Raw genomic sequence first — 288358 nt, forward strand, 5'->3', positions numbered from 1 at the left:
GGTAATCCTATCGCTCTCGTGAATGATGTCAGGATTATCCCTTATTCTGAAGGAGAATAAAAGAAAAAAATTTGATGGATAATTGGTGATGAAAGATTTTGATCTCACTTGCATACAGGATGTTTTGAAGTAAAGATAAATTTTCAAAAGATGCCCCAGTATAACAGGGGAAAAGAATATTGGAGAATGCTTTCTGAAGATAACAAGGTAACAAGCTTCTTGATTGATTCAAGAGACATTTTGAAAGAGGTCATCCCTCACCAAAGACATTTTGCAAAAAGAAAAAGAAGCAAAAGAAGATGGCACCAAGCTATGAGGGAAATTGGTGATTTTTATTGATGCATTGAAGAAAGAGTGACAAAGGAAAGAAACGAGACTACATTGTCTCTTTAAAATGACAAAAATAAAAATGAGAAATGAGAAAGTGCTGGCATTGTCAGTTTGAATGATCAGGAAAAGGCTTAGCCAGGATGGCTGGTTGGTCCTTTTCTTCATCTTCAACAAGGAGATTCTTGTCAATGCAATCTTGAATGAGATTTTTGAAGATGAAGCAGTGGTTGGTGTCATGTTCTACCGCCCGATGGAATTTGCAGAACTGATTCGTGAATCTTTCCATGATCGTGGGAGGGTCCGTGGCTCTTGGGAGCTTCACTAATCCCTTGGTCAGCCAGTTGTAGAAACTGGATTTTGAAATCCCGGCCAGTTGTAGAACACTGGATTTTGAAATCCCGACCAGTTGTAGAAACTGAAATTTGGTAATCCCGACCAGTGAAAAGTGGATTTTGGTAATCCTGATCAGTGAAAACTAGATTTTGATAATCCCGATCAGTGAAAAACTGGATTTTGGTAATCCCGACCAGTGACAAACTGGATTTTAATAATCCTGACCAGTGAAAAACTGGATTTTGGTAATTCCGACCAGTGACAAACTGGATTTTGATAATCCCGACCAGTGAAAAACTGGATTTTGATAATCTCGACAAGTGAAAACTGAATTTTGGTAATCTCCATCAGTGAAAAAATGGATTTTGGTAATCCCGACCAGTGAAAACTGGATTTTGATAATCTCGACCAGTGAAAAACTATATTTTGATAATCCCGACAAGTGAAACCACTGGATTTTGGTAATCCCGACCAGTGAAAACTTAATTTTGATAATCCTGACCAGTGAAAACTGGATTGTGATAATCCCGAACAGTGAAAACTAAATTTTGATAATCCCGACCAGTGAAAACTAAATTTTGATAATCCCAACCAGTGAAAAACTGGATTTTGATAATCCCGACCAGTGAAAACTAGATTTTGATAATCCTGAACAGTGAAAACACTGGATTTTGGTAATCCCAACCAATGAAAACACTGGATTTTGGTAATCCCAACCAGTGAAAACTGAATTTTGATAATCCTGACCAGTGAAAACTGGATTTTGATAATCTCGACAAGTGAAAACTAGATTTTGATAATCCCGACCAGTGAAAAACTGGATTTTGGTAATCTCGACCAATGACTAACTTGATTTTGATAATCCCGACCAGTGACAAACTGAATTTTGGTAATCCCGACCAGTGAAAAGTGGATTTTGATTTGACTGACCAGCTCGAAAGAAGGATTTTGATTTGACCAACCAGCTTGAAAGCAGGATTTGATTTGACCAACCAACTCAAAAGCAAGATTTTGATTTGACCTACCAGCTCCAAAGCAGGAATTTGTTTTGACCGACCAGCTCGAAAGCAGGATTTTGTTTTGATCGACCAGCTCGAAAGCAGGATTTTGATTTGATCGACCAGCTCGAAAGCAGGATTTTGTTTTGACCGACCAGCTCGAAAGCAGAATTTTGTTTTGACCGACCAGCTCAAAAGCAAGATTTGATTGACCGACCAGCTCGAAAGCAGGATTTGATTGAAAGATTAAATTCGACGGTTTGAAAATGATTAAGATTTGATAAAATTGCAACCCGAAGGTTATAAAATGATTAAAATTGATAAAATTGTAACCTGAAGGTTGGAAAATGATTGACATTGGTAAGATTGTAACCCGAAGGTTTGACAAGATTTGTTGACCCGAAGGTCTGTTTGTAAAAATTTGGCAGTAAGCATGAAACTGAATTTGGAAGTTCGACCCGCTCAAAGACTGGATTTTGGAAAAGAGTCCAACTCAGAAGTTGGATGTTTAAGAAGAAAGTCTGAGTTGAAACTCGATTTTAGGAAAAAGTCCGAATCAAAATTCATTTTTGGAAGAAAGTCTGAATCAGAACTCAGTTTTGAAAGAAATTGTCTGAGTCAGAACCCATTTTTTAAAGAAATCGTCTGAGTCGAAACTCATTTTTGCAAAAAGGTCGTTCGAGTTGGAACTTGGTTTTGGAAGAAATCGTCCGAGTCAGAACTCATTTTTGAAAGAAAATTGAAGTCAGAACTCGGTTTTAGAAGAAATCGTCTAAGTCGAAACTCATTTTTGAAGAAAAATCTGAGTCGAAACTCAGTTTTGGAAGAAATCGTCCGAGTCGAAACTCGTTTTTTAAAAAAAATCTGATTCAAAACTTGGTTTTGGAAGAAATCGTCCGAGTTAGAACTCATTTTTGAAAGATTGTCTGAGTCAAAACTCATTTTAGAAAGATTGTCCGAGTTGAAACTCATTTTTGAAAGATTGTCTGAGACTGAACTCGGATCTTCAAGGAGAATTAGTCCAACTCGAAAGTTGGGTAATTTGAAAGAAAGACCAATGCGAGGACTGGGTTTAGAAAATGATTCGATTGAAATTTTTGAATATGACTAGTGTTGGGACTGGTTTTAGAAAAGGAGCTGATCCATAATCAAAAATTTTGAAAATGACTAGTTCGAGGATTGGGTTTTGACTTGTAAGCTGAATTTGGTGAAATATTGGTGCTCTGAGAGCTTTTGATGATTGTGATGATAATTTTTAGAAAATTCTGGGCCTAAGAAGATTCACAATTTGAATGAACCATTATAGAGAGTTGCGTAGCTTCTATGAATGGTCTCAGAATTATCCCTTATCCTGAATGGGAAAGTAAAAGGAATTTGAAGAGAGTTAACCTGAAGGTTGAATTTGGAAGGGACCAACTATAAAGTTGGATTTCAAAGGAAGGTCCAACTCAGAAGTTGGATTTGTGAAAGAAAGTTTGAGTCTGAACTTAGTACTTTCAAGAGAAATCAAACCAACTCAAAAAGTTTGATTATTGGAAAGAAAGCTCGAGTCGGAACTCAAAATTTTCAAGGAAAATCAACCTAAAAATTAGGGTTTTTTTGGAAAAGAAAACTCGAGTCGAAACTCAAAACTTTCAATGGAAAATCAGACCAACTTAAAAGTTGGATTTTTGAAAAGAAAGCCTGAGTCGGAACTCAAAACTTTAAAGGAAAATCAAACTAGCTTAAAAGTTGGATTTTTGAAAGAAAGCTCGAGTCGAAACTCAAAACTTTTGAGAAAAATCAAACCAACTTAAAAGGTGGATTTTTTAAAGAAAGCTTGAGTCGGAACTCGAAACTTTCAAGAAAAATCAACGTAAAAATTGGGTTTTTTTTAAAGAAAGCTTGAGTCGGAACTCGAAACTTTCAATGGAAAATCAGACCAAAAAAGTTGGTTGTTTTAAAATAAAGCCTCAGTTGAAACTCAAAACTTTAAAAGAAAATCGGACCAACTTAAAAGTTGGATTTTTGAAAGAAATCTCGAGTCGAAACTCATAATTTTCAAGGAAAATCGGACCAACTTAAAAGTTCGATTTTTGAAAAAATGTTGGAGTTGGAACTCGAAACTTTTGAGAAAAATCAGACCAACTTAAAAGTTGGATTTTTGGAAAAAAAAACTGAGTCGGAACTCAAAACTTTCAAGGAAAATTGGACTAACTTAAAAGTTGGGTTTTTGAAAGAAAGCTCGAGTCAGAACTCAAAACTTTTGAGGAAAATCAGACCAACTTAAAAGTTGGATTTTTGAAAAAAACCTCAAGTCGAAACTCAAAACTTTCAAGGGAAATGTACCAATTTAGAGGTCAGATTTAGGAGATATTTGACAAGATTGTAACCTGAAGGTTTGATTGCAAAAATTGGTTGACCCGAAAGGTCTGTTTGAAAAACTGGGTGACCTGAAGATCTAAAAATGATTGATTGAGCTAGGATCTTAATGAAAGACCAGATCAGAAGAAATTCAACCTAAGAACCACAAATTTGAGAGAGAAATTGGTTCAAAAAGGGACTCAACCTAAGAACCACAATTTAAGAAGGAAATTGGTTAAAAAAGGGTTCAACTTGTGGGTTGAATTTGGAAAATGGGAATTCTTGATGGAAAATTCTTAATTTATAATTTGAATGGACCATCATAGTTAGCTATATATGGCCTGCTTTCAGTATTATCCCCTTATCCTGAATGAGAATGAAAGAAATACCTCGTTAGAATGAGGCGCAGGTTTATCCCTTAACCTGAGAGGGAAATGAAATAAGATTGATGAGAATTATTGGAAATTGATGAAGAATTGTTGACAAAAAGATTTTACTTGATCCTGTCTGCATATGAAATCTTTGAAGTAAGATGAGAATGTTCAGTTTGAAAAACTAGTAAAAATTCCTTTTTTGAGAATATGATCAATCCAACGGTTAATTTTGAAGGGGATGATGAAAAGGATCAACCCAGGGGTTGATTTTGAGAGGATGATCAACACAAAAGTTGATTTAAAAAATGATCAACACGAGGGTTGATTTTGAAGAATGATCAACACGAGGGTTGATTTTGAAAAATAATTAACCCGAGGGTTGATTTTGAAAATTATCAACACGAGGGTTGATTTTGAAGAATGATCAACACGATGGTTGATTTTGAAGAATGATCAACATGGTGGTTGATTTTAAAGAATGATCAACACGAGGATTAATTTTGAAAATTATCAATGCGAGGGTTGATTTTGGAAAATAATCAACACGAGGGTTGATTTTGAAAAATGATCAACACGAGGGTTGATTTTGAAAAATGATCAACACGAGGGTTGATTCGAAATGACTGATTTGAAACCAATTTTGGAGAAAGAAGATCAACACGAGGGTTGATTCGAAATGATCGGTTCAAAACCAGTTTTGGAGAAAGAAGATCAACACGAGGGTTGATTCAAAATGACTGATTCAAAACCAGCTTTGGAGAAAAAAGATCAACACGAGGGTTGATTCGAAATGACCAGTTCGAAACCAGTTTTTGTAAAAGACTCAACACGGGGATTGATCTAAAAAAAGATTGAAAAAAAAATACCTTTTGACAAAGATATTGAACTCATGATTTTGAAAAAGATCGTTGCTTTGAAAAGCTCTTGGTGATCATAATGGAGATTTTGCAAAAAAAATTCAAAATTTCACGATTTTGGACAAACCCCTATGGGTAATTTTTATCGCTCTCGTGAATGATGTCACGATTATCCCTTATCCTGAATGGGAATAAAAGAGAAATTTGATGAAAATTAATAGAAATTGATGATGAAAAGATTTTATCAAGTCCTATTTGTATACAACATGTTGGAAGTGAAAATAGAATTTTAAAATTAAAGAAAATGCCTCAGTATAACAAAATAAAAGAAATATTGGATATCAAAGATACAAAGAAATTTGATACTTCATTATTGAAATGTCAACAAGTGTCTGGGGATTTTCTTGAGAAAAAGTAAGGTGAAGAGATTTGAAAATAGATGATAGGACTGAAAATATAGGAATAAAAAAAATCCAGGAGAACATGAATGATGAAATCGCATGCAGGATCAAAATATGGTTGGAAATTTGAGATCCAGAAGAAAGGAAGAAAAGAAAGGAAATCACCTGAAATTTTGAAAAATAGAGGAGAATTTTTAGAAAAGGATTTCCAGGGTTTTAGAAAAATTGATATGAAGAAATGAAGAAAGATGAAATATACACCTGGATTTTGAAAATAGAGAGAAAATTTTGAAAGAAATATCCAGGGTTTGAGAAAAATCATTCTAAAAAAAGATAAGGAGACATAAGAAATACGCAAACATCATAGAATCAAAGCATGTACAAACAAGGATGCGTAAACAGCACTCCATAGAAGCTGACTCTAAATGCACAAATTTTGAAATGGCTGTAGGACCTTAATCCTAACTCTAATGTTTAGATCATCTGAATCCAATCAAGATACACCGATATACTCAAGCCAAAGCTTGAAGTACGTGACATAGAAATTTCTCTGGTTTTAAGGTAATGGTTTTCCAACATCCTTGAGCGTCTACTGATATACTTTGGACTATGGCCCTTAGTACATGGCAGGGGGGTTTTAGCCCAAATAAGTGGCCCAGTTGTGAGGCTCCTTCCCGAACTATGGTTCAGTGAGACAGCCCAACAACATGAAGAACGGGACAACATAGGTAGGGATGTTTTGAAAATATGATTCAAGCATGCAAGAAATCATATGGTTCTAATGCAAAGTCCTAAAGAGAGAGAATTTTGAAAATCATAAAGAAGCACAGACTTGTATACATTGTTTGCATTCAATCCCTAGATTGAGAAGAGTTGTATTTCAGACCTAAGTCTAAGTGAACATGAATAAATCTCCTCAATTTGGTCCTACCAAACCATACTTAAGCCTATATGCATCATGTCAGCTGGGTCAGAGTCGAGGCTCCTAAGTTGTGCATGAAATGAAGCTGACATTTTAATGAATAATGACTTAGACAAAATTTAAACAAGGCAAAGGAATTAATTTGATCAAACGAAGATGAGTACCATCACAGTCGCTACTTTTGTGATCGTTGCAAAAACTTTCTCTTTCTTTCTTCCTTTTCCTTTTTAGGGAAAAAAGAAAGAGAGAAGAGAAACTCTTTGCAATGTCTCACTTGACCTTTTTGAAAAAAGATGTTTCGAAATTTCACTCGCCTCAATTTTAAAATTTTGCGAGAAAAATGGAGAGACGGAATTCGCTCATCGGTAGGAGGTTCAACTGTTCCTGGTGCCTTTACAAGGGGTAATTGAACCAATGATCGAATCAATGCTTTTTGCTTTGCCTAAATTTGTTTATGGGATTATTCTAAAATCCTAAATGCATATTGAATCAGGCTTGTGATATGATTTTGAAGAATGTGTATGCTCCTTTAGAAATATTCCAGAAATTTAGATTTTTCCAAGTGATTCTGAAATGGATTTGAAAATATCTTTTTAAGAAGTAAACTTTGAAGTTCAGAAATTGATTTTGAATTGAGAATCAAAACTTAGAAATTGATTTTGAGATTTGAGATAAGAATTTGAACTTGAAATTTGAATTTGAAATGAAATTCGAAGTTTAAAATATGAAATTCAAAAAAATATAAAATTCAGAAATAAGAATGGAATGTTGGAATTTGAAGTAAAATTTAAAACTGAATGGAATTGAAAATAAAAGATAAGACTCCATTTGTAAATGGAAGTTGAAAAAATGATTTTGAATTTTAGAAGTGAAAATTTGTGTTTTTGAAAATTCATTTCGAAAATCACTTGGAATTTTAAAAATAACTTGAAAGAATTTGAAAAAGATGGCAAATCATGATGCAACTCTATCTTAAACGATGAATGCATTGAAAGAATTTGTTTAAAATTAGAATTTTAAAAGCAAATTTTATTTTTTAATAGAATTAAAATAAGATTAAATTTTAATATATTCATGACTATGGTCATAAATATATTTTAATTTAATTTTTATTTAAATTCCAAGAATGAATAAAATAAATTTTTGTACCTTTATAGAATTAAATCAAAATTAAATTTTCATAAATTCATGAATATGGCTACAAATATATCTCGATTTAATCTTTACTTTCGATTTTGATAAAAGAAGAAAAAGCATTTTTGAAAATATGATGATTTTCATAAAGGACCTAAAGTCTAGGTCAAATTTTATTCCATAAAAGATAAAACTCCTAAGTATTGTTTGCATTTTTACTATGGCTATAAATGTGAATCATTTACTTAGGGTTATTTACCTCTTATTAAAATGGTGCACATGTCATTCGTGTTATACCATAGTGCTCTTTGAAGAATAAAAATAAAATGAAAAGTTATAAGCAATTATGAAAAAAAATGTAACTACATGCTCATACATTCTAATCTAAACAGGAAATAGAAATTCTCATTAAATGAGATTATTACAATTTTCAAATTTAAAAATGAATAATGAAATCTTCTAATCCAAAAGTGAAACCAATCTTTCACGCTTTCCTACAAAACAAGAAACAATACAAATGCAGAAAAGAGTGCAAAATTCAAGAATACAAAATAAAAGATATAAGGAAAGAGAGTAAATGTAGAATTTAGATGGATATGAATCAAAATGCATTTAAATGAAAAAGAATGGTGTTATGAAATTGAAAGTGTAATGATAGAAATGTATAGATAATAAGAGAAGAACTCAAAGTGCAAAAGGCTAATTTATAAAGGGGAATCACGAAGTACAAAGTGGATGCAAAACTACAATGTGAGATGCACAAACATAGGAAATCACAAATGTATAGAATGTATAAAGTGTAGAAATGCAAAGGAACTAAAGATGCAGTGATAATTGAATTCAAGCATGAATAGTGATGTCATGAACATAGAGTGAAATATAGTGGAACATTAGGTGTAATGACATAAAAAATGAAGTTCTGTGAAGAGTTTTCGTAAAGAAAAGACATGTGAGGAAAATGAATCTCAGTAAAAAAAAATTATGTGCGGTGAAATTCAGCTGAGATTTTATAGCAACTATAACTGTAAATGAAGATTACACATGAATTCTTATCAAATGATCTTTTAAATTGAAGGCAGAGCATTTTATGGCAGAACATCACAATGTTAAGAACATATATTCACGATGAATCCTGGCAGATACAGGATTTCAAGATGAATAGAAATTGATTCATAGCAAAACAAACCGAGAGAAAGAAAAAAAGATTTTACAATGATTGCTTCACCGTGAAATCAGAGGATTTCACGATGATGAAGAACAAATACTCATAGCCAACCAGATCTGAAATCTGAAAAATCTAGAGCAAATGCCAAGCATTTTGGCATATCCGCTTCACGACAGGCTCGGCAAAGAGATTTCACCTTGAAATCGCATCAGATTCTAGCCGATTGGATTTTGCCGACTACAAAAAGATTTGGTAGGCCTACTTTTCATAGAAATTTTCAAAGTAGAAGCAAAACAATCTGGCAGAACTACTCTTCACGAGAATTTGAAAAGTAGAAGTAAAGATAATCCGGCAAATGCAGAGACGTTGTATCCGATGAAAAATTTTCACGGCAGATGTTTTATAGATGATTTCACTGTGAAATCAGAGAATTTCAAGGTGAATTAAAATAAATTCGCTATGAAATCAGATTATATTAAGGATTCTCAATCTAATCCGGATCTTTGATTGCACATAGATCAGAAAATCATTCATAGACAGAGTCAGATGCAATATTTAAACAGAGGAATGCAATGGATGCTTCAATGCTTATTAAAAAAAATACAGATCTATGATGAATGAACAAAGATGATCAGAAATCGTAAATGAAGCAAACGATAAATGCAAAATGATATGCTAGATCAATGATGCATCAATTGGAAATCAAACACTGCAAAAATCACATGCAGATCAGAAAATCATTCGTGGATAGAGTTGGATGAAATACTAATTAGAGAAATGCGATGGATGTTGCAATGCTTATAAAAAAAATACAGATCTATGATGAACGAACAAAAGATAATCAAAAATTGTAAATGAAGCAAACAATAAATGCAAAATGATATGCTAGATCAATGATGCATCGAATGGAAATCAAACACTGCAAAAACTAAAAACACAAAAACACAAAAAATGGAAAAGAGAACTGAAGAGGAAGAATATCTCACCAGAATATGTGGAGAGGGTTGGAGAAGACTGGATTGAGAGGAGATGGAGTCTCTTCCTTTGTGCTGTTGTAGTATCCACTTCCTATCGAATCGACTGGAGATTGGAGGCTCCGATGAAATCGATTGTGGTCCTCCCTCGCTCTGTGGATTCAATAGGGAAGCTCCGACTGAACCTTCATCGATTTGGCTGAAGATGAAAGACCAATGAGATCGATTGAGATCCTTCCTTGCTTATTCAATAGGGAAGCTTCAGTTGAATCTTCACCTATGAAGAAAAGAGAGAATCAGAGGAAGAGAGAAAGGGAAAAAGAAGATGGAGAAAAACTAGAGGAAAAGGAGGGAAAGGGGAAAGGAAGAAGAGGGAAAGAGGGATAATCTGATTTTCCCCTCTTTCTAAAAATGATCGACCGAGCCCTTCTTGAAAATTTTTCTATCCCCCCCCCCCCTCCCTTCATTCGATGCCTTCTCTCTCCTTATAAAGGAGAGGGTGGTTATTTTATTTTCAAAAACACCCCTACTAAGTTTTGATTTTTTTTAAAAAGAGGGTGAATTATAAAGATTTTCTAAAAAAACCTTTTTCTTATTTAATCTAAAGTCATTTTCATGTTTCTTTTTTTATTTTTAGAAAAAGAAATATAAAATGCAAATGCTTTAAGAAATAAGATCCAAATGGAATTTTGAAAGATTTTACAAAATATTGAATTTAGAATTTGAAGATTTTGCAAAAGAGAGTGTTTGAGATAAAAGAATTAATTTTGAATTTAGATTTTAAAAACGAATCTGGATTTGAGCTTTTGAGTAAAAATGGCGTTTGGATCTCGAACTGAGAAAATAAAAGGAATGAATCCAAATAGAAATTAGATCCGAACAAAATATCTGAGCCATACAGAGAATTGATTTTGGATTTTTAGATTTTGAATTGAAAACAGGAGAATCGGGCTCAGAATTGCATTTGGATATTTGATCTGGATCCGAGATTGGGTCAAATATAGAAAATGAAGCTGGGCTTCGGACCTTCAACAAGGAAGTGAACCCGAGAAATAATCAGAAGTTGACCCAATTGCTCAGAAGGTGGGTGCTAGGGGCAAAAAGGAAAATTTCAAAATTTAAAAAAATTTGGGGTGTTCACAGTACCTCGAGGATGAATGGTGTATTTGGTCATATGAGTTTCATTGAGAATTTCATTCCTCAACTCAGGGTTATTTGGCACCCAAAGTTATCCTTTCATTCGAATGCATCCATCATTGTCAATACAAAATGATGTACCTTCTTCTCGTGATTTCAGCTTCTTGTACTAAGCATCCTGCTTCTATTCTGTAATGATTCTCGAGAGGATCTCAGATTATATGGTCAAACTAGACAACGGAATGATTCTATAACCAATAAAAAATGGAACAAGCTTCTAATTTCTCATAAGACTGGCCAAAACGCTATCAAACTTGTGGCTAAGTGCATATGCGATGACATTTGCCTTTCTTGGGTGACAGGATAAGGTAAATTTATAGTCCTTGATAAATTCTAACCAACAACATTGCCTCATCTTGAGCTATTTCTGAGAGAATGAATATTTGAGACTCTCATGGTCTATAAAAACCTTGAAGTTCTCTCTATACAAGTAGTGACACAAAAGTTTTAGTGTAAATACTACAGATGCTAGCTCCAAAACATGGGTCAGATAGTTTCGTTCATGAATCTTCAACTGACGAGATGCATAATCTACAACCTTGTTTTGCATCAGTACACAACCCAAACCTATTCTAGAGGCGTTTGTGTATACTACAAAACCACCTCTTCTATAATACCTGCGAATTTGTTTTATTTTACCTTTTAAATTCAAGCAAAATTTGAGGGTCTAAATTGAACTAAGACTATAGTTAGGTCTGTTACGAGTCATAGATCTCGTAGGAGATCAAATTTGAGGATTTCAGTTATGGGTTGGTTCAAAAAAATATAATTTTTAAAATTGACTGACCTCTATTTTGGGCTTTCCAACTTGAAGAATGTTCAAAATTTGGTTGTTTTAAATTACTAGGTTGTGTTTTGGACTCAAACTAAGTTTCTTATGAGACCCAAAGGGTCACGCCCAGCCCAATGGGGTGTCATGAGCCAACGTGGTGGCCCACAGGGGTTCAGGGGTGGCCAATGGCTTTTATGGATCTGGGCTGAGTCATATTCGGATCCAAACCCCATTATTTAGATCTAATATTGATTTGGACCTTATTTATAGATATGGATCTTTATTTGAATATTGGATCTAGAATTTATCTTTGGTACCTGAATCTAATCCAACTTGAATTGGATTCAGTCCAAAGTTTCTGATCTGAATCACATGAATTAGACCGTAGATGGGTGCCACCTAAGGGGGGGGCACTCTACCTTCTAGAGTCCTCGTTAAAGAGGAACTATTGAGATAATTTTTATGTAGGAACTGAGTGCCTAATATGAGGCACAAATTGAATAAAGTGCTCAAGCACTAACTTTCCTTTATAGTCATTCGCTAATGAACAGAACGAATAGAGTCCAACTTGTGATTGAATATAAATGTTTAATTGTTCATGAATGCTGACATTGAATGGGATGACATATTCATGATAATGTGAATGGTTGGATGCATTTAATTGTTATAATCATTGCTTCATGATGAATATATGCTTAAGCCAAAATGAAAGAAAAGCATTATACAATAATACAGGAAGTATACATTTATAAAAATGTGCATCCATGGGCTCGGAAGAGGCCGAATCCCTTAATTGGATTCATAAGTGTGTGTTGCATGGAATTAATAAATTTAAAAAGTTTAACCATATAACCCTAAAAATCGATGTTTGCAAAGAGAGAGCTAGCGGTACTTTTAGCTTCATGAACATTATTTTGAGCATGGAAGGTTGCTCCTCCACAACCACGAAGATAGGGGAACCCTCTGAATTAGATTGCATCGTAAAGGATAGAAACTCATGAGTGAAAAACTAATGCATCGAGATGATGGTGTTGGGAGTACTCTCTCTATACGCTAGTCCCTCACCTGTAGACTGGTCAAAAGTGCCCAGCCAGGACAAAGCCTCAGTTGTATGGAAACACTGCCTACATCATGGCCTTAATCCAAGTCCAAGCCTGTGTTAGTACCACAAGGCTAAGAACTTAAACCTAAAGTGATTGTGGATTTAGTTAGGCATGGTATACATCATTTAAAAAAAAAATTAAGACAAAAAGTCACTCATGCATACAGTTCAAATTTTGCAATGGTAAGTGTATGCATTTTTAATTGCTCATGCATATTTAAATGTTTATAGTTAAATGATTGTTTTTGATAAAAATAATTACGTAAATGAATGATTGAAAGTCTTGTAAAGAATTACATTGCATGTATTCTTAGCGTGATTAATTAATGTTTGAGCGTATGAGTATCAGATAAATCTTTGCATGCATGTTTTAATTTATATATATTGAATAGCTCGACTCTACTGAGGACTTAATTGCCTGACCCTATTATTATTTAATGTTTTTAGGTAGTGAGTAAAAGACCATACAATGGCGGGAGGTTGCAATGGGCACCAAGCCAGACCTTTCTCATTTTCGGACTTTGTTTTAGATTACGAGCATTGACAAGTGCTCAAAGACTTTGATATTTATTTAATTTGAAAAGACTGACATTATTAATTCAAAGTTGTAATGGATATTTAATTATTTTTGAATCTTCAATTTTAAATTTGAAGGGTATTTGAAAAAGATGTGATCGATATGTAATATGCCAAAGCTTTTATCCCATTTAGATTTATGTTGTAATATAAAACCATTTCAAAAAAAATTACACGATTTTAAGGATAGAATATTTTGGGTGTTACAACTTGTTATCAAAGTAGAAGGGAAAGTTTAGCTCAAACTCATTCAACTCACCGACATTGTCGAGTGAGTGTGTTCCTTTATAATTTTTATGCACTGATATGAAAGTAATTCTTGAAATGTTTAGATTTTTATGATTTATGCAAATTCAGAACTTAGATGTCTACTAGGGACATTAGTAGAAAAAAATTTGTTTGTGCAAACTTAGATATTTATTTTGAATTAAATTTCTCGTAGATGGTCGCACGACAACCCACAGGATGGACTGCTTAGGGGGATTTCCTCTTGGAAGCTCTTGCTACGTTGACTGCAACTTGCCAGAACCTTACAAATAATGGGGGTAATGGCAACGGGAACGGCCATCACCCTTATGGCAATGGGGCACCTAATGCAATAAACTATGGAGTGTCCTATATGCGCTTCATGGAACTAAGTCAACCAGCCTTTACTGGAAAGGAGGACCCAGACACAGCCGATGAGTGGATCTGTGACATTGGCAAGATCTTAGACATCCTTGGAGTTTCCTTAAAGGGGTAGGTTGCCTTCGCCACCTATCGACTTCAGGGTGATGCCAAGAGTTGGTGGGAGACAATTTGAGAGGTGCGCTTCACACTTGTGGAGTGGTAGACGCTTACTTGGGTATAATTTTCTAAGGTATTCCTTGACACCTACTTTCCTCAGTTTGCTAGAGATTACAAGATGCAGGAGTTCTTGGATCTCTAGCAAGGGAGTATGAAGGTGGCAGAGTACACCACTCGGTTCTGATACTTAGAGAAGTATTGCCTTAACACCTACACCACTGACGAGGCTCATGCAAAAAAATTTGCGCATGGGCTACAAGATGGGCTGAGGTCCCGAGTTCTGACGAGTCAACTCCAGAACCTCAACCAGGCTATTGAGATGGCTACAGTACTTCAGGTAGAAAAAATAAATTAAACTTTTTTTATAATCCAAAGATACTCCAAACAAATGGTAACGACTATTCTCTTATCACAGGAGGATTGAGATTCTTCAAAGAAGACTCAGCCTAGACATTTTGATAGGTCAAAGGGTAACAAAAACAAGACCCAGATACCCACAGCCGAGTCGAACAGGGCACCGCCTATGAAGAATGCCAAAGTACAATAGAGTGGGACTAGTCACCCACAACAGACTATCATAATGTGCCCTATTTGCAAGAAGACACACGCAGGAGTTTGTCATAGGGCATCAGGAGCGTGCTTAATGTGTGGCGAGATAGGACATTTCATCAATAATTATCCAAAGAGGCTAGCACAAGGAGTGAACATCGCGCCTCTTAGGCAGCAGTAGCAGCAACCACAATAACCCTAGTAGCAGTCTCAGGCACATAGACAGAAGAGGGCGACAAGCAGAGTGTATGCGACTTCTGTAAAGGAGTTGTAAGAGAACATTGATGCCATCAAATATACAATCTCAATTGCCAAATGTGATGCTAAAATAGTGTTTAATACGAGCGCTACACATTCTTTTGTGTCCACACGGTTTGCAAACGTGGTTGATATAACTCCTATCACTTTGTGATACATTTTGAAAATCATCACACCCTCGAGTGGTAGATCCATCGCTCGCACTTACTTACCGGACATGGAGGTGATTATCTCAGCGTAAAACCTCTCTGCCAACCTGATCATACTGGATATGGTTGGGTTTGATGTGATTCTTGGCATGGATTGGATGTACGAGCACTATGCATGTATGATATGTCGTGAGCATCGAATAAAATTTAACCATCCTGATCAGCCTGTACTTGAATACATGGCTACTAAGAAAGAGAGTAAAGGGAGAATGATCTCATCATTGAAGGCCCAACGTTGTATCGAGAAGGGTTGTAAATTCTTCTTGGCCAGTGTTTCATTGGTAGAACCTAGCACAACCCCGGTAAAGGACTTGGATGTGGTTAGCGAATTCGCAGATATGTTTCCTGATGAGTTGCCAAGCATACCACCTGCAAGGGAGATCGATTTTGCTATAGAGTTGGTGCCCGGTACAACCCCAATCTCTAGAGCTCCTTATTGCATGACCCCTGTATAATTGGAGGAATTAAAGAAGCAACTTCAAGAGCTGATAGACAAGGGATTCATTAGGTTGAGTGTTTTGTCATGGGGTGCTCCAGTGTTGTTTGTCAAGAAGAAGGATGGGTTAATACGTTTACGCATTGATTACCGCATATTGAACTAGGTGATGATCAAGAATAAGTATCCTCTTCCCTGAATCGGTGACTTGTTTGATCAACTTTGGGACAACAAGGTTTTCCTAAAGATAGATCTCTGACATGGATATCACCAATTGAGAATCAAGAAATCAGATGTGTAGAAGACAACATTTAGGATGTGGTATGGTCACTACGAGTTTTTGGTGATGCCCTTTGGGTTAACCAATGCTCTAACAACATTCATGGCCCTGATCAATATAATTTTTCAACCTTATCTGGATTTGTTTGTGATAGTCTTCATTGATGATATTTTGATCTATTCAGAAAGTGAGGAAGACCATAGAGAGCATTGAGGATCGTTCTTGAGACACTTAGACAACATCAATTGTATGCAAAATTTTTTAAGTGTGAATTTTGGTTGGAGCAGGAGATGTTTTTGGGACATGTGATCTTAAAAGATGGGGTGTCAGTAGATCCTGCTAAGGTAAATTCACCTCGATGGTTATGCTTGGTGGAAGATTTTCCTAAGAATTTTTTTTAGCCTAACTTGTTTGAATCTTTTGCTTTTGGAATTGTATTAGATGGAAGCAGTCTTAGACTGGAAACAACAAATAAGTGTGTTGGATATACGCAGTTTTCTTGGTCTTGCAGGATATTATAGAAGATTTATTCAGGATTTCTCTAAGATAGTGACACCGATGACCAAGCTACTTCGCAAGGGAATAAAGTTTGTCTGGACTCAATAGTGCGAAGAAAGCTTTCAGGATCTAAATAAGAGGCTTACTTCAGCCCCAGTGCTCACTCTACCTTCAGGCCATGCACGATTTGTTGTCTATAGTAATGTATCAGGTACAAGACTTTGATGCGTACTGATGCAATACGGCAAGGTCATAGCGTATGCTTCACGCCAACTGAAAGTGCATAAACATAACTATCTCATACATGACTTGCAACTAGCAGCTATAGTTTTTGCACTTAAAGTATGACAACACTACTTATATGGAGAGCAGTTTGAGGTTTTCTCCGATCATAAAAGTCTCAAGTATATTTTCTCTTAGAAAGATCTAAATTTGAGATAAAGATGGTGGTTAGAGTTCTTGAAGGGTTACAACTTTTTCATATATTACCACCCAGGGAAAGCTAATATAGTGGCAGATGCATTGAGCAGAAAAGCAGAAAGCCTCGCAATTATGATTAGCAGTGAGTGAAGATTACTCGAGGACCTAATTAATTAGAAACCTTTTGACAGAGATTCAGGTCAAATTTAGATTGCAAGTCTAGTTGTGCCAACCAAACTCATGGATCAAATTATTGCTCATTAGAAGGATGACCCAAGCTTCACAAAGATGGTTGTAGCTTGCAAGTAAGATGAGACAGACCTATATCTAGAAGAAGATGGTAGCATCTGGTACAATCAGAGGCTATGGGTGCCAAAGGATTAACAACTACGAAGGGAGCTACTTGATGAGGCCCATAAAACTAAGTATACTATACATCAAAGTAGCATTAAGATGTATAAGGATATGCAAAAGAACTATTGCGGAATGACATAAAGATTAATGATTTTCTTAGAATTTATAGAAAATGTTTTTGACAAAACCCTTTTTACACATTCTTTTATTATATGTCAGGCTTCACCCAAAATGTTTATAAAATATTTAGAGTGATTTTGTTTGCGCTTTCATATCTTAAAAAAAAAGATCAAAATAACCTTTTAACTAAAGCCTAAAACTGCAGCTATGTTAGGATGGTCTTCCTTAATACGAATCCAAATCAGGTAAAACAAGATGCTAAAATCAAACCCAAGATGTGTAGATCAACCCAGTATTTTTATTTAGATTTTTAGGACTTATACTTTAGGAGATACTGAATTATTTTCAAAACTGGTCTAGAATAATATATCAATCATCTCAAACATAGGTTTCTCCAAAAACATTTTTGCTAAAAATCTTCGTGAGACCATAAAACCTTTGAAATCTCAGTATTTTAGATTTAACCAGATCTAATAAGGGTTAACTTATGAATATCACAAAAAATAAACATGTTAGTCCTAAATATGCTAGAACTCTCTCCTCCCATTACCATTGGATCCAATCCAAATGTAACCTTAAATTTATATTAGATCTAAAAGCTAAGATTTGGATCTAAATCAAAATTCAAAATCTAAAATCACTCTTTCTCGTTTAGTCCACATACTTTAACTTTCACAATTATACTTGCAATGTTCTTCATGACTTGTGACAATTCATAATTAATTGAAATCAAGAAAATCAATAAAATCAAGAATTCAGTACCAATAATTCATCATTTATTCATTTTAATTATCAAAGAAAAATCTCAGGTTTTACAACAGGACATCCAAAAGTACACCTCGCAGAACTACGAGCCCTACATCCAGGTTTGAGTCTATCGAAGATTCGCTACTGTGAATGTTATATGTCTGCATAAAATACTTGCAAAGGGAAAATTGGTCAAAAAAGTAAAAAATCAACACTTTTGGATAGGCAGAGAATTTTGGCAAATTAGTTAGTTTTTGCGAGAAGGGGTCAAATGTCAAGAACAGTCTAATCATTTTATGAAGAAACAACTGTTATAGCAGTAGTTAAAAGTTACCACCGAGGTAGTATCCCATGTGGTAAGCAAAGTCCTGTGCCAAGCTGAAGGCCCAGGTTCGAATCCTTCTGCCACATGGGGCTTAAGAGATATCTGGTAGCGGTCTGCCTAACCCTTTCAAAAAAAAAAGTTGCCTTGCAAAGATTTTATGTGCCAAAAATCATATTAGAGCATTATGGACAAGATTTGAAATGCAAGAAAATTCACACCATCATTTGAAAAAATACTATGAACCAAGAAACATGTCACGTGATAACCCAATATACACAAGTTGGGAAGTTTTCCTTTTTCTTCTTTCCTATTGTCAAATGCATCGACAACCTTATTCATATAAGCTTAAAAAATAATTATGAGGCAACTATCTTATCAATTTACGTACGTGACTCAGGTACATATTCCTGAATAAGTTTCTGACAGTGCATTTTCCCCACTAAAGAAAAGGAAAATTTAACTAGTTGGAGCGGATACAGATGAAACCTGTTGGTGCACCAATTTTATCAGCACCATAAGGGCAAATTATTCATTTGCCACAACCAAAGCAAACATTTCATGATTCACAAGAAAAAAGATAATATATATCAATCAAAATAAATATTGGTACACAAAAAAGATTGAGCAACGTCTCATACAACGTTCACAAGAGAAACCATAGAGCATTATATACTGCACATGACTGCAGAATGGGCAATACACAACCATTAACACGGTCAATAAAACGATGTGAACATCATATAGGGATTGTATATATTAAGAAAGCCAAATATCCAACTTCGGAATTGGGATCCATATCAGCTTCCTTCCCTTTGAAGACAATAAGTTCACTCATTTCTCCGGCCAGAATAAGCATTTACGCTAAACACTTCGTGGCAGTTACAGATTTTAGGCTTGAAATTGTATAAATGTATCACCACTGAATTGTCACATTAAAAGAGCTGGTAAACTATCATCATAAAATTGGTTTAGTTACCACATCAACATGACAAAAAAGGAAAAAAAGAAAGAATGTGAACTGAATATCATCGGGATTTGTATTTAAAAAAGGCCAACCAACGAAATTGGGATCAATATCACATTGCATGATACATTTCAAGACTTACCTCTAGATTGCATTTCACATCTGTTTGCTAGTGTCTTTGTTGATGAGTTTTCCTGACCATTGGACATCAAGAATTTCTCTACCTGAACTATTTAAATAAACTTTGGCACCCATGGTTGATTACCCTAGCATTTCTCACCCTTCATCCTCTATGCTGGTCCTTGTGATCATCCTGAACAACAAAAGGAGCCGATTTAACCACCACTGCCAGATCTGTGCCTGATGCCCAAACATTGACTTTTTGTTCGGTACAACCCCCAACAGTAGTGGATTTAGCAGCTTCTGAATTATCTCTGTTGTCTGTGCCTGGAGGGCCAATATTATCAGACTTGCTGGATAACTGATCCTTGCCCTTCTTTGGAAGTGATTCCTTGCTTTTGTCCACGATTTCCTTCACAGCCACCTCTAAAAAATCTAGTCTTATCTTCGCCTGAACAAGCTCTCGATCTGAAGCTGCTTCTGGTGAGTCTGAATCAAACTCTTTTCCTTGTACTTCTTCCTTGGACTTCTTTTTCATCTCCAACTCTTAATTTAAGCAGTTGGAATTAAAGGGGTCAGTCATACTTTGTTCTTCATGGCCAACTATCAGAGACTAGACCAATAAATCCATGAACGAAAAAAAAAAACTAAATACAAGAATTAGAATTGAAGCTCCATCACAGATTTTAAATGCCCCAAAAGCCGACAAAAGTACAAAGCAAAGATCAAACAGTAATACTATCAAACCATCAGAAACAATAAAGATTAGAAGATAAAGCGAAAGTTAGCAACAAACAAACATAAAGATAAAAGAAACCACAGAAACAAATTATGGATAAACCTTGATATCTATGAACAAAAACAACCATTATGACCAATTCCAAGTCAGATTCTTTAACATATCAAGAGAAGACACATGAGAAAATCAAGGACAACAACAATTTGCAACATCAAATCATCAGCAAAAGACGAGATTGGAAAATGAAAATCAAGAAAAACAGGGAATGACAAAAGCTACACAAAGAAAATGGCTAAATCTTGAGAAAACAAATAAAAAATCTAATCATTTATGACCATATCCATGAAATCACCTTCAACTTGGGTCATTAAACAATATTCAGATCAAAATACTGGATTAGGTCCATACGGTAGTGCATCATGAGTTCATTTGATAGGTCCGAGTTTAAGTCTACTTTTTAAGCAAAATATAAATTTCATCAACCCAAAAGTAAAGCATAAAGAAAAGCATCATGGCAAGTGCCACAGGCAGGGAAAGGAACAAGAGGAATAACCAAAAACAGGACCAAGAAAGTGTATTAGTACAACTAATGTAGGATGAGTTCTCTGGATATAGAATGAAATCCATGAAATTCTAAGTATTAGAAAGTCTGGAAAAAAATTAATCGAAAATGAAGTTCTACGAATTTAATTTTATCACGTAGTTTGGAGTACAATTTGAAGGTGCAAAATGGCAACATGGTGTTGCAGCAACTTTTCTTCAACATGTTTTTGCAGTTTGTAGTCTATGTCACATAGGTGCGGGTACGGGTGCGGATGCGGCACTTTAAAAAAACTTGGGAGTGAGGCTGCGGGGAGGATATATATATATATATATATATATATATATATATATATATATATATATAATTTTTAACGGTTTTAAGTTAACACCACGTGTATTTGTGTGCATTTATGTATTTATATATAATATACATAAAAATTGACTTGATTAGGGTTAACTAAATCTACTTTTGGATATAAATGGACCTCAGCGTGGTTGACTTCACTTAACACAAAGGAAGTTGTGTCCAAGTGTCGCACCCGCCTGGGTGTGGGTGCGATGCGGGTGGGGTACCCTGTTAACAGAGTCTGTGTGACATAGTTTGCGTTGCTTGCTTATTTAAAGTATCATTTTCCACATATGATATAGTAGAATAAATGGACCTCAGCGTGGTTGACTTCACTTAACACAAAGGAAGTTGTGTCCAAGTGTCGCACCCGCCTGGGTGTGGGTGCGATGCGGGTGGGGTACCCTGTTAACAGAGTCTGTGTGACATAGTTTGCGTTGCTTGCTTATTTAAAGTATCATTTTCCACATATGATATAGTAGAATAGGATAAATTTGTACCTGGACATCAAGGACACCTTGCTTTGGCCATGCTAATCACCACAAACACAAATCAGAAGCAAGGTTACCACACTAGGAAGTGAAAGCGATAAGCGAGGTATTTTAAAATTTATAAGAAAAGGAAAGCGAATAATCTATTTAAAAGCGACAGGAATAAAAAAAGAAGTGATACAGGATCGAAGGGGAAGTAAAATACTAATCAAACATGAAGGGAAAAACTAAAAATAAACATAACAGTTCTTAAATTTCATGATTTGTAGTATAAGAACTAAATTCTTCTCAAAATCTAAAAAAAATGGTTGCCAATTTAGAGAAAGTACTTGGGATGAAAGGAATCACATGGAAAACATGAAAAGAAGTGTAACTCATAAGAAAAGCATATATGAAGCATATAGAGAAGCAGAGAAGAAACATATGAGAAGCATGAGAGAATCGAGATTCCCATCAAGTTTCAGAAGCGACGAGTATCACGCTTCCGAAGCAAGCTTTTGGGAAACACGCTTTCCACCTATCTTTCGGGAAACTCTGATCAAAAGTGCATATGAGAAACTATAAATGCCATCTAACAGCAAGAGAATGTCGTATCACCTATACAATCGAGAGTACAAAAATGAGGTAGGATATGAAAAATCTCCTTTTACCATATGAACAATATACAATATCACTCTTCAAATTCACAATGAGATACAAAGATTCCAAAAAAGAAACTAGCAAGGCAATGATTTGGTCAAGATTTATACAATCTTAGAAAAAATAGAAGCCCATAGAAATTTGAAGGCAAAGAATTTGCAAAGATGTATAAAAACTTAAGAAAATAGCTGCACATAAAAAATTGTTTTAGACACCCATAAAACCTATCATGACTGCTAATATAAATGATGTTCATATTGTCACATGGCACAAGAGATACAAGATAAAAACCATGAAAATATATACAGGATAATGAAGCTAAACATTCACCGAATTCCAAGTAGCAGAAGCCATACTCTAAACCTTCTTAGAGGATAACTGTAAAACCCATGAATTTTAAAGAATTTTCAATGAAATAAAAATGTGTGTTTATGTGAGATAATATGGTTTATGAGATATTCAATGTGATTTTGAGGCTTGCGGGCCAGTCGAGCAAACCCAATAACGAATACTGGAAAGGGTACTTGGATCCGGACCTTGACGAGATCCGATGATCCGACCCGGTTCACGAGGCCAAGTAAGGAAACCCGATGGTTTCGGAATGATAGCGTGAGATCCGAAGCACATTTAAAGTGAGTGCAAGTTTAAAACCAACGGGTGAAAAATCCACTTGAAAATGGAAGAAATTCATCAACAAGGAAAAACGTCCCAATGTGACATAAAGAGAATTTTCTGCAAAAGTAAACACCAAGTGATGGTGTGGTGTTGTAGTAGGACACACGGTGTGTGATACCACCACCCAAGTTCAAAAACCCCTGTGCACAAATTATTTTTTTTCAAGAAAGTGATGATTTCTACCTTGGTGAAAAGGGTAAAAACGTGGGCTCAAATTAAACCCTACCTTTTTGGTCTCTCTCTACCAAAAACGTGAGCAACTCCTCTCACCTTACCAAAGATAGAGGAGAATCCCATGCATCAAGGGATGAGGGGTACCACAATAAGGAAAAAAGAGAGTGGAAGTTGAAAAAAAATGACACATGGAGTAAAGGGCAAAATTGGAAGAGATGCTATCCCAACAAAAATCGTGGGATTTGGAGGAGATTTTTGAGGGTTGAGTTTTGAAACTCCACCTAAGAAAGAGGAGACAAATCAAGAAGTTTTTTTTATATAGAAATCGTGAAACACGATTTTCTATATCTCTTTCTCTCTTTCTCTCTCTCTCTCTCCCTCTCTTGGGTGATCAGACCTCCATAGTTGGTGGTGGAGTTTTCTATTGCTGCACGACTGGACTTCCATTGGCAAACGTAGTGTGCTACTCCAACGAAGGAAGAAGCGTTGCTTCATTCGCTTGACGCTCCAACAAGAGGTAAGGAGCATTGCTATTTGTATGTAAGTGGTTGATGCCTTGTTGCACATCTATGTTGCAATATCATGAAGTTTACGCGACAAGCACCACCTATATGTAGGTATGTTTAGGGCCTCGAGACCCAGGTGGCATGAGCTGAAACACCTACTCGCCAATAGGTCAATATGTAGTGGTTCAGCCAATGGTTCTCACCCTCGGCCAACGTTGGGGCACTGTGGTGTTCTTTGTAAGGGCATTATATTCCTATGTGTATGCCTGGTGATATGTAGTACTCATATCAAAACCTACAGTCCAAATCTATGTAGAAAAAATGCATATATTTTTGGTGTGGGTGTTAGCCATGACAGATTCAAGATCGAAACAAAAATAAAGTAGGCAAATGGCGTGGAACCTTAAGTATCTCGGATTATTATTCATGAAATTATTGTTTGGTTGTATTTTCTTGTTAATACACCTTTCATACCTTGTAGATTGAATGGTGTTAATCAAATCTGAAGTTATGTATACGTGATTGCTATTTCACATCATGGTAAAATAAAGATATATCATTCCTATTGGGTAATTCGATTGGATTCGATGTTTTTGAGTGTGGAATGCACACATATTTATAGTTGAAAGATTCCATACATTGAGGATGAAAGGGGTGGCAAAATAGTCCATTTAGAAGGATAAAAATGTTTGAAAAATAAAAAGATACACCCTTTTAAAAGTTACAAAAAAATGGCAAAATTAGTCCACTGGAACAATAGTTAGTCGACTGATAATATGTTCAGTCGACTGATAAAACCTTCAGTCGACTGCTGCTAAAATTTCCAGGAAACAGACATTCTGTTCAGTCGACTGATAAAACCTTCAGTTGACTGATGCTAAATTTCTTCCAGAAAACAGATATTCTGATCAGTCGACTGATAAAACCTTCAGTCGACTGATGCTAAAAATTTTCCAGAAAACAGATATTCTGATCAGTCGACTGATAAAACCTTCAGTCGACTGATGCTAAAATTTCCAGAAAATTGATATTTTGTTCAGTCGACTATTGCTAAATATTTCCAGAAAACAAACATTATGTCCGGTCGACTGATAAAACTTTCGGTCGACTAATTTTATGATCAGTCGACTGATAAACCCTTCAGTTGACTGCTGCTAAGTTTTCCAGAAAATAGACATTCTGTCCGGTCGACTAATTTTATAAAAAAATAACGTTTTGCTTAGAAGATTTGAATCAAAAAGGTTGGTCGACCGGTGAGTCTATTGGTCGACTAATAAACCTGACAAATTAAGTAAAGAGTTTTCTAAAATGATTTTCATGAAGGGTTCTTTTAGAAAAGTTCTCCTAAAGACTTTTTAGGTGAAATGCAATTGAAATATCTATAAAGGGAATAGTTTTGATGGTAAACTAAATATGTGATTCACATATGGACTTTAGGATTATGTCCAATACATGGAACACACATGATACAGATATTTACACAACGAAGATCATTTCTTGTTCAAGATAATATAAGAGTTCAAACATGAACATGTGGTTTTGCTAAATGTTGGGAGTGCCAGATAAGCACTTAAGAAATGATAAAGTTGGATAATGCCAGGTTGCGGCGTAACCAGTGGGGGTATGAAACGTACACTCGAGCTCATAAACAAATCTTAAAATGCCGAATGTATAAGTACTCGACACAAAGTTGAACCAGAATTCTAAGAAATTACGGTTGTCGCCTATTGGGTTTGTAGTGGGTAATGAGCATACACTAAGATCACCCCGAATGTGGGTTGGGAATTTGGAAAACCCTATAGTGCATTGACTCGCACTAAGAATTTAACAAAATACAAAATATGCATTATATAATATAAATATGGGATTCTGGGTATACCTGAAAGATGGTATATGTTACTGGTTCCCAGGGTTCTAGGTACATCTGAAAGACGATGTATGTTACTGGATCCAAACAAAACAAGAATGAAAATTATGCACATATATAATAATTATGGGATTCTGAGTATACCTGAAAGACGGTATATGTTACTGGTTTCCCGGGATACTGGGTATACCTAAAAACGGTATATGTTACTGGTTTCCCAGGGCTCTGGGTTCACCTGAAAGATGGTGTATGTTACCAGACCCCTTGTAGTGCGATAGCTCGCACTTGGTTATAAAGAAAATGTAAAATGAAATATAAAACCTTCGAGACTCTGGGTATACCTGAAAGACGGTATATGTTACCAGATTCTTCGGGCTCTGGGTACACCTGAAAGATGGTGTATGTTACTGGACCCATGGTCTACCTTGGAGAGGGTAGGTGGTACGAACTTCGTGGACGTTCGTGTTTTCGTGAGAGCTAGGCGTCTCACCGTATGGTCTTGGTCCGCTACGAGGTCTATGCTTGTGCGTACCCACAGGGTAAGAGTAAGATAAGCATTAAATAAATTAAGTTGACTGGAAACTTATCTCTGAAGAATTATATACTGTTGATTTGGCTTTAGTGAAATTTGTGAAATCTACAACTTGTACTAATGTAGATAAATATACCTTTAGTTCAGTCATCTTTTGCACTGTATCATGAATTAGAAATCATAATTATCTTCTTAGAATGTTATAAACTTCCATGCTAATTATATCTGCAGTTATTGCACCTATTTGTACACAGGACACTGAGCACCACATATAAATACATTGCTTCTTACGCAGACAAGGGAGTCTGACCCTTCTGCTTTAAATGTTTTTCAGGTAGCAACTAATTGGAGCATCGAGGTGTCGTTTTGGATAAAGTCAAGAGATCTCAGATTTTCAGTGTTTTCTGTTTGAACTCTGATTAGTAGATTTATTTTGTTATGGGATGTAATTAATGACATTAATGCTTTAAATTAATGAATGGTATGCTTTTTGGTACTTCTCTGTTTTACCCTGTAATGCACCCGACTTGTGTTTTTCGCACTTCCGCTATTTTAAAAAAAAAATTACTTCAAAATTTTTACTATAAAAAGTTGGGGCGTTACAATAACGATGTTTCTTAGCAACTCCATGCTAATGAACCTCCAAGACTAAAAACAACAAATTGTAAAAGAATACCATCCAGTGCACTAATCACCCCAGTCAACACATCTTTAGACAGATAAACTCGAGGCAGGGCTTGTAAACGAGTTGAATGAGATGTGCTTGAAGTGTTCAAGCAGGGCTCATTTTTGTAGCAAACCAAGCCGAGTTCAAGATCATAATCAGTCTGAGTTAAATGAGTCGAGTTCGAGCTGGCATGTTTACAGAAAAATACATTCTTTTAGAGCTGAAAGAGATAGAATTACAACAAAAAACATGTAAAATATATTCAAAATATAATTTTTACTACCTAACGAGCTTATACGACAGGAGCTGACCCGAGTACCTATTGTTCATATCTAGCTTGCTGAGCCTATTTGAAGAGTTTGAACAAGCTCTTTATGGGTAGAACAAGAGCCAAGCCACAAGCGGCTCGGCATGTTTCCTAGCCCTAACTCGAGGGAAGATCAGGAGTAAAGAGCCAATGCTCTGAAAATCACATGATAAGCATATCAAATATTGCATATGTAACTACATGGAAACCTAAACAGTAGTATCCAAAACTGATTAACTGTAAGAACTCAAAAAAAAATGTTTGGATCTGGGCCGGATTCGACCCGGGTAAATCAGTCGGTTGCGTGCTTTTAAAAGCATGCAGCGACTGAGGGAGGAGGTTCTTGAAACCTCCTTCCCCCTCTCGTCTCTCGGTCTCTCTCCTTCGACTGACTCTCTCATCTTTGCACCCTCTGGAGACCCCTGTCAACCCAACGTCGACGCTGCCGCCACCTGCGACCTCCCTTCGATGCCGACAATGCCGCTGTCGGCGACCACCAGGTACGCACCTCCCCCTCTTTCACTCGCCTCTCTCTCTCTCCTCTCTACCTCTCCCGTCTCTTCTCTCCCTCACCTCTCTATGTGGCCACGGGAGGGATCAAACCCCCCTCCCTGTGCCCCTTTTAGTAGAGGAGGGGCACGACCCCTCCCTGCTCTTTGCTACGGCAGGGGAGGGGCCGATCCCCACCTCCCTGCTTTCGGTTCCTCTAAGAAACTGACAGGGGCCTTTGGCTCCTATCTCGTTTCCTTGTTTATCACGCTGACCGGGGGCCTTTGGCCCCTGCCTCCGCTTCCAAGAGTCACAGGGGGGCTGTTGGCCCTTGCGCCTCTTTCCTTTTGTTCATTTCCTTGGCAGGGGCCATAGGGCTCTGCCCCTTTTTTATGTTCCGGCAGGGGCCATCGACCCTTGCCCTATTTATTTCAGCAGAGGCTGAAGGCCTCTGCCCTTTTTATTGTTCTAGTAGAGGCAGGCCCCTGCCCTTTTTTTTTCGATTCCTCTAATTAGGTGCGCAGGGGAGGGTTCGACCCTCCCTGCCTCTGTCTATCGTAGGGAGGGGCTCGAACCCTCCCTGCCTTTGATCTTCGTAGGGGAGGGCTCGACCCTCCCTGCCTTCGTACCATGCAGGAGGGGCCAACCCTCTCCCTGCTACCTGTTGCGGCATGGGGAGGGAGAGAGCCCCTCTCTGCTCCCTCTTCTTGGGCGTCAGGCAGGGGCTTTGCCCCCTGCTTGTTCACGTGCTCGACCGGCAGGGGCCAAGCCCCTGCCTCTTGGTGTATTCGGCATACAAGGGTGAAGCCTTCTGCCTCCTCCTTTGTGCTAACAGGTGGAGGCTTGGCCCCCTGTCTCTTTGCTCTTCTGGCAAGCAGAGTGATGCCTCGGCCTCCCTCGTTGCCTTCATAAGGCAGGGGCACAACCCTGCCTCCCCGTTGTTTGCTGACAGCATGTCAGCAGGGGCTCATGGCCTTGCCTCTGCTCTTTGCGCTTATAGCAGGGATGCCCCTACCTCTGCTTCCCTTACGTCAGGACGACGGTAGTGCCCCTGACTTCCTATTTTGGTATTAGCTTGCTAAGATCGTTACTTTTGCAGCTCGTACGACGGATCCCGCTCGCGCTCCGCGACCCGAGCCACCAATCGCGTACATCCGCGGACGACAGCAAGCTTGCAACTCTCAAAGGTAGGAGAAGATTGCAAAGAAGACTTGGACAATTGAATTAAGTTCAATTAACTAAAAAGAGACCATTAAATAAATATATATATATATATATATATATATATATATATATATATATATATATATTTATACGAATACGCATTTAACTCCAGGATGCAGTTTCGCGATCCTTGAACTTTACTTGTCGTTGTGCATCACGCAAAGGTTTTGCGTTGCACCTCTGCTTACAGTCTTTACTTGTCGTTGCGCATCACGCAAAGGTTTTGCGTTGCACCCCTGCTTACAGTCTTTACTTGTCGTTGCGTGTTGTGTCGAGGGTTTGCGTTGCACTTTTGCTTACCGCCTTTACTTTGTCGTCGCGCTTTGCGCCTAGGCTCTTGCTTTTGCATATGTGTTGGTATGGTCTTGCTATTGCAGATGACGTGCAGGTTCTTGATCTTTTTATATGCCTTAAGGGCATCCTCGTGGAGGATGCAAGGGGCATTTACCACTCTCCCTCTTGCAACAAGAGTTCAGTCGGGAGCGAGCGACACATCCTTGTCTAAGGAGAGGGATACCTCGCAAGGATCCTGGCTCTTCGTGTGCACAGTTCTGCAGAGTCGACTTGAGATTTTAGGGAGTTGTGCAAAAGCATCTGCTCCAAATCGAAGCATTTGGAAGGATGTGATTGGTTGGTTCTGCTCGCCTTTTTGGCATATCTCGGGTGATCCCGAATTGGGGGTTCGAGCAAACTTCTTAGCGGGTGTTCTGTTGAGAAACTCGTATCCCGTCTATTGAGGCCGGTATTGAGTCATGCGAGACATGTAGATACCCCGATAGCGGATGTGATTTGAGATAATCACATGCATAATGTTGGCACAAGGTACTGTTGTTTCAAAAGATAGAGTAAAGTTGATAAACTTTACATCTTTGTGAAACACTCCTATTGAGGCTTCTATTGAGGAGCTATACCCCCTTCATCCTAGAGTACTTGTAGTCGTGCACGACACGTCTAGTACTGCGATGATCGAATGAGACGGTCGTGCGACCTCGAACAGCGCTAAATGCAAAATGCTAAAATCACATAAATGACCTCACATTCACCTTTTAAATGATCGTGCGACCTCGATGATCGGGAGCAAGATGCTCGAGTGGTTTAAAGATCACAGCATAGGATGGGTCGTTAGTTAAGCAACCACTAACGTACCTATTCGCTTCTATGTGTCTGTCAAGGGAGAGGACAGAGCGGTACAAACTCTAATGGACAGGTTGTTAACAACCACCCTACGGGCAACGATCTGGCCTCCCCAGTCATTGGAGTTAGGGGAAAGGGGCTACATTAGTTAGCTCAACACTTCTGTAAAAGTTGGATGCATCCGTCGCACAGCCGCCTTTGAGGAATCCTCTCTCGGCTAACGCCATCCCTCTGGAGCGAACTCAACTAGCTATTTGGGTTATTAAAAATACATAGAATAACAGACGCCCGAACTAGTCTCAGTTGGTTCTACGTTTTGCATGCGCGTACCCACAGGTTCGTAATTATCGAAACATAAGGTTTGTTCACACTGGTCGTTGGGTCGTGAGATTCGCGTGCACTATTGATTCGCTTGCACTATTGATTCGCTTACACTACGGATTTGCTTGCACTACTGACTCGCTTACACTACTGAATCGCTTGCTTGCTCGGTAGTTCAGTATGCCACTCGTTGAGCTGTACACACTTGTCAAGGTGTTACTCTAGTTGTTAAACTGCTTATGCAGTTCTTTGCGGAGTAATAAGGATCTTCTCATGCTAATTAAATGCTTATAATAATAGCATTATGCTAGTTGCTACATATTAGCATGTGACTTGTTTTATCCCTTGGTCGAACTGTTTTGGTGCTTATTGTAGCATAACACCTGTTGGCTTGCATCTCTTATGATTGATGTGATTGCATACAGCTCGTACCCTACGAACTGGTGGCAACTAGGATTGATGTGGTCGCTTGTCTTATAAGCCGCTTACATATTGTGATAAAACTGTTGTCGTATGATTGCTTATGAATGACTTGTGATGCAATGGTTTATGTCTTACGATTAATTTAATTACTTGTTGATGGACTGAACCATTTGATGGTAATTGTATGTTTTACGAGCATTGTTATGAGTGCTCGTCTTATTCAGTTGTTTTGTTTGGCTGACGGGTAGAGTTAGTTACTCTTCGCCCATAGAATCAACTGGATTGTCATATTTGTGTGTTCTCATGTGTCGTTTACGCATGCTTTGAGGTCCTATTTGAGGATTGCAATATTCCTTGTGGCAATAACACGATGTGTAGGACTATATGCTTCTATGTGAAGTGATACGATGCATATTACTGATATGTATGCTTGTGCCCATATTGTGGCTACTGACCCCGAGGCGGTCAATGGTTAAGAGCAGTCGATTATTGATGCATGTATCACTGAGTAGGGTGTCTGTCGAGGGCCTTATCTCCAAAAGATTATCTGCGAGGGCGTGTATGATCAAGACCAGGTACCCGGCTAGAGTGGTAGATTCTCTGTGAGGATGTACACTGTCCACAAACGGGTAGCCGCAAAGACGGTGAACTCCTGTGAGGAAGTGTATGGTCCAAGATCAGGTATATCATCTAGGGCAGAATTCCTTGTGAGGTTATATATTACCCAGACCAGGTGATCCATCGTTGATCTTGTCGTTTGTATTAGTGGCTATCGACCCTGAGAGCGGTCATTCGTGTTGATGCGTATATCACAATGATTTTCATTGGATATGGCATTTGTTGGGGACCGGCTTCCCAAAGGTTTCGCTGTGGTGGTATGTATGATCAAGATCAGGTGACCCGACTAGAGTGGGAGTTTATCTATGAGGACGTACACTATCCACGAATGGGTAGCTGCAAAGATGGTGAACTCCTGTGAGGAAGTGTATGGTCCAAGACCAAGTATACCCTCTAGGGCGGTAATTCCTTGTGAGGTCATATATCTCCCGGACTGAGCGATCTGATGTGGATCTTGTGTTTTTGCTTACCATAAAAAGTTATGGTGAGCTGTGATGATCTTCTGAGATTGTTTGTGATAGCCAACTATGAATTCATAGTTTCGGCTTTCTGTTTTAGCATGATTACATGCAGGACTCAGATGTGAGATTCAAATCGTTAGCGATTTGACTTAGTGTTTATGTTTTGGACCTTCTACGGAAGGATGAGCTTTTCTGAGAAAGTATGATGCCTTAGTGAGTCATAACAGGTGGCAGTTGACCGTGTAAGGTTTTGAGAGATGAGAATAGATTAAGGTTGTTCAGGACAACGCGTTTGTTAGAAGTAGTGAGCGACAAACGATGTCCTGATGGTGATTAGATGTTGTGACCTCGTTCTAGGAACGAGAACAAGCTAGTTGTGTGGTGGTTCACAGCCTACGATCAATTGAATTGTATGTTGCGTTTGTCAGTTGCACTGCTTACTTGCTTTAAACTGCTTACTGTTTGCACTACTTACGCATTTGCACTGCTTACGCGCTTGCACTGCTGACTCGCTTGCACGCCTTACTCGCTTGCACTAATTATTCGCTTGTACTACTTACGCGTTTGCACTATTTACCTGCTTGCATTGCTTACCTGTTTAACTGCATAACTGCTTTAAACTGCGAAGCCTACTGAATTAAATGTACTTAATTCAGTTTCCTGTTAGTCTCTCTTGTGCACCTACTAGTTTTTCGTGAAACTAACTCATTCTATGGGTACAGGTGATGATTAGGTACACTATGGGCGATGACGCGATTGCAAGATGGCTTCAAGACTTCTTCTTCTTGCTCTTAGCTTGCGTTCTGGACGCTTGGGTTTGTATCGGATTTCCCTTAGGATATCCGAATCTTGTGAATTTTGGTTCTTTTAGCTAACGTGCCCAAAGTGTTCAGCTTGCCTTATGATTTATCAAAAGAAAAATCTCCCGTTTATTTCATAAACAAACTCTGAAGGAAAGATATATTTCTAGTCTCTTGCCTGTTTTTCTGAAAAGGTTCGCAAGTTTGAAATTTGGGGTGTTACATTAACCATGGGTAAGCATAATTTCCTAATAATGTAAAATGTCAATCAACCAGAAGTATTCAGCTGTACAGGTGCACGAAAAATATCATCATCAGAAACCTATGATCCCTGTATTTGTTTCAAAGCAAATAAATTAACATAATGAGCATTGTATGAGACAGAAGACAGAGATGATACACAAGGTTTTAGTGGTGCATTTGATACACTGTTCAGTGCACATTTCTCACTGTAAATATATTTCATCTGTCATAAATATGGTTAAAAGTTCAAAGATTTCTATGATTTACAATTGTTTTGCTTCAAATGGATTAGCATAGATTAACAAGCCAGCAAACTAAGTATAACAAGAATAGTATAAATAACCACAGAATTTATAATGAAATACCAAATTACTAAATCAACATCATGTTCAGAAACTGAATAAATCAAGTTTATGCATTGAATCAATTCTGGAAGAAATCTAGAAAGAACAAAGAAAGTGAAGAATAATATTAGCCTAGGAAGATAAGCACACACAACACAACCTACCAAATTGAAGCAATCGTTACATAAATATTCATGAAATTAAGATTGGAACTTAAAAGAATTACCGCCTCTCTCTTTCGGATGTCATAGCGTGCATATTGCGCTACCAAATATACAGCTGTCACAAAAAAATGGGATTTTCAGCAGGCAATATGTAATTCTGAAATTCTAAAGATATGAATCTTTTAGAGGTAATACACAATCCTCAAATTCTAAAGACGTTATATTCTGTCAAGCATGCATCACTACAATAAATAGCTTTGTGATAGCCCACTAATTCATCAAGCCCTAAAGGAAGAATTAAAAAAAAGGTGATCAGGCGGTATACCTAAGGCAGGCAGGCATGCAACAAATGTACCAAATGTAAATCAATCCTGGACATGTGAAACACAAGAAAAGGAATTATCCTATGCCAATCTAGAGAGAAGTACCCAAAAATACAATAAATGAAGCCTTATCATTCATCAATACCAGAAGTACAATTAATGAAGCCATATCATACACCAAACCGTACATCAGGACACAAAAACATGAGGAAAGCGACATCAATATTTTAGTCTTAAGAGGCATGTTAAATAATGTTCACAAGTCATGGAGACACACTAGCTGCAAGCTATGCTGGACACTTCACTTAGCAACTGTGCCCCTTATTGACACCACATGACACCAAACAGACCATGACACTTCCTGGACACAACCAAACTCATGAATAACATGGTCGACAACATGCACCCAACGTAACTTCCCTTTCGATATTGATAAATTACTTCAGAATTTTCATGAAAACCTTGTCACTGATTGTTCAAATTCACAAGTTGGATTTATTATTTAATATCTATGGATGATCATCATCCGGACTTATCCCAACTATATGGTGTCAGCTAATAACCTTAGGACTCATTTTCATAGGATATGCCCAGAGTTTCACGGCAGCCCTCCTCCAACTTGAGTAATTAAACTATACTCATTTTGATTGGACCGAGTTTTAATATCTATTGATTATGATAGCGAGAATTGTTGTTCAAACTTAAGATGATCTTCTGGCTTTGTCATTTTACGTTAAGAATTTTGAATGTGCAAAATCAAACACACACACATGTATATACATAAGTTATCATGGCCTTGTCCCCAAGTCCTAGTCAAAAAATGAACCGACATGCCACATTATGTATGTCCATCATGTCCATACCTCTATCTATGTGACACAGGGTGCAAGTTTCCATAGACAATCCATTGTTGATGACAAAGCATTTGACTTGCAGGTGCCTCACACAATGGTGGAATAGCTTCAAATGGAGGCTCTTATATAAGGATTTCCACAAACAGCGGAGTCCAATGAAATTGTTTTAAGGGTTAGAAACCTAAATTTAGTAGCATCTATAAAGAGAATGTAATCAGCAAGTGAGAGCAAATGTCCACCAATGAATCCAAATGGAAACACACAAGGGGCCACTATGGGCACACACTCAAAGGCCGCTAAGGGCATACACAAAGACAGCTGTCAAATATAAAAAAATATTATTTATCTAGAGATCAACAATATCTAGTGGTGTTCTAACAGTATTACGGTCAGAGCACACTTTGAGATGACCCCATCTATTCTTAATCAGTGATACAAGTTAAGGTCATGCTTGTATGACATGGAAAAACCAGGTTTGTCAAAAACTTGGTTTTCAATCAAAACCAGGTTTTTGGCAAACCTGGTTCGCCAAAAGCCTACCAGTAGGGTTGCAAACATATCAAATTCAGGAAGGGCTTTTTGTAATTTTTAGTGGATCCATATCCAATAAGATTCAACTCTCCAAAGTATTTTGTGATCCAAAATCCAAACCATTTGCATCTATACCTACCAGGGTAGGCTGTTTGGAACTTTGGATTCACCAAGAACTAAAAAAAGGGAAAAAATAAAAAATAGAGCTCGGCCATTTTCCAACCAACAACAAGCCGAAAAATGGCCGGGATGGTGTCACAGCCATTTTCTAGCTAGTCGGCGGTCGAAAAATGGCCAGAATAGTACTAAAAACAAAAAAGATGAAAAAAATCAAGGAAAAAACATCCGGCCACCCACCAGCCAAAAAATGGCAGAATATAACTAAAAGATAAAAAAAACTAGGAAAAAGAAAAAAAATGATAGCCAGCCATTTTCGACCGAATAATGGCCGATGTTCATCAAAACCCAAAAGAAAGGGTTGAAATCTGGCCATTTTTCGGCCGATGTCCGGCCGAATGCAAGTAGACATGGGAGAGGGGTGTGAGGCATTAGAAGAAGGGGGTTGTAAGGGTCATGATTGTAATGACCCCAACTCATACCCAAGACAAAGTATGATTTTTTTTTTAAATCAATTGCAGAAATCTTTCCAGAGACCCGGGGCCTTTACAGTTACACCACAACTAAGAAACTCGACACACCACAAGAGATCTTACACCCCATCTTTCAAACTGAATCAACTTTATTAATTAAGAAAGAATAAAGTCATGAGACAATTAAATAAGAACATCAGAGAGCAAAAAAGGAAAATAAAAAGAAAGAGCCCTGCAGTTCATAGAAGTTTGTCAAACAGTCATGTGATCCCCTCGTAGCTCCTCTCATGAGCAAATCGCCTCACCTGGTATCTAAAGCTATAAAAAACACCAAAAGTAGGGCGTCAGAATTCAAAAAATTCTGCGTACGAATCCTTCTAATGAAACAAATAAGCATAAAGAATACAAATAAGATTAATGCAATAATTAAGAGGAATGCTACTAGAACATTTTCATAATTTCATAAGCAGTAAAGACATTAATCATGCAATATGGTGCAATATCATAAAATTCAACCATGCATCATAAGTAAAGAACATAAACAAATATGCATGATCTAATGCCTAACAGGAAGATGCATCATGTCAGTGCACATGCATGAATAAATTATCTTTATCAAGTTCTCTTAATTCTATACATGTCCCTATTAAGATGCACACAATTTAAGTTTTTCATTTTATTACAGTTGTCCGCTGATACACCAAACGGGTAAGAATTCTCGAGGCAAAGAAGGGTTCCCAGGGTAACTTAGCACATAACTTGTATTTTATTACTGGGTTTCAAACTTAGCCTTTGACCGAAACAGTCATCAAAATATTAGACCACGCATCTAATGTCGGGACACCAGAGACCACCCATCCACAAGTGCCACTTTTCTTGCTATACCAAAACAACAGTTGTGTCAGGCAAAAAGATAAAAACTTTCTAAAACCATGGTCAAGAGAAGAACCTCAATATCAGGTTCAGGGGCACAACAACGCACACGAAGTTTTTTTATCCTCATGGTCCCCAAACTACTAAGCCCAAGATTACCTTTTCGCAGAAGGAACATCAAGGGAACGTACATTACATTATTCTCTTTATTTATCTTGTTATTAATATCAATTTCTATTATTTGCAATTCACTGTGCAAAATCAATAACATAAGTTCGCATATCTACATGCGAAGCTCTTCACGGTCCACCCGTGGCATAAGTAGAATAGTGTAATTAGAATCACAATATCAAATGAGATTTTCGCAATGCATAAACAAGTAAAGTAAGGAGAACACCGGCTCAAGCAATTCCACTGCTCATGATGATCCACTTTGATCATCCATGTATTCATATACAAAAATCATTAGCAACATGCCAATGCATTTATTTCATGTCACATGCTTTCCAATGCACAACCATGCATGCCAGTGACTATATCCTTAAGCATGTATTTATATCCAGATGTATGCATTCACATAACCATAACTAAAGCATACTTCCATTCAAGAACCAATTCAAGTAAACATGTGAACCAATGCATGCTTTAGTCACGAATCAATTCAACTAAGTATGTAAACATTCATGAATCCATCTCATTAAGCATGTGACCACACATAACATTTTGTATAAGCCAAACATATATTTATCACGTGTATGTTTATGCAATTGAAACAATCTTGCAATAATATGTTTCTAACACGTGTCATAGCGGGTCAAAACATGTGAAAGAATCTTGTTCTTAACATGTAAAAAAAATATCAGAACGCATGTACTTAACCAAATCTAGAAGTCTAATTACATAGCCGTATATATTCCGTTTATGAGTACACGTACATTTGAACCGAATTCTGAAATAACATAATGCTAAAGTAGGTCATATTAAGTTAAGACGTGAATAAAAACACACCATATTCAGCATGTATTACAATCGAAATACATACACTTAGCAAGATATGGATCTTTTAAAATGCATAACGAAACATATTCGATATATATATATATATATATATATATATATATATATATATATATATATATATATATATATATATATATATATATATATATATATATATATATATATATATATAGCCAGCACCTGGCAGTCACCTTTAACAATAGAATTTCTTCCATTCTCCTACCTAAAGAGATGACCTTTCTGAACTAAGGCTTTGTATGGGGTCCATTAGCCATAGGGGATTTTATGGATTTGGAAAAGTGGAAGCCAAAAATTCCTGGAATTGGCAGCTACCACCTCTAGGTGGTAGTTGACACTTTTCAAGGAGAATTTAAAGGGCGAATACCAAATTGAATCCCAAACTCTCAATGCCCACTGTAGAATTGTCAGGGTGGAAAAATAGTGTTCTTTATTCAACCATAGAAAGCAGCTAAAGTCCAGCTTTTGATGAGTAAACGAGTCCATCCTCATGGTGAGCTACACAAGATCGGCAGTAGGGAGGGCCAACCGAATCATTCACCATAAGATTTGGTATAGAAAGCCATTATAATATAACCCCATGAATTAGGAGGCATTTATCTCTAACACGGAGAGAGAATGTTATAAGTTTCTTTGCCATGCAGCGTGCATCCAGGTAATGCAGACGCAAGGAAAAGATTAGCCAAAATTTAGAAGTATACAAGGAAAAGAAGGTGTAATTCAATCTTCAAAGAAAATCGACATAATAACCTAACAGCGTATTTCCTCACAGATGAGAAATGAAAAATGCTAGACCAATTAAACCCCTTAGAATCCAGTACACAAACAAATAATACAGCCCAAACAATAGGGTCCAAAAATATATATATATAGTTAGCATCTCGTCTGAATACATACTAGTTGAACACACAGCGCTTAATAACATGCTACCAAGTACATGACAAGTTGAAAACACGGACCCAAACAAACTAAATTACCAAGGTCGAACCACACATCTACTCGTTCCCAATTTATATATATATATATAACCGATCCAATATCAAACATGTAAAAGGAACAACAGAACTCTGCAAAATTCTACCTGACGCTTTTCATGAAACATTAACTCACCATGGAATATGCATTCATATCATGGTCCAAAAATCAAATATGCATTGCTTCATAACATGCTTGTACAGATTTTTTTTTCCAGCATCTGGCCCAGTCAAACTTAGTCGGTTGGGTCTGTGCACTATCGAACAACACCCAGCCGACTGAGATCGGCTAGGGGCCATAAACAGGTCACTTGCCCAACCGAACCAGGCTTCACTCAACCTCATAACAAAAAAAAGGTTTTTATATATATATATATATATATATATATATATATATGACATGTATTTATATTTATATATATATGTATAGTGACAGGGACTCTGTCGACTGGGATTGGACAACAAGTCTGTCCTGTCCCAGCCGACTGCATCGGCTGGGACTGGAAAAAATCCATCAGGTCCCAAAAGCAACATCCGAACTTATATATATTCATTATTAAGTTTTTTTTCTATTCAGTTTATCGTTGAACAAATAAAACTTCTTTAAATTTGTTTAGATCTGTCCACTAATACAGTGGACAGATTTGTCCAGATCGAACAGAACGTACAATGATCCAGATCGGTCCAGTTCTGCCCATCACTACGATGGTCACATAGGTCGAGTTTTGTCTACTCCATCCATGGGACAGATCTGCCCAAATATATACATATAAACTTGGTTCACATATGTATACACATACATAAAAAGAAACACATAGATATATGCATGGATATCAACGTAGGAACCAAAAACACGTATTCTAAGTATGCATACATCGATTTTCATTGATCAGAACAATGAAACTAAAATAAAATCCATGGAAATCGATAATATCGTAATGTAAACACATAACAAGCTATTTTTTTTATCATCAAATAAATTCTATTTTAGCATAAAAATAGACATGTACAGAATTTTATTTATGAAAAGATAATAAGAATCAAGAACGCATACATGGAAGAGGATTCATGAATCCTCCTCCATTTATTTAAGATTAAACATCCATATTTACTCTTTAACCATGGATTTTCACCAAAATATTGCATAAAAATCCAATCGGTATTTGATTTCTCACTTGATTCAAAAGAGGAGAACCATACCTTGAATATAAAATAATGGTGAAAGTTACAAAACGTGGGTGGATGGCTGGAGAAGATCCAATCTCCTCCTCTCTTTTCTCTCCCTCTCTCTTTTCTTTCTTTCTCTTTTCCTTCTCTCTCCTTTTCTCTCTTTCTTTCCTTTTTTTTTCTTAAATAGACAAGAGAGGGTGACGCCCCCCCCCCCCCCCCCCCTCCTTCTTCAGCCCTCTCAAGATGGGCTGGAGAAGGAGGGTTTCCTCTTTTGAGGAAACTCACTTTCCCTTTCTAAAATTTTCCAACACTCTTATTTTGACTTTTTTTCAAAGTTTCCAATTTGCTTTAGAATTCTTTCTACAACCTTCTTTAGCCCTCTAAGGCATGTACAAAGACTCTTTTAAGAAGTCCTAATCTTTCATATAATTAAAATTTGAAATTGATAAAAATTAATTAATTAATAAATATTTAATAATTAATTAAATATTTTTAAATTTTCAAAGATAGTTTAATTACTTTAGGAGTCTTCTTAACTCCTAACTTTTATTTAAAACTTTAAACTGAATTTAAAGCTAGATTTTCATTGGACATAGATTTGGATCTGCATCTAGATCCAAAATCCAAATCCATATCCAAAACAAAATTGGATTATGATCTGGATCAAATCCAGATTAACATGGGTCCTGGATAAGGTCCAAATCCATATTAATTCAGATCATAAGCATTAGATCCAATCTGATCCAAACTGACAAACTGCTCCTTTTTTTAAAAAATGTGATTTTCGGGCCAACCGTAGCCTGAATCAAGGAAAAAATATCGTTACACTCAGAATTTCGAGACGCATCTAACGATATATAACTCAAATTTCGCTTTTGAAATTTGCCCAAAAATAACCCAAATTTCGCTTGAATTTAAAAGTCAAAAATTAAACTTTTTCTTCATGTTTTAAGTGACTCGTTTAGGCCTTGACAATGAGACCTAGGCCAAGCCCAGACTCAAAGCCATCGGCCTAAAATCGAGATTTTAATGATTTTTCTTTTATACTTAGCCAAATTTTCGAAAGTCTCAAATTTAACTAAGTATGAAAACAAGCAATATTACATCCCTACCCCCTTAAAAGAATTTCGTCCACGAAATTAGAATGTACAAAAAAGATGTGGGTATATATCTAAAACATAAAACTTTTAGAGAGTTATACCCTAATCGTTCCTACTCATTTAGGATTGATCTCATACGCTTACAATAAATACAATTATATAAACACATTAAAATTTCTTAATTCATATCGCAAAAATTAAGAATTAAACCATGAATACATAAGGAATTTACACACTTTCATAAAAGTACCTCATATCCTTACCAGTGAAGGAGACTGCTCTGGAGCACAAGGCATGACTTGCTAACATTCTTGAGCATAGCTCAATTACCAAAATTAAAAACTTAAATGCTAAGAAGCTGGTAAAAATGTAAGATTTTTTTGTTGCCTTGATACCAAACATGTAACGACACCAACTCATACCCAAGAAAAAGTGCAAATTTTTTTTTTAAATCAATTGTGAAAATCTTCCCAGAGGGGCCATTACAGTTCCACCACAACTAGGAAACTCGACACACCACAATGGATCTTACACCCCATCTTTCAAACTAAACCCAAACTGAATCAACTTTATTAATAAAAAAATGATAAAGTCATGAGACAATTAAATAAGAACATCAGAGAGCATAAAAGGAAAATAAAAAGAAAGAGCCCCGCTGTACATAGAAGTCTGTGAAATAGTCATGTGATCTCCTCATAGTTCCTCTCATGAGCAAATCGCCTCACTTGGCATCTGAAGCTATGAAAACACCAAAAGTAGGATGTCAGAATCCAAGAATTTCTGCGTAAGAATCACTCTAATGAAACAAATAAGCATAAAGAATACAGATAGGATTCATGCAATAATTAAGAAGGATGCTACTAGAACACTTTTCATAATTTTATAAGCAGTAAATACATTACTCATACAAAAGGATACAATATCATAAAATTCAACCATGCATCATAAGTAAGAAACACAAATAAATATGCATAATCAAGTGCATAACAGGAAGATGCATAATGTTAGTGTACATGCATGAATAAATTATTATTTTTATCAAATTCTCTTAATTGTATGCATGTCCCTATTAGGATGCACACAATTTAAGTTCCTCTTTTTATTACAGTTGCACGCGGATACACTGAATGGGTAAGATTTTTCGAGGTCAAGTAGGGTTCTCAGGGTAACTTAGCACACAAGTTGTATTTTATTAGTGGGTTCCAAACTTAGCCTTCGACCGAAACAACCATCGAAACATTAGACCACCCATCTAACGTCAGGACACTAGGGACCACTCATTCACAAGTGTCACTTTTCTTGGTATACCAAAACAACAGTTGTGACTCCACACCACCCCCAGGCAAAGTGGCAGAAACTCCCTAAAATCGTGGTCAGGAGAAGAACCTCAATATCGGGTTCAGGGGCACAATAACGCACACAGAGTTTTTGTATTCTCACGGTCTCAAACCGCTAAGTCCAAGATTACCTTTTCGCAGAAGGAACACCAAGGGAACGTACATTACACTGTTCTCTTTATTTATCTTGTTATTAATATCAATTTCTATTATTTGCAATTCATCATGCAAAATTAATAACATAAGTTCGCATATCCACATGCAAAGCCCTTCACAGTCTACCTGTGGCATCAATAGAACAGTGCAATTAGAATCACAATATCAAATGAGATTTTTTCAATGCATAAACAAGTAAAGTAAGAAGCACACTTGCTCAAGCAATTCCACTGCCCATGATGATCCACTTTGATCATCCATGTATTAATATGCAAAAATCATTAGCAACATGCTAATGCATTCATTTCATGTCACATGTTTTCCAATGCATAACCATGCATGCCAGTGACTGTATCCTTAAGCATCTTTTTATATCCAGATGTATGCATTCACATAACCATACCTAAAGCATACTTCCATTCATGAACCAATTGAAGTAAACATGTGAACCAATGCATGCTTTTAATCATGAATCAATTCAACAGAGCAAGTGAACATTCGTGAATCCATCTCATTAAACATGTGACCATACATAACATCTTGTACAAGCCAAACATATATTTATCATGTGTATGTTTATGCAGCTGAAACAATCTTGCAATAATATATTGCTAACACATGTCATAGCGGGTCAAAATATGTGAAAGAATCCCGTTCTTAGCATGTAAAAAAAAACATCAGAACACATGTACTTAACCAAATCTGGAAATCTAATTACATAGCCGTATATATTCCATTTATGAGTACACGTGCATTTGAACCAAATCCTAAAATAACATAATGCTAAAGCATGTCATATTAAGTTAAGACATGTGAATAAAAACACACCATATTCAGCATGTGTTACAATCAAAATACATACCCTTAGCAAGATCTAGAGCTTTTAAAATGCATAACGAAACATATCCTATATATATATATATATAAATGTATACACACACACACACACACACACACACACACACACATATATATATATATATATATATATATATATATATATATATAAATTTTTTTTTAAAACATAGCCAGCACAGTCACCTTTAACAATAGAATTTCTTCCATTCTCCTACCTAAAGAGATGACCTTTCTGAACTAAGGCTTCGTATGGGGTCTATTAGCCAGAGAGGATTTTATGGATTTGGAAAAGTGGAACCCAAAAATTCTTGGAATTGGCAGCTACCACCTTTAGGTAGTAGTTGACACTTTTCAATGAGAATTTAAAGGTCGAATAACAAATTGAATCCCAAACTCTCAATGCCCTCCATAGGATTGTCAGGGTGGAAAAATAATGTTCCTTATTTTACCATAAAAAGCAGCTAAAGTCCAGCTTTTGATGAGTAAATGAGTCCAACCTCATGGTGAGTTAAACAAGCTCGGCACTAGGGAGGGCCAACAGAATCATTCACCATAAGATTTGGTATAGAAAGCCATTATAATATACCCCCATGAATTTCAGGAATTAGGAGGCATTTATATCTGACACAGAGAGAGAATGTTACAAGTTTCTTTGCCACGCAGCATGCAGCCGGGTAATGCAGATGCAAGGAAAAGATTAGCCAAAATTTAGAAGTATACAAGGAAAAGATGTTGTAATTCAATCTTCAAAGAAAATCGACATAATAATTTAACAGAGTATTTTCTCACAGATGCGAACTGAAAAATGCTAGACCAATAAAACCGCTTAGAATCCAGTACACAAACAGATAACGCAGCCTAGACAACAGGGTCCAAAAAAAAATATAGTTAGCATCTCGTCTGCATACATACTTGTTGGACACACAGCGCTTAACATGCATGTACAAATTTTTTTTCCAGCATCTAGCCCAATTGAACTTAGTCGGCTGGGTGTGTGCACTATCGAACCACACCCAGCCAACTGAGATTGGCTAGGGGCCATAACCAGACCACCTGCCCAGTCGAACCAGGCTCGACTGGGCCTCGTAACAAAAAAAAAGGTTTATATATTTATATATATATATATATATATATATATATATATAGTGATAGAGACTCTGTTGGCTGGGACTGGACAAGTCTGTTCTGTCCCAGCCAACTGCATCGGCTAGGACTGGACAGAAATCCATCCGGTCCCAAAAGCAACATCCGACCTTATATATATATATATATATATATATATATATATATATATATATATATATATATATATATATATATATATATATATATATATATATATATATATATATTCATTATTTTTTTTTGTATTGAGTTTATCGCTGAACAAATAAAACTTCTTTAAATTTGTTTAGATCTGTCCACTAATATAGTGGACAGATCTGTCTAGATCGGACAGAACGGATAATGATCCAGATCGGTCAAGATCTGCCCATCATTATGATGGTCAGATCGGTCGAGATCTGTCCACTCCAACCATGGGACAGATCTGCCCAAATATATACATATATACCTAGTTTCACATATGTATACACATACATAAAAAGGAACACATAGATATATGCATGGATGTCAACGTAGGAACCAAAAACACGTATTCTAAGTATGCATGCATCGATTTTCATGGATCATAACAATGAAACTAAAATAAAATCCATGGAAATCAATAATATCGTAATGTAAACACATAACAAGCTATTCTTTTTATCATCAAATAAATTCTATTTTATTATAAAAATAGACATGTACAAAATTTTATTTATGAAAAGATAAAAAGAATCAAGAACGCATCCATGGAAGAGGATCCATGAATCCTCCTCCATTTATTAAAGAGTAAACATCCATATTTACTCTTTAACCATAGATTTCCACCAAAATATTGCATAGAAATCCAATCGGTATTTGATTTCTCACTTGATTCAAAAGAGGATAACCGTACCTTGAATATAAAATGATGGAAAATAGTGGTGGAAGTTAAAAAACGTGGGTGGATGACTGGAGAAGATCCAATCTCCTCCTCTCTTTTCCTCTCTTTTTGTAATAAACAGAAAAAAAAAATCATTCCGGACCCAGGTCGGATCCGGATCTGAGCCCTGTAAGAGGACGGATATTGGTAGGCCGTAAGGGCCTACCGAGCGGCACCCGCTCCCCCTGTTTTCTGCTTATAAATGAAGCATGCGGGAGGGGGGGAAAGCATCGAATGCTTTCCCTCCCCGTCGCCTCTCCTCTCCCTGACGCCCCGATTTCCCTTTTTTCTCTCGCTCCTCCCCCACCCCCCACCCCCCCTCCTCCTCTCCATCCCTGCCACCTGTCGTCGTTGACGCCCGCTACCCACCTCCATCTAGCACTGTCTGCCTCCGCCGGCGACCTCCAGGTGAGTCTCCCTCTCCCTCGTCTTCCTGTTTCCTGCATGAGAGGGGGAGCGAACCCCTCTGCCTGCGGCCTCAATAGGAGGGGGGGGTGGCTTGCGGCAGGGGCGAGCCCTTTGCCTTTTGGTGTCTTCCAGCTGGGGGGTTTCGCCCCTCTTGCCTTGCGATTTTCGGCAGGGGGCGAGCCCCTCTGCTTTATGCTTTCCGGTAGAGGGCAAGCCCATTGCCTTGTGTTTTTTGGCAGAGGGTTTTGCCCCCCCTGCCTTGTGCTTTTCAGCAGGAGGCTAGCCCCCCTGCCTTGTGTTTTCCAACAGGGGAAGAGCCCTCTGCCTTGTGTTTTTTGGCAGGAGGCAAGCCCTCTGCCCTCTTCTGTTTTCCGGCAGGGGGCGAGCCTCTGCCTTCCTGGCAGAGGGCGAGCCCCCTGCATTCTTATATGTCACGACAGGGGGTTTCGCCCCCTGCCTTGCGTTTGCTGGCAAGGGGGCGAGGCCCCTGCCTTCCTGTGCTCCTCGACAGGGGGATCGCCCTCCTGTCTTGTGCTTTCTAGCAGGGGGCGAAGCTCCCCCTGCTCCCCTATTTGCTTTCCGTCAGAGGGGGGGGGGCTCTGCTCCGTGCCCTGTTTCCTGTTGAGAAGGGTTTGGCAGGGAGCCTCTGCTCCCTCCCCTGCCTTGCTGCCTCCCCTAGTTTTTGGGATTCGGTACCACTGCAAGTCTTACCGGACTCGTCCCTCATGGTATTATGGCGTATTAACCTTTTTAGCTTTGCAGGTTACACCACAGAGCCTTCTCGTGCTACACGTCCCGAGACAGTGATCACTTACGCTCGCAAGTGTATAGACCCTTGCACCCCTTCTAGGTAGGGGTTTGCGTAAAAAGGAACAGGAACAATGAACTGCTAAAAACAAAAGACTTGACCAATAAATTAAAACATTTACATATAGTATATATGTACGTCCTTTCCTGCACTTTACTTTTACTGCACGTTACTTATCGTTGTCGTCGCGGTATATGTGCCAAGGCTTTCCTTTTTGTGTACCTTTCTTTATTGTCTTTTACTTCCAGGACGCGGTTTTGCGATCCTGGTCCTGTTTCCTTTCTGCACTTTACTTTTCATTGTCGCCGCGCTATATGTGTGAAGGGTTTTCTTTTTACACTTTCCTTTCTTGTCTTTTACTTCCACGATGCGGTTTCGCGATCCTGCTCCCTGTTGATTTCATTTGTTGTTGCTTTTGCTATTTCATACATATATATGTCACTCTTCTTTTTATTGTCGTAGTCACAACCCTGTCGTGGATTGGTAGGGTTCGACAACAGTGCTTAGCCTTGCGTAAGAGTACAAGTATCAACGTTCGAACTCTGCAGTGAGTTACGAAATAAGATACTAGTTTTCCTAACTTAAGACAAGACCCTCGTTGCACGAAGGGCTGTTGTTTCTTGAGTTTGAGCAAACGTTTGGTTTTTGGGGTACTATTGCAGTGCTAATATAGTTGACATGGTGCAATGAGTACTATGAGGCAGATTTGGCCTCGATCGTGCAATGATACTGATTTATAATACACCAAAAAAGGTCTCAGGTGCCTTCACAGGCAAGATGTTCGTTTGGATCTAATGGACCAGGGCATGAAGAATGAGGCGGCGGTTAAGAAACCCCCTGTCATGCTCAATTTGACTCAGCTTCACCAAGAGAGAGGACGAAGGGTACCAACTCCGATGGACAGGCCATTAATGGCTATTTACGGGCAAAAGACTCGGCTTCTCTGGTCATCGAAGGTTAGGGGAAAGAGGTTGCACTAGATAGCCTAACACTTATGCAGAAGTTGGATGCATCCCTACTGGGCCTTTGGGGGCTTGCTCTCTTGACCACCGGTCGTCCCCTTAGGATAGGATTCAGTCAGTCAACCGAGGTATCTTAAGAAACATAGCATAATAAACCCTCGTATTGGTATCGACTATTTCGGCTTGTGTACCATGTACGTACCCACATGGCCGGTTAATAAGTGATAACTAAATTAAGCATGCTCACCCTTCAACTGTTGTTTTTGCATACTTGTGGTATTACGTGCTAGCATACTGGTGAGTTTCCTGTGTAATATATCTTTTCTCATTGTAGCTGTCGTGGAATGTTTAATTGCTTTACATGCTAGTTGTTCTTGTTCTTTTTGCACTCCTACTAGTTTCTCGCGAGACTGGCCCATTTTATGGGCAGGTGATGAGTAGCGGCGACAGGCAGTCAACGATGCATGCGACGTGGCTCGAGGCTATACTTTTCCTTTCAGACTTCTGGTTGTCGTTGCAGGGTTTTGAGTTTTGGGTTTTGTTTTGATCTGGGGGGTGGGCCTCCTGTTGATTTTCCTTGTACAGTGACTTTTTATTAAGAATTTAGTACTCTTTTCAGTTGTCTGCTATTTAACGCCGTGGTTCTGCTTGGATTATCGAGCTAACGTGCCTGGGATGTTTTCAAAATAGAAAGATACTTTTTGAAGGGTTTTCAAAATAATAGAGTCCAAACTTTTAGGGATTTTCCTCAGAAAACTTTAATTGTCAAGTTAAAGAAATTTCGGGGCATTACAGAATTGGTATCAGAGCCAGAGGTTGTGAAGAGTAAAGTCTCGACTACCGTGCACTGTGAGTAGTTGTCCCCTTTTTCCTTATTGTTGTAGTTTTGGCCTAATTGGGGTAAATTTTTATTCTTTATGCCAGCTGTAAGATGGACGCATCTGATAACCCTACTAGTAGTCCTGGCGGGTCCTCACGTACAACACGCACTCACATTTCTTCAGAGGATGGCCCTTCTTTGAGTCAAGGTCGACCCGAGGATTTTGCGACCGAGTTTGGGTCATGTCGCTCTCTGTTGCCCGTTTTCAAGGATGACTGGTGCACCCTGCTACCATTGGCCTTCCAAGTTTCATTAAAGACAGCTTGGGCTGAGGTTTTTTCATGGGTAGGCGTGCGGGTGCCTTCCTTCATCAAGGTTCATCAGCGGGTTGTGGTGGTGGATTATGGGGAGCCTAACTCTCGGGAGGCGGAGTATAGTTGCGATCATTGCGGCATGCTTGGGCACTTCTCAGATCAGTGCTTTCGTCAGATTGAGCCTTTAGTCGCTCAGGGTTCAGTCAATCCCATTCCTCCAGCCCTTGCTGTTGTGGCCTTCCCCACCCCAGCAAACAGGATGGCGTCTCCTCTTCCACCGCCTCGGGTCGAGCCAGTAGTTTTAGGAAAGACCCCAACTCCGTCAAAGCTTCATAGGCCTGCCTCTGTAATGCCGATTGTTGTGCCCGAGTCTCCGACCATTTATGTTTCAGACTCCGATGTGTCGTATTCTCCAGAATACATGACTGCTACTCCTTTTTACGGGGAATATCCTTCGGAGGATGACGATGATCTCCTATTTACCCCCAAGCGCAGATTTAGACGCACATGGAATAAGACGAAATATCTCCGTCAGTTCTCTGGTCTCATCTGAAGGGAGTCTTGGATGTTAAGAGTTGGTCTGGGTCTATATACTTTTTGTACTAGACTACTCTTGTTTTGATGTTTTTATATCGGCATTGCCGAATATTCTGGATAACTTATACAAAAGGGAAAAGGGATGATGAAATATAATTAAATATGTTACTTGTTTTAGTCGTAAGCTTAACTTAGTTCGTTGTATTATTTTCAAGGATGCGGAGAAGTTCGAATGAAGATTCCACCGATGAATGGTCTGAGCAAAGGGGATTCGTGATGGATACCCTCAGCACTTTGGTCGAGGCGATCAAAAGTCAGGTCGCCACACAAAGAGAGTGTGTTCCTACAGATTCGGGGGTCACTTACGAGAAATTCTTAAAGCTAGACCCTTCAACTTTCTCCAGCAAGGTGGATCCTGACGCCGCAGAGCAGTGGATCCAAGAAATTGAAAGGGTGTTTTTGGTCCTTTCGATTTCCGATGGAAAGAAGACTTTATTTGGGTTCTTCCGATTAAAGGACAATGCTAGAGTTTGGTGGGATGCGACTCGGAAAAGGCATTTCCCAGATGCAGAGGTCATCTTTTGGGACGCTTTTAAGTGTGTGTTTTAGGAAAATTACTTTCCTCCTCATGCGAGGGAAAAGAAAAAGGTGAAATTCTTGGAGTTGTGTCAGGGCAGCTTATCGTTGGGCGATTACATCGCCATGTTTCAACAATTGGAACAATACTGTCCTACCCTTTTTTATAGTGAATGCAAGCGAGCATGCAAATTTGTCTGTTGCCTAAAGGAAGGACTCAGGTACCAGGTCCTTTCAAGCATGCCCGTGACCTTCTCAGCGGCAGTTGAAGCAGTGACCCTCTTAAACGAGGATTGGGAACGTTCTAGAGCGGCACAAGTTAAAAGGCCACATGTATCTGGAGGTGACCAGAAGAAAGCACAGTCTCATGGTCAGGTGTGGCGACCATCTTTTCCCGTTAAGCCCGAAGGAGGGAAGCAACAAGGACCACCTGCAAAGAGGCAATGCCAGCAGAACCGCCCACCGCCTCGATGACCCGCAGGGAATGGATGCGCTAGGTGCAAGGGATCTCACGTCGGACAGCCTTGCCCCTTGGATACGGGGGGTTGTTTGTATTATGGTAAGATGGGTCACTACGCTCGTGATGGTCGCAAAAAGGCGACCGATGAATTCAGGCAATGGGGTGGAGTACCTCAGCCTCCTCATCAGCAACAGACACAGTTGACATACCAGCAGCAGCAGCAACCGTAGAGCAGCGGAGTGAAGAAAGTCCCAGGGCGAGTCTACGCCACTACCGTCGAGCAGTTGACCAAGGGAGAATTCGTACAAGATACTCTCTTAGTTGTCGGTCATGTTGCTTTCATTCTTTTTTATTGTGGTGCTACGCACACCTTTATTTCGACAAAATTTGTGGCCCAATTGCAATCGCCTGTTCTGCGCTTGCATACAGCCTTAGAAGTATATAATCCGTTGGGGGAGAACGCTGGTTGTGTGACGTTTATTACTGATATCGATGTGGTAATATCGGATCGTCTTTTGTCTGCATGCACCATCTTGTTGAATATGTCAGAATTTGACCTCATTTGGGGCATGGATTGGCTGTCCCAGCATCATGCCAAGATCGTTTGTCGCCAGGGCAAGATCACCTTCTCCCCTTCGGATTCTCTGAAGGTGGAATTTCAAATTCTTCGACCCATGCGAGCAAGCCAGATGATTTCAGCCCTTAAGGCTCGTAGCTTCATTCGCAAGGGTTGTCCAGCTTTTCTCGCCAGCGTCGTTAAGTCTGACCCTACGCCTGCACTTATTGATACTTTAGACGTGGTTAGTGAATTTTTGGATATTTTTTTCCAGAAGTTCCCTGGCCTTCCTCTGCCTCATAAGGTTGAGTTTAGCATCGAATTATTGCCTAGAACTGCTGCCATATCTAAGACCCCATATCGGATGGCACTTGCCGAGCTTGAAGAACTCAAACGGCAGTTACAAGAGCTTTTAGATCCGGGATTCATTCATCCAAGCGTATCACCCTGGGGAGCTCCTGTACTCTTCGTGAAGAAGAAGGATGGAACCTTGAGGTTGTGCATAGATTATAGAATGCTCAATCAGGTGACAATTAAAAATAAGTACCCTTTGTCGCGTATTGAAGACCTTTTTGACCAGTTGCAGAAGGCCAAGATCTTCTCCAAGATTGATTTGAGATCCGGGTATCACCAGCTCAGCATCAAGGACAGTGATATCTCCAAAACAGCTTTTCGCACCCGGTATGGGCATTATGAGTTTACAGTTATGCCCTTCGGTCTTACAAATGCTCCTGCTGCATTCATGGACCTTATGAATCGAGTGTTCAGACTGTTCTTAGACATTTTCGTGATAGTGTTTATGAATCGAGGCCCCTGCCTTCCTGTGATCCTCGGCAGGGTGCTTTGCCCCCCTGCCTTGTGCTTTCCAACAGGGGGCGAAGCTCCCCCTGCTCCCCTATTTGCTTCCCGTCAGGAGGGGGGGGGCTCTGCCCCCTGCCTTGTTTTCTGTTGAGAAGGGTTTGGCAGGGAGCCTCTGCTCCCCCCCTGCCTTGCTGCCTCCCCTAGTTTTTGGAATCTGATACTACTGCAAGTCTTACCGGACCCGTCCCTCGTGGTATTATGGCGTATTAACCTTTTTAGCTTTGCATGTTGCACCACGGAGCCTTCTCGTGCTACGCGGCTGGAGACAGTGATCACTTATGTAATACCCAAAATTTTTAATTTATAAATTCTGAAAATAATTCAAGTCTCAATTCTAATTCATTATAGATACGAATTATAATGTTAAAACACTGAATTTTTATGGTTAGTATTATTCAAATTGAAGTTTTGGATCTATATTTAAAATTTTAACAAAATTCTGTTGATGCTTGTCCAAAAATCAGAATTCAGGGACATTTTTGTCATTAATCAAACCATCAAGGGTAGCTTAGTAATTTGCCAATCTAGTGGCATTTTTTGGTAAAATACCCAACTATATAAGGTCAAAACAGTAATTTTTATGTTAGGGACGATTTCAGGGAATTAATAAAATTGTCAGGGACAAAAATGGTAATTTACCATTCTCAATGGCAGGCTATGTAATTTATTGAACTGCAGAAGGACAATTAAGAAATTCTAAATCCCCTTATGGCAATCCTGAAAGATGGATTGAGCCAAGGTTAATTTGGGTATTAAAAAGTAGCAAATTTAATAAAATATATTAATTTATAATATTTTAATCTAAGACCATGGTTTTAGAAAAACCACTGGCCTAAAACCATGGACAGACCATGGTTTCCCAAAACCATGGGAGGACAAGTGTCACTCCTAAGTAAGGAAGTGACACTAATCCTCTCTCTCCTTTTGACACTTGTCAGAAGAATGACAAGTGTCATTTAGAAAATATATATTTTATTTATTTTGGTGATAAATGTCACCTTAGTGGGTCCCAAGGGGATGAGGCGGGGCGGGGCGGGGAACAAGGTCTCCACCCTGCCCCGCCTCAAGATTTTATCCTCCACCCCCGCCCCGCCAAGCTGGCGGGGATGGATATTATCCTCCACCCCCGCCTTCATCCCCGTTTCATGTCCACCATCCCTGGTTCAAACGGGGATGAGGCGGGGCGGGGATATTGCGGGGAAAAGTGGTCGGGGCGGGGATGAGCCGGGGATCGTGGCGGGGACGGGGCGGGGTGGGGAAAAGTGCATGTCCATCCCCGCCTCCACCCCCGGACGGGGATGGATTTTAACCTTCGTCCCCGCCACCATCCCTGTTTCATACACTTCATCCCCGGTCCAAACGGGGCGAGGAGGAGCCCCGCTTTCCCCCGGTCCACTACCATCCCTAACTGCTTGTAGGAGTTCTGCTAAATTTAGCAGAAAAGTCATATTTGGATAGCAGAAGCGCTGCTCGAATCAACCAAATAAAGTTAGTATTCAAAAACCATCTTATGAATTCAAATTCTCCTTCTAAACCCCAATTCTACTTTTTATGGATTTAAATTTTGGCAATTTTGCCAAAATTTAATCCAACCCAGCCTCTACACAGGGGAAACTCTGTTCAATTTTTTCTAAAACATTTTTATATTATCAAACTACTATAGCAGTAAGTCTAGCAAAAATTTTCTAAAAGATTTTAAAAAATAGAGTTTTTATAACAAAAGTTCTTACAAAATTGTTTTAAATGGTTTCTGGAAAGTAGAATTAGTATAGCAGTAATTCTGACCAATTTGTCTAAATAATTTCTAAAATTTTTAATTATTTTGAATCAAAATTATGATAAAAGTTTTTTAGATATTTCAGAAATCTTGAGTTTATTCAATAGGAATTATATCAAAAATTTTACAACTATTTCAGAAAAATTCAATTTGTATAAAGGACATTCTATCAAAATTTTCAAAAACGCTATTAAATATTTAAATCAATTTTTTTGAAAAACCTTTATAAAAATATTTGTGACGCAAAGTCATGTTCGAATTTTTACAACTCGAATTCAAGTTCAAACCCTTTTTCGAACATTTGAGTTATTACAAAAGAAACTCTGTGAAAATTTTTATAAAAGTTTTATAGTCAATTATAAATAAATTTTTAGATTTTTAATCATCCCCTTAAAAAGATATTTATAGGGCAAATACTGCCTAAAATTTGATATAAAAATATTAACTCATATAATGAATTTTATCAGATTAAATTAAAGCATGAGCTCTTTATCCTATTCCTCTTAGTCCTATCAGAAATCAAGGTAAGTTATTCTATCAAAATATTATAATTTTTGTGTTAAACATATTTTTGATGCATGCATGATTATTTAAATCTGATTCATGAACAAAGGCATATTTCAATATCTGCATAAATTAAATACATGTTTTGAATGACAAAATTTCAATCTTATGATCTTAAACCAAATACTATGGTTAAGACATTGATGATATTGATGAAAAGAAGAATTTTGTATTGCATGTTGATTTTTGAAAGATTTTATTGTTGCATGAGTCATGTCTACACAAACTTAATTCTCACCTTCATAGGTGAATGCTCGTTGTAATAGAGCAAAAATCTGGATGGGCTGGGTACATATGACCCAAGTGTTTATTTGAAAAGAATTATTTGGCCAATGGGCCTAGTTTTGAAAGTATTAAAAGTCTTATAAAAGAATCCTTCATGCCCATCTAGGTTTAGCCTACCCTGGAAGAGGTAGTGGTACAACCAGGAGTGACATTGTGAAGATGATAATTTTTTGGAGCAATAGATTCCCTGGGCCTCCTGTCACTCGGGTTGAGGAGGCTGAGACAATGGGTCTCAAGGTTGCCGCATGCCGGTGGATGCATCCAACTCTCCTTGTTTGGTCGTCATTGCTGAGAATCTTCCCGGTCGTTGGCCGCTCGCTTGGGAGCCCGTTCCACTCAGTTATCCGAGTAATCCACAATAGAATAATACACCCCCAGAATGCTTTGTTTAAGATCAGAGTGCCTTCCACCGTACCAGGAAGACGTTAATATCGAAACAATGACCTTTTCTTTCACAAAATTTGATATAAAAATATGCCTTGTTGTTATAACACATAATCATGTACTAAATTATTTTTAATTGCCATATTCTTAATTGCATAAATGTTCTTGAATGTATGCATTTTGATTTGTAAATTATTGAAATCATGCTTAATATTTGAATTGTATGATTTTGATTAATAACTTACTTGGCTATCATAAGTCTGACCCGGTTTTATGGGGATTTCGGGTTCAGATATGGAGTAGGCGATATTACAGTGGATGTTGGATAAGTGTGGCATCGAAAAACCCAGATTCTCAAGATCCTGAGATCAATTTAGGATTTATTTTAAATTTAATCCTAAATGTTTTAATTTTTGAACCGTGTGAAATGACTATGTATATAGTGTTGATATAAATTATTGTTGCTCTTGTTATAAATTGTGAAATGTGACGTGCCCGAGGAACATTGCAGCCCTTGGATATCCCAGAATGGAAGTGGGAGGGAATCGCCATGGACTTTGTAGTTGGCCTTCCTAGGACTCGACGCAAGCACAACACAATTTGGGTGATCGTCGATAGACTCACCAAATCAACGCATTTCCTACCTATCCGCCTCGGCCAGTCTCTCGACAACCTGGCCGATCTTTATATCTGCGAGATTGTAAGACTCCATGATGTTCCGGTTTTTATTGTTTCTGACCGTGATCCAAGATTCATGTCGAGATTCTGGGGGCACCTCCAGCAGGCTCTAGGCACCAAGCTGAGCTTTAGCTCAGCTTTCCACCCTCAGACTGACGGTCAGTCTGAGTGGACTATTTACACCCTAGATGATATGTTGTGGGCCTGCATGTTGGATTGGAAGGGTGAATGTGATTCCCATCTCAGTTTAGCGGAGTTTGCGTATAATAATAGTTTCTGCGCTAGTATCGTCATGACTCCCTATGAAGCCTTATACGGAAGGCCGTGTCGATCGTTCGTGTATTGGGATGAAGTAGGAGAAAGAAGACAGGAGGATCCTCTTGTACTTCAGCATTATTCAGAATAGGTGCGAATGATCCGGGATTATCTCCGTTCAGCTCAGAGCCGACAGAAAAGTTATGCCGATCATCGTTGTCGAGAGCTCATTTTTCTTATAGGAGACTTGGTGTTCGTCAAGGTTTCTCCAACTAGGGGGGTTTTCGTTTTGGAAAGAAAGGGAAGCTAAGTCCTCGGTTCGTTGGCCCTTTTGAGATTTTGGATCACATTGGCGATGCGGCTTATCGCGTAGCATTGCCTCCCCAATATACACAGATTCATAACGTCTTCCATGTATCTACGTTAAGAAAGTATGTTCACAATCCTTCCCACATCATCAAGTTTGACGACATTCATATTGATGAGGATATGAATTTTGAGGAAAGACCAATAGAAATCATCGACCGTCGTGATCGGGTGTTGAGATCAAGGACAATACCTTTTGTAAAGATCCAATGGGAAACATCATGGAATCGACGAATGTACTTGGGAACCTGAAGCCAATATCACGGAAAAATACCCAAAGTTGTACATTGAAAAATAATATTAATGAAAATTTCAAGGACGAAATTTGTTTAAGGGGGTTAGGATATAATAAACAGAAAAAAAAAATCATTTCAGACCCGGGTCAGATCCGGATCCGACATGGATCCGAGCCCCATAAGAGGATGACTATCGGTAGGCCGTAAGGGTCTACCAAGCGGTGTCCACTCCCTTTGTTTTCTGCTTATAAATGAATCAAGCGAGAGGGGGGGGGGGGGGGGAGGAGGATCGAATGCTTTCCCCTCCCCATCGCCTCTCCTATCCCTGACGCCTCGATTTCCCCTTTTTCTCCGGCTCCCCCCTCCTCGCCGTCCCTGCCACCTGCCGTCGTCGACGCCTGCCGACACCCGCTACCCACCTCCGTCCAGCACCGTCTGCCTCCGCCGGCGACCTCCAGGTGAGTCCCCCTCTCCCTCGTCTTCCTGTTTCCCGCATGAGAGGGGGGAGCGAACCCCTCCACCTGCGGCCTCGACAGGAGGGGGAGGTGGCTTCCGGCAGGGGGGGTTCGCCCCCCCTGCCTTGCAATTTTCGGCAGGGGGCGAGACCCTTGCCTTTCGGTGTCTTTCGGCAGGGGGGTTCGCCCCCCTGCCTTGTGATTTCCGGCAGGGGGCGAACCCCGCCAAGAGAGAGGACGAAGGGTACCAAATCTGATGGACATGCCATTAATGGCTATTTATGGGCAAAAGACTCGGCTTTCCAGGTCATCAGAGGTTAGGGGAAAGAGGTTGCATTAGATAGTCTAACACTTCTGCAGAAGTTGGATGCATCCCTACTGGGCCTTTGGGGGCTTGCTCTCTCGACCACCGGTCGTCCCCTTAGGATAGGATTCAGTCACTCAACCGAGGTATCTTAAGAAACATAGCATAACAAACCCTCATATTGGTACCGACTATTTCGGCTCGTGTGCCATGTACGTACCCACATAGCCGGTTAATAAGTGATAACTAAATTAAGCATGCTCACCCTTCAACTGTTGTTTTTGCATACTTGTGGTATTACGTGCTAGCATACTGGTGAGTTTCCTGTGTAATATATCTTTTCTCATTGTTGCTGTCGTGGAATGTTTAACTGCTTTACATGTTAGTTGTTCTTGTTCTTTTTGCACTCCTACTAGTTTCTCGCGAGACTGGCCCATTTTATGGGCAGGTGATGAGTAGTGGCGACAGACAGTCAATGATGCATGCGACTTTGCTCGAGGCTATACTTTTCCTTCCAGTCTTCTGGTTGTCGTTGCAGGGTTTTGAGTTTTGGGTTTTTGTTTTGATCCGAGGGGTGGGCCTCCTGTTGATTTTCCTTGTACAATGACTTTTTATTAAGAATTTATTACTCTTTTCAGCTGTCTGCTATTTATCGCCGTGGTCATGCTTGGATTGTCGAGCTAACGTGCTTGGGATTTGCAAAACTTGATTTTCAAAATAGAAAGATACTTTTTGAATAGTTTTTAGAACAACAGATTTCAAACTTTTAGGGATTTTCCTCAGAAAACATTAATTGTCAAGTTAACAAATTTCAAGGCGTTACACTTTTCTCTCCCTCTCTTTTCTTTTTTTCTCTTTTCCTTCTCTCTCCTTTTTCTCTCTTTCTTTCCTGTTTTTTTTTTCTTAAAGAGACAGGAGAGGGTGACGTCCCCCTTCTTCAACCCTCTCTAGATGGGCTGGAGAAGGAGGGTTTCCTCTTTTGAGGAAAGTCTCTTTCCCTTTCTAAAATTTTCCAACATTCTCTTATTCTGACTTTTTTCAAAGTTTCGAATTTGCTTTAGCATTCTTTCTAAAACTTTATTTAGCCCTCTAAGGCATGTACAAAGACTCTTTTAAGAAGTCCTAATCATTCATATAATTAAAATTCAAAATTGATAAAAAATAACTAATTAATTAATATTTAATTAAATATTTTCAAAATTCCAAAATTTGTTTAATTACGTTAGGAGTCTTCTTAACTCCAGCTAACTTTAATTTAAAGCTTTAAACATAATTTAAAGCTATATTTTCATTGGACATGGATTTGGATCTGCATCCAGATCCAAATTCCAAATTCATATCCAAAACGAAATTGGATTATGATCCGGATCAAATCCATATTAACATGTGTCTTGGATAAGGTCAAAATCCATATTAATTTGGATAATAAGCATTGCATTAAGTCCAATCCAAATCTGGATCCAAATCGATAAATTGTTTTTGTTTTAAATACGATTTTTTGGCCAACCGTAGCTCGAATCAAGAAAAATAAAATATCGTTACACTCAGAATCTTGAGATGCATCCAACAATATGTAACTCAAATTTTGCTTCTGAAATTCATCCGAAAATAACCCAAATTTCGCTCGAATTTAAAAGTCGAAAATGAAACTTTTTCTTCACATTTTAAGTGGCTCATTTAAGCCTTGACAACGAGACCTAGGCCAAGCCCAGACTCAAAACTATCGGCCTAAAATCAAGATTTTACTGATTTTCCTTCTATAGGCCAAATTTTCAAAAGTCTCAATTTTAAATAAGTGTGAAAATACCCTGTATTACAGTGATCCCCTACCATTAAACCTGGTTGAAAAGAGAGAGAGAGAGAGAGAGAGAGAGAGAGAGAGAGAGAGAGACTGGTAAAACTGGGTTGTATCAAGCCAGGTTTTACCTAAAACCTGGTCTGGTGGCAACCAAACAGCCACGAAACCAGTTTTTCATAGTAAAAATTGGTGTGACACCCAAAACAAGGTTTTCAACTTGGTTTTAGGTGTTATCCAAACACAATCTTAAAGATGTATTTGTGCCACTGAAAAGGGTGCTGACAAGCCCATTTCAAGATTGTTGTTCGCATATGTTACTGAAAATATTGGCAAGGGGAACCCCTCAATCATGATCTCTGTACAACTTGAATTGGGGCACAAGCATCTTCCCATTTGGTGATCAAAGATATTAAAAGGCCGTTAACCATTGAATAAACACCTAGCCAAACCCATTGCATTTGTAAAATTTGGAATTTCGAACTCATTGAAAGGGAGGTTAATGTTCGAAGAAATGAAAGGGAAAGAAAAGAAGAAAACGATAATGAATTTGGAGAGAGAGAGAGAGACCTCAAGGGGCGTACCGCATGAACAATGTCGGAGAGGCCGCCGGAGTCATTCCACACAGAGCTTCGGAGTGGTAGTTTTTTTTGAGAAAGAGAGAGGAGTCGGGGTGGGACCTGCCCACCTTGGCCCGAACATGGACCCGTTTCTTCAGATCCAGGTTTGGTGTGAAAGTTTCAAAAATAACACGAGTCCATAAAGTATAAAGTAGTCGGATCTTAGGGGTCGGAATCCGGTCATACCAAACCCGTTGACAGCCCTAGAATATCACTCATCCCTTCTCTTCCGGTTAACTCGTATTTCCTCTTTTTTTTCCCGCGCGAGCAATCGAGGTTTCGCCCCCCCCCTCTCTCTCTCCTGCTTCAAACAGGAGCTTCAATGGCGGATTCAGAGATGCAGATCGACGAGGGTCGTGAAACCATTCCCTTCCAACTCCAGTTCGACAACCCAGTGGCCTCTCAGGTACTCTCTCTCTCATTCTCCATCTTCTCTTTCTATTCAATCTTAGAAACTCCTCCATTGCAAATCTCTAAACTGCGAAATCGATTTTTCCTCGACTTCGTCCTCGAAGATCAAAATAGCCGAATGGAATCCCGAGAAGGACCTGCTAGCCATGGTTACCGAGGAGTCGAAGATCATCTTGCATCGATTCAATTGGCAGAGGCTGTGGACGACTTCCTTAGGTATGTATCTTTATTTCTCTCTCCGAACGCAAACTGTATTTCTTGATCTGTTTTCTCCTTTCACATACTTCCGTTTTTTTTCATCTCGTTGTAATTGGGTACTCGGTGGTGCACTAAAACTACAATCGCTTGATTGCACTGAGTTTCACTTGTCAACAGAGACTTATTCTTTGTTGATTTTAATCATAATGATTTAGAATTCTTGTTCAAGAATTTGCACTTGAAGGTGATGTTCATGCTTTCTTGCTTTAAATTAACAATTTTGAATGTGCATAATCGTATATATAGACTATATATGTGTATGTGCATACTTACGTGTGTGTGTATAGGGCAATGTGTTAGCCAGGACCCATTTTTGTTAGGCCACTAGATAACACATAATTGCAGGTATTTTTGTTGAGTCTTCTGAATCCATAGATGTGTTTGTTGTTGCTTATTTACTAAAAACATTTTTTCGGTTGAATTGATCCAAAGGGAAAACTTGAATATTTTATTATCAAATTTTGGCACAATATGAGCTGTTGAATTTCACATCTATCAAGAAAATATATCTACTTGAAAAATACATCATCTAGTTCATGTTCTCTATTGAGGAAACTATGATAAACACATCTAAATGTTCAGATTCAACAATAAACACATGCAACTATGTTTTTTTGCAAGGGCTAACAAAATGGGTCTAATTAACGCGTTCCCCACATATACACAACACACATATATTTTATAAAACCTGCATGTCATACGAAGCATGCATATGTCATGCCCCATACTAGTCTCTGTATCTCCGCGACATAGCTTGTGAGTCTTCTTGATCCACCGATACCATTGTAGAGCTTCACCCTTTGAAGGGAAAGCAACTGTTACAATACATTATTGGGGCTGCATGATAGTATGAGAAAAATTGTTTGACATAACAAAACCACACCTATCATCACACAAAAATTAGGAAAATCAAGATTGATGGATCATTTGTGGATGACCAATAAGATCTTGAATTGAAATAAAATCCCTTGTGTTCATTTTGGTGTATTCTATTGAGAGATCAACTATCAGGCTCAATCTTCTCTCGTTGAACAGTAGCAGCCATTTGGTCAATGGATGCCATATTTTGCAAGATCTGGAGGATTTTCCATTTCTTTTCAGATTCCTCCGTTAAATGTTTGGTTTCAAACTCATCTTTGAGTTTTTGGAGCCTATCATGATCAATCTGCATTTTAGTACCAATTAAAACACCTCAAAAGAAATAGTTTTGGGAAAACAACAAGAATCATATCATTATAAAGGAAAAGCATTTCGCCTCAAGGGAACTGCCCTTCTATAGTATAAGAGAAACAATTGTGGATGAGATAACTCATGCCTTATTGTCCCCAAACCATGGTTTATATACTTACAACAATTATAACTTCTCCCACAAACATTTTTAGATGGAGGTAAATTCCGTCTTTAAATGACTCATTCGCATGGTCGTGCAACCTTATTGGCATGGCAGAGAAACCAACCAATAGCAGACCAAATCATAGAGAAATAGTACACCACCACAATCATGGGTGCTATATTAACATTGACTCTATCATGATAAAATGGTAAGGATTTAAATTTAGCAATATATTAAACATATTGCATTTGAATTGAAATTAAGATTCAATTAATGAATTTATCACGAAAAGTCATAATGAGCTCAAGACCTTACCGACATTTGTTGACTACAGCATCACACACATATTTGTTGCATTTTATGTTATCCAAAATATTGCCAGGATATTATGGCTAATGTGCTGTTGCAAAATTTCATTGTCTTGCTAGTGTAATGAAAGAACTAAAAGATAGAAACATTGTGAAAAATAAGGCAATATATCTACTGTTGCTTTTGTGATGACCCTCTAACATAACCAAAATAATCTACAGGGAAATGTATTACAGCAATATGTTGGCGCCCTGATGGTAAAGCACTAGCTGTTGGCCTTGAAGATGGCTCGATTTCGCTACATGATGTTGAAGTGGGTTTCAGTTAGAGGTTTTATCTTTTTCATATACTTTATATATGCATCTTGTACAAAGCTTTCCTTTTCTCATATGCTATCAACTGACTATATGGAACATACTTTGTTATAAGAGACCTCATAATTTGCTTCCTTGTCATTTCTTTTCCAATATATATGAACTTAGGTTTGTTTAAGATCTCAATTTCATTACTAAGGGAAAGAAATCTAGTGGGCATGAAGGGACCTTCTGAAAGAATGAAACCCTAATCTACGATGAGAGAAGAGAAGAGAGGGAGAGAGAAATTTCCAGCTGAAAGGAGGGTTCAGTCCATCGTGACTGCCCTCTCATTCTATTTAACATAAAGTGTAAACATTAGGGTACAAAAATACCCTTTTACAAAATAATAATTTACAATACATGAACTGGATCTGGACCTGATCCATTATACAAATGGATCGGGTCAGACATACAATGAAGATAATAATGTCTTCTTTTCAGCCTCCCTCAAGTTGTGCATGGTGTTGGACCATGAACAACTTGTTCTTCAAAAACCAAAATCTATCCTTTGTTAACCCTTTAGTGAGGATATCAGCAACTTGTTCTTTTGTTGACACATACATGGGCTCAATCTCTTTGTCTTCAACCTTTTTCCTGATAAAATGTTGATCTATTTCAATGTGCTTTGCTCGACTATGGTGAATGGGATTGAATGACATGTTGATGGCACTTTGATTGTCACACAGCAACAGTGATCGAACAATCGACTCTCCCATTTCAGTCAGAAGATGTCTTATCCATGTACCCTCGGCCGTGGCAGTGGCCATTGATCTGTATTCGGCCTCAGTGCTCGATCTAGCAACTGCCTTTTGTTTTCTACTGCTCCAGGATACCAAGTTTGGCCCAATGAAGCTGCAATAACCAGATACTGATCGTCGTTCGTCTGGATCCCCCGCCCAATCAGCATCAGCATAAGTAATAATCTCATGGCCCCCACCTGGATCTAATTCTTCCTTGCCTTTGTATACCAGCCCATCACCCACTGTACCCTTTAGGTAGCGAAGTATACGTTTGACTGCCTCCATATGTGACACACGAGGTTCATGCATAAACTGGGATACCTGATTAACTGAATATACTATGTCGGGTCTAGTAAAAGTCAGGTATTGCAACATGCCAACTAAACTGCGATACTTAGTGGGATCTCCATATATATCCCCTTCTTGTGAACTCAATTTCTGATGAATGACACTTGGAGTTGTTAACGGCTTACAATCTGTCATGCCTGCTCTGCCGAGAATGTCCAGCGTATATTTGTGTTGAGTAAGGGTAAGTGTATCATTCTTGTTATCAACTTCTACCCCAAGAAAATATCGCAGCTCTCCCAAATCTTTCATTTTAAATCTCTGATTTAATAACTTCTTCACCTGCTCAATGTGGCTTTTACAATTCCCTGTGATGATGATATCATCAACATATATCAACAGAAGGGTAGTAACTCCTTGTTCATTGTGAATGAATAATGAGTGATCCAGAAGAGACCTAGAAAAACCATGCCGTTGTATTTCTAGAGAAAAACTGTCGAACCAGGAACGAGAAGCTTGTTTCAAACCATAGAGTGCTCTCTTTAATTTGCATACATATTTTTTGGCGTCTCGTTCTGCATATCCAGTGGGTTGTTCCATGTAGACCTCTTCTTTTAAATCCCCGTGCAGAAAAGCATTTTTCACATCCAGCTGGCTCAATGTCCATCCATGTTTAATGGCTAGACTCAACACAATACGAATAGTCCCCATCTTGACAACAAGACTAAAAGTTTCATCAAAGTCTTGGCCTTCCTCTTGTGTGAATCCCTTGGCTACCAGTCGAGCCTTGTACCTTTCGATGCTCCCATCTGGTTTATATTTTATCTTGTACACCCATTTTGACCCAACGACATTTCTGTTCAGTGGTCTAGGCACAATCTCCCATGTGCCACATTCATGTAAGGCCTCCATTTCTTCATTCATTGCTTCTACCCATCTTCTAGAGCTCGCAGCTTGATAGAACATAAGCGGCTCATCCTCTTTACTTATGGATGTCAAGAATAACTGAAAATCCATTGAAATTTTTTTATAACTTACCCACCTGTCAAGTGGATGTCGAATCCGTGAAGATCTTCTGATATCCATTTGCTGCGAAACGGATGATCCAGATGGATCCGTGTTCGAACAAGAAGTGAATGAGGGCTCTTTCTCTCGCCGAGTGTACACAATTCCCTTATACCTTGTTGGCTCCAAGTCATATGTGACAGTTTCCTCCGTTTGAGTCTCATTGGCTGAATCCTCATGTGGCTCATTCTGACTGCAATTTTCTGGACATTCTACTGTACCATTGGAGAAGAGTTCTGAATTTAACCATGGGTAGTATACCTCAATGCTGGAGCTTGAGTTATCAGTATCCACCATAGTTGAATTATTATCCTGATCAGCAAAGTTCATTTCATCGAAAATAACATTCCTTGATATTTTGACACGCTTACTCAGGGGATCATAACACCTGTACCCTTTGTAATCTTCGGCATATCCTATAAACCTGCATTTCAAAGCTTTATCTTGGAACTTGTGCCTGAGTGAGCTATCAATGTGCACATAACAAACAGACCCAAACACACGTAATTCATGATAATCAGGTTGTATGCCAAAAAGAGAGAAGTGTGGTGACTTATTTTCTAAGATATTCATGGGCAAGCGATTTATCACATGAACTGTGGAGTGGAAGGCCTCAGTCCATAATGATGTAGGGAGATTGCTCCCGTGCATCATGCTCATTGCAGTCTCAACAATATGTCGATGCTTCCTCTCAGCAATCCCATTTTGTTGAGGTGTATGAGGGCAAGACACTCTTCTCTTTATCCCATTATGTTGAAGAAAATTAACAAAGTCACTCGAGGAGAATTCACCTCCTCCATCACACTGGAAATTAAGAATGTTGGTAGAGAAATGATTTTGAACGAAAGAGTGGAATTTCTGGAACAATCCAAAAACTTCTGATTTGTGCTTCATAAAGAATATCCAAGTATAACGTGAATAACTATCAACGAAAATAAGATAGTATTTACTGCCAGAAAAAGAAGTAATTGGAGCAGGACCCCAGACATCTGAACAAATGACCTTAAATGGCCTTGAAGCTCTTTTATTAATGGAAGCAAAAGGTAAGACATGACTCTTACATAGATGACAGCTAGAACATTTTGTATCAACGACTTCCGAACTCAGACTGGACTTAGGAATAAGATTATTCATGACAAGTTTTTCAATAAAATGGCGACCACAATGGCCAAGACGACTATGCCAAAGTCTTGGCTTATTACTTTCAGAAACATTAAATAAAAAATCAGAATCAAAGACTTGGTGAGGCTTCAAGGATGAATAGTTGGGATGAATAAAGGAAGGATCTTCTTGGAAGATGTACATGTTGCCCCATCGTTTTCCTTCAGCGAATGTCCTCCTCGTGCGAAGATCCTTGACATAAACAGAAGAGGGAGTAAATTTAACTGAAGCATTTGCATCATCAACAAGCTTTGAGACAGAAACAATGTTCTTTTGAATATTAGGAGCATGGATGACACTTGGAAGTTTAAGAGAGGACTTTGACATGTGTATAATGGCATTTCCAGTATGTGAGATGGCATGATGTGATCCATCTCCTGTGACAATGCTATTCTTTCCAACATAAGGTGTAAGAGTCAAGAGTTTACCTACATCACCTGTAACATGAGTAGCTGCTCCAGAGTCGACATACCAAGTTCCTTTGTCATTTTGTTTCATATTCAATCCTGCCAAGGCTGCCAACAACAACTCTTTTACTTCTCCATCCTTTCTAGCCTCTGCTTGTGGAGCTTTCCCTTTGTTTTGAGGATTAAACCAACAGTTCGCTTTAATGTGCCCTTTCTTGTTGCATAGGAAACAGGTGGGAATGGGTCTTTGTCCCTGAACATTGGGTGTTGGAAGTATGCCACGACCTCCATAGTTATTTCTCCCTTGTCCTCCTTTTCCTCGAAAAGAACTTCCTCTACCTTGACCATAACTCATTCCCATAGCCAGCACATCTTGTGTTCCGGAATTCCCATGAAAAGCTTCAGAGGAACCTTTCAGATTCATCTCATATTGCAACAGTTTTGCACGAAGATCTTCAAACTTTGGAAGTTCTGGTAAACATAGTAAGGTTGTCGTCATAACATGATAATCTGGCCCCAATCCACTCAAGGTTTGTTGTACTTTATCTTTTTCACTGACGAGACACCCAACAACCGCCAACTGATCTGTGATGCCTTTCATTTTATTCAGGTATTCCATAATAGACATGGAATCTTTCTTCAGCATTTGAAATTCTCGCTTAAGAAACATAATTCTTGCCTCAGAAATTTGTGAATATGTTTGAACTAACATATCCCACAGTTCCTTTGCCGAACAATCATCAGGAAGAGCAATAAGGACCTCCTGTGAAAGAGTTGAAGTGATATATGCCACTTGCGATTGATCTCTCTTCATCCAAGCAACATATTCTGGATTCTTGTGAAAAACAACAGATTGTTCGCCTTTATCATCCACCTTTTCTTGCGAAAGAAATTCTGAAGGCGGTGGGACCGATCCATCCAGCTGACCAGAAGGGTCCTGACTTTTTATAAACGGAATAATCTGTCTTTTTCAGGTCAAGAAATTACAGTTATTCAATTTTTCAGAGACTAGTTGACCAAGAAAACTTGAGGACAGGCATGATTGCCCGTGAGTAAATTCCATTTGATGAATATGCTTGAACTGACACTTAGGTATGAAGAACAAAGAACTCGGCTAACAGAAAAAGACAGATAAGATATGACAAATGGCTAACAATGATTAGCAGTGATTAGCAGGAAAAGGAAATCACAGATCAAGAGATTAACAATGATTAGCAGGGATTAAACCACAGATCAAGAGATTAAATGTAGGAAAAACAGCAGGAAAACAACAAGAATTAAACCTGATGAACCTGATTTCACAAAGAAGCAATCACGGCTGAAAAGAAAACACAGATTGATGCTGTAACACACGGCTGAAAGAAATCACAGATTTTCTTCACACAGATTCACGCTAGGTATTTGAGGGCCACAATACCACACAGATTCACAGAGATTTACCACACAGATTCAAATCACGGCACACAGATTCACGCTGGGATTCACGGCTGATAAGTTCACTCTGCTGACGCTGGTGGATTCACGCTGGAATTTGCTCACGCAGACTCAGGCTGGGTTTTCTTCACGCAGAAGCAGATTCACGCAGGCTGGGCTTTCTTCACGCAGGCTGGGCTTTCTTTCTTCACGCAGGCTGAAATCACGCTGATTCACGACCAGACATTCTTCGTTGGGTATTTACGCTGGGTATTCACACCCAGATTCACGCAGATAGCTGATGCAGATCCACGTTGATGCAGATCCACGCTGATGCACACGCTGTGCTTTCTTCACGCAGATTCACGTAGATCCACGCCTTGCTTTCTTCACGCAGATTCACGCCCTGCTCTGATACCATGAAAGAATGAAACCCTAATCTACGATGAGAGAAGAGAAGAGAGGGAGAGAGAAATTTCCAGCTGAAAGGAGGGTTTAGTCCATCGTGACTGCCCTCTCATTCTATTTAACATAAAGTGTAAACATTAGGGTACGAAAATACCCTTTTACAAAATAATAATTTACAATACATGAACTGGATCTGGACCTGATCCATTATACAAATGGATCGGGTCAGACATACAATGAAGATAATAATGTCTTCTTTTCACCTTCCACACTGGCTGCATACTCCAGGCTTATGGATGCCAATATTTGTAGTTGGAGTCCTAACAAAGTTCATGTCTGTGATGGCATTTCCACTAGATTCACTGGACTTTATTTTCTTAATTTATAACCTAGATGGCTAGAGCTGTATTATTGAGTGTTTGTAAATAGAAGTGTGTATAGGTGCTGGCCCAATACCTAAATGCTAGGTAGGTGCCTAGGATGGGCAGTTAAAATGAAATATTTGTAACTACTTATATAAGGTTTATCTAACACTGAATACTTTACATTAATGTTAGCAACATTTAATTGATTGAAGATATGTCACACAGGTAAGGAGTCATGTCCTGTGTGTAGTGTACAACATGAGAATTTATAAGAATATGGGTATAGGATTATGACTATAAATGTGTGTGTATGTATGTATGTATGTATGCATGTATATTCAAACACCATTCAGTAGTGGAGCAGAACAACCTTTTATGCACCCTAAAATGGATGAAGACAAGTAATGGGTATGGCTGGATCAGGTTAGATACAAAACTGGTCTGACAGATACTCAGTGAAGCACTAGTACTAGTACCTGCCTCAACACACATCAACATGGCTAAGACACCCTTTTGGAAGTACCCATGTTACATAGGATAGAAGTGATTGGAAGACCCTTAAATGCAATAACATTTTTGACAAAACAGGTTACTTTTGGGGACACCAAATTATCTTTACTTTTCAAGTTCAAATTACTAAAATACACCTTTGCACTTTTTGAAAAAGCGAAGTTGACTTTTTTTGTTTCCCTCCGAAGCAAAAGACTCACTTTACTGCAGAAGCAATCATATGGGCCTTGTTTGGATGACATGGGCAAAACTAGCTTTATCGAAAGCCTAATTCAGTAGGCTGTTTGGATGACCAAAACTTGGAAACCAGCTTTTGGTCACCAAAAACTGAAAAAAAGAAAAAAAAAATAGAGCCTGGTCAAATTTCGGCCACCCACCAGTTGAAAATGGTCAAAATATTACTAAAAACAAAAAACTGAAAAAATCAGAAAAAAGAACATCCAGCCATTTTCTAGCCATCCGCCAACCAAATATAACAAAAAGAAAAAAATTAGGAAAAAGAAAAACAGCACAGAGAAAAGAAAAAAAATGATGGGCGGCCATTTTCCGAGCACCCATCGGCTAGAAAATGGCTTGGATGGTTTCACCCTTCTTGGCAGTGTTGTGAAAAGCGTTGAGGTGTAGCGAGGCGCTCCACCAAAAACCGAGGCGAGGCGTAAGCCTTGAGGCGTAAAGCGTAAGCCTCAAATTTTGTTGTTGAAAACTTTTAAAAAATTATAAAAAATATTTAAAAATACAAATAAATAAAGAAATGCTTTATTGATGAAATAACAACCAATAAGAAATAGAAAATCTCAAATAAGTACTAAAAAATATGAGATTAACATATAAAAGTAACTAAAAACTGATTATATAATTGGAAAAGATATAAGATTAACAAAAAAAAGTTAAAATATACTAAGAAACTTATTACATAACTGAAATAACTGGAAAATATATGAGATTAACCTACAAAAGTTAAAATATATGAGATTATTCTAAAAAATATGAGATTAACATATAAAAGTAACTAAAAAAATGATTACATAACTGGAAAATATATGAGATTAACCAATAAACGAAAAAATATACTAAGAAACCGTTTACATAACTGGAAGATATATGAGATTAACCGGCAAAAGTTAAAATATATAAGATTATTCTCAAAAATATGAGATTAACATATAAAAGTAACTAAAAAACTGATTACATAACTGGAAAATATATGAGATTAACCAACAGAAATTGCTGTATGCCGTAAAATGCCAATGCCAATAATTACTTGATGATCTAAGAGGAAAAAGACAAGAAAAAAGAAGAATACGACAAAAATGGGGTATGTGGAGCTTTAGGAGGATATGTATTACGAAGATGAACTCCCTACTTCTAATCCTACAACCCATAATATAAGATCAAAAGTAGGAAGTTCTGCATCGAAGGGGAAGGGTGTGGTTGGTGCCACTAGTAGTGTCGTCGCGGGTACAAAAAGAAGAGGAGAAAGAAGAGGAGCAGGGAGTACTTCGAGATGAGGTAGAGCTAGAGGCTTTATTAGGATCTTTTTCCTTCTTAGGATTGCCCCTGGGGTGCAGCTCGACATTCGTACTGCTACGACTCCTCAACATTTAGTCGAGTAGGTAGATGTCACAGTTGGGCGATGGTTCTATGATGCCTGCATTCCTTTCAATGCGGTAAATTTCTTTAATTTTCAGGCCATGATAGATGTCAGAACTAGTATCGGGTTTAGATATAAAATGCCTTCATATTATGCTCTGAGAGAAAAAGTTTTAGATGCTAATGTGAAAGAAGTGAAGACATATTGTTATAAGATGAGACAACCATGGAGAGAAACTTGGGGTAGTATCATGGTAGATGGGTGGACAGACAAAAAGTCTAGGACTTTGATGGGTTTTCTTGTCTATTGCGCCAAAAGAACTATGTTTTTGAAGTCAATTGATCTGTTTGACACCCCATAACAACATATGTATTGCTCAGAGTTTTTGATTAGGTTGTGCAAGAGGTTAAACCTCAAAATATTGTGTAATTTATTAATGATAATGCAATAGGTAAAAAATTGCAGAAAATTTCGGGTCATTCTTTTGGACCTCATGTGCTGCCCATTGCGTAGACCTCATGCTTGAGGACATCGACAACATGAATGATGTAAAGCAGACAGTTGAATGCTGCCAATAAATTACTAAATTTATTTACAATCATGCATGAGTTTTGAGCCTAGTGAGAAAGTACACTGGTGGTGGTTAGTTGATTTGGTACGAATTTTTTGACAGTGCAAAGTCTAATAAATAATAGAGCTATACTATAAAAAATGTTTTCATCAGATGAGTGAAATGCATATCCTCATGCATAAAAAAGAAAGCCGGTGAAATTATATATATTGTATTCAGAAGTGAATTCTGGGATTCAAGCATGAAGTTGTTGAGAATAAGTATACTTTTGGTGAATGTGCTTCGATTGGTTGACAGTAAGGTCAGACCAACTATGGGCTGTATCTATGAGACCATGGATAAGGCAAAAAAGGCCATTAGAGATAATTTGAAGGGAAAAAAATTATACATACCTATATACTTATATGGAACATCATTGATCATAGGTGGATTGGGCGACTTCATCAACCTCTTCATGATGCAACATATTATTTAAATCTTGCATTTAAATACACCCTTACGTTTAAAATGGATATAAAAGTCATCAAGAAACTTTTGAATTGCATTGAAAGGTTGAACCCTGATTATAACATTCACGATCAAATTCATAAGGAAATGAAAACTTATGATAATGAATTGTATGATATGGGGAGACCTGTAGTAGTGTGAAATCGTGCTACGATTCATCCAGGTAATTTATTTTGTTTATTTCAATTTTAATTTTATATTATTATTTAGTTCAAGTGGATACACGAGAAATTAGAGTGTTTTTGAGCAAATTCATACCAAAAGAAGAAATAGATTGGAGCACAAAAGGCTCAATGACCTCGTCTACGTCTGCTGCAACTTACTAGTGCGACATAGGTATATAAAATTATAAAACTTATTTGTCATTTTCATGTGTTTAACTAAAGTTTTTTTTATATCATTCAAAATCTAATTAATTTTAAATTTTTTATATCATCTTTTTAGGCAAATCGAAAAGTTATCATTAAGGAGGCACAAAGAACAATTCGATCCCATCAGTTTGAAACATTTTGATGAATTTGATATATGCATTGAATAAGCAAGGACTTTTTTGAATGAAGAAGACACTCAGTGAATTAATGTGGAAAAAGCACATGAGGTAGTTGATGAAGATCCCATGTACCTTGGGGACGATGTGGATGTCGAAGGAGGAGAAGAAAAAGATATTGATGATAAAAATGATTATGGTTATTGATGTTTTATTAAAAAAACTTAGTTATTTAACACTTAATTGTTCATAAACTTGGTTATTTTGTTTTTGTAATATGAAAGTATGAGTCTTATGACATCTTCTTAATTACAAGATATTTAATATTTTGCATTGTTCTTGTGAGATATGCATGCAATATTATCTATGATTCTATATTAGTTGATGTTTGATAATGTCTTATGTGACTCATAGAGACATCAATGTTTCGTATGTGATTTTATGGATGTATTTTGTGCAATTTCATTGTTTCATGTGATATGATTTTTTTAGAATTTTTATGAAAATTTTCTTGTATTTTTTGTAAATTTTTTATTAAACATTTATTATACATTTATGTTATGATACGGTGTTACTATGAGCCTGACCGATACGTGTAACGATACAATACTTACAACTTGATATATATATATATATATATATATATATATATATATATATATATATATATATATATATATATATATATATATGGGTTCATATTTGGTACCTTTGAAGGCTCAGACCTATCAAGTACAATTCACCTGATCTTTATACTTTTTAGGTTTTTTTCTTTTTCTTTTTTGTAGATTGGACCTTATAGATGTGATTTACAAAGTTTGTTTAGTACAAAGTGAGTTTTGAATCAACGGATTGTAACTTGTAAGCAGGTTTTTTAAGGGCTTAAAAAATCAACAGCTCATAATGCACTAAAATTTCATGTCAAAAAGTCATAGTTTTGTATTGAAATAACATGATCCAAGGTTTGATCTTTAGCAAACAATCCATGCTGAAAACATCCATGTGGTCAGATTGAGTTGATAAAGCTTGAATCTATGTTTTACTAAATAATTCCGTGCCTTTAATAGCACCAAATATTAACCCTATATATATATCAGATACAAGAAGGTGGAGAAAGCAGGAATTGTTAAAATAGGCATTACCAACAAAATTCCTGCCATATTTCGAGTCTACATTATAGTTAAATCAGCCTGCTTGATTGTAATTGTTCATTGCTCCTCTTTGATATGCATTGTGGTAGTGGTTTCCAATTCTTCCACCTCTACAGCCAGCCTAGGTGCTTCTACCTCTTCCTTGGCATCCATGCTAGAGTTCACCCTTTTCTTGCTTTATGATCTCATGTATTGAATGTGGATAACTATGGTTATCTTCTAGATGAAGTAATTGGATGAGGTTAATTTAAGCCCAATCTTAAGAGATGATAAATTTGATGGTGTTTGGGCCATAGTAATTTGTAGCACTCAAATGAGCTAGCAAATAAGTCTAGAAGTATAGATACCTACTTGAAGAGCAAGTAAACTCTAGAAGACAGTCTTGAAATGCAAGAAGCTTAGGAAATTCAAAACACAAGATTACTGAGGTAAGAAAAGTAGATGACAACAACGATAGAACTAGTTGAGAATGTCCAATCTGCCAAAAAAATGCTGATGTTAACAATTGATAGATGCTGACATTTGCACAATGTGGTCAGTGACATCATTGTTGATGTCAGTAATGACATCAGTGACTTTGCTGTCATGGGAAAGGAAGAAGGAGAGACAAAGAAAGGGAGGGAAGAAGCATGAAGAAGAGAATGAAGAAGGGAAAAGGAAGAAAATGAGAAAAGAAAGAAAAAGGGAGAGAAATGGTTGAAATAATGAAAAACTGTCACATAAGTGCAGGTACGAGCATGGGTACCACTATATATATGTATACATATATAGTCAGAATAGTACATAAATGAAAAAAGATATAATTTATAAGTGACAGTGCGATCTTTTGTAATTTATATTAAATATAACCAAATTTTGAAGTAAAAGATTGATTTGAAAAGAAAAAACTAAGAAAAATTGGTCTGGTTGTGGGATCTGGTTCAGGTCTGACCTGACCCATGCTCAAACCCTGATCTTATCAACCATGTTGACACAACTACATGCGTCTTTTCAGCCGTACCCATGTTACATAGTAGTAAAAATTAAGAGCAGAGGAAGCAACTCAAACTTGAGAAATGCTTGAACATGGCTCCGATACTGTGAAAATCCATGCTTATCTTAGTAGATGATGGAGAAGAGCAGGTCTGTCCTGACCCATGCTCAAACCCTTGTCTTATCACCCAGATGCAGCAAGATTCAAGGTGGTATTTATCAGCCGGAATTACATACACATTCCAAATGGAATATGCGCAAAAATAAAAAAGATTAAAATACCCCTACGGCTGATATATATATATATATAATTAGATAGATACATATACATATATATTTTATATATATGTATATGTATCTTTCTTTATATATATAATATATATATGAACATAACAATAATAATGGATTACAATTTAACCCCCCCTCAAACTTAGGGCATAATGACTGAAAGTTTACCACGAAGAAAGTTGAATCGCGGAGAACCCAGAGCTTTCGTGAAGAAATCTGCCAACTGATATTCTGAAGTTACATACGGAAGATCTATGACTCCTTTGAGATATACTTCTCGAACATAGTGACAGTCCATCTCGATGTGTTTAGTCCGCTCATAAAATGTATGAATTTTGGCAATATAAATTGCACTCTTGTTATCACAAGATAACTTGGTGGGCCCTTCAACATTGATCCCCATATCTTCTAATAGCTGATGAATCCACACAATTTCTATGGTAGTTGTTGCCATGAGTCAATATTCAGCTTCAGTAGAGGATAAAAACACTTTTTGCTGCTTTTTGCATCTCCATGAGATCAATGAGTATCCTAAAAACACACAAAAACCAGTGGTGGAGTGACGGTTATTTGGGTCATCTCCCCAGTCAACGTCAATATAAGCAATTAATTTCAATTCAGAAGAGGAGGATAAGAATACTCCCTTGTTTAGAGTACCCTTTATGTATCTTACATTCTGCAAGATGGCACTCATGTGAACTGATGTTGGTGCATGTTGGAACTGACTTGCAGTATGAACTGCATGAGAAATATCTGGTCTAATAATACTCAGATACATCAATGATCCCGCAAGCTTCGGTAGGGGGTGGGATCAGAGAGAGGAATACCATCATCAATCTTCATTTTGGCTCCCACTATAGCAAGAGTTTCACAAACCTTGTCATCAGACATACCCGACCTGTCAATAATCTCAGAGGCAAGCTTAGTTTGAGACAAAAAATATCCTCTATGAGAGTATGCTACTTCAATACCCAAAAAATAAGTTAGGAATCCCAAATCAGACATTTCAAATTTATCCTTCAAAATTGATTTTATGCTTTTAACCCCTTTAGAATCACTTCCGGTTATAAGCATATTATCCATATATAAAAGCAGAATGACAATCCCTGCATTGGTTTTTCTAACAAATAAGGCAGTGTCAGTGAAACAGGATGAAAAACCATTTTCTAACATTACGGAGTTAAACCTATCATACCAAGCATTGAAGGCTTATTTTAAACCATAAAGTGCTTTACGAAGGCGAAGTATTTTCCCTTTGGGAGTCTCCATTCCTGGTGGAGCATCCATATATACCTCTTCATTCAGATCACCATTTAGGAAGACGTTTTTAACATCCATTTGATAGATGTTCCATTTGTTGATTGAGGCAACGGTGATGAGACATCAGACAGTGACCATTCGGGCCACAGGGGCAAAAGTTTCTTCATAGTCAATCCCATATTCTTGACTATATCCATTAGCAACTAATCTCGCCTTATATCTCTCAAGAGGTCCATCACTTTTAATTTTTACTTTAAATACCCATCTAGATCCTATTGTTTTCTTACCCTTAGGGAGATCTTGAAATTCCCAAGTTTTGGCTCTTCTTAGAGCACCAAGTTCATTCTCCATAGCTTCCACCCATTCAGAACATTTTCGTGCTTTCTCAAAATTTATACGTTCTACGTAAGAATGAATGACACTAAGACAAGCCCTATATTTAGGTGAAAAAAAGTCATATGAGATAAACCTAGAGGGCGCTTTCCTAGGTCTTTCAGTTCTTCGTAAGTTCTCCTCTCTCGGAGAGACAATCTTACTGGTGTCATCATATATTTCAAGAGCACTTCTGAAGGTGTTTTTATCTCTATGAGCATAGGTGATGGGCTCTTTACATGATCCTTCATTGATATGTTGCCGAGGAGGAGAGAGCAGAGAGGTGATAGTTTCCTCGGTTTCATTATCGCTTGAGTTATTTCGAGTTGACTCACCATCACTCGTATCATCATCTTTAGCTAACATTTCAAATAGAAAGGAATAATCCACATTCTCTTCATGAGATACAAAGTTTTCGAAACCACTAAGATTTTCCAAAAAACTCATATTTTTGGAGACATACAATTTGTCATTTTTAACATCATAACACCGAAAACCCTTTTGGGTTTTCGAATAACCAAGAAAGACACAAGGAATGACTTTTGGGGAAAACTTATCATTTTTATCCGTAAGGACAAAACATTTACAGCCAAACACATTTAACCTGCTGTAGTCAGGTTTCTTCTCGTATAATTTTTCAAAAGGAGAAATTTTGTTTAAATTTTTTGATGGAAGTCTATTTATGAGATAGACCGATGTAAGGGCTGCCTCAGCTCAGAGTTTTTTTTGAATGTTTTGCGAAATAAGCAAAGTTTGAGTTGTTTCAATAATATTCCTAAGTTTTCGTTCGGCTAATCCATTCTATTGAGGGGTCTTTGGACAAGATTTTTATGGAAAATACCATAATTTTCAAGATAACTTTTGAATTCATTTGATAGGTATTCTCTTCCAGGGTCGGATCTAAGGATTTTTAAGTTCCCATTGAATTGATTTAAGATCATCATATGAAAAGTTTTGAAAGTCGAAAAAACTTCATGCTTATGTTTGAGAAAGTATATCCAACAATACCTATTGTAATCATCAACAAAAATCACATAATATGAGAATCCTCCTTTAGATATCACAGGAGCCGGACCCCATACATCATAATGAACGATTTCAAAAGGTTTTGTTGTAAACACAGATCTTTGATAAAAGGGTAAACTTTTCATTTTCCCAAGAATACATTCATTACATGTAAAATCTCCTTTACAAAGATGCTTAACAAAAGGTAAATATAAAATTTTAACAATATTGGGATGTCCAAGTCTCTTATGCTACACATGAATATCTTTATTTTGGACAACATTACAAAATTGATTCTTGGGAACTTGAAGAAAATCGAGATAGTAAAGATCTCTTTTCCTAGAGCCTTCCCCAATCAACCTCTCAGACCGGCGATCCTGTATCCAACATTTATTAGAAGAGAATTTTATATCACAACCATGGTTCGAGAGTTAAGAAACCGAAAATAAATTTAAATTTAGTTGTGGCATGAATCTAATTTTTGGAATAAAAAATTCTTGTTTTTCGAAATTGCCTATTCCTTTAATTTCAAGGGATGTTCCATCCGCCGTTGAGACAAAAGATGAAAAAGAGTTTTTAGAGTATTCGGAAAGAGAAGAAGCACTTGGGGTCATATGAAATGATGCCCCGGAATCTAAGAGCCAAGATGTCTTACCGGGAGGGGAAAAGGTTGACATAGCGGCTCCAGAAATTCCTCCTTTGAGAAGAGGTTGAAGAGCTTCCATAATTTGTTGTAGAGAAAGAGACCTATTTGAAGAGGATGACCGTTCTTTCGGTTGAGAGGTGATGGCCATTGCAAGTAATTTCTTACATTTTGGGCAAATTGGTTTGATATGCCCCGGTTCTTTAAAAAAATGACAAGTTAATTTGCTATAGTCTCTCTTTCCATTTTGCCAACTTCCTCCTTGATTTTGATTCTTAAAGTGAGGAGGTTTGTAAGTCTTCGCATGGTTGTCCGGTCTTGAAACGACATTCACTCCTTCACTTTCTTCTTGAATAGAAGAGGTAGCAAGGATACTAGGATTGCTTTTACTAATGCCCATATGGGTTTCCTCCCTACTCAATTTGGTAATAACATCTTCAATGGCAGGAGATGTGAAAGAAGAAAGAAGAGAAGACCAAATTTGTTCAAATTCGGGTCTAAGATCATTTAAGAAGTTAAAAAAGCGATCTTTTTCAAGTGGTTTGTGTCTAAGCTCGATAGCTTCACCACTCCATTTGGGTTCAAGCATAGCAAGCTCGTCCCAAATGGAAAACAATTCGGCAAGTATTCCCGAATAGTCATCTCATTTTGTTGTAAGGTCAAAGCCCTCTTTTGAAGGTAGTATTTGTGTGACAAATCTCTTGAAGTATACATTTTTTCAAGATATAGTGAAGCTTCAGAAGCTTTCTTGAATTTGATGATGTTCGCATTGATCTTAGTTTCAACGGATGAGAAAAACCACGATAAGATCTTGAAGTTTTTCATTTCCCATTCGTCATGTTTCTTTGAATAATCTTCAAGAGCTCTTTGCCTTTCTTCTCCTTCAAGAATCTTTATATCTCTTTTTTTTATAATAATAATTTTTGGTTCGGGTTCCGGTATCGAACCTTGAACATACCTCCAAAACCCCTTTCCTTTAATATGTGCTTCCATATTACCGGCCCAAACATGATAGTTTGAACCATTGAGTCTAAACACGAGGAAGAAGTGGGAGTCTTTTTCACCCATTAGAGAGGATAGAAATAAAAAGGAACACGTACCTCAATAGATTTTTAAGTCTTTCTTGACAAAGAAGACTTTTAAAATACTAGCCGAAGGAAATGATCTACTCTAATCTCCAATAGCTTGAAGGCACATTTTTCGAGGTGACCCAAGAATATGGAGAATGCACGATCTTTCTTCCTCAAACCTTGCTCTGATACCATGTAAAAGTATCTTCAACAAGATACTATAATCAAGACCTTAATATTCTTGATGATAAACACGTGCACACATGCACAAAAAGAACCCTTTAGAACACTTGTGCACAAAGGCACAATCCACTGAATCTCACAAAAACGCACAAGCATAAAAATAAGGAATTTGTAATGAAGAAATTGGAGAGCATAAGCTCCAAAAAGAACGCTTTACAAAGGGGAGAAGACCCCTATTTATAACACAAAAAGGGGGCCTTGGAGAGGCCCCAATGTGATCCTTGGAGCCCCTCCAACGGTTACAAATGTGACCGTTGGAGGGGCCCCACGATCATATTGGGTCCCTCCCAAGGCAATCCAAAAAAGAGCAAAAGAAAAAATAAAAAGCAAAAAAAAAAAAAGGAATTACATGCACATTCCAAATGGAATATGCGCAAAAATGGAAAAGACTAAAATACCCCTACGGCTGATATATATTTATATATATATAATTAGATAGATACATATACATATATATTTTATATATATGTATATGTATCTTTCTTTATATATATAAAATATATATATGGACATTACAATAATAATGGATTACAATTTAACAACTAAATTATATTAATACCTTCCAACCCGCATCCAGCAGGTAAGAATAACCAATTTTCCACACAAGCTCTATAGTAGCAGAAGGCAAAATTATGATTTTACACTTTAGATGTAAAATTATCATTTTACCCTTGGCCAGATTATTCTTTATATGTTCAGCCCATTATGTTGTTTTTATGGATTTTTGTTTGATTTTTCTTATGTTTATTAGTTTATTGATGTTTTGGTTGTATGTTCTTCCCCAAAAACATTTGTATATATTGATCTATGTTCTTACTTTTTTAATTTTGAACTGCAGAATGGGAAGGTGTTGAAGCAAATTAAATTACACAAAGTAGCTGTTGTTTGTCTGAAGTGGGAAGATGAGGATGAAGAGACACGGTCTGTAGGGGTATGAATCCCTCTAGACATAGCAGTCCAAACTTTTCAATTTCTGTTTGTTACTTTGTTGAGATCTACATTGATAGTCCTTGCTAGTTATTGGATGTTTTCATTACTTGCCTTATAATTAGTTTGCGTACATTAATTAAGAATGTGTAATTCTCTTTATCAGTATGAATTAGAAGACAGTTGATTTGTTGAGTTGAGCTTATCATAGTCATTATTTTGCCTTGTAGGTTTTGTGTTCTGAATCATGACCAGTACATAGCAGAAAATAGAGATGGTCAAGAATTTAGAAAGTGAGCTTATATTGTTATTGAACTTAATGCTTTAGACATGCTAATTAAAAAAATTGAAGAAATTGACGCCTTTGATAGGCTGCCTTGTGTTGTTCAGAAATACAAACCAATGTTGTAAAATGCATATCATAATTGCTCAAATATTTCAATAATGTTATATTGCAAGAAATAAGGCTACTAACTACAAAATAAAGCCAAAATATCACATGATTGACAATAACCAATTACGTAAAACATCAAAGACACAAGAATCAAGCTAATAAGTCATTACTTTGATTCATGAATCGTAAGAAAAATGCAAACATCACAGAGTATTAAAGAGAGAGCGCACAAAATATATATATATATATATATTTTATTAAAATGCTTGAGACAAGCATAGCATTAGAGGAGGGGGAGATCCCCTTTAAGAGGGAGGCTCAATAGAGCCGTTGGGATGCTCCCAACAGCTAGAAATAGAGCTGTTGGGAGCTCCTAACTGCTCTATTTGGTGCATTACCAAATAGCCCCTATAAAAGGGGAAAAGAAAAAGAAAATATAAATAAGAAAAACACAACTGTGCCCCTAATGGGCACAACCTATTACAAAGACATGAAAAGTACATATATATATATATATATATATATATATATATATATATATATATATATATATATATATATATATATATATATATATATATATATATATATATATATATAACACCCCTCAAACTGAAGGAGAAATCACCAAAAGTTTGCCTAGAAGGAAGGAAAAATGAGGTGACGACAATACTTTGGTGAGGAAATCAACAAGTTGATATTCTTACGTGACATATGGAAGTTCAGTAGTGTCTTTCGGAAATTCGTTGTGAATGTATTGGCAGTCCATTTCAATGTGCTTGGTCCATTTGTAGAAGGTGTGGTTGCTAGCAATACAGATCGTGCTCTTGCTATTGCAACACATCTTCGAAGGAGTGGAGATGATGACACCCATATTTTTAAGTAGACTCCTCAGCCAAACAATATCAGCAGTAGTGGTCACCATCGCCCTATATTCAACTTCAGTAAAAGATAGTGACACCTTTTATTGTTTCTTATATCTCCATGATATCAGTGAATTGCCAACAAAAATGCAGTATCTTGTAGTAGAAATACGATCATTGGGGTTACCACCCCAATTAGAGTCGGTATAAACAATTAAACTAGGAGATGAAGAAGAGGATCATAAAAGCTCTTTTGTCATTGTCTCCTTTAGGTATCTGACAATACGCATGACTGACGCCATGTGAATAGTGGTAGGAGCATGCTGAAATTGGCTTGCATTATGAACAGTATGTGATATATCTAGCTTGATGATAGACAAATATGTAAGATACCCAATCGACTGATGATAAGGAATAGGTTCTTCTAAAGGAGTTTCATTCACCCTCATCTTTGCATTGATCACTTCTGGAGTATTCACCTTCTTTCGTTCAGTTAGTTTAGATTTAACAATTATATCTGATGCAAGCTTCATCCGAGAGAGTAGATACCCTCTGGGGGAATATGCAACTTCAATACCTAAAAAATACTTGAAAACTTGAAGGTCAAACATATTAAAATTTCTTTTAAGAACATTTTAATTGATTCAATGTCATTTTTATCACTTCCTGGCAGTGTTATAAAAAACGTGTCTTGAGGCGTAAAAGGCGCACCTCGCCTTGCGCGCGCCCTCTATGCCTCAAGGCGCAAAAGAATTTTTTTTAGATTTCTAAGACATAATCAACAAGATTTTTGTAGGTTAATCTCATATATTTTCCAGTTATTTTAGTTATGTTATCAGTTTCTTAGTATATTTTAACTTTTGTTGGTTAATCTCATATTTTCCAGTTATGTAATCAGTTTTTATATGTTACTTAAAGTAACATATAAAAATAACTTACTTTTATATGTTAATCTCATATTTTTTAGAATAATCTTCTATATGTTAACTTTTGTGGGTTAATCTCATATATTTTTTAGTTATGTAATCAATTTGTTAGTATATTTTAACTTTTGTTGGTTAATCTCATATATTTTCAGTTATATAATTAGTTTTTAGTTACTTTTATATCTTAATCTCATATTTTTAGTACTTAGTTGAGATTTTCTATTTCTTATTGGTTGTTATTTCATCAATAAAGCATTTCTTTATTTATTTGTATTTTTAGATATTTTTTTAAAGTTTTAATTTTTTTTTGAGGCTTACGCTTCGCCTTGGTTTTTGGTGGAGTGCCTCACTACACCTCAACGCTTTTCACAACAATGCTTCCTGTGATAATCATATCATCAACGTATAATAACAAAATAGTTATACTATTCTCTGTATCTCTAACAAAGAGAGTTGTGTTAGTATATCAATATAAAAATCCACTATACAACAACAACAACAACAACTACGCCTTCATCCCAAAACAATTGGGGTCAGCGATATGAACCAAAAAAGAAATTCATTTTGGGTCTTCCACATGAATCCTTTTCCTCCAATCATTTCTATCCAACGCCATGTCCTCGGTGAGGTTCAAAGCATTCATATCCTTTCCTATCATCTCCATCCAAGTCTTCCTAGGCCTACCCCGACCTCTTTTAACTAATATATTTTCCCATTTCTCCAACCTTCTAACTGGAGCATCATTAGGCCTTCGCCGAATATGTCCAAACCACCGTAAACGATTCTCTCGCATCTTATTTTCAATGGGTGCAACACCTACCTTCTTACGTATCTCTTCGTTCCGAATCTTATCTTTTATTGTATTTCCACACATCCATCTAAGCATCCGCATCTCAGCTACACTCATTTTTTGAATATGATGTCTCTTGGCAGCCCAACATTCCGTACCATATAGTAAAGCGGGTCTAATAGTCGTCCTAAAAATCCACTATCAATAACAATTTTACTAAAGCGGTCATACCAAGCCTTTAGAGCTTGTTGAAGATTGTAATGAGCCTTTTTAAGTTTAAGAACTTTTCCCTTTTCAAGGTCAAACCCAGACGAAGGATCCATATAAACTTCTTCACAAGGATCACCATTTAGAAAACATTTTTGACATCTAACTGATAAATATGCTATTGTTTCTAAGGCATCTAATTCTACCCATTTAGGATGTTCCTTTGCTTCAGCATAGTTGGAGAGTTCTATATAGGAATGTATTAATGCAATGTAGGCTCGATACTTAGGTGAAAATGCTGTTAAAATGTAACCCTTCATGTATATACATATATACTATGTATATATGTACATCTCTCTCTCTCTGTATATATAAATATATATTGATATATCATTGTAAAACCCGACAAGGGTATTTTTGTCTTTTTACCTTTTACACATATTTCAATTGAAATATGGTTGTATTTTTACATTTCTTTTTCTTTTCTTTTTTTGCCTTTATTTCTCCTTTTTATTTTGTCTTTTTGTATCCACCTTGGGGCGCCCAATGTAGTCGTTGGGCCCCTCCAACGGTCACAAATGTGACCATTGGAGGGTCTCCAAAGACCACATTGGAGCCCCTCCAAGTGGCTCCTCTTTTGTTATAAATAGGGGACTTCCCCTTGTATTTAGAATATACTTGAGGGAGCTTTAGCTCCATTGTAAAAGGGTTTTTACCCTATTTTTCATAATAAAGAAATATTCTTTTAGCCTTTTGGCTTAACCCCTTTGTGGGTGTATGGGTTTAGCACTTTATGTGCTTTTGGTTGCCCCTTAGTGGGTTTGTGTATTTGCAACTTAAGTGTGCATTTATGGGTTCATTATCGAACCCTTTGTTTTCTTACAAAGGACTCATAAGACACAAATTTACCAGGGGGTTTTGATACTTTAGATGACCTTCTAGTTTGTATTTCTACATGGTTTCCATCATTGGTATATTTTTCAAGAGCACATGGATGTTCAAAATTACTATAACTGAAATATTGGATACAACGTTGTTCCTTATACGATTGTTCTTCACTCATCTCATTATCATGATATTCTTCTTCACTTACTGTATCATTTCTAACTTCCTAATCTTCATTAGGATCAATATCACAATCCCAATCTTTGAAATTAGAACCAACAGAAAAAAGTACTTAGTTATTTCTTTAGTCTTCTCAATTTGAAAAAAAAACTTTCTTTTTCTTAAAAAGACACATTCTTTGAAACATATAGCTTTTTATTTTTAACGTCAAAGAATCTATAGCCATTTTTATTATTTGCATACCCTAAAAAGACACAAAGAATAGCACATGGAGAGCGTGCCATTTTTATCAGTAAAAACAAAACATTTACACCAAAAAACTCTTAATCTAGAGTAATCTGGGGCTTGTTTTAAAAGTTTTTCAATAGGAGATACATTTTTCAAAGAAGAGGATGGCATTCTATTAATAAGATAAACCGTAGTTAATGTGGCTTCAACCCAAAATTCTTTAGGTACTTGGTTTGAAATAACCCAAGTTTTTGTTGTTTCTATATTGTGCCTATACTTTCTTTCAGCTAAACCTTTTTGTTGAGGGGTGTAAGGACAAGATTTTTGATGTGTGATACCATTTAAATCTAAGTAGTATTTAAATTCTTTTGATAAAAACTCTCCCCGTGAATTAGTGCAAAATATAAAAATAGTATTCTTGAATTGGTTTTTGACCAAATTGTAAAATATCTAAAAATGTGAAAAAACTTCAGACTTGTGTTTAAGGAAATAAATCAAAGTGTGTCTCGTAAAATCATCCACAAAAATTACATAATACACAAAACCACTTTTAGATATTCTGAATGTATTAACTCAAGTGGTAAAAAAGAAACAATGGTTCCTTTTTGAAATTGTAATCTCTTCATTTTGCCAAGAATACAATTTTTACATATAAAATTTTTAGAATTACAAAATTTTTTTATCTTTGAAAAATACTGAATCTTGGATATACTAGGATGTCTTAGTCTTTTATGCCATAAATCCAAATCTAATTTATAAACATTGCAACAAAATGTATTCTTGGGTATTTCCAAAAAATCTATGTAGTACAAGCCTCTTTCTCTATGGCCTTCCCTAATCAGCTTCCCTGACTGGCGATTCTGCACTCGACCACCACAAAAGGAGAAGACAACATTACACCCATAGTCAGATAATTGAGAAACATATAAAAGGTTTAAATTTAATTTAGGAATATAACTAATTTTTGGAATTAAAAATCTTTTTATATTTTGATAAATGTTTATAAAATTTTCTATTCCTTTTATCTCTAGAGTTGTTCCATCGGCGTTAAACACTGAATATATTATCTATCTTGGCTCCCTCCATCTTCGGTGTTTTTTTGTGAGGTTTGGATCATATATCATCAACTTGCGAATGATTCATTTCTAAAATTTCCAAATGGTTTTGCAGGATGATAACAGAAATATATTCTCTTATGAGGATCGTACTTCACGCTTTTTTCCTCCTGCTCCAAGAATTCCTCGAATCTCTGGAGTAGGCTCTGGGGATCCTGGTTTACTTGAAGATCATGGAGATTCAAGTCAAGAGCTTTTGAATTCTTCACTTCAATGTTTTAATGTTCTCTGCAGTGGAGATAAGGATGGAAGTATTTGCTTCAGTATCTTCGGGATTTTCCCAATAGGGAGCATAGTATGTTATTCTTGCTGTGTTTCTTTATTAGAGATGATAATTTTTTGTTTCTTATTGGTGAAGTGGGTATATTCTGGCCTTACATTTGGCATATTGACATGACCTATCACTCTCTCTTGCTTTGCTGAAAATTAAATCCAACCATGTGCTGTGTGGTACATGTTTGATTTTAGTGTTGCAAAATTTTCATAAAAAATGATGCAAAAGTGTCCTCTTTTGTCTTCTATGTGATCAGCGTCATTGACTTATCAGTTATTCAATTTGTTTAATTTTTCTTTTTAAATTTGCACACTACTTTCATATTTGCTTCAGGGAGAAGACCTAAAAAAGGACACTGTTTATGTTATTAACATTGTTTTGTAGGCATCACCACAAGAAAGATTTAATGTTGCTGAAGAGAACCCTTCTTTGTTTATGAATATGTTGTGGCCAACCATAAGATAAACTTTCTGATACCTATATGAGTGATGCCTTAAGTTTATGCCTTCCACCCACTCATACATGCTTAGCATCACCTATGTTAACTTATTAGGCATACCAACTCATTCATTTCTTATAAACTAAAAGTATGTTTCCCTGGAAGGTGTGAAAGCCCCCTCTAAATGATTTAGCAATTTGTGTCTAAAAAACCACTACCCAGCTTTTAGACATCAATGAGGAGACTACTAGGCTCTTTTAAGTAAAAAATTCACACATTCAATTCTTGAATGAGACCCTGCTCCAGTGTTTGCACAAAAACCTGTTGGTTCGAGTAAGGGCAGAAGTTATCATGCTTAGAGATATACTGGTCTCAACCATTGTTCTCCTCCCCTGCTGCAAGAAACGAAAAGATGCATTTGCACACCCTAACCTGACTTGAGAGCTGTCAAAATCCAGTTTTGAGGCTGGTACCATGTTGCACATCAATGTTTTTTCTGATGAACATTATATTATGAGTCTTGTATTTACAGTTTGGCAAGTAGTTCTTGTTGCAAGCTAAACACTTGTCAAGTACTGAGTTTATCTTGAAGCAACAAAGTGAGTATGCATGTTTTCATTTATGTAATAAATTATTTTGTGAATAACTCCAAGATGCATTGATGTGAAACCAAGCTTGGTATAGCTGCCATACCTTAACTAGGGTTTGTCAGGCTTGACCTGCTAGGTATTTCCCTGTTTGGCTTTAAGGAATCAAATTCCTGTGCCTTTACCTATATGTGAAAGAGCTGAAAGGTTGTACATGCTAGCAAGATTTGTGGGGACCATTAACTCATAACCGATTACCAGGATCTAACTTATCTATTTCCTAGTCACCCTTCTTTGCAATAACACTGTGTAACAAATTTGTCTATTTAAATACACTCGTCAGTAAAATCAAAGGCGAACATTGATTTGGAAAAACAAGAAGTTGAAGAAGATTAACTTTTTTCTTTTGAGTTAAGAATCTTATGCATGGTAGTAGTAGCATTTTGAACTCAATTACTTGTTTGCCCAACCCTTATTAAATTGGATAGTGCAAAGCAGGGGTAGCCATTGGGCCAGGTATCCAACGGGCTCTCCGGTACTCAACCGGATTCGGGTCAGGCTTGGGGCTCAAAATGAGGTCCTGCCCAAAAAAAGTTGAGCCAAGCATGACCCTTTATTGGGTCGGACTCGGCCTTTAGTCTCAGCCCAAGTCAGGCCTTTATTATCAACGTCAAGAAAAAAAAATGTAAAAAGATTTGAAAGATAACCGTAAACGCACCTCTATTGATGTATGATTTCAAATAAAAAAAAGTAAATATCCCAACAGGCAACAGGATGTCACATCGCATCAGAAGAGGCTTCCCTCCTATCCTTTCTTCTCCCTCCCCTCCTTCTCTCTCTCTCTCTCTCTCTCTCTCTTGTGTGTGTGTGTTTGGGTGTGGGGTGGTCAACAAAGAGGTGTGGCCAACAGGAAGGAAGATGAAGGTGGTGTTCAACAGGGGCAGTGATGTAATTTGTGGTTGGAAGGGCCATCTCTCTCTCTCTCTCTCTGCATCAACACCACTTTGATTAAATAGATTGCTCTTCATGTGCATAGAAAAGGAATGAAAAGAATGCGAAAAGGAAGGTATTTGTAGGAGGTCTGAGTGTTATGAGAGCATCCTTTGATAGTAGGGGAAGCTCCAAGTCGTGGTTGAGGTAGAGGTTCATTGATTTGTGATGACAAAGACAAGTTAAAGTGCACCCATTGTGGCAAGACAAGACACACCAAGGAACAATGTTGGGATATGGGAAGCCTAACTTCGTAAAGAACAAGGCATTTCACTCCATGAATTCTAAAACTTCAAGTGAAAAGGCTAAAGTTGAAGAGAAGGATACACTATCAAGCTTGAGAAGGGATTTGATAGAACTCAAGATGAAGCTTGGTGATAAATCTACACCTACATCCTCTCTTGCTACAGTTGCACATGCCAGTAATTTCACTCAAGGTTTTCAAGTTAACTCTAACACTGTGTAGTCAAAAGCGCTAGGCGATGCCTAGTCGGTGGACCCCTAAAAAGACTACTCGGACACTGGGGGGACTAGGCAGACTAGTCGGTACCTTAATTAAAAAAATAAAAATATAAAAACTATGCAAGTAAACTGCTAAAATTAGTAACAAACATGTATGCAACATAAAATCAATCAACAATAAGTAAAAGATAAGGAAAACATATCGAACATTACAAAACCTGCCCAAATATTAAAAACAGTTGAATAAGCAAAGCAAACAACTATCAACAAATGTCAAATAATTTAAAAACAATCTAAATTCTTAAAATAAAGTGTGAAAACTAATAGGTCTCCAATATAAAATTAATCAACAAAAATTGTACAAAGCATAAGATATTGCTATCGTCAAGCATAGTAAACATGTTATATAATTTAAACATAATATCAAGTCTTAAAGATATTAAAATAACATCCATGTCATTGATGCTGCATGAATAAATCTAAAATAAAAGACAACCAATTAACCTTCAAATAAAATATACATATGTATATTCATTCTTTAATGCCCCAAAATTTCTCAACTTGAAGAGTAAAGTTTTTCTGAATTTTTTTTCTTAAAACTTAAATTCTGCCTTTTTGAAAAGCCTTTCAAAAGTATCTTTCTATTTTAAAAATCAAGTTTGTTAAATCCCAGGCACGTTAGCTCGACCAACCAAAAGTGACAACAATGTAAAATAGTAGAAAGCTGAAAAGAGTGCTAAATCTTTAATTTTTAAATGTTACTGTACAAAAGAAACAGGAGGCTCAGCCCCTATTAAAGCAAAAACCCAAAAGCCCAAAAATCCTGCAACGTCGGCCAGAAATCTGGAAGGAAGAGTACAACCTCGAGCCACGTCGCATGCACCATTGACTGCCTACCGTCACTACTTGTCACCTGCCCATAAAACGGGTCAGTCTCGTGAAAAACTAGTAGGAGTGTAAAAGAATAAGAACAACTAACAACTAAAGCAGCTAAGCATACCACAATATGAAGCACATGAAACTCACAAGTATGCTAGCACATAATACCACAAGCAGGCAAAAATAACAGCTGAAAGGTGAGCATGTTTAATTTAGTTATCACTTGTTAACCAGCCATGCGGGTACGTACATGACACACGAGCCGAAACAGCCGAGACCAATCCGAGGGTTTATTATTCTATGTATTTTGAGATACCTCGGTTGACTGACTGAATGCTATCCCAAGGGGACGACCGGTGGTCAAGAGAGCAAGCCCCCAAAGGCCTAGTAGGAATGCATTCAAATTCTGCAGAAGTGTTAGGCTATCTATTGCAGCCTCTTTCCCCTAACCTCCGATGACTGGGGGAGCTGAGTCTTTTGCTCGTATATAGCCATTAATGGCCTGTCCATCGGAGTTGGTACCCTTCGTCCTCTTTCTTGGCGAAGCTAGGTCGAATCGAGCGCGACAGAGGTTTCTTAACCATCGCCTCATTCTTCATGCTCTGGTCCATTAAACCCAAACGAGCATCTTGCCTGTGAAGGCGCATGTGAGGCCATTTATGTGTATCTTTAAACAAGTGCTCTTGCACGATCGAGGTCTTATTTGCCTCATGGTACTCATTGCACCACGCTAATCATATTAGCGCTGCAATAGTACCAAAACCCAATCATTTGCCCAAGACTTAAAAAATAGCAGCCCTACATGCAACGAGGCTCTTTTCTCGAGTTAGGAAAAACCAGTATCTCATTTCGTATCCCACTGCGGAGTTCAAACGTTGATAATTGCGCTCTTACGCTTGGCTAAGTTCCGCTGTCAACCCTGTCAACCACGACAGTGGTTGAAACTACTGCAACAAAAAGAAGAGTGACATTTGTTATATATATATATATCAGAATTTCTTGTGATCATACTCTTTTCATGAATGTAAAGAAGAAACTGTGTTAATTCTAATTGTTTATGTTGATGATATTGTGATTACCATTTATAGGAGATGATGAGGAAATTCAAAAACTCAAAAGGTAATTGCATGAGGTGTTTGATATCAAGGATCTTGGTCCCTTGCATTATTTCATTGGAATTGAAGTGTTGAGATCCAAGAAAGGTATATTACTGTCTCAAAGAAAATATGTGCTTGATGTGTTGGAGGAAGTGGTAATGCTTGAAAAGAAGGCATCGTTATCTTCATTGTGTATGTCTGACCCGATCCATTTATGTAATGGATCGGGTCCAGATCCAGTTCATGTATTGTAAATTAACATTTTGTAAAGGGGTATTTTCGTACCCTAGTGTTTTACACTTTATTTTAAATAGAATGAGAGGGCAGTCACGATGGACTGAACCCTCCTTCATCTGGAATCTCTCTCTCTCCCTCTCTTTTCTTCTCTCACTGTCGATTAGGGTTCCCTTCTTTCATGGTATCAGAGCCCAGCGTGAATCTGCGTGAAGAAAGCCCAACGTGGATCTGCGTCAGCCGTGAATCTGTGTGAAGAAAGCCCAGCCGTGAATCTGTGTGAAGAAAGCCCAACGTGAATCTGCGTGAGCCAAAATATGGGAGCAAATCCCAGCGTGAATCCATCAGCGTCAGCAGAGTGGATTTATCAGCCGTGAATCTGTGTGAAGAGTATTGTGAACCTCAAATACCCAGCGTGAATCTGTGTGAAGAAAAACCCAGCGTGAATCTGCGTGAATCTGGACCTATCAGCCGTGAATCTCAAAGAATCACAGCATCAATCTGTGTGCCTTTCATCAGTGTGCTTCTACCAACAAAATCTGTGTCTAATAAAATCAGGTTCCCCCTTTCCTTTGTGAAGATTCGATCCTCTTTCGATCTGTGGTTTAATCCCTGCTGTTTTCTTGTTGTTTTTCCTACGTTTAATCTGTGTTTTTCCCTGCTACCTGATAATCATTGTTAATCTGCCTCTCTTGATCTGTGATTTCCTTCCTGCTGTTTTTCCCTGCATTGAATATGTGTTTCCCTGCTACCTGCTAATCACTGTCATTCTGTGATTTCCTTTTCTGCTGATCTGTATTTTTTTTTTTGTTGATTCTAAAGAGAACTGCCTGCTAGTAGCCATCTGTCTTTCCTCATCTGAATTTTTTTTCTGTTAGCCGATTCCTTTGTTTTTCATACCTAAGTGTCAGTTCAAGCATATTCATCAAATGGAATTTACTCACGGGCAATCATGTCTGTCCTCAAGTTTTCTTGGTCAACTAGTCTCTGAAAAATTGAATAACTGCAATTTCTTAACCTGGAAAAGACAGATTATTCCGTTTATAAAAAGCCAGGACCTCTCTGGTCATCTGGATGGATCGGTCCCACTGCCTCCAGAATTCCTTTCGCAAGAAAAGGCAGACGATAAAGGAGAACAATCTGTTGTTCTTCACAAGAATCCAGAATATGTTGCTTGGATGAAGAGAGATCAATCGCTAGTGGCATACATCACTTCAACTCTTTCACAGGAGGTCCTTATTGCTCTTCCTGATGATTGTTCGGCAAAGGAACTGTGGGATACGTTAGTTCAAACATATTCACAAATTTCTGAGGCAAGAATTATGTTTCTTAAGCGAGAATTTCAAATGCTGAAGATTCCATGTCTATTATGGAATACCTGAATAAAATGAAAGGCATCACAGATCAGTTGACAGTTGTTGGGTGTCTTGTCAGTGAAAAAGATAAAGTACAACAAACCTTTAGTGGATTGGGGCCAGACTATCATGTTATGACGACAACCTTACTATGTCTACCAGAACTTCTAAAGTTTGAAGATCTTCGTGCAAAATTATTGCAATATGAGATGAATCTGAAAGGTTCCTCTGAAACCTCTCATGGGAATTTCGGAACACAAGATGTGCTGGCTGTGGGAATGAGTTATGGTCGGGGTAGAGGAAGTTCTTTTCGAGAAAAAGGAGGCCAAGGGAGAAATAACTATGGAGGTCGTGGCATACTCCCAACACCCAATGTCCAGGGACAACGACCCATTCCCATTTGCTTCCTATGCAACAAGAAAGGGCACATTAAAGCGAATTGTTGGTTTAATCCACAAAACAAAGGGAAAGCTCCACAAGCAGAGACTTAAAAGGATGAAGAAGTAAAAGAGTTACTGTTGGCAGCCTTGGCAGGATTAAATATGAAGCAAAATGACAAAGGAATTTGGTATGTCGACTCCGGAGCAACTACTCATGTTCCAGGTGATGTAGGTAAGCTCTTGACTCTTACACCTTATGTTGGAAAGAATAGCATAGTCACAGGAGATGGATCCCATCATGCCATCTCACATACTGGAAATGCCATTATACACATGTCAAAATCCTCTCTTAAACTTTCAAGTGTCATCCATGCTCCTAACATTCAAAAGAACATTGTTTCTGTCTCAAAACTTGTTGATGATGCTAATGCTTCAGTTGAATTTACTCCTTCTTCTGTTTATGTCAAGGATCTTCACACGAGGAGGATATTCGCTGAAGGAAAACGCTGGGGCAACATGTACATCTTCCAAGAAGATCCTTCCTTCATTCATTCCAACTATTCATCCTTGAAGCCTCACCAACGTCAAGTCTTTGATTCTGATTTTATATTTATTGTTTCTGAAAGTAATAAGCCAAGACTTTGGCATAGTCGTCTTGGCCATTGTGGTCGTCATTTCATTGAAAAACTTGTCATGAATAATCTTATTCCTAAGTCCAGTCTGAGTTCAGAAGTCGTTGGTACAAAATGTTCTAGCTGTCATCTATGTAAGAATCATGTTTTACCTTTTGCTTCCATTAATAAAAGAGCTTCAAGGCCATTTGAGGTCATTTGTTCAGATGTCTGGGGTCCTGCTCCAATTACTTCTTTTTCTGGCAGTAAATACTATCTTATTTTCATTGATAGTTACTCACGTTATACTTGGATATTCTTTATGAAACACAAATCAGAAGTTTTTGGATTGTTCCAGAAATTTCACTCTTTCGTTCAAAATCATTTCTCTACCAACATTCTTAATTTCCAGTGTGATGGAGGAGGTGAATTCTCCTCGAGTGACTTTGTTAATTTTCTTCAACATAATGGGATAAAGAGAAGAGTGTCTTGCCCTCATACACCTTAACAAAATGGGATTGCTGAGAGGAAGCATCGACATATTGTTGAGACTGCAATGAGCATGATGCACGTGAGCAATCTCCCTATATCATTATGGACTGAGGCCTTTCACTCCACAGTTCATGTGATAAATCGCTTGCCCATGAATATCTTAGAAAATAAATCACCATACTTCTCGCTTTTTGGCATACAACCTGATTATCATGAATTACGTGTGTTTGGGTCTGTTTGTTATGTGCACATTGATAGCTCACTCAGGCACAAGTTCCAAGATAAGGCTTTGAAATGCAGGTTTATAGGATATGCAGAAGATTACAAAGGGTACAGGTGTTATGATCCCCTGAGTAAGCATGTCAAAATATCAAGGAATGTTATTTTCAATGAAATGAACGTTGCTGATCAGGATACTAATTCAACTATGGTGGATACTGATAACTCAAGCTCCAGCATTTAGGTATACTACCCATGGTTAAATTCAGAACTCTTCTCCAATGGTACAATAGACTGTCCAGAAAATTGCAGTCAGAATGAGCCACATGAGGATTCAACCAATGAGACTCAAACGGAGGAAACTGTCACATATGACTTGGAGCCAACAAGGTATAAGGGAATTGTGTACACTCGGCGAGAGAAAGAGCCCTCATTCATTCCTTGTACGAACACGGATCCGTCTGGATCATCCGTTTCGTAGCAAATGGATATCAGAAGATCCTCACGGATTCGACATCTGGTTGACAGGTGGGTAAGTTATAAAAAACTTTCATTGGATTTTCAGTTATTCTTGACATCCATAAGTAAAGAGGATGAGCCCCTCATGTTCTATCAAGTTGCGAGCTCTAGAAGATGGGTAGAAGCAATGAATGAAGAAATGGAGGCCTTACATGAATGTGGGACATGGGAGATTGTACCTAGACCACTAAACATAAATGTTGTTGGGTCAAAATGGGTGTACAAGATAAAGTATAAACCAGATGGGAGCATCGAAAGGTACAAGGCTAGACTTGTAGCCAAGGGATTCACACAAGAGGAAGGACAAGACTTTGATGAAACTTTTAGTCTTGTAGTTAAAATGGGGATCATTCGTATCGTGTTGAGTCTAGCCATTGAACATGGATGGACATTAAGCCAGCTGGATGTAAAAAATGCATTTCTGCACGGGGATTTAAAAGAGGAGGTCTACATGGAACAACCCACTGGATATGCAAAACGAGACGCCAAAAAATATGTATGCAAGTTAAAGAGAGCACTCTATGGTTTGAAACAAGCTTCTCGTTCCTGGTTCGACAGTTTTTCTCTAGAAATACAACGACATGGCTTTTCTAGGTCTCTTCTGGATCACTCATTATTCATTCACAATGAACAAGGAGTTACTACTCTTCTGTATATATATGTAGATGATATCATCATCACAGGGAATTGTAAAAGCACATTGAGCAGGTGAAGAAGTTATTAAATCAGAGATTTAATATGAAAGATTTGGGAGAGCTGCGATATTTTCTTGGGGTAGAAGTTGATAACAAGAATGATACACTTTCCCTTACTCAACACAAATATACGCTGGACATTCTCGGCAGAGCAGGCATGACAGATTGTAAGCCGCTAACAACTCCAAGTGTCATTCATCAGAAATTGAGTTCACAAGAAGGGGATATATATGGAGATCCCACTAAGTATAACAGTTTAGTTGGCATGTTGCAATACCTGACTTTTACTAGACCCGACATAGTATATTCGGTTAATCAGGTATCCCAGTTTATGCATGAACCTCGTGTGTCACATATGGAGGCAGTCAAACGTATACTTCGCTACCTAAAGGGTACAGTGGGTGATGGGCTGGTATACAAAGGCAAGGAAGAATTAGATCCAGGCGGGGGCCATGAGATTGTTACTTATGCTGATGCTGATTGGGCGGGTGATCCAGATGAACGACGATCAGTATCCGGTTACTGCAGCTTCATTGGGCCAAACTTGGTATCCTGGAGCAGTAGACAACAAAAGGCGGTTGCTAGATCGAGCACTGAGGTTGAATACAGATCGATGGCCACTGCCACGGCCGAGGGTACATGAATAAGACATCTTCTGACTGAAATGGGAGAGCCGATTGCTCGGTCACTGTTGCTGTGTGACAATCAAAGTGCCATCAACATGTCATTCAATCCCATCCACCATAGTCGAGCAAAGCACATTGAAATAGATCAACATTTTATTAGGAAAAAGGTTGAAGACAAAGAGATTGAGCCCATGTATGTGTCAACTAAAGAACAAGTTGCTGATATCCTCACTAAAGGGTTAACAAAGGATAGATTTTGGTTTTTGAAGAACAAGTTGTTTATGGTCCAACACCATGCACAACTTGAGGGAGGCTGAAAAGAAGGCATCGTTATCTTCATTGTGTATGTCTGACCCGATCCATTTATGTAATGGATCGGGTCCAGATCCAGTTCATGTATTGTAAATTAACATTTTGTAAAGGGGTATTTTCGTACCCTAGTGTTTTACACTTTATTTTAAATAGAATGAGAGGGCAGTCACGATGGACTGAACCCTCCTTCATCTGGAATCTCTCTCTCCCTCTCTTTAAAAGAAGGCAGTCACGATGGTTTTTAAAAGAAGGAGCGGCTCCTGCCAGCCTTTTTAAAAGAAAGGGGCAGGGGCCGAAGGCCCCTGCCAAGGAAATGAATAGGGTGGGGGAGAGTGCAGGGGCTAAAGGCCCCTGCCGAGCCCTTGCTCGACAGAAAAAGAGACAGGGGCCTCAGACCCCTATCGGTTAAAAGAGGGGCAGGGGCCATTGGCCCCTGCTCGGTTTCAAGGAAAAGAGGGGGAGTGCGGGGGCCAAAGGGGCCCCCCTGCGGCTTATCAGGAGAGGTGGCAGGGGCCAATGGCCCCTGTCGGTCAAGGGAGGGACAGGGGCCATCGGCCCCTGCTGGGTTTCCAAGAGGTGTGGCAGGGGTCGAAGGCCCCTGCTTCCTTTCTTAAGGAAATGGTAGGGGCCATCGGCCCCTACACGAAGGGAAGGGCAGGGGCCATGGCCCCTGCCAGAATATTAAAAAGGGCAGGGGGCTCCGCCCCCTGCCTGCTAAGAAGAGGAAAGCAAGGGGGGCGGAGCCCCCTTGCTTGTCAAAAAGAGGAAGGCAAGGGGGCGGAGCCCCTTGCCTGTCGAGAAAGAGGAAGGCAAGGGGGCGGAGCCCCTTGCCTGTCGAAAAAGAGGAGGGCTCGACAGGGGCTGCCGACCACCTTTCGGCCTTCCGGCGAACCAACGGAAGAAGCGAGGGGGGGGGGTGTTTACCTGGGCTGCCGAGGAGAAAGGAGGTCGCCGGGGAGGGGCTCGCCGGCGAGTGGATGCCGTGAAGGGGAGTGAGGGAACGAGGGGGAGAAGGAGTCGGGGAGAGAGAGGGCAGATACAGGGGGATGAGAGAGAGAGTCGGGGTTGGGGGAGGCTCGTAAGCCCTCCCCTTTCACCCTTTTTAAAGGGAGGGGCGCACACAGGGCCCACCCCCTGTGTCGCCGGAGACCCCCCCCTTCCGTGGGCTGCCAGTCCCCTCGAAAACCCTTTTCGAGGGGCTGTGCACGAGTTGGATCCGGGTAGGGTCTGGACCCGACCCGGGTCTGAAACTTTTTTAAATTTTTTTTACTGGTTTTTACAATAATAGTAGTGTTCGTGCAATTGGTTCTCCCATCTCCGTTAGGATATGTCTTATCCATGTAGCCTTAGTAGTAGCAGCAACCATCGACCTGTATTTAACCTCTGTACATGACCTAGCAATGGCCTTTTGCTTTCTACTACTACACGATATCATGTTCGATCCAATAAAACCACAATAACCAGACACTGATCGTCGTTCATCTGTATCACCTGCCCAATCAGCATCAGCGTAAATAATAATTTCATGTGCACCTTGATTTGATTCGCTTTTCCTGTACACCAACCCATCACCAATCGTCCCCTTTAGATACCGTAGTATCCGCTTAACTGCCTCCATGTGTGGTATATGAGGTTCATGCTTAAATTGGGATACCTAATTAACCGAATACACTATGTTAGGTCTAGTAAAAGCCAGGTATTGCAATATGCCAACTATGCTACGATACCTAGTGGGATCCCCATATAAGTCTCTTTCTTCAGAACTCAGTTTCAGATGGATGATGCTTGGAGTTGCCAATGACTTATAATCTTTCATGCTTGAGTAAGAGTAAGTGCATCACATGTCTTATTAACCTCCACCGCAAGAAAATAGCGCAGATCTCCTAGATCTTTCATTTTGAATCTCTGATTTAATAACTTCTTTACTTCCTCAATATGGTATCTACAGTTTCCTGTGATAATAATGTCATCTACGTATATCAATTGAAGAGTGGTGACATCTCGTTCCTTGTAGATGAATAATGAGTGATCCAGAAGAGACCGAGAGAAACCATGCTTCTGTATCTCCAGTAAAAAACTCTCGAACCAAGACCGAGAAGCTTGCTCCAATCAATAAAGTGCTCTTTTCAACTTGCATACATATTGATTGGCATCTTGTTTTGCATATCCAGTGGGTTGTTCCATATAAACTTCTTCTTTTATGTCCCCATGCAAAAACACATTTTTGACATCTAGCTGGCTTAATGTCCATCCATGTTCAATTGCCAGACTCAATACAATACGAATGGTCCCCATCTTAACAACATGGCTGAAAGTTTCATCAAAGTCTTGTCCTTGTTCTTGTGTAAACCCTTTGGCTACAAGTCTAGCTTTATACCTTTCGATGCTCTCATCTGGTTTATATTTTATCTTTTTCACCCACTTTGACCCGACCACATTTTTATTTAGTGGTCTAGGCACAACTTCTCATGTACTACATTCATATAAGGTTTCCATTTCCTCATTCATCGCTTCAATCCATTTTCTAGAGTTTGCAACTTGATAAAATGTGAGAGGCTCATCCTCTTTATTTACGGACATTAGGAACAGTTGAAAATCCAAAGAATTTTTTTTATAGCTCACCCACCTTTCAAGTGGATGTCGGGTCCGAGTAGATCTTTTAATGTCCAACGTCTGTGGAACAGAGGTAGGAGAACCAATGTCTGTGCAAGGAATAGATGAAGGTTCCTTCTCTCGTCGGGTGTAGACAACACCCTTATACCTCCCTGGTTCCAAATTTTATGTAGCAACCTCCTCTGGTTGAGGTACATCTGCTGATTCCTCACGTCTCTTTCTGACTTCAATCTGTAGGGCAACCATCGTTAATATTGGAGAAGAGTTCTGAATTTAACCATGGATACTACACTTCAACATTGGGACTTGGATTAGCAACATTGAGACTTGGATTAACAAGTTGGTTATCAAAATTCATCTCGTCAAAAACAACATTTATCGATCTTTTGACTCGTTTGTTCAATAGATCATAGCACCTATACCCTTTGTAGTCTTCAGCATATCCCACAAATCTACACTTCAAGGTTTTGTCCTGAAACTTATGTCTCAATGAGCTGTCAATGTGAACATAGCAAATAGATCCAAACATATGCAATTCATGATAATCGGGATGTATACAAAATAGAGAGAAATATGGTGACCTGTTTTCTAAAATGATCATGGGCAACCGATTTATCACATGAACTGTGGAGTGAAAAGCTTTCGTCCAAAGGGTGATAGGGAGATTATTGCCGTGCATCATGCTCGTTGCACTCTCAACAATATGTCGATGCGAGATTACTGTCGTGCATCATGCTCATTGCACTCTCAACAATATGTCGATGCTTCCTCTAAGCAATCTCATTTTGTTGAGGTGTATGTGGGAAGACACTCTTCTCTTGATTCCATTATGTTGAAGGAAATTAACAAAGTCACTAGAAGAGAATTCTCCTCCTCCATCACATTGGAAATTGAGAATGTTTGTAGAGAAATGGTTTTTGACAAAGGAATGAAAATTTTGAAACAACTCAAAAAATACTCCTGATTTGTGTTTCATGAAAAATATCCAAGTATAGCGTGAATAACTATCAATGAAAATAAGGTAATATCTACTATCAGAAACAAAAACAATTGGGGCAGGGCCCCAAACATCTGAACATATGACCTCAAAGGGCCTTGAAGCTCTCTTGTTAATTGAATTGAAAGGCAAAACAAGACTCTTACATAGATGACAACTAGGACACTTTATATCACTTGGTTCTAAACTCAGGCTAGACTTAGGAATGAAATTATTCAAGACAAGTTTTTCAATAAAATGATGACCACAATGACCCAAACGACTATGCCAAAGAGTTGGCTTATTACATTCAGAGACAACAAACACACATTCAGAAGAGACCAATAATGGACACTGGTGAGACTTCAAGGACGAACATGCAGAATGAACAGAGGAGGATGAATCTTCTTAGAAGATGTACATGTTGCCTCATCTCTTTCTCTCTGCGAATGTCTCCTTCGTGCGAAAATCCTTGACATAAACAAAAGAGAGAATAAATTCAACTGAGGCATTAACATCATCAACAAGTTTTGAGACAGATACAATGTTCTTCTGAATATTAGGAGCATTAAGAACATTTGAAAGATTAAAAGGAGACTTAGACATGGGTATAATGACATTTCTAATGTGTGAGATGGAGTGATGAGAGCCATCTTCTGTGACTATGCTATTTTTACCAACATAAGGCGTAAGATTCAAGAGCTTACTCGCATCACCCGGGACGTGGGTCGCTGCTCCAGAGTCGACGTACCAGATGCTTTTATCATTTTGCTTCATATTCAACCCTCCAAGGCTTCTAATAGCAACTCTTTTACTTCTCCTCCATCCCTCTTAGCTTTTGTTTGTGAGGATTTTCCCTTATTTTGAGGATTGTATCAGCAATTTGCTTTAATATGCCCTCTCTTATTGCATAGGAAGCAATTAGGGATATGCTTTTGGCCCTGTATATTTGGCATTGGAAGTAGCCCGCGACCCCCAAAAATATTTATCCTTTGTCCTCCTCTTCCTCGAAAAGAATTTCCTCCTCTTCCTCTACCATAAGTTAGCCCCGTGCTCAGCACATCTTGAGTCCCTCACTGCACATAGGTGTCCTCAGACAACCCTTTCAGGGTCATCTTATACTACAATAGCTTTGCACGAAGATCTTCGAATTTTGGAAGTTCTGGGGGACACAATAAAGACGTTGCCAGAACATGATAATCCGGCCCCAATCCACTCAAGGTCTGCTGTACTTTGTCTTTATCACTGACAAGACATCCCACAATAGCCAGCTGATCTGTGATGCTTTTTATCTTATTCAAGTACTCCATAATGGACATCGAATCTTTCTTCAACATTTGAAATTCTCGCTTGAGAAACACGACCCTCGCCTCAGAGATCTGTGAATATGTCTGAACTAGCTTGTCCCACAGCAAGAACTTCTTGTGAGAGTGTAGAGGTGATGTATGCCACTAATGCTTGATCTCTTTTCACCCAAGCAACATAATCTGGATTTCTGAGAACAACAGTAGTTGACGCCCCTTTATCGTCCTTCTTATCTTGTGAAATGAACTCCTAAGGGATTGAGATCGATCCATCCAGATGACCAGAGAGATCTTGGCTCCTTATAAAAGGAACTATCTGTCTTTTTCAGGTCAAGAAGTTAGAATTATTTAGCTTTTCAGAGACCAATTGACTAAGAAAATTAGAAGAAAGGCCTGACTGTGGAAAAGATGAATCCATTCGAAAGGAGTCTAGGAAGAGAAGACAAAAAGATATTATATTCGGGTGTGATAAAAAAACATTAAGAAAAAATCTGATAAAAAACTGAATCAACGCAGAATTCATTCCAGATTAAGTAAAAATGTGAAACAAAGATATGAATATTTCGAGATAAACGATTTTGTAAATTGAGACAGCACAAGAATTAATTCTAGAGAACAGATTATTCAAATCGACAGTAGAGAAGAGATCAATGTCTTTTCACGTCGAGAAACAAAAAAAAATGAGAATCCTTTTTGGATTAACAAAAGAGGTTTTTGATTAACGAGATAGCCTTTTAGAACCGATCAACCGATTCTAAACTTTTAAAGAGAAGAAAAGAAATCCAATCCTAACGAAGAGGACCAGATTTGAGGAAGAAAAGAGAGATGGGATATTGACGTCGTTACCAGAACGAGAGACAGATGGGATATTGACATCCTTACCAGAACGAGAGACAGATGAGATATTGACATCCTTACCAGAACGAGAATCAGAAAAGAAGGAAGAAGATGCAGAAATCAAGATTTGAAGAAGGACGTATTTTCTTGACATGAAGGCTCAGATCATCTCCTTGGTCATTCCTTTTGGAAAAACAATCTCAGGCCCAGTTTTAACACCGCTCTGATATCATGTTAAAACACGATGACCTCCACGTTCACCTGCACAAGAAGAAAGAAGCACAATATAGGAAGAAAAGGGCTGCAGAATTTCACATCTGAATGTATCAGCATGTTTTTCATAGTATTAGGTTATAAGTATTGAACTAATACAGAATTTTAGGGTACAAAAATACCCTCTAATAAGAAAGAGAAATACAACATTTTACATTTGGATCCTGATCCGATCTGGTACAGAAATCGGATCCGGTACAGAAGTCGGGTCTGGTACTGTGCAGACACGACTTGGGTCCAAGACCCAATAACGACTTCTTTTCAATAAGTACTATCAGACTCTAAGAGTTCAAAGGAATCCATATATTGGTCTGACTGTTTTGAACTTGATCTTTAGTGTTATGTTGAAAAAGTAGAGAAAGCACATCTACTTGTGTCAATACTGCAATTGTTGCAGGCAGTGCCGCTGATTTAATGACTTAGTGGACCTTACTTTATACAAACATTGGTTAATTAATTGATCACTCTACTATTGGAATTTCTTGAAGATTTCTTGAAGATTTCTTGATTCAACAACATTCTAGTGTTGATGTTCACTTGTAGCACACAAATGATTTCATTTTGTTTATGGAAATGTGCAAACTTGCAGATATTTCTAAATGGCTTGGGATGAGATTTTGATTCTGGTTCATTTCCTTATGCTAGTATTATTTGTATAGGGTTGGTTCCTTTCAATGCATCTATGGTACTGTCTGCCACCCATGTGCTCATTTTCTGATGTCTTGTCTGATTTTTGTTATTACATCAGAATATTCGAGATTGTGCAATTCATATGACTCACCAGAACAGGAAGTCCACATACAGGTTATCCAATGTGTCCATTCATAAGGTATGCCTTTACCAGTGTCTTATTTGGAGTGTTTCTCAACTATATTCAAATGAGTTGCATGTGATGTGCACAAGGAGCTATTTCAATAACACATCTTTTAACCTTAAGAGCTTATGTGCATTTACAAACTGGTGCAGGGGCAAACTACATGACAAAATATGGATGGTCAATGGAGCAAATAAATGAAAACGATCTACATCCTAATATAGACACTGATATTAATTTATGAATGCTGTTGAGAGGATACTGAACATGAGTAGAGATGTAAGATTCCATGAAGAAATATGACTTTTAGATCAGATATTTAAGGCAACAAAATAGTGGACAAATCTTAGCCTTTAGGCTAGTCCAATCATACAAAAATGTCTCACCTTGTCAATGTGAATGTCACAAATGTGACAAGGCATTCAATATGCACTGCAAGGAGGCCAGCATTCTCTTAAAAGACTATCTAAAAGGCAAAGTCACGATAATTATTAAGCATTGAAAAAAGGTTTCACAATGTCTTTCATTGATCACTTTTAGATATAACAATAAACACAAAAATTAAATAATGGATGTTTTTCTCATAAATCTTCTTTCTTGTTTTCACTAATCACAATAAGTTAAGAAGAAAATTCATTTTTTCTTTTTATATTATGAAATATGTAAATAGGAATGTAATAAGGCCTTAATTATTTAAAAAGGTCCCATAAAAAACATAAAAGGATCTGAAAGAAATTATCTCAACCAATATAATGTAACCCTGAAACTAATTTCAAGGGTGATTAAGTGGTGTATCGTGCATATCATACTATACACCTTGATACAAGGTCTGTCATACGAGATGGTACATTGGAAAACTTATATTTGCCTATACCCATTTTTTTTATTTTGTAAGATGTCCAACCACTTCTATCCATACCTCTTTCACTTATAACTGTTGTTCTTGACCCCGTAAATCCATCCTGGGTGAGGATTTGGGAGTAGTGGATGATTTCATGCAAGAAGGGCATTAATTTTCAATGATTGAAGAAAGGTGAAGTTCACTACTTTCAAACATTTTTGGAGGCTCAGAGATAAAAAATCCTATTTTTTAGTTATGTAAGATTTTGTAGTGAGATGACCTCGAATGATTGGACATGGCAATGTGGAACCCACATCAAGAGATCTGGCAAAGTAAAATACAGTGCACCTTTTTGTAACAGGACCATTCCTGTAGCAGTATTTTAGTTAAAACCCTATTTTTCCATGACAAGCCAAAATATTGTCCCTTGCCAATCTCTATGAGCGAAACTGGAGTGCCTTTGAGCAAATATGCACAAAGAAAATAAATCACTTGGAGCACGAAAGACTGGATGACCTAATATTTGTTCAATAAAGTTTGCATTTGAGAGAAAAGTATTATAACATTTATATGACATATTTATAAGCATATTTACGATATAAAGAATATAACAAATAGGACTTGTATTATTAACTATAAAAGCTGCCAATACGAATGTGATGCCCCGAAATTTAAAACCCAAATTTTTGAAAAATTTTCTTTTTAAATACTGGCAACGAAAAATGATTTAATATTGAGTCCGGTTTTGAAAATTTTGAGCGAGCCACGAGGGTGAAATAAGATAAAGCTATTATTAGAGTGAAAACCAAAATATTATTTACATCATTTTTGACAAAATGTACAAATAGTTCAAAACTTGGAAATACAAAATATTATGAACAGAAGTCCCAAGCTGGTCCCTGGATCCTTCGGAGAGTACTAGTTCCTCGATGTCGCTCTTGCCCCGCTGCATGCACTGACCTGTACTTAAACAAAAAACCCGTTAAAGGGACAGACTTCTGACAGTTTGATTAGTCTTTACCAATTCCACTAATTCAGAATATTAGACATTCAGTCTATTCAGATAAAACATTTTTACTGATAAGGTAAAATATAGAACAAAATTGTCTGCATAATTAGGTCATATTTTCATTTTAAACTGTGATTAAAAAGGACTTTTTTGATAATTAACCATCCACCATGGTAAGTAGGGGAAGACCATCGCAAACAGCCGAGACATTCTAAGGGTGTATTATTCTCAAATGTTTTAATCTTGGGTACCTGACTGTAGCGGACCCAAAGCGGGTGGTCCATGACTGGCAAAATCACTGCTAAGGCCGAACAAAAAATAAGATGCATCCTAGACTACTGCATAGTTGGGGATCTATCACCTAGGACACATGGATAGCCCTGACTTTCGTAGACCTACGATTAAGTGGAGACCACTGAGACGCTTCACTCCAAAAAATCAGAACAGAATCACTCGAGATTGTACCATCTACCTTCTCCAAGGTAGAGATTAGAATAAAATGGGTCTCAAGGGTTATCTTTATTACCAGGATTATTTTAAGTGCCTTACACTTTGTAGGTCAAAATGGGGGTTCAGTAATCCAAGAACCCGTTTTTCGGGTAATAATTGAAGTCATGTATGTGTACCCGACCCAATCAGTACTTGCTCTGCATTTACGAGCATTTTGCCAATGTGGTGGATCAATATCTTAGGTATTGTGTGTAGGCATGTTTTATTTATCAGATAGTGCTTTGTTTTACACTTTGGGAGTTAATTTATTTCAAGCTCATACACGAGCTAATCTCAGAACTAAAGTATGCCCTACACACTAATGTGTATTGGAAAAGTCTCTAGGATCTTGGCCTATTTTGGGCCGCAACTATTTTCTTTTCCTTTTTATTTGGAGTGGACTATTCCATTGTCAGTTTTTTAAAACTAGAACTCTATTTTTGAGCTAAGCGGAGATGCACTTTGTTCTATACATGCATTCAATATTTTATCTTCGCAAAGCGAAATATAAGCAAAAAATATTATTTTATTCAAAATATATGCATGCATCTTTATAATGTTTTATTCAGAGTATGATGCGTACCAAAAACTATTATTTTATTATTTTATTCAAGATATAATCCTGTTCCTCAAGGTATGGTACGTACAAAAACTATTATTTTATTTGAAGTATGATTATTTTATTTTAAGTAGGATACATATCAAAACTTATTATTTTATTTGAAACATATTTGTTTTATTCGAAGTAAGACACATATCGAATTACTTTATTCGAAATGCAATGTGTGTATATATATATTATATTCATGACACAAAATGAATATGTTATGCATAATGTATGCATAATGTAAGCGAACATGTATGCTTTCAAAATATATTAAATATTTAGAATCCACACACATTTGGATAGAGCTTACCTTGTAAATAATGTTGGTAAGAGACGGAAAAATTCCCAAAAGTCCCGAGGGGATTTTTTCTCCAATATAATTTTTTGACGTGTGAAGATGAATCAGATTGCGTTTTGTGTTTGGTAAAAAAAAATGAGCCGGGTTCGGTGAGTTTGGTTTGGACTGGGTGCAACTCACTCTATAAGGTGCATGTGTAGGGAATGAGGGTGAGACCGGGTGAGCAAAAGGGAAGGTATTGGTGAAGGTGGCTGGGCAGCCACCAAATATGGTGGTGATAGAGGGGAGAGAGGCTAAATGGAAGAGGGAGGAAGTAGAGAAGTGAGAAGCGTAAGAGAGAGTGGGAGAGGGAGGAAATGAGGATGAGAGAAGTGGGTTGAAGGAGGGAGGGACTGGTCCTATTTATAGGACAATGGGTCAGGTTATGGGCTGGCCATATACAAGTGTTGAACAAGTTATACTTTGGCAATACCATAGGACCTAAAACAATGGGCACCCTATGGTCTTATAAAAATGGGTTTATGGAGATCCAACCCTAGGTCCAACTGGCCTAACCAGTTTAATTGGCTGAACTAGTTGGTCAGCTACTTCGTTACACTAACTAAGTGAGCAGTTAGTTAGCCTAACTAAGCTTAGTTAGGCTTAAGTTATATATATAGTGTATATATATTAATGTACATTAATGCCCCCGCCTTAATTCACAAAACCTGGTTAAATGACTCAGTCAACTAGGGAATGGATGAAAAATAACCCTATTGGTCATAAATGTCCGTGCAATATTTATAAAATGACCATTTTACCCTTGGCACTTGCCGAGCATGTTTCAAATGCATTTTAACTCCGATTTCGATGAAATCAAAACCGTTCTTCTTAGTTTTTCAATACGAATGCAACTAAGTGTTAAAAAGTCATAAAATCGACCTTCAAAATTACAATTTTTCCCTTGAGGTTGTCAAGCAAGTTTTGAGAGCTTACGAGCTCCAATTTCGACGAAATCACTTGCGTTCTTTTCAGAATTTCAATGTGGTCGCAACTGTGTATTCAAAAATCATAACATAGGTTGTCAAAAATATTCATTACCATAAATATTTATATTCAAACAAAAAAATCTCTGAAAAAATGTTGGGTATTACAATGAAGGCATAAAAAACAATTTGCTCTCGTTAATTAGGAAATTTTTCTGTACTTAATAAAAAAGCCTAGTGTGTTGATTGAAAAAGATGTGCAGTTGATGAATTTAGAAGGAAATACAAAGGTTGACAATGAGGAGGAGCATTTGTTGCAGATGAGATTGATGAGGAGGGATATGAAGTAGAAGAAGAAGGAGAAGATGATATTTGACATTTATATTTTATTTTGTTTGGAAATGTGGATTGTAAAACATTGTATTAAAGATTTCAATTGTGTATGTGCTTATGTAACTTACATTACATATATATTATGTACGTGTGTATGTATGTATATATACATGCATATATTTGTGTATGTATTCATGTAAGTATATATGCCTGTATATATATATATCTGTATGTATTAGTTTGTTTTATTTGTTTGATATTCAGAGTATTGGGTAATTTGCATTTTTTATTAGTCATGAATGTCATTACTGACTTATTTTCTAGATTTTTCGGCATTCAAAGTTTTATATGGTTGATATTTTGACTTTATTTTGTGCTTACCAATATCAATTTTTGCATTGTGCAATATTGGATTTTTTCTTTTTTATGAAATTTTCAATTACAAATTTGCGTCACTGAACCCTGGTTTGCATGTAAGTTTGTTCTTTGGTGCCTTGCACTTATGTGAGCCAATAATTGTATTCATGGGTGTGAAATTGAGTAATGGAAAAATCTAGGTGTTGTTTTTTTAAATGGCTCCAAATAAAAATATGTAAGTTGGCTACTGTCAGTAGACAAATTGCATAATAAATTACAGAAATTGCTAAAATTGATAAAAGAGGTAAATATGTTATTGTCCTGTGAACTGCAGTAATTTATAAAACCCAAAAACATTTCCAGTATATGAAACAAATTTATGGGTTAATCTTAATTTCTAAACCTGTAGCAGGAAGTAGGCTTGTGGATTCAGTTTACCAGTGATCTGTTTTATGGGGCGGCAGAATTTGCCTGATTTGCACATAGCATGCATCTGAATTTGTTTCTTCCTTTCTTGTTATAGTGTTAATGCATGTTGTTCTTTTTACTATCCGTTTCCTTTTTTCCCGGTAGTGTTATATGTATGTTCCCTGTGTTCAGGTTGCTCTCTCAAAAGATCTGTGCCATTTGGTATTGCTATGCTTTGGGGAATTGGTTGCTGAAGACACTTTAAAAGATGAAGCCTTCTACTTGCATAAATGTGATACTCCTCCTGGGTTGCATTATTTACAAGTTAATACATCTATATTTCATAACAGGTGAGCAACCACAAAGTGTCTTATGAGTCTAGTTTTTCTGTTTGAACATGGAAAGGGCTCATGATAAGTTGCATGACCTTATAAGATCTTTAATAAAAAATCTTGTGCATTTGATTGTGATCTTTGCAACATGGGTACTTCTACAAGCTCCAATACTGATGTCGTGCTCGTACTGGCACTGGGTATTCTTGGCTACCAGTTATCTAGGTTTCAAACTTGACTTATGATACATGTCAATGCATAGCTTATGCTTGATATCAACAGTGTCTACTTTTAACTATATATTTGTGATCATTATTTCTTAGCTAACTACATAGTTTTAACATGCTTTAGAGTTTAGACTTTTAGGTAGTTGAATATAACTTCATATATAGTGCATCTTGCAAAATATTACATAATTTCAAATTTTTGCATGCGTGTGTGTATAGTGAATGCATAGCTGCTTGATGATTAGGTGCTTGAGCACCTATGTCACAGGGACTCGGCCAACTGGATGCCGCACCCGTGTCGATGCGACGAGATGCGAGTGCGGCAGCCGGTGCAGTCAACCTGACCTTGGGTGCGGTCAACGCACCCAGGGTCATTTATGTCCAACTTGTGGACTTTATATATATATATATATATATATATATATATATATATATATATATATATCTGTGTGTGTGTGTGGTATTTTTGCCACACCCCCGCACCCAAGTTTTTTCAAAGTGCCACACCCCCGCACTCACACCTGCACCCATGTGACATAGTTGAGCACCTACTTAATCGAGTTGACCGTCCATCACGCGCAAAAGACAGTCAACGTACAAAAAACGGGAAAAAATGCGTTTTGGCACAAAAATAGGTTAAAATATCCTTTAGTGGTGATTTTGAAGTGCTGTTAAAGGTCCCTAAAGGGTCTTTTTTGCTCATTTTTGCGTCAAAAGACGTCTTTTTAGCATTTTTTTTGCTGACCGTCCATCAAGCGCACGATGGATGGTCAACGCGATTAAGCATGGGTTCAACACCTATGCATTAACACCTACTGATGCAGAGCATCTAGAGACAGAAGCGGATTTGGATCCCAATCCAAATATCCAGACCCGTTCCGGACATCGTTACCCAAGGCGATCCACACGCTTGCAGGACATTCGTGGTCCTAGTGGATCTCCCAGTTAGTTGATGCTCATCGTGATCCTTTTATTGCTTTGATTCCATTACGGAATCATATTTTTGGATTTTACTTTATCAATAGTTATTTCATGTAATTTTTTTTTATTTTTTTTAGGAGACGGATTCTACGGATCCGGATAGTTCTGGTACCCTGTAGGATCTTTTTGTGGTACTAGAGGGTGTATGGGGTCCAAGGGTAGTTTTTATTTTTTGGCAAATTCGCTTCTCTCTTGGTGTTGGTGCAGGATCCAATTCACAGCCTATTTGGATCCGGATCTTGATCCGTCTTCATGAAGGGGGTCCTAGGTGGCACCACTTTAGTGTGGTCCATCTTGGACCTCATTTGAATTCATGTTGACCAGCTCAAAGTCAAAAATGGACTGTTGGTGGAGTTATTAGCATTTGACAAAATCTAGGCTTGCACACTCGTTTTTGGTGCAAAGCTTGGGAAGGCCAAGGTCTCTCTATTGTGGCTCTTCCCAAGCAACCTAAGCTCTTAACTAGGAAGGTAAACCGAGGGGTGAGGGGTCTTGTTCAATTTCGAAATTGGTAGTGTGGCTGGTTCTAGAGTGAGAAAAATCAAGTTTTTGGTGTGGTTGGTGCTAAAAAGAAAGCTATCTTGGTGTGAAAGAAAAACCGAACTTCGTTTTTGTGTGGAAGGTGCTCTTGTGAAAAGGTTCTATTCGTGGTGGCTGTTCTAAGTTTGATCGTAGTGGTTGGTAATCCATCCCTACTGTTCGTGGTTCATCTTGTGGCGTCGGTTGCTTCCCAACGACGACCATTATCGATTTCAGCCCGGATATCAACATTGGGTTCTTCGTTCTTGTCCTTTACTACCTTGATTCGCATTTGCTTGCGATTGTTCATGTTTTATTGTTGCTAAGTTGTATTGAATCATTAGAGATTGTAAATACATGCTTAGAAGAGTTTTATATTAAAATTTGTCTTCTTTTGTCTTAAGTTCTTTCGGATTATTGTTGTGTGTGAATGAACTCGGTCACTACCAAAAAGACCAAAACGCTGTTACGAGATAACAGAGGAGTCTCTGATAAAACATCCGTATCGGACTCAATACTGAACGAATTTTCGTGTTCTTTTGCTTCCTAGAAAGCTAAAACAATTTCCTACAACTTTGTAGTTGAAAGGTTTCTGAGATTCGTCCGTTTGTACCTCTAAAATTGTCTGTCAAGTTGTCGGACTGACATAAGTCCCCTGTTACATTTCTGCTACAGAATCAACTTAATAGTGTTCGGTATTTTTTGATTATCTGGAGATTCCCTGAATGAAATTTCGATTTTTTTGATTCTGTGGAAAGTTATAATCTAGACCTACAACTTTCATGTTTTTGGTTTTGATTGAATCGTTGCTTAGTTGCCTCAAAAATATTGATCTTTTCTGCTACTGTCGAATCTTTGAATTTTATTTTCTGAAACAATAACTCATATCATTCCGAAATTCAAAAATTCGTAGAGGACTGTATAAAATTTCAAAAATTGCGATCTTTAGTGTTCTTGAAAGGTCTGGATCTGACCTTCATTTCTTCAGTTGTGAGTTTGTCCAAACTCTAGCGTTTGAATGGTCAAAATTCTCTTCAAGCAGTCTACCCCTGAATTTTGATAATCTGTGTTGGACTTGTTTAGCAGTCTCGGTGTCGAGTCCGTGGAGCGGTCGTTCTTGCTTCGAATTTTGTATTTTTGGATTCGTTGGAAAGCTGTGTGAATCACGCACAACTTTCATTTGGATCTCCTCTGTCGAAACAGAGCGCACAGATCCCGAAAATCAGTTTTCCAGAGTTCTGTCTGGACTCTATATCATTTCAGTTTCCGCGTGCGTTTGGATCTTGGATCGTGGATCGGTGTGTACCGAGTCCACCGTAGCATTGCATCATTTTGGTATCAGAGCGAGGGTTGTTGGATTTTTCAATCTGACACGATTCCCTGTGTTGTGGGGAGTTAAAAATATTTTTTTTTTTAGGTACCATTCACCATGTTTTGGGATGACCATTTAACGCTGACCCCAAAAGAAAACGCTGACCCCAATTGTTTTGGGATGAAGGCGTAGTTGTTGTTGTACCATTCACCATGTCGGGTCGAATGGGCGGTCGAGGTCAAACTAATTTTAATAGGGGAAACGATGATCTTGACCATCGATATGTGGTGCGAGATCTGCAAAGACAACTGGTTGAGGCTAATCGCCGAGTTGAAGATTTAACTCGTCAAATGGCCGAGAATGTTAGATTTAACGATCGACGTGAGGAAAGGAGTTCGCATAGTTCTCGAGGAAATCGAGAAACTCAATCGTATGATTCTGATGATGACTTTGAGTCACATCGACGAAGTCCAGAAAGAAGAGATAATCTACAACCACGAAGATCCCATTGGGATTCAGGCTTACGTTTTGATATCCCAGAATTTAAGGGAACTGGAACTCCCGAGGAATTCCTGGATTGGATTAGCGAAGTTCGCGAAATCCTTGAGTTTAAGGAGGTACCTGAAGATCGTCGTGTGGGATTAATATCCCTCAAATTAAAGGGTCGAGCTGCAGCTTGGTGGCGTCAGCTCAAGCATACACGCAGACATCAGGGCCGAGCTCCGATTGAGCGTTGGGAGCATATGGAGCAGAAGCTTCGTGCTCAGTTCTTGCCGTTAAACTATCATCGTGAGCTATATCAGAAATATCAAAGTCTGAAACAAGGAACCAGATCGGTGGATCAATACACTGAAGAATTTCATGATCTCGTGGTACAGAACGACATTCGTGAGAGTGAAGAACAATTAGTTTCAAAGTATATTGGAGGACTGAACTTCCAATTACAAGATATGTTGAACTTCGTAGAGTGCTGGACTGTGTCTAAAGCACATCAAAAGACACGACAATGGAAGAGGTCCACCCAGAGAAAGACTTTGTCTAGGCCTACTCCTGTGACTAGACCCGTAGCGCGGGCTCCTACGGTCCCCAGTGCAAAAGTTGTCCCACCCTACCGTCACCCCAATGCTTCAAATCCACCTAGGGTTGCGAGTCAGAATGGTCCGATAGGAAACCAACTTAGAACCACTAGTTCGAGCACTCCCATCAAGTGCTATACTTGGGGGAAACCTGGTCATAAGTCCACTGAATGTCGTGGCAAAGCCCTATTCGTTGAAGGAATTCATGAAAAAGAGAATGTTCAATTCAATCCTGAGTTCGATCCCATTTATGACCCAGAGATTGAATCCTTTGAAGAAGAACAAGAAGAAGAGTTTGTGGAAGAGGATATATTGCTAGCTGATCGAGGTGAAACACTTATCACGAGGCGAGTTTGTTTGGCTCCGAGGCAAGAAATGAGTGATCGATGGCTAAGAACTCACATATTTGAGTCCGCTTGCACCATTAATGGGAAAGTGTGTCGGTTCATCATAGACTCAGGTTGCTGTGAGAATGTCATTTCAGTTGAAGCCATGACTAAGCTAGGTTTGAGTTGTAAGACTCATCCCCGTCCGTATCAAATGTCTTGGCTCCAAAAGAGCGTTGATGTTCGTGTCGACTGTGTGCTGTTGGCAGGGGCTCAGCCCCTGCCACTTTTTGCTGTCGGCAGGGGTTGGCCCCTGCCGTCTTGTGCTTTCGGCAGGGGCTGGCCCCTGCCATCCATTGATGTCGGCAGGGGCTCAGCCCCTGCCACTGTGTGCTGTTGGCAGGGGCTCAACCCCTGCCACTTCTTGCTGTCGACAGGGGTTGGCCCCTGCCGTCTTGTGCTTTCGGCAGGGGCTGGCCCCTGCCATCCATTGCTGTCGGCAGGGGCTCAGCCCCTGCCACTGTGTGCTGTTGGCAGGGGCTCAGCCCCTGCCACTTCTTGCTGTCGGCAGGGGTTGGCCCCTGCCGTCTTGTGCTTTCGGCAGGGGCTGGCCTCCTGCCATCCATTGCTGTCGGCAGGGGCTCAGCCCCTGCCACTTCTTGCGGTCGGCAGGGGCTCAGCCCCTGCCACTTCTTGCTGTCGACAGGGGTTGACCCCTGCCGTCCTGTGCATTCGGCAGGGGCTGCCCCCCTGCTGCCACGCTATTTGTTTTTGACAGAGGGCTCAGCCCTGTCACCCCGCGGCTGTCTGCAGGCAAGGGCTCGCCCCTTATCGTTTTTCGGTTTTTGGCCAGCAGGGTCACACCCCCTGCTGCCTCTCTCTTTTCCTATAGGCAGACTTGTTTTTCTATTTTCTCCGCATAATAATTAATGTAGCACTGTTGCAGACCTCGCATCGGAACCCCGCTCTGGCTCCACGGCCCGAGCCTCGTATCATCTACACGCGTAGACGCACACAGCTGCACGACATCCCGAGGTAGGGAAAAGTCGCACGAATAGTATGTATGAACAAAATAAAATAAGACTTCTGAGATATAATAGTTATTTTGCATACTTGCGTATCTGAAGAAGTATTGGTTGGTCAAAGTTTTACTCGTTGTGATTCTTTTGAAATTGCATAATGTAAATTCTTTGGGGTAGACTCATTCTAGAAAGAATCAAGTAGTTTACTTGGCATGCCTGTTTACGTGTAGGATTGCTTAACTCATAATTGTCTATTATGCATGCTTATTCCTTTGAAACTACATACTTAAGACAGACTTTGTGAATAGACTCAAAACCACTGCAATTGCTATTGTAACCGAACCTTAAGGCAGGTACGGTATAAATTCTGTGTAAGATCATGGAGTATATTGAAGTGTGAAATCTACACTTTATTGATTTTGATGTGATAATACCGGCCTCCACAGGCCCATTTGCTCAGAGAGCAATACATGTCATGCATGAACCAAAAGAATCATAAAACATTATGTTGCCCTCTCATCGTAGTTGTACCTCTAGGAAGGTACGATCGTACTTTTGGACAAGTACGTCCCATATGGGTTACGATGGTGGGATGATGAGGTTGTAGCAACCTCGATGAGTGCAATTAACACAATGCTGAGATCACATAAATGGTGACCATTCGCCTTCACAGGCAAGATGCTCGAGTGGGTCTAATGGACCAGAGCATGTAGGATGGGGCGGCGGTTAAGAAACCCCCGTCGTACCCATCCGATCATCACAGTTCATCAAGGGAGAGGATGGATGGTACAAAGACTCCGATGGACAGGTTGTTAACAACCACCCCACGGGCAAAAGATTCGGTTTCCCCAGTCATCGGAGTTAGGGGAATTGGGATTACCATAAATTATCCTAGGTGGTAACTCCCAGGCACTTCTGCATAAGTTGGATGCATCCATGGGCCACGAGTGCCTTTGGGGATTTACTCTCTTGGTCACTGACCGTCCCCTTAGGAGCGGACTCAGTCAGCCATCCGGGTTTAATGAAAACACCTGACATAATAAACCCCCGGATCGGTCTCGGCTGTTTATACGTTTCGCGTCTGTGCGTACCCACAGGCCAGTTAATATCAAAACTTAAAGAATATCTTCATAAATAGTTGTAGATGACTGAAACTTAAACAACTCTTTCACTTATTACATTTATTAGAATAGACTACAATTGTTTTACTTGCTTAAATATCATAACTGCTTATCTCATGAATGTCCTGTTTTATTTGCATCCTACTTATCTGTTCGTGCACCTGTTGGTTTGTTATGAAACTGACCCATTTCATGGGCAGGTGAGGAGTAGGACTTCACTGGCGGCCGATGGCGTGGTGCAACATGGATCAAAATTTATCTTCTTTCTGCTGGCGGCTTGGCTCTGGGACTTTTTGGAGTTTTCTTAGATTTATTGAACTTTGGAATAAAATGCTCATTTTGTAATAAACTGCAGATTTTAATCTATTGCCTTATTTCTTAAATTCCTTTAAGTTGTTGTACATGTGAATGATGGTTTTTTTAAGCTAACGTACCCAGAATTGTTGACTTGTGTTCCTTTCTAAATGTCTTCCGCTGTCGTTTTTAAAAGTTAAAACTTTAAATCTTTGAAAGGTTTTTCGATAAAGTTTTCGAAATCACAAGTCGAAATTTTGGCCCTTCGAAAGTCGATTCGATTCGAGATTGGCCTGTGCCAAACTCCATTACTGCCGTGCGTAGCTTTCATGGGTTAGCTTCCTTCTATAGGAGGTTCATTCCGCATTTTAGCAGTATTGCTGCTCTGTTGACCGATTGTATTAAAGGTAAGACCTTTCAATGGAATCCGGAGGCTCAACAATCATTTGAGCATTTGAAATCCTATCTCTGTTCGACATCAGTGTTAGTATTGCCTAATTTTAATCTTGCTTTCGAGTTGTCATGTGATGCATTTGGTGTAGGTATAGGTGCTGTGTTGAGTCAAGAAGGGAAACCTGTGGCTTATTTTAGTGAGAAACTGAATGAAGCCAAATTGAAGTATAGTACCTATGATAAGGAATTCTATGCTATCGTCAGAGCATTAATGCACTGGAGGCATTATTTGGTGCATCAAGAATTTATTCTCCATACTGACCACGAGGCTCGCAAATACATCAATGGTCAACATAAGTTGAATGCCCGTAGAGCCAAATGGGTAGAATATCTGCAAGAGTTCACATTCGTTCTGAAACATAAGGCATGAAAGGATAATGTTGTCGCTGATGCCTCAAGTAGGAAAACCATTCTCCTGTCTACCATGAAATCATCCGTTTGGGGTTTTGAGGAGTTCGCGTCATTATATGAGTCAGATAGCTATTTCTCAAAAATTATTAATGAAGTGACAAGTCATCCTCATGACAATTTCTCACTGGTTGATGGGTTTTTATTTAAAGGCAATTTACTTTGTATCCCAGACTGTTCCCTGCGGCAACGTTTGATTTCTGAGATACATAATGAGGGACATTTTGGTCGAGACAAGACAATGCATTTAGTGTCTTCAACATATTTTTGGCCCTATATGCGAAAGGAAGTGAATAGATTTGTGGAAAAAATGTCATACATGTCATATCGCGAAAGGAAATGTCACAAATGCTGGGTTGTATTTGCCGTTGCTTATTCCTGAAAAACCTTGGCAAGATATAACCATGGATTTCGTTTTAGGATTACCTAAGACCTCTCATGGTCTTGATTCTGTCTTTGTGGTCGTCGATCGATACACAAAAATGGCTCGTTTCATTCCGTGTAGAAAAACCATGGATGCATCTCATATTGCGGATTTGTTTTTCAAAGAAATCTATAAATTGCATGGCATTCCAAAAACTTTCACTTCTGATAGAGATGTTAAATTTGTAGGTCATTTTTGGCGTCAATTATGGAAAAAGTTAGGAACCTTTTCTACAATTTAGCACTGTCCATCATCCTCAGACCGATGGTCAAACTGAAGTTGTTAATCGGTCTTTAGGAAATTTGTTGCAAGCTTTAATTAATGATAAACCTATGTCATGGACTCAAATAATTGCACAAACTGAATTTGCTTTCAATAAATCTGTGAATCGTTCTACTGGATTTAGCCCTTTTACTTTTTTGTATGGTTTTAATCCATGTTCTCCTGTTGACTTAGCTCCTATTCCTATTGTTGGTCCTGTTTTAAATTCTGTTCAAGATCGTGTTTCTTTGTTGCAAGATATTCATGAACAGGTACATTTGAATCTTCAAGACAACATCAGTAAGTATAAAGCAAGCTATGATAAGAAGCATCGACAGGTATTGTTTGAACTTGGAGATCTGGTATGGGTTACTCTTACTAAAGAACGTTTACCTTCTGAGTTGCATGGTAAGTTGGCGCCTAAGCGCATTGGTCCTTGTGCAGTTACTGACATCATTAATTCTAATGCTTTCAGGGTTCAGTTGCCGCCTCAATTCAAAACTTCAAATGTGTTCAACGTCAAACACTTGGAGCGGTACCGTGGTGATGCTGAAGGCGAGGAGTCGACTTCGAGGACAAAGCCTTTTCAACCTGGGGGGATGATGCAGAGCATTTAGAGACAGAAGCGGATTTGGATCCCAATCCAAATATCCAGACCCGTTCCGAACATCGCTACCCAAGGCGATCCACACGCTTGCAGGACATTCATGGTCCTAGTGGATCTCCCAGTTAGTTGATGCTCATCGTGATCCTTTTATTTTTTTGATTCTATTACGGAATCATATTTTTGGATTTTACTTTATCAATAGTTATTTCATGTAATTTTTTATTTTTTTTATTTTTTTTAGGAGCCGGATTCTACGGATCCGGATAGTTCTGGTACCCTGTAGGATCTTTTTGTGGTACTAGAGGGTGTATGGGGTCCAAGGGTAGTTTTTATTTTTTGGCAAATTCGCTTCTCTCTAGGTGTTGGTGCAGGATCCAATTCACAACCTATTTGGATCCGGATCTTGATCCGTCTTCATGAAGGGGGTCCTAGGTGGCACCACTTTAGTGTGGTCTATCTTGGACCTCATTTGAATTCATGTTGACCAGCTCAAAGTAAAAAATGGACTGTTGGTGGAGTTATTAGAATTTGACAAAATCTAGGCTTGCACACTCGTTTTTGGTGCAAAGCTTGGGAAGGCCAAGGTCTCTCTATTGTGGCTCTTCCCAAGCAACCTAAGCTCTTAACTAGGAAGGTAAACCGAGGGGTGAGGGGTCTTGTTCAATTTCGAAATTGGTAGTGTGGCTGGTTCTAGAGTGAGAAAAAACAAGTTTTTGGTGTGGTTGGTGCTAAAAAGAAAGCTATCTTGGTGTGAAAGAAAAACCGAACTTCGTTTTTGTGTGGAAGGTGCTCTTGTGAAAAGGTTCTATTCGTGGTGGCTGTTCTAAGTTTGATCGTAGTGGTTGGTAATCCATCCCTACTGTTCGTGGTTCATCTTGTGGCGTCGGTTGCTTCCCAACGATGACCATTATCGATTTCAGCCCGGATATCAACATTAGTTCTTCGTTCTTGTCCTTTACTACCTTGATTCACATTTGCTTGCGATTGTTCATGTTTTATTGTTGCTAAGTTGTATTGAATCATTAGAGATTGTAAATACATGCTTAGAGGAGTTTTATATTAAAATTTGTCTTCTTTGGTCTTAAGTTCTTTCGGATTATTGTTGTGTGTGAATGAACTCGGTCACTACCAAAAAGACCAAAACGCTGTTACGAGATAACAGAGGAGTCTCTGATAAAACATCCGTATCAGACTCAATACTGAACGGATTTTCGTGTTATTTAGCTTCCTAGAAAGCTAAAACAATTTCCTACAACTTTGTAGTTGAAAGGTTTCTGAGATTCGTCCGTTTGAACCTCTAAAATTGTCTGTCAAGTTGTCGGACGGACAGAAGTCCCCTGTTACATTTCTGCTACAGAACCAACTTAATAGTGTTCGGTATTTTTTGATTATCTGGAGATTCCCTGAATGAAATTTCGATTTTTTTGATTCTGTGGAAAGTTATAATCTAGACCTACAACTTTCATGTTTTTGGTTTTGATTGAATCGTTGCTTAGTTGCCTCAAAAATATTGATCTTTTCTGCTACTGTCGAATCTTTGAATTTTATTTTCTGAAACAATAACTCATATCATTCCGAAATTCAAAAATTCGTAGAGGACTGTAGAAAATTCCAAAAATTGCGATCTTTAGTGTTCTTGAAAGGTCTGGATCTGACCTTCATTTCTTCAGTTGTGAGTTTGTCCAAACTCTAACGTTTGAATGGTCAAAATTCCCTTCCAACAGTCTACCCCTGAATTTTGATAATTTATGTTGGACTTGTTTAGCAATCCCGGTGTCGAGTCCGTGGAGCGGTCGTTCTTGCTCCGAATTTAGTATTTTTGGATTCGTTGGAAAGCTGTGTGAATCACGCACAACTTTCATTTGGATCTCCTCTGTCGAAACAGAGCGCACAGATCCCGAAAATCAGTTTTTCAGAGTTCTGTCTGGACTATATATCATTTCAGTTTCTGCGTGCGTTTGGATCTTGGATCGTGGATCGGTGTGTACCGAGTCCACCGTAGCATTGCATCACCTACCCATCGCTATCTCCCTCTCTCTCTCTCTCTATATATATATATAGAGAGAGAGAGAGAGGATAAATATTTGCTAATCATTTGTACATACAATCTAGTAGAAAGCACATATCGGCAACATTTTCGAAATATCGTTATATTATTGCTGTAAATTTAAGAACTTTTTTAAAGGAAAAATATCATAAATTTATATATATCTTGATATATAGGTGTCTCTTCTGGCCCTGCTTGAGGTGAAAAAAGGAACAGAGAAGAAGAAAAGAAGGCAGGAGGAAAGGAAGGAGTGAAGAAAAAAGCAAGGAATCTTGTCCAAAGTTTCTGTTTTTTCTTATATTTTCAGTTTTTCCATTTTATTTTTAAAATGCCAAGATTTTTCTGAGATCGGTTGAAAAACCTATAATAAACCTATATATATACATATATACAAAAATTTCTGTCACACCCTATACCCACGCCTGTACCTATGTGATATAGGTTGTGATAGATTTCATCTTCATTTGGATAATCTGGTTGTCATTAACATAATATTTTGTTTTAAATTTTAATTAAGGAAACTATAACAATGTAGTATAGACTGTGCTTTCTGATGTAGGCGACATTGTAGTAGAAACCCAATTTCTGGGAGGCCTATCGACATATAAAGATATAAAAACATATCAAATATGAATAAAAAACACAGATAATATAAAAGTATTACACAAATCTTTTATCTTTTGTTTTTTTGGCATTACACAGCTTGTGATATTTTTGTGATATGGGCAACATTCGTGATATCTATTTAATCCTTGCCAACCTTTTGTTGTTATTCTATCACTTTTCCATGTTAGATTTAATATCATGGTTCGACATCCATCTTCTATTCTTAATGTTCTGAGCTACAGAAGAAACATGGTAGCTATAGTTGGCATAAGCAACGCTAGGTTTTGCTAGTCTCATCATGTTCCTCTATTTTTGAAGAAAAGGAAAAACTTAATGTATAACCAGATAAGATAATTATGAGAATACTACTTGTTGGTAGACAAGTCATTGCTACCGACTGGTTGAAATAAGGGGAGTGTCTCCTAAAGAGAGGGTTCAGCCAAGATACATCAATTTCCTGGCATCTGTCCTTAACTACAAAATACACATCCATCAATATCAGATTGTGAACAACTTTAGCATTAAGGACACATCCCTTCAGGTACGACTATTCCTTTCCTTCCACAGAGCCCACCAATCTGTCAGTAACCAGCATTTCTAGATGTGTTTCCACCACTTGCTATACTTAAATTATGGTGGTTCTGTAAAGAGCTTCTCAATGCATATACCGAAAGAAGCATCAAATCTCGAATTGGGCCAAGACATCCTAAATATTTATTTGAAAAAAAAAGACAGTTCTATAGATAAGTCACAGATTTTTTGTTGCAAGCACACATAATGCCTCTACTAGGACTGTGGAATCCTCTCTTCTTCAGATTTTACTGCAGAATTATTTTTTCCATGGATTAAAACATATTAACTAGTCCTGCTCTCGGCAATTTCTCAGCAAGGGTTTTTCTTTCAAAAGTTTTTTTTTCTTGAGAAAATTTAAAATTCGGGAATTTAAAAAAAATAAAGAATAATATAAGAAATAAGAAATTAATGTTGTATTAATTTTTCTTGCTAAAATAAAACCAAATAGAAAATTTCTTAAATTACAAAAGAAACAAAAAAAGAAAACATAGGCATAAATATATAAAAATAAGAAAAAATTCAAGTCTCATGAAAATATCATGATAATAATACAATATTTATTTTTTAACGATACTATTTTGCTACATGTAAATTGTTTCCTGATGTAACTGGTCGGGTTCTGCCTAACCCCAACTTATCAATAAAAAAAACAAAAAGTATTGGCTTACCTAAAAATAACGATAAATCGTGAAATTTTCAAAATATCGGTGATGTCATAGACTATGATACAAACCAGGGTTACCGGAAGCGCCTAGCTAAAAGGGGAAGCGCGCTTCCCCGAAGCGCGCTTCGGAAGCGCGGAACGTCGCGCTTCCGAAGCGTGGGGGGAAGCGTCCCCCTTTTTTGGGAAGCGCGTTTCCCTTTAATGGGGGACGCGCTTCCCTTTAATGGGAAGCGCGCTTCCCATCACGCTTCCCCCACGCTTCCCCCTCGCTTCCCCCACGCTTCCCCCTCGCTTCCCCAATTTTTTTTAAATTTTTTGTATTTTTTATTTTTTATTTTTATTTTTTTCGCTTCCCCCTCGCTTCCGAGACGCTTCCTAGGTCGCTTCCGAGACGCTTCCTAGGTCGCTTCCGAGACACTTCCCGAATCGCTCCTAAGTGGTCCCACGCTTCCCCGCTTCCTAAAATTTTGAAAATGCCTCGCTTCCCGCTCCCGCTTCCCGTATCGCTTCCCGCTCCCGCTTCCTCAACTGGCAACCATGATACAAACCAAGCAATTAAGCGCATTATAGGTGATAAATAAGGTCCCAGACGGTAGGTTTCAAGAAAGTATCCTATGTTAGCTCCACGACAGACCAATAAAAGGACTTATATCCTGACATACCCCATTTGGTGTCCCCTCTGTAAATTCCAGGAAAAAAAAAAGATCTGGATCCGACCCGGATCCAAACCTGATAACCCCCCTCGTGCCAATAAATAAGCACGAAGAAGGGAAGGGTTTCTCAGCTCTCTCTCGGTTTCCCTCTCTCCCCTACCTCGGCACTCAGCTCCCCGCCTACTCTGGTCTCCTCTCTCACCCTCGCCTGACCCTCTCTCCCGCTCTCGGCGAGCTCCTGTCCGACAGCCCTCTCGCTCGCAGCTCCCTCTCTCGTCTGACGACGCCGATGCAGGCGACCTCCGTCCCTCTCGCCGCCCCCCCTGCAGGTAACCCCCGACTCTCCTCTCTTTCCTCTGTCGTCTTCATCTTCTTCTTCTGTTGTCTTCTTCCTCTTCTTTTTCGTCCCCCTTTTCTCTTCTTCGGCAGGACGGCAGGGGCGCCCCCCCTGTCGCCTGCTTTGGGTTTGTCGGCAGGGGCTAAAGCCCCTGCCTGACATCTTTCGACATGCCAGCAGGGGTGACGCCCCCTGCCGCTTGCGTTTAGTCGGTCGGCAGGGGTTTTAGCCCCTGCCTCTAGTATTTCGGCAGGCCGGCAGGGGCGACACCCCCCTGCTGCCTGTGATAAGGCTTTCGACAGGGGCTTTTGGCCCCTGTCTCGATTTTTTGGCAAGTCGGTAGGGGCCTTGCCCCTGCCGCCTAAGTATTCTCGGCAGGCAGGGACAAAGCCCCTGCCCTCGATCCTTTCTATTTTCGCAGTGGAGGGGCCGAGCCCTCTCCCTGCTTTCTTAAGATCCAAGGGAGGGGCTGAGCTGGGCTCGGTGGGGACTGAGCTCACCTTGCCGCGTGAGCCGTTTCAGCCCTGACCGAGTCGGACTCGGTTGAACCCCCAACCGAGCCGGGTCCGGTTTCAAAAAACAAATAAGAGATAGACATGGGGTGGGATCGGCTACCTAGCCGAGCCTGGTCCCATCCTCGGATGGGACCGGGCTTGGGCTCGGTCCCGTGGAGGCCATGGACCGGGCTTGGTCTGGCTGTCGGGCCCGACCCAGTCGGTGAACGGGATCGAGCCTGGCTCGGTTCAGACAGAGCCCAATAGTAAGAGGGCAGGGCTTAGCCCCTGCCCGTTGGCCTAAAAAGGAAAGGGAGGGCAGGGGCTGTGCCCTTGCCTGGCGGCCAGAAAAAGAGGGAGGGGGCAGGGGCTGCGCCCCGGCCGCAGCCCCTGCCTGCCGGCCGGACAGAGAAACGGGGGCAGGGTTTCTCCTTCCCGATGGCCGAAGAAGCGATAACAGGGCAGGGGCGCAGCCGCTGCCTGCCGGTCGGAAAAAGGAGGAGGAGGCAGGGCACCACCCCCTGCTAGTCGGCCGAACACAGGCGACGCCAGCCGAATACTGCGAGAGAGAGAGAGCAGGGATTACCTGAGGGGGGCTCCGGCTCCAAAGAAGAGAGCGTGAGACAGGAGGGTCGTGGGGGAGAGAGAAGAACTGCAACAAAAAAAACGTAATATATATATATATATATATATATATATATATATATATATATATATATATATATATATAGCTGGGCAGGGCTGAGTCCCTGCCAGCAAGGATGAAGGGCTCTGCTTGTCCGGCAAGATAGTTCGGTTCCCAAAACAATCATGGAGTAACAGAGACATTAATCACCAAATCATCAGTTATACAAACTTGAATGACAATAGGTATAAATACTCAGCTAAGACGAGATAAGAAAGAGACCAAATATATTGAATGTGTCCACAATTGGCTGTCTTGACTGATCATGATTCACATTCTGGAAATCATTTGTGAAGTCATCAAGTGACACATCAAATTAAGGTTAAGAGATCAAATATGGTTGTTTAATTTGTCAGCAGAACTAAAGGAAGTAACTGTACTTGATAGAGAGTATCAATAATACGTGTATAATAGTTTACCATTCATTCACTCAGTCAAAAAATATTCCAAAAGAAAGTTTGGGCCAGATCACAGGCTTAACAACTCCACAGCTAGAAACCTTTTCATAACAGGAAAATATATAAGGAAATATTTTAGCTTTTAGATGGGCTAATCTTAGGTACAATATATATCTATACGTGTGTTTTAACAGTGGAAATAAAGTAAAAAAAAAGGCTATATATATATATATAAAATGGGGGGGGGGGGCTGATTGGGTGCAGCTCAGCCCAGCTGATCAGTTGGCTGGGCAGAGCTGCATAATTCTCTGTAAAACCTGCGTTTAAAAAAAAAAAAAAATCGGACCCAGGCGACCCGACCTGGCCCGTCACCGTTAGGGTTTTAAAACCCGACACAAGAGAAAGGGTTTTGAAAAAACCTTTTCTCCTGTACGCCCCCCCCCCCCCTCACCGTGCCTTCGACCCGATAAGGGAAACCCATCGGGGTTTCCCCTTTTGTCGCCCCTCCCCGAGCTCTTTAAGAGCGTTGCGGGAGGGGAGGATCGATGCCCGCCCCCCCTTCTCGTTCCCTGCAGGCGACAACCTCGCCGGCAAACCTACCGACGCCTCCTCCTGCTGGTCCGATCGCCGTCGCCGCCGCCGACCACCGCCTCCCAGGTATGCCGTTCTCCTACTTCTCCTCCTCTCTCTTCTCCTCCTCACCCCCTCTCTGTCACCTCACCGGGAGGCTGACAGACGGCACACGACCCCCCTGCCGCGTCCTCCCGCCTCTCCTGTGCTCATCGGAGGCCCGACAGGTGGCCTACGAGGCCCCTGTCGTCCCCTCTTCCCTCTGAGGGTGCGCCAGAGTGCCGGCAGGGGACCAATGGCCCCTGCGACACCTTTTCACCCCTGTGGGTGATAGGGAAACCGACGGGAGGTCGGTTGCCCCCTGTCACCCCCGTTCCGAGCTCTCTCTCTCTCTGGCAGGGGTTACCCCCCTGCCACCTCTCAATCTCCGGTAGGCAGGGGCTCGCCCCTGCTGCCCTTAGAGTTTTGGCACGCAGGGGTAATGCCCCTGCCGCCTTCCCATCTCGGCTGGCAGGGGCGATGCCCCTGTCGCCCTTTGTTTTGCTGGGCTGGCAGGGGCTCGCCCCCTGCCGCATCTTGGCTTTTGGGAGGGCAGGGGATATCCCCCTGCTGCCCCTTGATTCTCGGCACGCAGGGGGCTTGTCACCCCCTGCGGCTCCGTGAATTTGTCAGGCAGGGGTCGAGGCCCCTGCCATTTGTTGGTTCTTCAGGGAGAGGTCGAGGCCCTTGCCGTCCCTTGATTCGTTAGGCAGGGGCTGGGGCCCCTGCCATTCCCTATTTTTGTCAGGCAGGGGCCAAGGCCCCTGCCATTCATTTTTGTGCCAGGCAGGGTCCGAGGCCCCAGCCATTCCCCGTTCTTCAGGCAAGGGGGTCGAGGCCCCTGCCGTTCTCTGTTCTGCGAGGTAGGGGCCGATGCCCCTGCCCTTCATTATTCTGTCTGGCAGGGGCCGAGACCCCTGTCATTCTGAGCTGGCACGCAGGGATCAGTGTCCCTGCCACTTGTTACCTTTGTGAGGCAGGGGTCGAGGCCCCTGCCATGCGTGACCTTGTTTGGCAGGGGCAGAGGCCCCTGCCATTCGCTATTTTGGCAGGCAGGTGCCGAAGCCCCTGCTATTTTATTGTTCTGTCGGAAGGAGCTAAGGGCCCCTGCCGCCTTGCTGTTTTCGGCAGTGGCTCGTCCCTGTCGCCTAAACCTACCCATGTCCTCGTCGCACCATTAATTAGATTAGCTTAATTAAATGTTTCGCACTCTTGCAGATTTACGCAATAGGTCCCGTTCGTGCTCCGCGACCGGACCCTCGTATTATCCCCACGCTCGGAGACGATCACCACCTCACAACATTCCGAGGTAGGGTAAAGTCGCACAAAGGGCAATAAATGAACCTATTTAAGTTGAAATAATTAAGATGCCCATGCTAGATATGCTTAGATTTATATTGCTTCTGCATTGCATATTTTCTTGTCTGCATATTTATGAGTCGAGGTATGATTTTACTCTTTGCGTATTAATTTACGTATTTGCTTATGTGGTTGAAGCTGGTTTCGTACTTTTTGCAATACTTATGCCCTTAATTGCTTGCATATATGCTTGCCTGTTCGTTCCTATGGGTTGCTGTACAATTTCATTCTTCGATTATTACTTTGCGTAGTTGTTTAAGAATTTGAGGTGTGGTTTCGTACTTTTTGAAATACATATGCCCTTGTTTGCATGTATACATTTTTGCCTGTATATTTCCTTTGAGTGAGGTACGACTTCGTGTCTCATGTATTACTTATGACCTTATGTGTCTGCCTATCTAAGTGGTCAAGGTATGATTTGGCACCTCGTGTGTTACTTATGCGTTTTTCCTTCGATGTGCGGTATCGCAAGTCGAGAGTTGTTTGTTGACATGTTATAATCTGCATATGCTCACACTCATGGTAAATATGTACTTACATAAATGTAGTCTTGTGCCTATCCTGTTATCACTTGTTTTCAAAACACTAGAAGTTGCACTTGTGTGCTATAGTTCTTTTAAAGAGGATTCCCTTCTGCAAACCCAGGGCTCTTCAAAATACACAACTTTTGCAAAGTTAAGTTTTAAGTCCTGTCGGATTTCGAAGTCACCTATAGGCCCTCCCAGGTCCACACACTTGGGAGAAATATTTTATAACCCCGATTCGAGTTGCGACCCAATTCGAATAACCCCGATCAGGGGCATGAGCGTATGAATGAGTGGGGTTCTGTTGAAGGACCTATTCTTTATTTATCAATCTAGTGTCGCATGTCGATACTAAGATAAATTTTGTATACAAGATTGATAGTGTTGTGCCTTGCGTGAATGACTTAATGTGGCATTATGGCTTTTAAGGATGAATCGTGTCAAATGAGCACTCTTGGATCGTTATGAAGTTGTGTGTTGGGTGTTCCTTTTGAGAAGCCCACACACCTCCCTGGTTCAGTATAGCGTACTTTTAGACATGCACAACATGTTAAGTACTTTGTTGATCGGACGAGAGATCCGAGATGACCTTGCATCATGAAATATGAAAAATGTTGTTGAAGTGAATTCAAGACTTATCTTGCCAGGCTGTGTTGTATTAATTCTTTTGCAGATAATATCTGTTGGGGTTTTTTTTGTGGAACCATTTCCCTTTCATCGTAGCCGTACTTTTGACAAGTACGACCGTACTTTTTGACAAGTACGTCTTCTTACGTTGCGATGATTGAATGAGTAGGTTGTGGCAACCTCAATGAGTGCAAATAACAAAATGTTGTGATCACCTAAATAAGTGATGTTTTCGCCTTCACCAGCAAGATACTCGAGTTGGTCGAAAGACCAGAGTATGTAGAATGGGTCTTCAGTTAACTACCTCTGATGTACTCATTCGAATCGTTGACTCCTGTCAGGAGAGAGGACAGGAAGGTACAAAACTTCGATGGACAGGCCATTAATGGCAGTTACGAGCAAAAGATTCGGCTTCCCCACTCATCGAAGTTAGGGGAATGGGACTACCATAATTATCCTAGGTGATAGATCTCCATGTTTGGGATGCATCCATTGTTTATGTTGATTTGGGGATTTCTCTCTTGGTCACCGACCGTCCCCTTAGGTGTGAACTGAGTCAGCTATCCGGGTTATCATAAAATACATAGCATAATAAACCCCCAGATCAGTCTAGGCTGTTTCTAGAGTCGTGCCTTGTGCGTACCCGCTTGGCCAGTCAATATCGAAACATAATTTAAATCCGATCACACAATTTGTTCAGTTATGCACGTATGAAAGTTATAGGGTACAACAGGTTCAATACTTATGGAATTGTGTGTGTGGTTGATGAAGCATTGTATTTTGCTAGTTAACTTTCTTGTGCAGTGCTTTGCTTGTAATAGTTAGCCTACTTGTGCCAGTAAAATGCTTGTAATAATTTTAGCCTTGTGCTCATGATAGTTGCTCTGTGAATCTGTTGAAATTAAATTGCTATATAATTGCCTGTCAACTTGACATATTAAATTATTCTGCTTAATTATGTTCAATATTGTCATGTCTGTGCACCTACCAGTTTTTAGCGAAACTGACCCATTTTATGGGCAGGTAATGGATAGGTAATACAGTCTGCGATGGCACGATGGCGTGATGAGGTCAAGATAGAGCTCTTTCCCTGATGTTTCGCTTCTGAGGACATGTTGGTAAATTTGGTATAAAGTGTGTTTCAAAATTTCTCTTTTATTAAACCGTGAGTTCATAAAACTGTTTTAGTAAGCTTCTTCTTGGTTTCAACAAACGAATTCTCAATTATTGAAACTCCGTTTCTAAACCATTTGATTTCAATGGTTGTGCGGGATTTGACAAAGGAAAGTTTACGCTGTAATGCGCTCAAGGTCCATTGACTTGTGCTTTTAAAAATATCATTTTCCGCTGAAGTATTATTTAAACTCTGATTATTGTATGATTTCAAAGCTTTCTAAACTATTCTAAAAGTTACAAGTCCTGGATTTTTGGGGCGTTACATGCTCAGTCCCAGCCGCCTGTCGGATGGGCCGAGCCCCTATCAGAGAAAAAAAAAATTCCTGTCAGAAAAAGTTTTTTTTTTCTGGGCAACACTATAAAAAGGGGCACAACTGAGACAAGACACAAAAAAAAAACTTGCCATTCATATGGGATTTGTGTTTCAGACGGAAGTTTCTGATCTTTGAGTATAGTGATCAGAATTTACTTTTAGAAATGCCATGTCATACCCAACATATCTGCATCAAGACCTGTATGCGTATCCATGCGTCATTGACCCAGATTGCCTAACTTGTTTATATATAGGCATTGGCTGACCTCGTGATGCCGTAGTCCATTGCTGCCATGACAACAACAGATCAATGCAACTATGTTGAGCGATGGGCAGCAGCTACTGCACATCTTTGGTTGCAGCGGGCTGCAACCAGCCAACCCTGGCTTGCTAACGTGTAGCGCGTGCCCAGCAAGGTGAGACCTTGCTGTTGCCCTGCAGCTGCAGTCCCAACGAAAAAAGAAGATTTCTGGGCAGAACCAGAAACAAAAACCTAATGAGAAAATCTGGGCAGATTCAACGAAAATATAAAAGAAAGAGGCCGGGCAGATTACAACAGAATTATATATATATATATATAGATAATGAACACTTCAGGGATGCTCGGAATCACATGTAATGTATGTTCATGTTTACATATTATACATCCAGATTTACTGTTCAAGTAGGATCAGATTTACATATGCATGTTGAGTATATGTTGAATGCCCATGATTTTTGTCTTGATTCAAGTATGTTGAATGAGCATAGTTATGTCCAGATCTGCATAATCAAAATGTTTATAATTATGGCCAGAATTGCATATGTGAAAAGTATAGATTTGACATGTGTTAGATATTACATTTATACATGTGTAAAATGCAGATTTTCATGTCGGTACATGTTCAGATTTTTGCATGATCATTACTGGATTATGCATGTTTTCATGGGAATATTTGAATGTGTTCTTGTGCCTACCATTGCTGTCTCGGGTGAGGGCAGCATGGTTTGGGCTCGATAGGTATGTATGTTATACTCCGAGCTTACCTAAATGGCAAAAAATAATTTCGGTTATGCAGATTTGGACATAACTATGCTCATTCAAAATACTTGAATCTAGACAAAAATTATGAGCATTCAACATACACTCAACATGCATATGTAAATCTGATCCTACTTGAAGAGTAAATTTGGACATACAATATGTAAACATGAACATACATTACATGTGATTCCGAGCATCCCTGAAGTGTTCATTATATATATATATATATATATATATATATATATATAATTTTCTTTTGTAATCTGTCCAGCCTTTTTCTTTTATATTTTCGCTGAATCTGCCCAGTTTTTTTCATTAGGTTTTTGTTTTTGGTTCTGCCCAGAAATCTTTTTTAAAGCTCCTCTTATTGAGTTTTCCAATTTCCAACTCTATTAGAGTTCCTTTATTCTCTTACCTTATGCCTTTCTCATAATTATTATAGACACTTCTAGAGTCCCCACCATTTAACAACTTTTGAAATTCAGAATTAAATAATATTAAATATTAATTTTATTAATTACTTATCAAAAAATAAATATCCAGAAACTTTCAGAGAGTACCTTATCCTTCTGAGTCTTTTTAACTTTAAAATCCTTTAATTTAAAAATATATACTGAATTTAAAATTGTATTTTCATTGGATCTGGGTCCGGATCCAAGATCTAAATTCATATCCAAAATCCATATGGATCTTGAGCTGGATCAAATCCTAATTAGTATGGGTCTTGAATTGAGCCAAGATCCATATTAAATTGGATCATATGGATTGGATCCGGTCTGATCCAGTCTAGAACCAGTCCCATCGAAGCAGGCCTTTGGTAAAAAAAATGTGATTTTTGGGCCAATTGTAGCCCGAATTCAGAAAAGTAAATTACCGTTGAACTAAGATTTTTGAGGTGCATGTAACGGTATATAATTCGAAATTTGCCCGAATTTCACTTTCGCTTCATTTTAAAGGTTAAAAATGAAACTTTTTATCACCTTTTAATTGGCACATTTCGGTCTTGTCAATGAGGCCTGGGCCACGCCTAGACTCAATTATCATCTCCAAACATCAAGGGTTCTTCCTATATTTCTACAACACTTAGCCAAATTCCATAAGTCTCTAAATTTAACTAAGTATAAAAATAATGACATACCTAGATATTAGGTAGCGCAAACTCGAACTGTAATGCCCCAAAATTTCAAACTTGCGAACCTTTCAGAAAACAGGCAAGAGACTAAAAAAATCTCTTTCCTTCAAGAGTTTGTCTATGTAATCAGCGAAAGATAATTCTTTTGTTGAATTTAGAAAGACAAGCTAACAACTTTGAGCACGTTAGCTAGAAGAACCAAAGTTGTCAGCTTGCCTTTCTAAATTCAACAAAAGAATTATCTTTCGCTGATTACATAAACAAACTCTGAAAGGAAAGAGATTTTTCTAGTCTCTTGCCTGTTTTCTGAAAGGTTCGCAAGTTTGGAATTTTGGAGCGTTACAGATTGATATCAGAGCTAAGGGAAGTAAGGATTCTTGACCATTGAGCATCCGCATCGCGCTGTGAGTATATGATTTCTCTTGCTTTGTAGTTGTATTTTGCATTGTTAAGCTAAGTGGCTTGATACGTTCTGCTTATGTACCAACATTGCTGGGTTTTTGTAAACTACTCATGTTACGTATGAATAGTACGAATGTTTTTTGGCTACTATCTCGAGCTTCCTGAAATTTCTGATCTTAGGTATCCATTGTTTACTTCAAGGATGATAAGGAACTCGAACCAAGATTTTGCTGACGAATGGTCAGAACTGTAACGCCCCAAAATCGTGGACTTGAAACCTTTTATGAAAAAGGTTGAAAGCTTTGAAATCAAACATTTATCAGAGTTTGAAACAGAAGTTCAACGGAAAATCAGGTTTAAAACAGCAAATCCCTAGACTTTGGGTGCATTACAACGCAAATGCAATCTTTCTCTTACAAACCGATTTGCAGTTCAAATATATATTTTATTGAAATGGATGAAGAACCAAGTTTTGGTAATACAGTTTTAGAAATCCAGAGTTATAATCAGAATAAATACTTTCAAAGAGACTTTATACCACATCTATCAAAAGGATCCCCAGGAGCGCAACGTCAGGAAAGGGGCTTGTCTTGAATGCATCACGTCATCGTGCCATCGCAAGCTGTCTCAACCTGTCCAGCACCTGCCCATGAAATGGGTCAGTTTCACAACCGACTAGTAGGGGTGCAAAAGACAAGAAAGAACAAATACTGCAATAAGCAAGATATCTGCTAGCTCAAGCAGGGAAATACAAGATTGACAGAACTAACCAAACGTACTGTGGAGTAAGCAAGACTCTAGTAAAGCAAACAGCTAAATCCAAGAGCAGTAAAAATCATAGTGCTAAACAAGCAACTATAGAGATCCCACAGATTCTAAAGGTGTAGAGTAACTAACTCTATCTAACAGTCAAGCAAAGCAATTGCATAAGACAAGCATTCATAACAATGCTCGTAATATGTATACAAGTACCATTGGGTGGCTCAGCCTATCGGTAAACAACTACATCAATCGTAAGGCACAAGCTATTGCATCACAAACAATTCATAAGCTACACATGATAAGCATTTAACTAGTATGAGAAGCTAGTTATTACTAAGCAAGGAACTGCGTAAGCAGTTTAACCAACTAGAGTAACGCCTCGACAGACGTACATAGCTCAATGAGTAGCGTACCGAACTACCGAGCTAACAAGAAAGCAATCAGTTCACGTCACAACACGCATATCTCATGATCATGTGTATAAGTTATATCTTGTCTCATTATGAGTAGGCCGTTGTGGGTACGTACAAGGCAAAACGTAGAAACAACCGAGATCGATTCGGGGGTCCATTATGCTATGTATATTATTATACCCCGAATGACTGACTGAGTCCGCTCCTAAGGGGACGGCCAGTGACCAAGAGAGTAAATCCCCAAAGACAAACAAATGCCCAATGGATGCGCATCCGAACTTCTGCAGAAGTGGCCTGAAAGATTTTCTCTAACCTTCGATGACTGGGGAAGGTCGGATCTTTGCCCGAGATTGCCATTAATGACTGTCCATTGGAGTTTTGTACCATCCATACTCTCTCTTGATGGACCGTCCCGAATGAGCACGACGGAGGGTTTCTTAACCGTCGTCTCATTCTACATGCTCTGGTCTTTCAACCCAATCGAGCATCTTGCCTGTGAAGGCGCATGCTTATTATTTAGGTGAATTATACACGCCATTGCGCGTTCGAGGCAACCATACACCTCTCATCCTACTCACCGCAATACGCAACGTACCTGTTCAAAAGTACAACCACGATGAGAGGGTCAACTTATAGCGAGGGTAGAAACATCACTCGCGTGATCTCAAACACATGCCATTGCATGTTCGAGGTAGACATAGACCTCTCATCCTACTCATCATAGTACGCAACGTACCTGTTCAAAAGTACAACCATGATGAGAGGGGCAAGGATCTCTCGCAGGAAATCCCTCAACGCATCTGCTTTACAGAGTCTACAGTGAACTTATTCGAGTTCTAACTTATCGTGCTTGGGTCCTTTAGACAATCGCAAGCATTCTGCCTATTAGGCGAAAACAACATAACAGGATTAGCTTAATGTGTCAATACACGCTTAGAGGTTACTACAAACCTTTCATTCTGCTCTTCGTAGTCCAAACATACCATACGTGACTAAGAGTACAACTACAAGAGGAGAAACATAGATTCCTCGTAAGAAATCCAACAATACCTTCACGAAGGAAGGCGCTAGTATCCTGGTTGAACCAGAAAGCCTAGAAACTAGGTCTCGCATCAGAAGTGAGGTAACACCGATCTAGCGATGGCGCAAGTACCTCGCTAGGATCCCCGCCCTACTCGTGCACAGGCTCCTAAACAAGGTTATCTCAGTCATATCGGATAGGCGAACTGAGGTTGTAACACACCTCTCCCAAATACATCGATTTGGGAGATCTGACCGCTAAATCTGCTTCACAAGCTATACATCTTAAAAAAATAGGTTTGCACCTAAGACCATCATCTTTGGAGAACCGAAGTGCATAAGTGTGTGTCGTGCTTTTAAGACAAGTGAAATGATATACACTATACACTCGAAACTACACTCAAGGAGTGCAAGTTGGCAATGGGCAAACCTGGGCACATACTAATGCAATGGTAAATCGAGGGGCAAGACTCGATGGGCGAAGCTACACTGCGAGGGTAGAACGCTAGAGCTACACACGAGGTATGGAATCATACCTCGACCATCGAAACACACAAGCAGACAACTACGTAAGCAACTCACGAGATATGAGATCCTACACTAACTAACAAGTGTAAAGGATGACTCACGAGGCATCAGTTTACGCCTCGATAGATCGATAAGCGTAAACAAGTAAAGAAGCATACGACAGAGATAAGAATACATGCACGAGCAAAGCATATGCACGAAATGCGGCAACAAGGTAAAGACGAACACATACGAAAGTACAACAACCAGCATCACAGCACAGGAACGTAAAGTACGAAGAGCAAAGCAAGTAGCAAGGCCAGGGCGCATAAAGTGCAGGGCAACAAGTAAATGCAAGGAAGTAAAGTGCAAGAACGTAAAAGAGGACCAGGATTGCATCCTGGAGAACAAGGCAGACATAAGCAAGTAAATGCCAGGGCGGAAAGCGCGGGACAACAGGAAAGTAAAGTGCGAGAAAGTAGAAAGGACAAGGCTCGCGAAACCGCGTCCTTGAGTTAAAAGATATGAAATGTAAAGACAGGAATGAAAAGCCTAGGCAAATATAACGCGGCGGCAACAGAAAGGAAAGTGCAAGAAAGTAAAGAGGACAAGGATCGCGAAACCGCGTCCTTGATGGTAAAGACATACGTATATATATTATACATATACATATATCATCCTCTTTTAGTTATCTTTTCTTATTTTAGCATTTATCAGTTCATTGTCCTTTCACGAAAGAATCCCCTACTTTAAGGGGTTGTGGGTCCTTATACGCCAGCGGCGTAGGCAAACAAGAGCTCGAGCCACAAGGGCGAGCTAGATCCACCGTTCAACCTGCGATGCCTGGAACGTTAATATATGCCGTAATTATGAACGAGAAGCGGGTCAGATAAGACCTGCAGTGGTACCAGACCCCAAACACGAGAGCAAGCAGGGAGCTCAGCTCCCTGCAGAAGAGAGACAAAGGCAACAAGGCCTCACGCAAGCTGTAGTGCCAGAGGTAGGGGCCTCAGCCCTGCCTGGCAACAACAGCAGATGTAGGGAGCAGGAGCTCCCTGTCTGCCGGCACAAAGAAAGGCAGGGGTGGGAGCAGAGGCTCCCCGCAACACCTGCTGCAACAAGGCAGGGGGGAAACACCCCCTGTCAGAACATGAGACAGGGGTGCAACCTCCTGCTGGGAATGAAACAGGCAGGGGCTCTGCCCCTGCCGGCAGCAAGAACAAGGCAAGGGGGCAAAGCCCCTTGCCGGAGAACAACTAAGATGCAGGGGGCAAGCTCCTGCCCGAAAACAGGAAAGCAGGGGGGCTTCGCCCCTTGCCGGCAAAACGCAGGAGGACAAAACCCCCTGCCGAGAAGCAACAGAGGGCAGGGGAGTTTCTCCCCCTACCAGGAAGCGACAAGAGGGCAGGGGGGCTCGCCGCCTGCCGGGAAACAAATAAAGGCAGGGGTGCGAAGCCCTCTGCCTAAGACAATCACAAAGGTAGGGGGACCCCGCCCCCTACCGAGATACAACAAAAAAAAAATGACAGGGGGAGGAATCCCCTGCCGAAGAGAGGTGATGACAGGGGGCTCAGCCCCCTGTCGACTGATAGCAAAAGGAAGGCAAGGGGGTTAACCCCCCTGCCGCCAAGAGGCGATGACAAGGGGCTCAACCCCCCCCCCCTCCCCCTGTCGAGCAACCCTACACAAAGGAGAAAAAGAAGGGAGAAGAGGTTTTACCTCTAAAGATCGCAACCACGGGGTCGTAGAGGGGTTCTGGCGCAGCCGACGAGTGGCCACCAAGAAACCGAGGTCGCAGGCGGCGACGATCGTCGGGTTGCCTGCGGAGGCCACCGGACGGAGGTTGGTTGTCGGCGATCGTTGAGCACGATCGGCGATGACCGAGATGCACCGCAAAGGGGGAGGAGAGCAGTGGCTGACGATGGATTGCCGATGCAACAGGGAGAGAGGCTGAGTGGAAGGGACACCGACTCTCCCGATGTCGGGGTTCTGGCGCAGCCGACTGCCAGTCGGGAGGTGGAAATGGTCGCCGACAGGGGAGTCGACGATGCTCGAAGGCCGCTGTCGACTGAGGCCACCAGACGGAGGGTGGTGGCGCTGCCGAAGCTTGAAGGCTGTCGTCGGCTGTGACTACTAGCGACGGGGAGGTCGGCAGTGGGATGAAAGCTTCGACATTGGGGGGCTCCGGCGCAGTCGACAACAGACAGGAGGAGCGATGCTCGAAGGTCGGAGGCACGATCGACAGCGGCTGCAGTACCCAGGACGGAGGCAGTGGCTGGCGGCGAGTCGCCGACGCTCGGGGTCCCTGGCGCAGCCGATAGCCAGACAGGGAGGTCGGCGGCAGAAAGGGGAAAGTGTCTCACGACGGCTGTTGTATGGAGATACATTAGAGAGGGGGTGTGCTCGCATTGTCAGGAGGCCTGCCAGACGCAGGGAGGAGCGAGAGGAGAACGGGCTAGGAGAGAGAAGGGGCGAGGGTTTTGGACCCTCGCCCGAGACGCTGTGTCCTTTTAAGGACACCGACTTCTCGAGAATTCGAGAAGCCGGGTCGCGGGTCGGCTTGAGCTCGGGTCCAGCCCGGATCCGGGTCCGACACGATGCACCGACCGTGACACGTGTCTGACGCGTGCAGGGCACGTGTCTGACACGTGTCTGACGCGTGCAGGGCACGTGTCTGACACGTGTCCGACACAGATTTTTTTTTGACGGGCGTTACAAGAACAACGGGGTTTTGTGATGGATTCTCTAAGTACTCTGGCAGAGGCTATGCGAGATCAGATTCGTTTCCAAAGGGATCAAGCGCCCTTTCCTGAACCGAGCCAGCATACCGTAGTGACATATGAGAAAATTTTGAAGCTTGACCCCCCGACCTTCGCCTAGCCTGACCCAGATATGGCCGAGAACTGCGTAAAGGAGGTGGAACGAGTGTTTGAGGTCTTGTCAGTCGTCGATGACAAGAAGACATTATACGGGACCTTTAGGCTGAAGGATAATGCCTGCAGCTGGTGGGACATGGCCTAGGGTGTGCAGTTTCAGGAATTTCACCAATTCCGTGGGAAGCATTCAGAAAAGCTTTCTTGGAGAACTACTTCCCTCCTCATGCGAGGGAGAAGAAGGTAGAGTTCTTGGAGCTCAGACAAGGCAATTCGAGTTTGACGGATTACATCGCCAAATTCCAGAGTTTAGAACCCTACTGCCCCAACCTGTTCGCAGATGATCGCGAGCGGGCATGAAAGTTTATTCGGGGGCTGAAGGAGGGGCTCATGTATCGGGTCCTGACTAGTATGCCCTCGACTTTCTCTGCAACGTTTGCTGCCGCCACCCTCCTGAGTGAAGCCTAGGAGCACTCTAAGAGTACTCAGAGTAGGAAGCCACTCGCTGCGGGTGGTGAGCCGAAGACACCATCCGGCGGTCCAGGCAAACGATCGTTCTTTCCCATAAAGATCAAAGGAGGAAAGAAACCGTTTCCTCCTTTGAAGCATCAGCGGCCTCAGGGCAACCCTCCAGCCAGGCAGCAGACTAGCAATGTATGCCCCAGATGCCGACGATCTCAAATTGAGCAGGTGTGCCCGCTCGAGATAGGCGGATGCCTGTATTATGGCAAGATGGGCCACTACCTCCACGAATGTCGCAAAAAAGGCGGCTAATGACCTCAGGCAAAACAGCGGAGCACTTCTGCTCCCTCGGCCACCGTAGCAGCAACATCAGTCGTCGCAACCACAGTCGAGCGGTCAGAAGAAGGCGCCAGGATGCGTCTACACCACCACAGTCGAGCAGTTGACCAAAGGCGACCTAGTGCAAGGTACCCTTTTTGTTGCTAACCAAGCGACCTTTGTGCTTTTTTATTGTAGTGCCACACACTCTTTTATTTTGGTAAATTTTGCCGAGTTTTTGCACATACTTGTAAAACCCTTGCATAATACCCTTGAAGTGTTTAACCCGATTAGGAAAAACACAATTTGTGCGGCCTACGTACTAGAGTTGGACGTAGTCTTGGCAAATCAGCCTTTACCGGCTTGTGCTATCCTGCTAGATATGGTGGAATTTGACGTCATCCTAGTGATGGATTGGCTGCACAAGTATCATGACAAGATCTTCTGCCAAGATAGCAGGGTTGTCTTATCTCCACCAGGAATGCCTAAGGTGGAATTTAAGATCGTGAAACCCGTTCGAGCGAGCAAGTTGATTTAGTCGCTAAAGGCGAAGAACTACCTGAGGAAAGGATGCACTGCTTGGTCAGTGTCATCTAGTCCAATACGACGCGAGTCCCGATCGGAGACTTGGAGGTGGTTCAAGATTTTCCAGACGTCTTCCCAGAGGAGCTGTCAGGACTTCCTCCGCCGCGTGAGGTGGAGTTCAACATTGAGTTACCGCCGTGTACTGCACCAATTTCAAATGCTCCATATCGGATGGCGCCAGCAGAGCTCGAAGAGCTCAAGAGGTAGTTGCAGGAGTTGATGGATCAGAGATTCATTCGCCCCAGCGTCTCGCCCTGGGGAGCTCCTGTCTTGTTCATGAAAAAGGACAGATCATTACAGTTGTGCATCGACTATCGGATGCTCAACTAGGCAACAATAAAGAATAACTACCCGTTGCCACACATCGAGGATCTGTTCGACCAGTTGCAGAGGGCCAAGATCTTTTCAAAGATCGACCTTAGATCTGGGTACGATCAACTCAAAATTAAGGAAGATGATATTTTCAAGACGGCCTTTTGGACTAGATACGGGCATTACGAATTTACGGTCATGCCTTTCGGGCTCACTAATGCCTCTGCAACCTTCATGGACCTCATGAACAAGTGTTCAAACCCTTCTTGGACACCTTCGTGATCATGTTCATCGACGACATCCTGGTGTATTCAGACAACTGGGAGCAACATAGTGAGCACTTGAGAGTTATTCTCGAAACCTTGCGAAAGGAGCGCCTGTTCGTTAAGTACTCCAAGTGCGAGTTTTGGCTCGAGGAGATAATGTTTTTAGGGCATGTCATCTCCAAGGAAGGTGTGTCCGTAGATCCTGCGAAGGTGGAGGCTGTACTGAGTTGGCAGCAGCCGAGGAATGTTCGTGACATCAGGAGTTTTCTTGGATTAGCTGGGTATTATCGGAGATTTATCTAGGACTTTTCTAAGATCTTTTTACCCATGACGGAGCTCCTAAAGAAAGAAGATAGGTTCGTCTGGGACGACAAGTGCGAGAGCAGTTTTCGGATGATAAAGGAACGTCTTATGACTGTTTCTATTTTGGCCTTACCTTCGGGTCAAGGTGGCTTCATGATCTACACCGACGCTTCCGAGATAGGATTGGGTTGTGTCCTAATGCAGAATGATAGAGTGATCGATAATGCATCACACCAACTTAAAATTTATGAGAAGAATTATCCGTCTCATGATTTAGAATTAGCAACAGTGGTCTTCTCATTGAAGATATGACGACACTAGTATGAGGCTTTTACAGATTACAAAAGCCTAAAATACTTGTTCTCGCAGAAGCTCACAAGTCCAAGTATATGATTCACCCTGGCGGCACGAAGATGTTCAAGGATTTGCAGCGCAAATATTGGTGGAGCGGAATGAAGCGAGACGTAGCCGAGTACGTCTCAAAGTGCTTGACTTGCCAACAGATTAAGATCGAGCACCAGCGACCAGGCAGAGTGACGTAGCAGATGGAGATTTCACAATGGAAGTGGGAGGACATCACAATGGACTTCATCGTCGGTTTGCCGACGATGCCCCTGCCTCTGCTTCTTTCACGTCAAGACAATGACAACGCCCTTGTCGTCTCTACCTTTTTGATTAAGATAACATGTTGACGTCTTGCTTGTTAGCATATGATTCACCCTTGTCGTCTCTACTTTGGAAACGTCAGATTGTGCCCTTTATTCGCAGTCATGGTCTTTATGGGCATCTAGATGGGCGATCACTCGCCCCACCTACACATATCATGCAAGAAATAACAGGTGAAGATGGGAAGGTGAGTCAACTTCGAATCACCAATCCTGCTTATGACGTATGGGTACAACGGGATCAGACATTAGTTGCTTACATAACTTCCACACTTTCTGATCGTGTTTTACAAACTATTTCTGATGATCAATCTGCTGCTGAGTTGTGGAATGGACTAGCTCATTCCTTTTCTCAGGTTTTCGAATCTCGGACTTTACAACTCAAGTGGCAATTTCAATCCATGCGAAAAGGAAACAAATCCATTACAGAGTTCATGGGGGATGTCAGAGTGATTACAGATCAGTTAGCTGCAATTGGAAGTCCTGTATCAGATAAGGATATGGTACAACAGGTATTAGGTAGCCTTGGACCTGAATATCGCATGTTTTGCACGACACTCCAGGTTGTTTCAGTTCTTCCATGTTTTGATGATCTTCAATCTAAACTTTTGCAATATGAGGTCAGTTTAAATCAGGAACACGCGTCAGATGATGCCCATCCTGTGATGATGGCACATACGCCTATTCAAACAGGAGTCTTATTTACTCCTCATCGTTCCAATGGAACACCTATGAATAAAGGAGGATTACTACCTACACCAAGTGGAGGAGGTATTGGTTCAGGCAGTGTACCACGAGGGGGACGTGTTCCTACTTGTTTTCTGTGCAACAAGTGGGGACATGTTAAAGCAAATTGCTGGTACAATCCTCAGAACCAGAACAAAACAGGGAGGTCAGATAGTAGGCCAGGGAAGAAGGCAACTCATCAGTTTGCACGCACCTCTTAGGGATAGGTCCTTCCACAGGACGTACAAAATATCCTTATGACTACTTTCAATCAGATGAACTTGCGCCAAAATGATGAAGGTATATGGTATATTGATTCAGGGGCAACAACACATGTTACTTCTGATGCAGGTAAATTTTCTCACTTGACTCCTTACACTGGAAATGACACTATAGTCATAGGAGATGGATCTCACCACCCCATATCTCACACTGGAAATGTCTCCCTTTCTTTGCCTGAATCTCAATTACCCTTGTCAAATGTCTTACTCACACCTGCTATTCAAAAGAATATTCTATCTGTGTCAAAATTAGTTGATGAAACAAATTCTTCCGTTGAATTTACTCCTTCTTCTGTTTATCTTAAGGATCTTCACACCAAGAAGACGCTCGCTAAAGGTGACCGGCGCGAGAACATGTACGTCTTTGAAGAATCTCATGTGCCTTTGAAGACGTCGTCTTCCGTAGCCGTGGCTTCTTCAGCTTCTTCCTTCCCAACATTTTTGAGTCGATCTACAGATCATAGTTCTTCATCTAGAGTCTTGAAACTTAATAAGCCAGACTTATGGCATCTTCGTTTGGGTCATTGTAGTCAAGTTTTTCTTGACAAGTTGTCTGCTAAAGGTTTAATACCCGCAGTCAGTTTAGAGTCAAAATGTCCAAGTTGTCACTTATGCAAAAGTCATGTACTTCCCTTTCATAGTATCAATAAAAGAGCAACAAAGCCTTTTGAGATTATATGCTCAGATGTTTGGGGTCCTGCGCCCACTGCCTCTCTTTCTGGATCTCGATATTATGTACTCTTTCTTGACTCTTACACTCGTTTTAGTTGGATTTACTTCATGAAAAACAAACATGAAGTTTTCAAGTTGTTCAAACAGTTTCATGCACTAGTCCAAAACCAATTCAATACCAATGTTGTATATTTCCAGTGTGATGGGGGGGGGAGAATACATATCCCATGATTTTAGTGAATATTTGAAGGAGCATGGCATTACACGTAACATTTCTTGCCCTCACACCCCTCAACAAAATGGAGTAGTTGAGAGAAAACACAAGCATATTGTTGAGACAACCTTGAGCATGATGCACACTGTGGGTATCCCTTTCTCTCTTTGGACAGAGGCTTTCCATACAGCTGTTTTCGTTATTAACAGGTTGCCCATGACCATCCTTGAAGATAATTCTCCATATTTTGTTCTTTATAATTGTCATCCATCATATGAAGAGCTACATCCTTTTGGTTGTGTATGTTATGTTCATATTGATCATTCATTGAGAAATAAGTTTCAAGACAGAGCTGTACAGTGCAAGTTTCTTGGGTATGCAGATGACTATAAGGGATACAGGTGTTATGATCCTCATACAGGCAAAATTCGGGTATCTAGAAATGTTAATTTTGATGATGAAAACTTTGACACTCTGGGTTCATCTTCCATAGATACACAGGATAATTATGATCCTTGGCTCAGTGGCTCACTTTTATATGACTTGTTGCCTTATGAGGATTCAGCTTTATCGACAGACAATGAACCCTATACTTTTGATGTGGAACCACATATGGAAGACGTTCCTCCGACAACAACATCCTCACATTTTTCTGGTCTTGTTTATTCTCGTAGAGTTCATCCAGTTAATGATGAGACTCCTCTACGACATTCCACTCGGATTAGACACCCTATAGATAGATGGGTAAGTTATAACAATTTCTCTTTGGATTTTCAAACATTTCTAACTAGAGTGTCCAAGGAAACAGAACCCTCCTCCTTTCATGAGGCTGTTCATTCCCGTACTTGGGTAGAGGCGATGAATGAGGAAATGGAAGCATTGCATGAATGCAACACATGGGAAATTGTACCAAGGCCTGATAACAAGAATGTTGTAGGATCCAAATGGGTGTACAAGATCAAGCACAAACCGGATGGTAGTGTTGAGTGCTATAAGGCTCGTCTGGTTGCACGAGGCTTCACACAGCAGTATGGGCAGGACTACGATGAAACATTCAGTCCAGTAGTAAAATTGGGCACCGTCAGGATTATCATTGCATTGGCATTACAACATGGATGGTCACTGTAATAACCGAAAATTTTATGCAAATTTTTACGCAATTAAGTAGGATTTATGCGTTTTGGGCCTAGGATCCGCTTCCCGGATCCATAAGAATCATGCCTATGTAAATTATTATATATATACATAATAATAAAAGTAAAGAAATAAATTAAAATTATTTTGGGTTTGATTCACAGTTGGACCCATTTGGATCCAACCTGTGGATCCACCTTTATAACATAATTGGATCCACATTCAGAATCGGACCCGGATCCACTTTACTGTTGGATCTCGAGTCACGGGTCGCGGGGCTCGGAACCGGACCCGACCCGACCCGCACCCTGTAAAGTGAAAAAAAGGGGGAGCCCGATAAGGGGCTGCCCGATAAAAAAGAGCGTTAGGGTTCTGAGAGAACCCTAACACAACTTGTTAAGGAGGAGGCTGAGGAAAGGGATGCTTAGCCGTCGGGAAACGAGGGGAAGGGCAAACCACCTCCTTCCTTTTCGGGGGTCGCCCCCTTCAAAAAGGGGTCCCCGAACCCCTGTTCTTCTCATCCTTCATCTCTCTCCCTTGTTCTTTCACGCTCTCCTTCTCTCGGCTCCCTCTCGTCTCTGCCCTCCCTGCGTGCGACTGCGCCAGCGCCGCATCTCCTCATCACCCTCTCGATCGGCATCGTGGCTGTGGAAACAACAGGTCGACCATCGACAGCAGCCTCCCGATCACGCCCTTCACGGCGGCAGGAGCTACCTGAGTCGACCGACCATCGTCTCGCGATAGCAGTCTCCGATCGTAGGAAAAAGCACCGGAAAGGTAGGTTTTCTGCCTCTTTTTGTGTGGAGCATGGATTGAATCCGCCTGTGCGTGGGTTGGTCAAGGGGAAACTTCGACTGCTTAGGGCCAATGCTAACCCTAAACTGATAATCACAATTTCTTGGATTTGGGGGTTTCGAATTTACTTTGTGAAGGGGGTGTTGAGTTCAATTTCTGTTACCGCTAAGAGGAATGCTTGATAGAAATGTTCGATCTCTATTATTGCTAAACCAGTAAACAAAGGGTTTTCAGTAGTTTGCATGGGTGTGGATGTGGTCCCATGGAAATTTTCAAGGTTACGAACTCCCGGTGTTAATTGTATATGTATAACCGAGTTGCACCTTATAGGGGTTAAGGTGGCTTAGTGATGCTTACGTATTCCAAATTTTGTTTATTTGAAATTTTTGCTTTTCTTTGTCGGATAGTACCACACACTCAGGATACGTGCTTAGTCAGTTTAGTTGCATTATAGATGTATAAACATAGGCATGCTGTGCATTTTCTGCTATGCCATGATATTATTCACGATATGTCTGCCTATTTTCTATGGATATTCATCTAATTTACTGAACTCCAAGCATGATCAAAGATTTGTTAATGTGTTGTTTTCCACATGGAAATGCACATGAACTGAATCTGCGTAAAATATTGTAAAAGAGAAGTGGCCTCAACAAGTTGAATTGTTGTAAAATCAAGTGTCTTTATGAATTAATTTTTGGGAGGTTTAATGCATGCTCACTAACCCCTTTTAGAATGTATAAACCAATTGCTCCGTTAGGATGATAAACATGTACATGTTTGCCTCAACGAGTTTGAATTATTATAGATCCAAGTGTCATTCACGAGTTAATTTTGGAGTTTGATTTCATGATTAATAACCCATTCATGTTGTGTAGGTCGATTTCTCCCTTATGATTATAAACAGTTATATGTAATGGCAGCATAAGATAGACCATTCATAATGATGTACATTGTTTGGTTGTTTTTTTTGTTGTCCTAACATGATATGAAACCATACATACTATACATTGAAGATGTTCAGAATTTTTAAGTATTCAGTTTGGCCGAATATAAAGCTTTATTATTCAATTGTAACCTGTTTCAACTGCAACCATTTACGGTCGATATTTCTAAACATGTTACATAAATTGTATTTCCAATGTAACGTACATCTATGGTAGGTTGTACTGTATTCTTTTTATTATTCTGATATTCCTGTACTTGGTTGCTGAACATGTGAAGACTTGTCTCATGCACATGTGGGGTTCGAGATTAGCAGGCTCTAGTAGGGCTGTAGAGTTCGTTTTCTGTAATACGTCACTACCCGTTTGGGTGGATATGTTCACTGCTCAATCATGTTAACTGAATCCTGCATATTATATTGAAATAGAACCAAGAATGGGGTGAATGAACTGGGCATCAGTGTTGTGTTGTAGAATTAGTAACATGTGAAATATTTGATGTCTATACTAGGATGTTGCTTGTATTTGGGGTCACATTTAGTTACATGTAGTAGCAAGGAACAACACATATTTGGAAGAGTTAACATTTGGACCGAGAATAGGCCTATGGCCTTTGTAATTGCAGGAGTTTATATATACAACATCTTCTCATAATACTTGATGAACGCATATCTGTTGTTTATGTTACAACAAAATGTGTAATTTTAATATCGGCAAATCCTGGTTAAAGTAACAAGATAAAAGCACAATTTAAATCTGTTAGACCGGTCTATTATGACAAGATTAAAAACATAAAGTTGGACAAACATTTTGCTCGAGAAAAGATTGAAGGTGAGCTTTAGGCTAAAATTTTTATTTAGAGATTATGCAAATGACAAATTGGTTTACTAAGATCCTTGAAGGGGTGGTGTTAGTTCTAATGTTGAAAATGATTTTTGGTAATATCTAATAATGGGATCTGTTACATACTGGCTTTGATGTATGCTAAGGCATTTATGGAACTTTACTGAGAACCAGTTATACACAGTGAGATCAACCTAGAGGGGGCAACCTATTACATTTTCCTCTCTTGTTGCTGTCATTTAGCCTTCTCTCTTCTCTTATCTTTCGTATGAGAGGTCTTATTTTGATATAGGCGCATACATAATATGAATGCGTGCAGCCTTGAAGTTTCAATTGCTGAATCTGGGTTATGTTCATGTGTGTGGATGTTAACACATGAAAAGGTTTCCTGTGCCTATATTGAGGGGACTTGTTTAATTATCGTGCATTTATGGATTTGTTTTGAGTATATGTGCATACATGAAATTGATGTGTGCTTAGCATGTAAAATCAGGTATAAATGTTCTTATGTACTTATGGATGATGGATGAATGCATGTGTGTTAAGTGATTTCATGAAAGCACTTACACATGGATGGTGAACACATGCATAGGACTGTGGAAGCTCATGCACATTGTTAAAATGGTATGAATGAATGTGCATTTGGAATCATGTTGGTATTATTGCATACATTGCAAGTTATGATTTTTGCATACGATGCATCGATGGTCTGGATAAATCATCACAAGCCTGGAGAGCCTTGAGCTTGGGTTGACTTTTTCTTTAATTGTTTCATTGCATCGATCATACTTTATATTATTGTTCTATATTGCACTGTTCGATGTGTTTCCACGGGCTGGAGTCTCGTGATGGTTCTCGCAGGGGGGGATGCGAGCCTTTTCACTTTACTTTTGCATATGGTGTTGCAAACTTAAAGAATTAACTTTAATAAAAATATAATGAATAAGAACAGTGTAATATACATTCTGGGATATCTCATATGGAGTATGAGAATCTTAGATATACGGTCTTGGGGAGACTGTGAGGATACAAAAACTCCGTGTGCGTTGTCGCCCCTGAACCCGATATTGAGGTTCTTCTCCTGGCCACGGTTTTAGGGAGAGTCCGCCACTTTACCCGGGAGTGGTGTGTTAGTCACAACTGTGAGTTTATGGTACCAAGGAAGTGGCACTTGTGGGCATGGGGTGTCCCTTGTGTCCCCGACATTAGATCTGGAGGTCTAATGTTCCGATGAATGGTGTTGTTTCCTGATATCGGTCGATGGCTAAGTTGGAACCCAGTAATAAAATACAAATTGTGTTAAGCTACCCTTGGAACCTACTTGACCTCGAGGTTTGTACCCGTTTGATGTATCCGCGGGCCACGGTAATTAAAAAGAGGAACTTAAAGATGTGTGCATCTAATAGGGCATGCATATGGAAAGATGAAACTTAAATGAAAGATAACAGAAGAAATCATACATTAAACATAGTCATGCATTTTCTTGTTATGCATTAAAACATGCATACATTATCTGTTTTCCTTAATTGTTATATGTTTGGTGGATGGGTGATGTTTAACTTTCAATGTATGTTAAATGTCTTGTTGTACTAAGATTGTGCATCATGGTATGGTTTAATGTTTCTTTATGCATAATGGATGTACCTTGAGGTGTGAATACATACCTGAATTATGAATTGTCATAATTGCATTTCTTTGAATAATTGTGTGGATTCATATTGTGGTGGTGGGATATATATAAATACTGCTATTAATGTTACCTGTCAGTTAATTTCTGGTAAATTGTTGACTGTCATAGAATAGACCTTTGTTTATTTTTGGGATATATACTGAACATCCTACTGGACACCCATATCACATACTGGATTCATGATGTACCACATTAAAAGTTTCGGATTTCCTACTTAGACAGTTGTAGTCTAATTCCTATAAATTTTTAGGTGAAGAGTTGGATTTAGGAGCGACTGCAGGATGAGGCTTCGATCGGGATTTTGGACTTACTGTTCCAAGGATAGTGTGAGAACTCTGATCTTAGTTTTCATTGATATTGAAATGAAAAGAATGTTTTGGTCTTGCTCCATCTGTAATGTTCTGGAATGCTTAGCCCTACGGTATGACTGGTTTCCGCTGTATATATAAAAAAAAAAAAAATTCTCAAAAATTTGGGTTAAGATTTCGGGGCGTTACAGTCACTCAGTTAACTTGATGTTAAAAATGCTTTTCTGCATGGTGAACTAAAGGAAGAAGTTTACATGGAGCACCCACCTTGTTATAGCATGCATGATTCATCAAATTGGGTTTGTAAACTTCGACGCTCCCTTTATGGCCTGAAACAAGCTTCTTGATCTTGGTTTGAAAGTTTTTCCACGGAAATCCAGCATCATGGGTTCACTAAAAGTGTTTTAGACCATTCATTGTTCATATTCAAAAGTGATTCAACCATTGTTTGGGTGCTTATATATGTTGATGACATCATTATTACCGGGAGTGATGAGGATCACATATCTTGGGTTAAGTCTATGATGATGGCTAAATTCAAGATGAAAGACTTGGGTCCCTTGCGATATTTTCTGGGTGTGGAAGTTGATAGTCGACATGAGACTATTACATTGAGCCAACATAAGTACACCATTGATATTTTACTTGCTACAGGGATGGAGAATTGTAAACCAATCAACACACCTTGCCTTCTAAATCATAAGCTAAGTGCTAAAGAAGGCATTACTTATCATGATCCTACTTTGTATCGTCGAGTTGTAGGGATGTTACAATACTTAACATTCACTAGGCCTGACATAGCATACTCTGTCAATCAGGCTTCACAGTTTATGCATGCTCCTACAAATGTCCATATAGGAGTAAAAAGGATCCTTCGGTGTTTAAAGGGTACGATTGGAGATGGCTTGATGTATACCAAGGACACAACTTATATATCAGGGCATTGACTATTCACCTACACAGACGCGGATTGGGCTGGTGATCCTGACGAGCGCAGATCAGTTTCGGGGTATTGCATTCTTATTGGCAATAATATTGTAACATGGAGTAGCAAGAAGCAGAAGGCAGTCGCACGATCTAGTACTGAAGCAGAGTATCGTGCAATGGCAGCAGGAACAACCAATGTTACATGGGTGAGACACCTACTGCAAGAATTACAAGAACCGATCTCGTCCTCTATGCTTCTTTGCGATAATCAGAGTGCTATTAATATTGCCTTCAATCCCATCCTTCATTGTTGCACGAAGCATATCGAGATCGATCAACACTTTGTTAGACAAAAGGTGGAAGAAAAAGAAATTGAACCTGCATATGTTCGGTCAGATATGCAAGTTGCTCACATCTTTACCAAGGGATTATCCACTCATCAGTTTTGGGCACTCAAAGACAAGTTTAGCATGATCAAAGACCATACTCAACTTGAGGGAGGCTGTTAGTTTGGATCATGGATCCGACCCACACCACATTCCAAGGATCCACCTCGGGATGCGTGGGCGGTGGCATGTTTGTAATTTAACTTTATTACTTGTGTAATGTTATACCCTGTATAACACTTATAAATAAGAAAAGAAAAGGGAAAACCCTATTGCTGCCGACTCCTCTCTTCTCTCTTTACCTCATCTCTAACCATTGCAGGTTGACATTTCTGACACGCTTTCACAGGTAAGATGCTCATTTGGTCAAAAGACCAGAGCATATAGAATGAGTCGTCAGTTAACTTACCCCTGACACACTCATTCGCTTCTTGTAGTCTGTCAAGGGAGAGGACAGAGCAGTACACACTCCAATGTATGGGTTATTAACAACTACCCTACGGGCAAAGATCCGGCCTCCTCAGTCATTGGAGTTAGGGGAAGGGACTATCAGACATTATCCTAGGTGGTAGATCTCATGGACTTCTGCAGAAGTTTGATGCATCCGTTGCTAAGTACCTGCTTTTCGGGAATCCTCTCTCGGCTAAAGCCGTCTCCTTAGGAGCGGACTCAACTAGCTATTTAGGTTATTGAAAATACATAGAATAACAGACGCCCGAACTTGTCTCAGTTGTTTCTACGATTTGTCTGCGCGTACCCACATGCCATTAATATCGAAACATAAAGTTTGTTCATGCTGGTTGATGGGTCATGAGACTTGCTTGTTGCATGATAGTTCACAGCTTACGATCAAATGAATCGTCATGTTGCGTTTTGACAGTTGCACTGCTTACCTGCTTTGAACTGCTTACTTGTTTTGAGCTGCTTACTTGTTTAACTGCATATCTGCTTTAAACTGCTTAGCATGCTGAATTAAATGTACTTAATTCAGTTTCCTGTAGTCTCTCTTGTGCACCTATTAGTTTTTCGCGAAACTAACCCATTCTATGGGTACAGGTGATGATTAGGTACACCATTGGCGATGGCTTCAAGATTTTCTCTTCCTGCTCTTAGCTCGCATTCTGAACGTTTTTGGGTTTTGTAACGGATTTTCCTTGGGATATCCAAATTTTGTACTATTTGGGTACTTCTTATAATGAAAGTGGCTTTTCCAGGTGTTTTGCAAGTAACATGGATTGTGAGTTTTGGTTCTTTTAGCTAACATGCCCAAAGTTGTCAGTTTGCCTTTCTAAATTTAACAAAAGAATAGTCTTCCGTTGATTTCTTAAACAAACTCTGAAAGGAAAGAGATTTTCTTCTAGTCTCTTGCCTGTTTTGTGAAAGGTTCGTAAGTTTTAAATTTTGGGGCGTTACACCAACAAAGAACCTTGATATGCCCTGTAACAGTGACATACCTAGATATTTAAGAGGTATAGGTCCCACCTTTAAGCCAGATATCCTTTCAGCAGTTTCTTGGGTTGCCTTATTAGAATTAAAAACCAAAAGGTCATAGTTGGATTCATTGATGTTAAGACCTAAACCATAGCAAACGATTTCAGAATCAAAGAAATCCTACAAATTTGTGATACAGAAGCATCACCAAAAATCAAAAGGACCATGGGTGCACTTAGTTGTCATAGGCGCTAGGCGGAGCCTTGGCGGTGAACCCCCTAAAAAGCCTTAGGTGGTACCCCAAATAAAAAAAAACATACAAATTTGTAAACAAACTACTAAAATTAATAACAAACATGTATTCAACATAAAATCAATCAACAATAAGCAATAGAAAGAGATGAGTGACAAAGAGAGAGAGAGACCAAGCGAGTGACAGAGAGAGAGACTGAGCGAGAGACAGTGCGTACCTTTTTTTTAAAAACTTTTTCTTCTTCTTCTTCTTTGTGCCCTAAGAGAGTTGAATGCAAGCAAATGAAAAGAAAAGAAAAGAAAAGAAAAGGGAAAAGCAACCTCCTTTTATAGTCGTTGACACTTGGTCAACGACTATAAACCGCCTAGGCTTTCCCCACCTAGGCAATGTCTAGGCAGAAAATTAGGGCTCCACCACCCAAACTGCCCAGGCCGCCTAGGAGCCGTCTTTGACAACCAAGCGGGTGCATACTGAAGTATAGAGATGTATACATTGTGAATGTTACTGAAGAGATGAATGCCAAGTCTGAAGCTTTCTAAAAAGAGCAGTGAGCCCTGTAGACATAGTATTAGACAACAAGGTCCACAAGGGGAAACTTATGTAACAAGGACATTCCATTTTGCCCTCCGTACATGTGTTGACATGCGTCTGCCCATGTCGACACGCGTCGACACATGGACACGCCATTTTACCCTCCGTACATACAAGTTTGTATTCAATTTATAATTTATAATTATATTTTTAGTATATAATGTATATTTTAGATATAGCATATATATTTACATTGTATTTAATTTATTTTGAATTTATTTTGTATTTATGTTATATATATATATATATATATATATATATATATATATATATATATATATATATATATATATATATATATATATATAGTCGTGACCCCATACCCACATTTTTTGGAATTGCCGAGTCGTACCCTCGGTACTTGTACCCGCACCCCTACCTGTACCCAGGTGACATAGGGGGAAACCATGTGTAAGACCTCGTGGTAGACTGGAGAACCCTTCAACAACTCCCTTGATGCACATAGAAACTAAAGCATTTGTTACCTTCTCTAAGATCCAACTAATCCACCATGAATCAATCTCCATATGCAACATCATCTCGAGCAAGTACTCGCAATAAATCGTATCAAAGACCTTTTTGATCTCTACCTTCAACAGGGTTGTAAGCCCTTTGATTGAATAATAGAATGTATTAATTTAGAGACTAAGATGGCACACTCTTAGATTTGACGACTAGACACTGTGTTGGGTCAATAATTCTACTCAAGAAAGTTTTTCTCTTGTGGCCAAGGTGATTGCAAGTAACTTATAAACAGATCCCAGCAGAGAAATGGGCCTATAGCTATTAGTGTCCACTACTACAAATTTCTTGCAGATTAAGAACAAGTTTCAGCTTTATTAAACTCTAGCAATTTACCTTTATCATAGATTCCTTAAAGAAATACAACAGGTCAGATTTGCAGATACCCCAGAGTTATTTTGAAAAGTCTGGGGAAAATTCATCTGGTTGCCGAGCCTTCTCACGAGCTTAAGGACCACACTGCCTCTCCTTGATCTCTGCTTCTGAGAATGGATGTTGTAGAATGCTGATTTCCCTCTCATTGAGTGTCTTAATTTCTGGGCTAGACAACTTTCTTCCACCACCCATCTTCCTACTGTAGTGTTTTCTGAAAATTTCAGATGTGCAATGTAGAATCCTATCCCCTTCTGCAATAGACCCATCTATATTCATTTGAGAAATATGATTCACCATGCCTCCTATGAGAACCAAACTGGTGAAAAGCATATGGTGTTATGTAGGTTGTTCATTCTTATTGTAATCATTGTCGTTCTGATGAGTTTTCATAATAAATTGAATGTTTAAGCTCTCACTAGGTTCATCTCCCTTTGATATGCCTGAACGGAAATTTTAAGCGACTTGTGTGTTTGTTTCTGCTGGGTGCAGCCCCACTTTTCTGTCAAGGTATTGCCTGAAAGCTATATAATGCTCTTGTTGGATTTATATCATGCTTATGCTGCCTGGATTTATATCATGCTGCACAGTTCTTCATTATGCTTCTTTCCACTGTCAGACAAGAATACATGCTTGGGTTCTTAGGAATTATGTGGCTGCAATTCTTTCAAATTTTCAGTGAAACCCTGCAATATTCTGCACCTCTACCTGATGAGTAGGACGGAGCAGCTAGATCTACCTCAATGAGAAATATAAGGGTGGTGATATCTCTGCCAACCAGAGTCAATAGGTTGGGTATGACCTGGCTCTGACCCATCTCGGGTAATAGGATCCAAGCTATGTCACATGGGTGCGGGTGCGGCACTTTCAAAAAACTCGGGTGCGGGGGTGCGGCAAAAAAAAAAAAAAAAAAAAAAAAAAAATATATATATATATATATATATATATATATATATATATATATAATTTGTGCAGGGGACGGGTCGAGCCCCCTCCCTACGCCCTCTTTGTGCAGGGGAGGGGTCGAGCTGATGAGTTGTGGAGCCTGATTCAGAGTTTTTGCCCTTGCAGAAAGGGGGGTACGGGGGCTCCCCCCGGCGTGGGTCCCGTTGGCGGCGGGGGGGGGGGGGGAGGTGCCCCTAGCGGGGTCTTTGGGGGGCCGCGCCCCCCAGAAGATTTTTTTTTTTTTAATATAAAAATTGGACACAAATGACCCTGGGTGCGGTCAACTCACCCAGGGTCGGGTTGAACGCACCGGGTGCAGTACCCGCACGCGTCGCATCGACACGGGTGAGGCACCCGGTTTGCCGAGTCCCTGTGACATAGGATCCGAGTTTGGTAGGAAAAGAGGTTTGGATAAAGAATTCAGCTTGGACCTATAGGGTCCAACCATGACCGGATATGGTTTTATGAAATGTTCATACTAGAGCTGGATCTGACCCGAGTTCCAATTAACATATTTTTTAATTAAAAATATAAAAATACTATTTTACAGGGTATGGGATGGGTCAGGTTTATCTAATCGTAATCGGACTCGCGTATGGTTTTACCTATGGTAGGTCCAGTCGGGCGCGGATCTGGTACCAACACCTCTTAGACTGATCTGGGACCGGACCCACCCATTTCTGCAGGGCTTCCAACCCGTTGACACCTAACTGTTGCAACCTGGAATCCGTTGTCCCTTGTCTTCCATTATATAGAAAAAGGAGATAAAAAGTGTTTTTACTCTGGTAACTTTCAGATTTTGATGGTTGTAGTAACAGATTTAGCTATCTAGCACCAATAATTTGCTCAGTGATTTTAAATTTTGGATCCAGTAGCAGCTGAAGCCAATGGATTCTTTTGTAGAATTGCATTATAATGTCTGCAAGTGTTCATCTCATTTTAGATTTTCTTTTGTAGGAAAAATGAACTCCATCAAGTGGCACAACAAGCTTCAAACATCCTTGAACTAATTGAGGTTGTTCGGGTTTCTCTCTCATTGGTGCATAAGCAATGGTCTGATGCGATGAATAACTTCCATGAGAAGTTCAGTTCTCTATCTTCTTTGATTGTTGATCACGGTAGCTACTAGTAACTCATTTTCTAAAACAAAAAGTTCATTTACTTCCTCTTTTTCCCCTTTCTGTGTTAGGTGAAACAGGTATTTATCTGTGTGGTTTAGATGTACTTTTTGGCTCGTCATTTTTGTTTTATAGGTCTTGACTCCAGTTCCCATGAAGAGTTTCTCAGTCTTTTATGTGGTGCCAGGACAAGCCCCGCTGTTCATCAGTTTCTAGTTAACTCCCTTGGTGAACTGGTACTATCAAATTGCTCATTTTTTGAAACTAACACACCAACTATTTAATATTGTGGCATTTTCCAGGGATTGAAACGTGTTGCAAAATCCGTTGATAGTGCTGGGAAAGAGATGCATTTGATAGTTCGTGAACATCTCCAGGTAATATTTTCATCACAATGTACTAATTCACATGGAAGTAAATATTTTTTATCAAAATGTCCAAACTGCAAAGGGTAATTCATTAATCTTACAAACTCAGTAAGTAGGACAACAAGAAATAAAATATTTGGGCAGCTTATTCTTGAAAGAAATATCTTTATTACAGAATTGTATCTAAAAGTCTAGAGTGGCTCTGATCAAGTTTTCCGTCCTACAACTTAATCCTCTAATTGGACACATTCAAACTAGTCAAAATGATGAACATGAGGGTCAAGAAGTATTCTTGGAACACGAGTGACTTCATTAATGACATGCAAGTCTCCATACCTTTTCCCCTTATTGAAATATGTGCTTTGTGTGAAGATCCTTCACAGAAGCAAGAGAAAAAACAATGTAAAGTTTGTGTAATATCCAAAAATTTTAAGTGAAATATTATGGAAATTTTGAGGCCTATTTTTGTAACTTTAGTGCATGTGGTTGCGTTCGTATCAAAATTTCAAGAACGGTTTTTATTTCGTTAAAAATGAAGTTGAAACGAGTTCGGAGCTTGCCCGACAAGTTTTAGAGGCAAAATAGTCATTTTTGCAAAGTTACAGGGATAATTATGACTTGCGGATCATAGTCATCCAAACTTATGTTGATTGACTCAGAGACATGCATGTCATTAACTTTTGACATAATGGCAAGTGAGTAAATTATTTTTTTTCAGAGTTATGTGGGAATTTCATAATTATAAGGGTTGTTTTGGGACGTAGTTACATTAACTAAAGTGAAATCTAGTTGGTAAAACTAGATCCTAACCAAACCAGTTCTAGTTTAGACCTAGATTGGATCACAATTTGAATCCAAACCACATCCAAGATCCAAACACAAAGCCCACTCATGGTTTTCTTGTTCACTCATGCTTTTCTTTCCCCCATACACATGACCACTTTTCCCCTACACTTGGTCATCACCTTTGCAAGTGTCACCTCCCTCACTCCTTTCTCCCTACAAATACCCCCAGTAACACTCTTGTGAGAAAGGGGTCCTTGATCTCTACACAGACTTGTCACCCAGAGAGAGAGAGAGAGAGAGAGAGAGAGAGAGAGAGAGAGAGAGAGAGAGAGAGAGAGAGAGACCTTTGTGGCTGCGCCTTTCAGTCTATTAATATATTGAGTATGTAATTCTAGGGTACAGAAATACCCCTTAATAACATTGTAATTTACATTATACATTGATTGGGTCTGGACCCGATCGACATGTTGATGGCACTTTGATTGTCACACAGTAGCATTGACCGAGCAATCGGTTCTCCCATTTATGTCAGGAGATGTCTTATCCATGTAGCCTCAGCCGTGGCAGCAACCATCGATCTGTATTCAGCCTCAGTGCTTGACCTAGCATCCGCCTTTTGTTTTCTACTGCTCCAGGATACCAAGTTTGATCCAATGAAGTTGCAATAACCGGATACTGATCGTCGTTCATTTGGATCACCCGCCCAATCAACATCAGCATAAATGACGATCTCATGGCCCTCGCCTGGATCTAATTCTCTTTTCTTGTATACCAGCCCATCACCAACTGTACCCTTCAGGTAACGAAGTATTCGTTTGACTGCCTCTATATGTGACATACGAGGTTCATGCATAAACTGGGACACCTGATTAACCGAGTACACTATATCAGGTCTAGTAAAAGTTAGGTATTGCAACATGCCAACTAAGCTGCGATACTTAGTGGGATCTCCATATATATCCCCTTCCTTTGAACTCAGTTTCTGATGAATGACACTTGGAGTTGTTAACGGCTTACAATCTGTCATGCCTGCTCTGCTGATGATGTCCAACGTGTATTTGTGTTGAGTAAGTGTGAGTGTATCAGATCTTTTATCAACTTCTACCCCAAGAAAATAACGCAGTTCTCCCAAATCTTTCATCTTAAATCTCTGATTTAATAACTTTTTCACCTGCTCAATGTGACTTTTACAGATCCCTGTGATGATGATGTCATCTACATATATCAATAGAAGAGTAGTGACACCTTGCTAATTGTGAATAAATAATGAGTGATCCAGAAGGGACCGAGAGAAGCCATGCTTTTGTATCTCTAGAGAAAAACTGTCGAACCAGGAACGAGAAGCTTGTTTCAAACCATAGAGTGCTCTCTTTAACTTGCATACATATTTTTTGGCGTCTCGTTTTGCATATCCAGTGGGTTGTTTCATGTAGACCTCCTCTTTTAAATCCCCGTGCAGAAATGCATTTTTTACATCCAGCTGGCTTAATGTCCATCCATGTTCAATGGCTAGACTCAACACGATACGAATGATCCCCATTTTAACTACAAGACTAAAAGTTTCATCAAAGTCTTGTCCTTCCTCTTGTGTGAATCCCTTGGCTACAAGTCTAGCCTTGTACCTTTCGATGCTCCCATCTGGTTTATACTTTATCTTGTACACCCATTTTGACCCAACAACATTTATGTTTAGTGGTCTAGGTACAATCTCCCATGTCCCACATTCATGTAAGGCCTCCATTTCTTCATTCATTGCTTCTACCTATCTTCTAGAGCTCGCAACTTGATAGAACATGAGAGGCTCATCCTCTTTACTTATGGATGTCAAGAATAACTGAAAATCCAATGAAAGTTTTTTATAACTTACCCACCTGTCAACCAGATGTCGAATCCGTGAGGATCTTCTGATATCCATCATCTATGAAGCGGGATCAGATGGATCCGTACTTGTACAAGGAATGAATGAGGTCTCTTTCTCTCGCCGGGTGTACACAACACCCTTATACCTTGTTGGCTCCAAGTCCTGTGTAACAGTCTCTTCCGTTTGAGTTTCATTGGCTGATTCCTCATGTGTCTCCTTCTGACTGCAGTTTGCGGGACAGTCTGCTTTACTATTGGAAAAGAGTTCTGAATTTAACCATGGGTAGTATACCTTAACGCTGGGGCTTGAGTTATCAGCATGAAGGCTTGAATTAGCAGGCAGATCATCAAAGTTCATTTCATCGAAAACTACATTTCTCGATATTTTGACACACTTACTCAGGGGATCATAGAACCTGTACCCTTTGTAGTCTTCTGCATATCCTATAAACCTGCATTTTAAGGCTTTATCTTGGAACTTGTGCCTTAGTGAGCTGTTAATGTGAACATAGCAAACAAACCCAAACACACCTAATTCATGATAATCAGGTTGTATGCCAAATAGAGAGAAATATGGTGACTTATTTTCTAAGATACTCATGGGCAGTCGATTTATCACATGAATTGTGGACTGAAAAGCCTCAGTCTATAATGATACATGGAGATTGCTCTCGTGCATTATGCTCATTGCAGTCTCAACAATATGTCGATGCTTCCTTTCAACAATCCCATTTTGCTGAGGTGTATGCGGGCAAGACACTCTTCTCTTTATCCCATTATGTTGAAGGAAACTAACAAAGTCAATCGAGGAGAATTCACCTCCTCCATCACATTGGAAATTGAGAATGTTGGTAGAGAAATGATTTTGAATAAAAGAATGAAATCTCTGGAACAATCCAAGGACTTCTGATTTGTGCTTCATAAAAAATATCCAAGTATAACGCAAGTAACTATCAATGAAAATAAGATAATATTTATAGACATCTGAACAAATGACCTCAAATGACCTTGAAGCTCTTTTATTAATGGAAGCGAATGGTAAAACATGACTCTTACATAAATGACAACTAGAACACTTTGTATCAATGACCTCTGAACTCAGACTGGACTTAGGAATGAGATTATTCAAGACAATTTTTTCAATAAAATGGTGACCACAATGGCCAAGACGACTATGCCAAAGTCTTAGCTTATTACATTCAGAAATAGTAAACACAAAATCAGGATAAAAAAATTGACGTTGGTGAGGCTTCAAGGATGAATAGTCGGAATGAACAGAGGAAGGATCTTCTTGAAAGATGTACATGTTGCCCCATCGTTTTCCTTCAGCGAATGTCTTCCTCGTGCGAAGATCCTTGATATAAACAAAAGAGGGAGTAAATTCAACTGAAGCATTAACATCATCAACAAGTTTTGAGACATAAACAATGTTCTTTTGAATATTAGGTGCATGGATGACACTTGGAAGATTAAGAGAGGACTTTGACATGGGTATAATGGCATTTCCAATATGTGAGATAGAGTGATGAGATCCATCTCCTGTGACTATGCTATTCTTACCAACATAAGGAGGAAGAGTCAAGAGTTTACCTACATCACCCGTGACATGAGTAGCTGCTCCGGAGTCGACATACCAAATGCTTTCGTCATTTTGCTTCATATTCAATCCTGCCAAGGCTGCCAACAACAACTCCTTTACTTCTCCATCCTTCCTAGCCTCTGCTTCTGGGGCTTTCCCTTTGTTTTGAGGATTAAACCAACAATTTGCTTTAATGTGCCCTTTCTTGTTGCATAGAAAACAGGTGGGAATGGGTCTTTGTCCTTATATATTGGGTGTTGGAAGTATACCACGACCTCCATAGGTATTTCTCCCTTAGCCTCCCTTTCCTCGAAAGAAACTTCCTCGTCCTCGACCATAACTCATTCCCGTAGCTAGCACAACTTGGGTTCCTGAATGTCTATGAGAATCTTCAGAAGATCCTTTCAGAGTCATTTCATATTGCAATAATTTCGCATGAAGATCTTCAAACTTTGGAAGTTCTGGTAAACATAGTAAGGTTGTCGTCATAACATGATAGTCTGGCCCCAATCCACTCAAGGTTTGTTGCACTTTATCTTTTTCACTGACAAGACACCCAACAATAGCCAGCTGGTCTGTGATGCCTTTCATTATGTTCAGGTATTCCATAATAGACATGGAATCTTTCTTCAACATTTGAAAATCTCGCTTAAGAAACATAATTCTTGCCTCAGAAATTTGTGAATATGTTTGAACTAACTTGTCTCACAGTTCCTTGGCCGAACAATCATCAGGAAGGGCAACAAGGACCTCCTGTGAGAGAGTTGAAGTGATGTATGCCACTAGCGATTGATCCCTCTTCATCCAAGCAACATATTCTGGATTCTTGTGAAGAACAATAGATTGTTCTCCTTTATCGTCCGCTTTTTCCTGCGAAATGAATTCTGGAGGCGGTGGAACCGATCCATCCAGACGACCAGAGAGGTCCTGACTCTTTATAAATGGGATGATCTGTCTTTTCCAGGTTAAGAAATTTGAGTTATTCAGTTTTTGAGAGACTAGTTGACCGAGAAAGCTGGAGGACAGACATGACTGTGCATGAGTGAAATCCATTTAAGAGAGAACCTGAACTGACACTTAGGTATGAGAGACAAAATAGAGGGCTCGGCTAATCAGCTTCACGTGTTTGATCAAAATTACGTGGCTGGACTTCGCTAACAGAAAGATAATCAATTTCACGTGGCTGGATTCGGCTAACAGAGCACTCGACTAACAGAGCACTCGACTAACAGATAGTAGAAGCATGTCTCGGCTAACAGAAAAGCTGGAGAAACAAGTTCACGTGTTGGATCAATTTCACGTGGCTGTACTCGGCAAACAGAAAGAGAAAAACAGAAAAAGAATAATGCGATTTCAGAAAATGCGATCAAAAGTGATTTCAGAACCGACGAAACAACAGAGGTTAACAGAGATTTCAGAAGCACAAATTGTAGAAAAACAGAAGAACCACAGTGATGTGAAGTAAAAACAGAGGTATGATTTCAGATTAAAGGTGAATAAGTTGACAAAGAGAGAAGAACTACCTGTGACCGAGAAGCACAGGAGGTCGAGTTTTTCACAGATTAACGTGCCTGTCACCGTGAAACCAAAATCGAGCTTTTTACACCCAGACTTGGTCAGATCCACGCGCCTGTCGACTTTCACGTTGATAGGATGAAAATGAGACAACTCTTCACTCCCAGACGTCACGCTACTCTGATACCATGTGAGAAAGGGGTCCTTGATCTCTACACAGACCTATCACCCAGAGAGAGAGAGAGAGAGAGAGAGAGAGAGAGAGAGAGAGAGAGAGAGAGAGAGAGAGAGAGAGAGAGAGAGAGAGAGAGGGCGTCAGACCTTTGTGGCTGCGCCTTTCAGTCTATTAATATATTGAGTATGTAATTCTAGGGTACATAAATACCCCTTAATAACATTGTAATTTACATTATACATTGATTGGGTCTGGACCCGATCCAGTATATAGATCGGATCGGGTCCTGCATATACATAATGACGACTTCTTTTCAACTCTCACTCTCATTCCATGTTTGCTCTTTTTCTCCTTCTCACTTCCTTTCACTCTCATTCTCTTATTTTCCTCACATACGAGTCTCTCTCTCTTTCTAGATTTCATGGTGGTGGCCAGCACCACCACACCATCTCCGTCTCTCTCCACCATCGCTGGACTGAGCTCGACTCAGTGCGGCTTTGCCGACCCTCACGTTGCCACCATCCCTATTCCTCTCTGCCGTTTCCAGCTCACGTTGCCACCCAACTGCTATCGAGCTACCACCTCCCTTAACTGTTCACCGTCGTTATACAACTTTTTGAGATAGGTATTCTTACCCAAATTGCTTGGTATTATGTGAGATTAAAATATATGTTTGTTCGTAATACGTACATGAGCGAAACATAGAAACAACTGAGACTATCCGGGGGTTTGTTATGCTATGTATTTTTGATACCCCGAACAGCTAGCTGAGTCCGTTCATAAGGGGACGGTCGATAACCAAGAGAGGATTCTCCAAAGGCATACGTGGCAAAGGATGCATCCAACTTCCACAGAAGTCCATGGAAGCTACCACCTAGGATAATTTCTGGTAGTCCCGTCTCCTAACTCCGATGACTTGGGACACTGAGTCATTTGCTCGAGGGGCGGTTGTTAACAACCTGTCCATCGGATTTTTTGTACCATCCCATCCTCTCTTATCACGAAAAACAAGAGGCAAAAGGGTACGTCAGTTCTTACTTAACTCAAGTCCCATTCTACATGCTCTGGTCTTTCAAACCAGCTCGAGCATCTTGCCTGTGAAGGCGATCATCACTATTATGTGATTTCCACAATGTGTTATTCGCACGCTTTGAGGTTAGACGAACTTTTCATCCAATCATCGTAGTACAAACATGCCGTGAATGTCTAAAATCACAGCTACGATGAGTGGGGTAATAGTTTCTTAAAAGAAACCCCAACTTAATGTTTCGTAAAAGAAACGATGGAACTATGTAATTTAGTTTGACATGATCTGGTCTTTCCAACTATTTTTATAACATTTGCAATTTGCACGATACGAGATTGCCACGAATCTCTCATCCAGTTATCGTAGTATCAACATGCTGCTCATGTCTCGCGATACTGCTTACGATAAAAGGGGTATGAGTTTCTCAGCACAAACCCTGCCCAAACACATTCCCACGCCCCATCCAGGGATATCCGGGTCATATCGGATATAAAACCGAGCTTGTAAAATATTTCATCGTAATATGCCGACTTGAAAAAATTTAGTTGCAATTTGGCAACCCTTCAGTGTATGAAATTTTCTTTGTAAAAACTACGTATTTGAAAAGCTGGATCCTCGCAAGGAATCCCTTTTTCTTTAAAACTATAGCGCCCATGCACAAACTCGTGTCTTTTGAAAAAGAGCGAGTAGAAAACTGGTAGGTTTGGATACACTCTTGCGAGTCCCACGAGGTTGCATTTATGTAAAAATAATACATATATTATAATGCAAGCCTGTGCACATTACTGCGCGACAACAATGTATAAAGCAAGACTCAATGTGCGAAACCACACATCGAGCTAAAAAGCGCGTAAGCAGTGCACGAGGTACAAAACCATATATCGGCTAAATAAATGCATAAGCAATGCATGAGGTACGAAACCGTACCTCGGCTAAATAAATGCGTATGCAAAAGCCTGTGCACGTGATAGCGTGATGAGAAAATAAATGATATAAAAGAAAGAAGAAAAGGATCACAAAACTGCATCCTTGAATTAAATGTGTAAGTACTAACCTGTGCACGTGATAGCGCGGCGGCAACATAAATGCCATAAAAGAAAGAGGACAAGGATTGCAAAATTGTATCCTTGAATTAAATGCGTAATCTGTAGCCTATGCAATTGATAGCGCAACGACAAAGTAAATGACATAAAGGAAAGATGACAAGGATCGCAAAACTGTGTCCTTGAATTAAATGCATAACTTTTATATATATATATTATTTAATTCACAAGTTTTAAGATTTGTCTTTCATTGTCCATTGTGCAACTTTTTCCTACCTCGGAAAATGTCTGTTATGCTGACGTTTTCGAGCATAGGTGATAAGTGGCTCGTGCCTCGATGCATGCATAGAGTCTATTGCGCCGATGGAGTGCGCTAAAAGACTCGTAGTACTGCGGCAATGGCACAAGTGAGTTCCTTTATTAAAATGAAGTGTCGACCCTCGCCCTTGCCCACCGGTCTGACAAAAGAAAGAGTAAGGGGGCACACCCCTGCCCACCGACCTGACAACACGAGGAGTGCAGTTGGCTCGACTACTTGGCCGAGCCCGACACCAACTCAAACCGAGAGAGGGGTGGGGTGGGCTCGACTGTCCGTCCGAGCTTGGTCCCAACCCTGAGAGAGAGAGAGAGAGAGAGAGAGAGAGAGAGAGAGAGAGAGAGAGAGAGAGAGAGAGGCTCGGCTACCAGGCCGAGCCCACCCCACCCAAACAGAGAGAGGGGTGGGCCGAGCCTGGCCCCACCTAAACAGAGAGAGAGAGAGAGAGAGAGAGAGAGAGAGAGAGAGAGAGAGAGAGAGAGAGAGAGAGAGAGAGAGAGAGAGAGAGAGAACAAGGAAGGGGGCAGCGCCCCTTCCCTGCAAAATCGATACAGAGAGGGAGCAGGGAGCGTGGGAGGGCTGCACCCCTCCCTGGCAAATCAAGAAGGGAGAGAGAAGAGGGAGGGGGCGGCACCCCTCCTTGCGAGCCAAGGAGACAGAGGGAGACAAAGAGAAGAGGAAAAAGAGAGCGAGTAGAGAGGGACAGAGGGGATGGAGTCGTACCGAAGAGGTCGCCAGCGCAGGGCTCCGGTGGGGGGTGGTTGGAGGTTGCCAGCAAACACAGGGGAGAGGGGGTACGCAGGCAAGAAGGGGTGAGTCAGGGAGAGAGAGTCGAGAGAGGGGGTTCCTGAGTGTATAAAGGGAAGCCCCCCCCCCCCCCCCCCCCCCCCCCCCCCCTTAGTGCTTATATTTAAGCACGGGGGGCATTTTAGGTCTGGATTCGGATCCAACCCAGATCCTATATATATATATATATATATTTTGAAAAGGCCGGGTCTTACATATATCATGTGAAATTATCTTTGGTAAAATTTAGTAAATACCTTGGTTTTAGTAGGAGAAAACCAAGACTGTGAAGCACATGAGTCGACTCCTATAGGATAGGGTCGACCCCTTTTTGCTTCACAAAGTAGCTAGCTAGGCCTGATAATCGACCCTTGCTTTTGAAGGGTCAACACTTGTGATGGTTGTGTTATTCTGGACCAGTAAGGGTCGACCCTCGTCTCTGAAGAGTCAACCCCTGTTGTGTACTATATGAACCTGACCAATTTGAGTTGATCCTTTACATTTTGAGTCGACCCTCTGTATCTTAAGTCGACCCTCTGTATTTTGAGTCGGCGCTGTATTAAGAGTTGTCTCTTGTTTATAAAGAGTCGACCGTTGTACTTTGTAATAACCCCCCCTTCTTTCACCCGACACCTCCTCCTTGCTCCTCTCCTAATGGTGGCTTTGCTCCTCCTCCAATGGGTTCATTGTTCCCCTTCTTCGGCAGCCCTAACCTAGTGAGGTCTCTCTCTCTCTCTCTCTTGTCTTCTTCTTCCTCCTCCCCTCCTTGGCGCAGTGGCCTATGTTTGCGTAAACCCAGACCTGGCACAAGTAAACCAGGCTTGGCATGGGGCTAAGTTCAGTTCTGGTGAACCCATGCCTGGTGTGGGGTCTAAGTTGGTTTAAGGCCTAGGTTTTATTTTGGTGTTATTTTTTTATTGATTAGGAATATCAATTGTAGATTGGTAAATTAATTTATTGAATGATGAATTGATGATATGATAATTGTTTCATTTCATTAGTGTAAAGCAGTGTTGTGAAAAGCGTTGAGGCGTAGCGAGGTGCTCCACCAAAAATCGAGGCGAGGCGTAAAGCGTAAGCCTCAATTTTTTTTTGAAAACTTTAAAAAAATTATAAAAAATATCTAAAAATACAAATAAATAAAGAAATGCTTTATTGATGAAATAATAACCAATAAGAAATAGAAAATCTCAAATAAGTACTAAAAAATATGAGATTAACATATAAAAGTAACTAAAAGCTGATTATATAATTGGAAAATATATGAGATTAACCAAAAAAAGTTAAAATATACTAAGAAACTTATTACATAACTGAAATAACTGAAAAATATATGAGATTAACCTACAAAAGTTAAAATATATGAGATTATTCTAAAGAATATGAGATTATTCTAAAGAATATGAGATTAACATACAAGAAAAATTAGCAGACGATGGTGGTCGTGGTGATGAAAAGTCACTAAGCTCTATATATTACGATACCATTTTTGTGTTCGAAAGGATCAAAAGCATATTGAACCAACACCTAATAAAAAAAGGAAGGTTGTCATGATATCGGAGAATCAATTTGGTTTTATGCCTGGAAGATCAACTATGAAAGCTATGCATCTTCTTAGACAAATTATTGGGAGATATAGAGAGAGGAACAAAGATTTTCATATGGTTTTTATTGATTTAGAGAAGGCATACGATAGAGTACCTAGGGATGTTCTCTGGTGGACAATGATGAAGAAAGGTGTTTCTCTCAAGTACATTAGTATAATTAAAGATATGTACGAAGGAGTGGTAACCAATGTTCGCACTTGTGGAGGGGTGACAAACAATTTTCCTATAACAGTTGGGTTACATCATGGATATACATTAAGCCCTTTCCTATTTGCTATAGTGATGGATGAGCTTACGAAATCAATTCAAGAAAATGTGCCGTGGTGTATGTTGTTTGCTGATGATATTGTTTTGATTGATAAGTCTAGGGCTGGGGTTAATGCTAAGTTAGAATTATGGAGAAAGATATTGGAAGCAAGAGGTTTTACGTTGAGTAAGAGTAAGACAAAATATATGGAATGTCGGTTTAGTAAGCAACGCAGTAGTGATGAGAGTGTAGTGAAGCTTGGCGAGGAAGAAATATCGGTGGATGACTGTTTCAAATATTTGGGATCTATCTTTCGAAATGATGGAGAAATTGATGGAAATGTAAACCATAGGATAAAGGTTGGGTGGATGAAATGGAAAAGTGCAACTGGAGTGTTGTGCGATTGTAGAATGACATTGCGGTTGAAGGGAAAGTTTTATAGGACGACTATTAGGCCCACTTTACTATATGGTACGGAATGTTGGGTTGCCAAGAGACATCATATTCAAAAAATGAGTGTAGCTGAGATGCGCATGCTTAGATGGATGTGTGGAAATACAATAAAAGATAAGATTCAGAACGAGGAGATACGTAAGAAGGTAGGTGTTGCACCCATTGAAATAAGATGAGAGAGAATCGTTTACGGTGGTTTTGACATATTCGGCGAAGGCCTAATGATGCTCTAGTTAGAAGGATGGACAAATGGGAAAATATATTAGTTAAAAGAGGTCAGGGTAGGCCTAGGAAGGCTTGGATGGAGATGATAGGAAAGGATATGAATGCTTTGAACCTCACCGAGAACATGGCATTGGATAGAAATGATTGGAGGAGAAGGATTCATGTGGAAGACGCAGAATGATTTTCTTTGTTGGTTCATATCGCCGACCCCAATTGTTTTGGGATGAAGGCATAGTTGTTGTTGTTGTATCCTTCGTAAACTACTTGCTTTTATGAAGAGCAAAAATTTAATCGTAAATAAACAATTAAACAAGGTTCAAAAAGTGAGTTACTTGTGACACATGAACACGTCCCATGGATGCAAACACCATTAGAATGCCAAAACGATGGGGTTTCTGTTAATATAGAATCTCAAAAAGCCCAAAAGTTCATCTATTCACAACATCGACCACATATTGTTGCTGCTTAGAAGAAGCATATGCAAACATGCTTTCTGCTCTCTTTATTTTCCTAAAGAAGCCGAAAATCAAATTTCAGCTTTAAAAAACCTACAACCCACAAAGGAAAATTCTTCTTTTCATTGTTCGAGCAACAGGGAGAGGGAAAATAAGAGAATATGAGCCCCTATCCTGGCCTAATATCCCCATTTGAAAAAAGTTTTCTTCCTCAGTAACCTATTGCTGCACAACTAATGACGACGATCGTAAAAAAAAATCACGAAAATCTCATATGCAAGAAAACAATCGAATAAACCCCGAAACGAGCTTTTTATGTTAAAAAGTTACCAGTTATTCCTTCTATGCCACATTTGTTAGACATTCAAAAGGCATCTCATTGGAGAGCCAAACATTAGAGTTTCAACACAAAGAAATCCTCATTATCTTCTCCGAATCATCATTAGGATGATAAAATCATACTCTGCGAGAAGCTTTAGCTGAGATGCAAAAATTTACCAAAAATCGTTTAAAATCGCCAGAGAGAGAGAGAGATGCAGACCTCTCGCCTTCCTTGTTCCTTGGGTCCCCTGTATCTGGGTGCCCATCCAAAAATCCCTCTCTCTCTCTCTCTCTCTCTCTCCTCAGACGACTCCCCCATCTCCATCCCAGGGAAATAGATTTCTTGATTCTTGATGGAAGTGGAAGTATTAGACTCCTAGTAATCGCATTTATGTCTCAGAAGTCTTGTTGTAATTTTTTTTTGCGCCTTGAGGCACGGGCCGCGCCTCAAGGCGAGGCGTACCTTTTGTGCCTCAAGCTGCGTTTTTTATAACACTGGTGTAAAGCGTTAACTGTTAAAATTATATATATATATATATACCCTCTTATTTAAAGTAGAATCATGCATTAGGGTTTCTTAAATAAGGCACAACGAAGGAGAGGTAAAGAACAACTTCATTAGTTTTCATAAAAGAAAAGGTGAGTCCTTATAAGAGTTGACCCCCGTCAATGTACACTACAAGACAAAATAAAAGAAAACCTTATATGGACTAAACTACCCCTGATAATGATGTAATGTACAAAAGAATGCTTAATGAAAAAGGAGCAGCACACAACTAGTAATACATTATTTTATACAATTCTTAACACTCCCCTTCAAACTTGGGATGATGCAATGAAATCATTCCGAGTTTAGAAAGAAATGAGTTGAAAAGAGGAGCAAAACTCTTAGTAAATACATATATAATCTATTTCTTGAGCCCACATTCTCTAAAGCAATGACCCTATCTTCATAAGCCTTCCTTGTACAGTGACAATCTATTTCAATGTGTTTGGTTCACTCGTGGAACTTTGGATTCTTCGCAATATAAACAACACTTATATTGTTACAATATAAATGAGTCTTGTCAATAGTGGCGACTCCCAACTCACTCAATAACCATTGAATCCAAATAATCTCAGCATTGATTTGAGCCATAGCTCTATATTCAGCTTCTGCTGTAGATAAAGCAACCCTCTGTTGTTTCTTGCTTTTTCATGGGATCAGAGAGCTTCCAAGAAAAATACATAAACCAGTAGTAGAAAGATGATCTCGAGTATAGATTCTAAAATCAACATCACAAAAGGCTCTCAGCACTGTAGCAGATGATGATGAAAAGAACATACCATAGTGCATGGTGTCTCACATTTCTGATAATCCTGAGCACCGCGGCTAAATGAATTGTCCTGGGAGCACTCATAAATTTACTGTCTACATGAACTGCACAGGTAATATCTGACCTAGATATAGTCAAGTATATGAGACTTCCAACTAGTTTTCTGTAGGATTCTCTAGCACTACACCATCAAAGGCTCTTAACTTCAAATTTGCTTCCGTAGGAGAATCGACTCTTCTTAAATCACCTGCCAACCTTGCCTTTACCACCAAATCTGTTGCATACTTATGTTGAGACAAGTACAATCCCCTTGGAGAGTATGCTATCTCCAGACCAAGAAAATATTTCAATCGTCTTAAACATGCTAGCCATCTTCTTCTTGGTCTCCTCAACACTCTCCATGTCATATCCTGTGAGAATCATATCATCTACATAAAAAAGTAATATATAGTTCTATATATATAGTATGTGTAAGTGTGTACTATATCGTGCATGAAGGAAATAAGGAATATCTGCTAGATCATAGAGTTTGAAGAAAGCGTAAGAACCAAGCAAAGAACATACATAATCAGTGGAACAGGAGAAAATAAACAATCAAGAGAACGAAGAAGAGGATTAGTAATTTCAGAGAAGAGAGAGTACAAAAAAGGGAAGAGAAACAACATAGAAAGAATGAAGGAAATGAATAAGGGATGGATTAATATGATGAGACTTACCTCTTTCCTTGTTTTGATACCATGTGGTGATTTACCTTGAAATTTTTGCCGCAATAGAGAAATGAAAGGAAAGGAGGCGAGGGCTGTAAAAGGACATCCAAGAGCACTAGGGTTAGATGTCCAATCATCTATGAATATAAGGACATGAGGTAAATTTGCATAAATGCCCTTGCAATGACTGTATTACATCATAGATAAAATCTAGCTTGAAGTCCAATATACTATCAAGTACATGCTTTACTCTTTCATGTCTAGTCTTACCACTTATTTTCAAAATTTGGTACCAATGGCAATTAGAACCTGCTTGGGCCTGGCTTGACAAGTAGCTTGGTAGGTTTTGGTCCAAGTGCAAATCAATTTTCCCCTCTTGAGAGGGCCTGACCTGTGTCCTTGACCAAGTTGGAGCTATTACAATATGAGCATTGATTCATTCATGCATTGGTTGCACCCAACATAGTGAAATAGCGTTTTTTGAAATTGGTTTCACGTTTGCCTGTGTTGTTTCTAACTTCATTAATCTGTAGCCATTGTTAACATGCTAAACTTCGATACTTGAAGAATCTTCTAGTTATCTGTTACACTACACTTTGAGATGATCGTTCTATATATTTTAACAAAATCTTGTTGTGTAGGAGTTACAATTGCTTCTATTTTTTGTATTTAGAAAACAACACCTAAATCTTGCTTTGTGGTTGCCTTGCATTGGTTCAGCACTATGGTACCTAGGAGTAAAATTTTCTTTTTAGTTTAAAATTGACTCTTCATCAAATAAAAATTGGTTTCTTTTGCTTAATGACTTAGCCAGCTGTAGAAATAATTGGATTTAGAGTTGGAGAATTAAGAGCCCTTTCAAGATTGCGTGCTCGCTGTGAAACTATTGGATTGGATGAAAAGCTGATTGATCATTTTGAGGAAAAGGCTGGCATGCTATTAGTACATGTTGAAAGGTTATCAAGGATTCTCTCAATAACATTGTTCCAGGTATATGTACTCACTGCCATTCCTTTGGATCTTTGGGCCACTCCAGTTTTGAGTTCATGGAATGTTCTACATGCTCGCTCATTCCATACTTGTGCTCAATATTTAGAAACATCTTTACTTCTGTATAATTTTAGCTTTGTCTTCTCATTTTGGATTTACGCATACTTTCTGCGGTTACTTTATTATGTCATTACACTACTCTTGATATATAATTATAGAAATTGAACCATGGGACACAATTGGACTGTTTTGTGGACTTTTGTTCTGTAATGCACTACACTACTAGTTTGGCATTATATATATATATATATATATATATATATATATATATATATATATATATATATATATATATATATATATATATATATATATATATAGAGAGAGAGAGAGAGAGAGAGAGAGAGAGAGAGAGAGAGAGAGAGAGAGAGAGAGAGTAACTAGAATATGAGAACTAGAAATATGGGCATTTCCCACACTTTTTTTGCAAATCCAACCATGTGGTTGTGCCTGGTGTTAAAAATGTAAATATAAGGCTTCTACTAAAATAAAATTTCTTAAATGGCCATAACTGATTCTGACACCCTCTCAACACAACTTGAACAAGCACAAGTCCACTATAGGACAAAACAATAGCTAACAAGGGACAACAACACACGCACTAAGTGCATATAAAACAATAAGGAACTAAATAGAAAAACACAATGTAAAAAGTATTGATTTTTATTGAGCATAAATGCTTAAGAGAAGCATTAGTTATAAGAGAGGGTTTCAACCTCTATTTATACACAAAAGGAGAGCATGGGGATCTATTGGGGTGCTCCCAATAGAGTCGTTGGGAGCTCCCAATGATCACAAATGTGACCGTTGGGGAGCCTCCAACGACTCTATAGTCTTTTAACCATAGCGTTTATGGTCTTTACAAAAAGGACATTAAATAAAAAGATAAAAAATGATAAAAAATAAATAAGAGAAAAATTGTTCCTAATAAACACTACTGTTACAAGTGTAAAATGACAAAAATACCCCTAAAGGGTATTTATCTATTACATCATTATATATATATATATATAGATAGATAGATAGATATACATGTACAACTTAATAGGGACTAGGCGGACTAGTCGGTACCATAATTAAAAAAAATATAGAAAATATGCAAATGAATTGCTAAAATTAATAACGAACATGTATGCAACGCAAAATCAATCAATAATAAGCAATAGACAAAAAAAACATGCCAAACATTACAGAACCTGCCCAAATATTAAAAACAATCAAATAAGCAAAGCAAACAATTGTGAATATCAACAAATGTCAAATAATTTAAAAATAATCTAAATTCTTAAAATAAAGTGCTAAAACTAATAGCAAACACGTATCTAACACAAAATTAATCAACAAATGCCACTATTGTCAAGCATAGTAAACCTGTTATATTACAAAACCTATCCAAAAATTAAGAACAATTGAATAAACAAACAATTGCCAATATCAACAAAACCTATGTAATTTAAACATAATTTGAATTCTTAAAATAAAATTAATCAACCTCAAGTATACAATACCACTATTATCGAGCATAGTAAGAGAGAGAAGAAGAGTTGGAGGATGGGGGAGAAAAGAAGATCAAGCATCAGATGAAGGGTGAGAGATAAAGAGAGACAGAGATAAGAGAAAGAAGAAGAGGCAGAGAGGGGAGAGAGAAAGAGACATAAGAAGAAGCAAAATAAGAAGAAGAGGAAGGGGGAGAGAGAAAGAGCGACAGAGACAAAGAGGGAAGAAGCGGCAGAGGAAGGGAGAGAGAGAGAAATGGAGACGAAGAGAGAAGAAGAAGAAGAGGCGGAGGAACGGGGAGAGAAGAACAAGAGGTGGAGGAAGCAGGATAGAAGGAGAGGCAGAGGAAGGGGGAGAGAGAAAGAGAGACAAAAGAAGAAGAATAAGTGACGGAGGAAAGGGGAGAGAAGAAGAATAACAGGCGGATAAAGGGAGAGAGAGATAGAGAGACAAACATAGAGAGAAGAAGAAGAAGAGGTGGAGGAAGGGAAAAGAGAAAGAGAGACAAAGTCAGAGAGAGAAGAAGAAGAGATGGAGGAAGGGAAAAGAGAAGAGACAAAGTCAGAGAGAGAAGAAGAAGAGGCAGAGAGAGAGAGTACCGCCCCCAAAATCCCGGACTTATAACTTTTTATGAAAAGTTTGAAAGCTTTGTAATCAATCCATTTCCATAGTTTAAAATGTCAGTTTATCGAAAAATGTTGTTTGAAATAACAAGTCAATGGACCTTGGGCGCATTATAGTTCAACTTTCCTTTACACAATAAATTTGTATTTCCGTATAAGCATTTTAAACCACATGGATCCAAAACAAGGTTTTTGATAACTTAAAGTTAAAAGAGGAATTTTCAAAGGAAACCCTTATGCAAAATTACAAAACGTGCTCAGGAACGAAACATCAGAGAAAGAGTGAGATCTTGATATCATCGCGCAATCGCTTATCGTACCGACCTAATCATCAGCTGTACTCCCATAAAACGAGTCAGACTTATGAAAATCTGGTAGGTGCATAGATAACAAAAATTTAGAACAAAACTAACATATTCGTTGTTAATAAGCAAAATGAGAATGAAAATCTTATTTCGATATTAACTATCCTGAGGGTACGCACAAGAGAAACGTAAAAACAATTGAGACTGCCCGGGGGTTTGTTATGCTTTGTATTTTGATACCCCAGACAACTAGCTGAGTCCGTTCTTAAGGGGTGTCAAGTCTCGTTGAGGGCTCCCGACCCGTAGGGGGTGTTATAGGCGTATAATGTGGCAAGTCTCGTGAATAGAGAGGTGAAGCTGGAGTGTAGACTAAGGAGTTTGGCGAGGGCGTGTAGTTGGGCGAGTGGTTGCCTTGTGTGCCCGTTGAGTTCGGTGGTACCTCAACATGCTTGGATTTTCTCAGAGCACTGGACTGAGGAAGCTGCGTCCTCAAGTCCCTGTTTCGTCAACTGCCTTTTGTCACAACCTTAAGGTGACAAAACTCACTAGAATGCCCCAACTCTCCATAGTAAAGATACTTGTTTTGGGTGTCCAGAGAAACTTCAAACTCTTATCTGCCCGGTGCAATCTGCTGATCGACCGATACTTGTGACGGAATATGACCGCCTTCCCTAAAGTGCACCGCAGCCCATGCAGCGACTAACAGTGCTTGGTAGGAAAAAGGGAGTACGAGTCCCCAAGCATCTGTAAAGGTGGGTAGGGGTGGTCTGTTTGCCCTTTAATCCGACTAAGTCTGCAACGCCCCAAAAATTCAGGACTTGAAACTTTTTATGAAAAGGTTGAAAGCTTTGAAATCGATCATTTATCAGAGTTTGAAATGGAGGTTCAGTGAAAAATCATGTTTGAATTAGCAAGTCCATGGACCTTGGGCGCATTACAGCGCAAACTTTCTCTCACAAAAAGATTTGCAACTAATATATTTATTGAAATAAAAAGAAGAAACGGAGTTTTGGTAACAGTTTTAATAATTTAGAGTTTAATCAAAAGAGAGATTTTCAAAGAAACTTTATACGAAATTTACCAAAATATCCTCAAGAGCGAAATGTCAAGGAAATAGTCTTATCTTGATCTCATTACACTATTGTGCCATCGCAGTCTGAAACATCATCTGCCCATAAAATGGGTCAGTTTCACGAAACACTGGTAGGTGCACAAGTGAGACTATGAAACTAAAATAAGCAATTAAAATAAGTAATGAGTTATATCTAGCATGTGCAATAGATTATGCAAATGAGTAAGTATTTCTAACATGAATAATTGAGTATTTAAACAAATAAAGGTTTTCCATGTGAGCAATTAAATATAAAATCAAGTGAGCTATCAAGTATCACAAGGTAAGAGTTTATTTCACACAAGACATATACAGTTTCACGACAAGCAAATACATTAATCATAAGGTGCAAGCAATTGCACAACAAGCCGTTTATAAGCTACATGCGGTAAGCAATCACACGACAACAGTTATATTAATCACAAAATGTAAGAAGCTTATAAGATAAGCAGTGTTATTAGTCATAAGTTGTAAACAGTTCGTAGATTACGAGCTATAAACGATTGCACAATAAGCAATTCTACCAATCACAAGGTATAAACAGTGCGTAAATTACAAACTATAGGCAATTGTACAATAAACAATTTGCATTAGCCATAAGATGTGAATAGTTTGTAAATTACGAGCTCTAAGCAATTGTACAAACATTCGTCATAAGAGGCTCAATCCAACAAGTGCTACATTACAACAAGCACGAATAGTTCAACCAAGTAGTAAAGCAAGTCACATGTATCATATTGCAACTAGCATAATGCTATTATCATAAGCATTTAACTAGTACGAGCAACTAGTTATTACTAGCAAAGAACTAGTGTAACGCTATACCAGGTGTGCATAATTCAACGAGTAGTATACTGAACTATTGAGCAAACAAGCAAGTCATGTCATAACATGCATATCTCAAATAATATGAATAGGTTAACTTATGTTTCAATATTAGCTGGCCAGACGGGTATGCGCAAGGCACGAAACGTAGAAACAACTGAGACCGATTTGCGGGTTTATTATGCCATGTGTTTTAGATAACCCGGATGGCTGACTGAGTCCGCTCCTAAGGGGACAACTAGTGACCAAGAGAATAAATTCTCAAAGGCATAGGTGGCTCGTGGATGCATCCAAACTTCTGCAAAAGCGGGCTAAAAGCTATCATTATAGCCCATTTTCCCTAACTCTGATGACTGGGGAAGCTTAGTCTTTTGCTCGAAATATCCATTAATGGCCTGTCCATCAGAGTTTTGTACCATTCATCCTCTCTCTTGATGAAGTTAGCGGGTCGAATGGATACGATGAGAGTTTCTTAACCACCGCCCCATTCTACATGCTTGGTCTGCTAGACCCACTCGAGCATCTTGCCTGTGAAAGCGAAATCATCACCATTAGGTGATTTAAATGCACCAGTGCACGTTCGAGGCAACTACACACCTCTCATCCTACTCACTGTAGTACACAAAATATATGTTCAAAGGTACAATCACAATGAGAGGGGTCAACTTATTGTGAGGGTGAAAACATCACCAATTGTGGTCACAAACACGTGCCATTGCACGCTCGAGGTAAACACAGACCTCTCATCCTACTCATCGTAGTACGCAACGTACCTGTTCAAAAGTATAACTACGATGAGAGGGGTATGAATTTCTTGAAGAAAATCCCCACAACATTGCTTTGCCAAAATTACATGGTGTAACCATTCAAGTTCAAACTTGCCATACTCTAGTCCTTTAGATCGTCACGAGCCCCTTGCCTGTTAGGCAATCATCAATGTAACGCCCCAAAATCGTGGACTTGAAAGCTTTTATGAGAAAGGTTGAAAGCTTTGAAATCGATTATTTATTAGAGTTTAAAACAGGAGTTCAGCGGAAAATCATGTTTGAAATAGCAAGTCCCTAGACCTTGGGCGCATTACAACGCAACGCAAACTTCCCTTTACAAACAGATTTGTAACTCGGATATATATTTTATTGAAATGAAAAGAAGAACAACGTTTTGGTAATACAATTTTAGTAATTAAGAGTTTTAATCAGAAGAGATGCTTTCAAATGAACTTTATACCACATCTATCAAAAGTGTCCTCAGGAGCGCAACGTTAGGAAAGGGGTCTCGCCTTGAACGCATCAGGACATCGTGCCATCGCAAGCTGTATAACTTGTTCACCACCTGCCCATGAAATGGGTCAGTCCCACAACAAACTAGTAGGGGTGCAAAAGACAAGAAGGTACAAATGCTACAATAAGCAAGATAATCACTAGATCAAGCAGAAAAAGCAAGACTAGCAAAACTAACCAAACGTACTGTGGAGTAAGCAAAACTCTAGTAAAGTAAATAGTTAAATACAAGAGCAATAAAGATCATATTGCTAAACAAGCAACTATAGCGATCCCACAGATTCTAAAGGTGAAGAGTAACTAACTCTATCTAACTGTCAAGCAAAGCAATTGCATAAGACAAGCATTCATAACAACGCTCGTAATACATATACAAGTACCATTGGATGGTTCAGTCCATCGACAAGTAGCTACATTAATCGTAAGGCAAAAGCTATTGCATCACAAGCAATTCATAAGCTACACATGATAAGCAATCATACGGTAGCAGTTATAACACAATATGTAACAATTAGTATAATGCTAGTATTATAAGCAATTGACTAGTATGAGAAACTAGTTATTACTTAGCAAAGAACTGCGTAAGCAATTTAACCAACTAGAGTAACGTTTCGACAGACGTACATAGCTCAACGAGTAGCATACCGAACTACCGAGCTAACAATCAATTCACGTCACAACACGCATATCTCATAATCATGTGTGTGAGTTATATCTTATCTCATTATGAGCAGGCCGTTGTGGGTATGCACAAGGCAAAAACGTAGAAACAACCGAGATCGATTCGGGGGTCCATTATGCTATGTATTTTACTATACCCCGAATGACTGACTTAGTCCACTTCCTAAGGGGATGGCCAGTGACCAAAAGAGTAAATCCCCAAAGGCAAACAAAGGCCTATGGATGCACATCCGAACTTCTGCAGAAGTGGCCTGAAGTATTTCCCCTAATCTTCGATGACTAAGGAAGTCAGACCTTTGCCCGTAATAGCCATTAATAGCCTGTCCATCGGAGTTTTGTACCATCCATCCTCTCTCTTGATGAACCGTCCCTAACGAGCACGACGGGGGGGTTTCTTAACCGTCGTCCCATTCTACATGCTCTGGTCTTTCGACCCAGTCCAGCATCTTGCCTGTGAAGGCGCACAATTATCTTTATGTGAATTATACGCGCCATTGCACGTTTGAGGCAACCACACACCTCTCATCCTACTCACTGCAGCACGCAACGTACCTGTTCAAAAGTACAACAACGATGAGCGGGGTAGGGATCTCTTGCAGAAAATCTCCCAACACTTCTGCTTTACAGAAGTCCATAGTGAACTCATTCCAGTTCCAACTTATCGTGCTCGGGTCCTTTAGACAATCGCAAGCATTTTGCCTATTAGGCGAATATCAACATAACAGGATTTAGCTTAAAGTGTCAATACACATTTAGAGGTTACTATAGACCTCTCGTCCTGCTCTTCGTAGTCCAAACATACCGTACGTGACTAAGAGTACAACTACAAGAGGAGGAGCATGGATTTCTCATAAGAAATCCAACAACAATACCTTTACGAAGAAAGGAAGGCGCCAACTATCTGGGTTTGACCAAAAAGCCTAGAGACTAGATCTCGTATCAGAGGTGATGTAACGCCAATCTAGTGATGGCGTAAATACCTTAATAGGATTCTCGCCCTACTCGTGCACAGGCTCCTAAACAGGGTTATCCGAGTTATATCGGATAGGCAAACTGAGGTTATAACACACCTTTTCCAAATACATCGGTTTGGGAGATCCAGTCGCTATCTCTTCTTTATAAAGCTATACATCTTTGAAAATAGGTTTGTACCTAAGACCATCATCTTTGGAGAACTGAAGTGCATAAGTGTGTCGTGACTTTTAAGACAAGTGAAACGATATACACTATACACTCGAAACTGCACTCATGAAGTGCAAGCTGACAAGGGGCAAACCCGTGCATATACTAATACAATGGCAAATCAAGGGGCAAGACTCGATGTGCGAAGCTGCACCTTGAGCGCAAAACGCACAAGCCACACACAAGGTATGAAATCATACCTCGACCATCGAAACACACAAGCAGACAACTACGTAAGCAATTCACAAGGTATGAGATCCTATACTGACTAAGCAAGTGTAAAGGACGACTCACGAGGCATGGGGTTGTACCTCGATTAAATGATAAGCGTAAGCAAGTAAATGAGCATACGACAAAGATAAGAATACATGCACGAAGTGCAGCCGCAAAGTAAGGACGAACAACACATCCAAAAAGTAAGTGCAAAAGAAGTACGACAGCAACACGAAAGTAAGGTACGAAGTGCAAAAGCAAGTAGTAAGGTCATGGCGCATAAAGCGAGGGGCAATAAATGTAAATGCAGAAAGCAAAGTGCGAGAATGTAAAAGAGGATCAGAATTGCATCCTGGAGTAAAAAGACAGATGTATACAAGTAATGGCCATGGCGCAAAGCGCAGGACAACAATAAAGTAAAGTACGAAAAAGTAGAGAGGACAAGGATCGCGAAACCGCGTCCTTGAATTAAAAGGCATGAAATATAAGGACATAAATTAAAAGCCTGGGCACATATAGCGCAACGACAACAAAAAGAAAAGAGCAAGAAAAGTAAAAAGGACAAGGATCACGAAACCGTGTCCTTGAATGTAAAGATATACATATATATATTATACGTATACATATATCATCATCTTTTAGTTATCTTTCCTTATTTTAGAATTTATCCATTCATTATCCTTTTACGCAAGAATCCCTTACCTTAAGGGGTTGCGGGTCCTCGTACTCCTGCGGTGTAGGTAAGCGCAAGCTTGAGCCACTAAGGCGAGCTGGATCCATCGTTCAACCTGCGATGCTTAGAATATTAGTATATACCGTAATACAAACGAGAAGCGGGTCCGGTAAGACCTGTAGTGGTACTGGACCCCAAACACGAGAGTAGGCAGGGAGCTCAACTCCCTGAAGAGGAGCAACAGAGGCAACAAGGCCTCCCGCAGGTTGCAGTGCCAGAGGCAGGGGCCTCAGCCTTGCTCGACAAAAAGCAACAGAGGCAGGGAGCAGGGGCTCCCTGCTTGCCAGAACAGAAAAAGGCAGGGGAGGGAGCAGAGGCTCCCTGCCACAACAAGACAAGGGGAAACCTGTCGGAACACGAATCAAGACAGGGGGTGCAACCCCCCCTGCGGGAAACGAGACAGGTAGGGGCTTTGCCCCTGCCGACAGCAAGAACAAGGCAGGGGGCAAAGCCCCTTGTCAGATAACAAACGAGGTATAGGGGGCCTTGCTCCCTGCTCGTAAACAAGAAAGCAGGGGGGCTTCGCCCCCTGCTGGGAAACCAAAGGAGGCAGGGGGAGCTTTGCCCCCTGCTGGCAAAACGCAAGAGGCAGGGGGGTAGAACCCCCTGTCGAGAAGCAATAGGAGAGCAGGGGGGCTCCGCCCCCTCCCAGGAAAACAGCTGAAGGTAAGGGGGCGAAGCCCCCTACCGAAAACAAAGTAAAGGCAAGGGGGCCTCGCCCCCCTGCCGGGCAACAAAAGAAGGCAGGGGGGGTGAAGCCCCTTGCCGAGAAGCAAAACAAAGGCAGGGGGACCTCGCTCCCTACCGAGAAACACAAGGCAGGGGGGGCGAAGCCGCCTGCCAAACACGGGATGTGGGTAGGGGGCATAGCCCCCTGACAAAAGACCACAGTAGGCAGGGGCAGAACCTTCTGCCAAAAAACAACAAAAGTGACAGGGGGTGGAGCCCAATGCCGACGAGAGGCGACGACAGGGGGCTCAGCCCCCCTGTCGACCGACTGCAAAAAGGCAGGGGGGTAACCCCCTGCCAACAAGAGGTGACGACAGGGGGCTTAGCCCCCTGTCGACCAACCCCTCACAAAGGAGAAGAAGAAGAGGGGAGGGTTTACCTTGGGAGACCGTGGCGACGAGGGATTCAGGTGGCGAGGGTCAGGGCGAGCACGCAGAGAGGGGAGCAAACGACAAAGGAACTCTCGTGTTCGCCGACGCGCGCACTCTGACGAGCAGAGGGAGCTCCGATGTTGGGTGGTGCCGGCCCAACACGAGAGAAAAAGGGGAGGCGTTCGGGAAAGGGGGGACTGTTGTTGATGATGTCGTCGACGATCGAACGAGAGATGGAGGTCAGTGGCATGATCGTCGGCGACTGTAGAGGAAGGGAGGAAACGGTGGGTTGTCGGAACTCGGAAGCCGCCGATCGCAGCAGAGAAGAGGGCGTCGGAGACAGGGGTCACCGACACTCGAAGGTTGCTGAAGCTCGGAGGTCGCCGACAGCTCCAATCGTCGACGATGCCGCAGGTGGCCGCCGTGACAGTCGTCGGGTTGTCAGATGTCGACGGTGATAGTCGTCGGGTTGTCAGCTGAGGCCACCGGACTAAGGGTGGTTGCTGGTGAACGTTGAGCATGGTCGGCGATGACCGGGATGCACCACAAAGAGGGAGGAGAGCAGTGGCTGACGACGGGTCGTCGATGCCAGCTCGAAAGGGGAGATGGCCGGCGGCTGCGATCGGCGGCGACGGGGAGGTCGTCGATGCACGAAAGTCGCCGATGGCTCCGAACGCCGGCGTTTGCCAGGAGGCAGCCAGAGACGGGAGGCGGAGAGGTGGCCGACGATACTGTCGTTGGCGGCTGAGGTTGCCGGCTTCCTGCAGCACACGGGACAAAGGCGGTGGCTGGCGGCGAGTTGCCGGTGTCGGTGGCCACAAGGAGAAATGAGAGGAGAACGTGAGAGGAGAGAGAAGGGGTAAGGGTTTTTACCCCTCGCCCGAGGCGCCTGCGTCTTTTAAAGGACGCAAGTTCTCTCAAACCTTCGGGAATCCGGGTCGGGCTCGGCCTCGGGTCCGGACTCAACTGATAACGGTTTCTTTTGTTTTAACGGGCTTTTACAATCAACATTACATAATTACAATAATGTGCCAAAACATATTTCGAGGTTACCAGAGACCTCTTGTCTTACTCCTCGTAGTCCAAGCGTCTAAAAGTATGTCTACGAAGAGAGGGGCATGGATTTCTCAAAGAAACCCAACAACATAATCTCGCAGAAGAAGTGATGCAACAAATATCTTATTTTGATCATGATTTATCTTTTGAACAGTGGATACAACACTTGTGCAACTCGCACGTGGCGAGATTGCTACGGATCTCTCATTCGTCTATCGCAGTATCTGTATGCTATGCATACCTCGCAATACTGGTCTCGATAAACAAGATAAAGGTTTTTATCAAAGAACCATACCAAAACACAAATTCGTGCCCCTAATCGGGATCATCTGTATCGTAACGGATACACGAACCGAAGTTGTAAAACACCTCTCCCAAATACATTGATTTGTGGGAGCTAGCCGCTATCTTGCAAAAGACTTTCAAAACCTGCTTTGTAAAACTATGTATTTCGAAAATGAGTTTATGCCTAAAAATCATCTTTTTGGAGAAACGCAATGCATAAGCAAAATGCACGAGGTACGAAATCGTACCTTGGCCAAAAAGATGGGCAAGCAAGTAAATGTATAAACAATGTACGAGGTACAAAACCGTACCTCAACTAAATATCTGAACAAGCAAGTAAATGTGCAAATAATGCACGAGGTACAAAACTGTACCTCGACCGATAAACATGTAAGCAAGTAAATACGCAAAGCAAATAAGTACATGAAAAATAAAGTAAATGTAGGCATATCTAGCATGGCCATTTTAATTATTTCAACTTAATTCGGTTCATCTACTTTCCTTTTTGCGCAACTTTCCCCTACCTTGGGGAGTTGTGGTACTGCGTACGCTCGCGAGCGTAAGTGAGGATGGGCTCGGGCCACAAGGCTTGAGAGTGCTCCGTCGTGCAACCAACGATGCGTAAAAATGTTAATATTCCATGATCTAAAACAAGAAGTGGGTTCGGTAAGACCCGCAGTGGTCAACAGACTGAACCTGAAAGCGAGGGTAGGCAGGGAGCCCAGGGGTCCCTGCTTGCTGGAACAGCAAGTCACCCTGCCTGCCAAAAGGCGACAGAGGCAGGGGGTCTTCCTGGCTGCAGGCAGTGGCAGAGGCATGGAGCCCTGCTCCCTGCATGCCCGAACAACAAAAAGGGAGTAGGGGGCTTGGGCCCCTGCCAGTCTGACGAGAGGACACAGAGGCAGGGGCTCCACCCCCTGCTTGCTAGAAAAGAGCAGAGAGAAAAGGAGAGGAGCCCAACCCCTCCCCTGCAAAAGAGGGAACAAGGAGGGGCTCGACCCCTCCCAAGCAAGGTGGCAGGGAGGGATTCGCCCCTCCGCTGTGCCAACGAGGCTTAGAAGAAGACAGAGGCAGGGGGCCCCTACCGGTCGGAGAAAAGCAAAAACAGGGGCTTCGCCCCCTTGCCTGACGAAAAGAAAGGAAGAGGCAGGGGCGGAACCCCCTGCCGGCCAAAGGAAAACACAGCCAGGGGGCTTCGCCCCCTGCCAGACGGAAAGAAGACACGAAGAAGAGAAAGAAGAAAAAGAGGGAAGGGGAAGTTTTTACCTGGGAACCGCCGGTGTCGGGGTTTCGGAGAGGGTTGCTCTGGCGAAAATGACGAGAACGACTCCGTACCGAGAAAATGATAGGAAGGCTGGCGGCGCTGTCGCCGACGATAGCATATAGGAAAGAAAGTGGGGAAACGGGGGACAGAGAGAGGGGAGAAAGAGTCGGCGGGGTGGTGTCGGGGATGTCATGTAACGCCCCAAAATTTCAAACTTGCGAACCTTTCAGAAAACAGGTAAGAGACTAGGAAAAATCTCTTTTCTTCAGAGTTTATTTATGAAATTAGCGGAAGACTATTTTAACGTTAATTCAGAAGGCAAGCTGACAACTTTGGGCACGTTAGCTAAAAAAACCAAAACTCACAAAATTCAGGTATCCCAAGGAAAATCCGTTACAAACCCAAAGCGTCCAGGACGCGAGCTAAGAGCAGGAAGAAGAAGTCTTGAAGCCATCTTGCAATCGCGCCATCGCCCGTAGTGTACCTAATCATCACCTGTACCCATAGAATGAGTTAATTTCGCGAAAAACTAGTAGGTGCACAAGAGAGACTACAGGAAACTGAATTAAGTACATTTAATTCAGCATGTTATGCAGTTAAACAGGTAAGCAGTACAACAAGGTAAGCAGTGCAAGCGAGAAAGCAGTGCGAATGCATAAGTAGTGCAAGCGAGTAAGTAGTGCAAACACGTCAGCGGTTTAAAGTAAGTAAGCAGTGCAACTGTCAAAACACAACATACGATTCAATTGATCGTAGGATGTGAACCACCACGCAACTAGCGTGTTCTTGTTCCTAGAACGAGGTTTCTTCATCTAATCCAGGTCATCGTTTATCGCTCTCACAACTTCTAACAAACGCTTTGTCCTGAACAATCTTTATCCATTCCCATCTCTCAAGGCCTTACGCGGCCAACTGTCTCCGGTTATGACTCACTAAGGCGTCATGCTTTTTCAGAAAAGCCCACCCTTCCGTAGAAGGTCCAAAACACAATCACTATCTAAAATCGCTAACGATCTGATTCTCACAATTGAGTCCTGCATTTAATCATGCTAAAACAGAAAGCCAAACTATAGATTTATAATGGGCAATCCCAAACAATCTCAAAAGATCACAGCTCACCATAACTTTTTATGTTAAGCAAAAACACAAGATCCACGTCGGATCGCTCGGTCCGGGAGATATATGACCTGACAAGGAATTATCGCCCTAGAGGGTATACCTGGTCTTGGACCATACACTTCCTCGCAGATAATCTTTTGAAGATCCGGTCTTCAACAGACACCCTACTTGGTGATACATGCATCAATACGGTCGACTGCTCCAAACAATTGACCGCTCTTGGGTCAGTAGCCACCAATATGGGTACAAGCATGAATATCAGCAACATGTTGCGTATCACTGCACATGGTAAAACAAAACACACAATCACCCATTCATCTAATAAGGCTCCATGAACCAGGAACATATTATCGCATACTTCCAACATTTCTTTTCACGTGGCATATCAATCACATCACACAGAAACATATAATATTACGCATTGTGTTATTGCCACAAGGAACATTGCAATCCTCAAATAGGACCTCAAAGCATGCGTAAACGACACACGAGAACATGTAGATATGGCAATCCAGCTGATTCTTTAGGCGAAGAGTAACTAACTCTATCCGACAGCCAAACAGAACAACTGAATAAGACAAGCACTCATAACAATGCTCGTAATACATACAATTACCATCAAATGACTCAGTCCATCAGCGAGTAATTAAATTAATCGTAAGGCATAAACCATTGCATCACAAGTCATTCATAAGCAATCATACGACCACAATTATATCACAATATGTAAGCAACTTATAAGACAAGCGGCCACATCAATTCTAGTTGCCACTAGTTCGTAGATTACGAGTTGTATGCAATCACATCAATCATAAGAGATGCAAGCCAACAAGTGCTACGCTACAATCAGCACCAAACAGTTCGACCAAGGGGTAAAGCAAGTCAGATTCTAATATGTAGCAATTGGCACAATGCTATTATTATAAGCACTTAACTAGTATGAGAAGCTAGATGTTACTTAGCAAGGAATTGCGTAAGCAGTTTAACAAACTAGAGTAATGCCTCGACAGGCGGGTACAACTCAACGAGTAACATACTGAACTACCGAGCAAGTAAGCAATCGACCAGTGTGAACAGGCTTTATGTTTCAATATTACTGGCCTGCGGGTACGCGCAGGCAAAACGTAGAAACAACTGAGACTAGTTCAGGCGTCTGTTATTTTATGTATTTTCAATAACTCAAATAGCTAGTTGAGTCTGCTCCAAAGGGGACGACTTTAGCCGAGAGAGGATTTCCTAGAGGCTGATAAGCAGTGCCACAGATGCATCCAACTTCTGCAGAAGTGTTGAGCTAACTATTGTAGCCCCTTTCCACTAACTCCAATGACTGGAGAGGCCGGATCATCTGCCCGTAGGGTGGTTGTTAACAACCTGTCCATTGGAGTTTTGTACTGCTCTGTCCTCTCCCTTGACAAACAACAAGAAGCGAATAGGTACGTTAGGGGTTGCTTAACTAACGACCCATTCTATGTTGTGGTCTTTAGCCCACTCGAGCATTTTGCCTGTGAAGGCGAATGTGAGGCCATTTTATGTGATTATAGCATTGTGCATTTAACACTATTCGAGGTCACACGACCGTCTCATCTGATCATCGCAGTACTAGACGTGTCGTGCACGACTACAAGTACTATAGGATGAAGGGGGTATAGCTCCTCAATAGAAGCCTCTATAAGAGTGTTTCACAAAGATGTAATGCTTCTCAAACTATACTTTATCTTTTGAAACAACCAGTAGCTTGTGCCAATAATTAACATGTGATTATCTCGAATCTCATCCGCTATCGGGGTATCTACATGTCTCGCATGACTCGATACCGGCCTCGATAGACGGGATACATGTTTCTCAAAAGAACCCCCGCTATGAAGTTCACTCGAATCCCAATTCGTCTGCAGGACTGCGTACTCGAAGAACTTGGATCCCTGCTAGGGATCCCTCTCTTTCGACAATGATGAATCACTAAGCTCCTGACTCAGCTCTTATCGCAAGAGAGAGAGTGGTGAATGTCCCTTGCATCCTCCACGAGGATGCATTTAAGGCATACGCAAAGCGCAAGAACCTGCACGTCATCTGCAATAGCAAGGCAATACCAACACATATGCAAAAGCAAGAGCCTATGCGCAAAGCGCGACGACAAGGTAAAGGCGGTAAGCAGGAGTGCAACGCGAAACCTCGACGCAATGCGGGACGACAAGTAAAAGCTGTAAGCAGGAGTACAACGCAAAACCTTTGCGCGATGCGCTACGACAAGTAAAAGACAAGGATCGCAAAACCGTGTCCTTGAGTTAAATGCATACTCGTATAAATATATATGATATATATATGCATATATATTTATTTAATTATCCTTTTTAGTTAATTGAACTCAATTCAATTGTCCAAGTCTTCTGTGCAATCTTCCCCTACCTTGAGGGGTGACAGTCCTCCTATGCCAGCGGCGTAGGTAAGCACAAGCTCAAGCCATGAAGGGCGAGCAGGATCTACCGTTCAACCTGTGATGCTAAAAAGGTTAGCATGCCAAAATACAAATGAGAAGTGGGTCCGGTAAGACCTGCAACAGTATCGGACCCCGATACGAGGGTAGGCAGGGAGCTCAACTCCCTGCAGGAAGCAGAACAACAACAGAGGCTGCAAGGCTTCCCGCAGGTTACAGTGCCAGAGACAGGGGCCTCAGCCCTGCTCGGCAAAAAGCAACAGGGGCAGGGAGCAGGGGCTTTCTGCCTGCCAGAACAGAGAAAGGCAGGGTAGGGAGTAGAGGCTCCCTGCCATACCTGCCACAACAAGACAGGGGGAAACCTGTCGGAACACGAATCAAGACAGGGGGTGCAACCCCCCTACGGGAAACGAGAACAAGGCAGGGGGGCAAAGCCCCTTGCCAGAGAACAAACGAGGTGTAGGGGGCCTTGCCCTTTGCTCGTAAATAGGAAAGCACGGGGGGGGGGGGGGGCTTCGCCCCCTGCTGGGAAACCAAAGGAGGCAGGGGGCCTCGCCCCCTGCCGGCAAAGCGCAGGAGAGCAGGGGGAGCTTCGCCCCCTGTCGGGAAACACAAAAGTAGGGGGAGCCTCGCCCCCTGCCAGAAAACACAAAAGGGATAGGGGGAGAGGAACCCCCTGTCGACAAGACAAATGGCAGGGGGACGGAGCCCCCTACCTACAAAGCGAATGGCAAGGGGACGGAGTCCCCTGCCACCACAACAAGAAGGGCAGGGGGAGGTGAAGCCCCTTGCCGACCTAGCAAGGACAGGGGGAACGGGACCCCCTGCCGACAAGAGGCGACGACAGGGGGCTCAACCCCCCTGTCGACCGATTCCAAAAGGAAGGCAGGGGGGTTTAACCCCCTGCCGGCAAGAAGCGACGACAGGGGGTTCAGCCCCCCTGTCGATCAACCCCTCGCAAAGGAGAAAAAGAAGGGAGAAGGGGTTTACCTCAGAAGACGGCAACAAAGCGGGAGGGTGACGGGGTCGCACACCGACAGAGGGTGCCAAGGCAGGGAGGAGAAATGTAGTGATGCTATCGCCGACGGCTGCTATCGTCAGGCGGTCGTCGGAGGTCACCGCTCACAGCAAAAGAGGGAGAAGAAGGTGGCTGATGGCGGGTCGCCGATGCCAGCTCAAAGGGGGAGATGGCCGACGACGGGAGGCAGAGCAGAGGTTGCTGACAGGAGGTCACCGACGATCGATGGCCGCTGGTGTCAGGCGATCGTCGGCACGATCGCCGATCATTGCAGAGAAAGTGGAGGAAACAGTGGGGGTTGCCGGAGCTCGAAGGTCACCGACGACAAGAGAAGGGGGAGAATGTGGTGGCGACGGTCGCCGACAGTCGAAGGTCGCTGACGGCTACGATCGTCGACGTCTGTAGCACCCGGGGTAAAGGCGATGGCCGACGGCGAGTCGTTGACGTCAACAAAGCTCGGCAACACAGAGAGAGGGAGTCAGTCAGGGGAGAGAGACCTAGAGACGAGAGGGGGAAGGAGGTTTCAAGAACCTCCCCCCTTTGTCGCTGCGTGCTTTTAAAAGCACGCAACCGACTTATCACCTGGGTCGGATCCGGATCCGGCCCGGTTCCAAATGATATTTTATTTACTTAGGTTATTACACGTCAGCCGAGGTTGCTGGAGCGGGAGGCGGTGGCGAAACTCGAGGGTGGCCGTGTTAAAACATATGTAATATTACATCTATATATATAAATATAGATGTATATTCACCATTGTAGAAGATGGTCTGGACCCTATAGATAGAGAAGAGAGAGAGAGAAGAGAGAGAAAGAAGAGAGAGAGAGAGAGAGAAGAGAGAGAGACGGCTGCAAAGAAACCTCAGAACTCATTCTTTAGATTAGGGCCTCTCTCTATGTTAAATAGAGAGAGGCTTAAAGACCTAATTACAATACAGCCCCATTATAAAGAACTGAATTACAAAAAGCACCTTAATGAAAGATAACTCTACTTAAAACCACCTATTCTCAACACTCCCCCTCAAGCTGGAGCATAGATATCGATCATGCTCAGCTTGTCACAACATTTTGAAAAATTTGGTCTGGCAAGAGGTTTTGTGAACATATCTGCAACTTGGTCTTCCGACTTTAGATATTGGGTAGTGATATGACCCGCTTGAACCATATCCCTTACATAGTGGCAATCAACCTCAATGTGCTTTGTTCTCTCATGAAATACAAGATTGTTCGCTATATATGTTGCAGCTTTGTTATCGCACATCATGGTCATGGGAGAAGAAACCTTCACCTGGAGATCAAGAAGAACAGTACGACCCCACATTAATTCAGCAGCTGTTTGGGCCATAGCCCGATATTCTGATTCTGCACTAGACCTAGAAACCACATTTTGCTTCTTACTTCTCCAAGAGATTAAGTTGTCTCCCAGGAACACACAAAATCCTATAGTAGATTTTCTATCTACTACAAATCCTGCATAGTCAGCATCAGAATAAGCCACTATATCCAGAGGTCCACCTTTCTTGAACAATAACCCCTTTTCAGGAGAAGATTTTAGATATCTGAGAATCATAATAGCTGCATTCCAGTGTACCTCAGTAGGTTTGTCCATAAACTGACTGACTTTACTCACTGCTAAAGCAATATCTGGCCTGGTCACAGTTACATACAGTAGTTTCCCAACTAGGGAGCGATAGCTTTTGCTATCAACCAGTTTTGACCCTTCTTCAAACAACTGAACTTTATGGTCCATGGGAATATTTGCTGGTTTATCTCCCAGCATTCTTGTTTCCTTTAATAAGTCAATAACATACTTTCGTTGAGACAAAACCATCCCTTCACGGCTCCTGGCAACTTCTATACCCAGAAAATACCTGAGTGAACCAAGGTCTTTTGTAACAAAGTGTTTGTGAAGATGAGCCTTTGTGGCTTCAATAGCTTTCACATCATCACCTGTAAGAATGATGTCATCCACATATACCACCATAACAACTATGCCAGAGCTAGTTTTCTTTATGAATAGTTTATGATCTGCTGCTGACCTATTAAAGCCAAAACCTGACATTACTTCAAACAACTTCTGAAACCATGCACGAGGACTTTGTTTCAAGCCATAAATTGCCTTTTTCAATCTACACACCTTCTGACACTCCCCCTCAACCTCGAATCCTGGAGGTTGTTGCATGTAAACAGTTTCAAAGAGGTCCCCATATAGAAATGCATTTTTCACATCTAATTGAGACAGGCTCCAACCATGCTGCACAGCTACTGAGAGAACAAGACGAATGGTACCCATTCGTGCAACAGGAGAAAAAGTTTCAAAGAAATCAATACCATATGTCTGAGTATACCCTTTGGCTACTAATCTGGCTTTGTACCGTTCAATTGAACCATCAACTAGGTCCCAAGTATGCTGAGATATTAAGGTATCCATTTCTTCTTGCATAGCCCTCTTCCAGTGAGTATGAATCTCGGTCTGCTGATAGTTCCGAGGAATAACTTCAGCAGATAAAGCTGAAATAAAAGATTTCATCTGATTTCCAATTCTGGCTTCAGAGACAAAACGAGACATGGGATATAAAGTACATTGTCGTGTCCCCTTTCGTAGAGCAATCGGCCTGTTATCATTATCATGAAGATCATTATTGTCAGTAGAACTTACCTCAGGGGAAGAAGATGGAGGCACTTGCGGAGGTGGATCTCTACGCACATATACCAATGGAGGATTATGATATCTGGAAGAGGATGAAGTGTGGTTCGGGAATGAGGGCACGGATTCCAAGGGAAAAGGGGGTATAGGTAATGGGCAAGACTCAGCTGGATCAACCTGCAGTGGGGAACCAATATTAGAGTAATATGGAGTGGATTCCAAGAAAGACACATCCGCACTGACATACTCTCGGCGAGAAGTAGGATCATAACATCGATATCCCTTTTGATTTTTGGGATAACCTATAAATATGCACTTTGTAGCTTGAGCAGCTAATTTATCACGGTCGGGGCCAAGTTTGTGAACAAAGCAAACACATCCAAACACTTTGGGCGAGAGGGAGAAAAGAGGGGTATTTGGTTTTAGGATATGAATTGGAATTTGATCACCCACAGAAGAGGAAGGCATGCGGTTGATCAGATAGCAAGCAGTTGTAATTGCATCTCCCCAGTATAACGCAGGAACATTTGATTGGATCATAATGGTCCTGGCAATATCAAGTAGGTGACGATGTTTTCGCTCAGCCACCCCATTTTGTTGAGATGAATAGGCACAGGAAGTTTGGGGTTGGATGCCACTATCATGGTAAAATTGTAACAGACTTTTTGATTTAAACTCGAGAGCATTATCAGTGCGAACAATCTTGACACTCGATTCAAACTGAGTCTTTATTTCAAGAATTAAAGATTTGATAATATTTGGAACATCAGATCGTTCCTTTATTAAAAACACCCATGATAACTTAGAGAAATCATCAACAATAACTAGTATCGACACTGAGTCCTAGTAGGAATCTTACTAGGACCCCATACATCTGCATGAAGAAGTTCAAAGACTTTATTACTAGACTGACTCTGACTCGAAGGGAACGAACTTTGATGATGTTTGCCCAGCTGACATGCTTCACACTGAAATGATGTGGTGGAGGGAATCTGAGGAAAGACCGAACGAAACTTTGACAATGAAGGATGACCAAGACGACGATGCCACTGAACAGGACTAAATGAATGGTCCACTGGATGATGTAAGTAGTAGATTCCATTTTCTTCATAGCCTCCACCAATCTTCTTTCCCGTCAGCAAATCCTGAAAATGACAACCCATTGGATCAAATATTACTCTACAGTTTTGTTCTTTTACAAGACAACTCACAGAAAGTAAACTCTGAGGAAATTTTGGGGCATGAAGAGCATTTTTCAATTGTAATGAGTTGGATATAGAAATATTTCCCTGACCAACAACCGGGGAGGTACTCCCATCGGCTAATGAGACTCCAAGCTGAGCCTTAATATCCTTCAGATCTGAAAAAACAAGTGAATTTCCACACAAATGTCTGGATGCACCAGAATCAATAATCCACTTACTGTCAGTCGGATGAAGAAGATTTCCGGTTGAATAGGCAACACCAGCAACAGGAGAGGTAGAGCTCAAAGGACGAAGAGCTATCAACTCATCATATTCAGCACGACTGAGGATTATACTACTGTCACTTGCAGAAATATTGTCTTGTGCCTTTGTTGCCTCGAGAGAAGTAGTATTAGCTCTAGGAGCATATGACTTTGATGAAGATGAGGTTGGTCGACCATGCTTATCCCAACAACGATCTTCTAAATGTCCAGATTTTCCACAAAATGTACATTGAAGCTTTCCTCTGACTCCCACACCTCCGCCGCGACCTCGTCCTCTGATGTTCTGAAGATTTCCACGTCCATAACCAGATGAGACAACTAAGGCAGAAGACTGAGTCACAGGCTGAGAATGTGGAAGAGATATAGCAAGTCTGCTTAGACGGTTATATGCCTCAGCAAGAGTAGGCACATCCGACCCAGTCAACATTTGGACTTTTGCAACAGAAAATTCTGAAGATAAACCTGTAAGAAACCTAACAACCATAGTTTGTTCTTGATGATCCTTTTGTTTCGAACAACAGAGAGGTCTGTGAGCATTAAGTCTTTCAAAAGCAGCTTTTACAGAGGCATAGTACTGGGCCAAGGTTTGATCTCCCTGCTGTAAATTGTATATTTCCTGTTCGACTTGTAGGATACGACTCACATTAGTTTCTTGTGAGTATGTATCTCAAAGATTGTCCCACATCTGTTTGGCGGTATTATAATAAATTAAACCATCTGCAATATGGGGTTCGACACTATTCATAATCCATGACATGACTATGTCATTATCTTCATCCCAGGTAACATATTTTCCCACCTTTTCAGTGGGTCCATCTTCCAACAAGATATGTTTTCTACGATGTCCAGATACCGACATCATAAATGTTCTGGACCACCTGGCATAGTTAGTTTCATTTAACCTTACAGACGATCCGTACGAAAAGGGATTGGCAAATGCCTTATATTCTCCCATATGTTCCAATTTTGAATCACCTTTCGAAGTTTCAGCCATACTGCAGGTAAAAAAAAACTGGACAGTCTCCACACTAACCACAAAAAAAACCCCGCGTGTGTTACACCCACACGCCAACTGATATTTCAACCAACAGTTGTTCACTTACGAACAACAATAAAAAAAACCCCACTACAATAGTGAGCAGCAGCCCACAAGCAGACAGATAATTCAACACTTCAGTGATTCACAGCTAACACGACTTCTGCATATGCAGAAAAATTTTCCATAACAGGGGCAGCTCCCCAGACATATACAGTTTGACAATACGTCATTAAATTTTTTTTTTCAGCAACACCACTAAGAGTTGGATTGCTGGAGAGAATAAAAATAAGCAGGAAGTCACGACCTGAAATCACAACATTTTCAGTGCAAAGAGTACCAACACCAATCAAACTCCACACAGCCACGATATCAAGATACACAAAACAGGGCCCCAACCATATGTAGAATCACCAACATTAATCAGACTCCCAACCGCAACTATAGCAATGTCTCACAACATGTTTAGTGTATACTATACCAACAACAATCAACTCCCAACAGGTAGCCACGAAGCTGACGGCAGGAAATACCACCGAGACAGTAGGTAGTCATGAAACGATAAAACAAGAAGCTGCGAACTCACAGCAAGCATCCACGACAAGAAGCTGCGAACTCACAACAAGCATCCACGACCAACTGCGTGATCAGATCTGTCAACAGATCCAAAAAAAAATTTCATCGCTGACCTGATTAGGTATTTTTCCTTTTACTCATTAGATCTGTTGACAGATTTGATCACGATCTGATTAGGTATTGAATCACGATCACGATGGCCTCCACGATCGATCGAGCCTTGATCAGACTCGATCACGCTCCCTCGTCACGGTCGATCACACTCCCACGATCACGCTTCCACGATCACGCTCGATCACGCTCCCACGGTCGGTACTGCTCTGATACCATGTAGAAGATGGTCTGGACCCTATAGATAGAGAAGAGAGAGAGAGAGAAGAGAGAGAAAGAAGAGAGAGAAAGAAGAGAGAGAGAGAGAAGAGAGAGAGACGACTGCAAAGAAACCTCAGAACTCATTCTTTAGATTAGGGCCTCTCTCTATGTTAAATAGAGAGAGGCTTAAAGACCTAATTACAATACAGCCCCATTATAAAGAACTGAATTACAAAAAGCACCTTAATGAAAGATAACTCTACTTAAAACCACCTATTCTCAACAACCATAATACCCGATAGGGGTATTATGGTTATTTCACAAGTACCCAATAGGGGTACTTGTTTTATTTCTTTCATTTTGCTGTTTTTTATTTTTGTTTTTTTATTTTTTAAAATGCATTTTGGATACCGAAAAGGGGCCCCACAATGGAGTCGTTGGGGCCCCCAACGACTCTATTGGGAGCCCCTTTGGTCTCCTTTTCTTATAAATAGGGGGAACCCCCCTTGTATGTTGTATTGCTCTTGAGAGCTCCTCTTCAATAATAGTGATATTATTTTTCATGTGTGTAGCCTTTTTATAAGGCCTTTCGTATATCCCTTAGTGGATTTCCTCTCTTATACTTGTTGCTTTTGTCCGTGTGGGACATAGTGAATGATTTAGCATTCTTGGATTCTTCCGCATATTTCATTACATGGTATCAGAGCCATACGATCTTCTAAGGTAAAATCGTGTATCTCTCTACTTCCTTTTTTTTCTTCTCTCTTACCTCCATTTTGTAGCAATGGAAGTCAAGATCGATCTATCATTCAAGCTCAATGGGAAAAATTACATGATGTGGGCATCCGCAATGGAGAATAATCTCAAAGGGAAGAAGCTTTGGGGTTATGTAATGGGGACCATTCCGGAACCCCAACTTAAGCTCACAAAGATGGAAGAAGATCAAGAGAAAGCACTTGAAGGCGATGCTCGTCTCAAGGCTATTGAAGATTATCATCATCAAATGGAAGATTGGGAGAGTAACCATGCAAAAATCCTAGCATGGTTTATGAATAATTTTGAACTTAAGGTATGTGCAAATATTGCAAAATTCCGCCGGGCAAATGAAGCTTGGTTTTTTATGAAAGGTATGTTTACCCAAAAGGATCTTGCAAGAAAAAGTGAGAACCACAAAACAAGGTGATATGAGCATACAAGACTATTATAGTGCTCTAAATCCTTTGTGGGATGAATTGGCTCTTTTAGAGCCTAAATGGGTGTCTATGGAGGATGTGATACTAAGACAAAAACAAATGGAACAAGATAGATTGTTTCAATTTTTATTTGGGCTTCGTCCCGAATTTAAACAAGTTAGATCCTCACTTCTCCATAGATCCACGTTTCCTCCCTTAGAAGAGGCTATTGCCGAGATTACTCAAGAAGAGACTAGGCATTATATGGGTAAAAGCATTGATGAAGTTCTTGCCGTATCTAAACCCGGCAATCATGTCAAAACATACAAACCACCTCATTTTGGTAAGCAAGGGAGTGGTGGAAGAAAAATGATTATATGTCATCATTGTTATGAGCCGGGGCATATTAAACCCGTTTGCCCAAAGCTAAATGGAGCATTCAAGCCAAAGGTGGCTTCCGTTGAAGAATCATCCACCAAAGAAGATGACGGCAAGAACGGGGATCTCAAAGATACTCTTGGACAAATTTCCTTGGCTCTCCAACAAATTCTAAAGGCTACTTCTTCTACCTCCGGTGCCGCAATTGCCTCATCATCACCTCCCGGTACGTACTCTTGGATTTTAGATTCCGGAGCTTCTTTTCACATGACCCCTCATGAAAATGCATTAACCAATGTGCACACCAATTCAAAAATGTCTTGTGTCTCTACGGCCGATGGAACTTTTCTCAAAATAAATGGTGTTGGAACTCTTGATTCTAAAAATGTCCAAAATTTTCTTGTTCCAAAAGTTAGAATAGTTCCAAAATTAAATCTTAACCTCTTTTCCGTTTCTCAAATAGCCGACCATGGATGTGAAATATCTTTCTCATCCCAAGGGTGCTTTGTGCAGGATCTCCGGTCCGGGAAGCGGATTGGGCAAGGCCATAGAAAGGGAGACCTTTATTTTATGGATAATTTAATGCTTCCAAATACCTCATTTTGTACTTATGTCCAAGACAAAAATATTGAAACTTGGCATAAAAGACTTGGACATCCAAGTTACTCTAAAATGTATCTTTTTCCTTTTGGACACAAGTTTTGTAAAGAAAAAGATATCAATTGCAAAGATTGCATTTTTGGCAAAATGAAGTCTACTCCTTTTCCTATTAGATCCTTTGTGACAACAAGACCTTTTGAATTGGTGCATTCCGATGTTTGGGGGCCATCTCCGGTTCTATCTAAAGGTGGTTATTCGTATTATGTTACTTTTATTGATGATTATACTAGATATGTATGGATTTATTTTCTTAACTTTAAATCGGAAGTTTTTAACTTCTTTAAGAAATTCCATGCAAAAGTTCAAAATCAATTTCAAAGTCAAATATCCATTCTTAGATCCGATTCGGGTGGAGAGTACTTATCAAATGATTTTCAATCATATCTAAAACAACATGGCATTTGTCATCAAAAATCTTGCCCAAGAACTCCTCAACAAAACGGTCTAGCGGAAAGAAAACATAGGCATATTTTGGAAACCACTAGATCCTTACTCATTTCTAAAAATATTCCTAAAAATTTTTGGGCCGAAGCCGTGTTAACCTCCACCTATTTAATCAATAGGATGCCATCTTCAAAATTGAACAATATCTCTCCTTATGAAAAACTTTTTAATATGACACCCGACTACAATCGTCTTCGAATTTTTGGGTGTAAATGCTTTGTTCTCTTACATAAAAGAGATAAATTGTCACCTAAAGCAATAGAATGTGTATTTTTAGGATATGGTGAAAATAAAAAAGGCTATAGATGCTTTGACCATAAAAACAATAAGTTATTTGTCTCCAAAGATGTGACCTTTTTAGAAGATGAAAATAGATTTGACATATTGGAAAAATCAAATGAAATTGATTATATGTTTATCAATGATCTTTTAGAAGATTCAAATGATGACTCTTTGAGTCATCCGGAAGTTTTAGAAAATACTCATGATTCTCATGATAATGATGTATCACCAACTAATGGTGACAATCTCCAAGTATACACTCGGCGTGAGGAAGCCCGACCTATTAGTGCTTTAGAAAAATTCTTGCGGCTTAATGAACCCCTAGAAGAGACCTCCCTTAGGCGTTCTTCTAGAGAATCAATACCACCTAATAGGTTTGTCTCATATGAAACTCTCACCTAAATATAGAGCTTGTCTAATAGCCTTGCATTCTTACTATGAACCTTCCCATTATAATCAAGCAAAAAGTATACCTCATTGGGTTGAAGCAATGAAAGTTGAACTAGATGCTTTAAATAAAGCTAAAACTTGGGAAATAGTTCACCTTCCTCCAAATAAGAAAGCTATAGGATGTCGATGGGTCTACAAAGTCAAAACAAAAAGTGATGGTTCCCTAGAACGTTATAAAGCTAGATTAGTTGCTAAGGGATACTCACAAGAGTATGGCATCGATTATGAGGAGACTTTTGCTCCCGTGGCTCGCATGACAAGCGTTGGAACTTTAATTGCGGTAGCATCATCTAAGAAATGACCTATATTCCAATTAGATGTTAAAAATGCCTTTCTTAATGGTCAGTTGAATGAAGAAGTATATATGGACCCTTCGCCGGAAATCAGTGTTAACCCAGGTCAAACCCTTCGGTTATTAAAAGCTTTATATGGTCTTAAACAAGCCCCTAAGGCTTGGTATGATAGATTTAGTGCTATCATGTTACAATTGGGATTTCGCTCATGTTATACTGACACTGCTCTTTTTGTTAAACGTGCAGGTAATAGTATCATCATCCTTCTGCTTTATGTTGATGATATGATCATCACTGGCAATGATGAAAGTGGTATTCTTAAAGTTAAAAATATGTTAAAACATAATTTTGATATGTCTGATCTGGGTTTTCTCAGGTACTTTCTTGGTATAGAAGTTGCATACTCTCCTCGAGAGTATATATTGTCACAGATGAAGCTTGCTGCAGACATATGTTCCAAATCTGGGATTTCAGATGATAAAAAGGTGGAGACTCCCGAGGTTATCAATGCTAAACTACGACTGGAGGATGGAGTTCTGTTGGATGATCCTACGCCCTACAGGCAACTCATAGGCTCCCTCACCTATCTGACTATCACCAGGCAGGATATTGCTCATGCTGTGCACTCTGCAAGCCAATTTCAGCATGCTCCTACATCTGTGCATATGAGTGCTGTGCTCCGGATTATTCGATATATTAAAAATACTTTGACTAAAGGGCTATTCCTATCCTCAATCTCTTCCTTATATTTACTAGCTTATACTGATGCTGACTGGGGAGGAAACCCAAATGATCGAATCTCAACTACTGGCTTTTGTGTTTTCCTAGGAGATTTGCTAATTGCATGGAGGTGCAAGAAACAACAGAAAGTCTCATTGTCTTCTACTGAAGCAGAATACAGGGTTATGACAACTACTACAATGGAGCTGGTGTGGCTTCGAAGCCTTCTTCAAGATATGGGAGTCGAAATTACCGGGGCTTCGAAGCTTTGTTGCGACAACAAAAGTGTCATCTACATTGCTAGCAACCACACTTTCCATGAGAGGACTAAACATATTGAAATGGACTGTCATTATGTACGTGATGAATATCTTCGTGGGACAGTTACACTGCCATATGTCACTTCAGAATATCAACTTGCAGATTTCTTCACCAAAGCCCTGCCTGCTCCTCGCTTCTTGTTCCTTCTTGGCAAACTTTCGGTCATTCCCCCGTAAAGTTTGAGGGGGGGTGTTAAAACATATGTAATATTACATCTATATATATATATAAATATAGATGTATATTCACCATAATACCCGATAGGGGTATTATGGTCATTTCACAAGTACCCAATAGGGGTACTTGTTTTATTTCTTTCATTTTGCTGTTTTTTATTTTTGTTTTTTTATTTTTTAAAATTCATTTTGGATACCGAAAAGGGGCCCCACAATGGAGTCGTTGGGGCCCCCAACAGTCACAATTGTGTTCGTTGGGGGCTCCCAACGACTCTATTGGGAGCCTCTTTGGTCTCCTTTTCTTATAAATAGGGGGAACCCCCCTTGTATGTTGTATTGCTCTTGAGAGCTCCTCTTCAATAATAGTGATATTATTTTTCATGTGTGTAGCCTTTTTATAAGGCCTTTCGTATATCCCTTAGTGGATTTTCTCTCTTATGCTTGTTGCTTTTGTCCGTGTGGGACATAGTGAATGCTTTAGCATTCTTGGATTCTTCCGCATATTTCATTACAGGCCGGCAGCTTCGATCGTCGACGGCTGCTCGGAAAAAGGAAGACGACGGGAGGCAGAGAGGAGAGAGAAAGGGGCAAATGAGAGGGGGTGGCTGGCGCATTGCCGGAAAAATAAGAGGGGGGGGGGGGGGCTAGGTGCAGGGGATACGAGGAAGGAGAACGACAGGTGGGAGAGGGGGGTTGCCGCCTGCCGCTCTCCCCCTGCGTAACCTTAATATGTAGGGCGATGGGTCGGTGGGGCGGTGCCCTGCAGGATCTGGATCCGACCCGGGACCAACTATTATTTTTTTTTTGTGGATTTTACAAAGTCGTTTGGAGTACATTACTTCCCGTAACAGACCCTCTACCACTTATTGAGCGGCCACACATCCTACACGTTCCACTCTCATGGGCTCTCCCCGTATTGGCTGGCGGGTCCATGCCTTGCTTGGGTGTCATGCGAATGTTACCAAGTCCGTCTTCAGACATGAGCTTCAAAAAGAACGTAAATTCTCTTTTAGTTTGATCCAGGCATATAATGTATCATAAAAAGAACTTATACTCACAGCGCGATGCGGATGTCGGATGATCAAGAATCACTGTTTTCTTTACCCTCTGATACCAAGTTGTAAAGCCCCAAAATCCCGAACCTATAACTTTTAGGAAAAAGTTGAAAAGCCTTGTAATCATTCTTTTTTTTTCCAGAGTTTTAAAATAGCAGTTCAGCGGTAAATGGTATTTGAAATAACAAGCCGACAGACGTTGGACGCATTACAACAAACCTTCCTTTATGCAATGGATTTATATCTCCGTACGATCATTGAAACCTTATAGATTCAAAACAAGGTTTTTAATAATTTAGAGTTCATACCTAAGCGGAATTTTCCAAGGAAACCGTTGTACAAAATTTACAAAAAGGACGTGTTCATTAACAAAATGCTAGAGAAACAATGGGATCTTGATGTTATCGTGCCATCGCCTGCTGTTCCGACCTAATCATCACCTGTACACATGAAACAAGTCAGATTGATGAAAATCTGGTAGGTGCATAAATATAACAATTTATAACAAGTCTAACACATGTGATGTTCCTTTTGTGATATGCAATTCAACATAAGTAAAATGAACATGATAACTTTGTTTCGATATTAACTGTCCTGAGCGTACACACAGAAGAAAATATAAAAACAACTGAAACTGCCCGAGGGTTTGTTATGCTATGTATTTTGATAAGTCCGTTCCTAAAGGGACGGTCAATGATCGAGAGAGAATTCCCTTGAGGCATTCATGGCAAGCAATGCATCCAACTTCTGTAGAAGTCCATGAAAACTACCACCTAGGATAATTTTTGGTAGCCCCGTCTCCTAACTCCAATGACCGGGGACACCGAGTCAATTGCTACTTGAGGAGCGTAGTTGTTAACAACCTGTCTATCGGAGTTTTTGTACCATCCTATCCTCTCTCTTGACCGAACCAAAGAAATAAATGGGTATGTCAGGTTTTATTTTAACTGACGACCCATTCTACATGCTCTGGTCTTTTAAACCAACTTGTGCATCTTGCCTGTGAAGGCGATTATCACCATTTATGTGATTTCCTTTTTATCATTGTGCATTTGCATGCTACAAGGTTACCATAAACCTCTCATCCATTCATCGTAGTACTAACATGCCGTGCATGTCTGATAGTACTGTTACGATGACAGGGGTATCAGTTTCTCAGAAAGAAACCCCAAAATCCTTTTGAAATCTCAAAGTCCCGTGCTCTAGGCCAGGGATATCCGAGTCATTCGGATATCAAAGCAAATGATCGTACGTACCACTTAAGGCTACACAGTCGAAGCCCTTTCGTTACGTAGGATTGAGGGAAAGAATCAGTTGCGAATATGCAAATGCCAAATATTCGTTTTTGCTTTTCGAAACAACGAATATTACGGGCTTTGGGATTTCACATGTGAAATCCTCTTTTTCTTTAAAGACTTGGCGAGCATGCCCAATTCTGCGTCCTTAAATACAAGCGTAATGTAAGGTAGGCAGGAGTACGCAAAACTGCGTACCTTATAAAGCTATATATATGTATATATAATACATATATATTAAAACATAAGCCTATGCATATTACAGTGCGACGGCAATATAAATGACATAAAGCAAGGCTCGATGTGCGAAACCACACATCAAGCTAAATAAACTGCATAAGCGGTGCACGATGTTCACAACCATACATCGGCTAAATAAATTGCGTAAGCAGTGCATGATGCACGAAATTGTACATCGACCAAATAAATTGCGTAAGCAGTAGCCTGTGCACGTAACAACGTGGCGGCAAGTAAATGAAATAAAGCAAGACTCGATGTGTGAAACTACACATCGAGCTAAATGAACTGCGTAGGCGATGTACGATGTATGAAATCGTACATCGACTAAATAAATGGCGTAAGCAGTAGCCTGTGCACTTAACAACGCGACAACAAAGTAAATGACATAAATTTTGAATGGACAAGCATACGCAAAATTGCGTCCTTGAGTTAAAAGCATATATATATGTATGTATATACCTATACATATACATATATGTTAGAAGTGTTCTGCCATTTGTCCTTGTATGCAACTTTCCCCTATCTCGGAGATGGTCGAACTCGCTGACGATTCCGAGCGTCTGTCTTTAAAGGCTTATGCCTTGGTAAGCGTGTCTTGTCCGTTGTGCCAATGTGGTGCACTAAATGTATTTTTATCATGCTGCGAAAGAACAACAAAACAAATTTTAATTTAATAGAATAAGCGATGCTCGTGTTGCAGGGGTCGAACTCGAACCCAGTTCGAGCTGACCGGACCAAGCCGAGCTTGGTACAAGAGGCACAACAGGGGCTGGCCCTATCGGGGCTCAGCTCGGCTGAGCAGGGTGCTACAGGGGCTGGGCCCTGTCGAGGCTCAACTTGGCTGAGCGGGGAGGGGGGAGTACCAAGGGGTTGCGGCTGAGGTTGGCCCTATTAGGACTCAGCTCGATTGAGCGGGGTGTGACAGGGGCTGGTCCTGTCGGGGCTCAGCTTGGCTAAGCGGTGTGTGACATGGGCTGGCCCTGTCGGGGCTCAGCTTGGTTGAGTGGGGAGGGGGGAGTACCAAGGGGGTTGCGGTAGGGGAATTGCCAGGGGAGCCGTCACCACCTGTCGGCACCCTCTCTTTTTGCGAGCCAGAGCCACCGCTGTTTGGTGGCTAGGTGGCTTTGGTCAGCCCTTGACACAGGGGGAAAACAACAGGGAGACGAGAGAGGGCAAGAGGGGCGACACCCTCTTGCCGTGTGCTAACCGAGAGACGAGAGAGAGCGGGCAGGAGGGCGACGCCCTCCTACCGGCAACCGGTGAGTGAGAGAGAGGTGGAGGGTGCACCCTCCCGCTGAAAAACAGAGAGATGAGAGAGAAGAGCACAGAGAGCAGCAGTCGTTCGGTTGCTGCTGCTGTCGAGGAAACAGAGGAGGGAGAAGAAGGCAGGAGGGGCGGCACCCTTCCTTTGTCGGGTTAACGAAGAGACGGAAGAGAAGAGGGCAGGAGGGGCGACACCCCTCCTCTGCCTTGTTTTAAACAAAGAGACGGGAGAGAAAGAAGTATGGAGGGGTGGCACCCCTCCTCTGCCTTTGTTTATAGGGAGACAGAGAGAGGGGCCCTCTTGCCAGCGTTAATCAAAGAGAAGGGAAAGGGGGAGAGCAGGAGACGGGAGAGTGCAGAGAGCGGACCTGGGCAGGGTCGGCTGCTCTGGCGAAGGGGGCTCCGGCGAACCACCGGCGAGTGAGAGGGGTCGAGGAGGGAGAGAGAGAGAGAGTGTGTGAGAGAGAGCGAGAGACAGGAGAGTGCAAGGAGGGGATTTCCTCTTTTCATAAAGAGAAACGCTCCCTACGGGGGTTTAAATAGCCCACGCAATGCGTGGGCTGGGAACCGGATCAGGTTTGGATCCAACCTGGATCCTATATATATATATGTATATATATTGAAAAAAACTCCGGTCTTACACACTGAGTTCCATTTCTATCCCAAAGTAGATTCGGTTAATCCTAAGTCCAGTTTTATCTATATTATATATATAAATACATAAATGTACATATATATATATATATATATATATATATATATATCTTCACCCTCGCACCCAAGTTTGTTTTAAATTGCTGTGTCGCACCCTCTGCACCTGCACCTATGTGACAGTTGTATGGGGAAAAGGGCCTACAATATGTGATTTTAAATATTGTCTTTTCTTTTGTGAGCTTTTGTTCATGATGTAACTGGGCCTTTTTCAATTGAACTTCTTCATTTTGTATATTTGGCTTGTTTGCACTTTTTCCCTTTGTTGTTCCTTCCTGGTTCACATTCTTGGCATGCTTGTTCAGCCATTCTTTGGTTGGTGAAAATTTTTAGTGATACGATGGAAAATTTTAACTGAATTCAAAATATATTTGTGGTCTACAGTTCCAGAACTTCTTCACTTGGCTTGCAAAGTGTATAAAGCTATTAATGTCTGAACAAAGTGATCCGCTTCCTCAGCCAAACAGGTTGGACTTTAATATGTTCTATTACTTATTTAGCTTGTGATTCTTAGAGTGTAATCTCTGTGCTCTTGTTTGTACAGTGAGCTCGTGATCATATTCTTGAGGTCTTTATTCAACCATGATCCTTTAGGAATTCACTTAAAGCATTCAAATCCATATCCTCGCTTCGAAGTTGATGTGTAAGTTTACTCAGTCATCAATGCTTTAGGCATTATCTCTTTGGTTCTTTACATAATCTGTTTTTCTCCCTACCGGTGTGTTTTCCTTGTCTTTTGGAAATGAATTATGTCTTTCTGTTGCATTTTATATATTTCACTCCATTTCTCTTTTCTGAAATGGAAATGTTTCTTCCATGAGTATGAACTTTGGCTTAACACTTTTCGGATAAGCTTTGTACATGGCCAACCTGAAATCGGTGCAAACCCAGTAGAACTTGATCTTGGTCCATAAACTAGAAAATGCCATGATGTTTAATGATATTTGATCGGAAAATGAATGATCTATGCGGTTAAAGGGATTGAAACATATCTGTGGTCAGCATTAGCATTTCGGTCAAGGATATTTGTTAATTTACCACAGTTTTGAATACCTATTATTATTGAGTGGTATAGGCCTATTTTTGTCCTGCAAATATTATACCGATGTAATAAGAGGACACGATAAGTGCCCCCTAATTCTGTTTTCATTTCTTCCTCTCTTCTTATGTCTCCTCTGGTCACTAACATAAGTATCATTGATGACGGTTTATAAGTCCTGATCTGACCTGATCAGGACCCAAAATAGTTGTCATATTTATATATATAATCACACCTTCGTACCCATGATATGGTTGTACTTATGTAACAATGGGGCACATTCTCACTATAACGCCGCAAAATTCTGTACTTGTAAACTTTTTAGGAAAAATTTAAAGCTTTGTAATTAATCATTTTTCAGAGTTTAAAATGGTAGTTCAGCCGAAAATAGTGTTTGAAAGAAACATGTCAACGAACCTTGGACGCATTGCAGACGAACTTTCCTTTACACAATGGATTTGTATCTCCATACAATCATTGAAACCACATAGATTCAAAACAAGGTTTTTGATAATTAAAGTTTATACAAAAAAAGGAATTTCAAAGGAAACCCTTATACAAAACATGCTCATGAGCGAAACAATAGAGAAAGAATGAGATCTTGATATCATCACGTCATCGCGCCATCGCTTGTTGCATCAACCTAATCATCACTTGTATCCCATAAAATGGGTTAGACTTATGAAAGCCTGGTAGGTGCATAAATATCAAAATTAGAACAAGACTAACATATGCGTTATAACTTTCGTGATGTGCAGTTTCAGAATAAGTAAAATAAGCATGAAAATCTTGTTTCGACAAGTAACTAACCTGAGGGTACGCACAAGATAAACATAGAAACTACTGAGATTTTTCGGGGGTTTGTTATTCTATGTATTTTGATACCTCAGACAACTAGTTGAGTCCGCTTCTAAGGGGACGATCTATGACCGAGAGAGAATTCCCCAGAGGCCACTTATTATAGGGGTATGCATCAAAACTTTTGCAGAGGTCATTGGGATCTACCACCTAGGATAATATTTGGTGGTCCAGTCCCCTAACTCCGATGACCGGAGACACAAAATCATTGCTACTCGTGGAGTGTAATTGTTAACAACTTGTCTATCAGAGTTTTTGTACCATCCAATGTTATTAAAAACGCGCCTCAAGGCGCAAAAAGCGTGCCTCGCCTCAAGGCGAGGGGTTTTATGCCTTGAGGCATATGGGTAAAGTGCCAAAGCCCCGAGGCATGCGCCTCATACGCCTTGAGGCGCACGCCTCGAGGCGAGGCGTGCCTCAGGATGAGGCGCATATACCTTATTACTTTTGGTCAAATGAGGGTCAAAACCCTCATTTGACCAAAAATTAGGGCTTAAACATAAAGGGGTTGGGGGCCCTTTATGTTTAAGCCCCTCGTTTTTTTCTCACTGCACTCTCTCTCTCTGTTTTTTTTCACATTGCTCTCTCTCTCTCTCTCGACTCTCACAACATTTGCTCTCTCTCTCTCTCTCTCGTGGAGCCCCAAAACAAGTACGCACTCTCTCTCGTTTCTAGTTTTTTCTCTTTCTCTCTCGTTCTCCTCTTCTTCTTATCTCTTCTCCTTCTCAGTGCATTTACACGTCTTTGCTTAAAAAACAAAAACAAAATCGATCTCTCTCTCCCCCCGTCTCATGCGATTCTTTTGTGCATGTTTCAATTTTATCTCGTGCATGCGAATCACTATTCCCTTATAGATTATTTTTGCAATTTGCAAGTCAATTGAATGAATAGCACTAGTTAATACAGAACACAGACCATGAATTGAATTTGGCCTTTTATGGATCATAAATCCTGAATCTGTGGTCTTTATCATCGTCACAAACACCACAAAACAACATCGCCAAGCCTTATTGCATCTATATGAATTAGCCTTTAGAACATTGTCTTAACATAGATACCAGGCTGATGAAATTTGAAATCATGAATATAATTGATAGATTTTAAGAGCATAACTTTGGGTAAAAAACTAAAAAAAAAAAGAATTTCAATCTTATATGTTTCCAATGAAGTTTTTTATTCATTCTAATGTTGTGTGCTTCTTAGCAAATATAATAAACACATCTGATAATTTTCATATGCACTAAATACAACAACAACAACTACGCCTTCATCCCAAAACAATTGGGGTCGGCGATATGAACCAGCAAAGAAAATCATTTTGCGTCTTCCACATGAATCCTTCTCCTCCAATCATTTCTATCCAATGCCATGTTCTCGGTGAGGTTCAAAGCATTCATATCCTTTCCTATCATCTCCATCCAAGCCTTCCTAGGCCTACCCTGACCTCTTTTAACTAATATATTTTCCCATTTGTCCATCCTTCTAACTGGAGCATCATTAGGCCTTCGCCGAATATGTCAAAACCACCGTAAACGATTCTCTCTCATCTTATTTTCAATGGGTGCAACGCCTACCTTCTTACGTATCTCCTCGTTCTGAATCTTATCTTTTATTGTATTTCCACACATCCATCTAAGCATGCGCATCTCAGCTACACTCATTTTTTGAATATGATGTCTCTTGGCAACCCAACATTCCGTACCATATAGTAAAGCGGGCCTAATAGTCGTCCTATAAAACTTTCCCTTCAACCGCAATGTTATTCTACAATCGCACAACACTCCAGTTGCACTTTTCCATTTCATCCACCCAACCTTTATCCTATGATTTACATCTCCATCAATTTCTCCATACTTTTGAATGATAGATCCCAAATATTTGAAACAATCATCCACCGATATTTCTTGCTCAGCAAGCTTCGCTACACTCCCATCACTACTTCGTTGCTTACTAAACCGACATTCCATATATTCTGTCTTACTCTTACTCAACTTAAAACCTCTTGCTTCCAATGTCTGTCTCCATAATTCTAACTTAGCATTAACCTCAACTCTAGACTCATCAATCAAAACAATATCATCAGCAAACAACATACACCACAACACATTTTCTTGAATTGATCTCGTATGCTCATCCGTCACTATAGCAAATAGGAAAGGGCTTAAAGCAGATCCTAAATGTGAAAAAAGAAAAAAGTGCCCAAAACTCGCTAAGTGATGCTTTAACCTATAGATGCCTTCTGTAGTCTCTTTATGACTATAATTGCAAATTACTTGTCCTACGAGTTTGGGATCTTTAGCGAGATTTGGAACTTTAACTCCATGATCCCATCCTATATCTTTTCTCATTGTTCAACTGTAAAAATGCATATGAGAAAATATATATTAACACAAAAATTTAGATTCATATTCAATAAGAATCAACATATATAACTTGAAAACTAATTAAATAACTTAGAAACTAATTAAGTCATCTCTTTGTGGCGTATAAGCATGTATATTAAATGTTTCAAGTTTAGTAAGCCACAATGTACAGAAATTTAGTGACTCAATAATTATGTTCCTAATTTTTAGAAAGATAAAAATATGAAGAAAAGTTGCAATTTTATTAAAAATGTGCAATTTTATTAAAAATGTGCAATTTTATTAACAATTGCTTCTCTACCAAACAACCCCTTTACCTTTTTAAATACATCGATTTGTGTTGTAATTTTCAACTGAACATTTGCATTAGAAACCAATTTTTCAACACAATCATAAAAGTCGTTCATAACTTCTCCATCTGGGTTGAAGTTGTCAGCATAATGAAAATGATGATTTAAATAATAAGCAGCTGCATGCAAAGGCTTATGAAGCGGTTCCACCTGATGTGAAAAGATTTTTTCAGAATCATCTAAGGGATCAGAAACAAGAGGAAGAATAAAACAAGTTGGAAATAGGGCAGAGTGTTTATTTTAGATTATCAACAGGTGATAATGTAAACAAAGAAATCAGTGGTTCATGTAGTGATGCAAAAACAAACACAGGTGGTCCCATGGACCTCTTTGTGAACAAAGAAGCACGACAAACCACAATAAACACTGCTTTCAAAAGTGACGAAAGAAAAAATGTATGTTGTGCCATTGGTAGATTTTTTTATTCAAATGCCGTATCATTTAATCTTTGCAACAATCCATATTTTGGTACAATGGTAGAAGCTATTGCAAATTATGGGCGAAGATTCAAACTGCCTTCTTATCACGAGATCATAACGCGGATTTTGAAAGACGAGGTAGATTGTACTCACGAAATTTTAAGAGTTCAAAAAAGGAATGATCAAAGGTTTGTTGCAGCATTATGGCAGATGGTTGGACAGATGGAAAAGGAAGAAACTTAATTAATTTTTTTTATGAACAACTCATCTGGGACTATATTTTTGAAGTCCGTTAACATCAGCGATATGAAAAAAATTGGTGCAAATTTGTGTAAGTTATTTGAAGAAGTTAAAAAAGTTGGTGAAAGTAATGTGGTGCAATTCATTACAGGTAATACACCAAACTATGTGGCAGTTGAGAATATGTTAACAACAGGAAAAACATGTTTTTGGACACCATGTGCGGCCCATTGCTTGAATCTTATGTTAGAAGATATTGGAAAGATATCAATTTTTAAAGATACAGTGGAAAAAACAAAAAAGAATTACAAGATACATCTATAGTCATGCATGGATATTAAATTTGATGAAAAAGTTCACAAAGAAGAAAAAACTTCTGCGTCCAACCGTCACTAATTTTGCCACAACATATCTCACGCTTCATAGTATTGGATGTTATAAGAAAGTGTTGAAGTCGATGTTCTTGTCTTCAAATTTTAGATCATCTAATTACTATAAAAAATCTGATGCTAAGAACATTTCTTATATTGTTCTTAATGATCATAAGTTTTGGGCTACCATATCATATGCAATTAGAGTTATACTGCCTCTCGTGAAAGTCCTGCGATTGCGATTAGTAGATGCAGATGAGCCTGCTATGGGATTTTTGTACGAGGCAATGGATAGAGCAAATGAGAAAATTGTTTCAAACCTTTACAAGGTTGAAAAAAAATATAAACCTATTTAGGATATCATTGATAGGTGATGAAACTTGCAACTTCATAAGCCTTTGCATGCAACTGCTTATTATTTAAATCCTCATTTTCATTATGCTGACAACTTCAACCCAGATGGAGAAGTTATGAGTGACTTTTATGATTGTGTTGAAAAATTGGTTTCTGATGCAAATGTTCGGTTGAAAATTACAACACAAATCGATGCATTTAAAAAGGTAAATGGGTTGTTTGGTAGAGAAGCAACTGTTACAATAAGAAAATTAAAAAGTCCTGGTAAGTTTGCAATTATGTTGTTATTTGTTAATATTTTTTATATTTTTGTTAATTATGACATTCTTAATGTTTTTATCAATTTTTTATTGTTTTATTTGAATGCAGCTGATTGGTGGAGTTGATTTGAGCACGAAAATTTTGAGTTGATGAATTTTGCAATTCGAATTATAAGTTTGACGTGCAGTGCATCGGGTTGTGAGAGGAATTGGAGTACTTTCTCTTTGGTTTGTGACTTTGTATTTTATTTTTGAAATACATTTTTATAAGTGTAATTGTCTTATAATTGATTATCAATGATTTGAAATTATAGGGGCATACAAAACGGATTAATAGACTTGAAGAAGAGATGATGAATACCTTGGTTTTTGTAATGTATAATATGAAATTAAGAGAGAGAAATATGAGGAGGGATACCAAAGACCCTATATGTCTAGATCATATAGACTTAGACGATGAGTGGATTGTGGAGAAGGAAGATCCAGTGTTGCCTAGTGATCTCAATTGGTTGGAGGATTCATGGTTGGATCTGAACTTCGACATAAATGCCATTGAGCATGTGCCTATTGAAAAAGTCACTTCACCTCATGATTCACAAAGTGGTTCTCGGCAAGACAGGTCTTCAAGAGATCAAGGTAAAGCTATACTTCTTTTACTTTGATATGAATATAAATGTATTTTTTTAATTATATAAAATAAGTATTTAATACATGATTTTTTATTAAAGGAAAAGGAAAAGCAAAAGAAGTGACCAAGGATGTAGAGGAAGAAAGTGCACATGATGAAGAGTCAGAGAATGAAGATGAAGGAGAACTTATTTATATGGATTCCTCGGATAATAACATTGAAGACTTAGATATTGATGATGAGGAGACATAAGAAGAGTCTAGGCCCTAATTCATATCATAGAGCTATGACCATTTATATGCTTTTTTGGGTCTTTCAGTTGCAATTGTGAATGTTAACACTCATTTTAAAGAGTTTTGGACAAATATATTAACATTTGATTGTTAATGCTAACATGCATTTTCTAATTATGACATAAAGTTGTTAATACTATTATGCATTTCGTTGTTAATATTAATTTTTTATTGAATGAATGCTCATATTTTATTTCTTAGATGCTTACATAGATCAAGTTGTTGCATTAATGTTACTTTTACATAATAATCTCATATTTTTTCAGTATTTATTTGAGATTTTTTATTTCTTGTTGGTTGTTGCTTCATCAATAAAGCATTTTTTATTTATTTATAATTTTAGATATTTTTATAGTTTTTTTAAGTTAGATTTTTTTTTAGGCTTATGCTTTACGCCTCGAGGCTCACCTCAGATTTGGTGGAGCGCCTCGCTACGCCTCAACGCTTTTCACAACACTGGTACCATCCTGTCCTCTCTATTAATAGAACCAAAGAATAAACGAGTATGTTAGCTTTTATTTTATCTGACAACCCATTCAATATGCTTTGGTCTATTAAACCAAATCGAGCATCTTGCCTGTGAAGGCAATCATCATCATTTATGTGATTTTTTTTAATCATCGTGCACTGTGAAACTATGAGGTTACTGAAATGGAGTCATCATTCATGACTGGGTTTGGATCTCGGATCACAGACCCAACTCGAGTTTATTTAGTCACATGTTCATTAATAGTATATATATATATATATATATATATATATATATATATATATATAATGATAAGCCAAATACCGCAAACCCTATTTGGGGTTTTCTACAGCCACCACGTTCTCTCTCTCTCTATTCTTTATTCGTTCTTGTGATTGAATGATAGAACCCATGATTTCTAACATGGTATCAGAGCTGAAGATCCAATCTTGAAGATCATGTCCTTATGAGCCTCAAGTCGAGTTTTTCTGTCTCTTTCTAAGGTATCTGTCAATCCGATTTCATCTATTCTCTATTTTTTTCTCTTGTTCTTAAACCCAATCTTAAATATATTCAAGTTAACATGTTTCCTTTCTTCTAAAATCCGAGTTTTGGATTTGTTCACGTTGTCTTTTCTTTTCATCTATTTCTTTTCTCTGCTTTTATGTTCTTCTTTTCTCATGTTGAACACAATCTTCCCAAAAGCAGGTTCGATAATCATGCAAGATCACATTGGATCTTTGCGTGATTTCAAGAGTTGAAATCACGTCAATCTTGTTTTCTCATCGTTTTCAAATTAATGTCAGTTCAGATTCTGATCTGAATGTGAACTCAAATCTGTTTTTAATTGATTGATATTATCTTTGAATCCTTTTCGAATCAGATTCACCCTTTGGAACTTCTGTCTCTTTCCTTGCGATTCCGAAAACGAAAACACATTATTTTCAATAACGTGCCTCTTATTGGTTAACTTCATTCAGAACAGATTTTACTGCATCGCCTGATTTTCTGCCTCGGATCTGCAGATCATTATTAAAAAATAGGGGGGGGGGGTAAATCGCTACATGATTTGCGGTGTTCTTCAGCAAATCGTTACGAGATTTACGGTATCCTTCAGCAAATTTCTACGCGATTTGCAGTGCCTTCAGCAAATCGCTACGCAATTTGCGATGTTTTTTAGCAAATCGCTACGCGATTTTGACTCTTTCTTCCTTTTAGTTTTCTCTCGTTTATTGTTTTCGGCTTCAATCGACTATGAATTCATTTTTCTCTTCTCAATCTGGTCTTTCTTCCAACTTTCTAAGTCAACTTGTATCTGAGAAACTGAACAATTCTAATTTCCTAACCTGAAGAGACAAATCATCCCATTCATAAAAAGTCAGGATCTTTTTGGACATTTGGATGACTCTATTCCTCTTCCTCCAGAGTTCATATCACAAGAAGTAAAGAATAGGGAGGGTGACACTTCTATTACCTTTGTTAGAAATCCAGAGTACATATTCTGGATGAAGCGAGATCAGGCTTTGGTTGCCTACATTACTTCCACTCTGTCACAGGAGGTGCTTGTGCCAATCTCTGATGACTGCTTAGCCATGCAGTTATGACACCGACTTGTTCAAACGTATTCTCAAGTTTCTCAGGCCAGAGTTCTATTTTTAAAGAAAGAGTTTCAAATGCTGAGAAAGGATTCCATGACTATCATGGAGTACTTCAACAAAATAAAGACTACCACAGATTTGTTGGCCATCGTCGGTTGTGTGGTCAGTGACAAAGATATGGTGCAACAAACTTTGAGCGAGCTGGGACCATATAATGGTTACTTCCTTATTGTGTTTGACTTACCTGCTTTTGAAGATCTTCGTGCTAAACTCTTACAGTATGAGATGACTTTGAAAGGATTCTCTGAAGATACTCACACTCACATTGGAGCACAAGACGTTCTTGCCACATGAGTTACATATGGTCGTGGACGTGGCAGGTATGAATCTCGAGAAAGAGGTGGTCAAGAGAGGAACGTACAAGGAGCTCATAGAATATTGCCTACACCCAATATTCCTTCTAATTTGTAGATGTCAAGGACAATACCCACTTGTTTTCTATGTAACAAAAAGGGGCACATCAAAGCTAATTGTTGGTTTAATCCTCAAAATAGAGGAAAACAATCAGATACAAGAAAGTGAACTGATAAATTAAAGAATAGTGGAGAAGTCAAAGAGTTGTTATTTATCTGCCTTGGCTGACTTGAATCTGAAATAGAATGATCAAGGCACTTGGTATGTTGATTCCGGAGCAACTACTCATGTTACTGGTGATACTGGTAAGCTCCTAAATATTGTTCTTTATATTGGTAGAAATAGTATAGTTACTAGAGATAGATCTCATTACCATATTTCTCACATTGAAAACTCTCTCATCCTTATGTCCAACACTTCACTCGCTCTTTCAAATGTCATTCATGCTCCTAATATCAAGAAAAATATTGTTTCTGTCTCTAAGCTTGTAAATGATATTAATGTTGCAGTTGAGTTTACTCTCTTTTCTACTCGTGTCAAGGATCTTCACATGAGGGAAACGTTCGCTGAAGGAAAACATCAAGGAAATATGTATGTGTTCCAAGAGAATCCTTTCACTCGTGTTCAGCCTGTTGCTCCTACCTTGAAGCTCACATCTTCTTCAGTTCCTTTTGCGAGTGTTTTTAATCTTTTTGAATGTATTGAGTCGAATCTTTGGCATGGTCGTCTGGGTCATTTTAGTAGTCTTTTTATTGAAAAACTTGTTTCAAGCAGTCTTATTCCTAGGTCAAGTCTAAGTTTAAGTGTTAATGATAAAAAATGTTCTAGTTGTCTTCAGTGTAAGAGTCATGTTCTCCCTTTTCATGTTATCATGTTCTCGTTAGGATTCTGTTATCATGTTCTCGTTAGTCACATTCTTTAATTGTTTGTTCATTTCTCCAATATGAGGACTATTTTCTTCTTTCAGATACTGTTCATTTTCATTTTGTTTTGGAGAGATCACTAATGATCAGTCTTTCTGCATTTATTGATAAGCATTTCTGTGGATGAAATTATATTTCTAGTACCTTGCTGCTTTAAGTGAGCATGTGTTTTTATACACTTATAAGTTATAATCCGTTCTATAGGATACTAATAACAATTGAATTGGGTGTTTTCTCTCCATATGTGCATTGTCTTGTCTGCTCTTAGACTATGTTGACATTTCACAATTTTGGCATTTTGGACCTTGTTCTGGACTTGGTTTTGTTACATCTATCACACACTTCACAAGTTATCTAATTTTTCATTCATGCAATTTTTTACTTTTCAGAATTTCCATCTATGCACAGGGATATTCCAGTTTACTTGTGTTCCGTATCATTATACACTATTCTTCACAATAATGTCCTGTATCCTTTTCACTCTGTTCTTGTTAGTGTGTATTTGAGTTCATTATTCTTTTAGGGCTACAATGGAAAGAGTTGAAGAGCTTGTGATATTTGGAGGATTTGCTGATTCCAAGTTTTTGCAGAGGACTTTGGTTGAAGAATTTGACTTGTTACAAGATAGGTACCTTTCTTTTTCTTTTTTGGATGGCTCGCCGTTATGTTCTTTCTTCTGTCCATCCTGACAGGAAAAATTTCCCTTCTCATAACCAGCACATATATATCAAGCTATTTCAGAGTTACAAAGAACCCAAATATGCTGTCACAGCATATGTGTTTTTTATTTTTGTTTAGCTAAAGTGGTGATTGAGTTCTTTGAATTAACCTTTTTCTTTCCATCCTTTTGCATATTACTAATTTTCTTGGATGCTTGTAAGAACTTCAGGGTTCCTGGTTGATTTTTTATGCGGTGTTGTGGAGCAGGTCTTGCAGTCTGTCTTGTGCTTCTGTTTGTTTGCTGAAAATTGCAGATGTGTATGAAGGCTTGCATATGGCAGTCACATCTTTATTTTTGGTAGTTTGTTTTATTTCTCTTTAGGATCTTACTGTGTCTGGATATATTGGCTCCCTTTGAAAATTGCAGTTGCCGTGAAGCCTTTTTAGTGCCCTTCACAGTGATTTCCCAAAAGCTGCATTGTGAAGATATGATGCCCCTCTATTATGCTCCATCAACATCAAGTTTTACTTCTGCTGATATGCCTACTTCCTTGTCATACTATAAGGTCTTTGCTGTCCATCTCATGCATTTGCTGTGCATCTTTAATATTTTTCTCTACATGATATTAATAATTAGCTTAGACATCAAATAGCTTTATTTATCACTTGAGTACTTAAGAAGTTGTTAACACTTGCTTTGAAGAATGCTCATATTTCCTACTGATCCGGTAAATTTTCTGGATTTCTTATAATATAATCTAGCTGGATAAGATCCCCAAAACAACAGTTGGTATAATAAGAAAAAGTGGATAAAGAAGAAAAAGTGAAAAACCACTTTAAAATGTCACATAAGGTATGGGTTCGGGTACAGGGTATGACACAGGAATTTCTGAAATGATGTGCACGGGGGTGAATATATATATATACACACACGCACACACACACCATGATAAACTGTGGACGATAACCAAAATAATTTGCAGAGAAGAAGACGTTGTGGCTGGGGTTGTAATTCTGCATGATTCCCAATATGGGGTCGTGCCCTATTCCTCTCCTACATGAAACATAAATTACATGACAGGAATGCCCCTGATATAAATGAATAAGATACATAATAAAGAGGGGCAACAAAGTAAATAATATACACAACATAAATACAATGGACCCAATACACTAAAGGGACCCAATCCATGGTCCAAACTGAATCACATCTCAATGGCCTCCCTCAAGTTGTACATGGTCCTTCACCATGGACAACTTGGTCTTCAAAAACCAAAATATTTGTCTTGTCAACCCTTTTGTGAACAAATCAGAAACCTGATTTTTTGTCACAATAAACTTTGCTTCCAACTCTTGATCTTCAATTTTTCTTCTAATAAAACGTTGATCTATCTCTATGTGTTTCGTATTGTTCACATTTTGACTATGGCTATAAATGTGAATCATTTACTTAAAATTATTTACCTTTTATTAGAAAGGTGCACGTGCCATTCGTGTTTCACCATTGTGGATTTTTGAAATAAAAATGAAAATAAAATAAGATATCACAAGCAATTATGAGATCTATATGCTCATACATTTTACTCTAAACTGAAAAGGATGAAATTCTCATTAATATCTAATTATTACAACATTGAATTGAAATTGAAATTGAAATCATAAAACTCCTAATCTAGAAAAGGAATTTAACATTTCTACATCTTCCCTACAAAACAAAGTTAGCACAAATCAAAAAATGCAAAAGACAATAGAAAACATCATGTCGCAAATCCATATGCATACGGCTAAGTGTGATGTCTACATGAAGGACATATATATGCAAATATATGTGCTAGTGCTAGTGAAGGAAATGTATATATACATGTGCATGCATGTGCAAACGAAGGAAATGCATATACAGGTATTTGTGCTAAAGAGAAATACGCATTTCAGAATGCATATGTAATGTATTGCTTATATTCCATGAGAAAATGTATATAAACATACATGAGCAAGGCTAATACTAGTGGGAAATGTAACATGAGAGTACAGATGCAAAGGTATAAGGAGTATAACTAATGTCCAAATGTTGAAGCTGAAATAAATGCAGGGGATGGATGTGATATAAACATGTGCTTTTGTAACAAGATGCAGGAAATACAGGAGCTGATGCGCTATAATGACAGCAAGTGAAGAAAGGTGATGACTTTGTATAAATATGGCAGGTAATGCTGTGAAAACAGCATTATAAAGTATAAACATGACAGTGCTGGAATCATAAATACATGTGAGTGAGGTGTGGTAAGGTTGTTAATATGTGAGTGTTATGACAGTAAGTGTACTATGGTGTACAGGTGAAGTAAGGTGCTAGTGCTGATAGTGATATGCAGTAGGGTGGCTAATAGGTAGTTAAAGGGGAAGGAGTGAACAGCGGGTGGAGTGGCAAGGTGTGCTGGAGGTTGCGGTGGGCTGTGATGTAATGAAAACATGCAAAATGCTATGACACATGCAGGGAAATAGTGCAGGGAAGTACATGAAAGTGCAGGGAATTAGTGCAGGGAAGAGGTGTTGTAGGAGTGTGTGTTGAGGGCTACTGAAGGTGACAGTGCAGGAATGTGCTGAAGCTATGCACAGGTGAGTGCAACAGGTAAGGTAGGTGCTGCGAGTGGAACATTGCAGCAGCTGTGGATGCCTAGATGCAGTGTAGTGTAGTGTAGTGCTGCAGGAGGCGAAGAAGCAGTGGGTGTAATGCTGTTGTGTAGTGCATATGTGCTGCTGCAAGTGCAGTGGTAGTGAAGTAGGTGTCGGCAATTGGAGTGCCCAGGTGACAGGGGAGTGAGGAGGAGGCTATGATATAGGTGCTGGGCAATGTAGGTACCGGAGGTGATTAGTACCTCTGTGGGTGCCTATAATGAAACCACAGCAGTGCCTAAGCACTGCTGTAAATGTCAAAAGGGGAAAACACAGCAGTGCATCGGCACTGCGAAATCACAGCCACTAAAAAAAAAGTTCTGTGAATGGTTGCTGTAGGTAAAGGGGTGCTGGGTACAGGGGATATAAGACGTAGGAAGTGAAAGGATGTGAATGGAAAGAAGCACTGATAGAGTTATGGAAAGTGAAGCAACCAGGGCAGGAGTCTTGAGAAGATTAAGCAAGGAAATACTGAACGCAATGTTCATGCATATGAAAAACAAGGGAAGCAAATGAGCCCCTTCACAGTCTGCTATATTTGCTTCTGCATTGACATAGCAAGCAACACCACTTGTCACATATACTGGAATCTCGGAAATGGTGTAACGCCCAAAAATTTCAAACTTGCAAACCTTTCAGGAAAAAAAAAAACAGACAAGAGACTAAAAAGGAATCTCTTCATCTCAGAGATGGTTTACGAAAACAACGGAAGACTATACTTTTGTTAATTTCAGAAAGGCAAGCTGACAACTTTGGGTGCGTTAGCTAAAAGAACCAAAACGCACAACCCATGCTACTTGCAAACACTTGGAAAAACCACTTTCATTTATGAAGTTCTCTAATTAGTACAAAATTCGGATATCCCAAGGAAAATCCGTTACAAAACCCCAAACAACAGGACGCAAGTTAAGAGCAGGAAGAAGAACGTCTTGGAGCCATCTTGCCATCGCGCCATCGTCTGTGGTGTACCTAATGATCACCTGTACCCATAGAATGAGTTAGTTTCGCGAAAAACTAGTAGGTGCACAAGAGAGACTGCAGGAAGATGAATTATGTACATTTAATTCAGCAGGTTACGCAGTTTAAAGCAATTATGCATTCAAACAGGTAAGCAATGCACAAGGTAAAATAGTGCAAGCACATAAGTAGTGCAAACGAATAAGTAGTGCAAGCGAGTCAGTAGTGCAAGCGAATCAGTAGGGCAAGCGAGTCAGTAGTGCAAGCGAATCAGTAGTGCAAGCGAATCAGTAGTGCAAGCGAGTCTCACGACCCAACGACCAGTGTGAACAGACCTTATGTTTCGATAATTACTAGCCTGCGGGTACGCGCAGGCAAAACGTAGAAACAACTAAGACTAGTTCGGGCGTCTGTTATTCTATGTATTTTCAATAACCCGAATAGCTAGTTGAGTTCGTTCCAAAGGGACGACTTTAGCCGAGAGAGGATTCCCCAAAGGAGGCAGTGCCACGGATGCATCCAACTTCTGCAGAAGTGTTGAGCTAACTATTGTAGCCCCTTTCCCCTAACTCCAATGACTGGGGAGGCCGGATCGTTGCCCGTAAGGTGGTTGTTAACAACCTGTCCATTGGAGTTTGTACCGCTCTGTCCTCTCCCTTGACAGACACATAGAAGCGAATAGGTACGTTAGGGGTTGCTTAACTAACGACCCATTCTATGCTGTGGTCTTTAAACCACTCAAGCATCTTGCCTGTGAAGGCGAATGTGAGGCCATTTATGTGATTACAGCATTATGCATTTAGTACTGTTCGAGGTCGCACGACCGTCTCATCTGATCATCGCAGTACTAGACGTGTCGTGCACGACTACAAGTACTCTAGGATGAAGGGGGTATAGCTCCTCAATAGAAGCCTCAACAGGAGTGTCTCACAAAGATGTAAAGTTTATCAACTTTACTTTATCCTTTGAAACAGCAGTACCTTATGCCAACATTATGCATGCGATTTTCTAGAACCTCATCCGCTATCGGGGTATCTACATGCCTCGCATGACTCGATACCAACCTCAATAGACGAGATACAAGTTTCTCAACAAAACCCCACTCGTCTGCAGGACTGCATACTCAAGGAGTCAGGATCTTTGCAAGGTATCCCTCTCCTTAGACGAGGATGTAACGCTAGCTCCCAACTCAACTCTCGTCGCAAGAGAGAAAGTGGTAAATGCCCCTTTGCATCCTCCACGAGGATGCCCTTAAGGCAAACACAAAGGGCAAGAACCTGCACGTCATATGCAATAGCAAGGCAATACCAATACATATGCAAAAGCAAGAGCCTAGGCGCAGAGTGCGACGACAAGGTAAGCACGGTAAGCAGAAGTGCGACGCTAAACCTCGATGCGGTGCGTGACGGCAAGTAAAGACTGACATAAGGTAAAGGGCAAGGATCGTGAAACTGCGTCCATGAGTTAAGTGCGTACTCGTATAAATATATATATATATATATATATATATTTGTATATATATATATATTTATTTAATGGTCATTTTTAGTTTAATTGAACTTAATTCAATTATCCAAGTCTTTCGTGCAATCTTCCCCTACCTCGGAGAGTTACGAGCTTGCTGGGGTCTGCGGATGTACACGACTGACGGCTCGGGTCGCGGAGCGTTTGTGAGATCCGTTGTAGCTGCAAATATGCGACAATCTTAGCACGCTAACAGCAAAACAGAAGGTCTGAGTCATTGCCACTGACCTAACGCGAAGGAAGCAGAAGCAGGGGCAGTGGGCCCCTGTTGACCTGCTTTCGGCAAAGTACGAGGAAGCAGGGGGTTGTACCCCTGCCCTCAAAGATCGAGGACAGGCAGGGCTGCGCCCCTGCCTGATGAAGAAAAAGAGAGGTAGGGGGCTTCACCCCTGCCTGACGAAGAAGCACAGAGGTAGGGGCTCGGCCCTTGCCTAATGAAATGCGAACAGGCAGGGGGCGAAGATAAAGTAGTTGGCTGTTCGCATTTCATTACTGCCTTGCCATTGCAGATGATGCTCAGATTTTCGCTCATTGCATGTGCTATAATGACATCTTTATGGAGGATGCAAATGCGTTTACCGCTCTCTGTCTTGCGACAAGAATTGAGTCGAGAGCTTAACGATACGTCCTCGTCTAAGGAGAGGGATACCTCGAAAGGATCCTGACTCTTCGAGTAAGCAGTCCTGCAGAGTAGACTTGAGATTTTAGGGAGTTGCGTAAAAGCATTAAAGACTGCCCAAATCAAAGAATTTGGAAGAATGTGTTTTGGTTGGTTCTGTTCGTCTATCCGACATATCTCGGGTAACCCCGAATTGGGGGTTGAGCAAACTTCTTAGCGGGGGTTCTATTGAGAAACCCGTATCTTATTCATCAAGGCAGGTATCGAGTCATGCGAGGCATGTAGATACCATGATAGTGGATGAGATTCTAGAAAATCGCATGCCAAGTGTTGGTAGAAGTTGTTGGCTGTTTCAAAAGATAAAGAATGTCAAAAGTAAAGTTTGAGAAACATTACATCTTTGTGAAACACTTTTGTTGAGGCTTCTATTGAGGAAATATATCCCTTTCATCCTAGAGTACTTGTAGTCATGCACTACACGCTAGTACTGCGATGATCAGATGAGACGGTCGTGCGACCTCAAATAGTGCTAAATGCACAATGCTGTAAACACATAAAAATGGGATCGCCTTCACATGTAAGATGCTCATTTGGTCAAAAGACCAGAGCATATAGAATGAGTCGTCAGTTAACTTACCCGTGATGCACTCATTCACTTCTTTTAGTTTGTCAAGGGAGAGAACAGAGCGGTACACACTCCAATGGACGGGTTGTTAACAACTACCCTACGGGCAAAGATCCGGCCTCCTCAGTCATTGGAGTTAGGGGAATGGACTATCAGAGATTATCCTAGGTGGTAGATTTCATGGACTTCTGCAGAAGTTTGATGCATCCGTTGCTAAGTACCTGCATTTGGGGAATCATCTCTCGGCTAAAGCCGTCCCCTTAGGAGCGGACTCGACTAGCTATTCGGGTTATTGAAAATACATAGAATAACAGATGCCCAAACTAGTCTCAGTTGTTTTTACGATTTATCTGCGCGCACCCGCAGGCGAGTTATATCGAAACATAAAGTTTGTTCACACTGGTTGATTGGTCATGAGACTTGCTTGTTGCGTCGTAGTTCACAGCTTACGATCAAATGAATCGTCATGCTGGGTTTTGACAGTTGCACTGTTTACCTGCTCTGAACTGCTTACTTGTTTTGAACTGCTTACCTGTTTAGCTGCATATCTGCTTTAAACTGCTTAGCATGCTGAATTAAATGTACTTAATTCAGTTTTTTGTAGTCTCTCTTGTGCACCTACTAGTTTTTCGCGAAACTAACCCATTCTATGGGTACAAGTGATGATTAGATACACCACGGGCGATGGCAAGATGACTTCAAGATTTCCTTTTTCCTGCTCTTAGCTCGCGTCCTGGACGTTTTTCGGTTTTGTAACGGATTTTCTTTGGGATATCCGAATTTTGTACTATTTGGAAACTTCTTTAAATGAAAGTGGCTTTTCCAAGTGTTTTGTAAGTAACATGTGTAGTGAGTTTTGATTCTTTTAGCTAACGTGCCCAAAGTTGTCAGCTTGCCTTTCTTAATTCAACAAAAGAATTATCTTCTGCTGATTACATAAGCCAACTCTGAAAGGAAAGAGATTTGTCTAGTCTCTTGCCTGTTTTCTGGAAGGTTCGCAAGTTTGAAATTTTGGGGCGTTACAATATTTATACCAGTCTTATTTTGTTTTATAAAGTGAAACCTTATTCTTGACTTACCTTTTCATGACGATCTGTTGAAGTCACATTGAGGGATCTCAGATAACTAGTGTTTCTGGTGAATTGAAAGATCAAAAGTCTAAAACCTATATTGTTTTCATATAATATAGAAATTGTTAGTTGTACATATGCTTGAGCCATGGGTGTAAAAGGCTGTGTAGAACATTTCCCATTGAGGGAGTCAATGGACCTTATTAAAAGTACAATTTCTTATAACTTGTACAACTTTGGAAAGTTACAGGGAAATTCATTTGATTTGATGCTTGGGTAGTTTGATAAAGAAAACTGCTAGATTACCATGTTTTCTTTTCAAGTAAAATATTTTGGTTGTGGCCGGTTTTCTCCTGTTCATATGGCTAATTGAAGTAAAGTGTTTTAGCTTCAGTGTAAGTATGAGGAATGAGGAAACGTAAGGAAAATATAGGGCTCAGCACTATAGTGGTGCTCACTTTCCACCTTTTGTTAATAACTCTTTAATAGCCTTTACAAAAAGTATGTGCGTGCATATTTACAATTATTCCCCTGCTACCTATACTGAAGACATCAATATGCAAAAATAGGGCAAAATACAACTATGCCCTTACTATGTACAAGTCCCAAAACTTCTCTCAAAATATCTGATAGTAGTGATTGGTCAGGTTTTCATTTTGTCGGCAAGGGCTCATCAGGCATGAGAAGCATCCAATGTTTGCCAGCCCCAGGTAGGAAGGCCGCATGATTTTATCTGACTTGGACTTTGGACTAGTTCTTACCTGATATGATCCCAAAGTTAAACTTGATTGTGTACATGATCACATGGGCTGGACAAGGCCAAGCCTTACTAAAAGAATTGGCTGAGTCCCGCCTGATAACATGATAGGGTCAGGTCAAGGCCTGGTTAATTGAGATCATACCTACTTTTGTTCACAATCCTGATCATCTCGAGGTGAGTATCCAAAGGCTCATTGACCACTCAATTGATAACATCGATAAATATGGTCCTTATAGTTAAACCATGTCACTAGTTGACCTGGCAGTAAAACTAAGATTGTTTTTGCTTTCCCCTGAGTCTAGATTGGTCAGTATGGTTTTTGCTTTCCCCTGCAATTTGAAATGCAGCCTGTTGTTTCCTGTTACACATGTTGATGTGCACATGTATGTTTCAGCTATCACGTCAGAGGCTCAAAACTGCCTATTCCAGTCTTGCAACAATTATTCAATGCACTTGATTGATAGTCATTTTGTTGCTTGCAGGATTCTTGGCCCGATGCCTTGTCCTCTCCTGAATCCAGAAATTTGGATTATGTTTGTTTCAGAATACCTCATGAATCCTCATGTAGGACAAGTAGCGTTGGTATAGCAAGGGGACTGTCATGCGGTTCAAGTTTTTCTAACAAGGGAGATACATCAATGGAAGCCTTTTTGTTAAACATTCAAGATGGGTACTATTGCGTAGATATTGCATTATACAAGGTTGCCGTTTTAGATTTTTTCCTGTTGCTTTCTTACCTCTGTTTTATTTTGTCAATTTAACCTTAACTTGGTGCAACAGGATTGCCAGCTTGTTCTGTTGTTGAATGAAACTGTTACGTCACCAGATTCCCCTGATAAGGCATATATGATGATCGTGGATACAAAAGAGCTTTCTTTCTTTTCTGTTTCTAGATCATCTGCAGAACAGAGCATCTGGGATCTCTGTAATTTAAATGTACTTCTACAGGCCTTTTTTCAACTGAAACGCTGCATATTCATCTGATTTGATCTTAGATGCAGATTGGCTACATACTGTTCATCCTTCCTTGGATGCCTTTGCATGTCATGCGGTTTGTAATTTGTGCAAAACCATCATGAATTTTGAAAACTTATTGCATGGGACAGTCCACATTTTCACATGTATATATGACAAATGTCTATTTCATGTGCATTTTTTCATCAATTTGGTTATTGCATTATTAGCATATCTTTTGTCGTCTATAGCTGGTGTTGAGTGTTCTAAAAAATGCATCCTTCTTTGCAACTTCGTGTTGATGATTTTCATGTGCATTATCTTGAGCATATTGATTGTACCTTATGTTCCAACTTGATATCTTGGTTTCAAAATTTTTTTCCAGGGTTGTGTTGTGGACTTGAACCTGAAGGACTGGAAAGCGCGTTCTGTTCCTCATTCTCTGCTTGCACCACTGGCTGTTAGTGGTAAGCACTCTTCCCTCATTCATATGAAGAAAGTGTGTATAACAGCTGTTATATGATTTTATACTCTGAAATAAGAATGACTCAGTTCTCTTTAGTTAAAGATTGGAAGGTTTGCAAAATTGTTATGGAAACCATTCTTGACATTGTGCCTGTTATACCCACTTATTTGACTAGCTTGCCAGCCTATAAGGATTAAATCAGATTATGGTACCTGTCCATCATCCGCCTAAATCAGAACAAATGAAATTGCACCATCCATAATATTGCACGTACCTTTGAGTTTGCAAGCTATTTTTAACCATGTTAATAGTTCTGTATTCCCATCATCTTTACAAATTTTCTCAAATTTCAGTGAAACTTCATAATCCACTACCTCACCAGATCAACCTTAATTTGAGTTATTTTTAACCTTCAAGCATCCTGATGTCTGCAGTTTGTTTGACCTGCAAAGATCCAGGCTCAAATATTTGTTCTTCTCTACCTGTTAGTATTTTGTAACAAAGTGCTAATTTCTTACTGTTACTGATTATTCAGTGGTCACTTCACTGTTATGAGTCTTAGCTACTCTTATCTACTCTTATCTAACTCTTATGGATTTGTTAACCTAGAATATGTAATGTTTTAATATGTTTCTTTATCTCACTTATGGATGATATATTACTTTTCTGTGCACACATTTGGATATGTGTTTTCATACATAGAATCCTTGTCCACAGCTTCTAGAGGTGTAGCATGTGTGTTTGCATTACGAAGGCGTGCACTGGTTTACATATTGGAAGAAGATGAAGAGGAGATCTCTGACGTTGAATAGGTATGAATACTCCTTTTGTGGAGAAAGAATAGGTTAGAATATTAAGGACTAAGTTAAATGCATATTAGAGCTTGTGTATGAAATATCATCTCAGATTTCCGTGCTTGCACGTAAAACTGTTCCAGGTTTACTGTAAACCCATATTAAGCTGAAATGAATTTGTACCATTAACAAAATGTCTCTTTCAGCATTTCCCTCGACCTTAATTGTAAGTTTTTTATGGAAATCCTCTAATTGCTCCTACCTGTCAAAATCACAGGAAATTCCTATTCAAAGATGTTTTTTCCAAGGAAAGAATGAAAAGCGTAATGTTGCTAGCAATTCTAATATTAGTCTAACAAATGATGTCTTGTGACCCACTGCTTTTGTTGTAGATGATCTGGGTCCATCTGTAGATGATTTGCCTAAACATTAAACTAAAGTTTTCAACTTGGTGTAAACATCTCTTGCCAGCATTACATGAATACTCGTGTCATAGTTGGAACCTGTAGTGCATTTCATCATACAACGAATACATGTGCCTGTAACTAGGGCACAGTAACCTCTCTCTCTCTCTCTCTCTCTCTCTATATATATATATATATATATATATATATATATATATATAGTGAAGCGGGACTGCCCAACCAAAGAATGGTCCGAAATCTACAACCAATGATGATCTTACAACTCTCTAATGTTTGAGCATTTCATTGATCAGATTATATATTTGTTTATAATTTTTTAGTAAGAAATATGCTTGTATGAAAGTTTTACATCTAGACATGTTTTTCGAAATGTGAAAACCTGACAGCTCATAATACATTTAAAATTTTACAATACAAAGTATTGTAGGCTGTTGATTTTTAGTGCTTAAAAAAAGCTTCAAATAACACCTAAAAATTAGAAAACCATAATCTAAAACAATGTTGCTTACTAAATAAATGACAAAAATCCAATATATAGAGTCCGATCACGAAAAGTGTGATCCTTAGAAAAGGAATGTCTTCTGATCATTGTTGGTTGTAGATTTTGGCCTTCCTTTAGTTGGAGGGTCCCCTTTCCCCATATATATAAGACCTTTTGTTCATTCATTTATGTTTGTCTGTTCATCTTTTTGCTAAGTATGGGTTATGACAGAATTAGCAAAACTCTGTAAATTCTTATAGTACTTTCATAAACACATTCTAAATATAACATTGTTTTAAATGCTGGCAATTTTTTTTAGGAAAACATTTGAAACGCATTTGAAAATAAGGTGCTTTTCAAAAATCCTAATATGTGTATGTCTTTTTGTTTACAGAAAATGACTTGTATGGCTAATTTGAACCAATTCCCTAAAAACCTTATAATTTGTTATACTCTCGAATTTCAAAATCGCAAATATTCAAAATTGTTAAGACCTTTTTGCGATAAAATTGTATCGCCCATCAGTTATCTCTAATACCCACTTAAATATAGAATCATAGGTTTTTTTATGTGAATTTAGACCTCACGAACATTGCATAAAGTTATTTGCAAAATTTTGGTGAAACTGAAACCACCAAAATTGTAATTATCCTACTCTTTCACATATACATCAATATTTTTCATAAATGTATTTGTGAAACACCTCTCACAAATATCTTACATTTTCACTTATACTTTTTGAAATTGCATAAATTTATGTGTGAAGCACTTACCACTAATTTCGCAAATAATTTACTTTTTTGCATATATTGCACACTCACGTGAAGTTATTTGTGAATCTCTAAATATCGTACTTAAATATTTCTGAAACTGTGACAAATATGTAATATTTCTTATTTTTTGTGAATTTCTCCAATCATACTTATTCATATATATGTTCCAAAATCTCGTGAAGTATATTTGCGAAAATCCTATTGATCGATAAAAATCGAACAATTTTGCAAAATTGTTTCTTTATGTATAGACAAGTCAATATGATTAACATATAACTAAATATAGTTGGTTTGCACAAAATTAGATAACTTAAGTTTAACAATTACAAAGTTACATTTAATACATAAGTTTCATTACAAATTTATAGTCAAAGTTTAACTTGATTTATTCAATTACAAAGTTTAACTTAATCCATCTAATTATAAATGTAAGTTTAACTTATCTATTACAAAGGTGCATAATTATCCATAGCTCAGTTAGCTGGACAGACTTTTCTGACACCTCTAAATGATGTCTCTGCCTTTTCATTGTCTTTTGCACCCTTGAAAGCCTTTGTGCTTGTAAAACTTGATCATATGATTTCTTATATTTGTGGCATTTTGCTTAAAATGATGCTTTATTAGCAAATAACTAGCTATAGTGAATATATCAAACTAGTGAACAACTGACATATAAACAAAGAAATATGGGGTAAGTTAAAGGGTCATTGACAAGTTACCTCGTTATTTGTGCTCATTGTTAGTCACTTTGAGTCTTTCTACAATTTTTCTTAGATGCTACATAGTAAATCCAGTGTGGTAACAAAAGAAATAAAATTACGTGCAAATGTAACAAAAAAACAAACAAATTAATGTGTAAAACTAACGCGTACATCACTTGCTAAGAGAGGTTTTTTGCCAAACTCATACTTTTTCGGCTCTAGAGTGTTCTTTTTTATAGTTTTTTTTTTGTCATTAACTTGTTCTTAACAACAAAATAAATTATATACGATTAATATCAAATATATACACATGATTCGTGATATTGCTTATACTTCATGTATGATCAATTGTTCTTTACTCTTCGAAACTCAAGGCCCTTTGAACCCCTCTCTTTTGTAAGAATGTGTATGATCATACATCTCGAACTATCTAGATGCACACAAAAGGAAGCAATTAATTAAAAAACACTGAATATACACAAAGTAATTAATTAAAAAGCATTGGATATACACACAAATAAGAAATTAATTAAACATTTGTTATATATACATACTCTTATTCATAGTGTTGCTTATTATGACAAACCTCACCACATACACTGCACTTGTATAACACATCTTTATCTTTTGTTCTTCATCTATTAACCTTAGGTCGCCTTGTTTTGTAAACCACTTTTGCTAAATAGGTTGCTATAAGAATAGGTAGAGCGATGTGATGGACATTATCCGCCATAAAAAATGAATATTGATTATATGCAGCTCAATACGATTCAACTTTGAAGAACTTGTTGCAATAATCCTCTAGTAGGTTGCCCTCATAAAAAATGTATTTGATTGCATGCTTGCAAGGAATACCGCTAACTTGTCACTCTTCACAGGAATACTATTTTTTATATTTGATTACAATTTACATTGAGAAATTGAATAATAAAATGAAGAAAGAAAAGAAAAATAAAATCTTGAGCTTTCTTGCTCTTCTTTGGAATTCGGACAATGTGGAGAAGAAGATGCTCCACTTGAATGCAGGTCGGCCGGTTGATGGTTCTAGTGCTGGTGATGCAACAAAGAAAAGAAAAAGAGACAAGGAGGAGAAGGAAAGGGAAGAGAGAGAGCAAACCAAAAGAAAGAAAATAAAAAAAGAAGTCCCAACCCCCTTTAACGTGAAACCTTACCCCTTCTTGTAGTGCTGCCATAAAAGAGAACAAAATGGAAAGAAAGAAAGAAGTGAAGAAGTGAAGAAGGGAAGGAGAAAGAAAAAGAAAAAGAAAAAGGAAAAGGAAAAGGAAAAGGAAAAGGAAAAGGAAAAGGAAAGCTTTTAGAAAATTTTATAAACTTGCAAATCTGAAGAAAAAAAAAGTGACAAGAATAAAAAAAAGGGAGAGAGGTTGACCTCCTTAGTGGGGTCCACTTTGGAATTATTTTTTATTTTTCCTTTTAGCCTAAATAAAAATTAACATAAAAAAAGAATGCTAAAACCAAAATAGAAATTAAAGAATGCAAAATACTTACCAAAGTGAAATTATAACTCAAGAAAAAGAAACTTTGGGCTGAAAAACTCTAGATGTGGCGCCATCTAGGTAGGCCCCATCTAGGTTGGATTGGATCTAAGATCCGTTTAGGATTCAAGATCCAAATCAAAGACGGGTTTGGATTTAGATTTGGTACACACTATTTTTGAAACGGATATTTAAAATACCAAATCTTGAAATGTGAAAGCACTAGACTTAAATTGTCCTTTTCAATCAATTTTGAATCTAGGTTAAGGACTGAATCGAAAGGAAAATTTGAATCTGGATTTGAATTTAAAGCTTCTAATGATAGATGGATTTGGATCTCAAACGATGAGCCTGATCCATGCTAAAAAATGGTAGATAGATCCGGGATCAGGGATAAACTTACCAAAAATGGATCCTGACAAATAAAATAGATCTTGGATCAAGTGGATCCTGGATCAAAGATAAAATTAGAAAGTGGATCCTGGATATTAAATAAGAATTGAAGAACGGATCCTGAATAACAAATGATTGGCATCTGGATATCTAATGTGATAATCCAGGTTCAAAAAACAAGATTGGACTCTGGATATAGATAACAAAGTAAATTCGATAAAAGATCCAGGTCTAGAGTAGACAATGGATAATAGATATCAGATCTAACACTGGATCAGATCTGATATCAAATGTCCAAATTGAAACTTGGGTCGGATCTCGGATACAAACAAATTATCAGATAACAGAAATTGATTCGAGTCCATGCTAGAAAATACCCCTGGTTTGGAAATGGACTGAACTACCCATCTGGATAGAAATGATTTTGCCCTGTAGGGTGACACTTGAAAAGTGAGGTTTGAACTGGTTTGAATAGGGTTGAACTGGATTCTAAGGTTTTTGAACTCAGGTGAACTAAGAAAATGCTATCTTAAGTGGATTCTTATATCAGATTATTGAAAACAGACACAATTCTAAGAGAAATGGTGAGAAATTCACTTTAGAGTAAAGTGAGCGATGAGAGGGTACTGGGTTTAAGCTAAAATCAAAGTCACCTGTACTAAAATGAGCTGATTCCGGAGCTTAAACGAGCTGAATCTTATCTAGGGTTAGCTCAATTCTAGCTAAATTGAGCTAAAATGAACTCCAAGAATATGAGAAAGTGATTTGAACTAAAACTGGACCACTTGAACTCTTGATGAGCTCAAGTTAGACATAGGGGAATAGGATTTACTGAAATTGACTAACACAGGGACAATTGGGTTGAATTCAAGCTAGAAATGAGCTCATTTCTTGTGAAATGAACCAAATTTAGCTGAAATGAACAAGGTCTACTAATCTTGAGCTTTGGGGAGGTAGAAATGATTGATATTTTAATTTTTCTGAGCTTAAAATGAGCTTGGTTGGGTTTAACTGATAAGGATCTAAGGTGACCTATGGGTAAAATGGTATTTTTTTTTACAAAATGGGGTGAAATGATGCATAAACTGGAATGGATCTAGGGGTTAGACTCATACACTGTGCTACAGAGGTTGGCATCTATGAAAGGGGGTGTTCGAAAATGAATTTAAAAAATTTGGGGTGTTTACAGATGCCCCTCTTTGCTACTAAGCCGGTTGAAAGCCGAGCTTAGTGGCAAAGAAAAACACACCAAAATTTTAAAAACAAAAATAAAATGCGTCAGATAAAAAATCTGAACTGAGTATGAAAGAATGATTTTGAAAGACCTATGAAGCAAAACTAAAAATAAGGCCTAATATGTTCAGTTATCACACACACACACACACACACACACACACACACACATATATATATATATATATATATATATATATACACAAGAATTTCTGTGTGAATTTGAATCTATCAATGGGGTCTCATATCCCGATATGCAATCCACCAGCAGCCATGGACCTTTCCCCCATACACACTGTCACGGGATTCATGGCTGTCCAGAACACACAATCCTATTAAATGAGCAAAAAAGAAACGAACTTACGAAGTCTTTTAAACAAGCGTTGGTATCCGTTCCACACTAATCCAACAACAAAAAACCCAAAAGAAGAAGACCGAAAATGAAAAAAAAAAGACGTGTGAAAAGAAAAAAGAGAGAGTGAAAAAAAAGAAAAGAAAAAAGAGTGTGTAATGAGCACGCACGCAAGCACCGGTGGTCGCTGTGCGAACCACTCAAGTAGGAGTTGGTGGCCTCCTCTTTCACACTCACAGTTAACACACGACAATTGTGTGTGTGTCTCCCTGTGCATGACGGAGATAGTGTGTGTATGTGCGTGCTCGCTCTTGCTCCCTCCCTTATATTCGTAATGATGGCTCCAAACGTATCGTAATAATCAAACGATTCAAACCCACACTGGCTGGTTGATGTCAGGTTGTTCCTGCATCGTCCCCGAGGTAATCTCCTGGCCGGATTCCCATCGGAGACCAAAAATTTTCGTGTCCTCTCTGTCTCTTTGCTCGGCTGCCGGATCTAGTTCCCCGTTTGGCTCGACCGTGTTTGGACAGAGGAAGAGCGTGACTTCAGAGTGTGGGAATCTTGATTTGTGGAATTCTTTTTGTGACTTCAGAGGTTTTTTTTTTTTGACAAAATGGGATGAAATGATACATAAACTTGAATGAATCTAGTGGTTAGACTCCTACACTGTGCTACAGAGGTTGACATCTATGAAAGAGGGTGTTTGAAAATGAATTTAAAAAATTTGGGGTGTTTACAGATGCCCCTCTTTGCTACTAAGCTGGTTGAAAGTCGGACTTAGTGGCAAAGAAAAACACACAAAAATTTTAAAAACAAAAATAAAATACGTCAGTTAAAAAATCTAAATTGGGTATGGAAAACAAGATCTTGTTGGTGGCTTCTGCCTGACCATTCCCTTGAGGATAGTAGGGGGTTGAAAGTGATAATGGATCCTAAATTTTGAACATAAAATCTTCATCCTGTCATTCTTGAAATGACTACCATTGTCTAAAATAATGTCATGTGGTATGCCAAATCAACAAATAATGTTTTTGTGAATGAAAGAGACCACATGGCGACCTTCTACTCTACGTAGCGTGACAACTTCGACCCATTTGGTAAAATATTTCGTGGCGGCAAGAAAATCTTTATGGTCGTTGGATGCAGAAGGAGTAATTGGGACTACTATATCGAAAGCCAATATAGAGAATGGCTAAGGAGATACAACTAATTACAAATATGCGGCCGACATATGAATGAAAGGTGCGTGCATTTGGCATTTGATGCACTTCTTCACAAATCGATAGCAGTCCTGCTGCATGGTTTTCCAATAATACCCTTCCTGAATGATCTATTTGACAAGAGTTTGGTAACCAACATGGCCACCACAAATACCTTCATGTGCTTCTTGAATCATTTCAATGGCTTCATCATTGTCTAAGCATCTAGCATATTCAACACTGAATCCATAACAGTAAAGGACATCGACAAGGATGAAATATCGAGCGGACATGCGCTGGATTTCCTGTCTCTCCCTTTTTGGCATTTCTAGTGGAAAGTCACCAGCAGCCATGGACCTTTCCCCCATACACACTGTCACGGGATTCATGGCCATCCAGAACACATAATCCTATTAAATGAGCAAAAAGAAAGGAACTTACAAAGTCTCTTAAACAAGCGTTGGTATCCGTTCCACACTAATCAAACAACAAAAAACCCAAAAGAAGAAGACCGAAAATGAAAAAAAAAGACGTGTGAAAAGAAAAAAGAGAGAGTGGAAGAAAAGAAAAGAGAGTGTGTGTAATGAGCACGCACGCAAGCACCGGTGGCCGCTGCGCGGACCACTCAAGTAGGAGTTGGTGGCCTCCTCTTTCACACTCACAGTTAACACACGACAGTTGCGTGTGTGTCTCTCTGTGCATGACGAATATAGTGTGTGTATGTGCGTGCTCACTCTCGCTCCCTCCCTTATATTCGTAATGATGGCTCCAAACGAATCGTAATAATCAACCAATTCAAACCTACACTGGCTGGTTGATGTCAGGTTGTTCCTGCATTGTCCCTGAGGTAATCTCTTGGCCGGATTCCCACCGGAGACCAGAAATTTTCGTGTCCTCTCTGTCTCTTTGCTCGGCTGCCGGATCTAGTTCCCCGTTTGGCTCGACCGCGTTTGGACGGAGGAAGAGCGTGACTTCAGAGTGTGGGAATCTCGATTTGTGGAATTCTTTTTGTGACTTCAGAGGTATTTTTTTTTGACAAAATGGGATGAAATGATACATAAACTGGAATGAATCTAGGGGTTAGACTCCTACACTGTGCTACAGAGGTTGACATCTATGAAAGAGGGTGTTTGGAAATGAATTTAAAAAATTTGGGGTGTTTACATATGCCCCTCTTTGCTACTAAGCCGGTTGAAAGTCGGACTTAGTGGCAAAGAAAAACACACAAAAATTTTAAAAACAAAAATAAAATACGTCAGTTAAAAAATCTAAATTGGGTATGGAAAACAAGATCTTGTTGGTGGCTTCTGCCTGACCATTCACTTGAGGATAGTAGGGGGCTGAAAGTGATAATGGATCCTAAATTTTGAACATAAAATCTTCATCCTCTCATTCTTGAAATGACTACCATTGTCTAAAATAATGTCATGTGGTATGCCAAATCAACAAATAATGTTTTTGTGAATGAAAGAGACCATATGGCGACCTTCTACTGTACGTAGCGTGACAACTTCGACCCATTTAGTAAAATATTTCGTGGCGGCAAGAAAATCTTTATGGTCGTTGGATGCAGAAGGAGTAATTGGGCCTACTATATGGAAAGCCCATATAGAGAATGGCCAAGGAGATACAACTAATTACAAATATGCGGCTGGCGTATGAATGAAAGGTGTGTGCATTTGGCATTTGATGCACTTCTTCACAAATCGATAGCAGTCCTGCTGCATGGTTTTCCAATAATACCCTTCCTGAATGATCTATTTGACAAGAGTTTGGTAACCAACATGGCCACCGAAAATACCTTCATGTGCTTCTTGAATAATTTCAATGGCTTCATCATTGTCTAAGCATCTGACATACTCAACACTGAATCCATAACGGTAAAGGACATCAACAAGGATGAAATATCGAGCGGACATGCGCTGGATTTCTTGTCTCTCCCTTTTTGGCATTTCTAGTGGAAAGTCGCTAGTTTCAATAAAATCCTTGATGTCTTGATACCAAGGTTTCTTCTTTTGCTCGACCCAATTTATCTGAATGACTGAAATTAAGGCATGTTGATCAAGTCTGCCGACCTCAAAAGAACGACATAATTCACCTTCTTTGAAAGACATGATGGAGCCCAGGCTTGCCAAGTCGTTGACTATTTGGTTGTATTCTCTTTTGATATGATTGAGTTGAAATTTCTCAAAGCTATCAATGAGGGTTGAAGCAATTTTCTGATAGGAAATTAACTTCTGATCTTTCACTTGCCACTAGACCTTGACCTGACTGACGACGAGCAATGAATCGTCAAAAGCATGCACTTTTTTGACGTTGAAACTTTGCAGAATTCTTAGGCCTTGTATTAGAGCTTCATACTCGGCCATCTTATGAGTACATTGAAAGTTGAGCTTAAGAGAATAATGGATCATTTCCTTCTCAGGTGTGACCAGTAAGATTCCAATCCCTATGCCAGCCATGTTTTTAAAATCATAGAAAAATAAATTTTAAATTGGAGATTATTGAATATTGTATATACGCTCATCAGGAAAATCATCTTCTGCTTTAATTTCTTCTGTTAGGGGAAAATCTGCCAGTTGGTCAGCTATGGCTTGGCCTTTGATCCACTTTTGAGAAACATACTCTAAGTCATATTGCATCAGAAGAACTTGCCACTTAGCAATTCGCCGATTGAGAAATGGTTGTTCAAAAATGTACTTGAGGAGATTGAGTTTAGATAGAAGCTTGACTTCAGATGTCAATAAGTAGTGTCTTAGTTTCTGGCACATTCATATTAGAGCTAAACATATTTTCTCCATCTAGGAGTACTTCTTTTCATAATCGATGAAAGTTTTGCTCACATAATAGATGACGTGCTCCATCAGGCTACCTTCTTTGTATTGTGCCAAGAATCCACCATAGGCATTTTGATTGACAGAAATGTATAAGAGGAGTGGTTTTTCAAGTTCTGGTGGCTTTAGAACAGGTGGATTAAGGATATATTTTTTGATGTGCTCGAGTGGCTGCTGACACTCAGGTCTCCATTCAAATTTTACACATTTTCTTAACAGATGATTGAAAGGTTCACATCTCATTGCCAGATTGGATATGAACTGACAAATAGACTGAATGCACCCTTGAAGGCTTCGTGATTCCTTGAGATTAGTTGAAGGTGACATGTCAATGATGACTTTTGCCTTAGCAGGATCCACCTTTATTCCCTTCTTGCTGATTATGAAGCCAAGTAGCTTATCTGACTCTACTCCAAAGACATATTTTTGAGCGTTGAGCCATAATTTGTAGAGAATAAGCCTTTCAAAGACTTAACCAAGAGCAACAAGATGATCCTTTTCTTCTTTAGATTTGACAATGATGTCATCCACATAGGCATCCATGTTTTTATGCATTTGATCATGAAAAATAATGGTCATTGCTCTCTGATAGGTTGCCCCAGCATTCTTAAGCCCAAATGGTCTGACTGTATAGCAGAAGGTTCCCCATGGTGTGGTGAAGGAAGTTTTCGACTGATCACGAGCGGCCAACTTGATTTGATTATAACCTGAATATTCATCCATAAAAGAAAATATGGCATGGCCTGTCGTGCTATCGATCAAAAGCTCAATATTAGGGAGTGAATAATCGTTCTTTGAGGTGGCCTTATTGAGATCTCTAAAGTCGATGCATATCCAAACTTTGCCATTCTTTTTGGGAACTAAAACAATATTTGCCAGTCAGGGTAATCAATGGCTTGGATGAATCTTACTTTTAGCAAATCTTCAAGTTCTTCTTTAACTTATGGCGCCACTCAAGGATCCATTTTCCTTAATTTTTGCTTGACTGACTTAAACTCTAGCTTCAAAACAAGGCGATGTTCGACCAATTTGGGATCTAAGCCTGGCATATCTTTATAAGTTCAAGTAAAGACTTCTTGATGCTGTCTGAGGAAATTAATGAGTCGTTCCTTCTCCTCTGCATCCAGACTGGTGTCGATCTTGAGGATTTTTGGATCATCTTCGGAACCAATATTGATATCCTCTGTTGAATCTTGAACTAAAGACAAGGGTTCATCTTGCTTCTGAATATGGGTGAATTTTGGTAATTCTTGAATGGTTGGGTCAAATTCTGCGGGTTCTGCCAACTGTTCTACCACTTTGCTGACCTCTACTTTTTCCTTTATCCACTGAATTCTTGCTGGTTTTGAAACCACTGACGAAAGATTTGGATTGGCAATGAGCTTCCTTATCGCTTTAGGAGGCATTCTGAAAATCTTGGAAAAAAAGTTTTTAGAAAAGAATTGCCCATTGTAAAAGACACATTACAAGAGAAAAAGGTAACAATAAATTGCAAAGAAGATGGCACAAAGATAAGGAAAAAATTGATATATTGACGATTGAATATTTACAAGAAGATGACCAAATAAGAAGAAGAAACTAGGACGGCAACGTCCTTTACAAGGAATGAAAAAGAAGAAAGTGAGGAAACATTAACATTGTTGCTCTTAATTTGCCCTTTTGATGAAGACTGTCCCTTTCTACAATTCTTTGCCTGTGAATCTGAGTCCTGTTCTCTCTGAATGGCGGACAGGGATGACGGGTTCAAGCATGTCGTCCTCATTCTTACCCAAACCTTTGAAAGGCTAGTAACCATGTTTCATCAGGAGATCAAATCCTTTATTTGCTTTGAAAAATTGAGGAAACAAAGGATGATCTTTGAAGGAGGTGCAATTCAGACGCCCTCCAAGCTTAAAGAAATGTGGTCCTTGTCATTGGATCATTGCTGCAACATTCACAATAGACTAGGCTTCTTCCAGCTTCAGAACTTCTAAGCTTTTGCTGAGGATAACTTCATTGTTTTCCCTGATGCTAGGGATGTCTGCTGTAAAGGTAGGACGAGAAATCATGGGCTATGACAGCCTCTCTTCTGGATCTTCCCCCAAAACTGTGGTGATCATGTCACCTTTTGACCACTTAATGCATTGGTGCAGTATTGATGGAACAACATCCTCATTGTGAATCTATGTTTGTCCCCGTAAGAGATTGTATGTAGGTGGCACATTGACGACATGAAATAACACATTATGCACTGAATAATTGATGAAAATTTTGAGGAAGATCTTTTCCTTGGTCGTCTGCCCGTAGTTGTCAAAACCATAAATTATGATAGGGTCTGACAGGTATTCTTCTTCCTTCAGGCCCAAAGCTTTGGCGGTCATTTTTGGGCAAAGTTGAGGTTGTTACCTCAATCGACAAGTACATGGAGGACGATCATTCTCCTGGTTCTCACTATGATGTACAAGGCATTATTGTGAAAGCAGTGAGGTTTTGGTAGATCTTCATCAGAAAATGTTATGGGTGCGTTGGTCATGGCATGGTTGACGATATGAGCCATGTCTTGAGGAGTTGTGCCTGGTTTGACTTTGATATTCTTTAGCAAATCGTCCAGGACTTGCTGGTGCTCGAAGGAGGTGTGTACCAACTCGATGATAAAAATGTTTGAGAGGGCAGTAATTGGTCTTTGTACCAAATTGGCATTTTCATCAGATGCCTTGCCCTTTTCCTGAGTAGTTTTGATAAACCATTTTGGCAACTCAGGATTTTTTCTGGCAACTTCAACGGATGCCTTTGCAGGTTCAATGGATGAGCTTAGCTTGCTGAGGACTGAAAGGATGTCCATCTTCTTGGCGTTGAACTGGGTTTGATGCAACACTAGGACCTGATGTTGAGTATGGATGTCCTCATTAGAGCATGGTTGAATGTGATCCTAGGGGAAAATAGCTGCTCTAAAATGACTGCCACTGAGTAGTTGGGGAAGGGTTTGAACAAAATGTCAGGTTGGTTTTCTTCCTCATCCTCTACAAGCAAATTTTTATCGATACAATCTTGGATAATGTTCTTGAGAAAAAAATAATTTTCTATATCGTGTCCCACCGTTCGATGGAATTTGCAAAAACGGTCTTTCATCTTTCCCATGATCACAGGAGGATCGACAACTTTCAGAAGTCTGATTATTCCCTTAGTAAGCTTGTATTCTAGGATGTTTTCACGAGATTGGTCCAAAGGAGTGAATTCTTGTTCATAACTCTAGTCGTCATATTTTGGTTTTCCTTATGGTTTTGCCTTTGGCTGGGAAGATTGTTGCTTGAAGAATTTCTCCTTTTAGGTTACATGGTTGTTTCCTTCAGACTTAGGATTTCTTGAGCTTTTATTGTAATTTTTTTAACCCCTTTATTGTTGCGATTGCTGTCACTGGTGGCACCGACGGAGAAAGTGAAGTGAGCTTTCTTCTTTGAATCGGGATTATTTTTTACCAGGGTGATGCCCTCGTAAACTCCATTTTCCATTCCCATTTTGAGCCATTCAGCCCACTCTATTAACTCGATGAAGGATTTTGATAGAGATGTGGAGATAAGGATCCTTAGAGGCTAAGAGAAATTATTGAAAATGATCTGAAGTACATGTTCCTTTGAAATGAGAATCTTCATCTTGTTACAGGTGATCCTCCAGCTATCGATAAATTCTCGAGCCTTTTCACTGTCTTTTTTATTTAGATTGTAGAGATGATTGAGAGTAGGCAGAGCCTTAGTATTGAACAAGAAACGTTCAATGAATAAGTTGACCACTTTATCGAACTCTCGTAGTTTGATGGGGTTGATGTGTTCGGCGTACCATTTTGCCACACTACCTTCTAGACTGTGAGGAAAACAAATGAATAAGGCCCTATTGTCCCTCTTTAATTGGTTGTATTCTGTGAAGAACATAGCTAAATGAGCCTTGGGGTTGTCGGTTCCATTGATTTTAATGAATTTGCGAGGAAGATATTCTAAATTGTCATCTCCTTCGAGGTCGTCATAGAAATCTTCGCTGGTGTAGGTTCTCTTACCCTTATCTCGGGCCTATAAATCTTTGACCATGCAGGTCATTTCCTTCAATTGCAGCTGGATCAGATCTTCCACTGGGATCCCAAATTTGGGTTTGTTCACTGATTCAATCTCTTCTACCATTTTCTTAGACTGACGCAGAGGGTTTTGCATGAATACAAGTTGTTCTTCTTCTGAATCCTCTTTTGCTGACTCTGTATTTTCAGAAGCATTGTTGTGCTGTACTTTCTTCTTACTGATCTTGACATGATTCTTCACGAGCTTTCTCCTGATTTTGTTTTTGGAAGACACTTTCCTTGGACCTAACCTTGCTTGTTCTAATATCATCTTTGCTATCATTTTCTAGAATATATTATACATGGTTGGATCAATATCATCTTCCACTTCTTGACCACATCCCCTGGATGATCTGGGGGAGTTCATATCTTTTGCACTACTGTCACTGTGTTGCAATGGAATAGTTTTTTTTCCGGTATTTGTCTGAACCATGTCACAACACCAATGTTTCCTACAGAATAAAGGGATGGTTAGCCCATGGAAGGCGATTGAGGATGAAGAATTGTGGGTTTTAGTTCATAATTTAGAAAGATTATCTCATTACCAGGGATTGGGTCATCACAAGAATTGTGATCATTGCATTATTATTTCCATAATAACTAAAAATGCACTTTGTTACCTAGGTGAGGTCATCAACTATAATAAAGACATTTGAAGAAGAATGGATAAGTATAAAGATTGATTTGATATTTGGGAAGACTACCTCATTACCAAGGATGAGGTAGTTACAAGACTTGTGACTATTGCATTGTTACCAAGGAGTAAACAACTGAAATAAATTTTGTTTATTCAATCGACATTGTTAACTTTTGAAAAGACATTGAGAGAATTTTAAAAGCAAAATAATTTCATTGATGCCAAATCAAAAACAAATAGAGGGTGGACAAACAGTTTGTCACCACTCTTGATTAGGGGTGGCAATCGGGTCGGGTTGGCGGGTTGGCGGGTCGGGTTGGCGTGTCAGCATACCTCAACCCGAACCCGACCCGTTTATTAAACGGGTCAGCTGTGTCAAACACGAACCCGACCGTTTAATAAACGGGTAACCCGACACGACCCGCCAACCCATTTAATAAATGGGTTGGGTCGGGTAAACGGGTTTTCAGGTTCGCGGGTCAGGTTGGCGGGTCGGGTTGGCGGGTTGACGAATCGGGTTGGCAGGTAGGCAGGTTGGCGGGTCGGGTTGGCAGACGGGTTGGCGGGTCGGGTTGGCAGACGGGTTGGCGGGTCGGGTTGGCGGGTTGACCCACCCGCCTAACCCGTTTATTAAACGGGTCAGCCGGGTTGGCGGGTTGGCATACCCCCAACCCGAACCCGACCTGTTTAATAAACGGGTTACGCGGGTCGACCCGTTTATTAAACGAGTTAGCTTAAGCCCAACCTGAACCCGCCTAAGAGGCGGGTTGGCGGGTCGGGTTGGCGGGTCGTGTCAGAAATTGCGACCCCTACTCTTGATAATCAGAAGATACATTGGGTCTAGGGAATATAGAAAGAGAAACAAAGGAATCCTAAGTGTATTTGGCTGTATGATATGCTCTGGACCACTGATTAGACCACAAATCGAATTCTGGCATAATCCTTGTTGGAAAACGAGTGTTGGCATGAGTTTGACACTGCGAGAACTGTTTGATGCACCTTTCAGGCTGGTAATCAACACAAAAGAATTTTTTAAGTAATTTGTAGCACTTGCTACGTGTATAAGTGTAATGAGGGATCGATTCCTGTTGATTGAAGAAGTCCCAAACGATTTTATCTTGATGCAGACTCTCGATCAAGGCTCGATATTGAGAAGTAGACTGCGGTGTTTTACCATTGAATCTAAATGAACTAGCTTTTGATGGCACATGTCGCAGGAACCACGACTGCAGGGCATAGAGGTATCCTTCTACCAAGATAGTTTCACCAAGGGCGAAACGAGTCAAACCACGGTAGAGGAAGGCTAGAGCGGCAATGGAAATGGAAAGACGGTGGTGGGTCTGCTGGCTCCCCCATCTTCGTAAGAGTTGGAAAACTTGGATATCAACACAGTTCTGGCCATCTTGAAAGAAAGCTAGTCCCACTGTGTATAGGACCATGGCATGCTAGATCCTTTCTTTGGCTGCTCGGGACAAGGTATCAACCTCCTTGCATGCCTCATACTTGCAATAGAGCTCGAACAAATCGATGAATTGACTCTCATCTGCTTCGATAAGTGGCCAAGATCTACTCCCGGTCGCTCTGGCTAAGGCATCTCGAATATTCAATTCTTTGACGTTGATAAAAAAATGTTGTTAGATGGGATCATCAGGTTGACCAGCTGGTTCTGGTAATCCCATGATGTCATTGAACTCATCCATCAGTAGAGTCATCTCTCCCTATGGAAACCAAAATATGTAAGTACGTGGATTCCATCGCTTGAATCAGATTTTTGTTGACTGTCTGCTTGCCCACTGCTGATGCCATCTCCAGTCCGCAGTCATCCAGGTGGTCCAGGAACATATGAGAGAAGGTGGCAAACCAAGAATAATACCACCGAGGAAGGAAGGGACATGTGTGAATGACACGATAATTTGAGAATCCTTGCCTTATCTCATATGAGATATGGTCTTTGGGAAAGATGGTATCAAGTGAATTGGACACCATTTGAACGAGACTGAAGAAGGTAAAAAGTAGAAAGAGTTAGAAAAAAAATGCAAGACTTTATTGAAGTAAAAATAGAAGGTAGATGTTGAGGAAATCGAGATCCAAAGGGAAGGAAAAGAAGAGACACCTAGAGTTTTTGAAAGGAGATTTTAGAAAAGATTTCCAGGGTTTTTGAAATTTATTCTGAAGAAATATAAGAGATATCAAAAGAAGTAAAATATATGCCTGGATTTTTGAAAATATAGGGAAATTTTAGAAAGAATATCCAGGGTTTTGAAAATATAAGGAAATACCAGAAATAAACGAGGGTTACAAGATAACATCCGCATTAAAAAAAGCAAAGCTATACAAGAAATAATGCACCGAACAACACTCCCTAGAAGCTGACTCTAATATGCAAATTTTGAAAGAGCTTGTAGGACCTTAATCTTAACTCTAAGGTTTAGATCATCTGAATCCAATCAAGATATGTCGATATGCCCAAGCCGAAGCTTGAAGTACGTGGTATAAAAAAAATTCTTCGGTTCTAGGGTAATGGTTTTCCAACATCCTTGAGCGCCTGTCGATATACTTTGGACTATGACCCTTAGTACATGACAGGGGGGTATTAGCCCAAATAAGTGACCTAGTTGTGAGGCTTTTTCCCCAAACTATAGTTCAGTGAGAAAGTCTAGCAACGTGAAGACCAGAACAATATAGGTGAGGGATGTTTTAAAATATGATCAACATATAAGAAATCAGATGTCTCTAATGCAAAGTCCTAAAGATATAGGATTTTAAAAATCACAAAGAAGCACAGACTTGCATACATTGTTTGCATTCAATCACTAGATTGAGGAGGGTTGTATTTCAGACCTAAGTCTAAGTGAGCATAAATAAATCTCCTCAATTTGGTCCTACCAAACCATACTTAAGCCTATATGCATCATGTCAGTTGGGTCAGAGTCTAGGCTCCTAAGTTTTGTATGAAAATGAATCTGGCATTTGTGAATAATGACTTAGACAAAATTTAAACAAGGCAAAGACATAAATTCGATCGGACGAAAACGAGTCTCGTCACGGTCACCAAACCTGTGATCGTTGCAAAAATTTTTCTTTCTTCCTTTTTAGAGAAAAGAGAAAAACTTTCGCAAGGTCTCACTTGACCTTTTGAAAATAGATTTTGAAATAACTCACCTCCATTTTTTTAGAAATTTATAGAAAAATGGGGAGACGGGACTCGCTCGTTGATACGAGGTTCAACTATTCCTGGCGCCTTTACCAAGGGTAATTGAACCAAGGATCGAATTTATGCCTTTGACTTGATTAAATTTGTCTAAGAAATTATTCTGAGTCCTAAATGCACATTGAATCAGGCTTGTACTATGATTTTGAGTTTGAGATCGCGTATGCTTTTGAAAATTTTTCAGAAATCTGAATCTTCCAAGTGATTTTGGAATGTATTTGAAAATATCCTTTAAGAGATGACTTTGAATTTTAGAAATCGATTTAAATTTGGGAAATTGAAATGAATTTGAAAGTTTGAATTTTGAAGATTTTGAAATTGAATTCTAAGTTAAAAAATTTGAAGTCTGAATTGATTAAAATTGAATTTGGAATTGGATTTTTGAATTGAGAATTGAAATTGAAAGTTAGAAGTTAGAATTGAAATTAAAAATTGAACTTTGAACTTAAATTTGAAGAATTGAAATTTGAAATTGAAAATGTAATTGAATTTGAATTTGAAATTTAAATTTAAAAAACAAAAGAAATTGGAATTTAGGATTCATATGAAATTTGAAATTCAATTTTAGAATTGAAATTGAGGATTGAACTTTGAGATTTAAAATTGAAATTCAAATTTAAAAAATGGAAAATTGAAAATTTGAAAATGGAATTAAAATTAGAACTTGAAAAAAATGGAAAAATAAGAATTGGTATTTGAATTTGAAATGAAATTTTGAATTTTGGAATTTAAAAAGAATTAGAAATTTGATATTTGAAATTAAAATAAAATTCAAAATTGAAATTTGGAATTCGAAAAATGGAAAGTTAGAAATGAAATCGAAAATTAGAAATTGAAAATAAATATTTGAAATAGGATTAAAAGTGAATGAAATTAAAAAGGGATTTGAAAAATAAGTTCGAATTTGTGAATGGAAATTGAAAAATGATTTTGAACTTAGAAATGGAAATTGTTTTTTTGAAAATTATTTTAAAAATCACTTGGAGATTTGAAAATAACTTGAAATAATTAAAAAAAATGGTGCAATTCTATCTTAAATGATGAATGCATTAAAAGAATTTATTTGAAATTGAATTTAAAAAGCAAATTTCATTCTTTAATAGAATTAAAACAAGAATAAATTTTAATATATTCATGACTATGGCCACAAACATATTTCAATTTAATCATTATTTAAATTCTAATAAAGAATAAAATTAATTTTGTGCCTTTATAGAATTAAAACAAGATTAAATTTTTGTATATTTTTTTACTATGGCCATGAATATACTCTGAATTAATCTTTATTTTAGATTCTAATAAAGGAAGAAAAATGCATTTTTGTGAAATATGATGATTTTTGAAAAAGACTTAAGGGTGTAAGTCGATTTTTATATTTTAATAAAGAATAATAATTCTAAGTATTATTCATATTCTGACTATGGCCATGAATACGAACTCGAATTAGTTTTATTTGTCCTTTATTAAATGGTGCACATGTCATTCATGTTTTTTCATGGTGAATTTCTTAAAAAAAGAAAAGAAAAATGAATGAAATACATTAATTACGGAATTTAATCTAAATGCTCATTCATTCTAAACTAAGCATAAAATAAAATTCTCATTAATAAATTATTACAACACTTGAATGATTTTACATTAATTGAAAACAAAGAAAAGGAAAATTTTGCAAAATAAACAAACATGCTAGAAATAAATGTAGGCATTTATGATTTTTTTTCAATTATTGAAAAATTAAGAAAAATTCATAATTTAGCACTTTTATGCCCTAAAAATGAAAGAAAAATCCATAAACATATTAGAAATTGATGAAATTTGATTTCAAGGGTCCTAATAACCTTAAAAGTATCCTATAATAAAAAAATGCAATAAAAAGCTTGTAGAAAAACCCGAATTTGGGTTTTTTTATCCAACTAAATCAAGATATTTCAACATTGATCCGAATGACAATTCAATAGGTTTCTTATTTTGTAAAAGCTTGTGAAAGAAAATTCAACAGGTTTCTTATTTTTTTATCTGAATGACATAAAAACTTCATGAATTTTTTTGAAAATTGGCATGCATAAACTAGACTTTCTAAGGAGAAAACTCTTTTTTACATATCTAAAAAATGATATCCCATTAGGGAGATATAAATGCAACCAGATGGTTTTAAGTTAGACTAATGCCTGTAATTGAAAATAGACAGTGTCTTGACTTAAAATGCAAAAGAAATATAAATACTCCATATAAATGGATGAAAGTGACACATTATAACATGATTACAGTTTTTGGCTAAAAACAGATATGAAAGACCATAGAAATTGATGAAAATTTACATGAAGAAACTAGACTCAATGCTGAAGATTTTCTTTTTTATAGATTTGAGAGATCATCTCTGGTTAGGGAGAAATCACTTCAACACGTTGGTCTAATTTTAGGAAAAATTTGGACGAGGCTAAACAACAAAGTCTGAATCCCAATTTTTTTAGGGATCAAACCAACTCAGAAATATTCTGATTTTTGGTATGGATCCGAAAACATACTAATAAAGATGTGATAATAAAATCAGATCAAAATAAGACCTAATTATATGCAAAATGATGAAGGCAAAAATGGACCAAAATTGAAAATATCATCTCAACACAATTGAATGAACTAGAATCTTAAAATTGAATTGACCCAATGATTAAAATATGAGATCTATCATTTTAGATCATTGATGATAATGAAAATGATATAAAAACATAAATGAAAGCATATAAAATGAAATCAAAAGCATTGATGCATAAATTGAAATTGATTTTGCCCATAGAATGTAGAATTTGATTTATTGAAGATCAAATCCTAATTTTGAATGGATAAAATAAAAATACACAATATAAATAGCAATTTGAATGGATCAAAAGATAGAAAATAAAATTTACATGGAATTAAACTAGATCTACATTGCTATTGCACAAAATTGAAAGAAAATACAAAAAAGAAGGGAAGAAAATAGGGGGGTGGAGGCATTTTGGAGAAAATAAAAAGAAAAGAAAAAAAAATCAAAAGAAAGGGAGAGAGAGGGCCTACCTTGGGATTCTTATTCCTTGCTCCAGCCACCACTCTGTTATCATTGCAAAATTTTATTTTTGCAAGTTAAACTAACCTTTGAAAAAGATTTTGAAAATAACTCGCCTCCGTTTTAAAATGCAGGAAAATTCTAAAGAATGTGACTCGCCTGTCGGTACGAGGTTCAACTGTTTCTAGCGCCATAACCAGGGGTAATCGATCTAAGGATCAATCATGTGCTTTGCTTTACTCAACTTGTCTAATTCGATGTTCTATTCCTAAATGCACAAAGAATCAGGCATGTGCTATGAACTTTGGAAAAATGCAAATTGAAAACATGATGTGTGCTTCAAATGTTGGAGAAAGGATGCTTTGAAAATCATGAATTACACTTGGTAAAATATTTTGAAGAAAAGGAGAATCGATTTCTGAAGAATTCGTGAGGTTTTGAGAAAATCGATTTCTGAAGAAGATTTGAAGATTTTTTAGAAAATCGATTTTTCTAAGTTTTAAACTCTTGAATTGATCAAAAGGATGGGTGTGTAACCCTGTGAAAAACTATTCATGATGCACTGTAACCTAAATGATGTATGAATGTAATTTGAGAAAATATTTTCTGAAGAATTTTGATGAAAATCTTTTGAAAAAGGAATTTATGTGCCTTATAGAATTTTAATGAAATAAATTCTCTACATATATCTGACTATGGCCACGAATATGTATTGAATAATATTTTACTTAGTTCTAAAATGAAAAAATATTTAGAAAAGTTTTGAAAATATGCGATGATTTCTGAAGATAGCCTAAGAGTGTAGGTCGATTATAGCTTAGAAAAAGATGATAAATCTAGGTTTTGTTCGCATTCTGACTATGGACACAAATACAAAACACACCAAGTTTATCAACTCCTTAGAAGCTAGTGCACGTGTCATTCGTGTAGACTGTGGTGGATTTGAATATGCATGAATCATCATCCATCACACAAATCATATTATAAAAGAATAAACTATAAGCAAATGCAGCTTAAGCTAAGCAAAAAATTAAATTCTTATTCCAAAGTTTTTTTATAATTTACATCAATAATAAATTTAAAAAGAGAAAAGGAAAATAAAGAAAATACAATCTTGAATGTCCCTGCAAAACTAGCAAACTTGTTAGTAAAAATATGTCAGTTTTTCAGGATTTATCCAGCAATATCTAGAAATTATTGGATTTATCTAGATATAAGTATTTTTCCATATTTTCCTGAGATAAACATAATAAAAGATGATATAAAATAAAATAAATAATAAAAATAAATAACTTTGAAATTTAAAATTTTGAGAAAAATGACAAAAATACCCCTGAAAACAAGACTATGACCTTAAAATCAGGATTTTCAGAAAAGATTTTTGTAAAACTTTTTATTTAAAGATCAAATGGATTCAAATCAACACCAAATCGAGTCTGAATGACTCTAGCATAATTATAAGCATGATAAAACCCTAAAAATATAAAACTTTTCATAAAAAATCAGAATATCATGAAAATAACAATTTTGCCTGTGTTTCAGTTGAATCGGGGCTCCGTGAGCATTCTATTTTTGTGATTTAGCTAAATAACCCACTAAATAAATTCCAAAATTAACAAAAATCGACAAGAACACTTCTAATAACCCTAAAATTAAAATAGAATTGAAAAATAGAATTTTTGACATTATTTTGATATGAAAATTAAATAAAGACCTAAAAATATGTGATTTTGCCTGCGGGCACGTACCTGTCAAACTGTCAGACCTGAATCGAGTATCAAACCACTATAGAAATTTATAAAAATGTATAAAGATATACTATACAGATAAACAAACATTTCTCTTTTTACAGATCAAAAAAATCATCTTTGGTTAGAGAGATATCATTCTGGCAATATACGCTTGATTCTGGCTTATACGTAACGAATTGAAATAAATAGGTCCAGTTTAGGGTGCAGGAAAATATAGAAAATTGTATTTAAAAATTATAAATTTTTGCAAATGATAGTAGATACACATATGAAGATACTCTTTTTTACGGATTGTCGATCGGATTTCTGGTTAGGGAGATACGATCAGCACAAGTTGATCTATGGTTTAGACAATTCATAATGGGCTATGTAAAACTGATTCTGATTTTTGATAGAGGAAAAATAGCAAACAAATATATAAAAATCTAAAAATTTTTATAGAATACTACACATGATAACAAACACGCTGCAACTTACAGATCATCGATCAAATCTTCGATGAGGGAGATATCGCCTCAGCAAGTTGTTCTCGATTCCACATAGCATTTTCATAGTTCAAAAAGCATAGTTTGGTTTTTAATTTTTTTAATAGGGATACAGAACCCAAAATAATCCAATTTTTTATAGGAAATCACTGACAAACGCATGGATCAACCTTAAAAAAATTGTATTTTTTGACAGAAAATCAAACATAAAATAACATCGTTCCCATATGCCTGGGATCGAGGTTTACAAATTATCGATAAAGCATGAATAAACCTAATCTAAATATGAAAAATAATAAAGAAAAAGCTACAAATAGTATAACAAATTTGGATTTGAAGATTGAACACATAAAATACACATTGATATGATGAAATAAAATAAAAAAATCTGGGAAACCATGGTTGGGATTTGATATAGCCATTAAAAAGAGATTCGACCATCGAATGGTCGAATCTTAATCTTTTTCGGGCGTTTACCATAATAAACCCATCAACAACTATTTCAATGGATAAAAAACATATAGATGATCATGGGTGATCTGTAGATCACTTTCTTGAATCGTTTACAAGGTTCTTGAACCAAAAAAAATGATAAAAATCATGCATAGAGGGTCGGCTATGGTGAAAACATAAAAAAATTAATAAATAAAACAAATAAAATAAAATCGAAGTTTGAAAACTGATTTAAAAATCAAGTTTTTGAAATAAAGGGTTTTAAAAAGAAAAGTTTTTAAAAGAAAGTTTGAAAATAAAATCTAAGTTCTAAATCAACAAGTGTCCTAAATGGATTGAAACTCTTCCAGATGTGGCACCAGCTGTGTGGGCCCCACATTAGGGTTTTGAAAAAGTTAAAATAAAGACTGAAAAAGGTTTTGAAACAAGGTTCGAATCACCAGATGAGAATCAAAAGTTTTGAAATTAGATTAGAGTTCTAAACCAACTAGAACTCTAAAATTTAGGTGTTTGAAAGACAAAATGAAAGAATTTTTGAAAGATTTTTCCAAAATTGGTGAAAATAAGTCAGAAAATGTAGTCGGGGTTACAGTCCTGAATCAACCAAAACTCTGAAATATAGTCCTAAATCAACTAGGACTCTACAAATGGACTACTTTTTGAAGGACGAATGAAAAGGTTTTCAAAACAAGTAGAATTGAAAGTGAAAATAAGATTCAGAATAGAGTCCTAACCCGATTAGGACTCTGGGATAGAGTCCTGAAATTTTGAAACTCTTTATTTTTGGTTTTTGAAAGACAAACGAAGAGATTAGTGAAAATAAATAAAATATGCGGCCAGGGTTAGAGTCCTAATCAACTAGGACTCTAGGATAGAGTCCAAGAATTTTGAAACTCTTAGAACTAAAACTGTTTTCAAAAAATAAGTAAAATAAAAGTAAAAGGAGAAAATTAGAGTAGAGTTCTGGACCGATTGAAACTCTAGGGTAGAGTCCTAAAATTTTGAAACTCTATAATAAAATCCTAAAATTTAAAATTTGATTGTTTGAAGGATAAATAAAGAAAGTTTTGAAAGATTTTCTAAAGATTGAAGTCAGGGTTAGAGTCCTAATCCAACTGAAACTCTAGAACAGAGTTTTAATCCAACTGAAACTCTAAAATTTTGGCCAAAATGAAAGATTTTGAAAGGTTTTCTTAAAAATAGATGAAAATAGAAATGCGAGATAAAGTCCTAATCCGATTGAAACTCTGTGATAGAGTCCTAGTTCGACTAGGACTCTAAGATTTTGGCCAAAATGAAAGGAATGGACAAGGAGTAGGACTACTTCTCGTTTAAAACATAAATGAGATTTTGAAAAAGGCTTAAAAAGGTGAAAAGACAGAGTCCTAATCTAACTAGGACTCTGCAATTTGAGAAATGAAGGAATACAGAAGCGACACTACCTACATGGATCTCATCTGAGAATTGAAATCAATTAAAAATTGAGTTTAAAACAGATCCAGATCATTTTCTAAAGGAAATGTTTTGAAATAAAAATCTCAGGGGTTGGCAAATGGCAAAATGTGGATTTAAAACCCAGGTTTTTAAAATTGATTTCGAAAGAAAAGTTTTCAAACTTAAATCTGGATTGAAGATTTTGAGAACAAGAGTGCTGGATCTCGAAAATGCCATGCAATGCAATGCAATGAAATGACATAAATTGATATGGAATGTTATGAAAAGATTACAAAAGGCAAACCCTGGATAAGGGATTTGAAGTCCCGGACCCTTGGCAGAGATAAAGATTTGAACATTTATGTTCGAAGGCAAAAATTGATAATTGAATATGATCCAAAATAGAGATTGAATCTTGATTTCAAGATGAAATATTGGAATTTGGATGCAAAATTTGGGATCTGGATGACCTTGGCTTGGGTGTTGACCAGTTGGTTCCCTGAAGGCTTTAGAGAGTGAGTCTCAGTGGCAAAAGAAGGGGATTTGTGAATGAAAGGAAAAATTTGAGGTGTTTACACACTCCAACATTGAGCCACCAATGCAAAGGAGGAGAGTTTTCTTCTTTGAAAAACTCACCAACCCCAAGGGAAAAGGAAGGAGGGAGAGAGAAGAAAAGAAGGGAAAGAGAGAACTTTTTTTGTTCTCTCAATTTTTCAACTCTTCAACTTATGGAAAAAGAGACCCCCAAGGGGTCTATTTATAGTTTGAGAATGGGGATGACTTTTGCAAAATGATAGATATGAGACTAAAAAATCTCAAGAAGGAGATGCCAAGCCTATGTGGGCATTTCCTTTTTTTTCAAATGGATGAAATAATCATTTTAGAATTTTTTTGACAAATGTCACCCCTTTTGCACATGAATGCCCATGTGGCAAAAGGGGGGCTCACATGGGGTTGGCGCCAACCCCATGTGGGTCTTTTCTAACTTTGTAAATGAGAAAAATAGCCCTTTGTGAAATCTTTTGACACATGGCACCCTCTTGCAAGAGGGTGCCCATGTGTGTCTTTTTTTGTTTTATAGATGGGCAAAGTAGGATTTATTTGAAAATTTTGACACATGGCATCACTTGTGAGTGATGCTCATTTGGGTTTTTAAAAGCAAGGGGTTTTTAAAGGTTTTGTTAAAAAACTATTTTTATTTTTTTGGTTTTTGAAAATATCAAGTGGCGCCCCTTTTTTAAAACAACATTTTTGATTTTTGGATTTTGAAATTAAGATAAAAAGGCAAATGAAATATGAGAAATAAAAAGGAAATTTGGAAATAATTGGATTTCAAAAATCCAATCTTGATTTATAAAATCCAATTTTGGCAAAAACTGGATCCAGATTGATTGTTTTTTAGAATTTTTGCAAAAATATTGATTTTGGTTTCTGAAATTTCAAAGATTATTTTGAAATTGGGGATAAAAATTAGATTTTGAATTTGAATTTGAAATCCCTAAATTGATTTTGAATAAAAATTGGATTTTGAAACTCGATCTGGATTCATTGTAATATTTCAAAATCCAAACAGAATTTTGAACTGGATCCACGGTATTTTTCAAAAGATTTTTGAAATTCAAAGGTTTATTTTTGGATTTGGGGATAAGAATTGGATTTTATTTTAAATATGAAATCCGTAAATTGATTTTGAATAAAAATTGAATTTTGAAACTGGATCTGGATTCATTTTGACATTTCAAAATCCAAACTGAATTTTGAACTAGATTCCGGATATTTTTCAAGAGATTTTTGAAATTCAAATGTTTATTTTTGGATTTGGGGATAAAAATTGGATGTTGATGTTAAATATTAAATTCCCAAATTGATTTTGAATAAAAATTGAATTTTAAAATTGGATCTAGATCCATTTTGACATTTCGAAATCCAAATTGAATTTTGAACAGGATCTAGGGTATTTTTCAAAAGAAATTTTACAAAATGATGAATTTTAATTTGAAACCCAAAGATTGATTTTGAAATTAGGATAAAAATTAAGTTTTTTATAAAGGATCTCGATCAAAAGTTTTGAAAAGGATTGGATCTGAATCTCGATTTGAAGGAAATTGGTTCGAAAATGAAAAGTGAACCCTGAATATGGATTTTTGAAGAATTGAAAATGAAAAATCCCTGAATTCATAATAAAATTGAGATTTTGGATCTGGATCAAGTTTAGAGAATGAAATTGGATCTAGATTTGATTCAGAATCCCAGAAGTGAAATTGAATCTCAGATGTTAGAATAATTTGAGTTCAGAATTTGATGGAAATGAACTTTTGAATGGATCAAAAGGTGAATCCAGACTGAAATGGATCCAAAATGGTTTTTAATTGGATCCTATATATCTGATGAGATAATCCAGGTTCAAAGAACGAATTGGATCCAATATTCGAATTGAAATGGAGCGAATCTCAGATATTGATAAAATATTGGATGAAGAAATTGATTCGAGTCCGAATTTGGGGTCTGTCTCAGTTCAAAAATTGTTGGAAATAGTGTTCCAGATAATTTTAGTTTTTTGGGTCTTCGCCCTACAGGGGCAAAAACACGGTACTAGACTGGTCTAAACTAATTTGAACTGAATCTGAAGCCAGTTATACTCAGATGAAGTAAATTTGAAGCTAAAATACTAGCTCAACCAATTGGAGTCAGCTCGGTCTGGGTTGTATTGAGCTCAAATGAGCTAAAATGATGGTATGAGTGTGAAAGAGTAACTTTGAACTTGAACTGGACCATTCAAACTCTTGATAAACTTATATTAGACTCACTGGGATGGGATCTAATGGATTTAACTGACTCGGGGACAGTTTGGTTAAGATTCGAGCTAAAATGAGCTTATTTCACCTAAAACGAGCTAAATTAGCTGAAAATGGTCTGAAATGGTCAGGGTTTGCTCCTCGCGAGCTCAGGAGAGATAGAAATGATAGACATTCTAACTTCTTTGAGCTTGAGATGAGTTTGGTTTAACCTAACTGACGAAAGGTCTAAGGGTGACCTAGGGGTAAAATAGTTATTTAATTGGCTGAATGAGGTAAAACTGACTTTTAGACTGGGGTCGACCTAGGGGGGACTCTATATCGCTCTGCAGAGGACTGACATCTGTAAAATGAGGATGTCTGGAATGGACTTGGAAAATTTAGGGTGTTTACAGGTAGGATGTAATACCTATAATTTTTTGATAATTATGAAATCGTTACTTATATATTATATTGATAAAATTAAGAATTTATCTGATTTCCAACCTTTGATTGAAATTATAAATTGAATTGAGTCAGTAGTTGAAATAAAATTTAATATTGAATTTAATTCGGCATAAAATGAGAATTTAATAATACATAGGAATTTAAATTCATTTTATAGAAATTTAAGATGGATTTGGACCCTCAGTAGGATGTCAGTAGGATGTGGGTTTTACTAATTTAAACATGTATATGGATCTGATATAGTGTACTCTTATTGGATCGGATCTTGATTGGATTTAAAATCTAGTAAGAAAATCCAATAAATATCTAATTAAGGATAAATCATGAATTTTAATTAAAAAATAAAATTGATATAATTATTTATTTAGAGTCCCATGAGTTGGATGTCCAATGTAGACCCCACATAGGGTCATGCCACTTAGAAGGAGGATAAATACAAATATATATATATATATATATATATATATATATATATATATATATATAATAATAATAACAAAAAAAAATAAAGAGATAAAGGAAGAAAAAATAGGAAATTAATTTTTAGTTAATAGAAGATAAAGGAAGGTAAATGTAATACCTGCAATTTTTTGAAAGCTTTTACCCAAAAATTTTGTATTTTCTGATAAATCAAAATAGTAAAATTGGTAGACAAGGTGTTTAGAAGGTTGTAAGGTTTAGGGAGAGCTTTAAAATGATAAAAATAAATTCTACACGCCTAGGGTCTCACTAACCCTATGGAGCCCAAATTTTTTAGAAATAAATTATGAGAAATTCAAATTAAGTCTTAAAAGAATAATTGAAATAAATAATTTATTTATGTGGTGAATTTAAAAATTTATTAATAGAATTTAATTAGGAAAAGATTTAATTAAATTTCATGTACTAGCATTTCATGTGATTTTATAATTTTATTTATGAAATATTTCATGTGAATTAATTTGCATTTAAGTGGAATTTCATTTAGTGAAATGGAATTCAAAAATTAGCTAGATTTTATAAAATGGTAGGAGTTCATAAGTGAGTCATCCTATCGTATGTGGCATCCTAATTTAAAGTTTAAACTTATAAAAATAAACTTTAAATTAGAATTAAAATGAAACTTACCAAAAACCAAAATAAAGAAGGGAAAAGTCAAAACTTACTATTTTCAAAAAAATTAAGGCCATAAGGGGGGTGCCAACCCTAGGGCCTTCTAAAAGGGGCTGGACTAAGTCAAAGAAAGAAATAAGGAGAAGGAAAAAGGAAAAAGAAAAGATGGGAAGAAAAAAAAAGAAGGCTTGGAAAAGTCAACTTGTTTGCCAAGCATACAAGTTGAATTTAGGAAAGGGAGGCCAACCCATGGGGTAGACCTACCCCTTCCCTCTTATATTAGCCATAGAATATGTACTAATATATGTATATACTACATATATATTATATACTATACAAAAGTATATATATATATATATATATATATATATATATATATATATATAAGAAAAAGGAAATACAAAGAAAAAAGAAGAAGAGGAAAGGAATTGACTTACCTTGTGATATGGTAACTCTACAAAGATTAGATCAAGGGTTGAGGTTAGCCCCAGTCCTTGACCTAATTTTTAGTTCTATATAAAGAGAGGAGGGGATCACGCCCTCCCATTTTGTCTCTTTAAATTTTTTTGGCCAATTTCTCTCTCCCAAAACCCCTTCTTCTCTCTCTCTTTTTCCCTACACCAAACATTAGTGTTTCACCCTTGGCTCATCAAGGGAATGTGATACGTATATGAGAGGAGGCTTAGGAGTCTGTGTGTGAAGCCAAGGTTCGTGTGGAATGGCTGAACCGTGTGAAAAAGCCAACCGACTCGTGCCAGAATGGTTTTTTGGTTAAAAGGTAGGGGAATCTATACTTTACTTGCAAAACAAAATTTGTAGCATAAATTCCATCAATTTTTTATAAGCATAGACCTTAAACCATGCCTCACATGCATGGGTTTGGCTTAGGGCTATTGAAATATGAAAATGGAATGGGTTTCTGAGAGAAAACTCCTTTTAAAAACATGTTTTTCTCAAAAATCAGTTTCTGAAAAAATAAAACCATAGATTTTTAAAATAGGTTAATTATGCTATTATTTTTCTAAAAATCTTGATTTGGGTCAGTAGTATATGTTATGTTAGATGTTCTATAAAAATTTGAAGGATTTTCATGGTCGAAAACCTTAGATATTTCATTTTTCATCACATCGGTTTTTTAGAAAAAAAATTGATAAATTTAGTAAAACCCATGAAATTCAAAATTAACTCCATGCAAAATTTAATTGTAGTTGGTAGAATATGTGCATGTAGATATTCTGTGATTTTTTTAGATTTTTATGATTTTTAATTTTAAGGAAATTCTATGTTTTATTCTGAGAAATCATGTTGTGTGAAGGACAGGTTTATTTTTTGGCCATACTATTGAGAAAAATAAATTTATCAATTGTAGCTTATGTTAAATTAGTATGATGTAATTTTGGTGAATTATCTTATTTAATTTATATTAAAAAAATAGATGTACGGATTCAGGTGACTCAGTTTGACCCCACCTGAATGCTTAGATCTGATGTTGCGTATGTTTGGCCTGACATCCAACCAGTAAAACACTCATAACTCCTTCGTTCAGAAGAGTTTTGACGAGCAGTTTATTGCATTGGAAAGCTGACAAAATTTTACACTGAACAAGCATGATTCTGTGATAGTCGGAATAAAAAAGTGTATATCTGTAGTAAAATATTCATAACTTTCTCACATGAATGAATTTTTATGAACAATTTGCGGCTATAGAAAGTTGATAAAATTTTCTTAAATTTGTGAAAAATTCAGCTTTGTTCACCAACTGAAAATTTTTCTGTGAATTCTGTAACAGTCGGACAAAGTTATAATCTTTTGCAAATTGGAACCGGTCTAAGGACCGAGCCCAAACCCCTGTGTTTTTTTTTTAATGGATGTGCATATCATTACGAACAATATGAGGACTGTATGAACATGTATAGGTCTGTTTATATATAGAGAATGATAGTTTTATGTTATGGCATAAATATGTGCATAAAATCATGAGACATTCTTGCTTAAAGGACTACGCATTAAGGGACCGAAGGGTCTGAATCACAGTGCATTATTAATATTTAATGTTACTTTTGCTGCATATCTGCTCATGTTATGATGATGATGATGATAATGTTGATGTTGTAATTATGTGAATGCATATAAGTTATTTTTATCGCATTGCCTATGTACATGCATATATGTTAGCCAAAGCATGAGAATGAATGTGTAAGTGAATTTAATGATTCAAAGAATGCAATGATTCAAAGAATGCATCTATTGCCCAAAAAGTGGTTGAACCCTTATAACGGATTCAATCATGATGTTGCATGTAAACTATTAAAGTAATTAAGTAAAACATGTGACATTAAAGTAAGGGCTTGCAAAGCGAGGGCAAGCGATACATCCAACTTTGTAGAACTCTATTTTGAGCATGGAAGGTTACTCCTCCCCACCCACGAAGATAGGGAAAACCCTTTGCATAGACTGCAGCATAGAAAAAAAAACTCATGAGTAGAATTCTAATGCATCAGGATAGAGGTGTTGGGAGTTTCTCTCGCTTTGTCGTCCCTCACCCGAGACTGGTGAAAGGTGCCCGGCTAAGCCAAAGTCACCCCTGTATGTAAAATATTGCCTAAGCCACAACTCTGAACCAAGTATCTGCCTGTGTTTGTACCCATGGGGCTAAGAAGTAATAACTTAAGATGTATGTGCATTAGTTAGGCAGTGTATGCATGATTTAGAAAAGAACATGTAATTAAAGATAAAAATTGGTTCGTGCATTTAATGGCTTCTGCTTTTGGTAAGTTCATTCATGTTAATTGTTCATGCATTTTACTAGTTTTGGTTAAAATGGATGGTGCATATTTGTTTGATTTGGTAACTAGTATACTTGCTTCAATTACTGAAATGCATGAGTTATTCTTTAGAATTAAATTATAAAAAATTAGATAAAATTCTTGTTTCATATTTTTATTTTACGAGTTTAGTATACTTTGTCCTACTGAGATATTTTATGTCTGGCCCTATTTAATTTAATGTTTTTTTTAAGAAGTGAGTAAAGCTTGCAAGCAAATGTAGGAGGTTGTGATGGGGACCAAGCCTGTCTTTCCTATACCTTCAAAGATTTTGAGACTTATTTTTTTTATTTAAATTTAATTGCAAGTAGACAAATGTAATTAATTATGGATGATTGTGGACTTTGATTATTTTATGCATGCTTGAATTTATTTTTAATTGCATAATTGTATGGTTATGAAAAGTAGCACGCCAAATTTTAGACCTGACAATTTTTTTCGCTGTTATTTTGTTAAAGGATTTAAAAGGGTTTAAAAAAAATTCTACCATTTTTTGGGTTTTAAAACTTGGTGTTACAGTAGAAGTCCAAATGATTTGGACTTTTTGAGAGACCTATCCACCTAAAGACTCTAGAGGGGGGCATCACCCCCTTTTAGACCTAATTAAATAAATTAAAAAAAATGCAGAGAAGAGAGAGTTACCTTTTCCCCTCTTCTTCACATCTCCTTCTTCCTCCAAGCCATTAGGAAAGTTCAGACCTCCATTAGATTCCTGTAACCACCTTGGTAAAGGTCTAATCCATCCCAAAATGTAGTGCGAGTGGAGGAAAAAGCGATGGTGTTGTCGCGAGAAGCTTCTTTTGGGTAGAAAATTTTTACTTTTATGATGTTCAATTTCGAGATGCATTAGCATACCCTCTTTTTGATCTAGGGCTTGGATGTACATGTAATCTAGGCCTAAAACATTTATGTCTATTAGATCTACATGAAAAATATTTTCAAAAACCCAAAATGGTGTTTGGGAAGATCGGTTTTGAGAAAACAATTTGGGAAAGACTAGATTCAAAACTCTCAAAAGCAAAAATCGTGTGAGTAGATAGATCTATAATTTATTAGATTGTTCAACATGTATAATGAATGTAGAAGCATATTTTTGAGTGTTTTTTCATAGATCTTGATGTTGTAAATATGTCTCTTTCATAGATCATGGTTATGAAAAAATAATTTTGAAGAAAGTTTTTGCCAAAAATATTTTAGGGTTTTGATGTTTTATGATAAAAAAATCTAATCTGATCATATATGGTAGATTAAGATATGCAAATTATGATTAAACAACATGTTATTGCATAAATAATTCATGATTCCATGTTTTTTTATGTCTCTTCTGATTCTTTCATAGATGAAATTGTATTTGACATATTTCATGAAGGTTTTGTGGTTTTTTTATTATAAATGTTAATGTTTTAGCAAGATTAGCATAAATATGATCAAATATGTGTTGTATAATGTTGTATATATGATTAGAGCATTAAAAATTATGATTATATGAATTTCACTATGATTCTTGTTCTTTCTTAATAGATCTTGCATGAATTTGAATCATAGTTATTTTGTCCTCATTTTTTGTTCGAATCAATTTCAGAAATAAATCAGTATCTCCATAAAAATGAGGTCAATAAATAAAAATAAAAATAAAAATACGGAAGCCGTATACACATGTAGATCTTGAATTTAGAATTTAGTTTCATTCTATTTGGTTGAGTTTTTTAGGCCAAAACGTTCATTGAAATAGAGCACATGTTTTCTTTCCTGTCAACAGGACTATTCCAACCAAAGATTTTGAAAGCTCTAAAACCCTAATCAAAGCTGATCTAAATAAATTTTGAAATATCTAGGTAAAAGGTAACATATATAGAAAGATTCTATAAAAAAGATTTTGTCAAAAGATGTTTATGTAAGTCTTGAGAAATTCCTTGACTTGATTACATTTCTGTAGTTAACAGAATATGTTTGATATTTTTTCTGAACAAGGTTTAGTGCCAAAATTTTCCTAATTCTATTACAACAAATTTTTCAATTTTGTTTCTTGGACTATGTTCTTGAGATGATTGGGCAATCTCAGCAAACATTTGAGAGTTAAATTCAGTTTCATTGATTTTTGGTGGGTTTTCCAAAATTGAGTTAATAGGGATCTGAATTGCATAGTGTGACATGTGTTAATGCTAGGTTGTATTTTACTTTGTGCAGCATATTTGTTGATGCTTAAATTAGATATTAGACTGATATGCATGTTAACTGAATGCATTTTATTATTGATTGAATTGGGCATGTATAAATATCAATTATTAGCCTACCTTGACCGTGTAAATGCATAATGATTGCATTATTGTATTGATTTTATGATAGAGACTAATCAAAAGCATGCATAGAATGCCATGGATATTGTTGCATATGAACCTTGAATGTGGTTGCATGATTAACATGAGAGTTAATTAAGAAACTAAAATAAAATTAATTCTCTTGAGTCTTATTGAGAGAGTAAGCATAGTACTGACGGTTCTGTGGGATATTTGGCTTAGTACGGAAGGTTGCTTTTGTCCCCTATCCACAAGACCGTAACCAGGGAAACTACCATGATTTATTAGCGGTGTGGTAGGTAAGTCTCATAAAAAAAATCTGATATATTGGGATTGCAGGAAGTGGGAACTCTCTCTATAAGATTATATTCCCTCTCTGAAGTATGCATAGTTGGGGCATTATGCAGGTTAATAAGATACAATTATTTAAAAATACAAACTTGGGTCATACCTCCATCTGAGAGAGTCCATGTTCTACCCACAAACATATATTGGCAAGTGAAAAAAGATTATGAATTGTATATAGATAGAAATGACATGCATCATTTAAGCAAAAAAAATAATAAGTGAAGATAAGAAGTTATTCATGCACGAAGGATTTACATCATTCAAATGATAAGTTCATGCATATTTTCTATGTTCTTGCATTTTATAAATGTTCATGCATATGCATAAGTTATTGTGTTGATGCAAAACTTAAAATGAATGGATGTGCATATAATTGATGTGTTATTTTAATCGTTAGCATGATTCTTATGTAGTTGTCTACTAAGATATGTGTTACATGATTGATATATGAAGTTGTGTTTGAATGTGTTCTGATATTGTACATTATGCAAGTATGTTATTGCCTACTCAGACTCGGGTTGTCTGATCCCTTTAGTTGAATAATTTTTAGGTTCTCAGAACGTCAAGTGATCCTATATTATTTAGTTGTTCATGGACTTTGCACACTGCCTGTCGAGGTGGTGGTTTTGTTTTCTTGTGTTTAGAGGGTTTGTTTGGCTTGGACATTGGATTTTAGGAATTGTTCCGCAACTGGACAAATGGATAATATGAGCTTTATTTTAATTCAATTCAATTGATATAGATGTACTCTGATTTCTGTAATCTAGTTAAGCGTATGGTTTGATATGGTAACTATGGCAGTCTCGATTTGTATATTCTGTTGTTTTAAAAACAAAATTTACAAGAAAAATTGACTCATAAATCTTGGACGTTGCAAAAAATATTGTTCGTATCACCTTGAAAAGCTTGTCCCCGCGATACGAGTGATTGTTTATTCTACGACAAGTTAGGCCACTACGTGAGGATTACAACAGAAAGGTCTAGAATAAACGATGAAGAAATACGGGATCAATAGGACCTTCTTGACAACCGCAATAGTGTCCTCCATTCTAGCGGCACTCACCACCAAAGATAGAGCAAAAACTCGCAACAGGTCATGTTTACGATGTATCAGCTGAACAACTCATAAATGGTAACCTGATTTAAGGTACCATACTTGCTAATGGATATGTTGCTTTCATCTTTTTTGATTGTTGGGCCACACACACTTTTATCTCTAACAATTTTACAAAACAATTTTGTACCTTGGTAGAACTTATAGATAAAATGATTGAAGTGTATAATCAGTTGGGTTCTTGCACTAAATTTATAAAATGTGTAAAGAATCTAGACATAGAGATAGCAGGGCAACATTTGTTGACTAGTGCTATCCTACTCGACATGACGCAATATGATGTTATCTTGGGCATGAGTTGGTTAGCCCAAAATCATGCTAAAATTTTGTTCAACAAGGGTAGAGTCACATTATATCGACCCAAGTTACTCAAGGTAGAATACAGAATATCCAGACATGTTTCGTAGAAACGAGTAATATCAGCGTTGAAAGCACAAAAGTACCTCAAGAAGGGTTGTATTGCCTTTCTGGTTAATCTCTCAGTAGAGGAGCTAACTTCTATGCCTCTTGATAGCCTTGAGGTAGTGCACGAAATTCTGGATGTATTCTTTGAGGAGTTGCCAAGACTCCCTCTACTACATGAGATCGAGTTTGAGATTAAATCCTGACCAAGAATGATACTGATTTCTAAATCACCTTACCGGATGGCACCGACAGAGCTCCGTGAGCTGAAGGGTCAATTGGAAGAGAAGATAGAGTAAGGATTCATCCAACCCAATATATCATTGTGGGGAGCACCCATGCTATTCGTAAAGAAGAATGATAGATTGTTACAGTTGTGCATCGACTATAGGATGCTCAACTAGGCAACCGTAAAAAATAAGTATCCATTGTCTCAGATCGAAGATCTATTCGATCAACTCTGGAAAGTAAAAGTGTTTTCCAATATCGACCTCATATCTAAGTATCATCAACTTAAGATCAAGGAGGAAGTCATACCAAAGACTGCCTTCAGAATGAGGTATGACTATTATGAGTTCATAGTAATGCCTTTCGGACACACTAATGATCTATTGCCTTCATAGATCTGATGAATCGAATATTCAGGCCCTATTTGGATACCTTCGTTATTGTCTTTATCGATGATATCCTCTTCTACTCTAAAAACAAAGAACAACACTGGGAGCACTTGAGGATTGTCTTGAAGATTCTTCAAGAGCATTAGCTATATGCCAAATTCTTGAAATACGAGTTTTGGCTCGACAAAGTGATGTTCCTTGGGCATGTGATCTCCAAAGATGGAATAACCATAGATCTCGCTTAAGTGAAAATTGTGTCGGATTGAAAACAATGAGAGAATATCACTGATGTCCATAACTTATTGCGCCTTACGGATACTACCAAAAATCTATATATGACTTCTCTCATATCGTCTTACCAATGATGAAGCTCTTGAAGTAGAAAACCAAGCTCGAATAGAATGACTAGTGCGAGGAATGTTTTCAAATTCTTAAGCAAAAGATTACTTCAGTCTCTGTCATTGCCTTACTTTCTTGTCAAGAAGGCTTCGTAGCTTACACTGATGCCTCAGGAATGGGTCTGGGTTGCGTATTAATGCAATACAGAAAGGTGATCATATACACATCATGACAACTGAGGATTCACGAGAAAAAATATTCAACCTATGACCTGAAGTTTGTCGATGTAGTGTTCACACTAAAGATATGGTGACACTACTTATATAGAGAGAAGTTTAGGTCATGTCAGACCATAAAAGCCTAAAGTACCTATTCTCTCAAAAGGAGTTAAATATGTGACAATGATGATGACTAGAATTTCTTAAGGACTACGAATTCACGCTTTTCTATCACCCTAAAAAGGTGAATGTGTAGCCGACGTTCTTAACTGCAAGACTGTTGACACTCTTGCCAGCTTTGTAGGATAACAAAAGTTAATGGAAGACTTCGTCAAGTGGAAACCTTTTCTAGGAGATCCAAAAAAGATTCAATTTTCAAATCTAACAATGCAACCTGAGATCCTCACCCAAATCGTAGCTGAATAAATCAAGGATCACCAGTACATAAAGTTGAAAGCAAGAGTTGAGAAAGACGATGCCTTTTTTTATTTAAAGGAAGAGGGGAGTATATGGATGAAAGAAAGACTATGGGTCCCAAATAACCCTAAACTAAGAGAATCAATACTCTAGAAACACACAATAGAAAATGTACCATCCACCTAAGTAGCACCAAAATGTTTAAAGATCTACAAAGAAAATACTGGTGGAGGGATATGAAGAAAGATGTGGCTACGTATGTCTCGAAGTGCTTGACCTGCCAACAAGTTAAGATAGAACATCAATGACCTGGTGGTATGATGCAATAGATGAAAATTCTATAATAGAAATGGAAAGACATTATAATAGATTTTATCGTAGAATTACCTCGATCTAGGAGACAACATGACTCAATCAAGGTGATTGTGATAGACTCACCAAGTCTGCTCATTTACTATGAATCAATACCAAGCACTTAATGAAAAAACTAGCAGAGCTACGTTAGAGAGATAGTTAGACTGCATGGAGTGTTGGTCTCGATTACTTTGGTCATGACCCATAGTTTACCTCTCACTTCTGAAAGCAGTTGCAAAGAGCCTTGGGGACAAAACAAAAGTTTAGCACGACATTCTATCCCCAAACCAATGGATAATTCAAGTACACCATATAGACTCTAGAAGATATGCTACGAGCCTATATGTTGAAATGGAAAGGAGATTAGGATTTACACCTAGCATTGGCAAAGTTCACCTACAACAATAGCTATTACGCTAGCATTGGGATGGCATCGTACGAAGCTCTGCACGGAAGGCCTTGTCAAAAACCAATCCACTAGGGTAAAGTTGGTGTGCGAACTTTGGACTCATCCATCGTGCTTTAGCACTATACTCAGCAAGTGCGCATGATTTGAGATAAAATACTCACTGCTCAGAGCTGATAAAAAAGCTACGCAGATCAACGACGTAGGGGACTCACTTTTTCAATTGGAGATAAAGTTTTGTTAAAGTTTCTCCAACCAAAAGTGTTTTTTACTTTGAAAAAAAAAAGAAAAACAAGGTCTCAGATTTGTTAGTCTCTTCGAAATCTTGAGAAGAATCGAAGAGACAACATACCAGATAACATTGTCACCCCAATATGCTCAAATACACAATGAATTTCACATGTCAATGCTTAGAAAATACACCCATGACCCTTCTCACATTATTCAACACGAGGACATTGACATAAGGGAAAACATGACTATGGAAGAAAGACCTGTACAGAACATGGACTGTCAGAAACAATTGCTTAGATTAAAGGTCATCTCACTTGTCAAAGTGAGATGACAACATCATGGAATAAACGATTGCACCTGGGAGCCTGAATCTAATATACGGGAGAAATATCTTGAGTTATTCATGTAGTACCCACAACAGAATTTCGAGAAACAAATTCTTTTAAGGGGTTAATGATATAAGATCCATAATTTTTTAGTAAACTTCTGGATAAAAATATAATGTATTTTTACGTAATTTCATCTTATTGACTTGAAGTGTGAAACAAAAGACTTTGTAGAGCCAATTATGCTTAGGATATGTATATCCTCAGGGATATATACTCAAAATATTCAGGGAGCCATATTGCGCTAATTTGGCAAAATGAGAGAATTTCACACAGAAAATCCACTCATCTCGTCGAGACGAAGAGAATGGCATACTCACTTTTTTCGCAAAAAATATTCACAAAACCTCAAAAATATGTGGGTTCCACATAAATATCACACAAGTCTCATAAAATATCTTATAGGCCCCACATAAATATCCCATAAAAATATCTAGTGGGCCCCATAGGGACATACATGTCATTTTATTACTTTCTCCTTAAGTTTGGATTTGGATCCAGATCAGATGATCTAGATCGGATCCAAGCCCTACCCAAATTCAAGACCTACTTAGTGTCCTATAAATAGAGGATAGGGGGCTCCCTTTTATAATTCATGATTTTGGGGTTTTCTCTCTCTTGCTTCTCTCTCTAGTTTCTCTCTAGTTCTTCTCTCTAGAAAAGAGCTTTCTCTCTCTAGAAGAGCTCTATCTCTAGAATGACTCTCTAGATTTTTCTATATTTCTTCGCTCTGACAGGTTCTACACGAGATGCTCTTGGTTGTGACCGTACCGGACATAAGTACATGTCAGTCGTGACCAAGGAGTGCCTCTACGCTTGCGCTAAGCCACCTCTATCAGATTTTTGGTAGATTTGCATGTCATTTCCTATTTTAAGTTATATTTATTGAAATAATTATTGTGTGATAATGCATATATTCTTAATACATAATATAATGCATTTTAGCATCTTTTATTGATTTACATTTCATGCTTATAATGTTTTAGGGTTAAAGAAGTCATGGTTCAAATTTTGTGCTATTCAGAGTTAAAATAAGAAAGTTATAGTCGTTTTACAGTTATGGAGCGAATCCCAAGGCAAACTTTGATCCAGTCCAAAACATGTTAATTGGATCATGGATCCAATTCAAACATGTCCAGCAAATGCAAATATCTATTTCAATTCAAACATTTAAAAAAACTCCTTTCTAAATTGTAACACCGACGATTTTTTGAGGCTTTTTCTAGAATTTTTGAATTGTGATAGATTTTAAATTATAAAATCTTTTAGCTAGATATGCACTAAATAGATTCATAGGGTTAGTTGAAAACCCAAAAACGGGAAAAAATGAATGAAATACCACGTTTCAAATTTTTGCAAATTTAAGATATATTTTGAGAAGATTTGGATTTTTAACCCTAATAGAATTAATTAAAATGATTAATTAAGATTCTTAAAATGTGGGTAATATATTAGAAAATTTTAATATGGCATGAATTTAATTAAATTATGTGCCTTAGTATTTAACCTGAATTCCAATTGAATTTAGAAAATATTTTAAATTAATTTAGAACGAATTTGCCTTGAATTTCATGAAATGGATTTCAAAAAAAATTATCTAGAATCTATAAATTGGTAGGAATCCATAAGTGGGCCCTCCCATCCTATGTGGCATCCTATTTAAAGTTTTAAAATGTTAAAAACCAAAAACAAACTTGGAATTAAGGTTAAAATCAAAAGTTTTTAAAAATCAAAGAAAACTTGGAAAAGTCAAACTTACCAAAAAAAAATTAAAAGAAGCCCCATAGGGGGGGCATTAATTTTAGAAGACCATAGAACGTCCAGCAAGGGCTGGACCTCCTTTTAGGATTTGGGAAAGTAAAGAGAAGAAAAAGAAAAATAGAATTAATTAAAACAAAAAAAGGGGAAAGAGTTGAAATAGTCAACTTGCTTGCCAAGCAAGCAAGTTGCTGTTTTTTTTAAATAAGAAAGAGAGCCATAGGATGGGTCAACCAACCTCATAGAGACCCTCTAATTATTAATTATGGTAGTTATAATACATATAATATACTATGTTATAAAGTCTATACTTATAAAAAAAGAAGAAGAAAAGGCTTAAAAAAAAGAGAAAATGCAAGAAGAAGACATAGGGATTTGGAATTTTTTTTAGATTAGATCAGGGGATAGGATTTATCCTAGGACTTGACCTAGTACTAAGGTCTATATAAGAAGAGGAGGGTCTTACAACCCCCCCCCCCCCCCACCCTATTTTGCCCCTTTGGAAATTTTAGCCCATCTCAAGTCTCTCTCTCCCCTTCTCTCAAAACCCCTCCACTTCTTCTTTCCTCTACCTCAACTCCATTTATTTCCACCTTGGAGCTTCAAGGAGGACCTCCACGTGATTAAGGAAGGCTTAAGAAGGGTATATACGAGGTTTTGGTATGCGTGGAACGGCTAGATCTTGAAAAAAGACCCATCAGATTCATAGGAACGAATTTTTTCGACAAAAAAGCTAGGTAATCTATACTCTACTTATAAAATAGAATTCGTGGTATGAATTCCATAGGTTTTTAACATTTATAGACCCTAAACACACCCACACACATGTGGGTTTGTCTTAAGGCTATCAAACCATGGAAAAAGAAGGGTTTTTCGAAGGAAAACTCTCTTTGAAAATATAATTTACTCAAAAACTGGTTTCTCAAAAAAGAAATCTATAAATTTTGAAATTTCATGAAATATGATATGATTTTTGTGTAAGTATCAATTTAGATTGGTAGTATATGATGTTGTATATGTTTTGTAAAAATTTTACGAATTCCCATGATCGGAATATTGAGATATTGCAATTTTAGTCAAATCAGGTTTTTTAGAAAAGATTTTGGTAAATTCGAGAATATCATGGTATTTGTGTACAAACCCATGTGATTTTATTTTTGTAGTTGGTAGAATATATTCATAGGAGTATTTTGTGATTTTTGTAGATTTTTTTTTAATTTTATTTGCATATAAATTCCATGGTTTACTTCATTAATTATGTGTTTTCCAAATTTATTTTTGAATAATTAATGCATGTGAGAGGGATAGATGTTTTTTGGCCAAATGACTGAGAAAAAATCTGATTTGTCTCAATAAGAATAGTTCAGACTTAGAGAAATAGTTCTACTGCTATTTTGATTAAAAAATTTGTCAAATATCTATGGATGTATGGATCCGGGTGACCTGGTTTGGGCCCACCCGAATGCATAGACTCATAATTTACTGTTTCCGGATAGACATCCAACCAGTAAAACACTCGTAACTCCTTCATCTGGAGCTGTTTTGATGACCAGTTTATTCCGTTGGAAATCTAACAAAATTTCCTAACTCCTGTAAATTTTTTATGTTTGTTCATAGTCTGAGCCCGGTTCGGCATCAGTTGGAACATAATCTGATAGACTTTCAGTAAAACATTTATAACTTCTTTATACGGAGGAATTTTTATGAGCAATTTGTGACCACGTAAAGCTGATAAAATTTTACATATTTTGTGAAAATCTTAGCTCTATTCACTAACTGAGACATTTTTTGTGAACTCTGTAACAGTCGAACAGAGTTGAGTGTTTCACAATTTGGATTTGGTATAAGTGTCTAACCCCAATACATGCGCAGTTATCTAAATTTCATGAAATTTCTCATATGATTTGAATGCATAATGTGTTTGTATATTCATGTCTGATTCATATAGTGTATGATGTACCTTTCTTATGCTATGAATGTAAAGGGTCATAACTAATTATGTTGCTCAAAAGGAGCTAAGTGGTAATTGATGGACCGATGGATCCAATATGCAAAGTGTAATATTAAGTTTCAAACATTAGTTGTAACTACAAACTTGAATATGTTATGATGATATTGATGTTTCAATAATATGGATGCTCAAGTTTATGTTCTTTATTGCATTGGCCATGTACATGCATATGCATTAATCTAAGCATGAAAATTAATGAGTTTTTCATATTCACATATGCTTAAGTTTATGTTAAAAACATGATTTAATAAAAATTTCAATATTTTATAAGAATGCATCCATTGCCTATAAAGTGGCCAAGAATTTAGATGTTGCATAAAAAAAATACAAATCAAATCAAGTAAATATGTGACACTTAAATTTCAAGATACTTGTTAGGAAAGTGACAAGTGATACAAAACTTCATGGGGTAAGCAAGTTTCAAGCATAGAAGGTTACTCCTCTCCTCTCACGATTTTATGGAGAAACGATTGCATTAGACTGCATCGCAGAGGGCAAGATACTCATGAGAAAAAATTGATGCATTGGGTTGAAATGTGTTAGAAATCTCTCTCGTACTATCGTATCTCACCCCGTCTTGGTGAAAGGGCTCGGTCAGGCTAAAGCCACTTCTGTATGTAAAACACTGCCTGAGACATGGTCCTGATCTGAGAGTTAAGCCTGTGTCGTATCAGCAGGGCTAAGAAATGATAACTTAAGGATGTATGTGCATTAGTTAGGTATTGCATGCATCATTTAAGAAAGAAAATGTAATTTAAGATAAAAATTTACACATGCATTTAGTGGCTTCTGCATATGGTAAGTCATGTATACTAACTGCTCATGTATTTTAATTTCTCTGAATGAATAAATAGATGCATAGTTATTTAATTTAGTAATTTGAATATTCATGCCAGTTGTGTAAGTAGTTTATTTAATTTTAATGTTAAATTATGAAAAGCCTACTGAAATTCTGCTTCGTATTTTCTTATTTACAAGTTTAGTATATTTCACTCTACTGAGACATGTTGTGTCTGACCCTATATGGTTTAATCTTTTTCAGGTGATGAGTAGATACTTACATGCGAAGGCGGAAGGTTGCAATGGGGACCGAGCCTACCTTTCCTTTGCCTTTATGAGAATTTTGAACTCTGATTTTATTTTAATTCAATTCAAGGACAAATGTAATTAATTTTAGATGTTGAGGAACTTTGATTTCATTTTATGCATGATCAATTAGTTGTTAAATTTTGAATTCCATAATTGTATATTTGTAAGTGTTCATGTGAAGTAGCATGCCAAATTTTAGGCCCAACGTATTTTTCTATTGTTATTTGTTAAAATATTTAAAAGTATTTAAAAAAAATCCACCAATTTTTGTTTTATAAAAATTAGGGTGTTATATAAATAGGGGTCACCCTCTTTTAAAACTTTTTAGATAGTTAGGGTCTATTTTGGAAATAAGAACAATTAGGGTAGTTAATTTATAATTATTTTAAAACCTAATTGTAGCTATAAATAATCATTAGGGATTGGAGTGAAAGGGGTCTTCAGCCCCTTTCATGCCATTTTCTCTTTTTTCTTTTTACCCTTTCTAAGAATTCCTCTTAGCTCTCTCTCTTGCTCCTCTTCCCCTTCTCCTTTTTCTTATTCTTCTTCTTCTTCTTTTCTTTTTTCTTTTCTAGCAAGGGAGATCTATTTGGAAGCCAATTCGAAAGAGATCTGAACATATGAAACTCATTGAACATTCTTTTTCACCTCCACTTATCAGATTCATTGAATTTTGCAAGAAATTCAGTGGATTCTCTTTATCCCTCTCTTTATTTCAAGCAAGAAATGCATGTTTTCTTTTTTATTTGTTCTTGTTTTAAGTTTGATGATCGCATTTTAATTTCTATAATTTCTGTTTTTAATTCTGCAATTAGATCATCTAGGTATTAGATCTTAGTCCATGAATCTCAAATTTTTCATCCTTTGATTTAATTCAATAGGTCAAAGTATGAAAGTCGGAATTCTGGAAATTCATTTTTTGTTAAATTTTATAGTTTTTTGTTTTGATCATAAATAGAGTTTTCGGAATCCAAATCACAATCCATAAATTGAATATGATTTGTGCTTGAGTCCTCTTGCTCTTTGAAAAAAATCAGCATGATCAAATTCCATTTCATGGGTTGTTCTGAGCTTTTTTCGGAAGCATATTCTGGACACTCTGTTTTATGTAATTTTTATTTCTTGCATTTTTTTTAGTTTTTATTTTTGATGAATCTAGAGCTTCCAGACTACAAATCAAAATCAATAAAATGGATTGGATTTTTGTGATTGTTGCAAAAAAATTTCTTTCTTTTTTAGGGAAATGAGAAAAACTCTCGTAAGGTCTCACTTGACTTTTTGAAAATAGATTTTAAAATAACTTGCCTTCATTTTAGAAAAATTATGGAAAAATGGGGAGACGGGATTCGCTCGTCACTATGAGGTTCAATCGTTCTTGGCACCTTTACCAGGGATAATCAAACCAATGATCAAATTTATGTCTTTGCTTTGCCTAAATTTATCTAAGAAATTATTCCAAGTTCTAAATTCACATAGAATCAGGCTTATGTTATGATTTTAAACTTGAAAATATGTATGCTTTTGGAAATGCTTCGAAGATTTGGATTTTTCCCAGTGATTTTGAAATGGATTTGAAAATATCCTTTTAGAAATGACTTTGAAGTTCAGAAATCGATTTTTGTATTGAGGAGTTAGAATTCTAAATGAATTTGAATTGAAAGTTTGAAATTGAAGATTTTAAAATTGAATACAAAGTTAAGACATTTGAAATCTGAATGGATGAAAAATCGAATTTGGAGTTGATTTTTGAATTTAGAATTGAATTCAGAATCAAACTTGGAATTTTGAAATTGCTTTTAGAATTAAAATTGAAAATCAGAATTAGATTTGGAGTTGGAAAATAGAATTGAACTTTGAATTTAAAATTGAAGATTTGAAATTGAAAATGTACTTAAATTTGAAAATTAAGTAGGGAATTAGAAATTGAAATTGAAATTGAAATTGAAATTGAAATTGAAATTGAAATTGAAATTGAAATTTTAGAAATGAAATTGGAGTTTAGAATTGGAAATTCAAATTGAAATTCGAAATTTGAATTTGAAATAAGAATCGAGAATTGAAATTAAGAATTAAAATTTGAAAATAGAAAATTTGAAATTAACATTTGAATTTGAAAATGGAATTCAAATTTTAAAATTTGAAATTTGAATTGAATAGAAAATTGAAATTAAATTTTGGAAGAAAATGGAAATTCAAAATTCAAAATCCAAAATTCGAAAATGGAGAATTGAAATTGATTTTAAAATTGAAATAAAATCAATATTTGAAATTTAAATAGGAATTTGAAGTTAATGACAAATGAAGTTGAAATTAGAATTTCTAAAATGGGAAAGGAAAATAAAATTGAAAATTGAAAATTGAAAATTGAAAATTGAAAATTGAAAATTGAAAATTGAAAATTGAAAATTGAAAATTGAAATAGAATTTAAAATTGAATGAAATTGAACATGAAATTAAAAACAAAAATACTTTGAATTTGATGATGGAAATTGAAAATGGTTTTAAATTTAGAAATGAAAAATACTTTTGAAAATTATTTCAAAAATCAGTTGGAAATGTGAAAATAACTTGAAATAATTTAAAGTAAAATGATGCAATTTTATCTTAAATGATGAATGCATTAAAAGAATTTGATGGAATTTAAAAGCAAATTTCATTCTTCAATAGAATTAAAACAAGATTAAATTTTAATATATTCATGACTATGGTCACAAACATATTCTAATTTAATCTTTATTTAAATTCTAATAAAGAATTAAATAAATTTTTATGCCTTTATAGAATTAAAATAAAATTAAATTTTTATACATTTATGACTATGTCTACAAATATACTTCAATTTAATATTTATTTTTAGATTCTAATAAATGGAGAAAATGCATTTTTCTTGAAATATGATAATTTTTCAAAAAAACTTAAGAGTGTAAGTCGATTTTTGTATTTTAATAAAGAATAATAATTCTAAGTATTATTCATATTCTGACTATGGCCGTAAATATGAACTTTACTTAGTTTTATTTATCCTTTATTAAATGATGCATGTGTCATTCATGTTTTTCATAGTGCATTTCTCAAAAAAAACAAAATGAATGAAATACATCAATTATATAATTTAATCTAAATGCTCATTCATTCTAAACTAAGAATAAAATAAAATTCTCATTAATGTAGTATTACAATACTGGAATGAATTTACATCAATTGAAAATAAAGAAAAGAAAAATCTTGCAAAATAATCAAACATTTTAGAAATAAATGTAGGCATTTATGAATTTTCTTTAATTATTGAAAAAATAAGAAAACCCTATAATTTAGCCTTTTTATGCCCCGAAAAATGAAAGAAAAATCCATAAACATGTTGGAAATTGATGAAATTTGATTTTAAGGTTTTTAATAACCTTAAAAGTGTTCTAAAATTGAAAAGTGTAGAAAAATATTGGTGGAAAACGTGAATTTAGGTTTTTTTATCCAAGTAAAAGAAGATATTTCAAAATTGAGATATGTAAATTAACCTATGGCAAAGTATTTCGAATGAATGAAAGCCTAAAACAACTCAGATTGAGCTATAAATTAATTTCATGGATTTCTAACTTATCAAGGAAGCATCTCTTTTTTACAGATCTTGAAAAGCATTTTTAAAACTCGAGATATGATTAAAACATTGATAAATAAATTTTAAAATCAGGAAATTGAGCTTTGACAGACAAGTTTCAGTGATTTTTTATTTTCAGAAACTAAACGGATTCAAATTCTCCCAAATTTGTGAGAGATGTGGATTAGTTTAACCATGAAACATTTTCAATTTACAGATCTAGAAAATGATCTCTCATTGGAGATATTCCATCTGATCAAGTTGGTCAAAAATCTGTGAAAGCTTGTGAAGAAAAATTAATAAGTTTCTGATTTTTTAAATGAATGATAAATGAAAGTTTAATGAAAATTCATAAAAATTGGTGTGCATAAACTAGACATTCTATGAAAAAAACTCCTTTTACATATCTAAAAAATGATCTCCCATTAGGTAGAAATGAATGCGACAAGGTGGTTTTAAGTCAGAATAATGCCTGAAATTGCAAACAGACAAGGTTCCAACTTCAAATTCAAAAGAAATAGAAATATTTTATAGAAATAGATGTACATTTACATGAAGAAACTATACATGTAGATAAATAAGTTTTTTTTATATATCTCAAAAATAATCTTCCATTAGGGAGATATGACTCTAACAAAATGGATTAAAAACCAAACCCTAAAAGTGATATAGTATAATAGGGTTGCGATTTTTGGCCAAAATTAGATATCAAAACACTAAAGAAATTGATGAAAAATTATATGAAGAAACTAGATTCAATTTTGGAGATTTTACTCTTTACATATTTGAAAGATCATCTCTGGTTAGGGAGAAATCACTCCAACAAGTTGGTCTAATTTCAGGGAAATTCGGACAAAACCAAATGGTACGGTGCGAATCCCAATTTTTTTGAGGGATCAAACAAACTTAGATTGATCTGATTTTTTGTGTGGAATCCGAAAACATACTAATAAAGATGTGATAAAAAAATTAGATCAAAATAAGACTTAATTATATGCAAAAAGATGAATGCAAAATAGACCAGATTTAAAAATATCATCTCAACACAAATGAATGGAATAGAATCTCAAAATTGAATTGATCCAATGATCAAAATATGAGATCTATCATTCTAGCTCATTGATGATAATGAAAATGATACAAAAATATACATGAAAGTATATAAAATGAAATCAAAATCATTGGAGCATAAATTGAAATTGATTTTTCCTATAAAATATAGAATTTGATCGGTTGAAGATCAAATCCCAATTCTAAATGGCTAGAAATGAAAATGCATAAAGTAAATAGCAAATTGAATGGATCAAATATAGAAAATGGAAATTAACTTGGAACTAAGCTAGATCTACATTGCTATCTAAATGAAATTGAAAGAAAATGCAAGAAAGAAGAGAAGAAAGGGGGGCAATTTTTGAGAAATTAAAAAAAAATAGAAAGAAAAGAGAAAAATAAAAAAAAGGAGAGAAAGGGCCTACCTTGCGCTTTTTCTTCTTTTCTCCAGCCACCAATCCAAGCTTGAACCACAAATGCAAAGGAGGAGAGTTTTCTTCTTTGAAAAACTCATCAACCTCTAAGGGGAAGGAATGAGAGAGAGAGAGAGGAGAGAAGAAGGGAAAGAGAATTCTTTTGTTCTCTCAATTTCTCAATTTTTCAACTTATGAGAAAAGAGACCCCCAAAGGGTCTATTTATAGTTGAGGAATGACTTTTGCAAAATGATAGATATGGGACTAAAAAGTCTCAAGAAGGAGGTGCCAAGCCCATATGGGCATTTTTTTTTCAAATGGGCATAAATGTCATTTCATAAAGTCTTTGACACATGGCACCCATCTTTCACATGCGTACCCATGTGGCAAAGGGAGGCTCACATGGGGTTGGTGCCAACCCCATGTGAGTCTTTCTTATTTTGTTAAATGGGCAAAAGTGTCTTTTTGTCAAATAAATTGAGACATGGCACCCTCTTGCAAGAGGGTGCCCATGTGAGTCATTTTTTGATTTTATAGATGGGCAAAATAGGCTTTCTTTTGAAAATTTGACACATGGCATCACCTTGTGAGTGATGCTCATGTGGGTTTTTAAAATAAAATAGGTTTTTAAAGGTTTTGTTAAAAAACAATTTTTTTGCTTTTTGATTTTGAAAATACCAAGTGACGCCTCTTTGAAAAATATATTTTTTTGATTTTTGATTTTAAGAAATTAAGATGAAAGGGGAATGAAATATCAAAATGAAAAGAGGATTTTTGGAAATAATTGAACTTTCAAAAATTCAATCTTTGATTTATAAAATCCAAATTGGGTAAAAACTGGATCAAGTTTGACATTTTGAGAAAAACATTGATTTTCGTTTCTGAAATTTCAAAGATTGTTTTGAAATTGGGGATAAAAATAGGATTTTTATTTTAAATTTAAAATCACCAAATTGATTTTGAATAAAAATTGGATTTTGAAATTGAATCTGGATCCATTTGACATTTTGAAATCCAAATTGAGTTTTGAATTGAAGTCAAAGGTTATTTTTTAATTTGGGGATAAAAATTGGATTTTGATTTTGAATTTGAAATCCCCAAATTGATTTTGAATAAAAGTTGGATTTTGATAATGGATCTGGATCCATTTTGATATTTTGAAATCCAAACTAAATTTTGAACTAGATCCATGGTATCTTTCAAAAGATTTTTGCAAAATGGTAGATTTGAATTCAAAATTCCAAAGATTGATTTTGAAATCAGTGTAAAAATTGAGTTTTGAAAAAGATCTAGATCCGAAGTTTTGAAAAAGATTGGATCTGGATCTAGATCTCGATTTGATGAAAATTGGTTCAAAATGGGAATCGAACCCTGAATATGGATTTTTGAAGAATGTTGAAAATGAAAAACCCCAAATTCATAATAAAATTGAGATTTTTTATTTTGGATCTTGAATCTAACTCGGAGGATGAAATTGGGTATTGAATATGTATTAGAACCCTAAGGAGTGAAATTAAATCTCAGATGTTAGACGAATCTGAGTTCAGAAATTAGATTAATTGACCTTTTGAATGGATCAGAAGATGGATCCATACTGAAATGGATCCAAAATGATTAATTGGATCCTGGATATCCGATGAGATATTCCAGGTAGAATGACTAGAATGGACTTTGGATATGGATCATAAAGTGAATCTGATGAGAAATCCAGGTCTGAGATGGAATTCAGATATCAGATCCAGTATTGGATCCACTATTCAAATTAGAATGGATCGGATCTCAGATATTGATAAGATATTAAATAAAGGAATTGGTCTGAGTCTTAAATTAGGGTTGGTCCCAGTTCAAAAATTATTGGAAACAATGTCCCAGATAATTTTTACTTTTTTGGTCTTCGCCCTGTAGGGGTAGAAACACAGTACTAGATTGGTCTGAACTGATTTGAACTAAAGTGGTTTGGAATGAACTAAATCTGAAGTCGATTATACTCAGATGAACTAAATTCAAAGCTAGAACACTAGCTCAACCAGGTGAGGCTAGCTCAATTTGGACTGAATTGAGCTCGAATGAGCTAAAATGCTGGTCTGAGTGTGTAAAAGTAATTTTGAACTCAAACTGAACCATTCAAACTCTTGATGCACTTATGTCAGACTCCTGGGGATAGGATCTATTGAATTTGGCTGACTCAGAGATAGTCTAACTAAAATTTGAGCTAAAAATGAGCTTATTTCACAAGAAATAACCCAATTTTAGCCGAAATGGACTGCCATTGCTCATCATGAGCTCAGTGGAACTAGAAATAACTGACATTTTAACTTTTCTAAACTCAGAATGAACTTGGCTAAGCCTAACAAATGAAAGGTTAAGGGTGACTTAGGGGTAAAATAGTAATTTTATTGACAAAATAAGGGTAGACTGATATCTAAACTGGGATAATCCTAGGGGTGAGACTCGATACTTCCCTGCAGGGTTTTGGCATCTGCAAAAAGAAATGTCCGAAATAGACTTGAAAAATTTGGGGTGTTCACAATTTCCGAACGAATCTAATTTCTATTGTGAATTTTTTGTCCATTTCCAATCTATTTTACTATACTGAATCTGTTAAATACCGGAAGCTATCAGAAAATTTGACAGCAATTTTTAGAGTTTTAAAGTTTTTGTTCATTTGTTAATAAATTGAGTTTTACGCTGAATTTTACCATTCTGTAAATGGGATTATCTTCATTTACATATTGAAAATATATCTAGAAATTTTGAGAATGATATGAATCTAATTGATATCTGATTTGGTCAAATTATAGAAACTTATTCTGATAGGGAATTATGTAATAAGCAATGGCAGAATCATATTAATTCAAATTAGTGTAGATTTTCGTATTTGTGTGTTTTTGTTGATTATTTTTGTAGAAAGGCGTCATTTGCTGATTTCAAAGTGTTGAAATGAAGTGGATTTAAATCTAAAGTGAAGAGGCAAAAGGTGAACAAGCTTCATTTTCGATTTTTTTTTTTGTATTTTCCTTTTTCTAGTTAATTAGGGCCTTTTTGGCCACATTAAGAGGTTGTAATTAATTTTAATTCAGTTCTTGGGTTTGTAATAATTCTTAATTATATTTTATTTTTATATTTTTAGTTAATTCAAATTTTCTTTCTTTTAAGGCTATAAACGATTAGCATTTGTGGAATACAAAGTTTTATTAACACATTGCTCGAGTTTGATCCCAGTTCTCACTACTTATGAGAGTTGGATTTTTAAAGTTTGGTGACCAACTTTCATAAATATTTTTCATAAAAATATCCCTTTTAATATACATTGACAAAGTGTACACCAAATTTTTGGTGCCCTTACCGGAGAACGACGATTGAAAAATGAATATTCATTTATTGTTTTCTTGTTTGTTTACGCTTAATTAGGATTGTTAGTTTTTAATTATTGTAAAATAATTAAGATTGCTAGTTTAATTCATTACAAATTTTTAATGATTGTTAGTTTTTTTTCGTAATTAGGATTAGATCCACGTTGTTTGCAATCCATAGTGCCAAGCTTATTTTTCTTGCACGACCCACCAAGTAGGATAACGCTTTTTAGGTGATGTGTGCATGATTGGTATCTTACACTTAGTTTAATTTTTAAAATTTAATTGTGTGATTACAAGTGTATGTTTGTTGATTGTGTTTACTTGCTTTTTGCTTTTTAGTTTTATAAATAATTGCTTGCTTTGTGGTTTGCATGGTTTGATCACGTGTTTACGCTAGGTTTAGATAGAAAACCCATTTAGGATGGTTGCCTACACCGATCTCGATCCAAATGTATGCATGGGCATAGGTCCAAAGATCCTACACTTGTATTGTCAATCGAGGACCTCGAGTCCTTAGTCAGAAAAGCCAAACGATCTAGCCAGATGGCTGAAGATCAACATTTCAACCATCTACTTAGGGAGCATTTCATTCCAAACATTTACACTCCTACCTCCTATATCACGAAACCTAATGTAGGAGCAAATAATTTTGGAATAAAGGCCAGTATTATTCAAATGCTTTCATCTTTTTATGGCCTTAGCAATAAGGACTCATATCATCACTTCGACGAATTTCTTGAGATCTACTCCACTGTGTAGATCCATAATTTTAGAGATGATGATATGGGGTTAACTTTTTTTCTGTTCTCTCTAAAGGATAAAGCTAAGCACTGGCTTAAATCCTCAGATATAGTTCATATTGCTACTTGGGAAAAAATGCAAAAGGAATTTCTAAAACAATATTTTTTCATTGGCAAAATGAATCAATATCAAAAGGCCATAACCAGTTTTCTGCAAATAAAGGGAGAACAATTTCATGAAACTTGAGATAGGTTGAAAGACCTACTCAAGAAGTGTCTCCACCACCAAGTTCCAAAATGGCAACTTGTGCAATATTTTTATGACGATCTTACTAAAAAGAACCGTCAAATGATGGATGTTGTGTGCAGGGGCACGTTCATGCTAAAAAATGAAGATGAAGCATGGTCACTTTTCAAAATATTAAGTGACAATTCTATGCACCATGCTTCATCATATAGATTTGATAGGACCACCTTTGATCTTAGTGGTCCTAAAAAGAGAGAAATATTTCTATGCCGATGTCATTGAAGGTACCATTCCTATTGTTGTCTATAGTGTTAGAGTGTTGTTTGATACAGGAGAAACATATTCTTTTGTTGCTACACATTTTGCTTCCTTATTAAATCGATCGTCTATTACTCTAGGATATATTTTAGAGATAGTTACACCTTCGAGCAATAAGATCATCGCTCATGAGTAATTATCTGAGGTAGAAGTGCTTATTACGGGGCAAAATCTATTTGCCAACCTAATCATTCTGGATATGATCGGTTATGATATGATTTTGGGGATGGATTGGTTTGAGCATCAAGCATTTAAAGGTAAAGATATATTATTCATCCATCGTCAAGTGATAGACAAGAGAACAACGTCCTATGAGTCATTCATTTCAAGCATTTGAACATAAAGCTTTTAAAAGCATTTCATCACTTAATATTCTATTCAACCTTAACTCACGTAATAAAGCATAATCTATATCATTCAAGTCATACAAGTCATCGCATATATATATATATATATATATATATATATATATATATATATATAAGACATTCAGATCATTGCATCATTTTCATATTCATTCATAATTCTTATAAACGATAAGTCAAATTACATTTGACCATTCCAACGTGAAACACACGCACATACCTTATAAGTAATTTAGTTAGGTATTCATGATACACATCAATCATGATACATAGGTGTGATATATTTACTCAGACAATCATAATGCATCATTTGCAATGAAACTATGTAGGTGTGATGTATCATTCACCTAATAAGTCAAGACTAGTCATTTGTAGGCGTGCTGCGTCATTCACCTATACGCTAATATAAGCGTCATAATCATAACCTCATATCAAGATCTAAAATCAATAAGGATCTGATTATCATATCTAAGTTCAATATATAATAATGCTATAATAGAAAAGCCAAATCTATAGATTCATAATTGACTATCTCAATCAACTCAGAAGATCATAACATTTCATTTAGTAATAATAAAGATTTACAAAATCCATGCTGGATCACCTGGTCTGGGAAATGTACAACCTCATAAGGAGTTACCGCCCTAGATGGATGGTCTGTCTGGTCTTGGACAATGCATTTCTTCATAGGAATATATTGTCTTCGTGAGCTACCCGCTCTTGGACAATGCACTTCCTCACAGAGACTTACCGCTTTAGCCAGATTACCTGATCTGGTCATGCACACCCTCACAAAGAATACTTTGGAAACAGTTCCTCAACGGGTATCATATCCAGTGAAAATTATTGTGATACATGCATCAATACAATTGACCACTCTCAGGGTCAGATAGCCCTCATCACGAGCATAAGCATGTATACAATCAAGGCATCACATCATACATCACTTCATATGACATTAAAATTATAAAATCATATATTTAACCAATAAGGCTTCATGAACCAAAGTTCACTATTGAACTTAAATATTTATTACATGCATTCATAATTTCATTTCGCGTGGCATTTAAATCATATCACACATAAGCATATTATCCTACGCATCAAAATGAGATGACATGATTCACAACATACCCGATTAATGATGTTGCACACAAGTAGAAAGACATGTACCCCTACCTCGTGAAGCTACGAATCCGAAGGCAAAGCGTTCTTCTTCCTTGCGGACATCGGGTACCCCCGGACAAGCTCCTTGCCGGGATCAATGGTGGTTCGGGCATCCTCTTATGTCGTTCGGTCCAATTGCATATGGAAGACTTGGTTCACGTCTCTAATGGAGGAGGAACGACTGAAATGGGAAAAGAGGGAAAGTTGGGAGAGGGAAGGCTGGAGAGAGAAGAGAGACGAGTTCCAAAAAAACTCAATTTTGTAACCCCCAAAATTTTCCATTTTTTTTAACTCCTTTCCAATTCGATCCCACTTAGTCTTTCTCATTATTACCTTGAACACCTCGCCCACATTCATTCCCAAAAACGTGTCTCCATAAAGATTTTTTTTTTCAACATGTGCGAAGAGAAACCTTCCCAACATGATTCCTCTTCCCCACGTTTTTGGTTAGATTTCCTTTTTTGAAAAACTACCCCAGCCACCTTCTCCTTGAATGACACTTATTTCCTCATTTAAGCCCTCTTAAATGGGAAATTCAAAAGTCTTTTTGAATTCCCTCAAGCCTAAAAATTTAGAGACTTTACAAAAATCGAGTTTGAGGGGTTTCATCTTCCTCTATTCACGTTTTTCCTATTCCAGCCATTGACACCATTATCTCTCTCTTTCTCTTCCCTCTCTAAGCCCACCAAAGACTCCCATTGTTGTTGTGTGGATCTTCTTTCCTCACCTTAAGTGGAGCTCCAACCGAGAAGGAAGGAAGCAAAGTCGTTTGCGGGCTCGATTCTCCGAGATAATGTAAGGGCATAATCTTTGTGTGCTTGTGCATAGTGTTATGAGGCACATGTATGCGCTGGAGCATCTGCCTGCGTATACAATGATATGTATACACGCAACTAGCAACCTTAACTAGGGTTGACGCAGAAGTCTCGTAGTATTTCTGTAGGGATATATTTCGATATACAATGGTGTTGCATCATTTGATTTAGTATATACACACAAAAAAAAGGATAGATACCATCTATATTTCTGGTACGTTTACATGTAAGAGCATTCATCAGATTTGTTACAATGAGATTTGTCTTCTGTAGCTGTATACAAGTACCACCACCACATGCATTTTGAATATATTATGTAGGGGTACACTTCTCTATACTCGTGTGTAGTATTATGTGATCTAATACCTACTAAACTAAAAGTTTTATATAGCATATCTGATTCAATGCATGTTCATTCGTTAACACAAAAAAAAATGGATTTCCTCTAGTTTTAAAATAAGCATCGTAATCTCGTTCTTTTTGGAAAAGTATACATGTGATGTGAGTTCATGTTCTAAACAGATTATAAATGGTCATTCTCGATTTCTCATTTCTCAAGTAATATAGAAGAGAGGTTTTTCAGACTTCCAATTACGGTGGTACGCTATTTCACAGCCCAGCCTGCATAACTACGACAGAAGTTTGAAGTGTGAACTTTGAAAAATTGGTTCGAATGCGTGTTTTCTGTTAAGGAATTGCAGTTATCCATGAACAAGAAAAATGAAAATCATATAATGTTGGTGCATGTAGTTAAAGTTTGAAAGGGTCTTATGATTTTCTATAGATAGTCTTGTGTATTCCTTGAATTAGATGCAACGTATATACATGTAGAGTGATATATAAAAGAAAAAAAGAAAAATGAATGTCCAGATTAGTAACGTTGTGGGTTTAATCAAAAGCATAGTAGTTATATGAAGCATTGAAATAGGGTTCAATGCATAAACAAACTGCTGAGTATATGCAGAATACCAAAGTGAAATTTTCAATTTATTTTGTCCAGACCCCAAAGTGTTTCACGGTTATTGAAAAGAGCCACCAGGTTATACCAACTTCATATGAAATGAATTCACTCATTTCTGCCCAAAGACTAATATATACATGCGTAAGTTTCTGTTATAAAAAAAATGCTCAGACCTAACCTTAGTGGTCGGCCTGACTGATCAGGGTTCAACAGACCCGGGCCTATGGCTGTAGCCATGGCAGGGATGCTGAACACTGCTTGGGGAACTCGGTTATGGTGGCCTAAGAACATAACAGATGGGAATTTTTTGTATCGCAATGAGTTAAGGTTGCAGTCTATATCTGGTTCCACCGTGCGAATTTCAGCAGGTCCTCCCACGCCCTACTGCGAGATGGTGGTTGGAACCTTATCGCAGCAACCACGGTGGATCACACTGGTCTGTGAACCTCCACTTGGACAATGCAGATTCTAGTATGGATTCCACCAATCGAAATTAAAAGAGTTGAGCTGGTGGCTGCAGCAACCACTACTCAACCTCTTGGCCCTAGAAGGCCTTGATGGTGGCCACTCGTTTGATGACGAGTGCTGGTACGGTACGTCTCTTTACATTGAGAATGGTAGGTGAGTGTTGTTTTGTGATTGTTGCATAACCTTAAATAAATCCTTGGGATATGCATCAACATACCCTTATGGAGGAATATTCATGACAACAATTAGTAGTTAGAAACTCCTACAAAAGAAAGGCAATTGGCAATACACGTCTCCTTGTGGTGACAACTTGTAAGGTTAAAACTAAATGGTAAGTTGAATAAATGGTGAGGTCTTCGAACAGGCTTGAAAATAAGAATATATATATATATATATATAGGTGGGACCACTTCTCTCCCATTCGTGACAGGTGCGGGGGACAAACCAAAGGAGGTCTGTCACAGCCCGATCCACATATAATATGTAAATCTATATATGTATGTGCTCTTTAAACACACACACACACACACACATATATATATATATATATACATATATACATATATTTATTTATTTATATTTATATATATTGAATGAACTCGTTATTTGCTTCTCATGTTAAGAGTATGCACATTAAACACAAATGCTCATAATATTGATAGTATGTCAAAGATTTTAAATTTGCACCTTTCATTGGTAAAATTATTTGAAATGAGTCATTCTATTCAGTGAATCCATGAAATGCAAGAATTACATTGGTTTTGCTATCATTTATGGGAATAAGTGTACACCGACATATTTTTGCAAAAAATTGCATATCTTGTCATGTGTGCACTAAATGAATAAAGTAGCCTTACTGAACTTTGTGAAATACATGAAATGATAAATGTACTTGTCACTTCTCATATAAATTATGTTTGTCTCACAAAGAGAGGACATGACTGTGTCTCATTCATAGACCATAGTTTCGCTAACTGTTTATTCTAAATAATGTATACTCTGATGGAAATTTTAGAGTCTTGCTAAGAGCTCGAAATGAACATGTGGTTTCACAGAACCTTTGTAGTGCCATATAAGCAATTGTGAAAAGTTATACTTAAGACATGCCATGTGAGTGCATGATCAGTGGGGTAGGAAACATACACCTCAGCTCAGAAATGAAATATTGTTGGTGCCTATTGAGCATTGTTTTGGTATGTGCATACACTGAGATCACCCCGAGTGTGGGTTGGGAATTTGAAAATCCCTCATGGTGTAATGACTCGCACTAAGAAATAAATAAAATATAAAATATGAATATATAACTTAGATGTGAGATTCTGGGTATACCTGAAAGACGATATATGTTACTGGTTTCCCGGGATACTGGGTATACCTAAAAACGGTATATGTTAGTGGTTTCTCAGGGCTCTAAGTACACCTGAAAGATGGTGTATATTACTGGATCCAAGGTCTACCTTGGAGAGAGTAGGTGGTACAAACTTCGTGGGACATTCTAGTTTTTTATGAGAGCTAGGTGTCTCACCCGGTCCCCAGTCCTCGGAGTTATAATGTGTCCTAGGTGGTAGATCCAAGTCTTCTACAAAAGTTATAGGGTGCATCTTAATACTAGTTTTAGTCATTGGGGAGTACTCTCTCGGTTGTGAACCGTCCCCTTTTGACCTCCGTACGGCTAGTCATACAGGATATTAACTGGAAAAATATAACAAACCCCTGTGTGGTCTCGATCCGCTACGATGTCGAATGCATGTGCGTACCCACAGGGTAATTAACAAAAGAAACATAAAGTCAGTACACTTTTGAAAGTCTTCAAGTATTCACATAATACTTGATGTTGCAATTGTTAAAATATGATTGTGATTCACTCGTGGAATGCATAGTTTAGAAAGGTTTTCCTTTAAATGCAAATGTGATAACCTAAATGTGATTCATTCATGTGATGTATTGTTCATTGATGTCTTTCTTTTATGTAATTGATCATAAAATGCTTGAATTTAGTGAACAATACAATCAGAGTTTGTTTAACTGTTTGTTATTTCTATATAAATGTGTTGCACATATACTTGTACACATGACACTGTGCACATTCATATAGATATTATGCTTCTTACTCAGACGGGGTAGTCTGACCCCTTCTGAATTAATATTTTCAGGAAACAGATAAAGATGGGCAATTACGGTCATCATTACGGACAGTGCCATGTGACCATATCTTATGCGGATGTCTTGAGAAACTCTAACTTTAGTACTTTCATTAAGTTTGTAATTTATAACTTGTAAGATTTCAATGCAAGAGTTTAATTCGCCTACTGTTTTTGCTTCTGTGCTATTACTTGTAACCCGCCCAAATAAATTGACTAAGGATTTAATAAAGCATTTTCACTAATGTTCATAAAAAAAATTTTATTCTAAAATTTTTCAAGTTAATTATTTGGGGCATTATATTTTGCTTCCTTGTTAAATCTACCATCTATTACTCTAGACTATATTTTAGAGATAGTTACACCTTCGAGCAATAGGACCATCGCTCGTGAATACTTGTCTGAGATAGAAGTGCTGATTATGGGTCAAAATCTATTTGCCAACCTAATCATTATGGATATGATCAGTTAGGATATGATTTTGGGGATGGATTGGTTGCACGCATATTACACTTGTATGGAGTGTCATAAGAGGCAGATATGTTTTGTTCGCTCAGACCAACCCGTTTTTTAATACAAAGCAAGTAAACCAATGGAGAAGGCAAAGTTGCTCTCAGCAATTAAGGCCCAACGTCTAGTTGGGTGTGGTTGTGAGGCCTTCCTTGCTACAACATCTTTGATTGATCCCAAACCAATCTTGTTATGGGAGTTGGAGGTCGTGAGGGAGTTTGCAAATGTTTTTCCCAAGGATCTACTTGGATTACCTCCTAGGCGAGAAGTGAACTTTGCAATAAAGTTGGTGTCTCGCATGGCCCCAATCTTAAAAGCACCATATAGGATAATGTCAGCTGAGCTCGAAAAGCTCAAGTAATAGTTGTAGGAGTTGACAGACAAAGGCTTCATTCGACCAAGTGTGTCTTCATGGAGAGTACAAATGTTGTTTGTCAAAAAGAATGATGGTTCTATGCGGTTATGCATCGACTACAGGATGTTGAACTAAGCCACAATCAAGAATAAATACTTGTTACCGCGGATCGAAAACTTATTTGATCAACTCTAAAAGGCTAAGGTAAATCCTAATGTATAATTTTGGGATTTTATCTTTTGAACTTATACCTTGAAAGAGAGAAAGACTGCCAAGATAAAGTTTTAACACGTTGTATTAATTGGTTATAGGTATTTTCCATGATTGATCTAAGATTAGGGACGAGGACATCCCCAAGATGGCTTTCAGTACCTAATATGGGCATTACGAGTTTGTGGTTATGCCCTTTCGACTCACAAATTATAACACCTATGATTTTGCGTTAGTTTAACTTTTAAATTCAGGTTAAAATTGGTTTTTAATTTAGGTAGAATTTGAGAGTCTAAGTTGACTAAGCAGTGATTGGGACTCAAACTAGGGTCCATGAGAGGCTTAGAGGGGTCACACATAGCCTAGTGGGGTGCCAGGTATGGTCAGGGTGGCCCACAGGGGTTCAGGGGTGACTCACGGTTATTTGGATCTTGGATGGGATAGGTTTAGATTCAAACTTGAGTTTGGATCCAATGTTAATTTGGATCTTATGTTTAGATATGGATCTTTAATTTGATTTTAGTTTTGGATCTTTGGTATAGTTCTTAGATCCAACACAAAGTGAAGATTGGATCTGGATTGAGTTTTAGATCTAGATCGGGGTTTTAGATTTGGATCATTTTTGGATCTAGACCCAAGTGAGATCCACTCCAGGTTCTAAAGATCTCATTAGGAGGGTCTTTAAAACCCTAGAGGACTCTAGATAGGGTCGGATGCCCCCCCCTACTGGACCCCATAACTAATTTGGTTACATAGTAATTAATTAAGCTAAAATGTTAGTTAATTAAATTAATTACTTAATTAATTAAGTAGTTAGTTAGGATATTTCTTAGAGATCAGCTTAGTTAGAAATAAAATGGATTTGGACCCTAAGGAGGGGACCCCCCCCCACCCCACCCCTTGGTGGATTTTAATTATAAAAAGGAAAAAAAAGAGTAGAGCCTCGCTTATCTTCTTCTTTCATCTTCTTCTTTTTCTTTTTCTTTCTCTGCTTTTTTTCTTCTTTCTTGGAGCTTTTTCATCGGTCATTAAAGCTTCTCTAAGGTTTGAAGATAAGAGACGAAAGTCGATCTACGTTTGAGAACCCGATTAAGGTAGGTACATCAATTACGTAGGCATAGATTTTTTCAAATGCATGGAATATGCATGGGACAACTTTTATATCTTAACCAAGGAGGATTAGACCTTGAAACACATCTCTAAGATTGATTTTCAATCTAGATAACACATTTTCATGGATCTATGTCGCCATAGAATAAAAGAAAATGATTTTCAAAATAGGATTATTTTTGGGCTTCTAATATGAAAAATGATTTGGGGAAAGCTTGTTTCTTGTTATTTGTTAAATCTTATTTGTTCCAGCATGTTTAAGATGTTAATATTAGGTTATATTGATGAAGTATAAGTTCTATAAATTCTGAAAATTCGATATATGCTTGAATCTATGTTCTTGTATGCGAAAAACCATTTTGAAAATGGTTTTGGCAAAAACATTTTTAGGTTTTGATGTTTTTGATAAAAAAAATTGATCTGAGCATATAGGACATATTATTTTATATTTAGCATGATTAAACAACATGTTATTGCATAAAGCAACTATGTTTTCATGATTGTTTATGGTTTGTTATAATTCTTGCATAGATGAAATCATATTTGAGATATTTCATAAAGGTTTTGCGATTCTTGGATAATGTATGTTATTATTTTAGCAAGATTAACATAAATTTGATCAAATATGTGTTATATGATGATGTAAATATATTTAGAGCATAAAAAATCATGATTACATAGATTTTTACATTGAATATTGTTATTGCTTATGAATCTTACATGAGTTTGAATCTTGGTTTTTCTGTCATTGTTTTTTATCCCAACCTATTTTAGAAAAAAATTGATATCTTTAAGAAAATGAAATCAATAAATAAAAATAAAAATACAGAAGTGTTCTACACATCCATAGCTTGAATTTAGAATCTTGTTTCATTATGTTTGGATCAGTTTTAAGGCCACATCCATTGCAATAGAGTACAGGTTTTCTGCCCTGTCTACAGGGCTATTCCGACCAATGATTTTGATGGTTCTAAAGACTCAAACAAAATGGATTAAAATAAATTGGGCAAAATCTGGGTGAAAGGTAACATGTATAAGATCCTATAAAAAGGATTTTGTTAAAAGATTTTTTTGTAGATCTAGAGCAATTCCTCGAACCAAGATGGATTTCTACATTTGACAGGATTTGTCTTATATTTTTTTCTGAACAGAGTTTAGTCATGGAATTATTCTAATTTTATTACAATAAATTTTTTGGTTCTGTTTCTTGGAATGTATTCTTGAGATATGGGGGCAGTCCCAGTAAAATTAGGAGAGTGTAATTCGGTACTTGTGATTTTTGGTGGATTTTTTAAAACTAAGTTAATAGGGATCCAAATTTGCATGTTTTAATATGTATGGATGCTTGATTGTATTTTACTTTATACAACATGGTGATAGATGTTTATCTTGAAATTTGAACTGATATGCATGCAAATTGAATGTATTTCATATTATTCTTGATTTATAACCATTCATATGACATGCATGAACATTGTATATGATTGTACTTTTTGTAATGGTATTTTTAAAACATATTTTTCAATAAAAACTTTGGAAAATCGACAACCAAATATATAAAAATCAACTTTCCACTTTCGTGGCCAGTACGGGTCGAATCCATAGGGAACGGGATAATATTCAAATTAAATCTAAAAAATTTAATTTATTAATATAAAAATTATCTATAATGAATTAAAACAACTACAATTAAGTCACAAAATGAAAATTAACTACAGCTAATTCTAAATGCAGTTGCTCAAGTTTCTCCAGGTCATAGGGACATTTTTGTTATTTCACCAACTATCTCTTTCTCATGCTTGACGTAATTAGCCTTTAACCTGTAGGATATTTGTCAACCTATAGCAAAATAAAATAAACAAGTCAGTATTGAAATAACTACAATTAATTCTAAATTACAACTAATTCTAATTCTAGAAATAACTACTAAAAACTAAATTGTAAGTAAAATAAAATTAAACTAAATTATAAATGTTAATTAAACTAACTAATTTATATTAAAACTAACTAAACTAACTATTGTAATTATGCTAACTATTCTGTAAAAAAATATGAAAAATTACATAAAACTAACTAATTAGTGAAATGTCTATTTTGCCCTCGCTATAGTACATGAATCAATCTCTGATAGGTTTTCAGAAACAGGCAGTTTTGAAGGGCTAAATAGATCCCAAAATTCTAAAATTTATTTTGTTTGATTCCTGACACATGCAAAAATCAGACCCTTTTTACAAAAACTAAAAATTCATTTGGAAGCTCCAGATATAAGTGTTTAAAAATTGAGAAAATTCTAGACATTTGTCTGTCCCGAAATTTGAAATCCCGAAAAACCAGTTTTTGAAAAATATTTTAAAACCTGACCAAATCAACTTTAATTGAGTTGATTTTTGGTTTGCAGAGAGTCAATACACATATAAAGAGAATGTAAGTGATTTTTCAGAAAAACTCTAAAAAAATTTACATAAAATAATGAGTGCAATATGCTGCAATTTCTGGTTTGAAAATTCAATTCACTATTCGAATGAAAGCAATGTGATGCATGCACCTTTGATGTAAAACTCATGCACAACAAACTTTATTAGACCTAAATGCTGATAAAGGTAGTAAATAAAACTAATTATACTAAAAAAATTAAATCTAAAATGAATACCTAAGTTACTTGAAAGAAATAACACAATAATGCTAAAGCAACAAATAGCTAACACTAAAATGACTAACCATTATAAGTTAATGATAATGTACCTCAGTCAAAATTCCAAACATGGTTATATGAACTCTACTTACACCGTAGATAATCCAAAATACTTAATAATAATCTACCACATGCACAACTTACCACTCACATTTGAATTGAAGCATATGCACTAAGGTAAGTTGTCCCCTATGTGGGACCTAATTAAAACATAAACAAATGATAAAATACAATGAATCATTAACATAATTGACTAATTAACCTAAACAATATACAAGGCTGATTATGAAATAAAAAAAATCTCAGCCAAACCCTTCTTAAAATGATTAATGGAATATGTAATTCACTAGACTATACTAAATGGCTAAATAAAAGGGCATTAAAGTATATTTAGGGCAGCTTGGATTTAGGTGGAGCCCAAACACTATTCACTTAAGGGGATACTTGACCTTCAAAGTCAAAATCTCCAACCCATAGAGGGCCCACACGGTTTTGAAAAATAATCTTGAATAAAAAATCCTTTAATTAAATGATATCTTTCTAAAACCAATTCACTTGATATTTGAGGCAAGAGATTTGAAAATCACCCCACTTACCAAAAAAATAATAGGAAATCTTTTCTATGCTGGATCTTCAAGGAAGATCCAGACTTTCCAAGAATGAGCCCTCATAAAATTGGAAAACTACACTTAAATGTCAAAATCGCCACCTACTATGCATTGCCACATATGCCCTTCATTTGAAATTCAAAATATTAAAGTTATACTAAAGTAGGCTAACTACCTGTATACTAACCTAGCTAATGACTAACTAAATGCATGGACTAATTTGGAATGAAATAAAAAATCATGAAACCTTACTAAAGAAAAAATTGTAAAGTCTAAATTAATTAGCTATGGACCAAAACTTACATTCAATGCATCTAGACTCTAGAGATTTCAAAATTAGACTTTCCTAACCTATCATATAGCTCTAAGCTTCAACCATGGCTGCTAGACCTGTGAGGAAGATGACATCCACAACCCATAAAAAAAAACGGATTTCCTAAGACCCATACAAAAATGATTTTTACCAAAAGGAAATTTTGAACTACACTAAATCCAAAGTTTAATCTACACTAATCACTGATTAAAACCAGACCATACTACTGACAAAACAAAACTTACATATACTGGAATCAGAACAAAAAAAATCTAACTTAAAACTTGAAAAACGTCAAGACCTCACAATCAACTAGATTGAATCTAGCCAATTTTTCATAAC

At 38.3% G+C, this 288358-nt stretch overlaps 2 protein-coding genes across 2 annotated transcripts; both read left to right on the top strand.

Moving 5' to 3' along the window:
• The first annotated feature begins 50535 nt into the window (after positions 1-50535).
• On the top strand, positions 50536-55477 carry LOC149849121 (uncharacterized). The gene is made up of 2 exons (XM_090007236.1): positions 50536-51360; positions 54905-55477. The coding sequence occupies exons 1-2, from the start codon at positions 50536-50538 to the stop codon at positions 55475-55477; spliced, it is 1398 nt and encodes a 465-aa protein (XP_089863362.1).
• Positions 55478-59359: 3882 nt separating this feature from the next.
• On the top strand, positions 59360-222639 carry APC4 (Transducin/WD40 repeat-like superfamily protein). Its single transcript, XM_090013365.1, has 19 exons — positions 59360-59508; positions 59618-59729; positions 61635-61726; positions 79122-79214; positions 84854-85093; positions 101721-101801; positions 107286-107443; positions 152557-152717; positions 152853-152953; positions 153020-153094; positions 168314-168493; positions 201157-201239; positions 201317-201415; positions 211875-211979; positions 212439-212577; positions 220719-220937; positions 221017-221172; positions 221576-221657; positions 222374-222639. The coding sequence occupies exons 1-19, from the start codon at positions 59425-59427 to the stop codon at positions 222466-222468; spliced, it is 2355 nt and encodes a 784-aa protein (XP_089869491.1). The 5' UTR covers positions 59360-59424; the 3' UTR covers positions 222469-222639.
• Positions 222640-288358: the final 65719 nt, after the last annotated feature.

This window comes from Nuphar pumila, chromosome 1 (assembly GCF_984573655.1).
Source record: "Nuphar pumila chromosome 1, dmNupPumi1.hap1.1, whole genome shotgun sequence".
Taxonomy (NCBI): Eukaryota; Viridiplantae; Streptophyta; class Magnoliopsida; order Nymphaeales; family Nymphaeaceae; genus Nuphar; species Nuphar pumila.

Bases quoted from the DNA above. Each gene is read 5' to 3' on its own strand.
- LOC149849121 (XM_090007236.1), top strand. From the start codon at position 50,536: ATGGATTGGCTGTCCCAGCATCATGCCAAGATCGTTTGTCGCCAGGGC. The intron at 51,361-54,904 runs GTGCTTTGCCCC...GGAACATTGCAG, and splicing joins TTCCTGTGATCCTCGGCAGG to CCCTTGGATATCCCAGAATG.
- APC4 (XM_090013365.1), top strand. From the start codon at position 59,425: ATGGCGGATTCAGAGATGCAGATCGACGAGGGTCGTGAAACCATTCCC. The intron at 107,444-152,556 runs GTGAGCAACCAC...TTTCTTTTGTAG, and splicing joins ACATCTATATTTCATAACAG to GAAAAATGAACTCCATCAAG. The intron at 153,095-168,313 runs GTAATATTTTCA...TTAATGACTTAG, and splicing joins TAGTTCGTGAACATCTCCAG to CCAGCTGTAGAAATAATTGG.